Raw genomic sequence first — 288358 nt, 5'->3', positions numbered from 1 at the left:
CTGTCATACAGAGTGAAATAAGTCAGAAAGAGAAAAACAAATATCATATATTAACGCATGTATGTGGAACCTAGAAAAATGGTACAGATGAACTGGTTTCCAGGGCAGAAGTTGAGACACAGATATAGATAACAAAAGTATGGACACCAAGGGGGGAAAATCACGGGGGTGTGGAGATGGTGGTGTGCTTAATTGGACGATTGGGATTCACATATATACATGATGTGTATAAAACTGATGACTAATAAGAACCTGCTGTATAAAAAATAAAATTCAAAAATTAAACTAATAATAATAATACCTGCTTCTACTTTTTCGGATCCAAAGATACATTTCCTATTAAGCCCATAGCACAGTGTTTCTTTTTAGCTATGATTGTCATATTGGCACTTATTATTCTATGCCCGGAACTATGTAGGCAACTAAAGATAAAAAGAGTTCCAGGTTGAAGACGTCTTTCTGCAAGAGAATGAGATTGCCTGGGATCCTCTGCTTTTGTTGCTTTGAGTGGGTAGATAATAAGGTAGCATGGGTGTTGATGGGGAACAGGGAGGATGAAGCCTAGTAGGAAGACTGTGAAAAGGAAGAAGTATTGACTCCACCAGCTGCCTTTAAAACGTAAGACTTCCCATGATTTTACATTCATTCAACCAACACCCAAACTACCTACTCACTATTCTCATGGGAAAAATGGCCAAGAAGGCATTTTGTTTTATCTCCCTCTCCTGTTGAGACTTGTTTTTCTTATCAAGACTAATGACCATTCTTACTCGATTTCATAGAGTAATAATGTGCCAATAGGTGGATGTGTTTGTGTTAGAGGAGGGGTGTTATTTGGCTCAAGCCCAAGGAGAAGCCCTGTGTTTTTGCCACTCTAAGAATGTTCCCAATGATAATAATGGACTTTGATCCAATGGGACCAAGTCTACATGATTTTCTGGCGCTAGGAGGCTACCCTTGCACCCTGAGCCACTTTGTCCTATCCTATTCATTTTCAGCTCCCAGACGGCCTGATTTCAAGCTTGTACTCCACACTGTGCTGATGTTCCCAGTTTCCTCCACCTCCGAGACAGACAGCAGGATGGAGCTCATTGTGCTCTGGCCCAGGCTACCCAGTAAAGCGGTTCCATGTGTGGAGACAATGCCTGACATGACCCGTTGGCTGCAGGTTGTTCCAACTCTGTAGGGACACTGAAAGAATGTATCAACAGGCTTGCCCAGGTATCTAAAACACATTTGCAAAATGTCAAGTGACCCTTGATGACCAGTCTGCTGATTAACCGCAGCGTCCCAGGGGTCCTTGGAGGGGAGAAGCTGAAGCCAAGTTTTCAGTGTGTATTCACCTCTCCACTGAGTCAGAAAGCTCACTGCCAAGCTGGAGCAGCAGTAGAACATGTAACTGGTCAGAACAAATGCAGTTTCCCAATCACAGTCTTCTGCCAAGATTCTGTTTCAAATTCTCTATTCTCAGAGGAACAGCCTGGGAATTTGGAAGTTCTTCACAGAAGTTTCTGGACGAGCTCCTCCCTCCTCATTTCTACCACCTCAAGCCTCATGCTGGCCATGAGACCTCTTAGTTGCATCAGCTTACTTCCATCTTTGTAGGTTCTCCCTCCTTTCACATCAGTCTGCACTCGGTAGCAGAATCACCTCTGCTAGGATTTATCTCCCACCTTGGAACCTGCAGTAATACTTGCTCGTGATGTAGAGTTGGTATTAAGCCAACAAGCAGGATTCTCAACCATTTGCCACCCAGTTACAGTCAGTTTACATGGAGAGATATACAAAGTTAAGATCACACTATAGGCCCTTCTTGCACTGGAACACTTGTTTACACTATGAGTAGGTCCAAGGACCTCACCAAAATCAGACTGAGGGATATTTTGGGCTTCTTTTTCCTGGGCATTTCTAGGAAAGGGGCAGCTCCCATAGATGCATGGGAGATAGACTATAGAATTCAAGAGAGATTGTGAATCCCAAGGGAGAAAGTTGAAAGAAAGAAAGAGAACACACCAAATAGAAGCCCAAGCTTTTAACCCTTCTGTTCCTTTCATTAAATGTGTCACTCCTTAACTCCACCATGGAGGTCCAGCATAATCACTGACAAGGTGGCTGTTTTTTGTCATTAGACAAAAGAATTGTCTTTACAATAAAGTACTTCCGAAGTGATAAATGAGAAATTGTACATGAAGCAAGTTTAACAAATATTCTGTAAAAGAAAAAAAAAGAAATATAGAAAATTTGAATGGCCACTTGTATCTCTTAATTCATGTATCTTGGTCAGCTTCTCCACGAGTTTACCTAATTGTTTATATACTTTATATATCTTATAGTATACATTTATAAATGTGAAAAAAGTCATTGACATCCTGGCTTCTTCACGTGGTTATTGTTCTGTGCACACATGCCCTGGTGTTTCTGTGTGTTCAAAATGCGTCTTATAAGGACACCAGTCAGACTGGATTAAGGTCTGCTCTATTGGCCTCATTTTAGCTCAATCACCTTTTTAAAGGCCCTCTCAGACCTTCCCTGGTGGCACAGTGGTTAAGAATCCACCTGACAATGCAGGGGACACGGGTTTGAGCCCTGGTCTGGGAAGATCCCACATGCTGCGGAGCAACTAAGCCCATGAGCCACAACTACTGAGCCTGCACTCTAGAGCCTGAAAGCCACAATTACTGAGCCCACGTGCCACAACTACTGAAGCCCATGTGCCTTGAGCCAGTGCTTCACAACAAGAGAAGCCACCGCTGTTAGAAGCCTGTACAACACAACGAAGAGTAGCCCCCGCTCACCACAACTAAGAAAGCCAGCATGCAGCAGTGAACATCCAACGCAGCCAAAAATAAATTAATTAATTTATTTAAAACATCAAATAAAAAAATAAAGGCCCTCTCTCCAAGTACAGTCACACTCTGAGGTATTGGGGGTTAGAACTTTGATAAATGAATATGAGGGAACATAATTCAGTCCCTAATGATACTATATGGTAATTATCTGTTTACACAACTCTTGTAAGTGCATACTAATGCCTTTTTTAATAAATATATCTCCTGCACTCAGCACAGCATATAGTAGGATTGATGAACTTTTGATAAATGTATGGGTGAATGTACATATGCCTAACCCCATTGTGGTCAGTAAGGAAAGTTTTTGTTTTGTTTTGTTTTTTTAATTTTTATTTATTTATTTTTGGCTGTGTTGGGTCTTTGTTGCGGTGTACAGGTTTTCTCTAGATGCAGCGAGCAGGGGCTACTCTTTGTTGCAGTGCACGGGCTTCTCACTGTGGTGGCTTCTCTTGTTGTGGAGCACGGGCTCTAGGTTCACGGGCTTCAGTAGTTGTGGCATGTGGGCTCAGTAGTTGTGGCACATGTGCTTCGTTGCTCTGTGGCATGTTGGATCTTCCTGGACCAGGGCTCAAACCCGTGTCCCCTGCATTGGCAGGCAGATTCTTAACCACTGTGCCACCAGGGAAGCCCAGTAAGGAAAGTTTATTGATTTGCCTGGTTTTAGGTGGAAGGAAAAAACCTGTATTAAGCATTAACTTAAAGAGCCTTGAAAGTTGTTCAGAAACTCTTTAGGATGGCATCTTTGTCTCCAAAATCAAAGATCCCTGAAGTTATGGCTAATGGGATGAAAGCTGCCTATTTTCTGCCATGTCATATTATATTCACTTCATGCTTCACACTCACTTCCATGTAAATTACAGTACCAAAACTGTTTAAAGAGTTAACAATTAAGTGCAACAGGCAGGAGCTGGGGAGTCCAGAGTAAGACCAAATGAAGTATTTAGTGAGAGGTTGGAGAAGAGTGGTTACTAAATGGATCAGCTGTCTTGATGTCAAGGAGACCAAATGAGATGAAAGAAATTGGCCAGAACATAGAACCATCTGGATGGCAAATGAAAAATCAGTCATTTTCCCAGATGTTTGGTCTACACAAAACCTCACTCCCCAATATCTGAAAGCATTCAGAAGGGTGGATGAATGCTTCATCGTTCTCCTGGGTTTCTCTTGTGGGATGAGGCAGTCAAGCCTCAGACCCCCAGTAAGCACAGGGCTGGAAAAACAGTGATTTCCCAATGCCAAATGATCACAGCTGCCAACAGGGCAAGGTTTTGTGTATATCCTATGGCATTTCCAGGATATGAACAATAGCCTTAGAAGCAGTAGTAAAAGATGTGTGATGAGACATATGTGCCTGCCTGTGTACTACATACACCTGAATATGTATCATCAAGTGTGATGTAGGACTGGAAATAGATCCACGACAGAGGTTGAACTCCGCAAAGCAGACTATCCTTTTGGGATAGAGAAACTTGGTAAAAAAGAGTATGTCACGTTCCAAGGAAATAAAACAGCTTCCTGGACTCACTGTTGAGAATGAGCATGTGAAAAAAGTTCTGAGGACCCAGTAGGAAAGGAACAGGATGTTTCACAGATATGCCTTTCATCTTGCCCTCCTTTGAAAGCAAAACTTTTTATGTGGTATCTTTGAAGGTTAGTGGTTTGGGAATTTAAGGAGCATTCCTTTAAGTGACTTGACTATTGAATACAGGAGAGAGCAAAAAGAGATGACGTATAATTACTCTGTGGTGACAGTATTAAATACCACACATAGGACTGTGCTACCTCATCTCAGCATAGACGTCTTTCCCGCATTAAAATACTGCATGATAAGTGATATGAAAGCGATAATCACAGAAAACAATTAGGGCGCATGCAGGGTCACTAAACCAGGACAAAGTGGTCCCCGAAGACTGTAACAGCTAGGCGAAAATCTGAATCACAGTAGCATTAGCTAACCCTTATTAAGCCAGACACAATTCTACATGAGTTACATATATTACCTAAATTGGTTAATGAATACTTTAATAATCCCTTGAGGTAGGGACTGTAATTTATTCCTAGATTATAGTGAGTCAGTGGATAAAGGCCATTTTCTAAAGCGATCATCGGTTTTGTAGAGGCTCAGAGGTGAGTGAGTAGTTCAGTGTGGCTAAAAGGCTGGAGAATTAAGCAGATGCTAAAATATTGGTCCCATAAAGCCTTTTAAGGAGTTTTGACTTTATTTCCAGAGTAATGTTAAAGAGAATGTTTTGAGAGACCCAGAAAGGCTAGACTCAATGAGACCCACCCTGGGAAGTTGGTCCTTGTCCCAAACTGAGGCATGTTAACAAGAGGAAATTTAGGAATGGATTGTTTCATCCTTTGCTAAAGTTCATTTATTTTCCATAAAGCAAGAGTGAATGCCCTTATTCTAGGTGGTGAAGTCGAATGAGTTTTAGTCTCATCTTTCTTAAATGAGATGTACCAGATACTTAGCAAGGGGGCCGAGAAGCCAAAGGTGGAATTACTGGCACCAGAAGACCAGTACTCTCTGTCTTAGAAATGGGGTTCCCTCGGGCTTCCCTGGTGGCACAGTGGTTGGGAGTCCACCTGCCGATGCAGGGGACACGGGTTCGTGCCCCAGTCCAGGAGGATCCCGCATGCCGCGGAGCGGCTGGGCCCGTGGGCCATGGCCACTGGGCCTGCGCGTCCGGAGCCTGTGCTCCGCAACGGGAGAGGCCGCAACAGTGAGAGGCCCACGTACTGGAAAAAAAAAAAAAAAGAAATGGGGTTCCCTCAAAATTTTGAGGTTGCCCAACCACTGCTTCCCTGGAAAAGCCTGAATCTGGTCATTAAAAGGTAAACAGTGTCCTTGCTGCAGCTGATACATGGGGTGTTTGTCTTCATGATAATTCTTATCCCTGGTATGAGGTCAAAGGTACCAACAATTGTGGAAAATTATAGAAGGAAATAGAGCACTTCGGCAGCATTTGGAAAGCCATTACAATAGGCAGGCAAAATTCCTAAATACTTGTTATCAAGTAAGATTAAAAGCAAGGATAAAATTTATTAAATTGACATTATCAAGCTAAGTAGTGTTCCATCCTGTTTGCAGTTTTTAACTGTGAAGTAAACCACAACTCAAAATATCTGATTGCACTCCAGGAAAATGGTTCTCCAAAAAAGTAGAAGTATACATGGAGCGGTGGGAAGGAGAGAGAGAGAGAGACAGAGAGAGAGAGACAGAGGGAGGGAGGGAGGGAGGGAGGGAGAGAATATATTGAGAGACAGAGAGAATGCTTTATTGCCTCGTAGCACAAAAACTATCTTTCATTCAAAACAGATGAGAATGAACAAGAAGTAATGCTTCTATCGATCCACTCAGCTTCCTGCCTTCAGGGTATTATTGCACAGACAAAAGGTAAAAAACTGGAGACACTTTAATCTTTCTCACACCTCAGGAGCTTCGTTTCTATACACTGACTTTTGAGTACCAATGGCTACATCTGGTTTCTGAGCAAATGAAGCTGAGCTTCCTTAGCCTCCAGTTAGAACAGGCACACGCATCTGTCCTCAATTGACACACACTCAGCTAAAATGTTGCAGCACTGGCTGGCCTTTTGTCATTGTTCTCTTGACAGCAAAATCACTATCATCTGGCTCTGTTCGATCAAAGAACGACACGCGTTTGATATAAGGGCTGTTGCTTCACAGCATCACACTTCGTTATTATTACCTCTTTGGCAACATGGCATGGAGAAGAAAAATAGGCATCTTTGATATGCAACAGAAACAATGACCAGACCTACAGACTGAACTTGACTGTTTGCCTGGTAGGTTCTTTCAAACTGCTGCTTCTGCAGTTCCTCCATTCTGTTGCAGGTTGCTTCAGATGTTGGTTTTGAGGAAACCTCGAGGTGTGAGCCAAAAACAATAAGAGAACGATTGTTGATACGTCTGCTCCAATAGAGAAATGAGGATGTACCAAATAAGGAGGCAGTTTATCTGCAGATCCCAGTATGCCAAAGAGTAGGGCTTGTTTCAGGCTGTCCTAATCTCTGTCCCTAATCAAAGACCTCTGTTTCAGAAATGTTGGCTACCACAGATTGTTCACACATACTATTACTTTTCAAGCTGGCAAGTTTAGAGGTCATTTTACAACGTGAGAAAGCTGAGGGCAGAAGGGATGACTGCTATGGGTAAGGTCAAGTTGTTTAGGTCCTACCTTAAGCTGGATGCCACTCAATAGGGCATTTCCCAATCTTTTCATTTTTGGTTACACTTATAAATCAAAATTTGCCTTAGTCACCTGAGTATGGAAAAATGGAGATAATCCTAATAAAAATAAATACGGGAAAGAGTTTGGAGGTAGTAGGAGTTGTGGGTGTGGACATATAATATAGAATAAGAAATAGACTATAAAATATGGAGAATAAAGTAAGAAAGAGATAAAGAAAAAGAAGAAATAGGGTGCTTGTTGCAGACTGAATTTTGTCCCTCAAAAAATATAATGTTGAAGTCCTAACTCTTTGTACCTGTGAAAGTGACCTTATTTGAAAGTAGGGGTTTTGCAGATGCAATCAAGTTAAAATGAGGTCATTAGGGTGGGCTCTAATCTGGCGACTGGTGTTTTTATAAGAAGAGGAAAGCGCCATGTGAAGAGACAGACACACAGGGAGAAGGTCAAAGGATGACAGAGGCAGGGATTGGAGTGATACAGCTGCAAGTCAATGAACAAAAAGGACTGGCAGCCACCAACAGCAGCCAGGAAGAGGCAAGGAAATGTCCTCCCCTACAGGTTTTAGAGCCCTTTCGACACCTGGATTTGGGACTGCAAGCCTCCAGAACTGTGAAAGAATGAACTCCTGTTGTTTTGTCACCCAGTTTGTGGTCCTTTCTTTTAGCAGCCCTGGGAGACTAATACGGGGCACACGAGGAGAAGCCTGCACCTGACGTCATCCAACTGTACCCTGATGTGAAGTAGAATTAAGGAGTTTCACCCCTCAGCTCAAAGGCCTAACATGGTCAGTATCTTTACCCTTTGGAAAATCAAAACAATCTTTGCTTATGTTCAGCTTTTCAGCATCTCTCTACTTCTTCACAGTGGGACAGAGATCTGTGAAGCCAACTTGATGATTTCATTTGTCAGTTGTGTCAGGAGCCTAGGATTTAATCTTCCAGTTCCAGAGACTGGAACTCATTGAAGGCAGCCAGGTGAATCTCAACCCATGCTCACACTGTAGTGTCATCCTGACAATGTTCTATCTTCTTCAACCTGAAGTTTAATCTTATCAATAGACAGAGCCAAAACCAATTAGATCTGGAGAAGTTCCATTTCCCCAAGCTAACCAAGTGGACTTGTGTCTGTTTTTTGCCGAAAATACACCTCTGCCTATCTGGTGGGGTATCTTGCATTGTGTGTAGTACTGCTGGTACACACAGTACCTTATTCAGTCCTTGCCCCAAAAGACAAAGTAAAAAGGACTCACCTCTTGCCATTCTCCTATCTGGGACTTTACATAAGGCACAAGCGACACAAAGCAACCCGGTGGGGAAGGGATGGTTGGATTTTTTGAGGCAACTTTGCATTTATGCTTTGTCAACCACTACATCCTGCTGCTTTTTTCTGCTAAGGTGTGATTACTATACCTTCCTTCTGATTTTTCTTCATCATAAATAGTTGTTTCTTTTACATACTTTTAAAGTATATCTCTGTCACCTAAGAATGATTTCTATAAGTGGAATTGCTGTGTCAAAAATCATGATAATGCCTGAGGTTTCAGAGAAAATCTCCAAATTGTTCTGAGAACAAATTATACCAATTTACACTCCCAGGTGGAAAACATTTGATTTTGTCAACTTTGAAATACATTTTTACTCTTATAAAATTATAAGCTGTACATTTTATGGTAAACTTACCTATTTGTAAATCTACCTTTAAACTAGAAACCAGACAAGGATAATTTTACAGCCGATGTGTTTCTTCAACTCTAATTCTTATTAGAGTTCTCTTTAAGATCTTGTGGTTTTTTCTATTTGCCAGTGTACCTCAGCATCTGTCTAACAGGTAACACATAGTTACGTGCATAATAAAAATTTAACTAAATGAATTTAAATAAATGAATAAATTTAAATAAATGAATTTAAATAAATGAGAGACCAGTTTGAGGAAAAGAAATAAGAAACACTGCAGAGAACATTATCAGTGTTTTTTTTTCACAACAGAAATGTCCTTAGTAAGTAACAGGACAAACAATTCAAAAGAAGAAAGAGTACACTATGAAACTTTTGCCAAATATTATTCTTCTTTAATCTTTACTTTTGAATGAGTGATTTGTTCGCATTATCAACAAAGTACAAACAAAACCACAAACAACAGATACAGTGAAAAGTAAGTTTTCTTCCCATGTCTATGCCTGAATCTCCTACTTCCCTTCCCAGAGGCAACTATGATTACAGCCAAACAACATTTTTAAGTGCTATTAATTAACTAAGAGGCATTCCCCAAATTCCATCCATCAATGGACACCATTCCTATAGATAAAAGCATGCTTTGCAAGGCATTCCACAATTTTTGTTTTTACCCTTGGATGAAGACACAGTGTGGAGAGCTCTGTTATGATGAGTGACATCTGGAGACCAACATTACTTCTCACATGACCCTGGGAAAAGAAGCAAACATCTGTGGACTGTCTGCCTTGCCTTCCCAAAGAGGGTCTGAGCACATATGTGTGTTCTGAGAGTGACATCCACTGGTGTGTAATCATAACTGCATATGCCAGGGCTTCGAAGATCTGCAAACAGGAAATCCTTAACTTAAACATTATATCAGGCATGGTGCTTCTCAGACATCCATCCATGGAATTCTCCTAAGTTTCCAAACATAGCAACCAGCTTTACTGACTTTGAATTTCAGAAGAGAAGAGAGAATAACCACCAGGTCTAGATGTGCTGCATCAACAATAAAGATGTACTTCTGGACATTCATTCGTCTCACATATAATACTGAGCATGAACTACATGCCTGTAACTGAATGTCACACAGTGCTAGGAACAATGATGAAAAAGACACAGCCATATCCTCAAGGGCATCTTCAAACTGGGGGAAAAAAAAGATGCACTGGACATGGAAATACATGGCAAGTCATGCATTCATCTGTGACCTTGTTTTGTCTTGATATATTATTTTAATTTAGCCCTCACAACAATTCTAGAATAAGCAGAATTTTATGTACGGGAAACCCAAGGCTCAGAGAGGTTAAGTGATCTGCCCACAGTTACACAACAATAAAAGTCTGAATCCAGTTTGGCTTGATTCCAAAACCCAAGCTTTGACTACCACCCAATGCAATCCATCAGCTTAGCTCATAAATCAAAGACAAAGCATACTGTTTATTCCAGGCTTTCTAGCCTGTATCTTATTTTATGTTATAAAAGGATGTATCTATCATAGATTCAGTAGAGAATTTCTATTCCTATAAAATTATCCCTCCATAAAACTATTATCAGACATAGTAAGATTATAAATATATAGGAAAAGAAATCTTGAAAGTCATCAAAATTGGTAAGCCATTTTCTTCTTTATGTTCAGATTCTTGTTCAATTTCCTTCCAGCTCACCTATTAGCAGTCTAGTTGCATCAATATGGGTCCTTAGTTTGTAACTCCTTGTGAGCCACATTTTTCTAGGGAAAGAAATTCTGGCTTATATGCTCTTGGGCACCAAAACAAATCCCAGTTGTATCAGTCATGGTTTGATCAGAGAAGCAAAATCACTAGAAAGTTATGCATGTAATAGGAGATTATATTGTAGAGATTTGATCTCACAAAATTATGGGAGCTGGTTAAATAGTTTACTTTCTGCTGTTGTTTCTATATCTCTTGTTGGGCCTGAGGGCAGCAGGGCAAGAAATCAGGAAGGAAGAAAGGTGGTTGTGAAATGATGGAGAGCAATGACAAATTGGAACCCATAGGACAAGCTGGAAACCATGTTGGTCTCTTACAGGCTCCAAATCTCCAACTTCAATGATGCGAGTAACCTACAGGAGGAGCTGGCACTCTTCATAATGGAGCTAGACATGCATTTTCCCAGGAGTAGGAGCGGAAGCACAAGTGGTGGGAGCTGGAGGTGTTCAGCTGTTGTCCCATGTCGACAAGACGAGCCAACAGATACAGAACTGTGTGTGCAAGGTGCACCAACTGTCTGAGTGTAAAAATAATACGGCTGCTGCTTATTTACACCTTCCAAATCCCATGCAAGGTGTTTCTTATGACCCACGCTAGCCTAAAACTATGGAAAATACTGGGAAACCTAGTTCCAACTTAGGTTAAGTTGACACAAGACAATGCAAAGCACAATACACAATTATTTTGTACAATGTCTTATGTAAATATGAGTTATTTCTGTCTCTAAAGCATTACTAAGGCTGATCTTTGGCTTACTTAACTAAATTATATGTCAATTCCAATCTGAGGGCCAGATAATAACTAAGAAAATAGGCTCCCAGTCATGAGGAGTAACAGCATAAATACTGTGTTTGACCTAATGAAAGTAGCTTGTAGGAATCAAGAAAATGGAAAATGGACATAAAAGCTATAAACAACAAGGTCCTACTGTATAGCACAGTTATCCTGTGATAAACCATAATGGAAAAGAATATGAAAAATAATGTATATGTATGTATAACTGAATCACTTTGCTATATAGCAGAAATTAACACAACATTGAAAATCAGGTATATGTCAATAAAATTTTAAAAAGCCATATGCATTCTGAGAAAAACCAACATTCTTAAACAATCTCAATATCCACTTGAATTCCTTCTATGTCATCATCCCCAGGAAGCAAGTATCACTTTGGTCAAAGCGGCAGGAGTCCCATGTCAGAGACCTAGGCTTTTTAATACAACCATTGACAACATGAGATTCAGTCTGCTCATGACTTTATGCAGCTGGAATCTGAGACTACACCCTCCAATTACACATAGTGTGATTCTGTATACACGGCGGCTGCCCACAGAGCTTCCCACCCGCCCCACTTTGGCATTACTGAAATAACAACCAAAGCTTATGATCCTGGAGGCTTCAGAAGTTCTTCAAGGGGTTGCTGCTCAACAGGGTTGCATTTAGGACAGGCTCTAACAGCAGTGGAATGTGTCTCCGGTCCTTACAATGCAGTCTCACATTCAACCATTTCCAAAAATCTCTCCAGACTTGATGGACTGAACAGCAATGCTTAATTGATTATCCAAAAGCAGCTTAATTTTGATAAAGATAACATTAATCCACGCAAAATGGATTAATGCAGTTGAGCATGGAATTAAATGATAGCTACAGTCTTCTCTACTAATAGACAATTAAAATTGTGAGTTTACTGAATTCTTATTATATTTGATTTATAATGTCAGCTTTCAGAATAAAGCACATGACAGATCAAAAAATAGTCTCCGCTTGCAAATAGGTGACTAAGGTAACCAGATATATTTTTTTATTGATGTATAGCTGATTTTCAATGCTGTGCCAATCTCTGCTGTACAGCAAAGTGACTGAGTTATACACATACATATGTTCTTTTTTTGTATACTTTTCCATTATGGCTTATCACAGGATATTGAATATAGTTCCCTGTGCTATACATTAGGACCTTGTTGTTTATCCGTTCTAACTGTAATAGTTTGCATCTACCAACCCCAAACTCCCAATCCTTCCCTCCCCCACTGCCCCTTGGTAACCACAAGTCTGTTGTCTACGCCTATGAGTACGTTTCTGTTTTGTAGATAGGTTCATTTGTGTCATATTTTAGATTCCACATATAAGTGATCCAGATATCACACTTTCTTTTTTTTGGCTGTGTTGGGTCTTCATTGTGGTGCACGGGCTTCTCACTGCAGTGGCTTCTCTTGTTGTGGTGAGCGGGCTCTAAGCACGTGGGCTTCAGTAGTTGTGGCACGCAGGCTCAGTAGTTGTGGCTTGCAGGCTCTAGACCATAGGCTCAGTAGTTGTGGCACACGGGCTTAGTTGCTGCGTGGCATGTGGGATCTTCCCAGACTAGGGCTCAAACCCATGTCCCCTGCACTGGCAGGCGGATTCTTAACCCCTGGGCCACCAGGGAAGTCCCCAGATATCATACTTTTAAGTACTCTATGCTTAAGTGAGTAGGAGACCTAAAAGTACCAAAGGAAAAACTCTGTTAAATCTAATTAAGATACATTGAAACCTGCCATAGGTTGTGAATTATCATGACTTAATTAGGCTGCTGGCAATAATTGCCTTTTGAATACTCCAAGTTGAGACACTCTGGATATCTGACCTTTATGAGCTAATTATAATTGCTTTGGAATCTGATCAGAGTATTGAGTTATTTTTAGAATTCAAATATAGAGTATATGCACAATATATGAGACTAAATAAATCAGTATTTTGCATTCCATATTGAAAACTAATACCAGGGAAAATATTCTTAAAAATAAAACAATTATTTAGCATAAGCAGTTTGGTATGAAGGGATTATTAAATACCAGAATGCTGAACATGAAAATACAAGGTATTGCTGTATTTGGTCAACAGAAATTTCTTCGCAGCAAGTCTGTGCTTGTGGGACAAACAAAAAGAGCAGTCTTCCAGTGAAATTATAGTAAAAAGAACGCATATTTCATGAATAATGCTACAGAATTGATCAAAACTCATGTCTTCATGCCTAAAAGGCATTAAAAATGTGGGCACTCAGAATAAGAAAGCCCTAAAATAAATGAGCACCCAATCAAAAACATTGGAGAATCCAAGAGAGGAGCCCAGAAAAATGATATTATGGGAGATTCCAAATCAAGAAGAGTCAATGCATGTATGCTGTAGGTGTCCTTGCAGATTCATTTAATGGTGGGTGGCTTAGACTCCCCTTGGGAGGTGAATACAAAGTTGTTCACAAATAGCACAGATCTAAGTAGAGCCTTGCTGCTTATCTCTGCTGAGAAAGATCTATATGAACAAGACTTTCCTCTGACCGGCTCAATGGGACATAGCCGTGTTCATGTTTGTTATTTTATAAATTTATTTATTTATTTATTTTTGGCTGAGTTGGGTCTTTGCTGCTGCGAGCAGGCTTTCTCTAGTTGCAGCAAGCAGGGGCTACTCTTCATTGTGGTGTGCAGGATTCTCATTGCGGTGGCTTCTCTTGTTGTGGGGCACAGGACCTAGGTGCACAGGCTTCAGTACTTGTGGCTCGTGGGCTCTAGATCTCAGGCTCAGTAGTTGTGGTGCATGGGCTTAGTTGCTCCACGGCATGTGGGATCATCCCGGACCAGGGCTTGAACCCGTGTTCCCTGCACTGGCAGGCAGATTCTTAACCACTGCACCACCAAGGAAGCCCCTGTGTTCATGTTTATTTAAACCACACTTTGTGGTTTGGATACAGGAAATGGAACTCATATTTACTAGTGCTTAGTCTATGCCAGCACCAAGTTATGTATTTGTCTCACAGCTTTCTTATAAGAAAGTTATATATTTTTAAATCATTATCTCTATTTACTTGTGAGGAAGTTGAAGCTCAAAGAGGGGGAATAACAGCAACCTAAGTGTCCATCAACAGATGAATGGAGAGGGCAGAGAGCAGAAGCAAGAAGAACTACAATCCTGATGCCTGTGGAACAAAAACCACATTCACAGAAAGATACACAAGATGAAAAGCAGAGGGTTATGTACCAGATGAAGGAACAAGATAAAACACCACAAAAACAACTTAATGAAGTGGAGATAGGCAACCTTCCAGAAAAAGAATTCAGAATAATGATAGTGAAGATGATCCAGGACCTCGGAAAAAGAATGGAGGCAAAGATCGAGAAGATGCAAGAAATGTTGAACAAAGACCTAGAAGAATTAAATAACAAACAAACAGAGATGAACAACACAATAACTGGAATGAAAACTACACTAGAAGGAATCAATAGCAGAATAACTGAGGCAGAAGAACGGATAAGTGACCTGGAAGACAGAATGGTGGAATTCACTGCTGCAGAACAGAACAAAGAAGAAAGAAGGAAAAGAATTGAAGACAGCCTAAGAGACCTCTGGGGCAACATTAAATGCAACAACACTCGCATTATAGGGGTCCCAGAAGGAAAAGAGAGAGAGAAAGGACCAGAGAAAATATTTGAAGAGATTATAGTCGAAAACTTCTCTAACATGGGAAAGGAAATAGCCACCCAAGTCCAGGAAGTGCAGCAAGTCCCATACAGGATAAACCCAAGGAGAAACATGCTGAGAGACATAGTAATCAAATTGGCAAAAATTAAAGACAAAGAAAAATTATTGAAAGCAGCAAGGGAAAAATGACAAATAACATACAAGGGAACTCCCATAAGGTTAACAGCTGATTTATCAGCAGAAACTCTACAAGCCAGAGGGCAGTGGCATGATATACTTAAAGTGATGAAAGGGAAGAATCTACAACCAAGATTACTGTACCCAGCAAGGATCTCATCCAGATTCGATGGAGAAATCCAAAGGTTTACAGAAAAGCAAAAGCTAAGAGAATTCAGCACCACCAAACAAGCTCTAGAACAAATGTTTAGGGAACTTCCCTAAGTGGGAAACACAAGAAAGGAAAAGGATCTACAAAAACAAACCCAAAACAATTAAGAAAATGGTCATAGGAACATACATATTGATAATTACCTTAAACCTGAATGGATTAAATGTTCCAACCAAAAGACACAGGCTAGCTGAATGGATACAAAAACAAGATCCATATATATGCTGTCTACAAGAGACCCACTTCAGACCTAGGGACACATACAGACTGAAAGAGTAGGGATGGAAAAAGATATTCCATGCAAAGGGATTCAAGGGAAAGCTGGAATAGCTATACTCATCACAGATAAAACAGACTTTAAAATAAAGGATGTTAAGAGACAAGGAAGGACACTGTAATGATCAAAGATCAATCCAAGAAGAAGATATAACAATTATAAATATATATGCACCCAACATAGGAGCACCTCAATACATAAGGCAACTACTAACAGCTATAAAAGAGGAAATCGACAGTAACACAGCAATAGTGGGGGACTTTAACACCTCAGTTACACCAAAGGACAGATCATACAAAATGAAAATAAATAAGGAAACAGAAGCTTTAAATGACACAATAGACCAGATAGATTTAATTGGTATTTATAGGACATTCCATCCAAAACAGCAGATTACAATTTCTGCTCAAGTGTGCACAGAACATTCTCCAGGATAGATGACATCTTGGGTTACAAATCAAGCCTCAGTAAATTTAAGAATATTGAAATCATATCAAGCATCTTTCTTGACCACAATGCTATGAGATTAGAAATCAATTACAGGGGAAAAAAAGGTAAAAAACACAAACACATGGAGGCTAAACAATACACTGCTAAATAACCAAGAGATCACTGAAGAAATCAAAAAATACCTAGAGACAAATGACAATGAAAACAACAATGATCCAAAACCTATGAGATGCAGCAAAAGCAGTTATAAGAGGGAAGTTTATAGCTATACAATCCTACCTCAAGAAACAGGAAAAATCTCAAGTAAACAATCTAACCTTACACCTAAAGGAACTAGAGAAAGAAGAACAAACAAAACCTAAAGTTAGAAGAAGGAAAGAAATCATAAAGATCAGAGCAGAAATAAATGAAATAGAAACAAAGAAAACAATAGCAAAGATCAATAAAACTAAAAGCTGGTTCTTTGAGAAGATAAACAAAATTGATAAATCATTAGCCAGACTCATCAAGAAAAAGAGGGAGAGGACCCAAATCAGTAAAATTAGAAATGAAAAAGGACAAGTTACAACAGACAGCACAGATATATAAAGCATCTTAAGAGACTACTACAAGCGACTCTATGCCAATAAAATGTACAACCTGGAAGAAATGGACAAATTCGTAGAAAGGTATAACCTTCCAAGACTGAACCAGGAAGAAACAGAAAATATGACAGCCCAACCACAAGTAATGAATTTGAAACTGTGATTAAAAATGTTCCAACAAACAAAAGTCCAGGACCAGATGGCTTCACAGGTGAATTCTACCAAACATTTAGAGAAGAGCTAACACCCATCCTTCTCAAACTCTTCCAAAAACTGCGGAGGAAGGAACACTCCCAAACTCATTCTATGAGACCACCATCACCCCGATACCAAAACCAGACAAAGATACTACAAAAAAAGAAAATTACAGACCAATATCACTGATGAATATAGATGCAAAAATCCTCAACAAAATACTAGCAAACAGAATCCAACAACACATTAAAAGGATCGTACAACATGATCAAGTGGGATTAATCTCAGGGATGCAAGGATTCTTCAATATATGAAAATCAATCAATGTGATACACCATATTAACAAACTGAAGAATAAAAACCATGTAATCATCTCAATCGATGCAGAAAAAGCTTTTGACAAAATTCAACATCCATTTATCATAAAACCTCTCCAGAAAGTGGGCACAGAGGGAAGCTACCGCAACAAAATAAAGGCCATATATGACAAACCCACAGCAAACATCATTCTCAACGGCGAAAAACTGAAAGCATTTCCTCTAAGATCAGGAACAATACAAGGATGTCCACTCTCACCACTATTATTCAACATAGCTTTAGAAGTCCAAGCCATGGCAATCAGAGAAGCAAAAGAAATAAAAGGAATACAAATTGGAAAGAAGAAGTAAAACTGTCACAGTCAGCCGATGACATAATACTATACATAGAGAATCCTAAAAATGCCACCAGAAAACTACTAGAGCTAATCAATGAATTTGGTAAAGTTGCAGGTACAAAATTAATGCTCAGAAATCTCTTGTATTCCTATACACTAATGATGAAAAATCTGAAAGAGAAATCATGGAAACACTCCCATTTACTATTGCAACCAAAAGAATAAAATACCTAGGAATAAACCTACCTAGGGAAATAAAAGACCTGTATGCAGCAATCTATAAGACATTGATGAAAGAAATTAAAGATGATACCAACAGGTGGAGTGATATCCCACGTTCTTGGATTGGAAGAATCAGTATTGTGAAAATGACCATACTACCCAAAGCAATCTACAGATTCAATGCAATCCCTATCGAATTACCAATGGCATTTTTTACGGAACTAGAACAAATCATCTTAAAATTTGTATGGAGACACAAAAGACCCTGAATAGCCAAAGCTGTCTTGAGGGAAAAAAATGGAGGTGGAGGAATCAGACTACCTGACTTCAGACTATACTACAAAGCTACAGTAATCAGACAATATGGTACTGGCACAAAACCAGAAACATAGATCAATGGAACAAGATAGACAGCCCAGTGATAAACCCACGCACCTATGGTCAACTAATCTATGACAAAGGAGGCAAGGATATCCAATGGAGAAAAGATAGTCTCTTCAATAAGTGGTGCTGGGAAAACTGGACAGCTACATGTAAAAGAATGAAATTAGAACACTCCCTAACACCATACACAAAAATAAACTCAAAATGGATTCGAGACCTAAATGTAACACTGGACACTATAAAACTCTTTGAGGAAAACATAGGAAGAGCACTCTTTGACATAAATCACAGCAAGATCTTTTTTGATCCACCTCCTAGAGTAATGGAAATAAAAACAAAAATAAACAAATGGGACCTAATGAAACTTCAAAGCTTTTGCACAGCAAAGGAAACCATAAACAAGACAAAAAGACAACCCTCAGAATGGGAGAAAATATTCGGAAATGAATCAATGGACAAAGGATTAATTTCCAAAATATATAAACAGCTCATGCAGCTCCATATTAAAAAAACAAGCAACCCAATCCAAAAATGGGCAGAAGCCCTAAATAGACATTTCTCCAAAGAAGACATACAGATGGCCAAGAAGCACATGAAAAGCTGCTCAACATCACTAATTATTAGAGAAATGCGAATCAAAACCACAATGAGGTATCACCTCACACCAATCAGAATAGGGAACATCAGAAAATCTACAAAGAACAAATGATGGAGAGGGTGTGGAGAAAAGGGAACCCTCTTGCACTGTTGGCGGGAATGTAAATTGATACAGCCACTATGGAGAACAGTATGGAGGTTCCTTAAGAAAGTAAAAATAGAATTACCATATGATCCAGCAATCCCACTACCGGGCATATACCCAGAGAAAACCATAATTCAAAAATACACATGTGGGCTTCCCTGGTGGCGCAGTGGTTGGGAGTCTGCCTGCCGATGCAGGGGACACGGGTTTGTGCCCCAGTCCAGGAGGATCCCACATGTCGCGAAGCTGCTGGGCCCGTGAGCCATGGCCGCAGGGCCTGCGCGTCTGGAGCCTGTGCTCCGCAGCAGGAGAGGCCACAGCAGTGAGAGGTCCGCATACTGCAGGAAAAGAAAAATACACATGCACCCCAATGTTCACCGCAGCACTATTTACAATAGCCAGTTCATGGAAACAACCTAAATGCCCATCGACAGACGAGTGGATTAAGAAGCTGTGGTATATATATACAATGGAATATTACTCAGCAATAAAAAGGAATGAAACTGAGTCATTTGTTGAGACATGGATGGATCTAGAGACCGTCATACAGAGTGAAGTAAGTCAGAAAAAGAAAAACAAATATCGTATATTAATGCATGTATGTGGAACCTAGAAAAATAGTACAGATGAACTGGTTTCCAGGGCAGAAGTTGAGACACAGATGTAGAGAACAAACGTATGGATACCAAGGGGGGAATACGGTGGTGGGGTGGGGATAGTTGTATGCTGAATTGGATGACTGGGATTGACATGTATACACTGATGTGTATAGAACTGATGACTAATAAGAACCTGCAATATAAAAAAACAAACAAACAAAAAACAACTAATACTAAACTTTCTTTGGGTTATTTGTATAGAAATATGTTAATATAAGTGTTTCAGACATTACATGTAATTTCTAAAGATATTATATGTTCTGGTATAATGTTATAAGTCATAATTCTAGTTATTACTTTAAAATGTATATCTCAGAAATAACTAAATTTCCTTGTCAATTGCATTATTATGAACTTTCATCAAATCTTTAACCATGGTCATTCTTAAGTCTTTTGTCATTTACAGACAATTCTGGGTGTACTCTGATGCTTTTGCAAAACTTTTCCTATAAAAATGTTTCATCTTCAAGGAATTCATGGAAAAGACTCTGACAAGTACAGGTTTCTGGTAACGGACTATAGTGCTGAACTGAATGAATAAGCATTTTCAGAACTCTAATGGAAAACTGATGAATTCATAAAAGTACTAACAAAAGATCAAGATGAAAAAAAATTAATTACATGGGACTGAGTGAACTGATGAGGATGATTATAATTTTTGTGACTTTCTGTTTGAATAAAAAAAAAAATCCCACAAGGACTCAGTGGCAAAAAATATACAAATCAATTTTCACTGTAAAGTAAAGGAGCTGTTACAGTGGAGGATTACTGGACTGAATGTCAATATTATGACAGGGTATGAGTGTGTTTCATGTTTGGTAATTGCAATCGTTGTTGCCTTTGTTGTGGTCATCCATTTACAATTCTTGGAGTCAGTTTATTTATCTCTTGTAAAAATAAAATACAGTGTATGTGTGTGAGTTGTGGAGAAAAAAAGAATTCACTGGTGTAGGTGGGGTGATATTTGCCTAATTACTCATGTAGATTTGATTGTATATTTATTTTACTATTTTGATTAAATAATGCTACTGGAAAAAAATTAATGATCTTTCTTAAAATATTAATTGTGTGATGTGTATTCAAGATACTCATGTAACTTCTAAATGGCACTTGTGGATTGTGAAAATAAAAACTTTAAATTACTCCAGAAAAAAAAAAACAGATGAATGGGTAAAGAAATTGTGATATATGTATATATATACACACACACACAAACACATACACACACATACACACACACACACACACAATGGAATACTACTCAACCATAAAAAGGAACTAAATTTTGCCATTTGCAACAACATGGATGGACTTGGAAGGCATTATGCTAAGTGAAATTAGTCAGAAAGACAAATATTGTATGATATCACTTATATATGGAATCTAAAAAATACAACAGACTAGTGAATAAAACAAAAAAGAAGCAGATTCATAGACATAAAGAACAAACACATGGTTACAAGTGGGGAGTGGAAGTGGGGAATAGAAGGGTGAGAGTGACAGGTGCAATCTATTGGGTGTAAGATAAGCTCAAGGATGTATTGTATAACGTGTGGAATGTAGTCAATATTTTGTAATAACTGTAAATGGAAAGTAAAGATGCTACCAGAAAACTACTAGAGCTCATCAATGAATTCGGTAAAGTTGAAGGACACAAAATTAATACAAAGAAATCTCTTGCATGCCTATGCACTAGCAGTGAAAGATCAGAAAGAGAAATTAAGGAAACAAGCCCATGTACCATCGCATCAAAAAGAGGAAAATACCTAGGAATAATCCTACCTAAGGAGGCAAAAGACCTGCACTCTGAAAAGTATAAGATGCTGATGAAAGAAACTGAAGACACAAACAGAAAGATATACCATGTTCTTGGATTGGAAGAATCAATATTGTCAAAATGACCATACTACCTAAGACAATCTACAGATTCAATGCAATCCCTATGAAACTACCAATGGCACTTTTCACAGAAATAGAACAAAGAAATCTTTAAATTTGTATAGAAGCACAAAAGATCCAAATAGCCAAAACAATCCTGAGAAAGAAAAATGGAGCCAGAGGAATCAGGCTCCCTGACTTCAGACTATACTACAAAGCTACAATAATCAAGACAGTATGGTACTAGCACAAAAACAGAAATATAGATTAATGGAATAGGATAGAAAGCCCAGAAGTAAACCCATGCACCTATGGTCAATTAATCTACAACAAAGGAAGCAAGAATATATAAGAGAGAAAAGGCAGTCTTCAATAAGTGGTGCTGGGAAAACTGGAAAACCACATTAAAAAATGAAATTAGAACACCTTATACAAAAACTCAAAATGAATTAAAGACCTTAATGTAAGACCAGATATCATAAAGCTCTTAGAGGAAAACATAGGCAGAACACACTTTGACATAAATCACAGCAATATCTTTTTGTATCCACCTCCTGGAGTAGTGGAAATAAAACCATAAAGAAACAAATGGGACCTAATTAAACTTAAAAGCTTTTGCAAAGGAAAGGAAACCATAAACAAAAAGACAACCCACAGAATGGGAGAAAATATTTGCAAACCATGCGACTGACAAGGGATTAATCTCCAAAATTTGCAAAGAGCTCATGCAGCTCATTATCACAAAAACAACCCAATCAAAAAATGTGCAGAAGATCTAAATAGACATTTCTCCAAAGAAGACATGCAGGTGGCCAAAAAGCACATGAAAAGCTGCTCAACATCACTAATTACTAGAGAAATGCAAATAAAAACTACAATGAGGTATGACTCCACACCAGTCAGAATGGCCATCATCAAAAATCTACAAGCAATAAATGCTGGACAGGGTGTGGAGAAAAGGGAACCCTCCTACACTGTTGGTGGGAATGTAAATTGGTACAGCCACTATGCAGAACAGTATGGAGGTTCCTTAAAAAACTAAAAATAGAGCTATCATATGATCCAGCAATCCCGTTCCTGGGCATATATCCGGAGAAAACCATAATTCAAAAAGATTTCTTTCAAGAAATGAACATGCACCCCAATGTTCATTGCAGCCCTATTCACAATAGCCAAGCCATGGAAACAACCTAAATGTCTATTGACAGAGGAATGGATAAAGAAGATGTGGTACATATATACAATGAAATATTACTCAGCCATAAAAAAGAATGAAATAATACCATTTGCAGCAACATGGATGGATCTAGAGATTATCATACTAAATGAAGAAAGAGAAAGGCAAATATCGTATGATATCACTTATCTGTGGCATCTAAAAAAATGATACAAATGAACTTATTTACAAAACAGAAACAGACTCAAAGAGTTCGAAAACAAATTTATGGTTACCAAAGAAGAAAGGTTGGAGGAGGAGGGATAAATTAGGAGTTTGGGATTAAGATATATACCCTACTATATATAAAACAGATAATCAACAAGGACCTACTGTATAGCACAAGGAACTCTACTCAATATTCTGTAATAACCTATATGGGAAAAGAATCTGAAAAAAATAGATATATGTATATGTGTAACTGAATCACTTTGCTGTACACCTGAAACTAATACAATACTGTAACTCAACTGTATTCCAATATAAAATAAAAATTAAATTAAAAAACCATGGAGGTCTTCCCTGGTGGCACAGTGGTTAAGAAGCCACCTGCCATTGCAGGGGACGTGGGTTCGAGCCCTGGTCTGAGAAGATTCCACATGCCGCAGAGCAACTAAGCCCATGCACCACAACTACTGAGCCTGCGGTCTAGAGTCCATGAGCCACAACTACTGAGCCCACATGCCACAGCTACTGAAGTCCGTGCGCCTAGAGCCCATGTTCCACAGCAAGAGAAGCCACCGCAATGAGAAGCCTGTGCACTGCAACGAAACAGTAGCCCCTGCTTGCCACAACTAGAGAAAGCCCGTGCACAGCAACAGAGATCCAATGCAGCCAAAAATAAATAAATAAATAAATTTATTTTTAAAAAACCAAAAAACCATGGAGAATAAAGCCAATATTCTGTAATAACTGTGAATGGAAAGTAACCTTTAAAAATCATATAAAAATTTAAACATTAAAATAATTTTAAAATAAAAAAATTAAATTAATTCAAGGTTATAAAACAAAAGAGGTGAAATAACTGTTTTAGAGTTGGTTAGTGCAAGAGCTGGATGGGAATCCAAGTTGTTCCGACTCCAGGTCCACATGTAGGACACCATTTTGCTTCTGACAGCAGCTGCACGGTGCCCACCAGCACTGGCTTTGCCCAGGTACTTCCTTGGCCTCAGCCCTTTGATACCAGCTCTCTGCTACAGAGCCCAGCTCAACTGCCCTAGAGATTCTGGAATCCCTAGATCTCTAACTCTCCCCTCCCCAGGTCTTTTATTGTATTTTATTTTGTCCAGGGCAGGAGGGCGAGTGTGGGGGGAGTAGGAATTCTTCACCAAGTTTCTCTCATAGACACTCCCTCTATTCTCAAAGCTGCCAGAATTCCTCTCAGAGTCTCTTCGATGGGATTTTGGGGGAAACAAAACCAAAAATACAGGGAGCCATGCCACAAACCTCCTCTGAAGAAAAAAGCCCAGAATCAGCTCCCTTTTCAAATGGGGGGGAAAAAAAAGGAAAGGGAGAAAACTAAGAGGAAAAATAAATCTAAATTATACTTCCAAAAATTTATACTGCCGCCTACAAAAGTGCTGAACACAGTGCAATGACCTGCTCAGATTTGCTTTTTGGTACCATTGCTTTAGCTGTGGTGCAGAGGCTAGGGTGGGATAAAAAGGAATATGAAGAGATCGGTGAGCAGATCACTGCAGTAATCTTGACAAGAGTAGATAGATGGCAAGCGGTTACAAGGAGCAATGGCAGTGGAGATGGAGAAATAGCAAATATATTTGAAAGGTAAAACCCAAAGACATCATTATGGACTGGTGGGCGTCAGAGAAGGAAGGTGTCAACAACAACACTCTTTCTATGTATGTGTGTTTAGATCTTTAGTCCTCACAGCAACCCTGATATAGAGACACTATTAAAGTAACTAAAGAATCTAGAGAATGTGTAAGAGTGGTGCTGTAATAAAGCACTATATTGTCTCAGCTATGAGTGTTTGACCAAAGCACTTCCCTCCATGACCCATCATCAAAAAGCAATATTCTTAGTCTTTGTTAGATAACAACAAATTCAGACCTGTTAAGGAAAGACTTTATTATGAAAGAGATTATTGCAAGGTGGGAGGGGGAGGGACTGTTGCAGTAAGAGCACTGTGACCCTAAGATCTGCAAAAGTCTCAAGAGTTAGGCAAAGTGATAGTCATAAACAGGGTTGGGAAGAACCAAGTGTGGGGAGGCAGGATGAAAGGGTGGCATGATCAGATAGGAGATTAGAGAATGTTTCACCCTCAGCCTGGTGCATTCTCAGAAGAGGCTGTGTGCTGACTTGAGTGAGGGGCAAGTAAGGTTCAGGCACTTAGGGGAAGGAGAGAAGTGCAAAATCACTTGCTAACAAGTATTTTGTTCTCATTGATCAATAGGGACAAGCAGTTCAGCTAAATAGTTATGAGACAAAGAATGGGAATTTGAAGGGACTGTGTCTGGCCTTGTCATAGGTAAACAAACGGGGAATCCATGAGTCTTATGTAAGTCATAAGAAGAAAGGTGATATTTTGCAGTAAGCCATTTTCCAGAACACAAAGGTAGAGGGGATTTCTTAACCTTCACCGTTTTCCAGGATCAGTTAAAATTTAACATTGTCATCTTTTATGACTTTTAGTGTTGACATAGCTTAGCAGTTAGCTGGTGTGTGAAGACAAGGGTTAATACCTCTGCTCAAAAATATCAATTAGAAAAGTTTACATTGTGTGTTTATCAAGTGGGTTTTAGAGTTCTCTTGGTATAGTTTGTCTACATTGCTAGTTAAGTTTTCTGTATATATTTTATGTCTTTTGCTATTATTAAAGAAACTTTAATGTTTTAAAATAGTTTCTATCTAGTTGCTGTCTGTATATATGAAAACCATAAAAATAGAAGTAGATAGACAAATTTGATCCACATTAAATAAATTCTTTTATATTAAAAAAATATCAATTAGGCACAGGCTCTGAATGCTCGTATTAGACAGTCATTCGGCTAGGTTATGGTTTGACATTGCCTCTTAGACACTCCCTTTTAAATGCACATATTCTTGGAAAACTATTGAACTTAAAACTCTTTAATGGGATGCCAGAAGGGAAAGAAGCAAAGATTTTCACAAGATCTACTTGGAGCTGAGCACATTCATTTTATTCATTTATTTGTTCATTCATGCAACAATATTTAATGACCCTCTACCACATACCAGGTGCTTTCCTACACCGCAGGGATTCAGCCATGAAAAACAATGCAACAATGAAAAAAACACCCTGCCCCCTTCACCCTGCCTTCAGCTAGTGGGAGAGCTAGTCAAGTAAGTATGAATACATAAATTATATAATCTCTTTTCATGATGAGTGTTATGAAGACAATAAAATAACGCTAAAGAAATAGACAATGATGGGTGAATGATTCCTATTTTGTATAGAAAAGTCCAAGAAGGGGCTTCCCTGGTGGCACAGTGGTTAAGAATCTGCCTGCCAATGCAGGGGACATGGGTTCGAGCCCTAGTCCAGGAAGATCCCACATGCCACGGAGCAACTAAGCCCGTGTGCCACAACTACTGAGCCTGCACTCTAGAGCCCATAAGCCACAACCACTGAAGGCCACAAGCCTAGAGCCTGTGCTCTACAACAGGAGAAGCCACCGCAACGAGAAGCCCGCACACCACAGCGAAGAATAGCCCTCACTCGCTGCAACTAGATAAAGCCCATGTGCAGCAACAGAGACCCAATGCAGCCAAAAATAAATAAAATAAAATAAATTAATTTTTTAAAAAGTCTAAGGAGGCCACTCAGAAGAGAAATTTTAAACAGATCTAAACGGTAGGGAAGAGGAAGTCATGCAAAGATATGCAGAAGAATATCCAAGTACAGTGTTGCCAAGACCAAGCTCATACTGCTTGCCACACGAGAGGGCAATCAATTGAGAAACAAGCTGTTGGGGCAAGGAATAGCGACTTTATTCAGAAAGCCAACAGACCAAGAAGATGGTAGACTCACGTCTCAAAGAACCATCTTGCCTCAGTTAGAATTCAAGCTTCTTTTATACTAAAAGGGGAGGGAGTAAAGCCAAACATTTCCTGGTTCCGGTCACCCTCCAGGGGGATGTCTTAATTTCATGCTTCCTGCAGTCATTCACATGTGGGCCTAGTCAGGATGTTTCCTGTGTGCTAAAAGTGGTATTTTAGCTTAATGCTCATTACCTGGGAGGCAGGGTTCCCAGAGATGGGCCATTGTGTATAGTTTAAGCTTATAGGCAACATCCCTTTAGTGATTAACTTGTCATAGAGTACAAAGATTCTTCCCTATTACAAATCCCCACGGTCAATGTCCATTCCATAATCTTGTGGGGAAAGGGATGAAGACTGCTCTAGCTACTTCCTACTGAACAGGGGTGATGAATATTCCTTAGAGCAGGGGTCCCCAACCCCTGGGTCACAGACCAGTACCAGTCCGTGGCCTGTTAGGAACCGGGCCGCACAGCAGGAGGTGAGTGGCAGGCAAGAGAGCAAAGCTTCATCTGTATTTACAGCCGCTCCCTATCACTCACATCACTGCCTGAGTTCCGCCTCCTGTCAGATCAGCGGCGGCATTAGATTCTCATAGGAGTGTGAACCCTACTGTGAACTGCACATGCAAGGGATCTAGGTTGCGTCCTCCTTATGAGAATGTAATGCCTGATGATCTGAGGTGGAGCTGAGGCAGTGATGCTAGCGCTGGGGAGTGGCTGCAAATACAGATTATCATCAGCAGAGAGGTTTGACTGCACAGAGACCATAATAAATCAACTGCTTGCAGGCTCATATCAAAGCCCTATCAATGGGTGGCAAGTGACAATTAAGCTGCATCTGGTGGCAGGCTTTATAGTGGCAAGTGAGTTGATGTACTTCAACTGTACAGCTGCATCTGGTGGCAGGCTTTAAGTCAGAATCTGACACTTATTTTAGTCCACACATGGCCTACCCATTATTTTATTTACCATTTCTGTCTGCGCCTCTTTCCTGCACTGTGTACTGTCTCAGTTTCAGTTTTGGTAAGCCCACAAGCTAATCCTAGCCAAAATGAGTAAAAAACAAAAGGCGCTGGAGAGCTTCTTTGAAAACGGGGAAAGACCCAATGATGAGACAGCAGAAGACTCTAAGACTGCCAACAGAAAGAAAGCTACATTTAAAAGAAAATACCAAAAAAATAAAAAAAAGTTTAAACCCACCCCCTCCCCCCAAAAAAGAAAGAAAATACCAAGGGATTTCCCTGTTGGTCCAGTGATAAAGAATCTACCTTCCAATGCAAGGGATGTGGGTTCAGTCCTGGTCTGGGAACTAAGATCCCACATGCTATGGGACAACAAACTCCATGCACCACAATTACTGAGCTCACACACACCAACTAGAGAGCCTGTGTGCCACAAACTACAGAGCCCACGTGCTCTGGAGCCTGCGCGACACAACTAGAGAGAGAAAACCTGCACGCCACAACTAGGGAGAAGTCTGTGTGCCGCAACTAGAGACAAGCCCAAGCACCGCAACTAGAGAGAAAACCAAGCAGACTGCACGCCGTGATGAATAAAAGAGGTCCCACATGCCTCAACAAAGATCCTGTGTGCCGCAACTAAGACCTGACACAGCCAGAAAAAATAAGGAAAATAATATTTTTTAAAAAATAAAAAGAAAAGAAAATACCAAGAGTCCTATCTAAATTATGGGTTCATTGCAACAGGTGATTCACATTCTCCAAGCCTGCTTTGAATAATATGTGGCGACCAGCTATCCAACGAAGCCATGAAACCTTCAAAAATGCTTCTCCACATGGAGACCAAGTACCCTGCATTAAAAGACAAGCCTCTGGAATTTTTCAAAAGAAAAAAATGTTAACACGAAGAACAGAAGCAATTGTTAAAGGCTACCACTTCATCAAATGCGACTGCACTGAAAGCATGATTCTTAGTGGCTGACTGCATTGCTAAAGCTAAGAAGCCCTTTGCTATTGGTGAAGAGTTGATCCTGCCTGCTGCTAAAACATTAGTCGTGAACTTTTAGGAGAGGCTGCAGTTCAAAAGGTGGTACGCGTTCCTCCTTCAGCTAGCACCATAACTAGAGGAACTGATGAAATAGCAGAGGATACTGAGGCACAACTGTTAAAGAGGATTAGTGAGTCACTGTGGTACACAATCCAGGTTGACAAGTCTACCGATGTTGACAACAAGGCAACAATGCTTGTTTTTGTGCAATTTATTTTTCAGGACCGTATGCACGAGGATATGTTATGCGCACTTTTGTTGCCAACCAACACCACAGCTGTAGAAATATTCGAGTCCTTGAATGATTACATATCAGGAACACTGAATTGGTCATTTTGTGTCGGTATATGCATGGACGGAGCAGCTGCCATGACCGGACGGCTTTCTGGTTTCACTACTCGGGTCAAAGAGGTCGCCTCTGAATGTGAGTCTACAGACTGTGTCATCCATAGAGAAATGCTGGCTAGCCGAAAAATGTCAGCTGAACTTAACAGCGTTTTGCAGGATGTGATTAAGTTGATGATGAACAATTATCAATATTATTATCAATTAATATTATCATGTATTAAAATACATGCCCTTAGTTCACGTCTATTTGCGCAGCTCTGTGAGGAGACGGACACAGAGCGCACACGTCTTCTCTTAGACACAGAAGTGAGATGGCTTTCTAAGGGTAGATCACTGGCCAGAGTTTCTGAGTTATGAGAGCTGCTCTAGAGATTTCTTTTAGAAAGAGTCACCACTGGCAGCACATTTCAGTGACACAGAATGGGTCGCAAAACTTGCTTACTTGTGTGACATATTCAACCTGCTCAATGAACTCAATCTGTCACTTCAGGGGAGAACGACAACTGTGTTCAAGTCGGCAGATCAAGTGGCTACATTCAAAGCCTAACTAGAATTATGGGGACGACAGGTGAACATTGGGATTTTTGACATGTTTCAAACATTAGCAGAGATTTTGAAAGAGACTAAGCCAGGGCCTTCTTTCTCCCAGCTGATGCATGATCACCTATTTCAGCTTTCAAAAGAGTTTGAGCGTTACTTCCCAAGAAGTAAGACCCCCAAACTGGGAAGGAATGGATCCACGACCCATTTGCGAATAAGCCAGGTGAATCGACTTTGTCTGTGCTAGAAAAGGATCAACTGCTTGAGATCGCAAATGACGGTGGCCTTAAAAATATATTTGAGATAACTTCAAATCAAATACATTCTGGATTAACGTCAAGGCAGGATATCCCGAGATTGCCGCAAAAGCCCTGAAAAGCCTGCTTCCATTTCCAACATCCTACCTTTGTGAAGCAGCGTTTTCTGCAGTGACAGCAACCAAAAGGAGATTATGGAGTAGACTAGACAAACAACACACTTCAGATGTCAGTCTCCCGTCACTCCCAGATGGGAACATCTAGTTGCAGGAAAACAAGCTCGGGGCTCCCACTGATTCTGCATTATGGTGAGTTGTATAATTACTTCATTATATATTACAATGTAATCATAATAGAAATAAAATGCACAAGAAATGTAATGCGTTAGAACCATTCCGAAGCCATCCTCCTCCCCAGTCCGTGGAAAAATTGTCTTCCACGAAACCAGTCCCTGGTGCCGAAAAGGTTGGGGACCGCTGCCTTAGAGACTTTAGTCAGTAGTAAAATCTGCTTTCCTTTTCTATCTACAGCTATATGAACCTGATAAAAACCCTTAGCACTTTGTTGTCTAATTTGTAACTGAACTTGGAGTTTTAGTTCCAGTTCCCAATACATGTAAGTGGCACAGGAATTTAGTATTTGGACAAAATTAAGCAAATAGGTTGATCTCACCCTTCTCCAGCTATAATGAAGTCACCATGTACTTCAGTTGGATAGGCAGACCTGTTGGAGGCAAACTCATGTATATATATGTTATATATGTTATAATATATATATGTATGTATATATGTTAGTATAGTGCCCAAAGTTTTAACATAATTGTCAACTGCTAGGTATTTTAGAGAATTTATAGATTCTCTTGCCTGGGCAGACACCTGGAGTGGCCTATCATACAATATTTCAAAGGGGCTCAGGCTTAATTTAAGCCTGCTCTGGGAGCCATGGATCTGTAACAGGACAACTGACAAGGCCTTATCCCAAGTTAAATTAGTATTCATTTTCTCAGTTTTTCTGTTGATTGTGGTCTCCAGGATGAATGTGATTCCAATGCCTTAATCCAAATCAGGGGATAATTTCCTTAAGACGGGCTTTAACCAATTAAAAGGTACTGGTGTTAAAAACTTAAAACGGGCACACACAACACAAAGTGTCCACAAAACATTCTCCTTTCCTTCTGAAGGCTTTACGATGCATTGTTATCATTAACCAGTCTTACTATTAAACTTAAATGACCAATTGAGACAAACAGTTCTGAGACCGTTACTCCACAACTGATTAAGACTGGAGTGGCAGGTATTGGGGATAATATTCATTTAGCCTTCTGAGCTTTCTGGGCAGACTTGGTGACCCTGCCAGCTCCAGCTGCCTTCTTGTCCACTGCTTTGAAGACACCCACAGCAACCGTCTGTCTCATGTCACGAACAGCAAAGCGGCCCAGAGGAGGATAGTCTGAGAAGCTCTCAACACACGTGGGTTTGCCAGGAACCATATTAACGATGGCAGCATCACCAGATTTCTAGAATTTGGGGTCATCTTTCAGCTTTATCCCAAGATGACGATCAATCTTCTCCTTCAGCTCAGCAAACCTGCAAGCAATGTGAGTTGTGTGACAATCCAGCACAGGGACATATCCAGCACCGACGTGACCTGGATGGTTCAAGATAGTCACCTGAGCTGTGAAGCCAGCTGCTTCCAATAATGGGTCATTTTTGCTGTCACCAGCCATGTTGCTGTGATGAACATCTTTGACAGGCACCTTCTTGACACTGAAGCCCACATTGTCCCCAGGAAGGGCTTTACTCAAAGCTTCATGGTGCATTTCAACAGACTTTACTTCAGTTGTAAAGTTGACTGGTACAAAGGTTACCATCATGCAAGGTTTTGAGAACACCAGACTCCACTAGACCCACAGGGATAGTACCAATACCACCAATTATGTAGACACCCTGGAGGGGCAGATGCAAGGGCTGGTCAGTTGGACGAGTTGGTGGCAAGATGCAATCCAGAACTTCGAGCAGCATAATTCCACGGGCATTGTCATCTTTATGGAAGGCTTTCCATCCCTTGAACCATGGCATGTTAGCACTTGGCTCCAGCATGTCGTCACCATTCCAGCCAGAAATTGGCACAAATGCTGTGTCAGGGGTGTAACCAATTTTCTCAATGTAGGTGCTGACTTCCTTAACAATTCCCTGATATCTCTTCTGGCTGCAGAGTGGCTCAGTGGAACCCATTTTGTTGTTAACCTCATCAATTAGTTGTTTCACACCCAGAGTGTTAGCCAGAAGGGCACGCTCATGGATTTGCCCATTCTTGGAGATACCTACTTCAAACTCATCAACACCAGTAGCAACAATCAGGACAGCACAGTCAGCCTGAGATGTGCCTATAATCATGTTTTTGATCAAGTCTCTGTGTCCTGGGTTATCGATGATGGTCACATAGGACTTGCTGGTCTCCAATTTCCACAGGGAGATGTCAATGGTAGAACCATACTCATGTTCAGCTTTCAGTTTGTCCGAGACCCAGGCATACTATTCAGAGACTTTCTGCCCAGGTGGATATGCTTCCACACATCCTGAAAAAAGCGTCCACAATCATTAACAGGTATCTGAAATTTCCTACAGCTCAAGACATTTGCATCCAATCCTCAGTGGTGCAAGTTTCTCTGTATTGGATCCCCATCTGGGGAGGTTCAACAGCAGCCTTTGCATTATTTTTAGCACAAATCATGCAATTCTGAGTGACTCACTGGAGAGTCTTTTGTAGGTTAGGCCCCATGATATGTTTGAGTCCCTTGTAAGGTGGCATCTCTCCCATAGTGGGTACTATTACGAATGTGCTGCAGCACAGTGTCCCAGATCACCTCAGGGATCAAACCAACTGTGCACTACATTCCCAGCCTGGCAAGGTGTGATCTAAGTGAAATCAGCTCTTGGCCTTCTCTGTCCTTTCTGAATACACTGGCTGGTATTTAGACAAATCAATCTGTGGGAGAAGTGATCCTCTTGCCTCAGAGCATATGGTTTTAGATTAGGTGTCCCAGCATTCTTTTTTAATGGGATTCCTATTGGCCGTGTGTTTTTGGCCTTCCCTGGGGTGCAGTTAGCACATACTCTGGTCTTACCTTTCCTAGACCTCTGGGGGAAAGAGCTCTGTCTCTTTTCCTGGGGTTTTCATGAGCATCACCTGTAGGCTTCAAGTGTGTTCTGGTGAGACTCTGATGTCAAGCTGTTCTAGTGAAAAACTTCAGGGTGAGGTCTATCAGATGGTTCATCAGCTCATTCCTCACTTAGTTTCACCGAGGGCTCCTGTAGGGAATAGGCACCTCAAGTCCAAGGGAGCCCCTGGGCCTCTTCCTTCAGAGTGTTTCTATCTGTCCACCATATGAGAGGCTCTCATCTTTTACTGTTTTTCTTCTTATGTTTTAGACTAGAGCAATCTGTTTTCCAATGTTCTTCCTTACAGTAAGTGCATTGCTCCTCTTCAATGGTGGCTTCCCTCTCTTCAGGTCACTGGGAATCCAATGTCACTGCCAAAAAAGTGGCATTTCATTTCATTTTGCATCTTCCTTCTTCTGTTATTGCTCCCTGCTCAACGCTTTAAAACCAAATCTGCCCATTGAGAGGGTTCATTCCAAATGCATCATCTAATCTTTGCAACCTTCTCCTGATACCTGAGGCACTTTGCTCAAAAAAGATCAAATTTACCATTCTAATGTTTTCAGGGGCCCTGGAATCTGCATTAGTATAATGTCTGTAGGCCTGATAAATCTCTTCCAAAAATTTGGAGGTGTCTTCATTTGCTTTTTTTGCTGAACTTCTTGAATTTTGTTCAAACTCTATTGCTTTGGTTCTCCTTTCAAAGCCCTGCCAAGATGCACCAAAAGCCAGTGCCCTAATAAGTGTGTTCCTCCCTCATTGGGGTCCCAATTGGGTTCAGCTGTGGGTTCTGCTAAGTAGGCTTCAAGTGTAGAGGATCCTCCCTGTAAAGGAGGGTTGCAATCTTTCCAATTAAACAAGTCTGAGAAACCCAGCTGGCTGGTCATTTGCATTTAAGCCCCCTATGAGATAAGGGCATAAGGGAAATTTCCCTGCCCTGGGAGCGACTCCTGGCCCAAAGTGAGTGCCTGTCAGGTCTTAGACGGTGATATCAGACCAAGACCCTGTGCCCAAGGAACTAACACAGGTTTTCTAAGTGGTCCCTATAAGGAAGGGCAGTCCTGAGCCTCAGTGTCGGGACTGGGGACGGGTAAGAATGAAAGGTGGAGGAAGGGGTGGATTTATCAGAGTGACTGGAACAGCTAGTTCAGGTGGAGGAGTTAAAGTTTGAAGCAACATATCCTCACTCTCGTCCCCTTTTCTTATTTTCCCTGATGTAACAGCACAAATACTTATACATAAAGAATTCCATCATTCTTCCCCTCTTCTTCACAGACTAGCCACCATAAAACCATAGATAGCAAATGATCACGTCCAACCATTAAAAGGATGCCTTTCTGCCTTAACATCTACCAGCTGGGCTGAATTATGGGCTGAGGTTTTTGGTGATTTTAGGAATCGAGTGGAACCTTTCTCTTCTCCCTGTAAATATCCCACAGACAGGTCTTTTTTTTTTTTTTCCTATTCCTTTCCTTCATTTGACATCAGTAAAAGTTTCAAAGATCACAAAATTTATTTGGCTGTAAATGGAGAAACAGTACCCAACAAAATGAAACAAAAAACCCAAGGGACAACCAAAATCCTAAATAAACCCCCAAGTTTGGTCTCAGGGTTTTACATATGCCAACAACACAGGAGACCGCAAACAACGTAATTAACACAGCAAGGGTAGCAGTACATGGTGCACAGGGTCCCAAAATAACCCTGCATAAACCCCTTGTGGAGATCCTGATAGGTACTGGACCACACATTTTTACAATAAAATAGCATCTTCTCACTCATGCGTTCACGGCTTTAATCAGATCACTTACCCAAAATGCAACTCAGAGGACTTTCTTTAAGGATAGTTGAAATATTCCCCATTTTTAAAGACAAATGCAAGACAAAACACAAATGGAACACACAAATGCTAGCACCCAAAGAAACAAACTAACCAGTTCACAAATCGGCTAAAGTTTAACAACTCTTTCCTCTCTCCTACAGGGTAACCCACTCAAATACAAAACAAACTAACTTATTCCACAGATAAAGCCCCAAATGGAGAGGAAATAAAGTTCTGGCTGTACACACCAGAGTGACTTACCCTACCATATGGAGCCCATTGTCTCCCAAATGTCGATTCCTTGATCCAACTGCCAAGCACCGGAGCAGCAGCTGTTGCTTCAGGGTATTTTGAAGGGCAGGTCCTCAGAATAAGTGGTCCCAGCAGCTGCTAGGGCCTAGCCCAAAAATTCCCAAGTGGAGCTGGCTGGCCATGAGCAGTAAGACTCCTGGATGGCTCCTCAAAATATGTTACCAGGGCTTCCCTGCTGGCGCAGTGGTTGAGAGTCAGCCTGCCGATGCAGGGGACACAGGTTCGTGCCCCAGTCCGGTAAGATCCAACATGCCGCGGGGCGGCTGGGCCCGTGAGCCATGGCCGCTGAGCCTGCGCATCTGGAGCCTGTGCTCCGCAACGGGAGGGGCCACAACAGTGAGAGGCCCGCGTACCACAAACAAACAAAAATATTTGTTACCAAGTCCAAGCTTGTACTGCTCGCTGCCATACAGGCCAATAAATCAAGAGAAGAGTTATTGGGGCAAAGAATATTGGCTTTTTCAGAAAGCCAGCAGACCAAGAAGACGGCAGACTAGCGTCCGAAAGAACCATCTTGCCTGAGTTAGAGTTCAGGCTTCTTTTATACTAAAAGGGGAGGGAGTAAAGCCAAACATTTCCTGGTTCCCGTCAGCCTCCGGAGGGGATGTGTTAATTTCAGTCTGCCTGCAGTCATGCACAGGTGGATCTGGTCAGGATGTTCCCTGTGAGCTAAACAAAGGTATTTTAACTTAATGCTCATTACCTGGGTGGCAGGGTTCCCAGAGATGGGCCATTATGTATAATTTAAGCTCCTAGGCAACATCCCCTTAGTGATTAACTTGTAATAGAGTACAAAGAGTCTTCCCTATTAAAAGTCATAGACGTGTAAGGGCCTTGAGACACCAAGGGGCTGAGCAATTTGATGAACAGCAGGAACACAAGTGTGGGGAGCAGAGCAAGATAGGGAAATGGGGAAAGAGTGGTAGGTGGAAGTAGATCAAGAGCCTTTCTTTTTTTCTTCTAATCCTCACAATTACTCACTCTACAGGTAGTGGAAAAATCTGAGATTCTGAAAGGTTTAGTGTATTTCCTAGGGTCATACAGCAAATAAGGGCAGAACTGCAATCTGATTGGTCAGTCTATCATTGCCAATTAGAAGGAACACAAAAAGGCAAGTAGAGTCCACTTGGCAAACTTCACATTCCTGCCTACAGCTTGCCTAAAGGTCCCTGTCCTGTCAGTCTCAGGGTCATCAACATGCATTGTGATTTAACTATAACTTGGGCTCTTGAACTCATTTTTTAGACTCTAGGCCAATTTTCAGGAGTAGGGCTTAATAGTTTATAGTAGAACTTCTCACTCATAATCCTTTAGGGCTTCTGCAAGATTCGCTTTGGCTATTACAAAGGCTCCTCAGGTTGGCTTGAGGCACAGTTGTAAAATAAAGAATATCTCCCCTTTTGTTGAGAAGTTCTTCCCACCTCTAGCAAGCCTCATCCTTTCCCTCTGGGTACTCAACTTCCAAACCCAGCATGTCAGTCTTCTTGTCAATTATAGTAGAGGTTTACCCACACCTATGTGTCAACTAAAGTGTTAGCTAAATTGTATAAGAAGACTTAAGAAATACCAACCTAGCAGGCATTTACCTTCTAAAAGGGAACTCACTGAGACAGAAACCCAAATTGTGTTTGACTACCTTATCTCTAAAATAAGGTCTTGGGGAATTATTGACTGTAATTTGACCAACCTCTTCACCAAGGAGATTTAGACAGAATTTTATTATTATTTTTAGCAACCACTCTTCCAGCCATATTTCCTACCACTCAGCCCCCTGTTCTGGTGCAAAAGCTGGGCATAAGACCTAGCTTTGACACTTTATCACCATGTGACCTTGGGTCAGTCACTGGTTATGTTAGTCCAGGATCCCCAGAAACAGATGTCCACACAGGATTAAATGAGCAAGGATTGTGTCAGGGAAACATCTGTGAGAGAAAACAGGGGGAATGGGGAAGGCTGGAAGAGTTGTCAGACCATGGTGCAAACCTGACCCTTAGTGACAGAAGGAGGGAAGGAAGTGACTGGCAGTCCAAGGAGAGCTCAGCAAGGCCATCAGACATCCTCAAGTCAAAGTCAGCTGTCAGAGGAGTCCTGTGTCTCTCAGGAATGGATCTGCCAGTATCCCTGATGAACTGGCCACTGGCCACTGAGAAGCAGGGCTCTGGTGGAAGCAAATGCAAAAGCAGTTTTTTTACAACAAAGCTGGAGTTAGTTGGAGTTCTACAAGGCGCATTCTTATGGCTTCTACACTGAACTTCTCTGAATCAGCTTCCTTGTCTTTCAAATGGGGTAGTAGCAAAATCACATGTCAGTGAAATGCCGAGGTATCTGCATTGTCTGTTAAAGATAACTCTACTATTTAATTTTTAATTTAATTTTTAACATCACTATTTAATTTTTCCTTACATAATTTTGCAAGGAAAGAAACAAACTTTTTCTAACTCCAAGAGAATATGATGGCCTTTTATAAGGTTAAGTATAAGAAAATCAATTATTATGATAGGATTCATAAGTAAATGCAATCTTCTCAAACAATGAATATAATTTCTTAATTAAAAAAAGTATCATAGACTCGAAGTTAAGGATTATTGTAGTTAGAGTAGATGATTCCCACAGGGATCTTCTTATAAACAAACCACACGATTTTATAATGACAAGGTACGGGATAAGTATAGATAGGATAAGAAAGTTTTCTTCACCCCTTCAGGCCCTGTGTTTATATATTCAAACTACCAGAATGGTGAATAGTCTCATCTTCTTTCTTATATTTAGTATGAAAAGGAAGTTAAGGTTACTTAGTGCTCTATATTCTGAAAGCACTGTGTTAATAGCTCAACTGTTCTAACTCCCTTTAAGTTCCTTCTGTTGGAGCCTGTGCCCTCTGGGTACATATGAATTTTAATCAAGACAGAAACGGGTATCTTGGGCCTATCATAATTTATCCTCATAGTCTGTTTTCATAGTTAAACAAAATCATACATGTAAAGCATTTAGAATAGCACCTGATGCATGGTAGGTACTTGGTTCCTTGCAGTTATTATGATGAGTTGTGTTACCTTTTATGCAGCATCCATTGGCTTTTGATGGTTCCTTTCTGGGATGTCATTTGGCTCCTTTTCTGCAAGTCCAAATCCTGCTTAAGTCCAGCACAAATGCTGCTGCCTATAGGAAGCCCTTCCCCGTCTTTATCCCAAAGCACGTTAGTAGACTTATATTACATGCTTTTCCCCTCCTTCATATTACAGTTTTATGTCTTATACCTTTTGTTGAACAGTAACCAGTAAGTGCTTTGAAGGAAGGATTTTTGTCTTATTTATTATTATTTTCTCAGCGATGCCGGAGTAATTATTTCATAGAAGTTCAAGGAATGTTGATTCATTATAATCAAGAGGTAAAGAAGTGTTGCTGGAGGGCAATAGCAAACAGGATCAGCATGAGCAAAGCAAGGAGGAACAAGGGAGAAGCTCAATGATTGCTTGGGAAAGGGAAATGGCATTTGGAAGAAGGGAAGCTTTTGTGACTTTAGGCATCGTCCTCTTTCCTTCCTTTCCTCCAAAACTGATTAAAGTCCAACTATGTTCCAGGTGCTGAGGACAAAAAAAGGAAGAATAGGGCTTCCCTGGTGGCTCAATGGTTAAGAATTTGCCTGCCAATGAAGGGGACATGGGTTTGAGCCCTGGTCCGGGAAGATCCCACATGCCGCAGAGCAACTAAGCCCGTGAGCCACAACTACTGAGCCTATGTGCCACAACTACTGAAGCCCGTGCGCCTAGAGCCCATACTCCGCAACAAGAGGAGCCACCGCAATGAGAAGCCCACACACCTCAGCGAAGAGTAGCCCCACTTGCTGCAACTAGATAAAGCCCGTGCGCAGCAGTGAAGACCCAACTCAGCCAAAAATAAATAAATTTATTTTTAAAAAAGGAAGAATATTAGCTACTGCTTATTGAGTTACATCTTGTATACCAAGCAACTTACATAGATCCTCACGTTAGCATCCCAAGAAGAGCATTATTAAGTCACAACTGAGAAAGCTAAAGATGTGAAAAGTTCAAACATTTATCTAGGGTGATATTGTCAGTAAGTGACAGAGCTGGGACTGAAGCCCAGGTTTGCCTCACTTGCCCATGCTGTGCTGCTTTCCATGTTGATAGATGCTTAAGTACCACCTTGCTCCTCCCTGCCAGCTAATTATGCAGCTACTTATAAAAGAAAACTGAAAGCCAAGAATGGAAAAGAAATCACCAAGTTCATTTCAAAACATTCCATGTATTTCTGTTAAGTCATTTGCTGCTAAAGGATCCTCGCATTTGCCAAACTCAGACAGCATTGTACCTGGTTCCCTTTCTCTGGATTCTTCAATCAAAACAAATGATTTTGAAAATCTTCGACCAATAAAATGTTCAAAGACAATTCTGAAACCCATTGACTCTGGGAACCTAGACTGGTTTTGCTTCTCGCTAATAGCCTGTAATTTGACAAAGCAGATGTTGGAGAGCCAAGAGAAGATGAAAATCTTTGGGATTTGGGTGTGTTCAGAAAAACACATTTGCAGCAGACTGAGATTGTCTCAGTTTATGTCATTGGGTTGGGTCTGACTGTGGGCCAACGCCTTTCGCTGGCTCACTAGTGTGTTGGGTTTCCAATCCCTGAATGTCTCAGGACAGTGAAATCCTGGTGGAAAAAAAGAGAAAGCTCCCTGGAGCTTCACTGTACAAAGAACAAAACAGGAACATGAAGGAGAGCCAGAAATCCATGTCTCGTCCAGAGAAGACCAAAATATGCCTCAACATTCAGAATGTATTACCTCAGTCTAATCATCTCATGAAGCAAATATTGAGCTACGTGGGGGAAGGAAGGGATGGGCTACAAAGAGAATGGAAAGCAAGGTTCTGTACTCTTCTATAAAGGGACATGGTTATCCTTGTGAAGTAAATGCTACATGGCTGTTCTCATGCAGCTGAAGGATATTTATACGTGACCAACAGGGCTTTCTCCTCGGGAGGAACAAAGAACAATTAAAAATGTGAGGATACAACGAGAAGTCTGAGACTGGACAGACGATCCACATCCAGTCTTGCTGGTACCCTGATCTCAGACTTCCAGACTCCAGAACTGTGAGAAATCAATTTCTGTTGTCTATCAACTATCTAGTCTGTGGCATTTTGTTATAGCAGCCCAAATGGAATAAGACACCGGCCTGTTAGTTACTTTGTCTGCATCTTCCTTGATGCTTTTTTCTTTTTTAATTTAAAAAAAGTTTAGGTAAAAATAAGAGAAATACACTTTAGAATTCCTTCCAGTCACATCCCTCTGCCTTCTAATATCCATAGCTTTGGCAGCATCCAGGAGGAGCTTCAGGGCATCTTTAAAATAATGTACTCTCCCTCAGCCTCATCCCCCAGCCCACCCCCTCCATTGCCCCTTGTACCCTAGTATAGTTGGATTTCCTCACACTCAGCTCAGGAGGATTTGAAAGATGTTACTGCCATGCTAGTAAACCAGCAACTTTACAGGATTCTGTCCTAAGACTGGCAGACAAAACTGATGAAAAATCGCAGAAAACTGGAGGTGACATATCACACAGGATAAAAAAGTTAGTCCATTATAGACTTGACATCCATGAGTCTAATGTTTTTGAAAAGCTGCTGTGGGAGGTAGAAAGATGACCCCCAAAATGCCCATGTCCTAATCCCCTGGAATTTGTGAATATTTAACCTTACCTGTGAATACACCTTATGTAAGAAACTTTACAGATGTGATTAAGAATCAGAGATAGGGAGATTATCCTGGATTATCCAGGTCGGCTCACTGTAAACACAGAATCTTTAAAAGAGGGGGGCAGAAACAGTTGGAGATTGAAACATACAATGCTGATGATTTTGAAGATGGAAGGAGAGGCCAAGAGCCAAGGAAAGTAGGAAGCTTCTAGAAGCTGGAAATGGCAAGGGAACGATTTTTCCCCTAGAGCCTCCAGAATGAATGCAGGCCTGAAAATGCCTGAATTTTAGCCCAGTGAAACCCATTTCAGATTTCTGACCTCCAAAACTGTCAGGTAATAAATTTGTGTTATTTTAAGCCACTCAATTTACAGTAATTTGTTATAGAACCAATAGGAAACTAATACAGCTACTAGATTTCATATTTTCAGCATAAAATGAATGCCTCCTATTAGGGGTGTCAAATTTACCACATAAAAATACAGAGTACACCGTTACATTTTTTTTTAATTAATTAATGTATTTATTTATTTATGGCTGCGTTGGGTCTTCGTTGCTGCGCGTGGGCTTTCTTTTTAGTTGCAGTGAGAGGGGGCTACTCTTTGTTGCAGTGTGCAGGCCTCTCATTGCGGTGGCTTCTCTTGTTGCAGATCATGGGCTCTAGGTGCGTGAGCTTCAGTAGGTGGGGCTCACAGGCTCTAGAGCGCAGGCTCAGTAGTTGTGGCACACAGGCTTAGTTGCTCCATGGCATGTGGGATCTTCCCAGACCAGGGCTCGAACCCGTGTCCCCTGCATTGGCAGGCAGATTCTTAACCACTGTGGCACTGGGGAAGCCCCTACACTGTAAAATTTAAATTTCAGATAAACAACATGTAATACTTTAGTACAAATATGTCCCATTCAATATTTGGGACATACTACAAACATTCTTTTTTTTTTATCTGAAATTTGTTTAGTTGAGCATCCTGTATTTTACCTTTGTAACCCTAGGTCTATAAGTTAACTATCCTCTAGGGTAAGAATACTTTACTGTTTTCATCTTAGCCTACTTCCATGTTTTGAGGTCTCAGTTCACCTAGATTTGATTAAGTTAAAATTTACCTCATCTAGTTTCATTAAAATATTACAGGTTAGGGCTCTATGTTTTTTCCGTATTTTTATAAAGAAATTCCAATTATATTCACATGGAAAATGCTTGGTGCCTAACACCTGGAATCTAGACCTCATCAGAAACACACATTGTTTTATTTTAGTGTGAGGTGCCTATGGAAGAGGGTAACTAGGATTGAAATATGCTAAGTGTGAACTGTGGTTTCATGACAGACAAGAATAATGCACTCTTATGTTTTTAGTACATGCGATGTCTCTCCTTAGATGTCTCATAGACACCTCAAACAAGTCCACAATTAAGCTTACTGTCTCTGCTTCCCACCTCTCCCAGATCTACCTCCTTTTTTCCCTATTTTGAGGGAATGGCATCACCATCCACCCATTCACCCAAGTTATTCTGGAGCCTTACCTATCTTACTATCTCACCAGCACATTTTGTAACACTGTATTATTAATATTTCTCAAATACATACCTTCCATTCCATCCCCACCACCATTGCCCTGGGTTAGGCTTGTGTTTATCATTTCCTACCTGGGCTTTTTGCCTCTAGTCCTCCTCTGGGGTGAGACATCTAGGCTGACCCATTATCCACATCCATACTCTTTCCTGAGTGATCTTTCTGAAACAGATCTGATCATTTCACTTGCGTGATGCGAAGTGCCTCCCCAGTGCCTTCATTATACATTCCAAACCCTAACTATGGGACAAAAGATGTTTCTTGTCCCGACTCTTGTCCTGTTTCTCCCTGTTTATCTCTCTCCACCATTGCATTTGTATCACAGGTTTTGATTAAGTAGAAGTACTTCACTGAACCCGCTGCCTTCATCACATCTCCATTCCTTTGCATATTCTATTACCACTGCAGAGAATGTCCTTGCTTCACTTATTTATTTAGCTAACTGCCATTCATACTCAAAATTTAATTCAGGTTTTTTTCTCTTTCCCGGTAGCCTTCCCTGATTCCCCTCTGAAATTTGAGTTTAAATCTTCACTCAAATATCTAAGATCAAGAGGACCTTCAACATGGTGGAGGAGTAAGACGTGAATATCATCTTCCTCCCTACAAATACATCAGAAATACATCTACACGTGGAACAACTCCTACAGAACACCCACTGAACGCTGGCAGAAGACCTCAGACCTCCCAAAAGGCAAGAAACTCCCCATGTACCTGGGTAGGGCAAAAGAAAAAAGAATAAACAGAGACAAAAAGATAGGGACGGGACCTGCACCAGTGGGAGTCAGCTGTGAAGGAGGAAAGGTTTCCACACACTAGGAAGCCCCTTCGTGGGCGGAGACTGCGGGTGGTGGATGGGGAAGCTTCAGAGCTACGGAGGAGAACGCAGCAACAGGGGTGCGGAGGGCAAAGCGGAGGGATTCCCGCACCGAGAGGATCGGTGCCGACCTGCACTCACCAGCCCGAGAGGCTTGTCTGCTCACCCGCCGGGGCGGGCGGGGCTGGGAGCTGAGGCTTGGGCTTCGGTTGGATTGCAGGGAGAGCACTGGGGTTGGCGGCATGAACACAGCCTGAAGGGAACTAGTGCACCACGGCTAGCCAGGAGGGAGTCCGGGAAAAAGTCTGGAGCTGCCGAAGAGGCAAGATACTTTTTCTTTCCTCCTTGTTTCCTGGTTCGCAAGGAGAGGGGATTCAGAGCACTGCCTAAACGAGCTCCAGAGACAGGCACGAGCCAAGGCTATAAGTGCAGACCCCAGACACGGGCATGAGACGCTAAGGCTGCTGCTGCTGCCACCAAGAAGCGTGTGTGCAAGCACAGGTCACTATCCCCACCTCCCCTCCCGGGAGCCTGTGCAGCCCGCCATTGCCAGGGTCCCGTGATCCAGGGACAACTTCCCCGGGAGATCGCACAGTGCGCCTCAGGCTGCTGCAACGTCACGCCGACCTCTGCCACCGCAGGCTCGCCCTGCACTCCGTACCCCTCCCGCCCCTGGCCTGAGTGAGCCAGAGTCCCCGAAGCAGCTGCTCCTGTAACCCCGTCCCGTCTGAGTGAAGAACAGACGCCATCAGGCGACCTACACGCAGAGGCAGGGCCAAATCCAAAGATGAACCCCCGGAGCTGTGCGAACAAAGAAGAGAAAGGGAAATTTCTCCCAGTAGCCTCAGGAGCCACGGATTAAAGCTCCACAATCGACTTGATGTACCCTGCATCTGTGGAATACATGAATAGACAATGAATCACCCCAAATTAAGGAGGTGGACGTTGGGAGCAACTGTAGACTTGGGGTTTGTTGTATACGACTGACTAGTTTCTGATTTATATCTTTATCTTAGTTTAGTATTTAGAGTTTATTATCATTGGTAGATTTGTTTATTGAATTGGTTGCTCTCTTCCTTTCTATATATGTGTATATATATATATATATATATATATATATATATATATATATACACTTTTTTTTCCTTCTCTCTTTTTTGCAGTGTGTATGTGTCTGTGTCTTTGTGTGATTTTGTCTGTATAGGTTTGCTTTTACCACTTGTCCTAGGGTGCCATCTGTCCGTTTTTTTTTTTAGTATACTTTTGAGCACTTGTTATCATTGGTGGATTTGTTTATTGGTTTGGTTGCTCCCTTCTTTATTTTCTTTAATTACTTTTTAATATTTTATTTTAATAATTTTTTAATTTTTAATTTTAATTATTTTATTTTTTTCTTTCTTTGTTTTTTTTTCTTTTCTCCCTTTTCTTCTAAGCTGTGTGGCTGACAGGGTCTTCATGATCCGGCCAGGTGTCAGGCCTGAGCCTCTGAGGTGGGAGAGCCGATTTCAGAACATTGGTCCACCAGAGACCTCCTTGCCCCTCATATTATCAATCAGCGAGAGCTCTCCCAGATATCTCCATCTTAACACTAAGACCCAGCTCCACTCAACAACCAGCAAGCTCCAGTGCGACACCCTATGCCAAACAACTAGCAAGGCAGGAGTACAACCCCACCCATTAGCAGAGAGGCTGACTAAAATCATAATAAGTTCACAGACACCCCAAAACACACCACAGGACGTGGTGCTGCCCACCAGAAAGACAAGATCCAGCCTCACCCATCAAAAGACAGGCATCAGTCCCCTCCAAGAGGAAGCCTACACAACCCACTGAACCAAACTTACCCACTGGGGGCAGACAACATAAAAAATGGGAACTACGAACTTGCAGCCTGAGAAAAGGAGACCCCAAACACAGTAAATTAAGCAAAATGAGAAGACAGAGGAATACACAGCAGATGAAGAAGAAAGGTAAAAACCCACCAGACCAAACAAATGAAGAGGAAATAGGCAGCTACCTGAAAAAGAATTCAGAGTAATGATAGTACAGATGATCCAAAATCTTGGAAATAGAATGGAAAAAATACAAGAAATGTTTTAAAAGGAGCTAGAATAACTAAAGAGCAAACAAACAATGACGAACAATGTAATAAATGAAATTAAAAATTCTCTAGAAGGAATCAATAGCAGAATAACTGAGGCAGAAGAATGGATAAGTGACCTGGAAGATAAAATAGTGGAAATAACTACCACAGAGCAGAATAAAGAAAAAAGAATGAAAAGAATTGAGGACAGTCTCAGAGACATCTGCGACAACATTAAACACAACAACATTAGAATTATAGTGGTCCCAGAAGAAGAAGAGAAAAAGAAAGGGACTGAGAAAATATTTGAAGAGATGATAGTTGAAAACTTCCCTAGTGTGGGAAAGGAAATAGTCAATCAAGTCTAGGAAGTGCAGAAAGTCCCATACAGGATAAATCCAAGGAGAAACACACCAAGACACATATTAATCAAACTATCAAAAATTAAATGCAAAGAAAAAATATTAAAAGCAGCAAGGGAAAAGCAAGAAATCACATACAAGGGAATCCCCATATGGTTTACAGCTGATCTTTCAGCAGAAACTCTGCAAGCCAAAAGGGTGTGGCAGGACATATGTAAAGTGATGAAAGGGGAAAACCTACAACCAAGATTACTCTACCCAGCAAGGATCTCATTCAGATTTGACAGAGAAATTAAAAGCTTTACAGACAAGCAAAAGCTAAGAGAATTCAGCACCACCAAACCAGCTTTACAACAAATGCTAAAGGAACTTCTCTAGGCAGGAAACACAAGAGAAGGAAAAGGCCTACAATAACAAACCCAAAACAGTTAAGAAAATGGTCATAGGAACATACATATTGATAACTACCTTAAATGTAAATGGATTAACTGCTCCAACCAAAAGACATAGACTGGCAGAATGGATACAAAAACAAGACCCATATATATGCTGCCTACAAGAGACCCATGTCAGACCAAGGGACACATACAGACTGAAAGTGAGGGGATGGAAAAAGCTATTCTATGCAAATGGAAATCAAAAGAAAGCTGGAGTAGCAATTCTCATACCAGAAAATAGATTTTAAAATAAAGACTATTACAAGAGACAAAGAATGACACTACATAATGGTCAAGGGATCAATCCAAGAAGAAGATATAACAATTGTAAATATTTATGTACCCAATATAGGAGCACCTCAATATATAAGGCAAATGCTAATAGCCATAAAAGGGGAAATCCACAGTAACACAATCATAATACTGCGCTTTTCACCCCACTTTCTCCAATGGATAGATCATCAAAAATGAAAATAAATAAGGAAACACAAGTTTTAAATGACACATTAAACAAGATTGACTTAATTGATATTTATAGGACATTCCATCCAAAAACAACAGAATACACTTTCTTCTCAAGTGCTCATGAAAGATTCTCCAGGGTGGATCATATCTTGGGTCACAAATCAAGCCTTGGTAAATTTAAGAAAATTGAAATCATATAAAGTATCTTTTCTGACCATAATGCTATAAGACTAGATATCAATTACAGGAAAAAAGAACTGTAAAAAATAACAAATACATGGAGGCTAAACAATACACTGCTAAATAACCAAGATATCACTGAAGAATTCAGAGGAAATAAAAAAATATGTAGAAACAAAGGACAACAAAAACACGATGACCCAAAACTTACAGGTTTCAGCAAAAGCAGTTTTAAGAGGGAAGTTTATAGCAATACAATCCTACCTCAAGAAACAAGAAAAATCTCAAATAAACAACCTAACATTACACCTAAAGCAATTAGAGAAAGAAGAACAAAAAACTCAAAGTTAGCAGAAGGAAAGAAATCATAAAAATCATATCAGAAATAAATGAAAAAGAAATGAAGGAAACAATAGCAAAGATCAATAAGACTAAAAGCTGGTTCTTTGAGAAGGTAAACAAAATCGATAAATCATTAGCGAGACTCATCAAGAAAAAAAGGGAAACACTCAAATCAACAGAATTAGAAATGAAAAAGGGGAAGTAACAACTGACACTGCAGAAATACAAAGGAACATGAGAGATTACTACAAGCAACTCTATGCCAATGAAATGGACAACCTGGAAGAAATGAACAAATTCTTAGAAAAGCACAACCTTTTGAGACTGAACCAGGAAGAAATAGAAAATATAAACAAACCAATAACAAGAACTGAAATTGAAACTGCGGTTAAAAATCTTCTAACAAACAAAAGCCCAGGACCAGATGGCTTCACAGGTGAATTCTACCAAACATTTAGAGAAGAGCTAACACCTATCCTTCTCAAACTCTTCCAAAATATAACAGAGGGAGGAACACTCCCAAAATCATTCTATGAGGCCACCATCACCCTGATACCAAAACCAGACAAAGACGTCACAAAGAAAACTACAGACCAATATCACTGATGAACATAGATGAAAAAATCCTCAACAAAATACTAGCAAACAGAATCCAACAGCACATTAAAAGGATCATACACTATGATCAAGTGGGGTTTATCCCAGGAATGCAACATTCTTCAATATACGCAAATCAATCAACGTGATACACCATATTAACAAATTGAAGGAGAAAAACCATATGATCATCTCAATAGATGCAGAGAAAGCTTTCAACAAAATTGAACACCCATTTATTATAAAAACCCTCCAGAAAGTAGGCAAAGAGGGAACTTACCTCAACATAAGAAAGGCCATATATGACAAACCCACAGCCAACATCGTTCTCAATGGTGAAAAATTGAAACCATTTCCACCAAGATCAGGAACAAGACAAGGTTGCCCACTCTCACCACTATTATTCAACATAGTTTTGGAAGTTTTAGCCACAGGAATCAGAGAAGAAAAATAAATAAGAGGAATCCAAATAGGAAAAGAAGAAGTAAAATTGTCACTGTTTGCAGATGACATGACACTATACATAAAGAATCCTAGAGACACTGCCAGAAAACTACTACAGCTAATCAATGAATTTGGTAAAGTAGCAGGGTACAAAATTAATGCACAGAAATCTCTTGAACTCCTATACACTAATGATGAAAAATCTGAAAAAGATATTAAGGAAACACTCCCATTTACCACTGCAACAAAAAGAATAAAATACCTAGGAATAAACGTACTTAAGGAAACAAAAGATCCATATGCAGAAAACTATGAGACACTGATGAAAGAAATTAAAGATGATACCAACAGATGGAGAGATATACCATGTTCTTGGATTGGAAGAATCAACATTGTGAAAATTACTATGCTATCCAAAGCAATCTACAGATTTAATGCAATCCCTATCAAACTACCATTGGCATTTTTCACAGAACTAGAACCAAAAAATTTCACAATTTGTATAGAAACATAAAAGACTCCGAATAGCCAAAGCAATCTTGAGAAAGAAAATGGAGCTGGAGGAATCAGGCTCTGTGACTTCAGACTACACTACAAAGCTACAGTAATCAAGACAGTATGGTACTGGCACAAAAACAGAAATATAGATCAATATATAGATAGAAATATTAAATAGAAAATATTTCTATCAAATATAGATAGAAAGCCCAGAGATAAACCCACGCACATATGGTAATCTTGTCTTTCATAAAGGAGGCAAGAATATACAATGTAGTAAAGATAGCCTCTTCAATAAGTGGTGCTGGGAAAACCAGACAGCTACATGTGAAAGAATGAAATTAGAACACTTCCTAACACCATACACAAAAATAAACTCAAAACAGATTAAAGACCTAAATGTAAAGCCAGACACTATAAAACTTTTACAGGAAAACAAAGGCAGAACACTCTATGACATAAATCACGACAAGATCCTTTTTTTTTTTTTTTTTTTTTTTTTTTTTTTGGCTGTACATGGGCCTCTCACTGTTGTGGCCTCTCCTGCTGTGGAGAATAGGCTCCAGACGTGCAGGCTCAGCAGCCATGGCTCACGGGCCCAGCCACTCCGCAGCATGTGGGATCTTCCCGGACCAGGGCATAAACCCATGTCCCCTGCGTTGGCAGGCAGACTCTCAACCACTGCACCACCAGGGAAACCCAGGAAGATCCTTTATGACACACCTCCTAGAGTAATGGAAATAAAAATAAACACATGGGTCTTAATGAAACTTAAAAGCTTTTGCACAGCAAAGGAAACCATAAACAAGATGAAAAGACAACCCTCAGAATGGGAGAAAATATTTGCAAATGAAGAAACTGACAAAGGATTAATTTCCAAAATATACAAGCAGCTCATGCAGCTCAATATCAAAAAAACAAACAACTCAATCCAAAACTGGGCAGAAGATCTAAATAGACATTTCTCCAAAGAAGATATACAGATTGTCAACAAACACATGAAAGGATGGTCAACATCACTAATCATTAGAGAAATGCAAATCAAAACTACAGTGAGGTATCACCTCACACCAGTCAAAATGGCCATCATCAAAAACTCTACAAACAGTAAATGCTGGAGAGGGTGTGGAGAAAAGGGAACCCTCTTGCACTGTTGGTGGGAATGTAAATTGATACAGCCACTATGGAGAACAGTATGGAGGTTCCCTAAAAGCTAAAACTAGAGCTACCATATGACCAAGCAATCCCACTAGTGGGCATGTGCCCTGAGAATACCATAATTCATAAAGAGTCATGTACCAGAATGTTCATTGAAGCACTATTTACAATAGCTAGGACATGGAAGCAACCTAAGTGTCCATCTACAGATAAATGGATAAAGATGGAATATATACATATATATGTATATGTATATATACATATATATACATATATACAATGGAATATTACTCAGCCATAAAAAGAAACAAAAAAACAAAATTGAGTTATTTGTATTGAGGTGGATGGACTTAGAGTCAGTCATACAGAGTGAAGCAAGTCAGAAAGAGAAAAACAAATACTTTATGCTAACACATATATATGTGGAATCTAAAGAAAGGGAAAAGAAAAAAATGGTTCTGAAGAACCTAGGGGCAGGACAGGAATAAAGACGCAGACGTAGAGAATGGACTTGAGGACACAGGGAGGGGGAAGCGTAAGCTGGATGAAGTAAGAGAGTGGCATGGACATATATACACATATATACACTACCAAATGTAAAGTAGATAGCTAGTGGGAAGCAGCCGCATAGCACAGGGAGATCAGTTTGGTGCTTTGTGCCCACCTAGAGGGGTGGGATAGGGAGGGTGGGAGGGAGATGCAAGAGGGAGGGTATATGGGGATGTATGGATACATAGAGCTGATTCACTTTGTGATACAGCAGAAACTAATACACCATTGTAAAGCAATTATACTCCAATAAAGATGTTAAAAATAAGTAAATAAATAAACACTATTGGGGGAAATAAATAAATAAATAAGACTTGGGAATAGATAATTGGTCAAAGTGATAGATAATATTTAATGGAAGTTTTTTGAGAATAATTAGTTTTATATGAAGATATATTAAACTTTAGTTCTAAAAAAGAATTTATGGATTGAATTTAGCTTATTGTAAACTTGAATAGTTTTGTTGTTGTTGTTAATGAAAGGACTATTTTCTCAGAAAATTGAAATAATTGATTTTATAACAGTGAATTATAAACTGGAGCTACATCTAGAAAAGTTAACACAGAATTATCTTGAAGTTCAAGGGGAAAAAAGTGGTTGATTGGAACTTCACTTATGTTTTTTGAGCAAAACAATGTTGAAAGAAACACATTTTGAATAGAAAACTTTATCAGGCTCTTTTATATTTCAAGGTGTAATTGTAATTTGATAGAGAACATTCCATTTGTCTGCATTTGTTTAGATGATATTACACTAAAAGGCAGCATTTTGATTGTAGAACGTAGCTAGTGAGAACATAAGCAATATAAATTTAAGAAGAAATTAGCTTTTCCATATGAAATAAAATAAAGGATCAAATAAATTCAAAAACAAATCTAAGATCTTTTAAATCAACTTTGGTAATCGGTAGTCAGTCATCTCATCACAGCAACACTGCTTCCAGAGTTTGTGTTCATGACCTCTACTTCAACAGTGTATTTAGGGATCACATTATAAATTTGAGGTTTATCAAAGAACATAATTTCTTCTGCATTTCCTATGGACTAAATTCATAATTTTCTCTTCTTTAATGAATTAAATATCATGGAATTTAAAAGCTCCTATTGAAAGTCAGAAGGTTTTGACAAATATGATTATTACCTGAGTAATACTTCTTCACTATACATTAATCGATCACACCAAATCTTCCCAATTTTGCATAATCTATAATCTATTCTAGGATATTTAGCAGTTCACACTTTCAGTAATTAAATATTTTGGCTTCAGTGGGCAACCTTCTGGATAAACAATACTTTCTCATTTTAATATTGCATCATAAGTTAGTTTTTGTTTTAAGTTCAAGTTAAAATCAGGATTTAAATTGAAATTCAAACCAGAGATTGTGCTACCAGTATAAACAATTTATGCAAGATTACAATGCAGTAAACTGATAGATTTGATAAGAAGCTGTTTGTACACTCAGAACTATATCACACCTTATTCACTGCCTAATGCCTAGAAAGTTTCACTGATATCAATTATAAGATACTTTTATATTTTAGAAACATTAAAATGTAAAAAGAGATACATGTTATAGACTCAAGGAACACCGTTTTATTTGTATTTCTTTCTTTCCCATTAAACTATGTTTTCCTATTTACATGTTTTGTGTCTTTATCCTCATATCCTCAGGTTTTTGATGAATATTGAAAATGAAAAAATGAATGAATGAATGACAATGTTCAGGAAATCTATAACATTTCAATCTCTGCTATACCCAGTACTTCCCTTTGAGGAAATCATTGAGAGGCAATTTTTTATACAGATGGTCTTGTCCCCTGCTAACTGGTAGGGTTAATGATTGGTGCTAACACCCAAGGAAGTTCAATAAGCCATGAGGTAACAGAGAAGGAAACATAGCCCAATACTGGGTGGGAACAAGTATTGATGACTCAATAAGACCCTTTCTTCAGTGCATTCAGAAAAAGCAGTGGGAATGATAGACTTCCACTCATCAGGGGAACAGAAGATGGCTGGATCAGTAGACATGCCATTTTATCTTCAATGGTGATGGACCATCATTCCAGTTCTTTAGGAGTCCTGCTGTATATTCCATCCTGTCACAGAGAGAGACACCAAAAGTTTGTGCTGTTTCTGAGATAGTTTCCAGTCTTCCTTATTTGGCCTTCTATCTTTAAGAAGTAAACATAATTCTAACTTCAGGTAATATATAATCTTTACTTCATTTTTCTGTTGTACATTAAATTATTAACAAGCATATGTTTGCTCTCTCTTCTCCCCATCTCCATGAGAGGAGTACATTTCCTTACTCCATAGATGTTGGGATTGGTCATATGACTTGCTTTGACCAATGAAATATGAGGGAAGTGAAACTGGACCAGGTTTGAATCTAGGCCTTAAGAAAAATCATATGTTTCTGTTCACTCCTTTTGCATTTCTGCCTTTCTCCATGAGGAGAACATGTTGCTGGCCCAAAGAAGGATGAGGGACACATGCAACAGACTGGTATCCAACCCACAGAATAGAGCCTAGCCTAGCCTAGGTCAGATAAAGTCAACCCATCAGCCAACACATAATAGAGAAAAGCTCGTGTGTTAAGCCACTGACATTTTGTGGTGGTTTGTTGTGAAGCTATAGCTAAAACATCCTCTGAATCAGCTTAACGTCCTCCTTTTCCCTGAATGGAGAAAATGTCAAACTGAGTCATTACTGATGTCACCTTCACAAAGATCTCAGGGGTCTTACATAAGGTACAGAGCATTGGAGACTCTGATTATTAGTCCACATAAGTCACTGCTGGTAAACAACTGTCTATGAAAGCATGGTCCCTCAAATGTGGGTGACTTCACTGGTCCAATGCCCTATTTATGGGCTAGGATCTTTATCAAGGTTGAAACCCTGACTCCTGGGGTCCAACCTCCTTAGGTATGGTAGAGATTGACGATATTCTCCTTTTCCTCCTGGGAGCACAAATAGGTTATTTTCCTCCAGACTCTGTTAAAATTACATGTAGCCATGTAACCAAATTCCAGCCAAGTGGAAGTGATATATGGGCTGACCTCATTTTATTGCACTTTGCTTTATTGCACATCACAGATGTTGCATTTTTTACGTGTAACTCCCATGAGAGCTTCCATATTCTTCTCCTTTTATGGCTGGATGGGAATGAATATAGCCCTCAGGACAGCCTTGGAGGTAAAACGGTAAAGATGTTGAATCCATAAAGTGGAGGAAACCCGTGTACCCTGATCACCCCTGTGAGAAGAGTTGTTTGATCAGTAGGGTAACCAACTTGTTCTAGTTTGCCCAGAACATACCCAGTTTTAACACTGACAATCTCTCATCTCTGGATCCCCCTCCATCATAGGTAAACCAGGACAGTTGGTCACTTTACCAACCAGGAGCCTCTTCACTGGCAGGTTACCTAAGCTAGAGACAAGGTTTTATTGTGATAAGCCACTGAAATGTGGGGATTTATTTGTTACAGCAGCTAGTGTTACTGAGACCAACATGTCAACATGCATGGTGGTGTTTCATATTTAGTAATTTGGAAGAAAGTAAGGACAGAGACATGTAAAATCCTTATAACTGCTTAGCATGTCTGAAATTTTGCTCAACTTTTTAACTTGATTTTTATTAAATCGTGGTTCTGATGTTGTATCTATACTGGGTGAGTCATGATTTATAGGTGTAACTAGAAGTTTGAATTTACTGGAAGAACGAATAGACATTCTATATTTATAGAAAATAAATCGACTCCATACTTTTGAACCTCAGTCTGGTATCTACTCTGTTTTCCCAGTGATGATATGTTACTATTCAAAGTAAAGTTTTCCTTCCCATTACCCCTCACATGCATAAATATATATACAGCCGCATACATACATACGGCTGTAAACATATGATATCTGGGGTATCTGTTCATACTGGCTTCTCCCTATTTCCAAAATGCAAATGCTTGAGCCTACACTTGTGGCAATAGCAGATTATCTAGAAATCAAAACTATCATCCTCCAGATTCCTACCTCTACCCTCATGTTTAAGAGTCTGGAGAGAGAGACCAATCCATCTCAGACCTCTCTTGATGTATGCAATTATGGTAGACAGTCACTGATTCTGATGAGAAATTGGCCTTGGTGAATCATGCCTTGAAGTTCATAAAGTAATGCAAAGCCCCAATCTTAAATAAAAGCCACAGCCAGTGGGGCAGCATAGTTCCTCACAGAAGCCAATTGCTTTATGGCAGTCTATTCATACCTCACTGTTATGCTCAGTGAAAAGCTCCCAGACAAGATGCCCAGGGTCCTATTGATGGAAGTTCTTTTAGTTTCCAGTTTTCCTGCAGGTGTGAAGTTGTAGAAATTTGGCCTGTGATAGAACCAAGCTACATAACAATAGTGGTGTCACTTTGGCAGAAGACACAAGGCAATCCAGAATGAGTCTTAGGATGGAAGATGCTGGGAAGAAAAACATTCTTTGTACCAACAAGGCCTTTCACACATGTTGGATCTAAAGCCAGGGGTAAATATAGAATCCTCTGCTAGAGCTGCTCCTATGGGTGCCAGGATAGGGCTCTTTCCCAACAATGCCTTGGGGAAAGAAAATCTCTAGCACCATGGACCCTCTGTCCATACTGCATTTGAATAGTAACACTTGATGTATCCTCTGTCAATAAATTCACTTAGTTCACCTACACAGACACTTCCTTGAACCTGAACAAGTCATCCCAAGAGAATTAGTCAGCCTTAGATCTAATGTTTCTACCTCTCAGAGTTGAATCCCAATTTTTAAAAACTCTCAAAATACAATAGATTTAATTTCACTCTCTTCCTAGAACTAAGAGGGCTATCCTTAGCTGTTCCAAGGTGACTTCTGGCTTGCCTTAGTTTAGTGGTGAAGACCTCTCTGGTGCCTACCACCTGCCACTACACTTGGAGAAATAAAAGCATGTACACAGATCTGTATGGGCTGAAAGTGTATGGTAAGTATATGGATTATCCATGGCGATTATGGAAGGGCACTGTTTGTTGTTTACATAGGTACCTGGTTTGCCTGAAGTACCTCAGCATTTTAAAGAAAAGAAAATTCAAGACAGTTAAACTGTTCCATTGGGTCAGACAGCCACCCACTTTTGAGCAGAACTGAAAGAACAGCAGGGATGAGCAACTTCAAGTGGAGAAGCAGAGCTGGTGATATCCAGGCAGAAGCAGGACAAGAGGATCTCAGGAGGAGAGGGGTGTGTGACTCACTGGAGAGGCATCACACGTCTGATCCCTGACATCTTCTCACCCTAGGGTTGACAGGGCCATTCCCAATGAGGAGATATGCAAGCAACTCCCAGGAGAGCCTCAGTGAAATGACCCCTCAGGTCACAGGTACACGCAGGAGCAGCAGAACATATGAGTGGCTGTTGCCAACAGAAAGCAATGGGCCCTGGTGACCTGCAAGTGATCTTGAGGTTTCCCCAAGGGCAGACAGAAGAAAAGGCGGAAACAGGCTATTTTCAACTAAGTTGCACAAAACAATCTGTAAATTTTGATATAAATATTCTTTAGTTATTTGAGCTGAGTATCTGTAAGTAAAAGTCGAGTACAGGTAATGAATTAAAAGCATGAGCTCCAGAAACACACAGCCTGGGTTACCTCTGGTGTGGAGCTGGATAGGATGCTTGAGCTCCAAGGGTCTCAATTCCCTCATCTGTAAAAAGGGAATAATAATAGTTTCTAATCAGCTATCATTATCACCATCATCATGATTAGACATCTATGTGCAGTGATATCTATTTCCCAGGTTTCTAGGTCAGGGAGTCCACATGGCTTAAGAGGAAACAATACGAACAAATTAATACCTGGAAGGTAGCTCATATACTCAGGCATCCTTAGCATGGGACGGTACAATCACAGCCTAATGAAGATGTGGACACTTAGTTAGCAGCTACAGCACAATACTCATTCCCATTGAAAGGCAAGGGTGAGTAAATGTGTGTAACAGATCTGAACAAAATGAGTGAGTTGCCGTGCACATGGAGAGGATGAAAAGGAGGCAGGCAAGAAGTAGAAAAAATACACGTAGAAAATCAGTCAGGCTCTTGATTACATTGTGACATTCCACTTATATTTTTGAAGCCCTCATACCTTGATTTCTAATACCTGTCCTCTCCAGAGCCCTTCCCAGGGTCCTATTTTCACAAGAACTACTTTGTTGTAGACTGATCCCAAATACAGGGCTAGTCAATAACTCTAACCATTCCTTGTGCAATGTATGTATTTAAATAGTTAAAGGAATAAACCTCCTTCATGACCCAGGTGCTCTCCCCAGGACCCCTCAGTCACACCACATTCTGTGGGCTCCTGTAGAAGTCTTGCTGTTTGGCAAAAATCATCACAGGGTACAAGCTCATTGTAATTTTAAAATCATCTTCCTCATCCGTCATAAAGTAAAAAATGTTCCCAGTGTGCTGAAATCTGCTAGACGATGGTAGAGATTAGGGAGGGAAGGGAGGGAAGGAGCTTGAATTTTCACAAAATGAGCCTCTGAAATTCAAGTCTTTAAACGAAGAAGCCGTATATGAATAAAGGAAGCCTTCTTGATCGAAATCCTTTTTCCAATCTTGGCTTTATATGGACCCAGGGAATGGCCTTTCCTTTACATTCACTTCATCTCCATGAATAGGTGGCTACATGTTTTATCATCATCCTTTAAGAAGTTACTTGTATATGTCTCTGAGATGTTGCCCTGAAAAGCATCCTCTAAGTGTAAAGCCAAAGACACTAACAGTTTTTACCACTATCACCAACCCAGCCACTGATTTATCTAATACAGTTAAGGCTTCAATTATCCCATAAAAGCCAAAGAATATTTGCTTTCCTCTACATGGCCTCTTCTGTCACCTCAAGAGATCCACTGGGCCCCCAAGGAATACATTTTCTCTCCAGCTCAAATATTTCACCACATGTTTTTGTTATGATTGGCTAAGTATGTGGTGACTACTATTTAATTAGGGTAAGATTTAACCTCCTAAAAGAAGATGTGGCTCATGTTTTCAAGAACTGACCAACTTGAGAATGCCCTCCCAAACATAAGCCAAGGAAGCCATGATTCTTTTAGTGAAACAGATTTCCAGTCTTGTAAGGAGGGAGTAATTTTAATATTCCCTAGTGATATGTGGGCACAAATACACATTTCAAAACCTCAGAACATCTGTTTCTGAAAATAAAGAAAAATGTGTGTTTATTGTATGTCTGTGTGTTTCCAGCTGACAAGATTTCATCATGGGTATATTTAGCTGTGACTCCTAATTCAGGACATTTGATTAAAATATGTCAAATAAATTGCTCACCATAATTTTCAACCTAATGAGAATTCCCTCCAGACACATTTTTATAATTGTCTACATTTGTTTCATTTCTTCTCAGAATTATTTTCTTTGCTTTGCACGTTCTATTTGATACTATTTTACGTTATACTTCTTCATAAGTGATGGAGGTATATTTTATGCCCCCTTTTGTGTTATATGTAGCAGAATTATGACAACCAAATATCTTCTCCAGGGACGACTCTCTTCAGAATTGGTACTAGTAGAAGTATTTTTTATGCCATAAAGTAAATGAATAATAATAGCAAAGTATTATTTTATATTATATAAAATATAATGTTTATTCGTATTGCACATTGTTATATAGTATTTACTCTGAGATAGGTATTATTCTAAGTGCTTAACATTTATTAACTCATTTAATACTTAAAACAGCCCCGTGAAAAATGGTACTACAGTGGTCTCTGACTTATGATGGTTTGACTTACAATTTTTCAACTTTATGATAGTATGAAAGTGATATGCATTTAGTGGAAACCATACGGATAATGATCTCCACTGTACAGATGAGGGATTTGAAGCAAAGAGAAGTTAATAACCTGTCCCCGTCACCAGCTAATAAGCAGCAGATCCGGTTTTCAAGCACAAAGTCTCGCATTGAGAGATCCATTTTCTTAACCACCAAGCTGAGCTGCCTTGCTGAACGGAGATCACTTTACGCCATTGCCACAAAGATATATCAAATATACAAAAATGCACTTGTCATTCCCCTGTTGACAAACTTCTGAGACTTCCCCACTGATCCAGCTGTCCATGTATTATACTTTTTACACATTCAACTCATTGTGTGTTAACGTTTATATAACTCTCCACACAAGAATCATAAATTCTACAAGGACAAAAATGCTGGTTTATTATTGTCTGTTTGGTTTAAAATTTTTTTTTGCCTCAGTCTCTAACACCCTTCCTTAACTCTATAGGACTCGTTAAATGTATGTACAGTGAAAGAAAAGGACTGCACGTGGGGACCAGGCAGCTGCTGCTAGCTGAGCCCCACAGTGAGGTGAGCAGCTAAACGTGAACAGTCCTAAGAGTATAAGAGAGTGCAGTTAGGTTCCAAGGAGAAGCAAACACATTTATCCCAAAGACCAAAGGGATCATTTGGTTGGAAAAAAAAATAGTTAAGAAAATAATGGTGTAAGACTGGGCACCTCAATACACTCAAGATCATTCACTCCTCTCATGCACAGCAAAAGCTGGAAAGAAAGTTAGAAATTAGATAAATTTATTTGGCTTCTGCTTCAATTCTTTGCAAGAATACTTCATAAGTAGTGGTGCATATATAGTGTTCGGATGTCTCTTTTTGTGATGCTGGCTACTAACAATCATTGCCTAGATCCACTAATTCACTCAGGTTATGAAATGGAAAATGCTAATTTTACCATTCCTTCCACGATCATTAGCTGGAATACTCTTATAAAGAGATTTTTTTTCTTATCAACTGTGTAGTTATGTTGAGGAATATTTCATATAGGAGAAGCAAGAAAGTGCTTCTTTCCCTTTATTTACTTCTTTCGAAATAAAGAGTTGTTTTACTAACAACTTCAAGGTGACAATTACGAGTTTTTGTTTTATTTCATCTTTTGGCATCATTATTAACTTGTGGATGTAAACATATTTGATGTGCATTAATTGCAACTAATATCCTTATTATACCATCTTTAGGTTAGTTCATGCTTCTTTTTGATATGAACATAGTGGTATTTGATAGTAGTACTATCTTGCTTTCCAGAACGATAAGATGTTCCAGTCTAACAGCCACATGTAAATCAATGAAGTTAGAACACACCCTCACACCACACACAAAAATAAATGCAAAATGGATTAACGACTTAAATATAAGACACGACACCATAAAAATCCTAGAAGAGAATGTAGGCAAAACATTCTCTAACATAAATTGTACCAACGTTTTCTTAGGTCAGTCTCCCAAGGCAATAGAAATAAAAGCAAAAAGAAACAAATGGAACCTAATCAAACTTATAAGTTTTTGTGCAAAGGAAACCATAAACAAAATGAAAAGACAACCTACAGACTGGGAGAAAATATTTGCAAACAATATGACTGACAAGGGCTTAATTTCCAAAATATACAAACAGTTCACACAGCTCAACAACAACAAAATCCAATTGAAAAGTGGGCAGAAGACATAAACAGACATTTCTCCAAAGAATACATACAGATGGCCAAAGGCACATGAAAAGTTGCTCCACATCACTAATTATTAGAGAAATGCAAATCAAAACTACAATGAGGTACCACTTCACACCGGTCAGAATAGCCATCATTAAAAAGTCTACAAATAATAAATGCTGGAGAGGGTGTGGAGAAAAGGGAACCCTCTTACACTGTTGGTAGAAATGTAAATTGGTGCAGCCACTATGGAAAACTGTACGGAGGTTCTTCAGAAAACAAAAAATAGAGTTGCCATATGATCCAGCAATCCCACTCCTGGGCATATATCCAGACAAAACTATAATTCAAATAGATACATGCACCCCAATGTTCATAGCAGCACTATAGCCAAGATATGGAAACAACCTACATGTCCATCAACAGATGAATGGATAAAGAAGATGTGGTATATATATACAATGCAATACTACTCAGCCATTAAAAAAGAATGAAATAGGGCTTCCCTGGTGGTGCAGTGGTTGAGAGTCCACCTGCCGATGCAGGGGACACGGGTTCATGCCCTCGTCCGGGAAGATCCCACATGCCGTGGAGTGGCTGGGCCCATGAGCCATGGCCGCTGAGCCTGCGCGTCCAGAGCCTGTGCTCCGCAACGGGAGAGGCCACAACAGTGAGAGGCCCGCGTACTGCAAAAAAAAAAAAAAAAAGAATGAAATAATGCCACCTGCAGCAACATGAACGAACCTAGAGTTTATCATACTAACTGAAGTAAGTCAGAAAGAGAAAGAGAAATACCGTATGATATCATTTATATGTGGAATCTAAAACATGACACAAATGAACTTATCTATGAAACAGAAACAGACCCACAGACATAGAGAACAGATCTGTGGTTGCCAAGGCTAGGGGGAGCGGAGGGGTGGATTGGGAGTTTGGGGTTAGCAGATGCTAACTATTGTATATAGAATAGATAAATAACAAGGTCCTACCATATAGCACAGAGAACTATATTCAATATCCTGTGATAAACCATAATGGAAAAGAATATAAAAAGAATGTGTGTATATATATATATATATATATATATATATATATAATGTATATGTAACATAATATATATTAATCACTTTGCTGTCCAGCAGAAATTAACACAACATTGTAAATCAACTATATTCCAATAAAAAATAAAAAAATTAAATTAGAAGACTGAAAATATACTTAAATCTTAGGCCTTAATTAAGAGTGTTTATCAAAAACAATAGTAAAAAACACTTGTTAAAAAAAAAAAAAGGTTCCAGTCTCATTTTGTACATTTTTTGCCCCAGAGCTAGAATCGGCCATTTTTTTTTCAAGAAGTCCTGGTAACTTTTAAAGGGAAGGGGTATTTAGAAGCCTTTTAGCACTAACAGTGTTCAGTATTACTGGGTTGGCCTTTGTTTCAGGACTTTTCAGTGAACAGAACTAGATAACACATATTTTTAAGATGAAATTCGTCATGAATACATACTTTCAATTCCAGTTGAAATTAGACTATGGGATATTTATTTAACATCGTTAATCTTAATTTATATCTTCTTTCTCCCATAAAAGTATCCTTATTCTAAACAACACCAACATAAATAGCCCATTAAATTTATCTCACAACTGTATGTATAGCAATATCAACACTACCAACAATAGTATGATTATTGTTTTAAGATATTTCTGCAATTTTTTTGTTCTTAAAGTATATCATACTAGGGATCCATGGACAAATTACTGTGTTACAAAGTCATTTGAAATAGACTTTCCCTGTTTGGTTATGTCACTAACTCAATACACGACACTCAATTGTTTTCACTTATTTTTTATATTAAGTGATTGATATTTTAATTTATGCTTATAAGTATGTGATATATTTACATGATCCAAGGGCAAATCTACCCTTATAGTCACATAAGTCTAGATTGTATTCCTGTTCCATCTACCCTATTCACTCAAACTCCCTATTGGTAAATATATTTTTAAAATTTAATGGTTTACCCTATCATATACTTAATGTTAGCACCTATATTTACATATAATCATATTTCTTCTCTTTCTTAAATAAATGGATCAAATATGAGCACAAGGAGAAGTAGCTTAAACAAGATACAGGGACTTCCTTAGTGGTCCAGTGGTTAAGAATCCACCTTACAATGCAGGGGACGCGGGTTCAATACCCGGTCAGGGAACAAAGACCCCACATGCCGCAGAGCAACTAAGCCCGTGAGCCACAACTACCGAGCCTGCACACCACAACTAGAACGAAGCTCACGCGCCACAATGAAAGATCCTGAGCGCCGCAACTAAGGCCCATGCAGCCATAAATAAATAGATAGAATGCTTCTGATGCCTAAGTGTCTTTCTCCTGCAACTCCAAACCCATACTTGCTACTTTGGGTGCACGGATGGTTAGGTCAGCAGGCTGGGTCCACCTGTCGCCTTTCCATGTAGGAGGCTTCTAATTAGCGGGAAAAGAGTATTTTTCTAATATATTGCAAGGAATAGCCAAATCTTCCTGCAGGAAGAAGAAAAGTGAACAGCGGTTACCTGTACCTAGCATAGTACAATCAGAAGGCCGTAGAAACCATAGGGGACAGGCTTTTCAGCGCTGGCTCTTCTTCCTGCCACGACTTTCCTGTGATTATTGCCAGCTGAGTGCATGGCCTCATTCCTCTCTCCCCACTCTCCCCATCCCTTCTCTATTGCACACAGGACATCAGTCTCCAAGGAAAGGGACTTTTTTTCTAGTCTGCCAATCATATTGGGAAAGTGCTAGCCATGCTTACCTTCCTGGGAATGTCTTCAGCTCATCTGAGAGCACTTTGCATTTCTTTATCAGATCATTGAAGAAAATGCAGCTTTTATATAGGTGCAGGATTGCTATAAGAAAGGCATACCTATAGACTCTACTGTGATATCAGAAAAAGCGAAGTCATTACATGATAACTTACAGCAAAAGGAAAGTGAAAGGTCTAAAGCTGGAGAATTTAATGCCAGCAAAGGAAGGTTTGATAATTTTAGAGAGAGATTTGGCTTTAAAATGTCATGATATCAGGAGAAGCAGATTCTGCCAACCAAGAGACAGCAGACCACTTCCCAGATGTCACTAAAAAAATCATGGAGGAGAAAGATTATCTGCCTGAACAGGTTTTTAATCAGAGGAAATTGCCCTATTCTGGGGAGGTGGGGGGAAGCCACAGAGGATATTTTATCACTAAAGAAGAGAAGCAAGCATCAGGACTTAAAGGCAGGAAGGGATAGGCTAAGTCTACTGTACTGTGCAAATGCAGTCAAGGTTTATGATTAGGACTTCCCTTATCTATAAAGCTGTTAATCCTGAGGCTTGAAGGGAAAAGATAAACACCAGCTGCCAGTCTTTTGATTGTACAAGAAGATTTGGACAATGAGAACGCTTTTTCTGGATTGGTTGCATTGATGCTTTGTACTTGAAGGCAGGAGGTACCTTGTCAGTAAGGGACAGTTTTTTACAGTTTTATAAAAATTTTACAATGATTGTTTCACTAGTATATAGGCTAGGCTACCAGGAAGCAATCATATTAATTATACTAGGCTACAATAAAGCAATTGTATTGCTGCTTCTTTGTTATCAATGCATATATTGGTTATACCTGTAAATAAACATGAATTTCTTTTTCACACTATCTTTTCAATTCTGATATCTAGTATTAGTAACACATAAAACGTCTATAGTATTTGTATCACATAAGACAATATTGATGTAGGTACTGAGGGACAGATAATTCATCTTGTAAATAGATCATGGAAACTTACGGTATCGATAAAAACAATACAGTGCTATAAATATATTTTCTTTATGATTTTCTTTTCTCTAGCTTGCTTTATTGTAAGAAAACAGTATATAATACATATAGCATACAAAATACGTGTTAATTGACTGTTTATGGTATTGGTAAGACTTCTAGTCAACAGTAGGCTATTAGTAGTTAAGTTTGGGGGGAGTCAAAAGTTATTCATTGATTTTTGACTCTATGGGGTTTGGTGCTTCTAAGCCCTGTGATGTTCAAAGGCCAACTGTAGATAAATGGGGGAACAGAGACAAATTTTCCATGCAGAATATTTCAAAATAACTTATGTAGATACTCCCTCCTCAAGAAAGTGGAGTATAACTTCTCACTCCCTTAGGGCAGGTTCTACTTAGGGACTTATTTCCAAAGAGTGTGAAAAATGGGGGGAAAGTAACTTTACAGTGGAGAAACCTGGCAACACTACCTTAGCCAGGTGGTCAAGGTTAACTCTAAGGACATGTCATGTTGATGCCACATACTCTTGATATGATGTGTGAAAAATGGTACTTCACCTCTATGATCTTCCTCTCAAAACTAATAACCTCTCAGTTAAATCATGAGAAAAACATCAAACCAAACTAATTTGAGGACATTCTACAAAAATACCTGAAGAGTGCTCTCCAAAACTATCAAGGTCATTAAAACAAGTAAGATCTGAGAAACTGTCGCATTTAAACTCACAGAGAAGATTAGGTAAGACATGATTACTAAATGTAATGTGGTATCCTAGAAGGAATTCTAGACCAAAAAAAGGACATTAGAAAAAAAAACTAATAAAATATGAATAAAAATATGAAGTTTACTTAATAATAATAACAATGTATCAATATTGATTCATTAGGTATGATGTAGTAATTCAAAATGTTAATAATAAAGGAAACTAGGTGTAGGATATGTGGGAACTTTTCCATACTCCCTTTTATATGAACTTTTCTATAAGCCTAAAATTATTCTAAATTTAAAAGTCTAGTTAGAATATTATTAAAGTAAAACTTTAAAATATGTTATTAATGTAGTTTTTCAGGAAACTCTTCAAGCTGATATCAAAATGTAAGTAAAAGAACAAAGTATTTATGAATAATGTTCAAAACACTTATGAAGAAAAAGAAGGCGGTAGGACAAACAGCAAAACTTTATGTTAAAGCTTCATAGTAATTAAGATGGTATGGTGTTACCACAGAGATAGGAAAGAGTCATAAATTATGGAAACGAGGTATGATAGAGTTAGCTCTATAGGTCAGACAGAAAAAGACAGATTGATCAATAACTGGTGCTGAGATAATTTGTTATTCATACAGGAAAAAATAAAGTTCAATCCATGCTTCACACCACACACAAAAATACATGCCAAATGCGTTAAGGATTTCAATGTGAAAAGTCAAAACTTAAACTTATTTGGAAGAAAATTTAATACCTTTAAGACCTTAAGAAAGAGAAGGATTTCTAAAATGCACACAAAAGCACAACCCAAAATAAGAAAACATTTATATATTCTAATTCACTAAAGTTAGAAACTTCTATTCATTCAGAGATACCATAAATAGACTGAAAAGTTAATCCATAAACAGAGAAAAGATATACACAGTGGACAGAACAAACATAGGATTAGTATTCAGAATACATTTATATCAACAAGAAAAATAGAAACAGACCAATAGTCAAATGGACAAAAAAATGTTTGCAGTAGAGGAAAAGTATGAAAAGATAATCAACTTCATTTGTACTCAGGGAAATGAAAAGTAAAATTACCATAATTTGTCATTTCCTACCCACCAGATTGACAAAAAATAAAAAGTTTGACAATGCCAAGTACTGGCAAAGTTGGGAAGCAATGAGAATTTTCATGCTGGTCCACATGTACATTGTACAGTCACTTTGGAAAACAATTGGGGATTCCTCTATAAAGCTAAAGACGCATAAATCCTACATCCAGCTCCTTCATCCTAAACACGTACTCACTCTCGCTCCTATAAAAGAATACATATACACATTATAATTATAAGAATACAAATAAAACTTCATCAATTAAAATAACTAAATAATGGAAATAATTCAATTTTCCATCTAAATTATGATGAATAAATTAATTGTGAGATATTGCTATGATGGAATGTTATGTAGAATTGAAAAAAATAAGTAAATAGTAGCTACATATAGCAACACAGATGACTCTCCAAAGAGATTGTTAAATTATGAAAATAAGTGACAGGAGCATACATAAAACATAATTTTATTAAATAGTCTTAAAAAGATAAATTAAGCAAAATATTTTTAGGGAAAAATTTATTTTGGTAACACTACAAAGAAAATAAAGAAGTTCAAGATAGTGGTTATCTCTGTAGGGAGGAAAGTAGATAGGTTGGGGTGGGATATACAGGAATCTTAAAAATCTTAGGAGCTCTATTCCATAAACTGAATTATGGCTACACAGGGGTCTAGTTTATTATTACTATTTATGATTTTCTTAAGAGTGCACATTTAAATTACATATATATTTTTGGGTACAATATGTTTAATAATATTTTAGTTAGATGCACATGTAAATCAATAAAGAAAAACCTTTGAACGAATATTCAGCTACACTAGTGATCAAACTAGTGATTTTCAGTGATTCAGTGATTTTCAGTGATCAAATCACTGAAAATTAAAGCAATGAAAAAAAGTTTGTCTACTGAATTCACAAATAAAAAATTAAATATACATATTTTTACATACAAAACAAAGGGATAATAAATCAGGTACCCATGTTCAGTTTATTAGGTACTAACCATTATATTTCTAGGAAATAATTTGGCAGCATACATCAAGAGCCTTAAAAATGTTTTTATCATTTGGTGTAATTCATCTTCTACTTTTCGAAGAAATATTCAGAAAGACTATGTATTGATGTTCATCATGATGTCTCTCATAAATTCAAAACATGTAAACAACTTAATGTCTTAATTAAATATAAACAAATAAATTATAGTATACTCATGAAGTGAAATATGCAAACATTAAAAATATATCTTCGAATTATAATAATGTGAGAAAATGCTTATATGAAGTTATGAGAGGAAAAATCAAGATTCTGAACAGCTTATACAATATCCAGGTATGTCTTAAAAGCCTAAAGTTAATTTTCTTTGATGCTTTAATTCATCTTTTAGGCATCTATTCCAAAGTGTCTGAAAATATTAACTTAGATCTTTGGAGAGAATATTTTAGAATATTAATAGTGATTATCTCTGGAAACAAAAATTATAGGGGCTCCTGGGAGTTTTCTTACACATTTTTTTATGCTCTACACTTTTCTGTGCCTTTCAAAAATCTCATGAGAATGCAAATTTTATACAAAAAGACGTCATTAATGTTTTTTATTAATTCATTCAATAAATATGCATTTAATATCTGCTCGTCTAGACAGTGAGGATTTGTTTGTGAAAAGGACTGACACCATCCCTTCTCCCTCAGACCTTACATTCAAGGAGAGGAGACAGAAAATAAACAAGAAAAAAAAAGCCCTGCTTGTTTTGATGTGGGGTGAGACAGGAAGAGCGGACTCAAGATGGTCTGAGCAGCTGAGAATATGGTGTCATTTACTGAGAGAGGGAGAAAGTGTTCCAAGTTTGTCAAGTGCATTGAGAGGTTACTGATGAAGAAATACATGTGAAATACACATATAAAGGACAAGTGTCAGCGGGATGGACACTTGGTTGAATACACTGGAAAGCTAACTCCCCATTTCTCTCCAAGTCATAAAAAAAATAAAACTTCGTTTTTATTATGAAAATTTCAGTGTAATGAGTTAAGCACTTTTTATCAGAGGGAAAAAAATAGAAAATTAAAGGATTTCCAGATTCTATAGCTCTTTGCAGCTTCAGGTTTGAATTTCTTAATTTGCCTGAGATGCTAAGAGAATTCGGTGTGGAAGCTTTTGAGAGGCATTTTATAAGATCCCTTCACCAGATTCATTTTTTCACTATTTGCCTAAAGTTTTACGAGGGTCCAAGCATTCTCTAATTATAACCATTATCTGTACTTCAATGGTGAAGACTAATGAATCTCTTTTTTGCGTCTATGATTTTCACTTCTAGTGATTTTCACAAGATCACTTCAATTTAAGAACTATGGGGGCTTCCCTGGCGGCACAGTGGTTAAGAATCTGCCTGCCAAGGCAGGGGACACGGATTCGAGCCCTGGTCCAGGAAGATCCCACATGCCGCAGAGCAACTAAGCCCGTGTGCCACAACTACTGAGCCTGCACTCTAGAGTCTGCAAGCCACAACTACTAAGCCCACGTGCCACAACTACTGAAGCCCGGTGCCTAGAACCCATGCTCTGCAACAAGAGAAGCCACTGCAATGAGAAGCCCGAGCACTGCAACAAAGAGTAGCCTTCGCTTGCCGCAACCAGAGAAAAGCCCGTATGCAGCAATGAAGACCCAACGCAGCCAAAAAAATAAAATAAAATAATAAAACAAATAAATTTATAAAAAAAAGTTTAAGAACGATGATGTCATCTCCAAATGTCTTAATGTCACACACACCTCATACTTTAACAGTTACAAGTAGATTCATATGATATTATTATATGGCAACTTAGGTAATTGTGGCTTATCAAGCATCAAATAGTCGAATTATTTTACACACTCACACACCTGAGAAAATAACCTGCACTTCTTAAATTAAAATAGAGAAAAATTTCAATACCATATTATATGACAACCAAAGTCATAGGAGGGTCTCTACAATTTCATCCCTACAATCTTCTCCCTTCTTTTCCTAGAATGCCCTGCCCCATCCCCATCTGAACTATTGTTATTATTCTTTCTATTGTTACTCCTCTTTCACAGTACACTTTAGGAGATCCCTTTATCTAATGGGCCTAACTGACCCCCTGTTCCCCCCTCCACTGTGTTAAGTGCTGCCCTATCCATAGGAGATCTCCTTGTGCTCACCTCTCTCATAGCTGCATGGAATTTGTTATCTACATCAATTATTGATTATCAAAGTCCAAGACACTGTGCTAAGGACTAGGGATACGGAGGTAAAGAAAATAAAACCTATCTGAAAACCCCTTGAAGAAACAGAAATTTTATAGTTCATGCTCACTATTTTTTAATCATACGAATAAATAAATTAATTTGGAAGCTACACAGACTCAGTATTATCAGAGTTGGCCATAAAAAAAAAACTTTGGTGGTTATAATATCCTCTGTGATTAGGTCAACAGAGCATAAAGTAGATTTCAAAAGTTGAGAACATTTCCTTGGGTCTGTTGACCTAAAATCTTGAAGGAATTAAAACAGCACTTTTTTTTTTGTGGTACGTGGGCCTCCCACCGCTGCAGCCTCTCCCGTCGTGGAGCACAGGCTCCGGACGCGCAGGCTCAGCGGCCACAGCCCACGGGCCCAGCCGCCCCGCGGCACGCGGGATCTTACCGGACCGGGGCACGAACCCGCGCCCCCTGCACCGGCAGGAGGACTCTCAACCACTGCGCCACCAGGGAAGCCCAAAACAGCACTTTTAATTAAGAGAAATGAAAAGCAGTCAGAATATAAAGATATGAGCTTTTGATAAAAGTTGCAAATGCTTTTAAAGCACTGAAACGGTCCTTTTTTTCAGGCCATAAATTTGTTTTGTTTTGTTTTGTTTTCACATTTTTGTATGTGTGCAATGCTTTTAAAATCAGTGACATATTGGGACTTCCCTGGTGGCACAGTGGTTAAGAATCAGCCTGCCAATGCAGGGGACATGGGTTCGAGCCTTAGTCCAGGAAGATCCCACATGCTCCCACACGGAGCAACTAAGCCCGTGTGCCACAGCTACTGAGCCTGCGCTCTGAGTCTGAGAGCCACAACTACAGAGCCCATGTGCCACAAATACTGAAGCCCACATGCCTAGAGCTCATGCTCCACAACAAGAGAAGCCACTGCAATGAGAAGCCCGCATACCAAAACGAAAAAGTAGCCCCTGCACGACACAACCAGAGAAAGTCCGTGCGCAGCAATGAAGACCCAATGCAACCAAAATTAAATAAAATTAAATTAAAAAAAAAAACTCCGTGACATATTGTGTAAAAACCTTGTAATTAAGAAATCAGAAACTTAGGTTTTAATGCAATCATCATCATCACACCTTTGGGGGAGGTTCTTAGTATCTCTTAGTTTAAGCTCCCACATTTGCAAATGGGTCAAAGATATTTGTCCTTTTGTCTCAAAAGACTGTTATGAGGTTCAGTTGAGTGATCATAGATTGGAAATTTATCAAAACTTAAAAATGATAAGAGAAATATACTTTTTGGGGGGTGGAGTTCTGTCATTGCTATCTACGGTAGGCAGACTAATGTGCCCTGCAAAAGATGTAGAAGTCCTAATCCTCAGAACCTGTGACTATGTTACCTTATATGGCAAAAGGAACTTTGCAGATGTGATTGGGTTAAGAATCTTGAGATGGAGAAATGATCCAGGTGGTGAAAAAGACTCTCCTTGATCAAACTCTGGTCAGGCTCCTCTAAGCCCTCTTCTCGACTAGGCCTCAACCATGGCCTGTGAAGACTTGAACAAACATTAACATAGTTTCTAACAGCTCAAGTGTGCATCTAGGGAAGATACTAGCCCCTCCTTAAAGTTCCTGCCAGAGAAAACTCAAGGCTGCCAAAAGAATTTACTGTTTGTTCCAGCCGACCTCTGAAGGTAGGGCCCCTGTCTCCCAATCTCTGTGGGAAAGTAGGAGCCTAACTATGATGAACACCAGTTAGCACACCCAGGTGGGTTTTACATGAACCAATCCTCACTTCCTGCTCTTTATAGTTTTTCATTTTTCTGACTCTGCTCAAGCCATTGCCACTCCCTACTCCCTCATTCTCCCTTTAAAATACCCAATCACCTCTGCACAAATTAGAATTGAGCTCAGCGTTTTCCCCTATTCTCAGTAGTCACTGAATAAAGTCTGTTTTTATCACTTTAACTGATGCCTGACTGCATTTATCTTTGAGAGTGAACCAATATAAAATCACAAGGGTCCTTATAAGAAGGAGGCCGGACCGTCAGACAGAGAGAAGGAGATGTGACAACAGAAGCAGGGGTACTGATGCAGCCAAGAGTCAAGGAATGTGGGCAGCCTCTAAAAACTGGAAAAGGCAAGGAAAGGATTCTTCCTTCAGAAGGAATGCAATCCTGCTGACACCTTGATTTTAGCCCCCTTTGAAACTATAAAACCTCTAACCTTCAAAACTGTAAGATAATAAATTTGTGTTATTTTAATCCACTAAGTTTGTGGTAATTTGTTAAAACAGCAATAGGAAACTCATATACCATCCATGTTACATGATCAGCCCAACAAAAGTGTGTTAATATCATCTGACCACATGAGATAGTATTAAATCAATCATCTGTATGGACTTTGTTGACCATGGAAGATCAAGAACTTATAGAAACCTGACAATCAACACAGTTTTAAGGAATATATCGTCAAATAGGTCCATGATTCAAAATCAAATATCTTTGGGAATTCCCTGGCGGTCCAGTGGTTAAGACTCAGTGCTTTCACTGCCAAGGACACGGGTTCAGTCCTTGGTCAGGGAACTAAGATCCCAAAAGCTGCACTGTGTGGCCAAAAAAAAAAAATCAAGTATCTTTCTTTGGGAAGGTGCAATAAATGCTGAATACCAGAGCCTTTACAAAAGACTGAGTAGAACTTCTTGCCAAATATTTAAGGGTTAAAGCATGACCATTTCCTCAACACTTCTAACAAGGCTGATTCATCTTTACTGAAACTGATTTATTTCACAATTTCTAAGGGAACTTTCTGACTTATATGATAATGCACTCTTAATTAGCTCTGCTCATAGGGGAAATATAATAAAATGATATACTCTAGACCCAATACCAGCTTCTTACAAAACGTTTAAAAGGTTGCTTCTGTTTTCTTGGTAAGCTTGCTTACAGGAGGGAAAGAATGAGGGACTATTTTTCCAGAAACCACACAGAAAGACCAGGCAGGCAACAATCAGCAACTACATGTAGTTTCTATGCTGGAGGTCAGATGTGATTTTTATTTGGTCATTTATTTTCCCTCTCTTGAGTTTAGAATGATTAAAGATATTTGTATTTCAAGGTGTTTTTGTTGTTGTTCATTTGTTTGCAATCCTGAGAGGTAAAAACATAACCAATGCCACCATCAGATCCTTTCATGTTTTCTAACTTACTGATTTGTTAAGTTTCCATTGTTAATGTCTTTCTTAGTTAATATTATTCAGAGTAAGCATCTAGTCCAAGTTTGCCCAGTTGTGAAGATGGCCGTTAATATTCCCGTTTATCTCACATATCTCTAATACTCTTAAATGTATACTTTATAATCTTTCAATACTTCTGGCCTCAATCAATTTCTTCAAGATACATATAATACAAATAATTGTGCCCATTTCTATTCTGCTGCATTTTTGCCTACCATATCTGGGGAAAATAACTGGAAAGTGACTTATTTTTAGGACTCTTTCTGATGTTCATCTAGGTTCAGGGATATTAACAATTCAAACTGGATGAACACTTGCAGCAAGGGAAATGGAAAGTATATTTTTCTGGGAACTCCTGTTTTGTCACCATTAAATCATACTATGAAACAGTTTCAGTTTGGAAAGGTTCCATCTCTGCTCCATCAACCCTGTTGCTCCAACTGGGCATTTTCCTTCAAACCATAAACTTCCTTCAGCTTAGTTTAAGTTTAAATTAACTTCATCAGGAAAGTAGGTAAAGAAAAATATTATGTTTCAACTGTAAGTTTGGAAGGGACTCTGTTGCTGTGTCCCTTTGTAATGGCAAAACTGCATTGATGCAAACAACCCTTCTTTTAACACATGTGCATGATGCACATGGTTTAGGAAAAAGAAACCGATTATTGCCTGAGATCCATTTATAATGAAGTAATGTCTCTAAAATTACCATTGACATTCTACCTTCTTCGGTGGCAAGTCTTGCAAAAGCAACAGCTAAATGAATTTGTTACTTCAATTTGTGGAGGATTATAACAGGTATTTCTACTCATGAGGGCCTTAATGTTTCATAAATTGAGAGTTGCATTCTAAATTAATTAAAGAGGACCCAGTAGGAGAAATGCAGAGTTAGCTGACTTAATCGTGGAGCCTTGGGTAACAACAAGTCTCTAGAAATTAAATTTCATACGACTCTTCCTTTGAAGAAATGCAAACTGATCTTCTAGAGAGTCAAATTAATTTGGTTATCTATCATGGTTTGGGAGAGTGAGGCACTGGATAACAACTTATTATTACTAAGAAAGAATTATAACTATGCCATACCTAGCTTGACAATTTTATGCAAGGACTTTAAGTATAATAAAATATAATTAATTTTCAAAAATTATATGGTATGGATTTGTTCTTCTGGGAATGGCAGACCAAGGCTTCCACTGAAGACAGCTAGAAAATCTAGGCAAAAAAAGCTTTTTTAATGACTTGATGGAATGTTACAGCTAATAAAATGGGGAAGGATTACTGAGCCAGAAGCCAGTGGAGGACATAGGCCTGGGAAGGAAGTCTGGAGTTTGGGGTCACTTTTCCCCTGGGGATGTTTGCCAATCCTGGAGGACTCCTTTACCAACCCCAGAGGCAGAGGCTGAGGTTGAATGGTGCTTTAACAACCTCACAAGGAAACAGAGAATGAGGTCCGGAACCTACCAAAAGTGTGTCTGATGAGCCTTCTTTCTTTAATTTCAAGAAAAGAGAATTGCACTCTAGGAGCAGGGGTGAACTAGAAGTTGACGACCCAGAAAATGAAGAAAATGTGTCTCAGCTTCGATTATCTCAATGCCCAGAGTTGGAATAATATGAAGGACCCGAATAGAAGCAAATTTAAATCCACCCTGGAGGAAGTTTACATCTTCCTAGGATTCCAGTTTCAATCTGGCATAATCAAAAATAACCAGGCACATAAAGGAAACACATAACATGAACAAAAACTGGAAGAAGAAAAACCAGACCTGCGGAAGCTTCAGAGAGTGAAGTTAACAGACATGGACTCCTAATTGTTGAAAAAGAAAAAGAGTTTGCTCGTTGGCTTATTCAGGTGAGAAAGGGAAAGGATTCTGAATATCAAGTTGCTGAAGCATTTCTGTTTCCAGACTAGCCAATCCAGACTGTGTTCCCTCTACCCTAATCTCTCCTTAGAACCACTCAACACAAGCCCAAACCTTATGGGAAGCTCTTCCCCACTCCCCCTTTCTGACACACCCCATGGTTCCTTCCAAGTGCATTCTCTTTGCTGTAGCCAAAGGAATAAAAACCCTAATTTTAACTACAAGTATATTTCCTGTAGTCTTTGCCTGGTGGCTTTGACACAATTCAGCCAAAGATTTAGTACCATTTCCCTCCATGAGGGATAGGAAAGCTCTGATATGACTTTCTAGCAATTGCAGACATAATAACCTAAGAGTAAGAGTGTGAAATATGAATGTCTTGAGTAGTGTGAGCCATCTAAATGATGGAGGAACCCAGAGAAAACCATGATTCAAAAAGACACATGCACCTCAATGTTCGTTGCAGCACCATTTACAATAGCCAGGACATGGAAGCAACCTGAATGTCCATCAACAGAGGGATGGATAAAGAAGATGTGGTACATATATATAATGCAATATTACTCAGCCATAAAAAAGAACGAAATTGGGTCATTTACAGAAATGTGGATGGACCGAGAGACTGTCATATAGAGTAAAGTAAGTCAGAAAGGGAAAAACAAATACCGTATATTAACGCATATATGTAGAATCTAGAAAAATGGTATAGATGATTTTATTTGCAAAGCAGAAATAGAGACCCAGACATAGAGAACAAACAGAACAAATGTATGGATACCAAGCGGGAAGGGAGGTGGTGGGATGAATTGGGAGATTGGGATTGACATATATACACTATTGATACTATGTATAAAATAGATAACTAAAGAGAACATACTGTATAGCACAGGGAACTCTACTCAATGCTCTGTGGTGACCTAAATGGGAAGAAAATCCAAAAACTAGGGGATATATGTATATGTGTAGCTGATTCCATTTGCTGTACAGCAGAAACTAACACAACATTGTAAAGCAACTATACTCCAATACAAATTAATAAAAAATAAATAAATAAATAAATGATGGAGAAAAGCCTTAGACATTTACTGCCTACTAATCACATATCTGAAGAAGTTAATAACAATATAATTCAAAGATTGTTAAAGCTGTAATACCAATCAGTTCCTAGAAGGAACCAAAAAAAATGACATAGACATCATGGTTTAGAGCACCTAACACCAGATGATATAATCCTTCAAGTTTTATATAATTTTTTCTACTTCACTTTTTAAAAGTTGTAATTCAGCAACTTTTGTTTACAATAAGCTTTACCTTGGTAACCAGTTCATAATATACTTATATGAATACTGAAAGGTAATATTATTTGATTTTCTTTGACTTTACTTTTAAACACTTATCTACTTGAGTATCAGAGACAACATTTTCATCAGTGTCTGGGCGAATGAAATCAAAGTCTCTGGGATGGAACCCAGGTATTGGAACATTTTTAACCTCCAGGTGATCTGAAGTTCATCCAGGATTGAGAATCACAAGTTTACACCTCTATATCTTAAAACAAATACAAAAAGAATGCCTTGTTTAGGATAATGAATGACATTTTTTCAGGTTAAATTATCCTGTTGTGTAAATTAACTAAATAATTGAAGCAAGGTTTAAGTTGCAATGATAATAAAAAGTTCTTTTCATAACCAAGAGGAAGGTGCCATGTAGATCAGACTTTCCACTATATTTTTTCATTCTACAAAGGTTTATTGAATGACTACTATAAGCCAAGTCTTGGGCACTGGAAGCAAGAGTGAACCAAAGAGACATGGTCCCTCAAGGACCTATGGTCTAGAGAAAGAGCCAGACATTAACTAAACAGTCATATAAATAAGTATTTAAGAATGATCTGTGACAAATGCTATGCTATGAAGAAACAGTACAGAGTGCTCTGAGAGAACACATGGGAGGCTCCCGTCTCAGTCCGAAATATTAGGGAAGTTTGAGTTTGAGTTGAAATGTTTGAGTTGGGAAATTAAAAAGAAGAGCAAGTATATCCCAGAAAAAAAGAAAAAGCATGTGCAATGTCCCTAAGAAGAGAAGTGATGTAGGGCAATGCTTCTCAAAGTTGAATTGAAAAAGAATTTTTGGGGGGAGTCTTATTAAAAAGCAATAGATCCAAAGTTGAACCTGGCATTTTCATTGCTAACAAGTTCCCAGGTGACACTTTTGGTCCTCAGATCACAATTTGAGTATCAAGAGAAGAACATTCAAGAAACTGAATGACTTTTAGTGTGTTTGGACCACAGAGAGTCAGGGAAAAATGAGGCAGGAGCCACATTACACTGTAGGGTCAAAAATGTCATTGAGTGCTAACAGTCTGCCACTCGATTTTGTTTTGCTGGATTGATGAGCTGGATTGATGAGCATTATCATCTAAAATTAACAGTTTATTTTCCTTTTTTTCCAATCTGTATAACTCATTGAATTTCTTACAACTTCCAATACAATGTTGAATAGTCGAGAAGAGAGTGCCATTTTTCTTCTCCCTGACTTTAATGGGGATGCTTCTAAAGTTTCACCAATACATATATTTGTTTTAGTCTTTCTTGCATATGCTTTTTCCAGCCAAGGAAAATTTCCTTTATTCCTTGTCTGTTAAGTGTGAGTATGTGTCTTTACTTGTGAATAGGCGTTGGATTTTATCAAACCACTTTCAACATCTATTAAGGTATCAAATGGTCTTCCCCATTTAATCTAACTTAGTAAATTATAATAATAATTTTCTAATGTAGAACCATCCTTACATTTCTAAGAAAAATATAACATAAAAATCTGGGCCATAAAGTATTTTCCTTTTAACTCATTGCAGTATTCAATTTATTAATGTTTCACTTACGTTTGTATTCATAAATAAAATTGGCTTCAAGTTTTCTTTTGCATTTTCTGTCCAATTTTGGTACAGTGTTTCTCCTAGCTTCATAAAATGAACTGAATAGCTTCCTATATTTACCAAGATTCTGGGACATTTGTATAAATGAAAATTGTTTCTTGAAGATAAGCAAAGCTTGCCCAAATTCTGTAGGAATCTAGGGCCTTTTAGAGATATATCTTACTACTATATAAGTTTCTTATATGAATCTTGGTCTATTCAGGTTTTTTTTTCTTTTTTACTATTTGATGAGTTGATGTTAGGAATTAAACATTAAATAAAATATAAATTAAATTATATTTTATAAACTGTTGGCATAATGTTGTAGGTAGTATTCTCATAATTTTAAAGCATCTCTTCAGTATCTCATTTGTCTTCTTTGATGTTGCTTATTTGTGGATTCTCCTTCTTGGTTATTTTGACACTCTTTTCTACCTTTTTAGTCTTAATATTAGGCTTGGTTTTATGGAGGAACGTTTCTTATTTCTTTAGTCTGTTTCCTATTTCATCAATTTCTTCTTTTTCATTTCTTTGTTTATTCTCTCTTTGGATTATTTTGTTTTACTTTATCTGGTTTCTTGAATTGAAGGATTACTTAATTTAATTTTGAGCTTCACTGCTGTCAAATAACAGTTAGTTTGGTTCCATTACACTAAATATCTCCTATAAATACTACTTTAGCCACATTCTACAGGTCTTATTATATAGTGCATTCTTTCACTTATTGACTTAGTGAATACTTACTGAGCACTTACAGAGTTCCAAAAACTGTTCTAATTGCTAAAAATACAACAGTGAATGAAATAGATAGCTCTTCCCCTCATGAAACTTACATTCAACTCTTATTTTAGATGGACTGAACAGAAAATGCCCCTCTCACAGGTAAAGTTGAACAAGAATGAGAAAAAATCCAAACAAGTATCCAAAAGGAAATCAGAATAGGCATAAACAGTAAGTAAAAACAGTAAGCACAACAGCAAGTAACTTGCTGCAGAGGAAGGAAGTGGGTGTGGAAACAGCACAGAGAGTAAAGAGGAAAGTTGTAGGACAGGAAACCAGATGGGACCTGCAAGGCCATGGTTAATATTTCTAGTTTTTATTATAATTGTGATATGAAACCAATGGAAAGTTTTGAGCAAGGAAGTGACATGATCTGGCTCAAGTTTTAAAAGTATCTTCCTGGTAGAAAAGACAGTCTCTTCAGTAAGTGGTACTGGGAAAACTGAACAGCTACATGTAAAAGCATGAAATTAGAACAATCTCTAACACCATACACAAAAATAAACTCAAAATGGATTAAAGACCTAAATGTAAGACTGGATACTATAAAACTCCTAGAGGAAAACACAGGCAGGACACTCTTTGACATAAACTGCAGCAGTATCTATTTGGATCCATCTCCTAAAGTAAAGGAAATAAAAGCAAAAATAAACAAATGGGACATAATTAAATTTAAAAGCTTTTGCACATCGAAGGAAACCATAAACAAAATGAAAAGACAACCCACAGAAAGGGAGAAAATATTTCCAAATAATATGACTGACAAGGGATTAATCTCCAAAATATACAAATATCTCATACAGCTCAACACTGAACAAACAACCCAATCAAAAACTGGGCAGAAGATCTAAATAGACATTTCTCCAAAGAAGACATACAGATGGCCAAAATGCACATGAAAAGATGCTCCATATCACTAATTATTAGAGAAATGCAAATCAAAACTACAATGAGTATCACCTCACACCTGTTAGAATAGACATCATCTGAAAATCTATAAACAACAAATGCTGGAGAGGGTGTGGAGAAAAGGGAACCCTCCTACACTGTTGCTGGAAATGTAAATTGGTGCAGCCACTATGGAAAACAGTATGGAGGTTCCTCAGAAAATGAAAAATAGAGTTGCCATATGATTCAGCAATCCCACTCCAGGGCATATATCTGGACAAAACTATAAATCAAAAACATACATGCATCCCTATGTTCATAGCAGCACTATTTACAATAGCCAAGACATGGAAACAGCCTAAATGTCCATCAACAGATGAACAGATAAAGAAGATGTGGTACATATATACAATGGAATACTACTCAGTCATAAAAAAGAATGAAATAATGCCATTTGCAGCAACATGGATACAACTAGAGATTACCATACTAAGTGAAATAAGTCAGAAAGAGAAAGATAAATACCATATGATATCACTTATATGTGGAATCTAAACTATGACACAAATGAACTTACCTATGAAACAGAAACAAAATCATAGACATAGAATACAGACTGGTGGTTGCCAAGGGGGAGGGGGTTGGGGGAGGGATTAAGTGGAAGGTTGGTGTTAGCAGATGTAAGCTTTTATACATAGAATAGATAGACAACAAGGTCCTACTGTATAGAACAGAGAACTATACTCAGTATCCTACGATAAACCATAATGGAAAGAATATTAAAAAAAAGAATGTATGTATATGTATAACTGAATTGCTTTGCTTTACAGCAGAAATTAACACAGCATTGTAAATCAACTACACTTCAATTAAAAATATATTAAAACTGAAAAAAAACCCCACTAAAAATAGAGCTACCATATGATCCTGCAATCCCACTCCTGGGCATATATCCAGAGAAAACCATAATTCGAAAAAATACATGCACCCCATTGTTCATTGCAGCACTATTTACAATAGCCAAGACGTGAAGCAACCTAAATGTCGATTGACAGATAAATGGATAAAGAAGATGTGGTATATATAGATAATGGAATACTATTCAGCCATAAAAAAGAATGAAATAATGCCATTTGCAGCAACATGGGTGGACCTAGAAATTATCATATTAAGTGAAGTAAGTCAGACAGCAAAAGACAAGTATCATATGATATCACTTATATGTGGAATCTAAAAAATAACACAAATGAACTTGTTTACAAAACAGAAACATACTCACAGACAAAGAAAAACATATGGTTACCAAAGGGGAAATGTGAGGAGGAGGGATAAATTAGGAGTTTGGGATTAACATATACACACTACTGTATGTAAAATAGGTAACAAGAACCTACTTATAGTACAGGGAACTATACTCAATATTTTGTAATAACCTACAAGGGAAAATATTCTGAAAAAGAATATATATATATATAAACTGAATCATTTTGCTGTACACCTGAAATTAATACATTATAAATCAACTATACTTCAATAAAATATATTAATTAAAAATAAAATTTTTTAAAAGAGCAAAATAAATAAATACATACCTACATACATCATAATAAATAAAGTATGGATAATGGATTATAGTGAACAAGAGTTTTTCAGTCCTGAGGTGTTTTTAATTTACACTTTGGATTTTTTTCAACTTTAAAGCCATTTAGCAAATAGCTTCTATTTTCTATCACAGTATGTTTCATATGCTTTGTCTACCTGATTTGTAGATTCCTGTGAAAAGTGTATGAATGCTCCCTCTGTGACTTGATGATGCATTGTTATATTTCTATTAGTTACTACTTAACATATTTTGAGGTGATATTTTGATATTGCTATATAACAATTCATGGCCTTCTTGGTAGATTATTCTATTTCCCATTAAGATTCTCTCTCCTTGTTCCTTTTTTTTTTTTGCATTAAATAATGTTTTGTTTATAATCCTTAACCTGTCATCTTGTGACTGTTATTTGCCTGGTATTCTCACTCCCTCATTACTCTCTCTCTCTCTCTCTCTTTTTTCAACCTTTTAAGGTTATTTTTCTTAAGGAGCCAGGCTACACTTGGAACATTTATTTGTTCATTTCTGATTACCACATCTTAGCACATGGATAAGTTGAGGAATATCTAGTGAAGGACAATAAGGATTGTGAAGGATCTGGAAACCACAGTGCATGAATAAGCTTATAACTGTAGTGCACAAAAAGAAAACCTACAGGGAAGATAATAGTTGCCTTGACATATCACAAGGTCCTGTGAATATGTTATTGGAACCTGGAATTTGAGAACTAGAAGAGTTATTCTCCTTGTCCAAGTTCTTCATTCTGCAGACCAGAAAAGTTAGCTCAGGGAGATGAAAACCCTGACTTAAAGTCACAGGGCAGTTAGTTGCTGAGTTGAAGATACAATACTGAGCTTCTGATTTAAGCTAGTCATGTTATTTATAGCTATAGGAAGGCTGACCTAGTGTCCGTAAGTAAGAAATTTTTAACAGTTAGAGTGCTTTGAAACTGGAATGGACTGTTACGGTGTGAATTGTGTCCCTCAAAAAGATATGTTGAAGCCTTAATCCTTAGTACCTGTAAATGTGATCTAATTTGTAGAGTCTTTGTAAATGTAATCAATTTAAGATGTGTTCATACTGGATTAGAGTGTCCATATAAGACGGAAATTTGGACACAGATACACAGGGAAGATGGTGTGTGAAGACAGAGACAGAGATTGGAGTGATGTATCTACAAACCAAGGGGCACCAAGGATTGCCAGCAAACACCAGAAGCTAGATTGGTTGGTAAGAATATGGAGAGATTGGAACCCTCATACATTGCTGCCAGGAATGTAAAATTGTGGAGCCTCTGGAAAACAGTTGATTCTTCAAAAAATTAAACATATAATTTCTACCTGACCCCGAAATTCTATTCCTAGCTGTATATCTAAAAGCATTCAAAACAGGTACTCAAAAAAGTACATGCACACACATGTTCATAGCAGCACTATGTGCAATAGCCAAAAAGTAGAAACAACCCAAAGGTCCATCAACAGAAAAACAAGTTGAGATATACACATACAATGGAATATTATTCAGGAATGAAGTACTGATACATGCTACAACATGGATGAACTTCAAAAACATTATGCTATGTGAAAGAAGCCAGGTACACATATTGTGTAAAAGATCACATATTGTGTGATTTCATTTATATGAGATACACAGAACAGATAAATCCGTAGAGACAGAATGAAGATTGGTAGTTGCCAGGGGCTGGGGACAGTGTGGAGAAAGGAGGAACTGCTTAGTAGGTAAAGGGTTTTACTTTAGACTAATGGAGATTCTTTGGAACTAGATAGAAGTGATGGTTGTACATTTTGAATGAAGTGAATTGTTGCTGAATTGTTCACTTTGAAATGGTTAATTGTATGTTATGTTAACTTCACCTCAATAAATAATTTTTTTACATGGTGACGGACTTCCACTTCCATTTCCGGACTAGATGGAGTAGACACACTTTCCCCATTCCTCCTACTAACTAAATTCCTCCCCTGGATGTTATATATAAAACAAATTAGGAATGACATACATACACTACCATGCATAAAACAGATAGCTAATGGGAACATGCTATAAAACACAGGAAGCTCAGCTCCGTGCTCTGTGATGACCTAGATGGGTGGGATGGGTGGGGGTTGGGAGGGAGGTCCAAGAGGGAGGGGATATATGTATACATATAGCTGACTCACTTTATTGTACAGCAGAAACTAACACAACATTGTAAAGCAATTATACTCCAATAAAAAAAAAAACATGATGAGACTCTGAAAGGTAGAGAGAAAAAATCAGACTGTCTAGGGACCTTGGGATCTGAGAAGCAACATGGTGATATATTCCTTGGGTTTTCGTTTTGCTTGATATATCTTAAACTGGGTAATGGAGAAGCCAGAAATTTGGAAACCCCAGTAGTACAGACCAAGAGAAAAAAAAAGAAAAAACCCAAAGAAAAGACTTCTCTCTCCATCCAAAGGACCAAGAAAGAAACAGTCTGGCAAGACAAAAGCTTTTCAACAATTGCCCTAAACTAGTGATACAGCACAGAAAAACATGCAGCTTCCACACTGACCCCCATCAACAAAGGCTGAGTGGGGAGCCTAGACTCCCACCCAACCAGAGGTAAAGAGAGGTCCCTCCCCTCCCTGTTGAAGTGGTGTCAGAGAAGGTCTAATGGAGAGTCAGGGCTTTCACTACTATGTGGTAGTAACAAGGCCACCCCAAGCAGTGACAATGGAGGCCATGTGGGGAACAGGAATGAGACACCCCTGCCCTTCACAGCCAAGGTGATAACAATGGAAGCTTAGTGTGACAGGAATGCTCATTCTCACCCAGCTGTAAAGAGGAGCACTTCCCCCACCCTGCATGTCAATGGAAAGTGGACTTCCACCTCCATTTAGTACTAATAAAGCAGCATCCCTCTTCCCCCACCAGAATGATGTCAAAGAAACCTGCTAAACAAACTAATGGTTACCAGTGGAGAGAGGGGATTAAGAGGTACAAACTATTATGTATAAAATAAGCTACAAGAATATATTGTACAACACAGGAAATATAGCCAATACTTTATAATAACTATAAATGGAGTATGATCTTTAAAGATTGTGAATCACTATATTGTACACTTGCAACTTATATAATATCATACATCAAGTAGAACTCAATAAAAAGAAGTCTACTGGGCTTCCCTGGTGGCACAGTGGTTGAGAGTCCGCCTGCCAATGCAGGGGACACAGGTTCGTGCCCCGGTGTGGGAAGATCTCACATGCCGCGGAGCAGCTGCGCCCGTGAGCCATGGCCGTGAGCCATGGCCGCTGAGCCTGCGCGTCCGGAGCCTGTGCTCTGCAACGGGAGAGGCCACAGCAGCGAGAGGCCCGTGTACCGCAAAAAAAAAAAAAAAAAAAAAAAAAAAGAATCCTACTAAAGCAAAACATTTAAGTATGATTCAGAGTCTCATGACAGAATATAAAAATTCCAGGTTCAAACAAAAATCCCTCGTCATACTAAGAACTAGGAAAATCTCAACTTGAATCAACAGACACCAAAACCAAGATGATGTAGATAGATGCTAGGATCAGCTGACAAAGATTTTAAAACAGTCAAATGAAGAACCAAATGGAAACTTTAGAACTGAAAAATATAATAACCTTAATAAAAAACCAAATGAGTGAGCTCAACAACAGAATGGAGGGGGTAGAGGAAAGAATCAGAAAACCTGAAGATAGAACAATAGAAATTACCCAACAGAGTAAACAGACTGACAAAAAGTGAACACAGCCTTAGGGACCTGTGGGACAATAAACTATAACAAAAGATCTAACATTTGTGTAATAAGAGTCCAGAAGGAGAGGAGAAAGAAAAGGATTGAAAAGATATTTGAAAAAATAATAACTGAAAATTTCTTAAGTTCCACAAAAGGCGTAAACATACAGCTTCAAGAAACGAAATGAACCTCAAACAAGATAAATCCCCAGCCCCCAAAAAACCAACATAGTATAATATCTTCAGGACATAGGGCTTGGTAAAGAGTTATTAGACATGACACCGAAAACATGATCCATAAAAGACATTATTGACAAATTGGATTTTACCAAAATTTTAAATATTTGCTCTGTGAAAAACTTCTGTTAAGGGGATAAAAAGACAAGCTAGGGCTTCCCTGGTGGCACAGTGGTTGAGAGTCCGACGCCTGCCGATGCAGGGGACACGGGTTTGTGCCCCGGTCCGGGAGGATCCCACATGCCGCGGAGAGGCTGGGCCCGTGAGCCATGGCCGCTGAGCCTGTGCATCGGGAGCCTGTGCTCCGCAATGGGAGAGGCCACAGCGGTGAGAGGCCCATATACCACAAAAAAAAAAAAAAAAAAAAAAAGACAAGCTAAAGACTGGGAGAAAATATTTGCAAACCATTTATACTACAAATGACATATTTAGAATATATAAAGAACTCTTACAATCCAATAGCAAAAAATAAACAATCCATTAGAAAATGGGCCAAAGACATGAGCAGATATTTCATTGAAGAGGATATACATATGACAAGTAAGCACATGAAAAGATGCTCAAAATCATTAGATATTAGAGAAATACAAATTATAACCACAGAGAGATATTATTATATACACATAATTTTATTATAATAGCAAAAGATTTTAAATAGTGACAATACCAAATGCTGATGAAAATGAAGAAAAACTGGATCACTCATACGTTGCCGGTGGGAATTTAAATGGTACAACTACTTTGGAAAATAGTTTGGCGGTTTCTTAAAAAACTAAACATAGGGCTTCCCTGGTGGCGCAGTGGTTGAGAATCTGCCTGCCAATGCGGGGGACACGGGTTCGAGACCTGGTCTGGGAAGATCCCACATGCCATGGAGCAACTAGCCCCATGAGCCACAATTACTGAGCCTGCGCATCTGGAGCCTGTGCTCCGCAACAAGAGAGGCCGCGATAGTGAGAGGCGCGCGCACCGCAATGAGGAGTGGCCCCGCAACAAGAGAAAGCCCTGGCACAGAAACGAAGAGCCAACACAGCCATAAATAAATAAATAAATAAAATTTTTAAAAAAAACAACGAAACATACACCCACCATATGACCCATCAATCATGTTTCTGGACATTTGCTCTAAAAAAATGGAAAAATGATCACAAAAATCTTTCACACTATTGTTCATTGCATCTTTATTTGTAATAGCCCCAAACTGAAACAACCCAGATGTACTGCAAAAGGTGGATAATCAAACTACAGTACATCATACCATGGAATATTCCATATTCCTTTTTTCAGCAAGAAAAAGAAATGACTATTGATATACACAACTTCTATGAATCTCCAGGGAATTATGCTGAGTGGGAAAAATAAGTCGATCTTAAAGAGTCATATGCCACATGACTTCATTTATATAATATTCTTGAAATATTATATGTATTATATAAAATTATAGAGATGGAAAACAGATTAGTATTTGTCAGAGGTTAGAGATGGTGGGGAATGAGGGACGTGACAATGAAAGGGAAGCACAAAAGAGACATTTGGGGTGACAGAATTATTCTGTATCTTGATCGTGTTGGTGGTTACACAAATCTACACATGTGATAAAATGACATGAATGTTCATTGTACCAATATCAATTTCCTGGCTTGGGTATTGTTGTATTTATAATATAATACTATTATAATAGTACTATTGTACTATAATTACATAAATTATAACCCATAGGGGAAACTGGATATAGGGTACACGGTCTTCCCTGTATAGTCTTTATAACTTCCTCTGATCTATAATTATTTTTAAAAACTGGTGACTATAATTAGACAGCCATTTAATTTAGAGGAACTTTGCTTTAGTCGTATTTTCTAATGATTTAGCATGACCCTCTGGGACATTTGGTTGAAATTTAAAGGAATTACCACTAGATGACACCATAGATTGCACAACCAAACCATCAGAATATTCCCTAAGGGTTTGAAATTTATTTAAGCTTCTATTGTTTTTAAAAACATGGACTTGTAAGCATATAAAAGATGGAATTTACAATCAGACAAAACATTACTTTCTGTTGATCTTAAATCTCTCTTTATGTCTTAAACCTTAGAGATGGTTTTTGTTTTTAAAGTTTTGGTTCAACTAAAAAAAGCTTTTATTAAAAACAAACAAACTTCTAGGTACTTCCTTGGAAGCACTAAAGTTATTTTGTGGCCATGATTGAAGAGCAGAGATGGTGGAAATATCACTAAAGAACCCTGAGATATGTAAATCCTGTGAGTTAGGTACCAAATCTGTGAGCTAAGCTACAAACCAACTGCTGATCAAAAGGTATCTGCATGGGTCTCCCCAGTTCTCTAAGCGTCTAGGAGGGCTTTCAGGCCAAGCAAACCCACACCCATATTTTTCTTGAAGGTGAACCTGTTTTGCCTGGTCTTGGAGTGCAAGAGGGGTCATGTGAGGTGACAAATACATTTCAACCTCAGAACCTTTGTTCTTGTTGTTACCTTTTCCTGGAATAATCCTTTTTCAGATGTCTGAAAGGGAGGCCCACTCCCTCCCTTTACACAAGTCTCTAAAATGTCACTTACTCAGAGATGTCTTCCCTGAGCCACCCTACCATATTTAGCAAACTGCCCCCTGCCCCCTACACCGTATTTCTTTAGCCATGCCATCTGATTTCTTTTATTCTTCCTAGTACCTATCTGACACTGTGGCATATTTTTTCCCAAGGTAGGAACTTAAGTCCATTTTATTCAATACTCCTGTCTACCTAGATCAGTTCAAACACATGTTTGTGAGATAAATGAAAAATTAAGAGAGATATATAGCCGGGCTTATAGAGCACACACAATAAATACTGGTTTCTAGGGCTCCTGAGTCTTCTACTTTGCTAGCCTGTTCCTGGTATCCTCTTCTGACATCTAAAAATCTACAAGCAAAACATGGCTGCTTGAAGCTCTTAACAGTTCAGTATTTAAAATCTGATGGCTTTCCAATGAATTTTTTTAAATAAAGCCATATTTTCTAAAAACCATATTTTTTAAAGGGCAGAAAATATCATAAAACAGAGTAATTAGTTGTCAGCCAATACATGTAAATTTATTAAAAATTACAACTTTAATTAAATTTTATATTGGTTTTACTTTCTGCCAGTAAAAATTAAAACATGTGGCTTTGGCTTGTTCTTATGAAAAACTAACAAGTGTTTCTTAACATAAAATAAGTATAAATCAGCAGTAATATTATTTTTTCTTCTCACAGAGGTAGCATAAAATGATACTCCATAATACCAACATAAAAAATTAGTACTCGGGCTTCCCTGGTGGCACAGTGGTTGAGGGTCCGCCTGCCGATGCAGGGGACGCGGGTTCGTGCCCCGGTCCGGGAGGATCCCATGTGCCGCGGAGCGGCTGGGCCTGTGGGCCATGGCCGCTGGGCCTGCGCGTCCGGAGCCTGTGCTCCGCAGCGGGAGGGGCCACAGCAGTGAGAGGCCCGCGTACCGCTAAGAAAGAAAGAAAAAAAAAAAAATTAGTACTCATGCTTAACTACTACCTCCTCATCAGTAGTTTTTTACTGTATGTTGAGAAAGTCGTAATTTCAATCATATGACTTTTTTATGTCCTTTATTCAGGTCATATGTTCACTGAAAAGGTGAACTAGCTAAAAAAAAAAGAGAACATGATTCATATTCAAACAAAACCTGTTCACAATTCTACAATTCAAAAAAGTTCTGAAAAATTTAAAGTTTTATATAGTCTATAAAATATGACCTGAGCAGCATATTTGGTATAGCAGAATAAGAAATTCTGAAAATCAGCTCCTCCATAAAGGCAATGAGAATATTGGCAAAAAGTGTCAAATCAACTTTTTCAGAATTCTGAGGAATAGCCAAAACTCACAATAATACAAGGAGCATTTATGAAGAACTGTTACAACTCAATATTTAAAAGACAAATAACCCAATTTTAAATGGGCAAAAGATTTGAATAAATATCTCTCCAAAGAACACTGTATAAATTACCAATAAGTACATGAAAAAGTGTTTGACGTCATTAGCCATCAGGGAAATAAAAATCAATACTGCAATGAAAACCACTTCACAGTCACTGGGATAGCAATCAAAAACACGGACAAGGCAAGGTTGAGGAGAAATTGGAATCATTATACATTGCTGATGAGAATGTAAAATGGTGCAGCCATTTTGGAAAAAAGTAATTCAGTTCCTCAAAAATTTAAACAGAGTTATCATATGACCCAGCAGTTCCACTCATAGGTATATACCATATTTTCACACAAAAAAACTTGTGCCTGATTGTTCATAAGAGTATTATTCATTATAACCAAAAAGCCAAATATCCAGCAACTGATGGATAAACAAAATGTGATATATCCATACAATGGAATACTATGCAGCAAAGAAAAGGAGTGAAGTACTGATATCTGCTATAACATGGATAAACCTTAAAAACATTATGCTAGGAGAGGGGGAAGATGGCGGAAGAGTAAGATGCGGAGAGCACCTTCTTCCCCACAGATACATCAGAAATACATCTACACGTGGAACAACTCCTACAGAACACCAACTGAACGCTGGCAGAAGACCTCAGACCTCCCAAAAGGCAAGAAATTCCCCACGTACCTGGATAGGGCAAAAGAAAAAAGAATAAACAGGGACAAAAGGATAGGGACGGGACCTGCACCAGTGGGAGGCAGCTGTGAAGGAGGAAAGGTTCCACACACTAGGAAGCCCCTTCGTGGGCGGAGACTGCGGGTGGCAGAGGGGGAAAGCTTCGGAGCCGCGGAAGAGAGCGCAGCAACAGGGGTGCGGAGAGCAAAGCGGAGAGATTCCCGCACAGAGGATCAGGGCCGAGCGGCACTCACCAGCTCGAGAGGCTTGTCTGCTCACTCACCAGGGCGGGCGGGGCCTGGAGTTGAGGTTCGGGCTTCGGCCGGAGGCAGGGAGAGGACTGGAGTTGGCAGCGTGAACACAGCCTGAAGGGGTTAGTGCACCACGGCTAGCCGGGAGGGAGTCCGGGAAAAAGTCTGGAGCTGCCGAAGAGGCAAGAGACTTTTTCTCCCCTCTTTGTTTCCCAGTGTGTGAGGAGAGGGGATTAAGAGCGCTCCATTAAAGGAGCTCTTTTTATTAAAGGATTAAAGGAGCTCCAGAGACAGGCGCGAGCCGCGGCTGTCAGCGCGGACTCCAGAGACAGGCATGAAACACTAAGGCCGCTGCTGCCGCCACCAAGAAGCCTGTGTGCGAGCACAGGTCACTATCCCCACCTCCCCTCGCGGGAGCCTGTGCAGCCCGCCACTGCCAGGGTCCTGTGATCCAGGGACAACTTCCCCGGGAGAACGCACGGCGCGCCTCACGCTGCTGCAACGTCACGCCTGCCTCTACCGCCGCAGGCTCACCCCTCATCGTGCCCCTCCCTCCCCTTGGCCTGAGTGAGCCACAGCCTCCGAATCAGCTGCTCCTGTAACCCTGTCCTGTCTGAGCGAAGAACAAACGCCCTCAGGCGACCTACACGCAGAGGCGGGGCCCAATTCAAAGCTGAATCCCCGGCAGCTGTGCGAACAAAGAAGAGAAAGGGAAATCTCTCCCAGCAGCCTCAGGAGCAGCGGATTAAAGCTCCACAATCAACTTGATGTACCCTGCATCTGTGGAATATATGAATAGACAATGAATCATCCCAAATTGAGGAGGTGGACTTTGAGAGCAAGAGTTATGATTTTTTCCCCTTTTCCTCTTTTTGTGTGTATGTATGTGTATGCTTCTGTGTGAGATTTTGTCTGTATAGCTTTGCTTTCACCATTTGTCCTAGAGTTCTGTCCGTCTGTTTTTTTTTGTTTGTTTGTTTGTTGGGTTTTTGTTTTTTTAAATTTAAAAATTTTTTCTTAATAATTAATTTTTATTTTAATAAGTTTATTTTATCTTACCTTTCTTTCTTTCTTTCTTTCGTTCTTTCTTTTTTTCTTTCTTTCTTTCTTTCTTTCTATCTTTCTTTCTTTCTTTCTTTCTACTTTTTCTCCCTTTTATTCTTAGCTGTGTGGATGAAAAGCTCTTGGTGCTGCAGCCAGGAGTCAGTGCTGTGCCTCTGAGGTGGAAGAGCCAACTTCAGGACACTGGTCCACAAGAGACCTCCCAGCTCCACGTAACATCAAACGGTGAAAATCTCCAAGAGATCTCAATCTCTACATCAGCACCCAGCTTCACTCAACGACCAGCAAGCTACAGTGCTGGATACCCTATGCCAAACAACTAGCAAGACAGGAACACAACCCCACCCATTAGCAGAGAGGCTGCATAAAATCATAATAAGGCCACAGACACCCCAAAACACACCACCAGACGTGGACCTGCCCACCAGAAAGACAAGATCCAGCCTCATCCACCAAAACACAGGCACTAGTCCCCTCCACCAGGAAGCCTACACAACCCACTGAACCAACCTTAGCCACTGGGGACAGACACCAAAAACAACAGAAACTACGAACCTGCAGCCTGCAAAAAGGAGACCCCAAACACAGTAACATAAGCAAAATGAGAAGACAGAAAAACACACAGCAGATAAAGGAGCAAGATAAAAACCCACCAGACCTAACAAATGAAGAGGAAATAGGCAGTCTACCCGAAAAAGAATTCAGAATAATGATAGTAAACGTGATCCAAAATCTTGGAAATAGAATAGAGAAACTGCAAGAAACATTTAACAAGGACCTAGAAGAACTAAAGATGAAACAACACAATAAATGAAATTAAAAATACTTTAGAAGGGATCAATAGTAGAATAACTGAGGCAGAAGAACGGATAAGTGATCTGGAAGATAAAATAGTGGAAATAACTACTGCAAAGCAGAATAAAGAAAAAAGAAAGAAAAGAACTGAGGACAGTCTCAGAGACCTCTGGGACAACGTTAAATGCACCAACATTCGAATTATAGGGGTCCCAGAAGAATAAGAGAAAAAGAAAGTGTCTGAGAAAATATTTGAAGAGATTATAGTTGAAAACTTCCCTAACATGAGAAAGGAAATATTTAATCAAGTCCAGGGAGCACAGTGAGTCCCATACAGGATAAATCGAAGCAGAAACACGCCAAGACACATATTAATCAAACTGTCAAAAATTAAATACAAAGAAAACATATTAAAAGCAGTAAGGGAAAAACAACAAATAACACATAAGGGAATCCCCATAAGGTTAACAGCTGATCTTTCAGCAGAAACTCTGCAAACCAAAAGGGTGTGGCAGGACATATTTAAAGTGATGAAGGAGAAAAACCTACAACCAAGATTACTCTACCCAGCAAGGATCTCATTCAGATTTGATGGAGAAATTAAAACCTTTACAGACAAGCAAAAGCTGAGAGAGTTCAGCACCATGAAACCAGCTTTACAACAAATGCTAAAGGAGCGTCGCTAGGCAAGAAACACAAGAGAAGGAAAAGACCTACAATAACAAACCAAAAACAATTAAGAAAATGGGAATAGGAACATACATATCGATAATTACCTTAAATGTAAATAGATTAAATGCTCCCACCAAAAGACACAGACTGGCTGAATGGATACAAAAACAAGACCCATATATGTGCTGTCTACAAGAGACCCACTTCATACCTAGAGACACATACAAACTGAACGTGAGGGGATGGAAAAAAATATTCCATGCAAATGGCAATCAAAAGAAAGCTGGAGTAGCAATTCTAATATCAGACAAAATAGACTTTAAAGTAAAGACTGTTACAAGAGACAAAGAAGGACACTACATAATGATCAAGGGATCAATCCAAGAAGAAGATATAAAAATTGTAAATATTTATGCACCCAACATAGGAGCACCTCAATACGTAAGGCAAATACTCACAGCCATAAAAGGGGAAATTGACAGTAACACATTCATAGTAGGGGACTTTATCACCCCACTTTCACCAATAGACAGATCATCCAAAATGAAAATAAATAAGGAAATACAAGCTTTAAGTGATACATTAAACAAAATAGATTTAATTGACATTTATAGGACATTCCATCCAAAAACAACAGAATATACATTTTTCTCAAGTGCTCATGGAACAGTCTCCAGGATAGATAATATCTTGGGTCACAAATCAAACCTTGGTAAATTTAAGAAAATTGAAATTATATGAAGTATCTTTTCCAACCACAATGTTATGAGACTAGATATCAATTATAGGAAAAGATCTGTAAAAAATACAAACACATGGAGGCTAAACAATACAATAATAACAAAGTGATCACTGAAGAAATCAAAGAGGAAATAAAAAAATACCTAGAAACAAATGACAATGGAGACACGATGACCCAAAACCTATAGGATGCAGCAAAAGCAGTTCTAAGAGGGAAGTTTATAGCAGTACAATCCTACCTTAAGAAAAAGAAAACATCTGAAATAAACAACCTAACCTTGTACCTAAAGCAATTAGAGAAAGAAGAACAAAAAAAACCCAAAGTTAGCAGAAGGAAACAAATCATAAAGATCAGAAAAGAAATAAATGAAAAAGAAATGAAGGAAACACTAGCAAAGATCAATAAAACTAAAAGCTGCTTCATTGAGCAGATAAATAAAATTGATAAACCATTAGCCAGACTCATCAAGAAAAAAAGGGAGAAGACTCAAATCAATAGAACTAGAAATGAAAAAGGAGAAGTAACAACTGACACTGCAGAAATACAAAAGATCATGAGCGATTACTACAAGCAACTCTATGCCAATAAAATGGACAACCTGGAAGAAATGGACAAATTCTTAGAAATGCACAACCTGCCAAGACTGAATCAGGAAGAAATAGAAAATATGAACAGACCAATCACAAGCACTGAAATTGAAACAGTGATTAAAAATCTTCTAACAAACAAAAGCCCAGGACCAGATGGCTTCACAGGCGAATTCTATCAAACATTTAGAGAAGAGCTAACACCTATCCTTCTGAAACTCTTCCAAAATATAGCAGAGGGAGGAACACTCCCAAACTCATTCTATGAGGCCACCATCACCCTGATACCAAAACCAGACAAGGATGTCACAAAGAAAGAAAAGTACAGGCCAATATCACTGATGAACATAGATGCAAAAATCCTCGACAAAACACTAGCAAACAGAACCCAACAGCACATTAAAAGGATCATACACCATGATCAAGTGGAGTTTATTCCAGGAATGCAAGGATTCTTCAATATACGCAAATCAATCAATGTGATACACCATATTAAGAAATTGAAGGAGAAAAACCATATGATCATCTCAATCGATGCAGAGAAATCTTTCGACAATATTCAACACCGATATACGATAAAAACCCTGCAGAAAGTAGGCATAGAGGGAACTTTCCTCAACGTAATAAGGGCCATATACGACAAACCCACAGCAAACATCGTCCTCAGTGGTGAAAAACTGAAACCATTTCCACTAAGATCAGGAACAAGACAAAGTTGCCCACTCTCACCACTCTTATTCAACATAGTTTTGGAAGTTTTTGCCACAGCCATCAGAGAAGAAAAAGAAAGAAAAGGAATCCAAATCAGAAAAGAAGAAGTAAAGCTGTCACTGTTTGCAGATGACATGATACTATACATAGAGAATCCCAAAGATGCTACCAGAAAACTACTAGAGCTAATCAATGAATTTGGTAAAGTTGCAGGATACAAAATTAATACACAGAAATCTCTGGCATTCCTATACATGAATAATGAAAAATCTGAAAATGAAATTAAGAAAACACTCACATTTACCATTGCAAAAAAAAGAATAAAATATCTAGGAACAAACTTACCTAAGGAGACAAAAGACCTGTATGCAGAAAACTATAAGACACTGATGAAAGAAATTAAAGATGATACAAATAGATGGAGAGATATACCATGTTCTTCAATTGGAAGAATCAACATTGTGAAAATGACTCTACTACCCAAAGCAATCTACACATTCAATGCAATCCCTATCAAACTACCACTGGCATTTTTCTCAGAACTAGAACAAAACATTTCACAATTTGTATGGAAACACAAAAGACCCCGAATAGCCAAGGCAATCTTGAGAACGAAAAATGGAGCTGGAGGAATCAGGCTCCCTGACTTCAGGCTATACTACAAAGCTACAGTAATCAAGACAGTATGGTACTGGCACAAAAACAGACATATAGATCAATGGAACAGGATAGAAAGCCCAGAGATAAACCCACACACATATGGTCACCTTATCTTTGATAAAGGAGGCAACAATATACAGTGGAGAAAAGACAGCCTCTTCAATAAGTGGTGCTGGGAAAACTGGACAGCTACATGTAAAAGTATGAGGTTAGAACACTCCCTAACACCATACACAAAAATAAGCTCAAAATGGATTAAAGACCTAAATGTAAAGCCAGAAACTATCAAACTCTTAGAGAGAAACCTAGGCAGAACACTCTATGACATAAATCACAGCAAGATCCTTTCTGACCCACCTCCTAGAGAAATGGAAATAAAAACAAAAATAAACAAATGGGACCTAATGAAACTTCAAAGCTTTTGCACAGCAAAGGAAACCATAAACAAGACCAAAAGACAACCCTCAGAATGGGAGAAAATATTTGCAAATGAAGCAACTGACAAAGGATTAATTTGCAAAATTTACAAGCAGCTCATGCAGCTCAATAACAAAAATACAAACAACCGAGTCCGAAAATGGGCAGAAGACCTAAATAGACATTTCTCCAAAGAAGATATACAGGCTGCCAACAAACACATGAAAGAATGCTCAACATCATTAATCATTAGAGAAATGCAAATCAAAACTACAATGAGATATCATCTCATACCGGTCAGAATAGCCATCATCAAAATATCTAGAAACAATAAATGCTGGAAAGGGTGTGGAGAAAAGGGAACCCTCTTGCACTGTTGGTAGGAATATAAATTGATACAGCCACTATGGAGAACAGTATGGAGGTTCCTTAAAAAACTAAAAATAGAACTACCATATGACCCAGCAATCACACTACTGGGGATATACCCTGAGAAAACCATAATTCAAAAAGAGTCATGTACCAAAATGTTCATTGCAGCTCTATTTACAATAGCCCAGAGATGGAAACAACCTAAGTGTCCATCATCGGATGAATGGATAAAGAAGATTTGGCACATATATACAATGGAATATTACTCAGCCATAAAAAGAAATGAAATTGAGTTATTTGTAATGAGGTGGATAGACCTAGAGTCTGTCATACAGAGTGAAGTAAGTCAGAAAGAGAAAAACAAATACCATATGCTAACACATATATATGGAATTTAAGAAAAAAATAAAGGTCATGAAGAACCTAGGGGTAAGATGGGAATAAAGACATTACTAGAGAATGGACTTGAGGATATGGGGAGGGGGTAGGGTAAGCTGTGACAAAGTGAGAGAGTGGCAGGACATATATACACTACCAAACGTAAGGTAGATAGCTAGTGGGAAGCAGCCGCATAGCACAGGGAGATCAGCTCGGTGCTTTGTGACCACCTAGAGATGTGGGATAGGGTGGGTGGGAGGGAGGGAGATGCAAGAGGGAAGAGATATGAGAACATATGTATATGTATAACTGATTCACTTTGTTATAAAGCAGAAACTAACACACCATTGTAAAGCAATTATACTCCAATAAATATGTTAAAACAAACAAACAAAAACATTATGCTAAGTTAACGAAGGCAGACACAAAAGGCCACATATTGTGTAATTCTGATTATTTGAAGTGTCCAGAATAGGCAAATCCATAGGGACTGAATGTAGATTAGTGGTTGCCAGGGGAAAGGCAAGGGAGAAATGGGAAGTGATGTATATATTCTAAAATTAGAGAGTGGTGATGGTTGCACAGCTCTATGAATATATTAGAAACCTCTGAACTGTACACTTTAAAATGATGGAATTTATGGTATGTGAATTATATCTCAGTAAAGTCGTTTTTAAAAGTAAAAATATGACAAACTCATCTGATAGCAAAATCTAACTACTATAAAATTGTTCATTGTCTTTCTTTATGCCACTTAGTGTAACTATTCATACATTTACCTGCAGAAATATGACTGCATTTCTTTATCAACTGCTGTCCTGGGCCCTGCTACAGGTGTTACATATTAGGAAATGTGTTTGCTCTTTACCTTTCTAAAGTGATAGCAATTCTGAATACTTAAGGACAGGTTTCAGGGATTTTCGAATAACAGCCATGGACCTAGATTATTATTCATTACCACTTGTATAATGACAAATACTGAACTTCAATTTTGGTTTCCCTCTTGTAGCCCAAGACTAGAGTGAACAGATACATGTTTAATTAAAAGGCTACTATGGGGTTACTTGGCCTGAAAGCATTCCTAGACACTTAGAACAAAAAGGGACTATCTATGATCTATGCAGATACCTCTGACCTAAAGTTGGTTTGTAAACTATGTTTGGTTCTTAATTCACAGAATTCACAGCTCTCAGGGGTTTTTGTTGATATATCTACCATCTCCCATTTTCTATCACAGCCACAAAGAAACTTTAGCACCTCCAGGAAGTGCTTAGAAATGTTTTTTTTTTCCTAAACACTTTTTTAATGGGACCAAAAGCTTAAAAGAAAAACATAAATAAACAACAAAGCCAAATAAACACATGCCTGTACAATGTACACTTTCTGATACAAAGATCTCCACCATCGTCTGTAAGAAGACTAAGGTTTCTCTTAGTGAATCACCCGTGGGATGAAACACGAATCAATGGAATACCATAAGTCAATGTTTCTTTCCTGTTAGAAGCGCAGACCGTGAGTACTATACACGTCAATGTTGTAATTAAACAACCTGTGTGTCCCTGGAGAACCTCGGTGGATTATTAGTAGTTCTCGGTCTACACTTTTGAACATACTTGACTGTGTTTAATGACAACAACAGAAATTCCAACAAAGTAAGAGCTAATTTTTAGTTTGCCTCTTGCTGGGAGTTGAAAGATACAAGGGACCCCTGAAAATATATTTAAACCAGAGTGGCTCGAGTACCATATACCTAGGCCAGTGGTCCCCGAAGTGGTCCCTGGACGAGCACTGCAGCATCAGTATCACCTGCACACTTGTTAGATATACAGATTCTTGGGCCCCACCACAGACTGACTGAATCAGGAACTCCAGTCAGGGTGGGCAGTATTCTGGATTCACAAGCCTTCCAGGTGATTCTGATACATGCTGAAATTTTAGAACTACAAAATGTCCATGTGGAATATGGAACGTCCCCACATATTCCAAGATATTTTGGAAAGTGCTTTATATAACATTCCCCTTTTAGAAAGTCATGCTGCACATTAACTGCATATTAAAGGCTTGGAGCAGCCTATAGTAAGGGAAACATGAAAGCACAGGAACCCAGGGGACTAATGCAGGGCATTACAGTGCCTTTGGGGGCAGTTTGTTGCTTTCCTGGAGGTATAACTTCAGTGTGCAGAGACCAAATATGTTTTTCCTTTAAGCACTGCCATAAAAACTATTTTTAATTATTTTTATTTTTATTTGCACTATTTTTTTTTGCCTTGCTCGGCTGCTATTGGTCTTTATGTAAGCACATCTGCCTGTCTGTAATGGGCTATGGTAAATTGCTCTGGTTCCCAGAGGGACCCCACATGGCTTGTCAACCTCCCCCTGTAGGAGGGTTTGGTTTTAGACTGTTTTTTTCCATAAAAGAAAAGCAGGGATGCGAGTCAAGTTGCAAAGACTCAGAAGCTGGCACAGATGGGGTTTCTTAGCAATACTCTAAAAAGGTCAAAGGAAGTCAAGAGTGGAACATTCTCTCTCATTCTTTGTATGAAATTCTTTTATTTATTTATTTTTGTACGTCAAATTCACCCTTTGCCCTTTAAACATCCGTTTAAAATTAAGAAAGCAATTTATTATTGAAGAATATGATAGCCATACTGCCTTTTTAAAAAAACACATACTCTTTCACCTCTAGGCTTGAAACCTCAGTCTCAAAATGATCTGGAAGAAATAAGCAATTCTGCTTTCATTATTGGCATTACAATTGTGCTCTACTAAACAAAAAATTCTACTTTCTGTTCTCGGCAAAAGTATAGATCACCAAGATATATATTTTGTGCATTAACCTTATTCTTCTCTACCTTAGTTTTTTCTTTGCATCAACCTTCTCTCTTACTTCTACTTTACATTATATTTTTTATCATGTGTTTTTACCAAGCTGCTTTACATTTTCTAGAAGTAATCTATAAATAAAGGTGAATTTGTATTCTCTCTTTCATTCTTATGTGTAAAGAATAACCAAGTTCTGTTTTTTCCTTTAGCATTCTTTACACCTTAGCAAATATTTTTTGAGCATTCACTGTGTCTGCCCTGTGGCAGGAACCATAGGTATATAAAATTATATCCCTTTTATCCCCAAAGTACTAGTAAAACAATTAGGCAGAAACACCATGCAATTGTGTAACAATTTAAATAACAGTCCCAGACAGTGGTGAAGTGAAGAAAGGAATGTCATGAACAACATTATCAAAATGACTTGCAACCAGATTGCATAGACAAATTTAGAAAGCTGTCTACATTTTTTTCTTCTCTACTTATGATATAAATTGGAAATAAGATGAAAGATTGAGAAATACTTTGGTTTTTTTCCTATTAACAATCATTTTATTTTACTTGCTTTTATTTTTTTTAAACATCTTTATTGGAGTATAATTGCTTTACAATGTTGTGTTAGTTCTTGCTGTATAACAAAGTGAATCAGCTATATGTATACATATATCCCCATATCGCCTCCCTCCCATTCTCCTTATCCCACCCCTCTAGTTGGTCACAAAGAACCTAGCTGATCTCCCTGTGCTATGTCTCTGCCTTGCCCAGCAAACATTTGCTTACCAAACACTTCCTTTTCCATCTCTATGTGAATTGCTTTCCTCTGCTTTAAAGTCCTAAACCACTAACTCCAACATCCTTATTTTTATTTTATTTTATTTTATTTTATTTTGAGTGTGGGCCCTGTTTTGATATGGTAACTTCTAGATACTACTTTGTGGTCAGAAATTAGAAGACCTTCAAAATCAGGGCAAGACTTTGCAACTTTATTCGGGTTGAAGTTTTCAAAAGGCAATTGATGGAATATGATGAACCCTTCAGGATACCTAAATCTCTACTTCTTGTTTTTTTATACAACTTTATTGGAGTATAATTGCTTCACAATGCTATGTTAGTTTCTGTTGTACAACAAAGTGAATCAGCCATATGCATACATATAACCCCATATCCCCTCCCTCTTGAACCTCCCTCCCACCCTCCCTATTCCACCCCTCTAGGCCATTGCAAAACAGCCAGCTGATCTCCCTGTGCTCTGCGGCTGCTTCCCACTAGCTAGCTATTTGACATTTGGTAGCGTATATATGTCCATGCCACTCTCTCACTTTGCCCCAGCTTACCCTTCCCCCTCCCTGTGTCCTCAAGTCCATTCTCTATGTCTGCATCTTAGAAAATGGGCGGAAGACCTAAATAGACATTTCATCAAAGAAGGCACACAGATGGCCAAGAGGCACATGAAAAGATGCTCAACATCACTAATTATTAGAGAAATGCAAATCAAAGCTACAATGAGGTATCACCTCACACCAGTCATAATGGCCATCATCAAAAAACCTACAAACAATAAGTGCTGGAGAGGGTGTGGAGAAAAGGGAACCCTCTTGCACTGTTGGTGGGAATGTAAATTGATACAGCCACTATGGAGAACAGTATGAAGGTTCCTTAAGAAACTAAAAATAGAACTACCATACAACCCAGCAACAACACTACTGGGCATATACCCAGAAAAAAAACATAATTCAAACAGAGTCATGTACCACAATATTCGTTGCAGCACTATTTATAATATACAGGACATGGAAGCAACCTAAGTGTCCATCAACAGATGAATGGATAAAGAAGATGTGGCACATATACACAATGGAATATTACTCAGCCATAAAAAGAAACTAAATTGAGTTATTTGTACTGAGGTGGATGGACCTAGAATCTGTCATACAGAGTGAAGTAAGTCAGAAAGAGAAAAACAAATATATGCTAATGCATATATATGGAATTTAAAAAGATGCCAACATCCTCTTTTACCTTTAGCTGGGGATGGTATTTTTTGACGAGTTACTCAGTTCTCCTGGGTCCCTCCCATGTACACATGTTATTAAACTTTTGTTTTACTTTCTCCTGTTAATTTATCTCATGTCAATTTAATTCTTAGACCAGTCAGAGAAACCTAGAAGTTCTTCCTCCCTAACATCTTCCACGTAGAAAGAACATCTAAGTGGAGACTAAAAAGGTTAGAATTTCTAACCATATTTCTTTGAATCCCCTCAGATTGTCATTTCTTTCATTACAACCAGTTGCCTCCTTGAATCTCTGTCCAACTCAGAAGTCATGGGGAAAGTTAGAAAGATCTTTTTTTTCACCAGCTCTGAGAAGGAAAACAACATGTACAAAGAAAAATGGAATTGAGAAAGAACATGGGTAAATGAAGAAACCATAAAATGTTCAGTGTGGTCCATGTAGAATGATGCGGGGAGTGGACAGAGGTCAGGCTGGAAGGTAAACAAAAGCCAGCACGTGAAGGACTCATATTCTATACTGAGCTTTTGTACATTATCCTGAGGACAAAGAGGCATGGTTCTGTTCTTGGAACCTCTGTCAGAGGGTCCTTCTGACTATACTGCCCCAAAGAGAACAGAGATCATCCCAACTTGCTGGGTCCTATGGAAAGCTCTGTTGATTACATGATATATTCAAAGATGGAGACCAAAGGAGATTGTCTTTGGGAAGATTTTTCCTGCTTAGAACACTAGTATCCAACTCTGTTCCCAGGCTTCTTTCCCTTCCTGTTAGAAACTGGCTTTGCCTCTGAATCCAGGGATTTATGGCAAGTAAATATTCTCACGAAAATAATGGTGATTAATACTTTTTAAAAAAATGTAATGGGACTTCTGGTTTCGAGGTCTGTGTGTAAGGAGCTTGGAGTCACCCTAACAAGTAAAAAGCTAAAGAGACTGAAAAATCAACAACTCTTCTTAGATCCATAAGGGAAGTCAGGCCACAGGGCAAAGGCTACCCCTAAATTTGGGGAACACAGAGAATCACAATTTACCAGAGCAGAAAGCTGCAAACTGAAACCTCCGTGGGAAGAAATACCCTGCTAGGAAAACCAGAGCAGTAACTGATAAATTGCTGGAGGCAATTTGTCAGATTTGACAAGCCTGAGAGTGAAAAACTCCAGGGGGATCCAATTATAGGGGGCCACCACCACATTCTGGGGACTCTCACCTCCAGGAGCTTGACCAGGTCCTCACAGTGAGTACTGGAGAAAAATATCCTCTTGCTTCCAGCAGTGGGAAAGGAAAAGGAACCATTTTGAAAAACACTAGAGCACTCTAGTTCTTCTTAACAAGGTCTACCCTTAGGAGAAACTAATTAACCACATTTAACCTGCTGGGGTTTTATCAGAGGCTAATTGAGCCAGGGGAAGGGAAATACCCAACTCCAGCCCACTCTAGCCTTCCGGTTTCACATAAATGTAGGGGAGGGGAGGTGATGGAGGGTGTAGGAGAGGAGATGAATCAGAGTAACACTTGTGAAGTTCACAGTCAAGAGGTGTAGGCTCACTGAAACACTGAGACCTAATCATAGGACTACAAAATGCTTCCCCTGCCCCCATACGTCACCATCACATTAGTAAAGGCTTATTTACAGCAGTTTCTTTTACCAAGTACATCATGTCTGGGTATAAGCAAAAATTGCAAGATATAGTAAAAAAGCAGAAAACACAGTTTGAAGATACAGAGCAAGCAGGACCAGGTATGGTTGGAATATCAGACCAGGGATTTAAGACAGCTATGATTAATATACTAAGTTCATAAAGCAGGCAGCAGGGAAAAATAGATGTGCAATCTAAGCAGAGAAAAGGAAATCCTAAGAAAGAACTAAAAAGAAGGGTTAGAGATTTAAAAATACTGTAACAAACATGAAGAATGCCTTTGATGGGCTTATTAGGAGCCTGGATATGGCTAAAGAAAGAATCTCTGAGCTCAAGGATGTATCAATGGAATCCTCAAAAACCGAAAAGGAAAAAGAATAAAGACTGAGAAAAACAGAATAGGACTATAAAATAACTACAAAAGATGTAACATATATATAGTGGGAATACCAGGAGGAGAAGAAAGAGAGAAAGGAACAGAAGAAAAATTTGAAACAATAGTGACTGAGAATGTTGTTGAACCCAACTTTGTGTGCCCGATGCACAGTGAGGCCAAACAAACCGAAATGTCAGAGTTTGGAGCAGAAAAAGGTTTATCACGAGGGCCAAGCAAGAAGCACGAGCAGCTCATGCTCAAAAAAAGCCCAAACTCTCTGATGGGTTTGAGGGAAGAATTTTTAAAGGCAAATTTGGGGTTGGGCTGCAGGTGTGTGACTTTCTTCTGATTGATTGGTGGTGAGGTAAAAGGGTGGTGTCCCAGGAATCTCAATCAGCAGCCTTTTGGTTCCAACCAGTCTGGAGTCCATGTGCTTATGCTCAGCCTGAAGTTACCATCCTCCACGTGGGTGGGGGCCCCAGCACCTGTAGAAGAACTCTGAGATATATATCAGATGACTATGCACACCCCTGAGGAGGAATCGGGGTGCTGCCCCATCTCTGCCCTGCTGTTTCTTGCCTACCTTCCCTTTGTTTCTATATCCTGTCACTTCCCTAATTAGTACTTGTTTGAATCTGCTCTTTGAAACCCAGAAAAGGTCTAGGAGGATGAAGCTGTTTTCCTACAAACAGCAGGGTATGCGGAAAGGTTTTTGTGTCTAGAAGGACCCCACAGGGTTCTGCTCAGTTTCAAGAATTTTCCCAACTTAATTTCAGACACCAAACTGAAGATTCAGAAAGCTCATAGAATGCCAAGCAGGATAAGTACCCCCGCTAACTACTCCTAGGCATATTGTGTTTTTTTTTTTAATCCTGAAAGAAGCAGGGCAGGTGGGAAAACCTTACTATAGATGAAAAAAGATAAGAATTATAGCTGACTCCTCCTCAGAAACCATCCAAACAACATAGCAGAGTGTTTTAAAGTGTCAAGAGGAAAAAAACATAATGCACTGGGGAATTTATTTTTTATTTTATTTTTTTCCAACATCTTTATTGGAGTATAATTGCTTTACAATGGTGTGTTAGTTTCTGCTTTATAACAAAGTGAATCAGCCTAAGTGTCTATCAACAGAGGAATGGATAAAGAAGATGTGGCACATATATACAATGGAATATTACCTAGCCATAAAAGGAAACGAAATTGAGTTATTTGTAATGAGGTGGATGGACCTAGAGTCTGTCATACAGAGTGAGGTAAGTCAGAAAGAGAAAAACAAATACCATATGCTAACACATATATATGGAATCTAAAAAAAAAAAAAAAAGGAATGGTGTAATTTAAATGGCTCACCACAATATTTTGAGGTTTCCAAACTGGAGAAGTTGAAGATTGATGTGAGGGGCCAAGCTGGAAAGGCCTGACATGCCTCACAATTTGATACAAGGGATTTTCCATTCGGTCTCTTTTTATCAGTTGCCAGGGGCACTTCATAAAATTACTCACCAGATATGGGAAGGTCTTTCAGTTTCATCTGACGGGTGTGTTCTACTTCACTGGAAGAAAAATCAGTTTACGTTTTACTAGTTTTTTAAGATTTCTGTATTAGTCAGTCTATGCTAAGTGCTATACAGCAAACAAAACCAAAACCCAACCTCCCAAGTCTCTGTAACACAATTAAGTTTATTTCTTCTTCATGGCACAATCTAATGTAGGGAATAGGAGAGGGGGACCTCCAATCCATAGTCGTCATTCAAGGATCCAGGCTTCTTCCACATGGTAGCTTGCCATCATCGAGAGCCTTGGAGTCTTCAGCGTTGGGCCAAGTGAAAGATATATTTCACTTCTGCCCATGATCCATTACAGCCACATGGCTCCACCTAACTGTAAATGATGCAGATAAACGCAATCCAGCTCTGTGCCCAGGTTCTCTTCCTTAATTTCCATGTGAAGACTAAAATTAACTGGCTCTATATTTCTGATTTTTTCCAGTATGTTTTTTGTGACAGTCGTTGCCATAGTTTTCCCTTCCCAGCTCTGGTTGTAGGCGGTCCTTTGGACATTAACTGGATATCGTCATGACTTTTAGATACATATCATAAACAACTGAATATATTTGCTTTCTCATAAATTGTTTATTGTTCATATTAATTTAATATGGAGACAAGAAAATGAGTGGTATTTACAAAACCTATTTTAACGTATCTCCTATGTCTTTTAAAAAATTTTGTAGCAGAGAATTCACGGAAGCAGTGGAATTATATGCTACTTTACAGAAACAATTATGTGACTCAAGAGACTCTTGTTATAATAAGCCATAAATTTAGCCTTAAACTTTCTAGTTATCAGTATGAATAGTAAAGGGTTATTTGATCTTACATGGATCCTAATAATTTATCATCATAATCATTTCATAAAATATTTTGGAACGTAGGCAGAATGGAGAAGAGAACCAGTGAGTTGGTAGGAGATACTGAACACAAATCCCTTTTTGACTTCCTGTGAATTTGTCATGGAAGTTCACAAATTTATAAAAATGCTCTACGCATAGATTGTATTTTTTGTGAATAAAACACTGAAGGAGTAGAGCTTCATATTTGACCCAGGCAGTTGATGGGGGTTGGGGGTTTGGATGGGGTTCAAGAATAGGGAGAGTCTAGATGAGATTCAGATATATCTGATGTAATTAGCTGCTCCTTCTGAGAAGAAATTAGAATTCTACTTGGTAGATTTTAATGAGTTTAAAAGCCACTTCTGTGAACCCCACCCTTTGTCTCTCAGCCCTGGGAGAAACTCTCAAAGAGTCAAATGATCTTAGACTATAGTCCTTCATTTTCTTATCTAAGTATAGAGTTTAAACTCTCTACTTTACTATTAAATGTCTCTACCAGGCGACAAATCATTCACTTGGTTTTCTCAGAGAACTTTTCCCTTGTAGCAGGCTTGCAATAAAATTGTGACTCCTTATAACGATTTCATTAGAGAAATTTCTTTACAGATATTTTTCAAGGGATTTTGTGATTTTTTAAAAAATTCAAATTCAACTGAGAGAGGTAACACTTAAACCTTCATCAGCTTCATTGTTGAATTTATTCATTTCCTTTCCAAAGGCTTGCTTTTGATAGGATGGCTTTGATAGGAAGCCATAGCCTCAGGACATTGATGCCTGAGGGGAGGAGGGGGGAGCAACTCTTAATGGGAGAAGATATTAGATTCAAAAGTTAGCATAATTATAACAGGGAACAGCCAAATCTGACTCCATGTTGCATCTGTTTCTTTAACTTTTGCTTCCCGTTGCTTTTGTTCACTAAAAGGATACTGTCTATACGTAATGGCCTGCATCGGGGAACCCTGCCCCTCTGCCTGAATGTTAAAACAAAGTGCCTTTGTTCAGGGAAACATCCGGACCCTGTCCATCTGTGGACGGCTGCAAGAAAGAAGAAATTTACACATCCCCTCCCCGAGGCTGGCTATTCCAGGGGATATTTGCAAAATTTATGGGCTTTTTACTTTACTTCCTCACCTCCTCCCCATCTCTGTGTTATAAAAGAAACTGGCATCCAAACCCCGATAAGATGGTTTTTCGGAGACACTAGTCTGCCATCTTCTCAGTCTGCTGGCTTTCCCAATAAAGTCATATTCCTTGCCTCAGCACCTCGTCTCCGATTCATTGGCCTGTCCTGGGGTGAGCAGAGTGAGGTTGCACTCAGTAACATAATTAGAAAGCCAAGAGAGACCCAGGACGCAAACTGATGTGTGGGATAAAACAGTTGCCCTCCAGCTCTCTGACTCTAAGCTCTAAAAGCCAAGGATGAGATAGTATATTGTCTCTGCATTTTATAGAAGGCTACTTATTTATTTATTTATTTTTGCAGTACGCAGGCCTCTCACTGTTGTGGCCTCTCCCATTGCGGAGCACAGGTTCCGGACGCACAGGCTCAGCGGCCATGGCTCACGGGCCCAGCCACCCAGCGGCATGTGGGATCTTCCCGGACCGGGGCACGAACCCGTGTCCCCTGCATCGGCAGGCGGAGTCTCAACCACTGCGCCACTAGGGAATCCTGAAGGCTACTTACTTAATGCAACTTAACTTTTGGGGAAAAAAAAATGTAAATTCCTCTGTGCATCAGTTATTTCAGGATATTTGCTAATTCCCTATGGACCGTACAAGGACTGCCTAGGAAGAATGATTTAACTCTAACATCTGCTCTCTAAATGGAATAGACTTGCCTCAGCTATCTTGATGTGAACTATAAAATTTACATTTTTGAAAATACATAGATTTTAAAAAATATAACTCATCAATGTTATAAAAATTTATTTCTTTATATATTTTTCATTAGAGGACTTTTAGTGGTACCACACCTCTTGTACTGCCTCAGGAACCCTGCCCCTCTGCCTGAATGTTAAACCAAAGTGCCTTTGTTCAAACACTCAACTCCAGCACATCTGGATTTTTCTGGTGCTGCACATTCACCGCACCTGCAATAATTCTGTCGCTATTGCCGTTGCCATTATGAATAATGGAAAATTTATTAATTAAAACATGATATTTTGAGGCACCAGCCTCACAAAGTATCAAGGAGACAAAAAAGGTACCACTCCTGACTTCCCAGTTCTCCAAACACAGCACTTTTGTCTGTTGAGGAAGGCTGTAAGTGATAAGTATTCCTGGGCGTCTGGTCGGGTGTCCACCCGACGGCACTCCACCTCATCAGGCCTCAGTGTGTCCTCACCTCCTTTCCTTGGTCAGCTCTGTCCCATGCTTATCCGCTACCACATCTAAAATATCCCCTGACTGCTGTTGTTCCTGGATGTTCAGAGGGGCTGGGTTGTCAACTCACCTCCAACCTGCACCCTGGAGAGCAATTGTCTTCCCAGATCCAAGTCTCAAGTAATGACTCGTTCTTTCCTTCTTTAACCCCCCTCACTGATCATTCCTTTTTATTATGTTCTACAATTCTCTGCTGATACTTCTTCACTAACACCAGCAGCTCTGAAATTGACTGCTTTTAGGGAAAATATACTTTTCTACTGAGATTTTTCTAAAGATTTTTTCCTATATAACTTTTATACTCCCCCTTCCTTTAGTTTTCATGAGATTCAGTCAATAACCCCACATATGCCGGTCAGTCTGTCTGACTCCTAGGGTGAACACATTGGTTGTCATTCAGCAACAGTTGAAAATAATTAGCACTAGCAGCTTCCAAAGAGAAATCTTCTGAAGGAGTGAATGGTTGGGAGCCTTGCCAGTGGCAGGAAGCTTAGACTAGCGATTAGGTCACTCCCATTGAGTCTTTGATTCATAGGTTTGCTTCCTGTAATTACTGTTGAACCCAAGTTTCCTTGATGCAATGAAAGAGAAAAGGATGATCAGGTGAAATTCCAAGAGCAAAGGGAGAGAAATAGCTGCTCAAACCAGAAGATATAATGTGACCCATTACCCAAAAGTTGCCGTAGTTTGTTGACTAATTTCCCATTATCCTGTCAGTGAGTCACTCTGGCTGTCAGACTTCATTCCGGTTTATAACAGTGCATCACTTATAAGAATTACCATCAAAGAAGAAGGAACTGGCCATAATCTATGAGCAAAGAGCAAAGAGCTACTCTTACCTTTTCCGTTCTATATTTGAAAACTTTCACTTGTTTTTGAAATGTTTTCTTTATATCATGATGCACTATTGTTCAATGATAAAATATAAACAAAAAACCACACTGTTATCTTTCCTGTCCTAGACACCTCAGCCCAGGACTCTGGAATTGCCACATGAAACAGACCAAGAATTAGCCCCACCAGGACTCTGTGTCTGACAGAGGCCCCAGGGAAGATGGCAGGGATCTGCCCCACTGTGCTCCATATCTGTCTTCAGGTCAGATATGTTCTCCCATACACTTTGATTAGCTCTAACTATTCCTTAATTCATTGGAGCTATTCATGCTGTCAACCCATATTCCTCCTCATGACTCTCAGCCTCTGAAAGCAGCTCTGATGAGGAGGTGCCTTTTCTTAATATTTTACGTATTAGACATCATCTCAGTTTTCAGTTTTTTTAGAGGTCAAGTATGAGAGTAGTCCACATGTAGCTTCTGGTTTTACCCAGTGCCAACCATGACTATGGTCAACAAATCCACTGATATCAAAAGTTTCTGTGAACATTGTGGGATTTGTTAAAGATTGTGTAAGGAACAGGGAAAGGAGGAGTGACATCGCACACCACACAGCACATGACAATAAATCTTCATTAGTCGGTTGCTGTTTTTTTAAATTTCCCATTGGAGATACTTTCCTCTCTCTCCCTTTTCCCTCCAACCCAGCACTCACTCCCTCTGCTTCCTTCTACCTTTCTTTACTATGCAGAGTGCCTGGGTGCTGGCCAGCTTTTACTTTGCTAAAGGTTTATTAAAATCTTATTTCAGGACTTCCTTCGTACTCTAGTGGCTAAGACTATGTTCTCCCAATGCAGGGGGCCTGGGTTCAATCCCTGGTCAGGGAACTAGATCCCACATGCCACAACTAAAGACCTTGCATGCCGCAATGAAGATCCCATGTGCCGCAACTAAGACCTGGCGCAGCCTAAATAAATAAATATTTTCTTATTTCAACCAAACAGTCTCTCTCAGGAAAGCAACGTCGGAGTGCAATTTAAGTTGTTGTTTTAAAATGTAATTTTCCAGATCATTGCATTACACAATCTGTAGTTTCTTGACTTTCCCGTGTCAAACTAATTTTTTAGATCCAAAAACAGAGCCACAAAATAGTTCAATTGGTTTCTCAAAAGTTTTAAACAATCCCAATTTTAGTTTTACTGGCATTCAGATAAATTGCTCTGCTTTTCCCCCCGCTGGTATTCCTACCTGCCTTCTACTATATCAGGATAGATGGTTCTGTGCAAGACTGTGTCAACCATTTACGTCTAAGTTTATCTTTTTTGGCTTTTTACTTCTTTTCTCCTTAAGTCTCCCACATTCCTTTTCTACAGGAAGCATGGAAGAGATAAAAGGTGACGGGAAAGATAGTAGTTTTTGGCTGCTCGCCTCAACTTTGACCTTCAGCATTCATCAGCTAACTTTCATGTCTAGCCATATACTTTAAGATGAGAAAAAAAAAAGGAAAGAAAGGAACAGAACCAAAGGAGAGAGCAGTTTCTGTTTTCAATGCTGTGGAGGGCTGATTGTTAAGTTTTCTGAGTTCTGGGGGCATTCAATGGAAGTTTCCTTCAGAAGTCACTTGCTTCCCAGCACTGTTCCTTACCTTACTGGGTCACATCCATCATTTGTCTCATTTCTTCAAACGCGTGCTGTCATACGGAAGAATAAACAGGAGTGTATGTAAGTACCAACTCATTTGCCTTGTTGGGATGGGAAAAAAGAATTTTTAAAATGCCTGTTATACTGATGATACTTCTACAGTTTCACGAAACTCAACTTGATATTTCATGAAACACATCTTATGTGCAACTCCTTTGCTGGTGCTGGGGATACAAATGTGTATGAGACAATTTCCTTTCTTTGATGAATTTACAATAGATGGCAAGATAATTTGACAATAGTTATCAAGAGTCATAAAGATGTTACTACTCCCAACAATTTATTTTAAAGGTAAGATTCAATATAAACTACATGAAAAAAGGAGTTTATTGCTGCATGAATCATAACCAAAGGAACTGGAAACAACGTGTATAGAGGTCAGTAACAAAGTATAGTTAAGTAAAGATTAAAATAAAATATTGTCATTTAAAATAATAATTGTGAAGACAAAATAGGAAGATTAACCATAAGGATATACCACTGATATTAACTAAGTTCAATTTCATTATGGAGGCATGCTCAATTTCATTTTTATAGTTAATCAGACAGATTTAAGCATAAATACACCCTAAGAAGTATGGTATCATTATATAGGGTCAGGGAGTTTATAGAAATTAGGACAAGGAGAGGCTATCTCTTTTAAACAGACTAGAATTGTACACTGGCCACTGAGAGGGGAGACTCCATAATATATTACAAAAAAGTTTTGGGGGAACAGTTAACTATAGGCTGCATGATATAAAATTTTTCTTTGGGATCCAAAGTTTAAGTTTACGCAGCTGAAGCTTAGGTTGTTTCTATGACTGCTTCAAACCTCCAAAAATACAAAAACACTCAAGTTATCTATATTTTCTATATAGAGCCCCCAAGTTGTCTTTAATAGAAGAAAAAAAGCTAAATATACATTTTTATTACAAAATAGCCTAAAAAAGTACCTGGAGTATTATAGAAGAATTAACATGACAATTACGAAGAAAATATAAATGTGTTTGCTAATTCAGTAAGTTAAAACATAAGAATAAAAATTATTTTTGATTTTGGGCTTCCCTGGTGGCTCAGTGGTTGAGAGTCCGCCTGCCGATGCAGGGTACACGGGTTCGTGCCCCGGTCCGGGAAGATCCCACATGCCGCAGAGCGGCTGGGCTCGTGAGCCATGGCCACTGAGCCTGCGGGTCCGGAGCCTGTGCTCCGCAACGAGAGAGGCCACAACAGTGAGAGGCCCGCGTACTGCAAAAACAACAACAACAACAAAATTATTATTGATTTTGAATACATTTAAAAAATTTTAATTGCAAAGGGACAAATTCTTGAAGAGCATATGTAAGCATGTAAATAGTCGTATTATGGGTGGTAAAATTGTACATGAATGTTTTTTCTTTTATTAATTAAAATATTTTTATAATTAAATAAAACAGTAAATCAAAAGCTGAGACTTAGTTGTCATTTTCTACTGAATTCATCACCTATGATGTCATCTATGATGGCAGCCCATCTATGAAGGAGGAAGCCACATCTATCTTTGTTTTTTTTTTGTTTTTTTTTTTTTGCGGTACGCGGGCCTCTCACTGTTCTGGCCTCTCCCGTTGCGGAGCACAGGCTCTGGACGCGCAGGCTCAGCGGCCATGGTTCAGGGGCCCAGCCGCTCCGCGGCATGTGGGATATTCCCGGACCGGGGCATGAACCCGTTTCCCCTGCAACGGCCCGCAGACTCTCAACCACTGCGCCACCAGGGAAGCCCCCGGGAAGCCCCCACATCTATCTTTTAAACTGGAATAATTTTTTAAAGACCCAAAGCTTCTTTGGGTCCTTACAGTGGTTCAGTGTTAGAATTTGGAATGTAGTATGAAAAGAAGTCTACTTCTATAATTTTTAGACAAATGTAGACTGGAATCCTGATCCTTCCAATCACAGGAAAAGCTACTGAAATGCTAGTACTTGATTTCCTTACTTGTAAAGAGAATAATAAAACCTACTTTTTTATTTGTCTTGTTTTGTTTTTGTTTATGTTTGTTTTGCTTTAAGAAGAATAAGTGCCTGGTATCTATTTGGTACTCAGTAAACGTGGATGGGAGTTGGTGGGAGTGTTGGCCAAAGCCTGACCGCACTCTGGAGGACACTGACCTCGAGTTCACCTCCATAAAGGGCACAGCTCCTCATGATACTACTTCAGGGAGGGCTTGAGGGAACAAAAAGATCTGGCCTTCACCAACACCCCTGCCATAAATGTTTCCTTTGCGGAAAGAGCAGAGTACAAATAGAAGGATAAATAAATAACCATTCTTCTCCTCTCCCTCTCCATCCCTTCATTCTTGCAGACTAGTTGACACATACAAAGAAGCCAAGACTCTCCTTCCCAGTCCAAGGGAGAGGTAGGACAGGTGCTACTATTAGTTGTAACATTTATTCATAAATTCATTCAACCATCTATGGAGCCACCAGAGACGTAAAGATCCTCTGGCGCTGGGTTTCATAAGGGATCAGCAAAAAGGGTCAAGAGAGAAAAAATGTTGAGCTTTATTTTAAGCTTCTGTTTGTGTTTTCCATATCAAGCTTAATAAAAGCTTAATTGGGGGCAATTCATCGCAAATGTCCTGCTTCTTAATTCTTTTGACAGAAACTAGCTACCATGGCAGACAAAGGGATTTTACAAGGATTATTATGCAATGTTGTACAAACAGCCAAAACTGCATTATGCTCAGTATCTTTGAAGAGCCTGGCGTTCCTCCTTTGGAATGACTCAGTGTAATGTCCTCCACGGTGTCTCTTGGGAGACTTACCTCCTGTCCCACGTATTTGTGGTCCTTCATCCACACCCAAACTTTGCTCCCACTCTCTGAATTTCCCAGTCTCAAGTATTTGTCACACTGAGTTATTAAAGCACCCTGATTCACTTTCACTCACTTAAATAGTTATGTGGAAATTACTCATGTCGTTGGCTGCTGGAAAATAAATTTGTAATGATTTTTTCTGAGCTGTCATATAATATGCTTCCTTGACATCTGGAATCCAAGTGCGGTGGAGTGGAGTGATAACAATGCTATAGTGGTAACAGTTAGAAAACAGAGATATGATGGCAAAGGAGCCATTAGAAGAAAAACAATAAACTTGAGTTAAATTTAACAAGCAGATATAGAGTATCAATCAGGTACAAAAAGAATCTACACTAGCTGTGGAAAAGGCTACAAAATGAGCAAGATGTAATCACTCTGGAACCTTCAGAAGCTTCTGACTTAGTGGGAAAATGGATATTGACAAGTATGAAATGCCTTATAGGTTACAAATAAAGCTATATAGGAGTGCAAAATAAGCAGTTATTAACCCTGGATATGACAGCATATGGGCCATGGAACTCGTTAACATCTTGGTCTTTGTAGCCAGACAGGCCTGGGTTAAAATATTAACTTTACCATTTACTGGCTTTCTAGTTTTTCCATCTTAAGCAAATTACTTAATCTTCTGTGTCTCAACTATCTCAAAGATAAAATGGGTTTAATTATAATAATTATCTCATCAGATCACTGGGAAGCTCAATTAAGCCATGCATATGTGCCCCGTAGCCTCCTGTGAGAAGGGGGAAAAGAGGACTTTTAGGTCAAGCAATTTCCTGTTAGGAAAGCAGAGTGGAAGTTGTACATATCCATCTACTGACATTTCACTGGAGAAAATGTAGTCACCTGGTCACACACAACTGAAGGGGGAGCTGGGCAATGGAATCTCTAGTTGGACAGCTAGAAAAAGGTAGAAAAGATCCGGAGCAATTATCAGATGGCCACGATCTCCAAAAACAAATGCAATAATTCTTATCTAATGGTCAGACTTTTGATCCACATCCAGAAAAAAAGCCGCAGCTCTGTGAAAATGCCATGAACAGAGCAGACAGAGCAGACGAGAACCAAATCCTCATCTCTATTCCATAGGAGAGGAGAGATGTTGCACTTCTAGAGTACGCTAATTTGACATTGTGAGCGAAATTAGGGCAATAGAGAGGAAGTTTGCATCTGTGGTTTTCCCCTGGTAGCCTTCAGTTTTTCCTAGGCTGCTGTTGGAAGAAAATGAAACATATCAAAAGTGTGGAAAGGCCGAGAGAAGCCAATTGGTACAGACACGCTGGCTACAGGGCAGAGTGACAGCTAACAGCAGGGATGGAGACAGGGCACGCCAAGCAGAAGGGTACGTGGGTCTGGGATAATTTAATACAGTGAAAGTATCCCTAAACACACTTGAATGTTCTCTGAAAGCATCGCTGTGTTGCTGCCAAGCACAGAAACTGATGTTCATGAGGGTGAACTGGGTGAAGAACATCCCTAGAAGATGGGTATAGGATCCAATATTATTTACATTTTCTCCACCTCTCTTTATCCTCCTCCCTATCTCTCCTGCACCAAAAACCAATCCTGAGATAATTTTTATCCCAATTAAATGAGATTTAAGCGAACATTAAGAAAATACATTTAATGAGAAAAGAAATCTCAAAGGTGGAACCTGTAATCTAATGGAACAATTTCTGTGTGGCCAACAAGGAAGGTTAAATGGCCCAATATTCACAGAATCAAGCATTTAGTACAATTCATAAAGATATATTTAGTAGATAAAATTTAAATGCTGCCATGCTTTAAAGGCAAACTTCACTCACCCAGATAGCCTCATTACCCAATAGAATTATGCAAATCAGGTTAAACCTCATGAACTTGATATTTAATAAAGTTTCTCATTTTTTTCATACTTTAGTATGCAGAGAAAACACATTTGATGACAATGAGAATGTCTCAATGGATATGTTTAAAATTATTATTGGTCATAATTGTGTGTGTGGGTATTGTTTTACTTGTCAGTTTTCCAAGCCTAGAAGGTGAACTTAACAAGAGTTACTAGAGCAGATTTTTCCATCACTTTAAAAATGTCACTTGCCGTCATTCTAATGAATTTGTCCAGAGAAGGAAAATGATATTACAGATAGCTCTAAAAATAATAATCAGAAATCAATTTATGTTTTAAGAATATGTGTCTGTGTGTATATCTGTATCTGATATTCTTGGTATTCCCAGCATTTCAAACAAATCATAAGAAAACACTGTCTGACTTGAACAAATTACTAAGCTTCTAGCGTCCCCTTCTGGACCTCAGGAAAGCTAAGAATTAAGAGAATTCAGTTCCATCCTACAGGATCTTCTGTACATCTACTAAGTATTGATTAGTGATTTTAAGTAAGATAACTCATACTCTTTAGCCGGCTTCACCCCCAAACGGAGAGTCTGCCATAAAGATACAGAGCAAGAAGTCATCTGGGTCTCAGGAACAAGGAGTAACCAAGACCTAGAAAGCTCTCAGAACACCCTGCCTCTCTCTGCGTGACTGCTTCGTTTATTTGCATGTCTTTATTCTGAAGGATTTTCTCTACTTCTTTCGACCATAGACAAACTGGTAATCTCTGGATTGCAATTTCAAATTTCCAGGACAGGGAAACATATTAGCCTAGTTTATTTCAGGTTTCTACTGCCAACCCTGCCAGCTGAGGCTGATGTGGCAAGATCACATATACGAAAGCAGCTAAAAGGGAAATAACCCTAAAGTTAGGGACGTAGTTCCCAGAGAAAGGAGATTATTTAGAGGTGATCAGATAGTCTCTAAATTGTCCTTATACATTATATACTTAGCCTGGAATAAGAATTTTGGGAACAAGAGAGATGTTTATATTATAATCCCTGTCTTTACAAAGGTTACAATCTCATAAACCCACATGTAATCATGAAGGAGTAAAATTTAGTACCGTGTTTAAGTGCTGAAGTGATGGCTTTGATCGAAAGGGAGCTGAATATAGTGGAAACGTGATGAAACCTCCTTTATGTATCCTTAGATGGGTCACAGATTCTTGATTTGTGGCTCTTCATCTTATCTGTAAAATATGGATGATTACATTTAACTCAAAGGCATTTTTTTGGTGATAATTAAGTGCAGCACCTACCAAACACATAGTAAACAGCAGAATCCAGGTTAAACCAGTTTGGTTCAACACGCTTGTATTAAACACATCCTTGGTGAGGCACTGGACTAGATCCTGGCAAAAGAATTAAACATAGGTGTTTGTTGTCCTTGGGAAATTCACAGACTGTTGGAGGAGGGGTGGGGGGGTGGGTGGAGAGGAAACAGATGAACAGTTAATTCAATGATTCTGGATGTGCTTTGGATTGATCTGACAAGTTTTTTGGGGGTGCTAGGACATAAACTGGGTCTTATGGAGGTAGATAGGACTTGAACAGGAACGCTGCATATCAAACTGGGTAAAACTTTGAGCTAGTTGACCCAGCCCGGCAAGGTTGACGGTTCACATTTTCTCTGTGGCAAGGAAGTTAATTAGTAAGTAAAAAGACCTTTTCCAAACAATGCTGGGCTTAAATAAAGGGGCTAAGGGAGATATCAATGCGATTTTTAAGCAGGTTTTTACATAGTAAAGGAGGTTATAAAATCCACAGTGTACATCATCTACCAATAGGTAGAATCGAAAGCATATTTTTTGCGCTCAGTGAAAATGAAAATACTCAAGAAACGTACATTAGAATTAATAGTATAAGTTCAGAAAATTTATGCCACAAACTGACACTAGGTAAATTTCAAAATCACTCTTTGCTGGATTCACTGGGGGAAAAAAAAAAGAAAGAAAGAAATGACACCAGCATTTGACTATTTTAAAGTTGCTGCACTAGTCAAAGCCTGCCAGAGCAATTTACCATCTCAAGAACAATTTGTTCACTTCACTTAGAAATTAGAAGTGTGTTTGGGCCAATAAATCTAAATTTATTTGTAGTAGTCATTTTTCTTAATGGAAGTGTTTTTCAGATGTTGCCTAAGTCTAGTCGTCTGGGACCTCTTCCAATAAATGAGGAAAGTTTGATTTCATAGGTTGTCACTGTTGATTTTGTCTAACCTTTGGACTAATTGGTTCATCCCAATGTATTTGCCCTGATATATAAGACTTCCAGGACATTGGAGAAATTCATCTCTCCTTTTACGGGTAAGTGTCAAAGTTAACTTGCTTCATGGAATTAAATGTATTTTCAGTTCAATAGGGATATACCTTATTAAAGGTGTTTGAAAAGATTTATAAGGATAGTGGTTGGAAAGTTTTGAAAAGGATCACATTTATGCAATACACCTGCTGGAAGCTGATAAATTTATTTTGAGAGTTAAGGGAAAGTTGGAACAATAACTCTTGTTTGTTAAATTAAATTTTACTGAAGCTGGTTATTATTATTTTTTTTTCCCCAAGATAGGATTTAAACCCTGCACTGTAAGTACATGCTGTAATTTGAATAGAGTTTGAAGATAAGTCTGTTTTCTATTTGGGGAGATTCTAAAGTATTAAAATCGTCAGTAACATGACTGTGATGGTGATCTGATTTTTTTTTTTCTGCATAAGATTAAATCTAATGGTCAAATATTTACAACGAATTAAGGCTGGTTACTTTAAAAGTCTTGTTTCAAGAATCAGATGGTTTTTATCATTAAATTGCATTTTAAAAATTACTGAAACACTGTATGTAACACAGGCATAAATTAGTGGTGAGATTCAAGAGCAGTTTTCTGATACTTTTTTCTTTTCAGCAAGGGTTCAGTACCCGAAAACAACTATGGAGAGGAAAATACTTCCCATTTACTTTTTGTTGCTGCTTTCTGTTTTCTTGATTCAGCAAGTTTCTTCTCAAGGTAACTTAACCATCAAAAATACTTTCATTTAACAACTATTGCTAATCATTCAGTTCTGACTTTTATGACAACAAAAGAAATAGATTTCTAAAAACGTATATTTGTTTGAGTTTAATACATAATAAAACCTTAAAATTATGTATAGAATATATAGCATATTTATAAGCATTTTGTATTATGAAGTTTTTCAAGAAGTTTTGAGCTTTTCAATGGAATAATTTTTGTACTAATTATTCCTATAGTTCTCCCAAAGGTTTTAAAAAAATATAGACACTTACACAATAAAACTATGCTGAAATGATAAAATATCATCAGATTAACTGAAATGAACAATATGTATATAGCATATAATTTTTTCCTACATGTTTACAAAGAAATTTAATCTTTTACATCAAATAAATTATGGCATCATGTCGATATATTACAATGAACATTTACAATGTTTCAAATGACATTTTATTAATCTTGAAAATGCGCCTTCTTTCTTATAAGGACTGTTCATCCAGATATAAATTTACACAGGTATGAATGTCATTTTATATTATAATATTGAACCATTCACAGCCATCCCAAAACAGAGTTAGTCCTGGATGAACAGTTCTTGTTATTCATTTTTAGAGAATTTTAAGGTACATTCAGTGTAATCACCTTAACAGAAGTCTCTAGCATCACAAGATAAATTACTTAACAATAACACCAAGCTTTGGATTTTTGTTTCCTTTTCATTTTTTTTTTTGGTTCAAGTTATTGTTTTTTTTTTAAATTAATTTTTATTGGAGTATGGTTGCTTTACAATGTCCTTTTCTTTTTTTCTTTTTCTCTGATAAGCAAAATCTGAGAGAAGAAAAATCAAGGTGCATGACTGTTATGGCATTGTTTACATTTCCAGTAAAATAATTAAATAAGCCTGAGCATGTGAGATAGCTGCCTGCCATGGACATAGTTTCAGAATCACTTAGATAAGGTGGAAAAACGCATGAAAGAAAACATAAATATTTAATCAGGAATGACGAATACCAGGGTGTATCCAAACCCTCTGCTCTCTCAGAATAATATTACAAGGTTCATAACACTGGGTGCATTTCCTAAGCTACCTCTCCTCTGTGATACAATTGGCTGTTCACTAGAACAGTTTTACTCTCCTTTAAATAAATGAAATTAAAATTAGTTGTTAAAATCAACATCAATAAAATAGGACAGCCATTAAATCTATGGAAATAAATTTTCCTGTAAAGATGATTGACTTCCTATTTCAGAAATCTGCTAGTTATAAAAGAATAACCTTTTGATGTTGTCTTGTCTGCTTTTCTTGCGTTCTCAGCCTCTTCCCATTCTTTTTTCTTTATATATATGTATTTATATACATATACTATATATGATATGCATTTTTGTATGTATTGTGCACATGTGTATGTAAAAAGTTCTGAAAATTGTCCTAATGTTTACTGTTTTATTTGCATATTAAGACTTTAACTTTCCTGGACTCATTATTTTGAGTAATTTCTCAGTGTGCTTCTGCGTCCCTCTATGGATTTAGGACATTGCACCTGCCAGTTTCTATTCCAGAGATGGATTCAGTTGTTACATTTCTGAGGTTATCTTTCAGGGAGGTTTTCAAGGTGTTTTCTAAATGACTTAAAAAATTTTGTTTTTGTTTTGTTTTACCCAAAATAACTCTGTTCATGACCTTTATTCAAGTCCAGATGCTTTTCAGGAGTCACCTATTTGGTACTCTGTTTAGTGGTGGTCGTAAGCATCTGACTTCCCCAACACTTATAGCACCCAGTTATCCCCACCCATGAGAGGAGCAGGGGCCTAGGAAAGTTTGTGCTGGCATGACTAGCTTGCTGTAAACGTATGATCAGAAATGAGAGGCAATGTGATCAGGACAAGTTTGGGTATCAGAATCAGATATATCAGAGTTCAAATTCTAGGTGGGCTGTTTACATAGGATGACGATGTAATTTACTATGCAAATTAAGACACTTCTAAGAGTGAAAGAGGTCACTATGAATGATTTTTTAAGATTTATTTATTTTATTTTTGGCTGCGTTGGGTCTTTGTTGCTGTGCCCAGGCTTTCTCTAGTTGTGTCGAGTGGGGGCTACTCTTGGTTGCGGTGCGCGGGCTTCTCATTGCGGTGGCTTCTCTTGTTGCAGAGCACGGGCTCTAGGTGCGCAGGCTTCAGTAGTTGTGGCTCGCAGGCTATAGAGCGCAGGCTCAGTAGTTGTGGCGCACGGGCTTAGTTGCTCCGAGGCATGTGGGATCTTCCCAGACCAGGGCTCAAACCCATGTCCCCTGCATTGGCAGGAGGATTCTTAACCACTGCGCCACCAGGGAAGTCCACTATGAATGATTAATAGGTGTTAATTGACCTGTAATACATATATACTGGAGTTATTAAGTAGCTGGGTGCCCTTGAGCAAGTTATTAAAATTTCCGTGTTTCAGCTTTCTTACCTCTAAAGAAGAGACTACTAATACTCTCCTGGCAACGTTTCATAAGCATTAGAGATAATGTATGACTCAGTGCCCAGCACAGAGATGCTCAGTAAATGGCAAATAGTCATCATCCTAGTAGCAGTATCAGTAGAGCTGTAGCTGCCAGCCCTCCTCCAGGAATACCATCCTCTTTTGTGCAAAGCCATTATTCAGCCTGATTTTCAAAAGTGCATTTATCTTCTCAGTCTAGTAATGAATAAAATGGCATGATCAAGGTCACCTAGGAGACCAGGCAAAAGTCACCTGGACCCATTGCTAACCATCATTCCCAACCTTTCCAATTGATAAAATTCTGCCTCATCAAGCAGCTTTGTCCTCCTCCCTAGATTTCTTCCTTTTTACAAAGTGGCTTGGCCCTGTTTACACTAGTATTGTATAATTTTAGATTTATCAAGCTGTGCAGGGAGATGTGGGGAAGGGTATTCTAGAGATGCCATCTGCAACTGTGATTATAACTGTCAACACTACATGGAGTGCTGCCCTGACTTCAAGAAAGTCTGCGCTGTAGGTAAGTCCTGAGAGCTGGTGTCTCGTCTGTCAAGCACATGTCCTGTGAGAGTCTCCTTGCACCCCCTGCAATGCTGTTGTCACACTATTTCACGTCTCTGTGCTGAAGTGCCTTTCCCTTCCCTTGTGTAAATGCTGCAGCGTGCTGTGCCTGAGGGTGGTGTCAAAGCTTGTGATCACTGGGGGAGGTTAAGGGGAGCCTGGAAGTCTGTCACTTGCACAAGGTTACTGACTAGTGCCAAGTATCATGTCTTGTTTTAAATAGAGACAATACTATGACTCAGGAATCATTAAGTAAATAGTAATGAGTAATTCTTTGCTATTAACCAGAGAGGTAATTGCTTAGGGATGGAGCCCTTGAATAGCTTCATCAAAAAATTCATGGACATAAAATAATCTTGCTGTTTAACTTTTTGTTATTAATATGTTTCTAAATTACCTGAAAAAGACACTTTAAAAGTTTTTAATAATGAGTGTATAATGATGAATTTCAGTTACATCCCAAAGGGTATGAATTTTAAATTATGATACTTCATTTAAACATACTTTGAACCACTTTCTTGTTAATGTGCAAACATTTCATATTTAATTTATGAAAGTTATAATTAAAAGTGGCTCAAAGTTATATTTGCTTCAGAATTTGCATGTGAAGTTGATAAATATATTGTTGTACAATTTGTTTGTTGAGTAAGGAAATTATTTCAAATAGGCCTGGGTAAATCATCATGGCTTTAACCAAGGCTGTTTTGGAAGTGAGCAGGTTTCTTATATAGTCCATATCATGGGATTAGGCTGAAATCTTTCAACTCTACACCATACCCAGTTTGTCATCACAAAGATTTCTGTATTATAAATGATTTTTGAGCCTAAAGAGTGACTATTTATATTAAGCCAGCTCTTTAGAATATATTGTTGTAGAATATGCATGCTCAATTGACAAAAATCTACTTAAAAAGTAGCAGTATCAAAAGGAGAGAATGGTGGGAATTCATATGAAGTGTACTTACCTCTTTAGGCATTTCCCAATTTTCCACTGTCCATACATGAAATGACTCAGACAGCATTGGGCTGTCTCTTGGAGCCTTGAAGGGCAAGAAAATTTTCCTTAGTCACCATATTTCTTTCTTGACCAGGGCTGTCTCCACTTGGGAAACCACCTATCTTCCAAATTCCAAATAAAAGACTTAGCTACGCACTTTTGGAACTCTAGTCAGCTATAGGGTGGGAAATGGCTATCAGTACATGGGCATGACTGATTGTGTAACCAATAATCCATAATGTTTTGTTTTGCTCTGGGTAGAGTTTTCCTGTAAAGGCCGCTGCTTCGAGTCCTTTTCAAGAGGGAGGGCGTGTGACTGTGACTCAGAATGTAAGAAGTACGGCAAGTGTTGTTCCGATTATGACAGTTTTTGTGAAAAAGGTAAGCATCTCAGTACCAATCATTGCCTCTCAGTACAGCCAGATCTGTGCACCTGTCTTAGCTTCACTGATAATGTCTTAACATGCGGTACAACTCAGGTCGTGATTTTACTAACATATATGCTATTTCATATTAATTTTGTTTCACCAAGATGAATTAAAGAAGGAATGCTTCTTCTAAAGCACTCCCTGGCTCAGCCAGGCTCCAGGAGTGCAAGTGATTGCAGGTTGAGTAATGGAGAGGATAGGGGCTGGGTATACATGATTTTCTCCTCCAGGTGTGGTTCAATTTCAGGTTAAATCAACAGTAAGCAGCTCATTTGATGATTTCTTGTCTAATCCTATGGTGATGACCCCACAAAGTCAACTGTCCTTTGAGCTATCTGTGCTTTTGCTCTCAATGTTTTTGAGTGTATATTTGGGGACAGAATCAACACGTCCAGCTTCTTTGAACTAGTAAATTTGAGTCAGTTTAAAGCACTAAGTTGATAGGCAAACCAAGAAGCTAACTGTCCATTGTATTCCCCTTCTGATCTCTACAGTCCTCTCAGTAGTCTCTATCTAAATGCCTGTGTGTGAAGGAGTCAATAAAAATAGGTAGTTCCATTTTAAAATCCTCTTCTCTGGTTTTGGTCCTGAAGGAGTACTCTTGAGGCCATAATAAAACCCTCCAGATTTACCAAAAAAAAAAAAAAAAAAAAAAAGGACTTTAAACAATGTACTTAAATAATGAATTCCTTTCTTTTACCAAATGTTTGTTCTTAAATCCTACTCTGTTAAAACAAGAATATTTATGGGGGTAAAAGTGAAAATAAGCATTGCTTGCATAATCTTATTTTATTTAAACAAGGCTGCACCTTCTGCTTCTTTCAAACAGTGGAGAAATAGGGTGGAAAACTATTAATCAGCATAGTTAAGGAATATTTCTTAACTCTTCAATGTTTTCATTGGAGAGCATTCCAAAAATAATGGAGACAACCCCCTGTAATCAAAATCGCAGAGTTCAGAGTTCCTACAGCTTTCAGAAGGACACATGAGATGAGTGTTCCATATTTACTCATCACTCTGATAGTTGTTTTGGCTGTGAGACAAAAAAACTAAGAATTTATTTTGGGCAGAGAATGGATAGGGAGGGAAGATGGTTAGAGAATGACAAAGCATTGAGAGAACATGTTAATAAAGACAATAGTTTATGCTACCAAGTGGTGGGTCAGATTACTTGAGGTTTTTGTAAAACTCAAGGATAAAAAATTGATGAAGGTAGTGCATCATTTACAGAATTCACAGAGATAGTCAGGGTCCAACTGAAAATGAAGGCATCAACTAGATCTTCAGTACTTCATTTTTATTTATTTTCTTTTAAATTTTATTTTACATATTTTTTTATACAGCAGGTTCTTATTAGTCATCAATTTTATACATATTAGTGTATATATGTCAATCCCAAACTCTCAATTCATCACACCACCACCCCCCCCCCGCAGCTTTCCCCCCTTCGTGTCCATACGTTTGTTCTCTACATCTGTGTCTCAATTTCTGCCCTGAAAACCAGTTTATTTGTCCCATTTTTCTAGATTCCACATATATGTGTTAATATACGATATTTGTTTTTCTCTTTCTGACTTACTTCACTCTGTATGACAGTCGCTAGATCCATCCACGTCTCTACAAATGACCCAATTTTGATCCTTTTTATGGCTGAGAAATATTCCATTGTATATATGTATCACAAATTCTTTATCCATTTGTCTGTCAATGGGCATTTAGGTTGCTTTCATGACCTGGCTATTGTAAAAGGTGCTGCAAAGAACATTGGGGTGCATGTGTCTTTTTGAATTATGGTTTTCTCTGGGTGTATGCCCAGTAGTGGGATTGCTGGATCATATGGTAATTCTATTTTTAGTTTTTTATGGAACCTCCATACTGTTCTTCATAGTGGCTGTATCAAATTACATTCCCACCAACAGTGCAAGAGGGTTCCGTTTTCTCCACACCCTCTCCAGCATTTGTTGTTTGTAGATTTTCTGATGATGCCCATTCTAACTGGTGTGAGGTGATACCTCAATGTAGTTTTGATGTGCATTTCTCTAATAATTAATGATGTTGAGCAGCTTTTCATGTGCTTCTTGGCCATCTGTATGTCTTCTTTGGAGAAATATCTATTTAGGTCTTTGGCCCATTTTTGGATTGGGTTGTTTGTTTTTTTAATATTGAGCTGCAGGAGCTGTTTATATATTTTGGAGATTAATCCTTTGTCCATTGATTCGTTTGCAAATATTTTCTCCCATTCTGAGGGTTGTCTTTTTGTCTTGTTTATGGTTTCCTTTGCTGTGCAAAAGCTTTGAAGTTTCATTAGGTCCCATGTGTTTATTTTTGTTTTTATTTCCATTACTCTAGGAGGTGGATCAAAAAAGATCTTGCTGTGATTCATGTCAAAGAGTGCCCTTCCTATGTTTTCCTCTAAGAGTTTTATACCGTCCGGTCTTACATTTAGGTCTCGAATCCATTCTGAGTTTATTTTTGTGTATGGTGTTAGGGAGTGTTCTAAGTTCATTCCTTTACATGTAGCTGTCCAGTTTTCCCAGCACCACATATTGAAGAGACTGTCTTTTCTCCATTGTATATCCTTGCCTGCTTTGTCATAGATTAGTTGACCATAGGTGCATGGGTTTACCTCTGGGCTTTCTATCTTGTTCCATTAATCTATGTTTCTGTTTTTGTGCCAGTACCATACTGTCTTGATTACTGTAGCTCTGTAGTATAGTCTGAAGTCAGGGAGTCTGATTCCTCCAGCTCCATTTTTTTCCCTCAAGACTGCTTTGGCTATTCGGGGACTTTTGTGTCTCCATACAAATTTTAAGATTTTTTGTTCTAGTTCCGTAAAAAATGCCATTGGTAATTTGATAGGGATTGCATTGAATCAGTAGATTGCTTTGGGTAGTATAGACATTTTCACAATATTGATTCTTCCAATCCAAGAATATGGTATACCTCTCCATCTGCTGGTATCATCTTTAATTTCTTACATGTGTCTTATAGTTTTCTGCATACAGGACTTTTGTCTCCCTAGGTAGGTTTATTCCTAGGTATTTTATTCTTTTTGTTGCAATGGTAAATGGGAGTGTTTCCTTAATTTCTCTTTCACATTTTTCATTGTTAATGTATAGGAAAGCAAGAGATTTCTGTGCATTAATTTTGTATCCTGCAACTTTACCAAATTCATTGATTAGCTCTAGTAGTAGTTTTCTGGTGGCATTTTTAGAGTTCTCTATGTATAGTATCATGTCATCTGCAAAAAGTGACAGTTTTACTTCTTCTTTTCCAATTTGTATTCCTTTTATTTCTTTTTCTTCTCTGATTGACGTGGCTAGGACTTCCAAACCTATGTTGAATAATAGTGGTGAGAGTGGATATCCTTGTCACGTTCCTGATCTCAGAGGAAATTCTTTTAGTTTATCACCATTGAGAATGATGTTTGCTGTAGGTTTGTCATACATGGCCTTTATTATGTTGAGGTAGGTTCGCTCTATGCCCACTTTCTGGAGAGTTTTTATCATAAATCGGTGTTGAATTTTGTCAAAAGCTTTTTCTGCATCTATTGAGATAATCATATGGTTTTTATTCTTCAATTTGTTAATATGGTGTATCGCATTGATTGATTTGCGTATATTGAGGAATCCTTGCATCCCTGGGATAAATCCCACTTGATCATGGTGTATGATCCTTTTAATGTGTTGCTGGATTCTCTTTGCTAGAATTTTGTTGAGGATTTTTGCATCTATATTCATGAGTGATATTGATCTGTAATTTTCTTCTTTTGTAGTATCTTTTTCTGGTTTTGGAATCAGGGTGATGGTGGCCTCATAGAATGAGTTTGGGAGTGTTCCTTCCTCTGCAATTTTTTGGAAGAGTTTGAGAAGGTTGGGTGTTAGCTCTTCTCTAAATGTTTGATAGAATTCCCCTGTGAAGCCATCTGGTCCTGGACTTTTGTTTGTTGGAAGAATTTTAATCACTGTTTCAAGAATTTTAATCACTGTTTGTGATTGGGCTGTTCATATTTTCTATTTCTTCCTGGTTCAGTCTTGGAAGTTTATGGCTTTCTAAGAATTTGTCCATTTCTTCCAGGTTGTCCATTTTATTGGCATAGAGTTGCTTGTAGTAGTCTCTTAGGATGCTTTGTATTTCTGCAGTGTCTGTTGTAACTTCTCCTTTTTCCTTGCTTATTTTATTGATTTGGGTCCTCTCCCTCTTTTTCTTGATGAGTCTGGTTAATGGTTGATCAATTTTGTTTATCTTTTCAAAGAACCAGCTTTTAGTTTTTTTATCTTTGTTATTTTTTTCTTTGTTTCTATTTCATTTATTTCTGCTCTGATCTTTATGATTTCTTTCCTTCTATTAACTTTGGCTTTTGTTTGTTCTTCTTTCTCTAGTTCCTTTAGGTGTAAGGTTAGATTGTTTATTTGAGATTTTTCTTGTTTCTCAAGGTAGGCTTGTATAGCTATAAACTTCCCTCTTAGAACTGCTTTTGCTGCATCCCATAGGTTTTGGATCATCGTGTTTTCATTGTCATTTGTCTCTAGGTATTTTTTGATATCCTTTTTGATTTCTTCAGTGATCTCTTGGTTGTTTAGTAACACATTGTGTAGCCTCCATGTGTTCGTGTTTTTTACGTTTTTTCCCCTGTAATTGATTTCTAATCTTATAGCGTTGTGGTCAGAAAAGATGCTTGATATGATGTCAATTTTCTTAAATTTACTGAGGCTTGATTTGTGACCCAAGATGTGATCTATCCTGGAGAATGTTCCATGCACACTTGAGAAGAACGTGTAGTCTGCTGTTTTTGGATGGAATGTCCTATAAACATCAATTATATCTATCTGGTCTATTGTGTCATTTAAAGCATCTCTTTCCTTATTCATTTTCATTTTGGATGATCTGTCCATTGGTGTAAGTGAGGTGTTAACATCCCCCACTGTTATTGTGTTACTGTTGATTTCCTCTTTCATAGCTGTTAGCAGTTGCCTTATGTATTGAGGTGCTCTTATATTGGGTGCATATATATTTATAATTGTTTTATTTTCTTCTTGGATTGATCCCTTGATCATTATGTAGTGTCCTTCCTTGTCTCTTGTAGCATTTTTTTATTTTAAAGTCTATTTTATCTGATATGAGTATAGCTACTCCAGCTTTCTTTTGATTTCCATTTGCATGGAATATCTTTTTCTATCCCCTCACACTCAGTCTGTATGTGTCCCTAGGTCTGAAATGGGTCTCTTGTAGACAGCATATATATGGGTCTTGTTTTTGTATCCATTCAGCAAGCCTGTGTCTTTTGGTTGGAGCATTTAATCCATTCACGTTTACGGTAATTATCGATGTGTGTGCTCTTATGACCGTTTTCTTAATTGTTTTGGGTTTGTTTTTGTAGGTCCCTTCTTCTGTTGTGTTTCCCACTTAGAAAAGTTCCTTTAGCATTTGTTGTAGAGCTGGTTTGGTGGCGGTGAATTCTCTTAGCTTTTGTGTGTCTGTAAAGCTTTTGATTTCTCCATCAAATCTGAATGTGATCCTTGCCGGCTAGAGTAATCTTGCTTGTAGGTTTTTCCCTTTCATCACTTGAAGTATATCATGCCACTCCCTTCTGGCTTGTACAGTTTCTGCTGAGAAATCAGCTGTTAACCTTATGGGAGTTCCCTTGTATGTTATTTGTTGTTTTTCCCTCGCTGCTTTTAATACTTTTTCTTTGTCTTTAATTTTTGCCAGTTTGATTATTATGTGTTTCTCCTCTATGGGACTCTGTGCTTCCTGGACTTGGGTGGCTATTTCCTTTCCCATGTTAGGGAAGTTTTTGACTATAATCTCTTCACATATTTTCTCCAGTCCTTTCTCTCTCTCTTCTCCTTCTGGGACCCCTATAATGCGAATGCTGTTGCATTTAATGTTGTCCCAGAGGTCTCTTAGGCTGTCTTCATTTCTTTTCATTCTTTTTTCTTTATTCTGTTCCGCAGCAGTGAATTCCACCATTCTGGCTTCCAGGTCACTTTTCTATTCTTCTGCGTCAGTTATTCTGCTATTGATTTCTTCTGGTGTAGTTTTCATTTCAGTTATTGTATTGTTTATCTCTGTTTGTTTGCTCTTTAATTCTTCTAGGTCTTTGTTAAACATTTCTTGCATGTTCTCGATCTTTGCCTCCATTCTTTTTCCGAGGTCCTGGATCATCTTCACTATCATTATTCTGAATTCTTTTTCTGGAAGTTTGCCTATGTCCACTTCCTTTAGTTTTTCTGGGGTTTTATCTTTTTCCTTCATCTGGTACATAGCCCTCTGACTTTTCATCTTGTCTGTCTTTCTGTGAATGTGGTTTTTGTTCCCTAGGCTGCAGGATTGTAGTTCTTCTTAGTATTTCATTAAAAAAAAGTAGCAATCAAACTATCTTGCATCTCACCCGTCTTTTTTTTTTTTTTTAATTAATTAATTTATTTTTGGCTGTGTTGGGTGTTCTTTGCTGCATGCGGGCTTTCTCCAGTTGTGGTGAGCAGGGGCTGCTCTTTGTGTCAGTGAGTGGGCTTCTCATTGCAGTGGCTTCTCTTGTTGCAGAGCACAGGCTCTAGGTGTGTGGGCTTCAGCAGTTGTGGAACGTGGGCTCAGTAGTCGTGTCGCATGGGCTTAGTTGCTCCACAGCATGTGGGTTCTTCCCGGACCAGGGCTCCATCCCATGTCTCCTGCATTGGCAGGCGGATTCTTTACTACTGTGCCACAAGGGAACACGTACTTAAGATTGCTATAGATACCAGTTGTAGGCATCTATATATCTCAAAGTCATAACACTTCAAGAATTGAAGCAGTCAAGTGCCTCTGAATATGGGTGAGAAAACAATCCAAGAAGTTAAATAGTTTGCTCAAGATCACTAGTTAGAATGTGATAAAACTGTTTCTTGAGTTGAGGTACCTGGTGTTTTTGTGGGGTGGGAGGAGAAAGAGGGAAAGGTATGGTGGTCAGTTCATGCAGATTGCAAAAACAGAGTTCTGAGGAGAAGTTTGGTAAGAGCAGGAGGATTTATCACCACTGTCCTCTACCCAGAGTGCTTCCCCCTACCCCGTTCTCTGCTTTCTTATCTTTCAGAAGTCCTTCTTTTCTTCTGGTTCCTAATGGTCAAAACATGTTCCATGTAGGTTAAAAAGATACACATCAAACCACTAAGCTGTTTATCTTGGAGAGGGGCAATACATTTTGAGGAAAGCATAATGTGAATGTGTGAAATTCTTCCATGAGTTAATATTTATGTAGAACTTTTGTAATTAACAAAAAGAAAAAAAGAAACGTAAATTGGTATCATTTGATTTAAATGAATATGAAAACAGGAAAATGTAATTTTTATATTTATCTTCTCGAGAGCACAAACATCTGTCAACCACATGCAGTGATTATTTTGATATCACAGGAGGCTGGCACAAAGTATAGAGCTCATATTTTTTAGGCAGGCAAATACCTTCAGAAATCATCTAGAAGAAACACCTCTGTTTGCAGGCAAGAGGGGTTCAGGAGGGTTTGCCCATTTGCCCAAGGTCACGATAGACCCTTGTAGGTCTAGAACTAGAAGTCTTCTGACTCCTGAGCCTTTGCTCCCCATCATAATTTACAATTTGAGAACCAATTTTTTTTTTTGTAGCAATGCATCTTCAGATAGCTTGGAGTAGTTGGTGTTGGGCCAAGAGCCTGCCTATACAGGTTTTCACCAGCATTTACTCTTGAAGCCAGATGCATCAGTGCCTTTCAGTTAGAGTTGCTGATGAATATGAACAAGAAGTTAACTGACCCATCTTGCCTGGTCTCAGTGCACAGTCCTGCATCACCACCACCTTCAAAGTCTGCACCTCCACCTCCAGGAACAACTCAGACCATCAAATCAACAACCAAACGTTCACCCAAATCATCAAGCAAGAAGACTAAGAAAGTTATAGAATCAGAGGAAATAACAGAAGGTAGGAAGATGACAGATGTAAAAAAAGGAGGTTTCTGAGATGAAATAACCTGTAGGTGGACTTTTATAAGACTCCTCATAGTACAGGGTGATCTTCTGAGTCATTAAAGGCTCATCACACTGCCTGTTTTAGGGCAGAGTTTAAGCCAAAGTATAAATGCTCAGTTATTTATTTTCCTTATTTACCAAACTCAGTATGGGACTAGGTTAAAATAATCAGAAGAAACAAGTCTTACTGTTTAAAAAGAAACAAAAAAAAAGCCATGATTTTGTTTGCAGAACAATTTGATTCTGTAAGATATGGGGAAGTTGAGAGAAAGTTATATAGTTATACCGCTAGTTATCTGTGACAAGCTCAGGTGCCTTGCTTTTAACTGACATTTACAAGAGCTGTTGCTCATAGTACTGATAAAACAAAAGCAGAACCCAGACATTTGTAGATCAATAAATAGCATTTTTTGTTGTATTTGAACTGGCAGTTCTTTTTTGCTTTAAATCACAGTTGGTGTGATCAACTTTTTATTTATAGAACATTCTGTTTCTGAAAATCAAGTCTTCCTCCTCCTCTTCCTCAACTTTTCGGAAAATCAAGTTTTCCAAAAATTCAGCTGCTAAGAGTTAAAGAAGAAACCCAAAGGTTTGAGCATTGATAAAGATCAGTGACTATATCAATGCCATGTTAACAATAATGACCTAAAAGTAAGGCGTGTGGGTAGAATGATTTGAGGACATTTCAATATTTGGGGGGGTATGTAACTTCATAAAAATTACTTTAGAAGATACCAGTGAAAATTTCCTATAGGAAATTAGTGCCAAGCAGCTAGGAAACCACTCTATAAAGCAAAGGAAGAAGATACTATAGAAGCAACTGTAGAACCACAGGATGGCACCAGAGATGACTATTAAGTTTTCTATTTCAAGTCCTGTCTACCTGATATCATCGCTTTCTTCTCTTTCCTCTATCTTGTCTTTTCATTTCTCCTTCCCCAGATTTATTTTATTTAACTTTTATATACTTCCTTAAGTGTTTTAAAATGCTAACCCATTAAATTCTCATACCTTTCTGAGAAAGGCAATATTATTATCCACATTTTACAGATCCTCTTTATTATTTTCCTAATAAATTATCTGTCATATCTGGCTAATTTTTCTGTAGTAGAGAAACTACAGAATTTGCTATTACCTCCTAAAAAGAGATTCCCTTTGTTCTGCTTTTTTATTATTTCCTGGATTTCTAAAGTACATTCTCCTTCTCCAGGAAATACTGGATTTTGGATACTGGAGTTTTGAAGAACTCATTTCCTGGGTGGTTATTTCCCTGAAGCCTTCTTTCCAGCTGAATAGCCAGATATTTAATCTTTGAGTTATCCAGAGAGTCTTGCACACAATAGAAGTGTTTGCTAAACGGAGCTCATCTCAGTGATGTGCCTCTTGGGCTCTGTATGTCACCTATGGGGTAGCTGCTAGGGGAAATCCTGTTAAACAGGGTCCTTTTGCTGCCATGGCATCCTAATCTCCTCTCTGTATCCCGAGACTGCTGAGTTTATCCAGGTAGAGGAAAGAAAGCAGTTAAAAGCCATGTGCACAGAAACAGGCCTAAGCAGGAACCATGGGGGTGACTGGAACAGATTCCTTGGATGTAGTTATAGAGGCCTCTGAGGGAATTGGTGCAGTGAGTCTAAAAGATGTTGGAACTAGGTTTCCAGTAGGAAGGAAGTGGCAACAAGCAATAAGGAATAAGAAGAGTTGAGAAAGTGACAGGCAAAGAACACTGACATAAAGAGTAGAATTAGTGTTATTGATATTGATCATTTCAAAGTTGCCACTTGCTTCCATATATTCTATTGAGTTTTACTTGTGTTTTTCACCCCTTATCCCATTCATTCCCTAAAATAGCCCAATAAGATAGGTTGAGCATTTATCATTTTACAGTAAATTAACAGACATGTTAGAAATTAGCAATTTGCCTAGAGACAACACAGCTAGTCAGTGATAAGGATGGCATCTTTATGTCAGTATTAAAGAAAAAAAACTATACAAAAATAAAAGACGTATATTTTTTTCACTAGCAAAAGAAAACAAGAAGAAAAGAACCCCTAAAACGAAACCTACCCCAGAACCACCAGTAATAGATGAAGCTGGAAGTGGACCGGACAATGGTGATTTCAAGCTCACCCCAACTCCTAACATTCCCACCACTCAACGTAATAAATTTACCACAACTCCCAAGATTACAATAGTAAAACCAATACTTTCTAAACCCAGTATTCCACCTAATTCTGACACAACTAAAGAGATGCCTTTGACAGCCAATAAGGAGACAACAGATGAAACTAAAGAGACTTCTACAACAAATAAACAGACTTCAACTACTGCAAAAGAGAAGACTACTTCAGCTAAAGAGACACAAAATGCAGAGAAAACATCTACTAAAGACTTTGCACCCACATCTGAAGTTCCTGCTACATCTACACTCAAAGCTGAAACTATAAGCAAATCCCCTGCTCTCACCTCTCCCAAAGAGCCAGATCCCACCACCAAGGAATCTACACCTACCACCACCAAGGAGCCAGCTCCCACCACCAAGGAATCTACACCCACCACCACCAAGGAGCCAGCTCCCACCACCAAGGCATCTACACCCACCACCACCAAGAAGCCCGCTCCCACCACCAAGGCATCTACACCCACCACCACCAAGGAACCAGCTCCCACCACCAAGGAATCTACACCCACCACCACCAAAGAGCCAGCTCCCACCACCCCCAGGGAGCCAGCTCCCACCACCAAGGAATCTACACCCATCACCACGAAAGAGCCAGCTCCCACCACCACCAAGGAGCAAGCTCCCACCACCCCCAAAGAGCTAGCCCCCACCACCAAGGAACCTACACCCATCACCACCAAAGAGCCAGCTCCCACCACCACCAAGGTGCCTGCTCCCACCACCCCCAAGGAGCCAGCTTCTGCCACCCCCAAGGAATCTACTCCAAGTTCTCCTAATACACCTGCTCCAACCACCTCAGAGGCCTCTCCTTCAACTATCACCATGGAGCCTCCCACTACTCCTAAGGGCCCTGTTGAATCAACTCCTGAGTTTCCTGTAGAACCCACACCAAAGACTCTTGAAAACAGTCCCAAGGAGCCTGCTGTACCTACAACCAAGGCTCCTAAAGTGACCAAACCTGAAATGACTACAACAGCTAAAGACAAGGCCACAGAACAAGACACAACTGATACCATGGCATCATCCAAAATTACTCTTAAAGCAACAACTCTTGCACCCAAAGTAATGACAGCAACAAAAAAGACAACTGAAGAGACTACAAGCAAACCTGAACCAACAACAGCTATACCAAAAGGTACAGCTACTAACGCTCAAGTGACAACTCCTAAACCCCAAAAACCAACCAAAGCACCCAAAAAGCTCACTTGTACCAAAAAGACAAAAACACCTAAAGTGAGAAAACCGAAGACTACACCAACTCCCCCAAAGATGACATCAGCAATGCCTAAATCAAACCCTACCTCTTTAGCAGAAGCCACGCTCCAAACCACCACCAGCCCTAACCAAACTCCCAACTCAGAAATAATCGAAGTAAATCCAAAGAATGAAGATGCAGATGCTACTGAAGGAGAAAAACCTCAGATGATGATTCCTAGGCCCCCTGTGTTAACTCCTATAGTTATTCCAGGCACTGATTTCATAGGGAGAGGACCCAGTCAAGGCATTGGCATCAACCCTGTGTTTTCAGGTAATATGAATCAGTTACTTTCATGTTTAAAATTGACAATGTTAACTTAAATCTTTCTGAACCAGGATGCCCTGATTTAGTATTATTCTATTGATATATATTATTTAGAACCCTGAACTTGTGAAGTTTTACATCTTCTCTACAGGTAAGCAGAGGGGTAATCACAGTAAGTTTATTTTGTTATTTGGAAAATCAAGTAATAACCTAGGATTGCAAAAATCTGCAATATTGTTTTCCAAACCAATTCCACAGGGCAATCAGAATTGAGAAACAGAATTTCACGTTGAGATCGAATATCCAATACTTGTCTAATTTAGAAGATCAGGTACCCTTACCCATTCCAGTTCATAATTTATTTTTATATAACACTTTTGAATAATATCACCTTTAAGTAAAACAACTATGAAATATATCACTTTTTCACCTCTGAAATACATGTACCTCAAATTATACTCTTCAAGAGCTTAGGAAAGGGTGAACAGAGGAAATAGAACCCAGTGGGTTCTATTTTGAAAAGAACGGAACACTTTTCTCATTTTTATATTGGCTTAATTTGTGTTAATTTGTTTTAGATGAGACTAATTTATGCAACGGTAAGCCGGTAGATGGACTGACTACTTTGCGCAATGGGACATTAGTTGCATTTCGAGGTGAGTTTTGCACACATTTCTTTTTCTGCCCCTTGTTTTTTTCTTGGTGCTTATGAGAGCAAGAGTCATGGGAGAGTACAAGTTTGGGCTGAGCTTCCTGGAGGGAAACCTGATTGATGAACTTACCTCACACAGTATTATAAGGACCTGAGGGTAAATACCAAAATATTGGATTAACAAAACTGGACATAGTAAAGTAACAAACAAAATAAAGTTATTTAATTATAACTCCTTAATGCTAACAGGTAAAGAAAATGAGAGATAAGTCATTTTCTGTAAATCACAAAGCCAGAAGGCTCTTCCTAGAGAAGCTGGGAAACTAAAATATTTTAAGTTATGCTAAATTTCAGACTTGAGAAATATCTACTCTCAGAAATGTTCAAATACTACCTTCTGTATTAGTACTAAAAATTCTGACTAAACATCATAGAATGCTTGTTAACACATTCAATCTGCTTCTTTATGATAAACTGTTTTTAAAAGATTTCATTTTGATTTCTTCTGGGATTCAGTTTGTAGGCTGATCATCACTTTCAATTTTAGGTCATTATTTCTGGATGCTAAATGCATTCAGTCCACCATCTCCACCTCGTAAAATTACTGAAGTTTGGGGCATTCCCTCCCCCATTGATACTGTTTTTACTAGATGCAACTGTGAAGGAAAAACTTTCTTCTTTAAGGTAAGAAAAATATCTTTGTGAGAGAAATCAGCAAATAGTTATTCTTTATTATGACAATTTAACCTCCACTTCAGAAGGGTCTCCATATTTTAATAAACTATCATTAAAATTTAATAAATAGTTAACAATTTGGTAACATTGTCAACTTATTCAAATACTTAACTAAGTTAAAACTTTCTCCCTATACTTAAATCTAAGAATGAGTTCCTAACCTTTTTTTTCCTTTTTAACCTTTTAAAAAAGCTGTTCACATCATTTCCTCTTTTTAATTACCAGGATTCTCAGTACTGGCGTTTCACCAATGATATAAAAGATGCAGGGTATCCCAAACTAATTTCCAAAGGATTTGGAGGACTAAATGGAAAAATAGTGGCAGCTCTCACAATAGCTAAATACAAGAACAGACCTGAATCTGTGTATTTTTTCAAGAGAGGTATGTGTTACATAATTGACAAAATTAAAAAAACTTTTAAGGAGTGATCTGCCAGGAAAATTTTATTCAATATTTCCATTTATTATAGGGTTTACTGTCAAAAGATATCTTTAATGGCTAGAATCAAGTATTTTCAATTAAAAAATAAAAAGGGCAGTAAGAAGTATTTAGCTCTCTCAACATGCAAATCACAACTTCATGAGTTTTCAGGACATTGATATAAAGAATGTCATTTATTTTCAAAGTTAAATATATAACTATGCAATTTGTTGGCTTTATTCACAAGTACTTCGAGATTTAGTTATTTTTATAATACCTTGACTAATAACCATTATTAATGTCTGGACATACTTTATGAAAAACATTGTTTCCTCTACCTTGTAAAAGCTCTTTTCCATCTCTTTGGGGAATTAAAATTAATTTTCATATTGTACGTGATTTTCTAATTCATCATAGGTGGCAGAATTCAGCAGTATACTTATAAACAGGAACCCACCCAAACGTGTACTAGAAGAAAGCCTGCTATAAGTTATCCAGTGTATGGAGAAACGACACAGATCAGGACACGTCGATTTGAACGTGCTATAGAGCCTTCTCAAACACACACCATCAGAATTCACTATTCACCTATCAGAGTCACTTATCAAGACAAAGGTAATATTTTTTACTGTGTTAAAAATTCTTACACATGAAGTAGATGTAATAGTTTCTTACAGAGTATGGCTTATTAAATATAAATACTGACCATATAACCCTAATACTTAGTATTATTCTAATAATAATAAATTGATGCAAAACATCAATTTGCTTCAATGAATGACCAAAGATCAATACTTTTTTCTTTGTGGCTAAGAAAGGCAATTTATTCAGGCTTGTTAATTATAATACCATTAACCAAGAACATTAAATCCAAATCTGTAATCCTTAAAACAGTCCTAAAAGGTAGATATTTGTACCATATCAGAGATAGCAAAAGCTGAGGCATTGAAGTTAACTCACCCAAGGTAACAGAGCTACTGAGTGACCAAACTGGGATTAAAACCCAGGTCTGTTTGACTCGAACAGCTGCTTTTTCCAATACAGTACATTGCCTTTCAATCTGATACCTTTAAAGTGTCATCTGCAGGTTGGCTCCATAATGAAGTTAAAGTGAGTACACTGTGGAGAGGACTTCCAAATGTGGTTACTTCAGCTATATCACTGCCCAACATCAGAAAACCTGATGGCTACGATTACTATGCCTTTTCTAAAGGTAAGTTATTAAGTAAAATCTTAATAGCTTTCTGAAGATGGTCTCTAATCTCTGAAACATGAATAAATTCAAAGCAAAAACAAGTGTTCAATGGTGACTGAAGGTGAGAAATTAAATTACATCACTTATTCTAATTATTCTGAAGAGAAAGTTCAGATTTTTGCTTTACTTTCAATTAAATTGAATGGATTGCAATTCATTTCTGCCCTATCATTCATGAGATTAAAGCCTATTACGAAGAAACATCCAATTAATTGAGTAAAACCGCTACTGAAAACAATATTTTACTTCTATTATCTGTGGCATTTAACAGAGGTCTTGTTTGCCACGAAGCTGTACTGATTTACATCATTACACAGTCTGTAAGATCAGAAAGAAGTTGCTGAGAAACTAATTTTATTAACAAAATTATATTACCTGGGATATTTTTCCTTGAAAAATCCATAAAAATATAAGTTCTTCTGCCTATATAAATGTCATCAGAATGTATTTTTTTAAAGAATAAACCCCCCCCCAAAAAGAATAAAACCCAAATGAATTATTTTTTAAACTAACTCGGTTTTCTCAAATTCTTACTTTGAAAAAGCAGAGTTAAACCTAATTTTATTGAAAGATGGTGAAAGGTCAGTCAAGGCAATTGTTTTTCTCTTTGTCAGAAAGTTCAAATTAATTAATACATTTCTGATATTAAAATGATAAATACTGTCTTTGAGTATAATAATAAATATAAACTATTTTTAAGTTCAAGTGTTTTGTTTCTTTTTAATTGAAAAAGTGACTTCTCTTCTGTTTAGATGAATACTATAACATCGATGTGCCAACTAGAACAGCAAGAGGCATTACTACTCGTTCTGGACAGACCTTATCTAATGTCTGGTACAACTGTCCTTAGACTGATGGGCAAAGGAAGAATCGACTAACTAAAATGAAGAAAAGAATGATAAATTTTGACACTGAAACACATTTTATTAATAAAGAATGTTGATATAAGCATACCAATTTAAATACAAAAATGTTTTTCAACTCGACAATCATTACACTAAAACAGATTTGACTAGCTTATTCACAGTTATTATAGTTTATAGAACACTTAATTAATATTTCCTCTATTTATTCCTCCTCTCCCTCCCATTGCATGGCTCATACCTATAAGAGAGAAAAAGAATTAAACTGAATGCATCTTTTAAAAAGTTAGCTCAAAACTAGAGTATTCACTTACCCTAGTTCATTATAAAAATTTTCAAGATCAAGTGTGCAGGCATGTAGACAAAAAGCTGTTAGATATGTCACATCTTCAATGGAACTTACAACAATCAGATTAATGTTTTATTACATGAATGCAATCTCTAACAGTTACATTGGAAAACAGAGATATTGAAATTTTACATTTCTTTTACTAGCTAAACAAGTCACAAAGCTTTATTCTGCTGTATAAAAAGTATAACAACAATAGGCAGAGATGTAACAAGTAGTTACATCTACATAGCACTATAACAGTTTAGCTTTTCCAGATTATACCATGAATTTAAGGAAGAAATGAATAAAAACAAAATGTAAGCACATATTCATGATATACCTATGGTATACAAACTTGTCTGCAAGATGTTTACAGATTAGTAAACATCATATGCTCAATGTATACTTATTTAATCAACCCTTGGAACGTTTTAAAAAAACTAGATACACATTGGAGGCTTAAGGATTAGAAAACTCATTCCATTTATTACTATCCTACATCCTATCACGTGATCAATATGTTAGAAATTTACCTCTCTGTCTGTTAAACTGACGACCACGGACACCTTGTCTCAATGTTGTCTGAAGTCTTACTCGTCTGAAAGGCTTTGGCTGACTACTGCTGGTATCTAAGAAAAGCATTAATATACAAGAAAGCAAGTTAATAAACAAGAAAGCAGTTATAGTGACAAAAACTAATTACTAAATGAATGCATGGATAAAATGCAGAGGTGCCCATTGCTTTCAATATTTAAATGTTGTTTTTTTAACAAGGGACATTTAACAAACAGAAAAGGTAAAAAGTTAAGAAAAAAGTTCTTTTTGACTTTTTTCATTCATTCACTCTACTAATTTAATAATAAATATGTACTTGGTGCCTATCCATTTATCAGACACTGTGCTAGGGGTTGGGGAATACAATGGGAAACAAAATACCACATCCCTCAGGAAACAACAGTCCATTACAATATAACATGAGTCATATCTGACTCTTCTCTTTTCCAGATGTCCCCAATCCAATCATTAGAAAATCTTGCAAGCTCTAATTTATTTTTATTTATTTATTTATTTATTTTGCGGTACGCGGGCCTCTCACTGTTGTGGCCTCTCCCGTTGCGCAGCACAGGCTCCGGATGCGCAGGCTCAGCGGCCATGGCTCACGGGCCTAGCCACTCCGCGGCATATGGGATCTTCCTGGACCAGGGCACGAACCCATGTCCCCTGCATCGGCAAGCAGATTCTCAACCACTGTGCCACCAGGGAAGCCCGCAAGCTCTAATTTAAATATATATCCCAAATCTGACTACTTCTCACGACCTTGACTCTACCATCCTGTCTAAAACATCATTTTTACCTTGAATTATTGCAATATCCTCCAAACTTTCTCTTTGTTTGTCCATTACTCACTTTCAGTCTCTTCTCTACACAGCAGCAAAACTGATACTGTTAAGTCTTTAAAGCAGATCATGTTACCACTCTGTTTGAAGCCCTCCAAAAACCTGCTACATCCATGAAAGCCAAAGAAATTCCAATGGTCTCCTAGATCTTTCCTCCCCCACCCTGTTACCTCCTGCTAGTCTCTCTCTGTCCTTACTGTGCTCCAGCCACAAAGGCCTCCTTGCTGACCCTGAACACATCACACCGCTGCCTTATGGACTTTGCATCTACTATTTCTCTCATCCTGGAACACCTTCCCCTGAATAGCTGCACAGCTTTGCTCCCTTACCTCTTTCAGGTCTTTCCTTAAATACCATTTTCTTAGTAATGTTTTTGTGAAATTGCCTGGCACTCGGTGGGCACTTAAGTATTTGGGGACCAAATGGATAATTGCTTAGATGGGGAGGTTTAGTATTTTATGTTGTCAAATAAATTTAAGAACACCCTAATTTCATATTATACTGTAAAAGGGAACAAGAACCATATTTTCTTATGCAAGCTCTGATAAGATATAGCTAGTACCAATTCTCCTGCTGAGGAAAGACAATTCTCATGGGACATCAGGATATAACTGGAGGCACAGAACTTCAGTTATTGTATTGTATTATTAATAATATTACTGTTTTACTAGTAACTATGACAGCTACAATTTTTTGGGGCTTTCTTACTGTGTGTAAAGCATTGAGATATAATTTACATACATTATTTTAAATCTTGACTGCAAGATGAGCTATGAATGCCCATATTTCACAATGAAATGAGCAGAGATTTAAAGTTACTAGCTGTTAAAAGGCAGATACAGGATCTGAACCTGGGGATGTTGGCTATAGGTTGATGTGTCACAGAAAAGCGTCTAAAAGGGAGAATATATCTTGAGATAGGAAAGTTCCATGATTGAAAAAAGTAGTAACTGAGCAGGTCTTCCATAAAACCTGAAGGTTCTACGACAGAGTTTGAGGATTACTGCTATAAACCATTTAAAATGAAAACAATCAGAGAGGATGACTGAGTATGTATTTCTTCAATAATAAAAGTAATTCCCTACCTAAAAACTTTGAGATAGATAAGCTAGTGTAGTATACTGTTTAAGAGTGGAGTCTCTGGAGTCGAACTTCTTGAGTTTGCATCCTGGCTTGCCCATTATTTACTCACTATGTGACTTGGAAGGAATTTTTCAACCTTTTGTGACTCAGTTTCCATTACTATGAAATGGGTATGCGTGCTTACCATGTTGGGTTGGTGTGAGAATTAAGCGAGTAAATATAGGTAAAGGGCTTAGAATACTGTCTGACATACAGTAAGTGCTCAATGAATGTTAATTAATTTTTAAAAGGTCCTGCAGAATTAATTTTTATTGCAAGAAAGATACATAAAATAGCCCTTTTCAAAGTTAACTTCAAAAACATGAAAAACCAAACTTTAAAACTATTTATATCAGTAAATTTCAATTTTTTTTTTTTTTTTTTGAAGCAACAGGCCTCCCAACCCTCAACCCTCCATACCAAATCTCATGTAGAACCTAATATGCAGAAGAAATAAAAAAGGAGCTGCTCTGGTTTAAACACAGGCAGGAGGCCTGGAGTACTACTCCTTAGCTTCTCTCCTAATAACCCACCCCTCACAACCCCTATAGCACCTCTAATGTAACCAATTCCCATTAATATAAGCCAAGTTCCTTTTAATAAAATAAAATTTCTCTTTTAAATGAAGCATTTTAAAAGTCAAGGAAAAAAGAATTATCAATTGTAACTAACAGAGCAGGATCTTTTGCAAACAAGTTTGATGTATAAAAGCTGTACTGTAGTCAAGAGCAGGAACTTACCTACAGAAGAACTGGAAGGAGGGTCCTGGCTGGTGGAAGGAAGATCTGACTCATCAGATGCCTGAACAGGCTCTTCCTCCTGCTGGCTATCAATTTCGAGGCCTGCTTCTGAACTAATACTAAGAAAGGAAAACAAAAATTGATTAGAAAATACAAAACTGATCCTAGAATGTATCCTAAATTTTTCCCAAACTTTATTTTTCGATAGTCTACCATTTAAATAACCCAGAGCTCCCCTCCAACTCAAAACTGCAGTCTCTGATATTGGTAACCATACATTTTTTTTAAAAGGCAGGGGAAAAGAGAGCTCAAGCTCCGTTTTCCTCACTCCTTTTCTCACTAGGACATGTTTCAATTTTAATTTTTGCTTTTTCCTCTCTTTTGCTGTTGTTGTTTTTTCTTTTTGACAAAAGATGTTCACATTCTTGATATTCACAACAGATATATTATCCAGATTTTGATACATCACAAAACAACTTTCTAGGAAAGCAGAGTACTAAAATAATTCACAACGGTTACAACTATTAGTAATATACCACTATTTCACCATGGGCTCTAGCCTAGATGAGACAGGCTAGGGTAGGTGAATTCCTGGCTCAAAGCTATAACTCCATTTTTCTCTCTCTCTCTCCCATTCAAGAAAGTACATCAAAAAGCAAGTGAGGGAGATAAGAGTACAAGAATAACTTGAATCTGTTCCAGTTTTTATCGTCTGCAAACTTTAGTACACTTATTAATAACAATGTACCTGAAAGATAACTCTCATGACTCTGCTAAAGTTGAGAAGAACTGGTGAAGTGCAGCCTACGCAAGTTATTTTAATGTTCAGAGTCTGAGCTTTCTCATTTGTAAAACGGAGATAATACTTTGCAGAGACACTGTGTGGTTTAGAAATGACATATATAAAGGGACCTGCATACATGGTATGGAATTAAAGGCAGCTAGTATTTTCAGCAGGATCTGTAACTTTCCCCAAATTAAGCAGCACTGTGTTAGAGGCATAATAATAGACCTGCCTTTTTTCTTATATACTAGAGTTGGCCTGTAATTACACTAAGAAAATGTTGCTAAATAAAACAAAACCTCTGAGCTCTACCTAGGAAATCTGGGTTCTACTTATAGCTATGCTTCTGACTATGAAGCAGTCCAACTTTTTTTATTTTATGAAGAATCAGGTTCCACCTTGAAAGTTAAACTTCTCCAAAACCACTGTCCAATGGTTCTTTCCATTAAATTACTCCACCTCCTTTGGTTTAAAAAAGCCCAGATGATTTGTTATGAAATACTTCTTTTGTTAAACTTTGTTTATAACTGATGTGCTAAAAACAGTCAGGTCTTGAAGATTTCTGATTTTTAACAAGTTAGTGTTTCAGACCAAGTTCTAAATGCACGTAAATAAAAAATAGGTGAGGTTTGCTTGAGAGCCCACTACTAAATGGAAAATTGAGTCATTTCCTAATATTTCCTAATTTTCACAGAAAGCCTTCTTTCTTGGGGAAAAGTTCAAGCAGCGATATTAATGGAAGGGTGATTCTAAAGAATACTTTGTTCTAGAATGCATCATGCAATTTTCAAGGAGAGAACCTTTTAAAAAATTATTTGTCTTCTGTAATAACAATGTCTTAAGTCTTAAAATATGATATTTTGTGCAAATATTAGTTTTCCAAAATATATGGCTTGGTTTACTTTTGTAACAGGATGCTATTGAAAACACAGCTCAAGAGACTGTTGCTTCCTGGCTTAAAAAAAAAAATGTAAAAGTCTGACAAGTTTAAGCAAGCAAAAATTACACGGTAAACATTTACCCTTCAGATTCTGCCTCCACAAATACTTCATCTCCATCATCACCTGTTGCTGTTTCATTTGTTGTGGATAAAGTGCCAGTGGATGTTGTCACCATTGGAACAGACTGAGAAGCATGCTCTGAAGCATCAGAGGTGGTACTCTCAGTAAATACAGTCACTTGAAAAAATGAAAGACCAGAAAAGCAATGAAAACTTTAACAACTTTGTGGTTTCTCTAATTTTTAGCTAGAAGATATATCACAGGTTTCCATTTTACCATTATAACACATAATCTATTGATCTGCCTTTGATACCTACCCGGGGCTGCTACTTGCAGAGGAGTAGTGGGAACGCTTCGGCCACCTGACTCCTCTTCGTGAGCTAGGAAGAGGGGTGTTTCATACATTCCCAAACCTAAAGACAATTCTGAATATTAATGATTGAAAGAACAAAATATTGTCAATATCCCAGACATCTAAAAGAAAAAAACTAATCAGTGGAGACACACAAATTTGTTGGAGCCCACAATTAGCCCATCAAGCAAAAATCAACCCCTCAAAAATGTAAATACAATTTAAATGTTTCCTTTAAGCTCCCTAACACTAATTTAAGTAACCCTAAATAAAAAACAGCTAAAATGCTCTTATAAGTTTTGTACAAGCTAACTTTACTGAGTGCCCAACTATGAACTAGGTACTGTGTTTGAATCTACTCTACACCAAAACAGCAAGGTATTATTAGTCTCCTTTTCGCTAAAGAAACTGAATTTCAAAGAGATTAATTAACTTTCCCAAAGTTACTAGTAAACTGGTAGCATTCCAATTTAAGCCTAGATCTGACTTCCAAGTCTTGGAAGTGTCCTATAATAAAGCCACATAAAATTGTGAATTCCTCTGAAGTCAACTCACAATTTCATATTGGTAGAGGGAAGCAGTGTTAGACCTCACATCCTAAACCACCAGGGACTAAGATGTATTGCATGACTTACACGAGGGCTGCAGATTAATCTTTGTTTTGGGCTTGTTATTAAAACAGTATGCATTCCCTATTCACTTACAAAATGCCATAATTGCTTCCCAGAAATATAGCGGGTTCTATGAATGCCAACCAATGATTAAAAGGTAATTAATTCCAGAAATAGCACAATTCATGTCCAAATAACCAACTGCTATTGGTTATGTTAGGGGTCATTTTATTCCACGTTTTTTTAACATTTTATTTTTCTTATTTTTAATGTTAATGGAAAATATCTAACTAGTTTTATACACTTAACTAGGAATGTCAAATGTCAAACTAAACAAAAAATATGCTGTATTCCTTCCAACAACTTTCAAATGGCTGGTTAGTACCTAGGTATATTTATTAGCACAACAGATACTCCTGATACTATATTAAAAGCCAAAAGAGATACAAATGTAAAAGCTAGTCATTATGCCCAAAGAACTGAAAATTTTGTTGGAAAGACTAATATGTAAGGCAGTGCTTAATAAGCAGTAAATATATTATAGCTTCTTCCATAAATTAGGATAAGGTTTATTTAGATATAGACTTTTTTACATTAATATTTGCTCACTTAAAAAAAAAATCATGTCAGAACAGCTTATTATCAAAATACATGCAAATCCAGGAGAGCTAAGCTTTTATTTAGCGATTTACCTCCTTGAGAAGCAAGTTGGCCAAGATCAGAGTGACTAGAACTCGTTTGTGGCATATCTTCAGGTGGCCCAAAACGGAATCTAGGAACACCAGCAACCTGTGGGGAACTAAACAGACAAAAATTAATTTAAGATGACACTTAAAGTTACCTTGTTTAAACTGCAATGATGGAAAGACTATAGGAAGAAGGAAGAATAAGCATAAACAAAGTAGGAAGAAAACAGTTTGAAAATAAAGTTGATAAAGGAATTCTCATTTATGAAAATATTTTCAAAATATCAGTTGTCAAGAATTTAGCAACAATATAAATCGTGTGATTCATATTATGTGATCTATATATACATGATTTATACATAAATAGCTTTCAGCTGTCCTGAACTACACCTCACATTTCTTGAATCTGCTAGAAATCCCTACGTAGATATATTGAAAGCAACATAAACTGAACACGAAATGTAACAAAAAAAGAATAAAGTCATGAAAAAAGTTTTGTCTCAGTTTTCAACGTTTAGTCATAGATAAATCAGGTCACCTCTCGAGCCCATTTCTTATCTGAAAGAATTCACTAGGTGGCTCCCAAGGTCTAGAAAAAAACTTTAATATTAGATGGCTAGAAATTTGTTTTCTCGCTGACCTAATAACACTACCATCCATCTTTCTGCCCATAATCCAGGATATAAAATAGCATTATCTCACTCTTTGCCCACTCCTTACCCTAACCTTTCTTGGCTAGTCAGCTACTGATGTTTATGGATTCTACCTCAGTAGTAACTCTTGAATCTATTTTCTTTTCTGTTTCACACTATTGCTTTAGTTAAGGACAGTCTCAGGTGAATTTTTAAACCTGTCTCCATAAGTTATTCTTCTACTAGAAGGACATTAAATTCTTCTGAGCTATGTGAGAATGTTGTTGATTGGCTGGCACTCAGCAGTTCTTTAGGAGTGAGTCTGTTTCTGACTGGCTGACTTTTGGAAGGATGGGGCTGACAATGATCAGTTGGCTTGTAAAATTGTGTTAGCTGAGGTGAGTTGTGGTTAACTGAGCAAATTTAAAACTGGTTTTGACGGCCATATGTTGCCACATACTACAGAAAAATCAATCATTCCCCAAGTTTGTAGAAACATTTTTATTCTATTCTTCAGGTACATCCTGTCATGCAACTGATACTTCAGCCACAATTAAACATGTGCATTTCCACGTGGAAAGTCTTTTTATTCTTTAAAAGGAGTGGTATAGCACAAGCGTTAAAATAGGTTCTAGAGCCAGACTGGTCTGAAATAAACAAACAGTCACTTCCTAGCTGTCTGACCTCTGGAAAATTTGTTAGCATCTCTGTGCTTCCTTATCTGTAAATGAAATAATAGTATCTATCTTCATAGTTACGAAGATTAAATAAACTGATTCAAGGGAATACTCAGTAAGTTTTAGGTGTTTTTTTCCAAGACTCAATTTAATGTTGTCCCCATTAAGTCCTCTCAGATTCTCTTCCCCTAAGTGTTAGAATAAATCACTCCCTCGTTTATATAAACAAAGCCTATTGCTTATGCCTCTATTCTCCTAGATTGTTTAGGTTATTATTAGTTGTGCATATGCTTAGCTTTCACAACAATATTTTCCATCATGATCACTGTAATTACTAATACCTTCACCAACATCTATAAAGCATTTATTATGTGCCTGGTGATATTATAAACATGTTAACATAAATTCATTTAATTCTCACAACTTATGAGGTAAGAACTATTGTATTATTATTCTTATTAATAAAATGAAGATACTCAGGAACAGAGAACCCAGCAACTTGACATAGCTAGTAAGCAGTACAGCTAGGTTCCAACCCAGGCATTCTAACTCTAAAGTCCATGCTCTTAACCATTGTTATACTGCCTTTAAATTTCAAATTCCTGATGGAAGCAACTGTACTTCATTCACCTCTATGTGATTTTCCCCAACACTACACCCTCAACCCTCCTACCCTCAACTGCTTAGTACATAGCATAGGACTTAACAAATAATGAATCAATCAAATGTAATCAAGTTAACAGGGAAACAGGAAGAATTTGATTAGTCACAAAGTATGTTTCCCTCTCACTGACTTACTGAATTGCTTCAGCAAATCCATCAGTACGATGTGGCACAACAAGAGTTGGGGTACTTGGAACTGTTCTATCTTCATCATCAAAAAAATGCTGCTGCTAAAAAGACAGAAAACAAGTACTAAACAGGCATGACAGGAGCATACGTATGGACTACACAAATAACTGCTGAACAAATGAATCACTTTTACACGACAGGTAGGTACTTACCATGCCACCTATTCCTGGAGTCAACTGAAGCCCACGTCCTACAGACTGCCTCCGGGTCATCTGGATTCTCTATGTCAAGAAAGGAATTTCATTTGTTTTAAGGAATTAGGCAATGAAAGAAACACCAAATATTAACAGATATGGCTTATTATATGCTGGTAATAAAATAACTGAAATGTTAGCAGATAATGTAATCACTGGAATTTTTCTTAGGAAAAACTGCTACTAATCTTGTACCAGTACTAAAGAAATCCATTTTGTAAACAACGACATGTTTTTAATTATAGACTATAATATTAACCAAGAGACAAATATTTTATTAGCCAGTAGATAATATTAACCAATATGTAAAACCAAACTCTGATCCTATTTGTAGGTTCCGATCTAACTTAGTTCCTATCTCCTTAATTTAAGTGTTAGTAAGTATCCTTTGATCTTAAAGTTTCATTATCCTTTGGAGTTCAAACAGCCGTATTGACTACTTGTAAACTGTTTCCCAATTTAGACAATTCTAAATTGATAGAATTGGCATATTTTGCAGGATCCATAAACAATCCTGTAAGGCTTTATATTTTCAGAAGATGAGGTTATCTTCATCAGTGGTATTTTAGTAGAATCTACACTTGACAGTGTTTAGTACACTACAGAGTAAGACTCAAGCTACATGATTAATAGAGCCTTTGTACTTTTCCTGCTATTTCTTCAAGAGCTTCTGATAAGAGATGTCCAATCCTACTACAAAGAGTGTTAAATGGAAAGGGTTATGCACACTTTCATGAACTTTAATAGTGGATATTAATATATGTGATTGCAAAAAAATAAGAGGAAAAGAAGTTCTGTTAAGCAGAACAGAAATTTCCTTTTTTTTTTTTTTTTAAAAAAAAAGTGCACCTTAGAGAAAGAAACCTTCAAAACAAATGGTGGACAGATGCTGAAATACATTTTATTTTAATTAAAATCCAAGAAAATTTTCTTTAACCTGTAAAAACAGCGAGGAGACTTTTATTTTCTATGAATATAATCATCTCACTTTATATACAACTTTAATAAGCCTTGCCTTTCCAAAGTTCACTTCCTCTATGAAGTAAATTACTGCCATATTTCAGGGAAAATAATTCAGAGATTAGTTTCAGCTCAAAAATTTTACAAAAATACACCAAACATTAGAACGTTCACTTAATTTCTGGGGAAAAACAAAGTAATTACTAATGGAAAGAAAGGGAGAAAAAACCCAACATGTTTTCAAGTAAAATTTTCAGAATGACTAGTATTTTTAGTACCTGAACTGGTGGTCCTAACTCTTGAGGTGGAGCATGAATGGTCAGTCTTGGGGGAAGTGGGTGTGGTGGGCGTCTTGGTGACTGAGGTGCTCGAGGGGTCTGTCTTTCAGATGCTGATGATGGCTGTTGTTCTCTAGAAATCTCCTGGGAAAAAGAGGACTCTGCAGTACCGGTATTTCCTTCACCTATAGGAAGAGAGAAGCTTACTTTGAACAATTATGTTTACCACAAAGTAACTTGGACAATCCCTAGAAGTATAAATCTTACCACTCGGAATGTTCACCTAATATTTTCAGAAAAAAAGTAGTGAGGTGTGGTAGACCCAGAGATACTGGGTGTGCAGTTAACAGTGGTATGGCCTTAGCAACTCCCTTCTATTTATTTGGTTGGTTAATGGAACAAAAATGTAATGTACAAGAAACATTTTTCTGAAGATATCAAATAATGGACATAAAGCACCTAGCTTAACACATGATAAAATAAACATTTAATAAATTTTGGCTCATATTATTAAAATAGGCAAATTACCTAAAGATCAGACCACTACAGTTATTAGTATTACACTCAAACAGGGTGAAGGAGATTGGTAAAAAGCCTTACAATAACTTTCATATTCTCGTTTTCCTAAATTTTGAATTTCAACGGCCCTTCAGATGTCTAGGTCTTCTACATACAAAGTAAAACAACAGAAGTGAAAAGTTGAATACGATATCAATTTTGTAGTTTAAAAGTCTGAGGTCTAGAATCAGATTCCAGCCCTAACACTTTTTGTTTTTTAAACGTTTTTATTGGAGTATAATTGCTTTACAATCGTGTGTTAGTTTCTGCTTTATCACAAAGTGCATCAGTTATACATATACATATATCCCCACATCTCTTCCCTCTTGCATCTCCCTCCCTCCCACCCTCCCTATCCCACCCCTCTAGGTGGTCACAAAGCACCGAGCTGATTTCCTTGTGCTATGCGACTGCTTCCCACTAGCTATCTATTTTACATTTGGTAGTATATATAACTCCATGCCACTCTCTCACTTTGTCCCAGCTTACCCTTCCCCCTCCCTGTATCCTCAAGTCCATTCCCTAGTAGGTCTCAGTCTTTATTCCCATCTTGCCCCTAGGTTCTTCATGACCTTTTTTAAAAAATTCCATATATATGTGTTAGCATACGGTATTTGTTTTTCTCTTTCTGACTTACTTCACTCTGTATGACAGACTCTAGGTCCATCCACCTCACTACAAATAACTCAATTTCGTTTCTTTTTATGGCTGAGTAATGTTCCATTGCATATACGTGCCACATCTTCTTTATCCATTCATCTGTCGATGGACACTTAGGTTGCGTCCATGTCCTGGCTATTGTAAATAGCCAGCTTTAACACTTAATAGCTATGTGATCTTGGTTATATCACTTTGCTTCTGCTTCTCAGATTCTTCACTGGTACCTGAATCTGATAGGCTTACTGTAAGAATTAAATAGTTCAGTACAAGTATAGTTGCTCAGAAAAAGCACTTATTTTGTAATTACTAGCAATGTACCAAATCCATCCACTAACTTAAAATTATCTAGACTACTAGGCATATTTTTGCTTGATTGTAAAAAATAAAAGGAAGTCTCCAACAAGTACTCAATGAGCATCTGTTATATGTTTTGTATCTAGGAAAAACGGCTATGAACACCCACCCTCACAAGACTTAGCTTCTAGTGATATTACCTAAAGAGGCAAAAAAATTTCCCTTTATAACGCAATTATGTGACACAAAAAAGGTGTTTCTTAAATCCATAAAATGTTTTAGAAAACGTAAATTATTATAATTAATCTCTCTCCTTAGCTCATCTCCCTTAAAAAGCAACACTATTTTCATTATATGGTTCAGTCTTCATTAGTTTATTTTTCTCTTAAACAATTAAAAGTTGAAAAGATTGCCTGCCTTTGCTTTCTTTAATTCAAATGAGCATACAATTTGCACTTTTAAATATACAGGCCTACACAGAAACTCAGATATACTGTTTTCCCACTAGTCTACATATATAAAGTTTTTATTATATTACTATTAATGATTCTGGCTCAGTATTTGTTAAAACCAGAATGGCATACTAGACGATCATCAATTCTTTAAAAAAACATTTTAAAACCATTCTAAAATAAAATTATTATCTATGAATTCCATAATTCTTTACTGCCTATAACAGTCCAGCTGACCTCCAGGACTCATCCTTTCAAGAATTAACAAAAGGTGTGCTATATTGATGAAAAAATCTTTTATTCATTGGAAAACTGGACAACACTGCAAAACTCCTACACCCACAAATCTTGAAACATGTAGCCTGATTAGACTGACCTCTTCTGGTTGTGAACTGCCATTACTATTAGAAGTCCCTGACTTAAATTTCTACTTAAGAGCAGCAGCAACACATGGCATTTATAATGCTTTGTAGATTTAAAATTTTTGAATCTTACAGCAGACCAATGAGGTAGAAAAAATAGTATAATGACTACATTTTAGATATAAACATAGTAGACTTTATGAGAATGGTAATGACAAAGCAAGAACAATAGCCAGTCTTTTGCTTGCCAGTTTATTAACCAAGTTTTATTACCTATGTGATAATTAAGTGCAGTCCTAGTTTAGAAAACGTCAGGTTAAAATATTAAAAGTGTTCAATTAAAAAGAGACTAAAAAAACAAAACAAAACATAAAGAAAGAAAAACAAAACCAAATCTCACCACTGTTTTGAGAATCAGCTGCTCTCTGATTACTTTCACCTCCACCCATACTTTCTTCTGTTTCTGTACCTGGATCAGTCCCATCACCACCCTAAAAACAAAATATGAATGCTAAATGCAAATAAATCAAGTAGTTACCTTAAAAAATAATTAACCAAACCAAACCACAGTAGAAACAAACAAAAACCCAAAGATAAGAAAAGCTGTAGTGTTCTGAGAATACAAGCCTTTTTATATTCTTGAAAAACAATACTAAGCAAGTTCTTAAAGAAAACTGATTGTCAAAATTCTAGCCAGTTACCTCAGCATCATCAGCTTCATACCCATCGTTGCCATCTGCACTACCAGTGCCTTCATTACTATCTTCACCCTCGTCTCCCATCCCTGTGTCATCTTCATCATCATCGTCTTCTTCTTCATCTTCTTCATAATCCTAGTAAAAAATCCCCAAGTATAAATAAATCTAGGACATGGTACACGTGTTCTGCATATCTTGATACCATGGTTAGAAATTTAAGTGACTCATTATTGACCAGGATACAGGAGTTGTCCTGAAAGTTATATGGGATTACTTCAGTGGCAGCAAGTATCAAAACTGTGAAGCTTACTGGAATTAGTACAGTAATAATCAACTCTGAATTCTAACTATTCATATGAGATCAATTCAAAGATTAAAGCTCCCAGATGTCCACAGAATGTCAAGTGGTCCACTTTAATTCTAAATTTAAAATGTGGCATTGAATAAGAAAATGGTGAAATTATACTATGCTATAAGCTTTTAAAAAACATTGATTAATAAAGGAATCTAAAAACGAGAAGCTGTCAATATAGGATTAACTCCCAAAATAAAATGCCAAGTTTCACTTAGAATATGTTTTAATTATCATGACATTCTTTTGAAAAGAACTATAAGGGCTCCACAAGAAAAAAAAACCCTTTTTATTTCCAGAAACCACAGTGCTTACAATTAAGTCTATAGTCACTTATTAGTGAGATTTAAGATTAAGTTTAATTAATCTAACAAATTCTAAAGGACTCAGTAATCATTTAAAAAAAATGAGATTTTCCATCACTTGTTCTATTCAAAATGTTAAGTGCATAACTAATCAGGATAAAAGAAAAGCATAATAATCTATTTAAAGTGATGGGGAATCAGAATTTACTGGTTGATGCATTAGTATTCCCAAGGATTTCAGCATTTCATCCAGCAGTTTAAAACAATACAAGATTTCAAATCCAAATTTACCTCATGTTCCCCATCATTTTCATCATCATCCTCCTCTTCATCATCACTGTCAATTACAATGACATCATCTCCTTTGCCTTGACCATCTTGTGATGATGTTGTTTGCTGATCTGATTGAAGAGGTCCAAGGTCTATTTGTAGAGACTGAGAGGTTTCTTCACTGTCTTCCATTGGTGTATAATCTCCCTGGGTGACTCCCTTTAAAAGCAAAAGATAAATGAATAAACAAACAAATAAATAAAGTCAAGTATACTTAAAACTATCAGTGACATACTGTAGATATAAGTAAAGGCTAAAGAATACTTATGGACTACCAGAATTTTATTTTTAAAAATACAGTTTTGAAAGCAGAATTAATTTAAAATAAATGCTTTGAGTTTCTTTACAGTCTTCCTATAGAAGAATTATTATAAATCCCACTGGGTAATACTCCAATAAAAAAGAGAGAAAACACTTTATGTAGACACACATGTATATATGTGTCAAATCTACCAGTGTGGTACTGTAGATGAGTGTTGTCCATCAGAAGTATAATGTGAGCCACAATACATTTCCCATATGGAATTTAAAATTTTTTAGCAGTCACATAAAAAAAAAAAGCAGGTGAGATCAATTTTAACAATAATTTAATATAGCCCAAAATTTCAACATGTAACCTATATAAAAATTATTAATCCTACATTTTAAAATTTGTAATAAGTCTTCAAAATCCAATGTATATTTCACACTTAAGAACATGCCAGTTTGGACTAGCCATATTTCAAGCGCTCAACACCCAACATGGTTAGTTAATAGTGCGGACCAAAGGCAGAAAAAAGACTATCCATGGAACTGCAACATATAATTTTAAAAAAGACAAAAAATTTTCCCCAAATCAGAAATACTCTGTAAAACACACTAAATAAAACAAACTATTATAATTGTCTTTTTACAAAAATACTTCTCCCCCTCTCAAAACTCTATCTTAAGCCTTTAAACTGCATTAAAGATATACCAGACGTAAAAATAATTCTTCCCTTAATCTATTTCCTCACAATTCCATTTTTTAGCTACTGAAATAAACTGCAATTTAACTTTATTTTTTGGTATTTACTATAAAAATTTAAACGTTTACTTTTTATTTTAGTTCAGCACTCAGCAAAATCTGTTTTTTTTTGGCCATGCCACACGGCATGTGGGATCTTAGTTCCGTGATCAGGGATCAAACCTATGCCCCTGCAGCGGGAGCGAGGAGCCCTAGCCACTGGACTGCCAGGGAATTCCAAAATCTCTTTTATACAAGCCAGAAACAATGTCTTATGAACTAAATCATTCATAAAGATGTTTACTGTAATGGAAAATATGAGTAAGTCATGGTATAACTAAAAACGTAACAAACTAACATGCTTATTTCAAGAAAAGCAACACTTAGAACATCTGCTTCATTGTCAGAAAATTAGAAAAATGAACTGCTACACTTTCACACACTAAGTAGACAGTGCAAGAAGACAAAATGGAAAGCCCAAAGGCACTTTTGAGTCACAGACAATTTTGCCAATCTCAAGAAAAAGCTTTGCACAAAAGATTTCAGTATAATTTAACCAAGCCTGGCAATAACATAGAAATTCACATCTTATTTCAAAATTGTTATTATGCTCTTCAGGTATGACCCGCTCTGAAATATACACAAAATCGATGTCATTTAGAGTATTACATATTCATCTTGGAGGTTTAGTTTTCTGTTCTTAACCAAGGAAAACGGAAAAAATTAACTTACAAAATTAATGCATCTAAGAAACTAACATTTACTTGCAATCTATGGTTACTTATGATTAGCCTGAAACAATTCATTTTATACAGATAAAATAATTTTAGAATAAAATGATCCTAAAAATTTATCCAGACAGAAAGTACTGTTTCAAGCTTAACAAGACAAATGGAAACCAGACAGCCTGAGTTCAAATCCTAGCTCCAATGCTATGAAAACCTGGGTGCATGACTTAGCTGGGCATTGGTTTCTTCACCTGTAAAACAGGGAACCCTGTTGCAAGATTTCTTATGAGGATTAAATCAGTTAATAAATGCAAATATTTCAGAACCACACTTGGCATATAATAATGAGTTGTGTTAACTAATATTATAATATTACTATAAATATGAATTACTATAAATTATGAACTCTCAATTTGTAGGGCGGAGGAATGGAAGAAAAGCAATAATTTGAGTGCCTAATATGTGTTAGGTACTATTTTAGGTACTCTACAAAACTAAAAATTATGTTATCTTATGACAAAATTGAGGCTTAGGAGAATTAATGTCTTGCTTACAGTCACACAGCTTCTAAGTGGTAGAGTTAGGAACAGAAGCCAGAGCTTTGTAATTTCAGAGTCTATGCATTCCCATTAGTTAGGCTGCCTCTGGAGAAGCCTCAATGTGAGTTCAAAAGATGAAGAGGTACACAAATGCGTTTCCTTTCACAGATTATTTTAATTCAGTAAGGGAAGCAATAGAGGGGAGCAACAAAGGATACCAAATGGGGCACTTATTGATTAACTCAAGACTCAACCAGCTCATCCTTCCAAATAAAACAGAGTGGGTAATCTTTACTCATGACAACCTTAGCTTGGAAAATCTATGCTAACTATAAACAAAAACATTGCTTTAATAAAGTTTAGAAGGCAGGATACTAATTAGAAGTAAAGCAGAAACAGCATTGGTAATTCTAACAATATTTCATTAAACATAAAAGCAGCAAATTGAAAACAGAAGTCCAAATAATATTTCAATTTGTCAAAGCTCATTTCATTCACTAAAAGCAATAATTTGTTTACTTTAAGTATGTTTTACTTACTTCTCCAATGGAATCTTGAGAATCTTGGTTGTATACTTGAGTCTCTACCTCTCCATCAGTACTTTCTTCTGCCATAACTTCTTCCTGAATCATGACATACAAGTGTGGTAACCATATCAGTTCACTAGATGAAGCATCACCTGGTCAGTGAGTTCTCCCAATAAAACAAAACTCAAATCTGTAATTTTATGAAGCTGTACATCAGAAATGTTCACTTATATTTACTTATAAAATATAAACAATCACATTCCTCTTTGGTATATACAAAATAAGGTTTATGAACATTAATTAAATATATGCAAGTGAAATTAATTTAGTAGTCTCAATGCTTGATAATAAAACAATTCATTACAACTTATCTTCAACAAAAGAAAATAAAGGAATATCATTTTGGTCAATCAGAGAAAAAGATGGCAGGTACCAGTTTAAAATTCCCATGAGACTATAACTTCCTTATTCTTTAAATTAAAAAAAAAATTGAAATGGAATTCATCCTACGTTTTTGTAACTGTGTTTTAAAAATTGAAATGGGAACTAATTCAATTAAACATACTCAAAGAATATAAAACAGTGTTGGCAACAGCAACAATACCTGGGTTTTCAGTGGAAATTTTACAGTAAGTTCAACAAGAGAGTTTTCTGGATTTTGATCCCAAAAGGTCCATTCTCTTAATAATGTTGTAACTGAAAGAATACCTTGGGTCTATCGGTAGAAGTAAAAGTAAACAGAAAGATCTTTACACACCTCAGTTCCTACAGGTGTAACACTTTTCAACTTCTTTGGAAGAGGCATTTCCACTGTATCGTCAGAGATCTGGTCTGATGCTTCTATGGTGCTATCTTCTTCCTCTTCACGTGTGCGCTTCGGCAAAGAAGAACTTGGGGTAGCCGACACTTTGAAATTACATAATTTAAACCTTGAATTAGAGCGTGATAATCACTCAATTTAGACAAAGTTAATTTAAAAAATATCTTGGTCATTTAACTAAAAAAAAAACATGGTAAAAATTTGGACAGAACAACATAATTTGTTCCTGCTAATCTATGTGTAAACAAAGAGCAATTTACGCTCTGAATCAATGGTCTTAACCTTTGGTTAATAAAGCCAATCAACTTCTACAACAATACATCTGACTCACTGTGACTGTACTGATACAGAATTGCTACTCACAAAGCTTATATAGGGCCATCTTATAATTTATAAAACCCAGGACTCCTTGGATAAAAAAATTTTCCTTGTACGTTTAGACTTGAAAATTCTTACTTAATCTTCTTCTAGATATCTTTTAGTTCTCAGGACTTGTATTAAGTTATAGCTGACCCTTGAACAACTCAGGGGTTAGGGGTGCTGGCCCTCCATATCAGCCATTCCTTCGTGTCTGCAGATTCAACCAACTGAGGATGTATAGTACTGTAGTGTTTACTATTGAAAAAAATCCACATTTAAGTGGACCACAAAGTTCAAACCTGTGTTGTTCAAGGGTCAACTGTATATAAAATAAGTTTCAGGTTGTATCACCTTTAAAATTAGTCAAAAAATAACTGGAAAGGAAGAAAGATCTTAATGACAAAAGCAAGTGACCTAAAATAGAAGTCAGCAGTAAACATAAAATAAGATGTTAGGAATATCGTCATCCATTTTAATACCTGGTAGAAAACAAGTAGGTACAAAGAACATTCAAACTATGTATTATACTCAAGAAACTATAAATGCACAGGTCTACTCTAACCTCATTTTAAAATTAGTCTTACCAGTGCCAAACACTGCTGTGGAAGTAGAAGGACGCTCAACTGGTGAACTCTGAACCACCTCCACTATGTTTGGGGATAGCTCTTGATTTGTAGGCTCGATCTGAGGATGACTCTGTTGAGTGGGCTGCACAAAAGCCGTAGCCTGTGTTTGTTGCTGAACAGTTAAAATGGGTTGAGGGATAGAAGGCTGGACGTTAGGACTAGTAGAACGAACAGATCCACTTGTGCTTCCGAAAACTGGAACATGTTCCACAGGCCCTTCTGATTGCATGGCTGAAAAATAATTAAAACATTTAATATATTAAGTTTTCTACTTTTACCAAAGCTGGAATTGTCCTTCCCTATTCTCTTATAGGTGACATTTTGCATAGTTATTTATGTACATACCTCTTCCACTCACTAGACAAAAAACACTGAGGGTAAAAGTAATGTATTATGCATTTTTGTATTGCCTATGTGACAGACATAGAGTGTGCAGTAAACTGTTGGCTGAATTAAATAAATAAACTGTTTTTGCATCTATTATTCTATGTAAATGACCAAATAAAATGACATTAAGAAACTCAAAGTCAAATTATAAGTTTTTATTAAGTATCATTTTGTTTTCAACTAATATAAAATGACTGTTAAGTTTAACTGGTAATATATCTCATAATTATTTTACTGAATGTAGTTCAAATAAAATATTCTGTCCTTTCACAGCATATATACATGTTATATATTTCTAAACACTTAGTTTACTGAATTCTAACATTTGTTAAGACAAGGATCTAAGAAAATTGTATTTAGTAACTTTTACTGACACCTATCTTGGGGTTGGGTAAAGGGATTAAACAATGAGAGAAACAAATTCCTACCCTTGAGGAGCTCAATCTAGCAGAATAAAAAAACATGTATTCAACTGAATAAAATGTGGCTGTAATTGTTGTAATGAGTAAGAAAGTGACATGGGAAGAAAGTGCAGAAAGCAATTACAAGGTCAGACAGTTTATCAGGGAAGAAGTTGATGTTTGGGTTGAACCAGTGATTTAATATGGTTTTCTGAAGTGGATTTCATATCATCCTTCTTAGCTAATAGAGGTAAAAAATTTGGTCCTGGAAAAGCATGCCATATACTTATAGGGGTGTATTTCTCTCCTTCTTTAGCTTCAAAACACAAAAAGCAAAAAGGAACGGAGGGAGGAAATATGCTACATTAACAAGTATCCCAGGAGGCATACACCTGAAAATATTAAATGCCCACTTTTACATGAGGTCTGACTTTAGCTTTAGTGGAAGCCTCATTTATCCTTGAAGTTACTGTCATCTTCTTGTAATAAATCTAAGTAAACAGTTCAATCAGACCTGTTATTATTTTACTTACCTTCTTGTGATTCCACTTGTGTAGTGGGCATCACTGTAGCTGTTGGGGTAGTAGTAGGATTTGTAACAGTTGCAGGTGTAACCATTGGGCGGATACTAGCCCTAGGTGTTGACTTATTCCCAGCCATAGCTGCAGCTGTCACTTTACTTGGAGTAGACACAACAGGAGTTGGCTTGATATTGGCTGTTGGAGGGTCTGATGTGCTGGCACTTACAGAGGGGAAAATGCAAGAATAATAAATCATAAAAAATTACTAAAAATATTCCTTATAAAATACATATACTCTATCAAAAGCAAAGCACATATGCTTCTTGAAGTGAGTGTCTAATAATTATGACCTTAATATGCATTCAGACCTTATTAACTCTGTTTTCCTAACACTGCTTTGGGTAGACCTTTGGCAGATTAGAAAAAAAATTAAAGAGACAGTTCAGTATAGTTCTACATTTTTTGTTCACTAAATATTACAAAACTCTTATTGAAGAGGTTTTGAACTTAAGCATTAAAAACTGTGCAGGAAATGTTCTGCAGTGGTGCATCCTGACAATGTAAAAAGTATTCAACTGTGCTCAGTCTTTTATCCTTGTATCATATAACATCACAGGGAACATTAGTAGCCTATCTTAGAAGTCAATCACAAACTAAAAGATGAAAGACACTTTCTCTGTCACAAAGCTCTACCTATCTGATAGGACTGAAAGTATACTGAAAACAAGACTTCTGGAAAAAAAAATCTCAACAACTATGTGATGCAGTTTTGCACAGGATAAATGGCTCTTTAGTTACATATTTTTATTTTTTCTCCCCAAAGATCACTAGATCCTTCCCGTATTTTAAAAGAAAAACAGGGAACAGACTGCAAACAGACTGTCAAAGAACAAAACTCACATTCCTCTTTCACCAGAAGTTGGAGCTGTTTTCAACGTGATCTGTCTCTGCTGTTCTGGGACCTATAAAAAGAAAACTATGGATTACTGTGCCTATCCCACAAGAGTCCACTAAACGGTGCCATCAAATTATTTTACTTGTTAATTCTTTCTATATACCTGGTTTAGTCAAAATTCAGTCTGACAAAGGCTCCTAAATCACCAGACATCTTCAAGTAAAATGCACAGGGCAAAGATGATTTGTCACTTAAACCAAATTAGCTAATTACCTTATTAGTAGGTTCTTGAGGCTCATCTCTCTGCTCAAGGTGTCTCTCTTGATGCTCCCTGAGTTCTCTTTCCAAGCGACTAATTCGACCTTCATACTGGGACTTAAGAGCAGTCATACGAACATCCAGTTCATCTTTCTGCTGATCTAAGGCTCCATTCCTTTGTTTAAGCTCCTCATTTTCTTTAGTTAGCTGATCTTTTACACCTAAAGAAGTAACCACATGATTCTATTAATATCAAAATCAAACACTGGAAATAAAATGCATTTATGTGCGTAATGAGTACTCAAAAGTCGTATCAGATTCTATTCCTGAACTTTAACATCCACAATAATTCTGATACACATCTCAGTAAGTAAAGTTCTAAACCTATCTGTATTTGCTTTATTACTCCAATATAAAATATATTCCAAAATAAAACATTTTACTTTTCCTAAGATCTCAAAAAGACAAAGGATCTACCATAAACTAGTCAGCAGGAGCCCTTTCATATGATCTTTAATATTTTAATATATTAGGAATTATAAAATTTTCATTTCATATAACCTACAGCATATACTCAAGAATAATTAAGAAACTTCTTTTATGAAATAAGTTGCCAGGGGCACTATAGAGATCATTTAAAAAGCTGCATATAATAAAACTCAACTGATTTGGCATCTTATTTACCTACTAGCAGACTGGTAAGCAAGGTGCAGTAAGGCCCTGAGCATTGTAGCACTGGGCTCCTCATAAATTTGACATGATATTCTCCCTGAAGGGCTAAAGGGGCCCTCAGTGAAGTGAGGCACAGAAAACTTATTTGGCTGGTAAGATCTGATGCTGTCTAAGAATTTACAGAAGGCTTCTGGACAGTATACTGTGGACCCAAAGGATCACCATTAAAAGGTAGTAATAGTTACACAGTAAAGCAGAAGGATGGCTGTACTCTCTATCTACTATCTACTACCAGTTAACAATTAAGAAAGATTTCATAAAAAAATTACTGACATCCTCATCACTTGAAAATTAAAATTGCTGTAATTTGTGTCTAATTAAATAAACCTAAATATCTGAAGCACACATGCACATACACAGAAGTCACTTTATAGTATTTACTTTTCTTTTCTACTTAATTTTTAGCCTGAATCAAGTAACCAACTTTCACTATCAAGTTCAAATCTTAAAGTATACAGAAACTTACCAGCTAAATGTGCAATTTTTGATTTTGCTGCTACAATAGCCTTTCTTGTTTTTTCTTCCTTTTCAGTTATCTGCTGTCGGAGCTGTTCCTCCTGTGTGGTTCTATCTTGAAGGTCCTGACGAAGTCGTGAAAGTTCAGATTGAAGCTGCACAGTCTGTTCCTGGAGACTTCTTGCTTCCATCTCTTTTTCAGATAATGTCTTTTAAAGGAAGATGAAGTATGCACCATGTAATTCAACGAAATCTATATAACTGTATGCCCTACAGACTTCAAATGTAAAACTTATTAATTTGCTTATTTAGATTAAATGGAAGTATAAATATAAAATGGTGGTCAAACCAAGTAAGTGAACACTTAAAGATGATTAGGTATTATTTACATACATAAGTCATTCAAAGTAAAAGGATAAAATATATACCTTTCCATATAAGAGAAAGTATCAGTGTTTAACACATTTTTTTTCCCAAAATTCCTTTTTATGACTGAGTAACATTCAATTGTATTTCTTTAGCTTTTCAACAAGAAAACAATTCCTTCAACACCTTCCACTACTCTTCTGCTCATACCTTCTGCAGATTCTCCACCTGACTCTCGAGTGATTTTGACTTTGTTTCAGCTTGGTTAAGGGTTTCTTTGAGCTCCTGCATTTCCTGGACTGAGACATGCTGTTCCTGATGTTCTCCAGAAGACTGAGCTGAGGTCTCCATGACCTAAGATGACAAAGAGTATATACTTGCACATTAGTCAACAATTCTGCAAATTCATCTAAGAAAATAATCATAAGTATGTAAAGAAATTTATTTTTAAGGGTATTCATAGATAAATCTTCTATGGAACAACTTTAATGTCCAAAAGTAAGCTATTAAACAGGTTAGGGCTTTCCATACAACTAGGTATTAACCAGCTAATCAAAATGCTGATGCATTATTTAACACAGAATTATTTGGAAAAACAAATCACTCATATGTAAATGAAAGCATACTAAAGTGCTAACAATGGTTAACTGAGAGGTAAGAATTTTGAAATTTTTTCTTTATATGTTTTTTCGTCTAACGTGCTAAATACACAATAAAGTCAATATACAAGTTCTTTACCACTGGGAATTAAAAACAAAATTCAGATCCAAAGTAAAACAAGGATTTAAAAATTCTTTTTGGTAGGTGGTTAACACAGACTACTTATTTAAAACTGTAACACAACCTGATCAATTAAAAAGAACTAGTATTTTTTTTTGTTTGTTTTGCGATACTCGGGCCTCTCACTGTTGTGGCCTCTCCCATTGTGGAGCACAGGCTCCGGATGCACAGGCTCAGCAGCCACGGCTCACGGGCCCAGCCGCTCCGCGGCATCCTCCCGGACTGGGGCACGAACCCGAGTCCCCTGCGTCGGCAGGTGGACTCTCAACCACTGCACCACCAGGGAAGCCCAAGAACAAGTATTTTTTGATATACACAATTTCAGTCAGCAATGAGTTATAAGAACATAGTTTTGAAAAGGAGCAATATTTGAAATTGGGAAACTGAATTAAAATATCTAGCATTTACTACTATCTCTATATGAATTTATAGTTCATTTTGGGACATACTAAAGAGCAAATCTTTTTTTTTTTAAAATTTAATTAATTAATTAATTTATTTTTGGCTGTGTTGGTTCTTCGTTGCTGTGCACAGGCTTCCTTGCAGTGAGCGGGGGCTACTCTTTGTTGCGGTGCGCGGGCCTCTCATCGCGGTGGCCTCTCTTGTTGCAGAGCACGGGTCCTTGAGCACAGGCTCAGTAGTTGTGGCGCACGGGCCCAGCTGCTCTGCAGCATGTGGGATCTTCCCAGACCAGGGCTCGAACCCGTGTCCCCTGCATTGGCAGGCGGACTCCCAACCACTATGCCACCAGGGAAGCCCCAAGAGCAAATCTTAAACCAAATAAAGATATCACATATAAGCTTACCCTTGCTTAGAATCTAAAAACCAATAATTAAAAATTATGAATAAGGTTTTTGTAAGTTATCCAAATATTTATATATGTATCCAAATATATATCCACCCATATATCCAAATATATACATAAAACTGTGTAAACTGTGTATATCAAAACTGTGTTATCAAAAAATGATAATATATATATGAAGAATATATTAAAAAAAAAACAGTTCAAAATACCTTATCTTGTTGTGCTTTAAGTTCTTCATATTGAGTCTTGTACCTACGCCCAATTTTCTTGACTTGAGTAATAGTTTTAACTTTTTCTTGAATATCAATTATTTTGGCATCTAAGTCCTTCTGGATGCTTTCCTTTTCAGTTCTTACTTTATTTAAATCTTCCTTTAGACTCTGGATTAAGTTCTGGTTGTTAGTCAAAGATGCATTTGATCTAAGCAAAAAAAATGGGGTAAACACTAAATATTTGGAACTTTCCAAATTTTAAAATCCTTTAAGTTATATTTTTATTGTGTTGCTTTAGTCTGTTTTTTATTTAGAAAATTCTAAGAAAACCATACACACTTCAAAAGATAATTTCTTAACTTATGAACCTGTGGTCCTTTAGAAAGATCTGATTTACTTATTATATGTCATACATGCCCATTTTAGAGATGAGAAAAACTGAGCTACAAATGGTCAAGTAACATGCACACTTTTACTCTGCGTTGGTATACAGAGTTTAATCCACATCTGTCTGATAGCAAAATCTATACTCTTTCCACTCTACTGTGTGCTGAGTAAGTATATTAGGCTTTATAGGCCACATACAATGTTTGTTACATGTTCCTCTTCCTCCTTTTTTACAACACTTAAAAAATGTAAAAATCATTCTTAGCTTCCAGCTGTACAAAAAAAGACCTGTGGATTATAGTCTGCCAACCCCTGTACTGTTATCATGAACAGAACTTGAAATCAGATGACCTGAATTAAGAACATGGGTTTAACCGCTACTAACCTTATAAGCTTGGGTACCTTTCTGAATCTTAGCTTCCTCATCTTTAAAATTAAGTAATATCTCTATTTAAAATGCCAGACTACTGTTATGAAAAAAATAAGAGAATAAATATGACAAAAATTTGTAAGCTTATCAAGTATCACATAAATAGGGGCTATGACAGGGACAAAGGACATTGAAGCTTAAAAGAGGTAAACCAGAAACATTAATTTTAATATTACATTTATCTTTAAAAGCCAATATTTCACTATAAGTTCATTTAAAAACTTTCTTTATTAAAAACTTTCAAAATAGATTCATGAATATATGTTAACCCAAAAAAATAAAAGATAAATCTACTTGCAAAAATCATTGACTATTTTAAAAAGTTTGCTTTAGATTCATACCAACTATGTAGTTTTTTAAAAAGTAACAAAATATTGAGAAATAATGCATATATGAAGGCATAAAACTAAATTACTGCTTGCTTTGCTCTATAAAGTAATAAAAGGAAAGCCACATGTAAGGGCTCCAGCACTTTCCATTCTTTAAAAAATCAGGAAGCACTTAGGGGGTCACATAAAGAATAGAAACAAACTTCTTTAAGATTTCAAGAATTGTATACAACTTAAGGTTTCTTCCATATACCTTGCAATTTCAGCTTTAAGTCTTCCAGTTTCTTCAGTCAATTGTTGAATACGCTTAGCATGAACTTCCTTTTCAGAAAGGAGCTTCCGATACTCTTCTGTATCTGGATCTTTCTGTTGACTCACTAGATGCTACAACAGCAAAAATGCATAATATGGTTTTATAGGTTTTATGAAACTAATGTGCTATAACAAAGTATCAGAGTATTTGTGTTTACATTTGCTACTTGCATATATAGTGATCAAGCACCAAACTACAAGAAAATAAGATCAAAGCTTTAGTTCCTTTGTTTAGCTAAGATGTTTAGCCAAAATGGAAGGGGAAAATAAAATAAATGTCATTCACTATTATTTTTCATAGCTGCAAAGGAACATTTCAGAATCGTTACAATGGAGCCAAAAAAGGGATCCAAAGAATCTACAAGCTTTTAATATTAAATACCTAATTTCATTAAAGTGACACATACAAGGGAAAAAATATCATAATGTATTACAATCTAAACAAAAATATGAAAATAATCGTAAATAATTGATTCCATTAACTAGGAAAGAAGGCATCATAATTTAACAGGAATGTATCTAGATTTGGGCAGATTATCCTCCTTTCTTGATTTTTCAGACTGCTTGTTTGATTTAAAAAAAAGAATAAATGCGCTCTAATATTCTATAGTCCTCTTCAGATATGAGTGGTTCCCTAGAGCATTTTCCAGGTGCTAGGTGCTGTGTGAACCGCTTCATTTATTGTTTAATTTTTGTAACATGAAGAGGGGTATAATGTCCTCATTTTCACAAATAAAGAAAATTGGCTCAGAAAGATTAATGTCCTCATTTTCACAAATCACGTAACTAGTATGTGGTAAGGCCAATTCCCAATCTTTTGTTTGAATATAGAGCTAGCATTTCTTTTTTTTTTAACATCTTTATTGAAGTATAATTGCTTTACAATGGTGTGTTAGTTTCTGCTTTAAAACAAAGTGAATCAGCTATACATACACATACATCCCCATATCTCCTCCCTCTTGCATCTCCCTCCCACCCTCCCTATCCCACCCCTCTACGTGATCACAAAGCACCAAGCTGATCTCCCTGTGCTATGCAGCTGCTTCCCACTAGCTACTGATTTTGCATTTAGTAGTGTATATATGTCAAAGCCACTCTCTCACTTCGTCCCAGCTTACCCTTCCCCCTTCTTGTTTCCTCAAGTCCATTCTCTATGTCTGCGTCTTTATTTCTGTCCTGCCCTTAGGTTCTTCAGAACCATTTATATGTGTTAGCTAGCATACGGCATTTGTTTTTCTCTTTCTGACTTACTTCACTCTGTGTGACAGACTCTAGGTCCATCTGCCTCACTACAAATAACTCAATTTCGTTTCTTTATATGGCTGAGTAATATTCCATTGTATACATGTGCCACATCTTTATCTATTCATCTGTCGATGGACACTTAGGTTTCTTCCATGTCCTGGCTATTGTAAACAGAGCTGCAATGAACATTGTGGTACATGACTCTTTTTGAATTATGGTTTTCTCAGGGTATATGCCCAGTAGTGGGATTGCTGGGTCGTATGGTAGTTCTATTTTTAGTTTTTTAAGGAATCTCCATGCTGTTTTCCATAGTGGCTGTATCAATATACATTCCCACCAACAGTGCAAGAGGGTTCCCTTTTCTCCACACCCTCTCCAGCACTTATTGTTTGTAGGTTTTTTGATGATGGCCATTCTGACTGGTGTGAGGTGATACCTCATTGTAGTTTTGATTTGCATTTCTCTAATGATTAGAGATGTTGAGCATCCTTTCATGTGTTGGTTGGCAATCAGTATATCTTCTTTGGAGAAATGTCTATTTAGGTATTCTGCCCAGTTTTGGATTAGGTTGTTATTTTTTGATAATTGAGCTGCATGAGCTGCTTGTATATTTTGGAGATTAATCGTTTGTCAGTTGCTTCGTTTGCAAATATTTTCTTCCATTCTGAGGGTTGTCTTTTTGTCTTGTTTATGGTTTCCTTTGCTGTGCAAAAGCTTTGAAGTTTCATTAGGTCCCATTTGTTTATTTTTGTTTTTATTTCCATTTCTCTAGGAGGTGGGTCAAAAAGGATCTTGCTGTGATTTATGTCATAGAGTGTTCTTCCTATATTTTTCTCTAAGAGTTTCATAGTGTCTGGCCTTATATTTAGGTCTTTAATCCATTTTGAGTTTATTTTTGTGTATGGTGTTAGGGAGTGTTCTAATTTCATTCTTTTACATGTAGCTGTCCAGTTTTCCCAGCACTACTTATTGAAGAGACTGTCTTTACTCCATTGTATATTCTTGCCTCCTTTATCAAAAATAAGGTGACCATATGTGCATGGGTTTATCTCTGGGATTTCTATCCTGTTCCATTGATCTATACTTCTGTTTTTGTGCCAGTACTACACTGTCTTGATTACTGTAGCTTTGTAGTATAGTCTGAAGTCACAGAGCCTGATTGCTCCAGCTCCGTTTTTCTTTCTCAAGATTTCTTTGGCTATTCGGGGTCTTTTGTGTTTCCAAACAAATTGTGAAATTTTTTGTTCTAGTTCTGTGAAAAATGCCATTGGTAGTTTGATAGGGATTGCATTGAATCTGTAGATAGCTTTGGGTGGTATTGTTATTTTCACAGTGTTGATTCTTCCAGTCCAAGAACATGATATATCTCTCCATCTGTATCATCTTTAATTTCTTTCATCGGTGTCTTATAGTTTTCTGCATACAGATCTTTTGTCTCCTTAGGTAGGTTTATTCCTAGGTATTTTAGTCTTTTTGTTGCAGTGTTATATGGGAGTGTTTCCTTAATTTCTGTTTCAGAGTTTTCATCATTAGGGTATAGGAATGCAAGATATTTCTGTGCATTAATTTTGTATCCTGCTACTTTACTAAATTCATTTATTAGAGCTGGCGTTTCTAACCATACTATGCTATATGGTTTTGTCCCTCCTAAAAAGGTACCAGTCAGTGAACAAGTCTTCTTAAAGTGATTCAGTAAGCTACATAAATCCATTTATCACATACCAAAGCATTTTAGAGATAAAGCAAAAGCCTAAATTTGGAATACAAGTAAATAAATTAGCTGTTTTTAAAAATATACAAAACGTAACCAAAACTTTAAAAACTGAGTTATAAGTTTAATGCCTATCACATATGTAGAGGTTACATGTTAGACTTTTACTGATCAACGCATAATACTTTCCACTAGCTCATCAAACATTTTTATCCCCTTAAATTTTACCCTATTATTTTAAATCAACATGTTTCCATATTTTGGAATGGGTTTAACTGCACTTACCTGGTTACGTGCTTTCCAACGTTTGACATCTTCTTCTAATAACTTCTTCTCTGCTTGCAACATACCGCTTTTCTCACTCAGCTCAGCATTTGCTTCTTGTAAGGGTAAAATATCTAACTCCAGTTTCCTCACCTGAAAATAGTTCCAGTATTTTTTTTAATACCTGATGTGAGAGTTTATTTAAAATACTATTAAAAATAATGTGCCTCTTCTCTTCATTAGTAAGTTACAAACCTTGGCTTGCATCTGTTGTAGATCCTGTTCTAGCCTTTCCTTTTCTTCCCTCAGCATCTTATTGGTCTCCATAACTACATTCATTGTTTCGGTTTTCTTCATCAGTTCCTCATGCTGGGCCATTGTTTTTGCAGTTACCTAAAGATTTCAAACATGTATACAGCAACATATAACAATAGATTAAGACCTACCTTTTCCTACCAGTTCTAATCTTTCCTACAAAAGTAAAAAGGATTTAAATGTCAACTTTTAAACAAATTCTTAGAAGTCTTACATGTTTTTCTGTAATTATGCTAATTACAGAGTTTAAACAAATACTAGAAATTAAAAGATGAAAGTAAAAAGATACTACAAATCCTGCTGACAAATAGTTTTTACATTAGGTAAGAACATCAATCCAGATCTTTCTGTATCTATTCTTTTTCTTGCTACACTGAATTAAAATAGTTATAAAACAATGTTATTTTGATCCTCAGTTTTTTCCCCCTTTTTCAGAAACTCTTTTATATTTCACTCAGTTGTTTCATCACTTTGGTTCTGAGAAATTTTACTGAATATTTGTTAATTTGTGAAGACCTTTTCTTCTGTTCTCATTGAGTATAATTATCCATCTTTTGCAAATGTTACTTTATTCCTTCACCATTTTAAAATCTATGGTTCATGACTGCCGTGCTACACTGTTCATCTTTGGTAGACATTCTATTAGTTTTGATATAATGTATGTTACTTCTTGACTCTCCTCTGACTATATGTAAGAGTTTGTTGAGCTGGGCATTTTCTACTAGTATTATTTGCCTTTCTGCAGCCCAAAGGAACAGCAAAGAAAGCAGAAGAGACTGAGAGAATATACAATCTTTGTTAGAAACCCCAATTCTGCTCTTTTCCTCCAAGTGTTAACTCCATTGAATTACAGGGTCTGTTTATTATTTCCGTAATGAGAAATGTTTGAATTTGGGTTGTTTTCTCAATAGGATATAACTCTGGAATTTTAAATTTCTCTCTGAAAATGTAAATCCAATAAATCTAATTGTTCAATTATTCACTTTCCCCTGTTTCAATGGTTTATCTCTAGCAGGCATTCCAACTATCAGTTAAAAGAAGATAAATGATTCAAGGTCTTAATTTCCTTCCTTCCAGATGTAGAGCTGTTATGCAATAGTAAGCCTTTTGGGTGGTAGTGTGGACTAGGAGTTAATAAGCTTATGTTGTGATCACATATTCACTAAGCATCTTTTATTCTCCTTTGGTCAATTGTTTTGACTACATTTTGCACCTCTGATAAGAAAGGAATATTCTGTAGCAGTTTCAACCTACCTTTTTTTCTAAAATGACTATCAATCTATAATGAAAACTACAGTAATAAATTAAGATAACTGAAATTTATTAAGCACTCACTGTGTACCAGACATGATTCTAAACGCTTCATGTGCACTAACTCAATCCTCACTATTATTATCACCCCAACATTACAGACAAGGAAGTTTAAGAGCAAGGAAGTTAAACAATATATCCAAGGCACACATCTCACGGTGTGAAGCTAGAATTTGAAACCAGTCAGTCTGGTTACCATTAGTCTCTCACCACTGTATTGTGCCAGTGTTTACTAATGTTTAATGAATTTACACGTTTAAAAAGAATGCTTATTTCAAACTAAATTTTATGTTATTAGAAACTGAAATGAGCTCATCTCTTGATTTAACAAGTGCTTTCTTAAAGCTTAGGATACGTACCTGAACTTTCTCCCTTTCAGCATTTAGACTATCCTGCAGTTCCTGCAGCTCTCTTTCTAAAAGTTCAACCCTTTGTCGATAGCGCAGGCTCTCAACCTGAGCCACTTCAAACCTAGTTTCAGCAATTTCTTTTTCTCGTCGTATAAATCTACAAGAATATGTATTTTATTTGAATAGAAAAATGCCAACAACATAACATTTCAAAACTTGGATAATTTTTAAGATGACAAAAATCATTCACTTTAAAAACTATTTTTACAAAATGCTTTCATTAAAAAATAATGGGGGATATATTTTATTACAGACAGTGGCTTCTATCTTTAAAATAATCTGAAAGGCAATTAATTTTCTAAAGAACCCACTCAAGTTCTTACTATTAGATTCAACTTGAACTAATTTATTTAAATTGGCATATGTCTAAATGTCAAAAGTGATCACTAATTGGGTGATAGTGGCTTTGTTGACTAATAAGAGACAAAATGAGCTTTATGCCTAAATATCCTGTAACTCCCACTTGTCTAATTTATACATTTATAGTGTAAACTTCATAATTGTTGTTAACCACAGAAGTAAAAAGCATTAAGAATATATTGGATTTACCTGAGAATTTCCAAAATTTGTTCTTGAGATTTTCCTTCTTCACTGAGAGATACATTCAATGGACCTTGTACACCTTCCTTCATAGAGGCGACGATTTTGTCACTTAATTTTTCAATCTGATCATGAAGCAATCTGTTTTGTTTTTCTAGATCTTCACAGCGAGACACACTCTTGGAAACTTCATCCTATAATCCAAGAGTCTATCATAATACCAGATTTTCCAATGTACATTAAAAAAAAACTTTCAATTCTCTAAACATTCTGATGTACAATATGATTATGATGTACAATAATACCTTCAACATTCTCTCTCTTTCCTCCCAAGATGCTTTACATTCCAACAACTGTGATTCTGCTTTCTGGGTTGTTTCTTCCAAGTGCTGACGCACTGACACCATTTTGGAAACCTGTTCTTTGGCAGCTTGTAGAGCTTCAACATCAGCAGCGTGTAGCATCAATTCTCTCTCATACTTATTCTGAGCTTCCACAGCTATTTTAGCCTGAAAGGAATTATTTCCCCATCGACATAGATGATTAAAAACCCATAAAGCTAATCTTTGAAAAGATGCACATTGTATTATTTAAAGTAATAAAAGTGAAGACAATCTCTAAATGTACCAAAATAGGAGAATGATTAAAAATCACACTGTAGTGGGAAGCAGCCACACAGCACAGGGAGATAAGCTCGGTGCTTTGTGACCACCTAGAGGGGTGGGATAGGGAGGGTGGGAGGGAGGGAGACGCAAGAGGGAAGAGATATGGGGACATATGTATATGTATAACTGATTCACTTTGTTATAAAGCAGAAACTAACACACCATTGTAAAGCAATTATATTCCAATAAAGATGTTAAAAAATTAAAAAAAAATCACACTGTCTATTTAATGAAATATTAAACATCTATTCAAAATGAAACTTAAGAAGATGATATAGTAACTCGGAACAGCCTTTATGAAAAAAAGACTAAATATAACTGAGTTACATAAAATACATATATATACACAAAGTGAATGAAGGTAAATGAAAATAATCTATTTGAGTACTGAAAAATGGATACATTATTTGATTCTAATTTCCAATATTATGCTGTTTGGCAATAAGCCAAAGACAATTCATTTTTGTCTAATTTACCTTCAATTTGAAGCACTTTCCCCTGTATTCCATTTTTAAAGTAATCCTGATACATATACATGTTATGTATATAAGCAATATGTAAGCAATAAAGAATAGTAACCCAACAAATGGCTATTAATATACCACCAAACATAAAAATGAGAATGTTTCCAATATCCTTACATGTCTTTCCTTCCCATTCTACCATTTCAATAATTCCCATTTTCCTGAATTGTTTTACCATTTCTTGTTCATAAAAAGCAGTATCACATATATGTGTGTGTGCATGCTGTATGTATACTTAAATAATGTGGTTTTGTACTTTTAAAGCTTATAAACAGTGGTGTACAGAAATCTGTGTAAGCTCAGTAATACATTAAAAAGGTATTAAAATTATTTTGTTGAGAAAAGTATCTCTATCGTGTCTGTAGTACAGCTTTACAACCAGAATTACTGAAGAACTACAATAATGAAAGAATGTTTGCAGGCCTTCCCTGGTGGCGCAGTGGTTGAGAGTCCGCCTGCCGATGCAGGGGATACGGGTTCGTGCCCCGGTCTGGGAAGATCCCACGTGACGCGGAGTGGCTGGGCCCGTGAGCCATGGCCGCTGAGCCTGCGTGTCTGGAGCCTGTGCTCCGTAACGGGAGAGGCCACAACAGTGAGAGGCCCACGTACCGCAAAAAAAAAAAAAAAAAAAGAATGTTTGCAAGTGAAAGCAAGTACACATGTAATCTCCTACTCCTATTTTTCTATATTTTTCCCATTTATCAACTTTGTTTTGTTAATGGATATTGCTCTACAGGTATCTCCTACTTTTTGAAAGTTTGCTTTATGCCACTTTGCTTTTATGAAAAACCTACATTAGCGTATGTTTTTGCTAACCAAAAGAAATCCAAAGAGCATTTTTGCTTTTACAAAAAAAGGAGAAAAGTGAAAAGTGTTCAGCGTTTGTTTTGCAGGAGCCATTATAGAGGCTGTGCGCACCCCGAGTAGCAAGAGAGGCACCGCCAAGCTCCCTCCCTGAGAACTACACTCAGAATCTCAATATCAAGCTGTCAGGGCTTTGAATTGTGTCTGTGAGCATCTATGCTTTATCTCAATTTATTTTGTGCTTCCATTAGCAAGATGTGTCCTAAGCTAATTGTTTCTTCACTTCATGACATTGCAGTTTACACACGGCTTCATAGGAACTTTCTACTTTTGGACAGCAGGGGAAACCTGTGTTTACTTTTAGCCTTCATATATACTTTTCAACTGATGTTATTCCAAGTTCCACAAGAGTGGAAATAAACCTGCATTTTTGTAAGATTCACCAATCCCCAAAATGCATTAATATACTCCAAGAACTGTTCCCTAAGATCAAAGCTCACTTCTCGATAACTGGCTCTAAGAGTGACACTTACTTGTTCTTGACAGTCCCGTCTGGCTTGCTGCTCATTACTCAAAGCTGTGCCTGCTCTCTGAAGAGCTTCTTGTACTTCATTCTGAACACTATTGAGTGTTTTCTTTAACTCAGATAACTAAATCAGAAGAACAAGATTAAAACCAGAGTTAATTGCAAACTTACTTTAAAAATACTGAAGATAGATTTTTCAAAATACAAGTAGCGCAAAGACTTATTAAATTTAAAATAGTCATAACCTGATATAATCTACTGGACAAATTTTGCAGGTCTATGTTGACCCCATATTACTATCTGCAAAAGTCAATTTTTAGGCAGAGGCTTCTAAAAAGCAGCACTGATACCTAGTACCATAAAGTAGTCTTAAATATCCAAAAGGAAACATGTGCAGATGTACAGAGTAAAACATAAAACTAAAATTGTTGGGTATGTGTTCATTCAATATCTGTTGAGATGAACTGAATAGTAGCTGATGAGCTAATTAAAAGAATTTAAATTCTTACCATAGAAAAAGTGACTGATATGGTAAAAACTTAATTTACCTGTTGTTCCATGCTCTCTATGGCTCTTCTCTTGTCATCCTGAAGTTCCTGTTTTTCCTTCTCTACTTCCATTAACTTCTTTTCCAGCTGTGTCTGAAACTCAGCTGACTCTTTTAAGCGAACTTCAATATTCTTATGTACTTCTTCTGTCACCTTTGCCATCAACCAAACAATAAGATACAAAGAATATACATATTTAAAATTATACAGTTACTTTCCCCAAATCTAAACTAAATTTAAAAAATACTAAAATTAATGTTTGCCTCGTATTTTTTTAAAAAAAATCCATCAAATGCTGATTCAAGAGTTCAAAAACATCACTTAAAACTATGCATAATTTACCTCTCTACCTGTTTACTGGTCATTTTTCTTTTTTGAAGTGAAATTTCCAATTTTCATTTTCCCCTCATTCTTCATATCCACTTGCCAAATCTGTCCATTCTACCACTGAAAGGGGTTTTTCTCCCCACATATTTTGATTTTCATGATGCCAGCCACGAAAGGATCTTTTAAAACTGTGGCCCTAGTCTATTGCTATAGCCTCCAAAACAAACTTTGTACCCTCCAATCTATTACATTAATCTTTCTAGTTAAAGCAAATTCTGGTTATGACATGTTGGAAAAAAATCAATGCCTCAATAATCTTACAACGTATAATTTAGTATGACTTGAAAACCTTTCACATTTGGCTCCTGACTACGTTTATAATTATATTCCTCACTATTTCACTTCATAAATGCAACACACTAACTAGCCTTTTTATCTTGGCTGATGGTGCCTTCTACGTGGAATAACTTCCTACCTTTAACTATCCAAATGATGCTTTCTTTCAAGGCTGGACACAAATGCCTTCTCTCCTGTGGAGTTATGCATACTCAAAAGACAAATAATCTCACCTACCTCCCACTCACATCAACATTTCATCTATACCTTTTCTACAGCAATACACTTTCCATGTTGCACAAATTTTGTGTGATCTTTTTGTTTGTTTTATTTGGCTTATTAGACTCAAGCACTCTTAAGAGGTAAGTGCAATGTCAGTCAAATCCATACTTTTACACAGTGTCTTACACATAGCAACAACCTAACTTAAAAAAAAAAGTTAGTAAGTTCACGCAAACCGATTTCAAAATTGTATATACCTGTTTTTCCTTGTTGAGGGACTCTTCCAAACTAATAACCATTGCACGATACTGTTCCACATTACTAGTGCTTGTTTTGAGTCTTTCCTTCAAGTCATTCACCTGCTCTTCTGCCTGCCTTAGCTGACTCAGAAGGTCATCCACATCTTCTTTGTTGCTAGGCTGACCTAAAAGATTTAACAGCTTTCTTAAAATGAACACGTTAAAAGATATTAGAGATGACTGTTATCAATCCTGACTGTGAAGTTAGGATTAAGGCTGAAATAAGTAGTTAACTACCTAAAAAGTATATTTCAACCCATACTGAATACCAAAATAAAACCAGGTTACTGTTAGTATGTTATTTCTTCAAAAGAACTTTGCTGTTACAAATATTTTTTTAAAAAAAGATACTTAAAAAGAGAATACAAAATATTTCCACTAAACTGAGACAGTTACTTGAAGAAATTACCATTCTTAATTTATTTAAACGTTGTTTATTCCAAAACACTACACCTTAATCATTTAGTGCAATTTTCATTCTAAAATTCATGGAAAAGGAAGAAATTGCAGATTAGAAAGAATGTTTTCATACCATATGATAACAAGAAAGAAGTATTGGATAATTATATATATATACTATATATATCACATATACACATATATACTTATGTTTTAAATTTCTCTTCTATTAAGAAATAAAACCATGTAGAAAATCTGGACACAATGGCTTTGCATTTGAAATAATGTATTGACAAAGAGAAGCAAAACCTAATGAGACAAATCTTTTACCTGTGGCTATCAATGAGCAAAAATTAGAAATGTTGCTCTAAAAGAGACCAAGCCAATCAATTATTTCTGTAAGTGAGCCATATCATTACAAATTCAACAAGTAACCTCATCTCGAAAGGGAGAGTTAAAAATTCAAATATTAACCCTCCACAAGAGAAACATTCTTAAAGTATCAGTAAAATGGTTTCAATAATTGGAAAACTAAGAGCATATCTTGGTCAGCTGCCATATGTACAACTATTCCGAATCTTCCAAGTCTGCAAATTTATTAATTTAAGTGGAAAACTGAGCTTTACTATAGGAACAATAAAGGTTTTTTGTTTTTTAAATCTTTTGCTAGTATCCACAAAGAATAGGCTATTTATCTACAGGATATGTTATAAACCTAAAGAGGTACTTTTTATCAGCCTACTTAATTATTTACCTTTACCAGTTCTCTGTGAGGACTGAGAAGCAAGCTGGACTTCCACATTACTAAGGTGCTGTTTCAATGTAGCAATTTCCTTTTGAGCATTTTTTAACAGTTCTTTTGTGTTAAGATGAAGATTAGTCTCAGTATCCAGCTGTCTCTTTGTATCTAAAAGTTGAACCTATAAGAAAAAATACATTAACCCTACAAACATTTACCTTTAAGTTCTTAAGTAACTAGAGGTTCAAGTTATCTTTTTACAGAACTTTAACACTCTGGCTAAAACAGGGTAACAGAGATGAGATTTACCTCCCCATCTGAAACAACCAAAATCAAAAAAACAAACACCAACCAAAAAACCCCAGACAAAACACATTAGAACAACTGTGATACCTGAGTTAGGAAACAAAAGAGGTGAACCCTACAATTTCCCAACTTATTGATTTAAGAGTGTGCAGGCTAAGGCAAAGGGAAAGGGAAATGAGGCCCACAGGATTCCTGAATTGAGAACATAGAACTGAGAGTAGAAGAAGGCTAGTTTGAATTCATAAGACAATCAGAGAGAAGAGAGCTGCACTGAGTACTGTGATTTGCACAGGATCCCTCTTGAATATTCAGCAAAATTGTGATCAGTGCATGCCTATGAAATTACCCTAGACAGGGTAAAGAATCACCCAAAGAGACTGAATGAAGACTCTCTGGTGCTCAGAGAGAGTTATTAGGAATAAATAATGCCTGTTTCCAGCAGCCTGACTACAAAAGCTCTTAATTCACTGCACACTGGGACTAGTAGTCAGGAAGATACTGGCTTGGTAGCAGTGAATAATTAGTTCTAAACTGAGCACTGCTTTGGGCCTGCCTAATAAATCGTAAAAAATATATTCAATAGAATCAAACTATTTTCAATGAACTTTACTGCATTCCAGAACAAAGTTCAAGATTTATAGAAATACAGAAATATCCAGCACCCAATAGGATAAAACCCAATCAAAAATTACTAAGCATACAAAAAGGCAAGACAAACTTACGAGTCTGTAAGAGATCTCTTCAAAACTATGCTTCAACATGAGATGACAGTTTATCTACACACCAGCTTAATTTTTAAACATAAACATTCTACAGAAATTCAGAACACAGACTCACATCTAGATTTCTAGTAAGTGTATGCCTTTGTTCCACCTCATTTTCCAACTTCTTCTTTAGATGGGATATCTCATGTTCCAGTTTTTCTATCTGGCTACTAAGCCTTTGTTTGGTTTCTGTTTCAGATCGTTCCAATATTCCCTAAGGTAAAAAAAGATTTTTTGTTATACTTAAGAAAAAAGTAAACTCCCCCCCCCCCACCAAAAAGAAAACCCAAAGGCAATAGAAAATTATGGGAATACAACTCATTTCTACATGAAGAGGTTAATATCTAAAACATTTACCAAGAAGGTATTTGACATTATCCATACTAAAACATCTATTTAATAGGGAAAATAAAAACCATATTACCAACGGCCATTCAGATTTCTTGAAGTTTTAAAGACTATAAACCAAAGATTAAATCTTGTACGCAATTAAACTGTACAGGACTCTAAATATAGACCTGAGGATTAAAACTGCCAATTGCATAGCTTCAGTCAGTTTTCTTTAAATGTTTTATTTAGAATATTGACGTCTTAATAAACTTCAAATTCAATGATCATAATGCATGACAAAAATGACATGAATTTTCTCATTAAGAAACCTGAGAAAATACAATGTCAAAATTGTTCAAATATAACTTAATTTTTCTACATGTCCTTTTTTATTTGGTTACCTGAATTGTTTGCAGATTAGTTAGCAGCAAGTTTTGCCCTCTTTGTTCAGCCAACAAAGATTCTCTTTGCTGAGAAAGACGAACTTCTGACAATTTAAGCATTTCCTTTTCCTTTTTCAAATTTTCTGCTCTTACCTTGAGGCAAATACAAGTTAAAGAAAAAATATTGAAAAGCAATGTGTCAAATGTAATAACACAGTTATAAAATTAAAATGATTCTTCATTACTACATATTTCTTAATGTTAGAAACTAACAGTAGAGACTACATCTCTTCACTATATAAGGAAATACAACTCTTAGTTTCATGTATTGAAATATGAAGCAAATATTGGAAATACTAATAGATCAAAGGAAAAAATCTTGCAATTACCACAAATACTTACACTATCTTTGCTCTAACAAATCAGACTTTAAAACAAACAATAAAAAAATCTAAAATGCCAGAGTGTAAGAGGCAAAACTGAAAAATTGTGCTATAGTCATACCTGCATACTATTAAATTATGCAAGTTTAGAATCTAAGCTTGGTTTCTAAGGATCTGTTTGAAAGTGCTGACTGATCTATTTAAACTTTTTTCCCCCATAAAGACTCTGAGTTTCATGGGATATAGGAGGGTTCGCTGAAAATCAATATCCTCAAATATTCATATTTTCAGGATGAGTCAAAAACTATCAATCATAAAACTTACTCCACCAGTTTGAAAAAGTGCTGCTGTCTAGTCTCCACAAAGGAGTGGGTACAAGACAAAAATGAAAGAATATAGCCAACAGAATTAGAAAAGCTAGGTTTTAAGTCCCAACCAACCCATCTCTCATCATGGCCCCAAAACAGGCAAATTACTTAGCTTCTGCGTCTGTTTCTCGATAGGCCAAATGGGGGACAACTGTACCTAGTTCATAAGTAATGATTAAAAAGTTGTAAGAGACAATTTTATAAAAAGTAAAGCATTGTATGAAAATTTATCTTCAAAGAATTTAGAATTTAGTTGAAAGTACTGTCAGTTTCTGATTGACATTTATATTCATCATTCATTTCATCAATTATATTTTATTCATTGAAATTCAGAAATATAATTCAATGCTAATGAAATTTTTATACTGTCCTTTATTAGAAATAAGAATGGATAAAATATTCACCCACTGCCTTTGTTGTAACTAGAGCAACAGTGACTTACAAATTTATTTTGAAATGGAAAATCTGTAAGACAATCTTAGTCTAGACAAACAAACTTCTTTCCCTCTCCAGTTTTATTAGAAACAATCACCCAACTGATCTGATGGACAAGTGGATGCCTGGAAACTATCTGATAAGGACATGTAATTCACAAACCTCAAATATCTACATTACACCAACCAGTAAAAGCAAAGTAATAATTAAAAAACAAGTGTCAAATGCAACTTATAACGCAAGTGAGATGCTGGAAATTGGTCTCACTTCTGCAACAGCTAGCTTTTCATTAGCTCCTCTCAAATCTTGTGTCATTGTGTTGATGATCTGTTCCTGCTTTTGAGTTGCTGCAGTGAGTTTCTGATTTCTCTCGTGTAGGGATGTTATTTCTCGACGATATCCTTCAACATTATCTTGTAGCATTTCATAACTTATATGAAAAAAAAAAATTCCATAAGCAACTGAAGTACTACATCCTAGCTTAGTTCCTTGATTTTCACAAGAACTTAATTTTACATGATTAATAATATGAAAACAGTGGCTTGTGTAATAATGTAAAAATCTCCATTCTTTTTTCTAAATTCCACATTTAGCAGTCAAATTCTAATTCTAATTAAACACAGTATTTCATGCTGAATTAACTTTTTAATCTTACTCATTTACAAGTATTCTAATCATATTCAAAATAATGCCATATAATGTTGATACACGAGACACCCATCACTATACAGTATGCAATTTAAGATATTCACTCATGGTTAGTGATGGATTTTTGCCAGTCCTTTTTTTCTCTCTAAAATTCTTCATGTTATTTTCTTATGTGCTTGAAAGCTTAGAAAATGGCTGGCTAGAACTATCAACATAGGAGAAAAAAAGGTGCTTTTATTGGGATATCAAACTGTTGGAATGTACAGAGACAACTTCTTGTCATATACTTACAAAAACAGTTTGACCATGTAGTATACAAAGAAATAAGTTTTCTCCTAACTTGATAAACTAACAAGTATTCAATGGCTCTGGTAATAACTATGGAATGAAATTTACCATTATTCCTTTGTTAAGTAACCAAGAAAGTGAATTTTCCCAAAATTAACTCGCTAGAGCCTGCTTCTCTTCTACCTAGACTAGAAAAGGCTGAATTTGCTCACAGTTCTCTTATCTTCCTTACTTAAAATAATTAACTCCTATGGAAACAGCATCTTCTTTAATCTCAGGAAGGAAAAATAGCAACATACCTTACATGAACTTCAACTTAACTAAATAACTACCTGGACTCCTTAGCAATATCCAGGAAAATCATTAACCAAAAGTAAAAAATGAACCCCTGTACATCTCATCCTGGATCAGAATCCACCAAAAAAAGTAACACTATTGCAAATTAACACTTGAATTTGATTCAACTGAAAACTAAGTATACCGTTTAGACTTAATTTTTGAAAAGAAAATTTACCGTTTAGAAGCAAAATCTAGCTGGGTAGAAATTTTGGTATTTTGTGATCGCAAATCTGTGACTTGCTCCTGAAGTTTCTCAAGCTGCTCATTCTGCATTTTTTCATTATCTGCCTTTTCTTTTTTGTAGTTCTCAAAAATTTCCTGCAACTAAATATTGGAGAAATTATTAGAAGATGATAGTCCATGTTCTCAAAAAACCTGACCCAAGATAAAGCTGTAAAGGTGGGGTCTTTACCTGTTTAAGGGCAGCCTTGGCTTCTATAGCCTCTGCTGACTCAATTACAGGTACTGGAGTAGGAGTGGAAACAGTCTGTGATGTACTTGAACGTTTTTGAGTTGACACAAGAGAACTATCATCTAAGCTTGAAGCTTCAGAAACGTAAAAAGAATGATGTAACATTTCTTCACAAAATACGTCATTACCAAAAAACAAGCTGACTCATTTAAATGAAATCATAAGATTATAGAAATTATGAGACAAAGAACCTACTAAACAATTTATTAAAGTTATTTATGACTTCTAGTTAAATAAAGGTAATTTTTGCAGATTAAATGTCAAAACATAACCAGAATAAACACTGTAATTCATTGCCTCTCAGATGCATATTTTTCAACAATGATCAGCATTTTTCTTACCTAATATATTTTAGAATTGATGACGTGCTATGATCACTCATATATGGTAGTCAAATTTGAAGTTAGCACTGTTAAAGTAGATACTAGTTATATTGCAAAATCCATTCCCTAATATACATTTCAGAAATATTTCCCCAAAATACTTGGAAACTTTTAAGATACGTATAAAAACGTACCTTGTAAAGGAATGGTAACTCCTGTTGTCTGTGACAACAAAATACGGTACATATCACGCTGACGAACTATGGAATCAACAAGCTGCATTTGATGTCGTCGTGATTCACGGAGTTGTTCCAGTTCAGCGAGGGCGCTCTCAAGTTTGAGCTGAAGCTCAGTTATTCTGCAGGAAAAGAAATCAGTCTATTTCACAGGACTGAGATTGAGAGGCAGTCATAATTTCTATTGCAAATTGACTAAGCATTTTATCGCCTATCATTAAGCACAGTATTTTCATCTCTCTTATCCTTTCTTTCTTCTGCTGCTATTTTAAGAATCACTTTTAAAACCCCCACCATATAGGACACAGACACTCACCAACGTCATCTGAAAAATTTGTTTGCAAAAATTAAACCAATTCCACTGAGTCCAAACTCCAGTCTTCTTACTTTCATAGCCATTCTTCCTCCTCTAGTACCAAAACCATTTTTTCCCAAAAAATTCTTTACTGTAATTCCTTAAATATCTTCTCCATGAAGCCTGGCCTGTTCCCTAAAATCTAGGCTGGGTCTCATACCCTACGCTCCCATGGATAGGCTCATCTATTACAGCACTAATCACACTGAACTAAAATTATCTATTTATTGATCTTATTATCTATTTTATCTATTATCAGTCTCATCCACAAACTGAGGTCCCTGAGAGTAGAATTTTTGTTTTTTTGGGTATTGTTGCTCAGCTGTTTTTTTTCTCCTAAATCACTATATTCCCAATATCCAGCACTGTTAGGGGCACACAAAAGGTTTCAATAAATGTTTGCTGAATAAACCAAAGTAGTCTATTGCTTACTTGGATGAAGTTGTTTCTTGTTCTTCTCTTTCTCTGGTTTCCCCAAGTTCCCGAAGGGCCACTAAGAGACGTTGATTTTGCTGTTGAAGCTCTTCAATGTTTCTGTAAGATACTAGGTGCTGTGATATTACTTCAGATGAACTACTTATATCAGCAGAGCTTACTTCCTCATCACGGATTACATGGTTACCCCTCGCTTCTTCAAGTTCCATTAGAAGCACTCTAATCTAAAAAAGGGTTTTAATATGTTATCAAATAGTATTGGCTTTGATTCTGGAAATGTTTAGAAGAAAAGTAAAAATTTTCAAATGACAATGTTACTTTATGAACACTGTCAACTTAGTATTAAATTATCTTGAAAAACAAAACATCAAGCTTATCATTTTAGATATTAAGGCCTAAATAAAGAAAACCTTAATGGAAAAATTTATTTTTCATTTCTATGGACGTACGTAATGAAAACTACTATTTTTTTAAAAAACAGATTCCAGAAGCATGGTTCCATTTTTCTAAAACAAAGACCAAATAAAACACACAGAAATATATACCCATTTTGTGTGTGTGTGTGCGTGTATGCTTGCACTCGCATGCTTATATATGTATTATGTGGTGGGGCAGAAGGGGAGCATGGAAAATAGATGTTAATTTCATTCATGTGAAATTTTTATCTATGTTTGTGTGTACGTGTGTATACCCACACACAAAAATTAGGGTAAAATATATGAACAAAACAGACCTACATTTCCAAACCTGTTCAGTTAAATAAAAAAGTGGTAGGGTAATGCATTTATAGATGCATATACAAAATGCATGATTTTATTTTAGTAAAAACAAAGAATGTTTACATATGTTTACATATGCTCTTGTGTATCTGTACATATAAGAAGACGTGAAAGAATACACCATTGGTGAAAGAATAACACCATTCTGTTAACTCTGGGACTTGGGCAGGGGAAGAAAACTTTTATTTACCTTTGAATTACTTCATTTATTACAACCAGTACCTTCAATTTGAAAATTTATCAAACACATAAGGAAAAGAGAAGGGGGAGCAGCTACGGGAAAACAATGACTAGGCTGCAATTCTGCTAGAGTGGTTTTCTTAGTTGATGAGAATTTCGTATGTGCTAGTTCTACCTTACATACCTGCAAACAGATTCAAACACTACTAGGCAGTCAGTTCAGGGAAAAAATACAGGAAAAGAAACAAAAAATTCTAACCTGTTGTGAAAGATCTTTTATTTGTACTTCCATTCTTTGATTGTCTCTTTCAAGCACAGATGAATGTTTATTGGCTTTATCTGTGTCCTCCTGCAATCGCTGAATCTCCTTTAAAATGAAAAGTCAAATGAAAATTGTTTTTCCTTCTAAGATCTATATAAATAGCAGTTACACAAACAACAAAAATATTCAGTGCTCAAATACCACAGTAATCAACTTATAAATAAAAAAATTCTATATAATATACTAGCCTCTAAAGAGAAATTTCTTAAAAATAGGAATACATGTATTTCTTAATATCTCAAATATTGCTCATTATAATGTTCATCACTGTACGATAATGATGAGGAATTCCCCCTAAGTTAACTGTGAACTACAATGTTACAGCCACACCAAATTCATAGTGTATTATCAAATGATATCAGAGAAATACTCTCAAAAGCTTCGTTACTAAGACAAAAACAAAGGACTGCATTACAATGATGATCATTATTATACTATCTGGTAATAAATGTTAAAAGTAAAAAATGTTGGGTAAGATGCATAAAAGACTTGGTTTTATTAAAAATGCATCAGGAATTAATTCTAAAGAAGCAGCAGCCAATGTAACAAGGCTGTTAAAAAAAGGAAAGAAATTACAGCATATTGCAGTGCTCTGTAAAGTTTAGCATCACAATATCATTAGGGATTTAGGGGCACAGTTTTAAGGAGCTTGATGTAAGCAAAAAATATCTTTGAAATCTTATGTTTTATCTCAAATTTATACAAAATTTGCTTCTTAATGTACTGTTTTCACATAATAATGTTTTACACACTATTCGAGTGAAAGATGGCTCATATTTTTCCTGGTGTTTAAAGTACCTCTGAGCACAGTGCCCTCAGGGAACATGGATAAACCAATTTCAGTTGACAAAATGAAGCAGGCAAATATTCATGAAAGATGGTAATGACACAAATCTACTGAGTTCAAACTGGGATAAATTAAGATGCCAAGGAAGGAAGTAATTTGGTTATAAAACTCTAAGAATCTAACAAATAAGCACCACAGAATCTAGACTGGACATGATGTATGTTATGGACAGAAGATTCAGCTATGAAAAACATACAGAAATTATCTTTAAAGTCTTCGGCAGTTATGAAAAATGTCTGTGTTTATTACTGTGCCTGTATGTTAGTGATGAATTAACAAATAGGTTTCCCCCACAATGAACAGCTGCTATTATCTAATTTTTAAGCCCCTCTACTTTACTACCTCCTTCAGACAATAAGCTCCAAGCAAAATGCTCACTCTCAACAGTGAGAAAGTCAAGTAGATCCAAAGGACCTCTTTTTAAACCACATCAAAGGGGCAGAGGTGTGTCTAAAACCTAATATTCTGTCAAGGCAAGACTGCTAGACATCATTTGATTTAGGAGAAAGAGAACATTAGACACAATACACCCTGATTTAAACTGACATCTAAATTGTAATAACAACAGCAACAAAATTTAAGGTGAATTAAGGATACAATTTATTTATACAATATATTTATACTCTCAAAAAAAAATTATCAGTTTAGATACAAGTTGATTTAACTGATTTTCCCCAATAAAACTTGCTTAATAAATCTTGAAGATTTCTCAGTAATAACAGTTGTATCCTAAAAACAACATTATCAGCATATAAATACTTTTTAAACCATTACCTATTAAAAAGGAATCTTAAGAGGTAAAGAATATTTACAAACTTCTTTAGTACTTCTAATATGCAAAGGAACAGTAACAAAATAATGTATATAAAGATTTGCCAAATTGTGAAACGATATTTAAAAAAAGGAATTCTTTTCAATGGTAAGTCAAACAATATTATCATTTCTAGACAGAATATCAGAATTGCCTGACAAAAAATGACTATTGCTAAATTTAGAAAGGTTCTATTAACAGAGATTGTTATTTTAATCTGAAGAGTAGCCCAGGGAGATTTGGCTATTTATCATCCACTAGAGAACCCTACAGAAATCATCCCAAATGTCTTAAAAAATGCTAAAGGTTTTCAATGTTAGCTGAATAAAGATAAAACATTTTGCAATTACAGATGTTTATATAATTACCCTATCACTGAAAAAGTGGTTAGCCTTTTAACTTAAATTCTTTAATTCTAAGAAAGAACTACCCTATCTAGTAAATGGTTTCTCATATGTATTTTTTCTACAGTTAAAATTTAGGAATGGAACCAACCTTCATAGCTTGTTCAAGCTTAACAGATAAACTTGCCACAGCTTTCTGGGCACGTTCATACTCCTCACGTTGGCGTTTCAAAATTGGTGCTTTGGCTTCAACTTCTTTCACTATTTCATCTAGATACTTATTAATTCTTTTGTTCTCTAGTTTCTCCAAAAGCAGCTGATCCTGAGTTTCCACATAAGCATTATACAGCTGAAAGAAGAAGAGGGGTCATTTCAAACCTAAGCATAACAGATATACACAGTTTGTCTAGCTTCTTCATAAACATTCATTAGCAATTACACAAGATGGAAATGTTTACTGTATGTTACACAGAACCAGGAACCAAGAAAGCCTTTCCTGGGGACTTCCCTGGTGGCACAGTGGTTAAGACTCCACGCTCCCAAAACAGGGGGCGCAGATTCGATCCCAGGTCCGGGGACCAAGAGTTTGCATGCCACAACTAAGGAGCCCATGAGGCACAACTAAAAACAAACAAACAAAAAAAGTAAGAAAGCTTTCCCTAAAACGATCCGTTAATCACTAGGCAATTTTAAGAATAATTTTTCTGGGGCATAAGTGTCAGAGAGATGTGAACACTTTTGCTGAAGGAAAATAACAAGATTTAATACCATTTTTACCTCAGTTAGCTTCATGCCAGGTTTCACTATCTTAGCTACGGCTGCTGCAGTAGGAGACATGGCTGCAAGCTCTTCTTCAGACAAGATGGCCCCTGAGCCAACACACAGAAATCGAGTATATTTTTGTAAAATTTCAAAGTAAAGCCACTAATATTTCTTACAAGTAAAAGTGATACCTACTGTACATTACATATAAATTCCTATGAAGACTATATAAAATATGACAAGTAACACAATTCTAAAAACCATGCAGTAATTATAGTTAAAACTATTCTGGAAATTGACACACAATTATGTGTGATCAAATGGTACTTATACCTAACAATACAATAAAGATACAGATAAAGTAATGCGGAACTAAAAATAAATAAATTGTAATGCTATAACTTAATGAGTTTCCTACATCACAACATGACAAACACTATTAGTGAAGTTAAGTGAGGACTATGTAGGGAAGTTCTAGTATTTCAAACCTTTAATAAGCATCTATTAATCCATACCTTTACGTTTTGTGGCAGAAAGCAGGTCATTTGCATTCTCTAATTCCTTCTCTAATTTCCTTATTTTCTCAAGCATTTCTTTTTCCATTTGATCTTTAGATTCCTCTACTTCTAGAAGATGATCTTGTATTGCTTTATTGGCTAAAAACATTTTTAGAGACAGAATAATCAAGCACATAATTAAAATCTTTAAGTTACAGAATGTAACAGAATAGTCAGCACACAATATTAAATTCTACAGAGGCTGTGGTTGACAGTTATTACCCACTGGAAGCTCTTGATGTACTTATAATTCCTGAGGTGTCCTGGCCTAGTCAATCTATTTCTCCTTTTGATGTCCCTTTTATAAGAGGGGAAAATAGGGGAACTCAAATTATAAAAAAAGTGGCTCTAAGTGTCTCTTTGGTTTTAATCTGATCTTAGATGTCTAGAACATAGGAAATGCCTGGAAAAGATCATACATAAATAACTTACATTAAAAAAAAGCAGGAATATATGAAATCAAAGACTTTAAAATACATTATAACTTAAAAAGTAAGGCTTATTTATGGATTAAGAGAGTACCCAAACTATAAACCTATATGTATTTATCAAAGGAAACGTTTCAAAAATGGAAGAAAAATTTCCTATTACAATCAGAATATATATATAAGGTTATCAAATGAAAGAAACAGAAAAATGTTAGCTACTTATATTTTCAAATATTTGCTGAAAATAGAATTTAAAATTTCTTGAACTAAGGATCTTTCTTCTATATCAAATTTTGTCCCTAATAAGGTATCTGACCTCCAAATCCAAAAATCTACAGAAGGGTAAAGAAAACAGTACCTTCTATCTAAAAACAAAATAATCTTCCCATAATTGGAAAGTCTTACCTTCTCCAGCTTCCTTCAAAAGTTTGTGTAATTCATCCACTGCTCGGGTCAGTTCATTGCTCTTTGCCTCTGAATCATCAGCAGCACTCTAAAATTTAATCTTAAAAAAGTTACCCAACATCCAATAATGCAACATTAGGACACTAAAGCATATGGTACGGTACCTACCTTGTAAAGATTAGAGAGTTTTATGTGAGCATTTAATTCATTGTGGAATTTCTCTTCCATACTGGCCTGCTGTTCCTTGGCCTGAGGGGGAAAAAAAAAGCCAACACCAAAAACCAAATTAGAACAGTCTGATTTGAACTGAATTTAGAATGCTTATCAAATGCCAAGATAAAAAATTCAGTTTTGAAAGTAAAGAGATGAAGACTAAAACACTAAAATTAAAATCAGTTGTCATTATAGAGATAAATTATCTTAAGGATAACATGTTAATGATATTTTTATCTTAAAGTAGGATATTTAAATGTCATTAAAATTAACCATACTCGTTTTTAGACAGTACTTTGGATACAGTATGTAACTGATTCTAGCAATTTTAGCCTAGTTACATCCTATGAAAGTGCCCTGGCCATTTTGTGGTGCCAGGAATGGTTCAAAATATGAAATCATTTTATAAATTAATAGCTTCCTAAGTGTTACAATATTTTTGTAAAAGAGACATTTTAAACTGGTCAACTACACCTCTTTCAGTTTGGTCAACAGATCCTCTACATGCTTTTGAAGATTCTCATTTGATGTTTTCAAGCCATTCATCTGTTCTTCCATTCTAGAAACCTAGAAACAAAGAAGTAGAGTTGGTTGCGGGGAAGGATGTTGTATTAACTGAAATTAATTTGGTATAAAGCTGCCAAGTACCAGGACTGAGTGAGCCAGAGCCCCCTAATCAGCTGCTACTTTAACCCTGTCCCGTCTGGGTGGGGAACAGACGCCCGCAGGCTACCTACACGCAGAGGTGGGTCCAAATCCAAAGCTGAACCCCAGGAGCTGTGCGAACAAAGAAGAGAAAGGGAAATTTCTCCCAGCAGCCTCAGGAGCAGCGGATTAAAGCTCCACAATCAACTTGATGTACCCTGCATCTGTGGAATACCTGAATGGACAACGAATCATCCCAAAATTGAGGCAGTGGACATTGAGAGTAATTGTAGACTTGGGGTTTGCTTTCTGCATCTAATTTGTTTCTGGTTTTATGTTTATCTTAGTTTAATATTTAGAACTTATTATCACTGGTAGATTTGTTTACTGATTTGGTTGCCCTCTCCCTTTTTTTTTTGTATATATATATTTTTCCTTTTTCTCTTCTTGTGAGTGTGTGTGTATGCTTCTTTTGTGATTTTGTCTGTATAGCTTTGCTTTTGCCATTTATCCTAGGGTTCTGTCTATTTTCTTTCTTTTTTTTTTTTGGTATAGTTTTTAGCACTTGTTATCATTGGTGGATTTGTTTATTGGTTTCATTGCTCTCTTCTTTCTTTCCTTTTTTATTTTTTACTTTCAGTATTTTTTTTTGTTATTTATCTTAATAACTTAATTTAATTTAATTAATTTATTTTTCTTTCTTTCTTCCTTTCTTTTTTTTTTCCTCCCTTTTCTTCTGAGCTGTGTGGATGACAGGGTCTTGGTGCTCCGGCCGGTGTCAAGCGTGAGCCTCTGAGGTGGGAGAACCGAGTTCAGAACATTGGTCCACCAGAGACCTCCCGGCCCCACGTAATATCAAATGGTGAAAGCTCTCCCAGAGATCTCCATCTCAGTGCTAAGACCCAGCTCCACTCAACAAATAGCAAGCTCCAGTGCTGGACACCCCATGCCAAACAACTAGTAAGAAAGGAACACAACGCCACCCATTAGCAGAGAGGCTGACTAAAATCATAATAAGCTCACAGACACCCCAAAACATACCACCAGATGCAGTCCTGCCCACCAGAAAGACAAGATCCAGCCTCATCCACCAGAACACAGACACCAGTCCACTCCACCAGGAAGCCCACACAACCTAAAGAACCAACGTTACACACTAGGGGCAGACACGAAAAACAACAGGAATTACAAACCTGCAGCTTGCGAAAAGGACACCACAAACACAGTAGGTTAAGCAAAATGAGAAGACAGAGAAACACAGGGTAGATGACGGAGCAAGCAAAACCCACCAGACCAAACAAATGAAGAGGAAATAGGCAGTCTACCTGAAAAAGAATTCACAGTAATGTTAGTAAAGATGATCCAAAATCTTGGAAATAGAATGAAGAAAATACAAGAAACGTTTCACAAGGACCAAGAAGAACTAAAGAGCAAACAATGATGAACAACACAATAAATGAAATTTAAAATTCTCTATAAGGAATCAATAGCAGAATAACTGCGGCAGAAGAACAGATAAGTGACCTGGAAGATAAAATAGAGGAAATAACTACTGCAGAGCAGAATAAAGAAAACAATGAAAAGAATTGAGGACAGTCTCAGAGACCTATGGGACAACATGAAATTCATCAACATTCAAATTATAGGAGTCCCAGAAGAAGAAGAGATAAAGAAAGGGACTGAGAAAATATTTAAAGAGATGATAGTTGAAAACTGCCCTAACATGGGAAAGGAAATACTGAATAAACTCCAGGAAGCCAGAGAGTTCCATAAAGGATAAATCCAAAGAGAATCACGCCAAGACACATACTAATCAAACTATCAAAAACTAAATACAAAGAAAAAATATTAAAAGCAGCAAGGGAAAAGCAACAAATAACATACAAGGGAATCTCCATAAGGTTAACAGCTGATTTCTCAGCAGAAACTCTGCAAACCAAAAGGTGTGGCAGAATCTATTTAAAGTGACAAATCGGAAAAAACTACAATCAAGATTACCCTACCCAGCAAGGATCTCATTCAGATTCAACAGAGAAATTAAAACCTTTACAGACAAGCAAAAGCTAAGCGAATTCAGCACCACCAAACCAGCTTTAAAACAAATGCTAAAGGAACTTCTATAGGCAGGAAACACAAAAAAAGGAAAAGACCTACAAAACAAACCCAAAACAATTAAGAAAATGGTAACAGAAACATACATATCGATAATTACCTTAAATGTAAATGGATTAAATGCTCCAACCATAAGACACAGACTGGCTGAATGGATACAGAAACAAAACCAGTATATATGCTGTCTACAAGAGACCCACTTCAGACCTAGGGACACATACAGACTGAAAGTGAGGGGATGGAAAAAGATATTCCATGCAAATGGAAATCAAAAGAAAGCGGGAGTAGCAATTCCAATATCACACAAAATAGACTTAAAAATAAAGCCTATTATAGGAGACATAGAAGGGCACTACATAATGATGAAGGGATCAACCCAAGAAGATATAACAATTGTAAATATTTATGCACCCAACATAGGAACACGTACATACATAAGGCAAATGCTAACAGCCATAGAAGGGGAAATTGACAGTAACAGAATCATGGTAGGGGACATTAACACCCCACTTTCACCAACGGACAGATCATCTAAGATGAAAATAAATAAGGAAACACAAGCTTTAAATGATACATTAAATAAGATGGACTTAATTGATATTTATAGGACATTCCATCCAAAAACAACAGAATACACTTTCTTCTCAAGTGCTCATGGAACATTCTCCAGGATAGATCATATATTCGGTCACAAAGCAAGCCTTGGTAAATTTAAGAAAACTGAAATCATATCAAGTATCGTTTCCGACCACATGCTATGAGACTACGTATCAATTATAGAAAAAAAATCTGTTAAAAATACAAACACATGGAGGCTAAACAATACACTGCTAAATAACTAAGATATCACTGAGGAAATCAAAAAATACCTAGAAACAAATGACAATGAAAACATGACGACCCAAAACCTATGGCATGCAGCAAAAGCAGTTGTTAGAGGGAAGTTTATAGCAATACAATCCTCCCTCAAGAAACAAGAAACATCTCAAATAAACAACCTAACCTTGCACCAAAAGCAATTAGAGAAAGAAGAACAAAACAATGCCAAAGTGAGCAGAAGGAAAGAAATCATAAAGATCAGATCAGAAATAAATGAAGGAAATGATAGCAAAGATCAATAAAACTAAACTCTGGTTCTTTGAGAAGATAAAAAAAATTGATAACCATTAGCCAGACTCATCAAGATGAAAAGGGAGAAAACTCAATAGAATCAGAAATGAAAAAGGAGAAGTAACAACTGAAACTGCAGAAATACAATGGATCATGAGAGATTATTATAAGCAACTATATGCCAATAAAATGCACAATCTGGAAGAAATGGAAAAATTCTCAGAAAAGCATAACCTTCTGAGCCTGAACTAGGAAGAAACAGAAAATATGAATGGACCAATCACAAGCACTGAAATTGAAACTGTGATTAAAAATCTTCCAGCAAACAAAAGCCTGAACTAGGAAGAAACAGAAAATATGAACGGACCAATCACAAGCACTGAAATTGAAACTGTGATTAAAAATCTTCCAGCAAACAAAAGCAAACAAAAACAAAAAAAACAAAAAACAAAAAACCAGATAACTTCACAGGTGAATTCTATCAAACATTTAGAGAAGAGCTAACACCTATCCTTCTCAAACTCTTCCAAAATACAGCAGTGGGAGGAACACTACCAAACTTATTCTATGAGGCCGTCATCACCCTGATGTCAAAACCAGACAAAGATGTCACAAAAAGAGAAAACTACAGGCCAACATCACTGATGAACACAGACGTAAAAATCCTCAACAAAACACTAGCAAACAGAATGCAACAGCACATTAAAAGGATCATACACCGTGATCAAGCTCGGTTTATTGCAGGAATGCAAGGATCCTTCAATATACGTAAATCAATCAATATGATACACCACATTAACAAACTGAAGGAGAAAAGCCATATGATCATCTAACTAGATGCAGAAAAAAAACAAAATTAATAAAATTACAAAAACAAAAACAAAAACAAAATTAACACCCATTTATGATTAAAAAAACCTCCAAAAAGCAGACAGAGAGGGAACTTACCTCAATAAAACAAAGGCCATATATGAGAAACCCACAGCCAACATCATCCTCAATGGTGAAAAACTGAAACCATTTCCACTAAGATCAGGAACAAGCAAGGTTGCCCACTCTCACCACTATTATTCAACATAGTTTTGGAAGTTTTAGCCACAGCAATCAGAAGAAAAAGAAATAAAAGGAATCCAAATCGGAAGAGAAGAAGTAAAGGTGTCACTGTTTGCAGATGACATGATACTATACATAGAGAATCCTAAAGGTGCTAGCAGAAAACTACTAGAGTTAACTAATGAATTTGGTAAATTAGCAGAATACAAAATTAATGCAAAGAAATCTCTTGCATTCCTATGCTAATGATGAAAACTCTGCAAGAGAAATTAAGGAAACATTCCCATTTACCATTGCGACAAAAACAATAAAATACCTAGGAATAAACATACCTAAGGAGACAAAAGACCTGTATGCAGCAAACTATAAGACACCGAAGAAAGAAATTAAAGATGATACAAACAGATGGAGAGATATATCATGTTCTTGGACTGGAAGAATCAACACTGTGAAAATAACAATACCACCCAAAGCTATCTACAGATTCAATGCAATCCCTATCAAACTACCAGTGGCATTTTTCACAGAACTAGAACAAAAAAATTCACAATTTGTATGGAAACACAAAAGACCCTGATAGCCAAAGCAATCGTGTGAAAGAACAACGGAGCTAGAGGAATCAGGCTCTGTGACTTCAGACTATAATACAAAGCTACAGTAATCAAGACAGTATGGTAGTGGCACAAAAAGAGAAATACAGATCAATGGAACAGGATAGAAAGCCCAGAGATAAACCCACGCACGTATGGTCACCTTATCTTTGATAAAGGAGGCAAGAATATAATGGAGAAAAGACAGCCCCTTCAATAAGTGGTGCTGGGAAAACTAGACAGCTACATGTAAAGGAATGAAATTAGAACACTCCCTAACACCATACACAAAAATAAACTCAAAATGGATTGGAAACCTAAATGTAAGGCCAGACACTATCAAACTCTTAGAGGAAACCATAGGCAGAACGCTCTATGACATAAATCACAGCAAGATCCCTTTTGACCCACCTCTTAGAGAAATGGAAATAAAAACAAAAATAAACAAATGGGACCTAATGAAACTTCAAAGCTTTTGCACAGCAAAGGAAACCACAAACAAGACCAAAAGACAACCCTCAGAATGGGAGAAAATATCTGCAAACGAAGAAATGGACAAATGATTAATCTCCAAAATACACAAGCAGCTCATGCAGCTCAATATTAATAAAACAAACAACCCAATCCAAAAATGGGCAGAAGACCTAAATAGACATTTCTCCAAAGAAGATATACAGATTGCCAACACACACATGAAAGGATGCTCAAGATCACTAATCGTTAGAGAAATGCATATCAAAACTACAATGAGATATCATCTCACACCAGTCAGAATGGCCACCATCAAAAAATCTACAAACAATAAATGCTGGAGAGGGTGTGGAGAAAAGGGAATCCTGTTGCACTGTTGGTGGGAATGTAAACTGATACAGCCACTATGGAGAACAGTATGGAGGTTTCTGAAAAAACTAAAAATAGAACTAACATATGACCCTGAAATCCCACTACTGGGCATATACCCTGAGAAAACCATAATTCAAAAAGAATCATGTACTACAATGTTCATTGCAGCTCTATTTACAGTAGCCAGGACATGGAAGCAACCTAAGTGTCCATCGACAGATGAATGGATAAAGAAGATGTGGCACATATATACAATGGAATATTACTCAGCCATATAAAGAAATGAAACTGAGTTATTTCTAGTAAGGTGGATGGACCTAGAGTCAGTCATACAGAGTGAAGCAAGTGAGAAAGAAAAAAACAAATACCGTATGCTAAAACATATATATGGAATCTAAAAAAAAAAAAAGAAAATATGGTTCTGAAGAACCTAAGCGCAGGACAGGAATAAAGACGCAGATGTAGAAAATGGACTTGAGGACACGGGGAGGGGGAGGGTAAGCTGGGAGAAAGTGAGAGAGTGGCATGGATATATATACACTACCAAATGTAAAATAGATAGCTAGTGGGAAGCAGGCGCGTAACACAGGGAGATCAGCTTGGTGTTTTGTGACCACCTAGACGGGTGGGATAGGGAGGGTGGGAGGGAGACACAAGAGGGAGGAGATATGGGGATATGTGTATACGTATAGCTGATACACTCTGTTATACAGCAGAAACTAACACACAATTATAAAGCAATTATACTCCAATAAAGATGTTAAAAATAAATAAATAAAGTTTAGCTGCCAAGTAAAAGCAAAATAATCCCCCACACCCAAAAAAGCATTTTACATAAAATATGAATGTTTAAGAAAATGAAAAATAGCTCACAGAACAACATGTTTAGTTTTAGCTCAGAGAAACTCACCACCACTTCTTAAACATGTGTCTTAGGAAGGACACACCATAAGACAGTAGATAGTATGAAAATTCATCCAAGGATATGTAAGTTCTTTATTTAAATGCAAGTCAGAAAGAGAAAACAAATATTTATATTAACGCATACATGTAGAATCTAGAAAAATAGTACCGATGAACCTATATCCAGGGCAGGAATGTAGAGAATGGATATGTGGACACAGTGGGGGAAGCGGAGGGTGGATGAACTGGGAGATTAGGTTTGACATAAATACACTACCATGTGTAAAAAAGAGAGCTAGTGGCAACCTGCTGTATAGCTCAGGGAACTCAGCTCAGTGCTCTGTGATAATCTAGATGGGTGGGATGGGGGATGGGAGGGAGGTCCAAGAGGAAATATGTATACATATAGCTGATTCACTTCATTGTACAGTAGAAACTAACACAGCATTGTAAATCAATTATAATCTGATAAAAAAAAATGTAACTGGTTAATTTCCTAGGCCAAATGTTTATGAGTTATGTCCTTCACATTGACCCCTAATCTTACAATATATTTAATTTGGTACTCCACTGAATAAATTTGTATAAGCTGGCACACAAATGTAAACTGTAACTAACATAAAGATACAATTTTACTAAATTACCTCCTCTTTTTTGTTTTCAAGATTACATTTAAGCTCAAGAATTTCATTTCCTTTATCTCTTCCGAGAGCCAGAAGTTCATCAGTTTTGGTCTTCAACTCTGTATTCAGCCAAGTATTCTGATTATGTAACAACTCCTTTTCTTGCTCCAAGCGTTTTTCTCGATACTAAGGAAATCCAAGAAAAAAAGGTTTACAGTTAAATATAGTATATGGTTATTCAAAAGATTTTGTGTATAGCTAAGGTACACAAGCAGAACTTTTACAACAGAAATAAGTATTTGCATGGACTCTTAACAGAAAAGAGAATCAGGTAAGAACAATATGAAACAAACATCATATAAGCAAAACAGTTCAATTAAAATTGTCTTAAAACTTAATTCCTTGATATTAAAAAAAAATAGCTTTTAATTCATTTATAGATAACTTGCTTATATTTAAAATTTAATTTAGGTGAGTTTTAATCAAAAGTTGTATTCTATGCATTAGAAATTGTTTGTTTCTCACCTTAACAGAAACATCAGAAGCTTGCAGTTCATCGAATTTTAACTGAAGCTCACCCTTTGTTGCATTGCTTTCTTTAAGTTTTTCACTTAGACGTTTAACATCCTCTAGAAAGGTCAGAAGAGAATGTGAAAATGACTAATGAATGGTCAGAGGAACCAAACATCAAAAATGCATCTCTAGGAATACAAACATTTATATAAGTAGTTCTCAACTCTTCTATTTTAACTTGTTTCTGCCATACTTAATCACAAATTTAATTTTAACAAATAGATGATGAAGTCAAATTCATGCATCCAACCAAGCATGTAAATTATACTGGTTATCTTATTTTAAATGCAGTATCTAAAGCTAAATATACAATATTAACATTAATTCCCTCATATTAACCAAAAGTCTATTAAAATTTCACAAATTAGCCATTTCTTAAGTTAAAAAGCAATGATACATATTAAAACCTTACATTCAAAACAGCAGGAATATACATACTTAATTATTTTTGTATTCCTTACATGAAGGTTTTTATGAAAAAATTTAATTTTACTTACCCACTAGCTGATCAAAATCATCAACAAATACTTTGAATTAATTTTTCTGAGAATAGTTACTAATTGACTATTATTGTACAGTAACATAAGTATTTGAAAATTCTTCCTTCAGTAGAAATAAAAATTCTGAAAAATCTTATAAAAAGGAACCAAAGGGAACTGGATACCACTAAACTGCTTAAGAGTCACATTCACTTGAATACATCAACTGTATTACATATTATATTCTATATCTAAATATCTTATATTCTTGCTTCCTAATTCTTTCAGCCTGTGCTTTTAAATACGGGCTCTCCTTTTAGGTTCTTATATTGAATGCTTGTGGACAGCTTATACCAGCAAGTGCGTCTGTATCAAAAGGAGTTCAGCCTCTACAACTGAACATCTGAACAGTTTCCAATTTGATACTATAAATAATACTGTAGTTCATAAACCTTGGTCCAAATTCCTTCAGATGTTTTTCATTTGTGTACTTGTCTATAGACACCTCTTTAAGGGCTCAGAATGATCTAGAGATAAATGAGTAGGAGAAACAACAGGATATTACTCTGAACTCTATTCTGAGCTATGACAAACACCAGCTAATAGAAATGGACTGGGGATTAAATCTTAGCACTGTTAGAAGAGAAAGAAAAGAGTGAAGTTAGAGACTAAGGTCCTTTTTCATACCTGTTAAATATTCAAGTTCTTGAGATAGTCTCTCATTGGTTCTAATTAAGTCTCTTTTCTCAGCTTCTAATTCTTCCTTTGTCCTTGTAAACTGGCTCTGTCATATAAAGGAGTTAGCATAAAACATTTAAATAAGAAAATCAAGTTGATCAGATATATAGAAATGAACATGGAATTGGCACCTTAGTTAACATTAGCAGTGGTTTAAAAATGGTTGGTTTTCTTACTTATGGCTTATACATAAAAATGTTTAAAAACTACCCATAATCTCAACACTTCTGTTCATATTTTGGGTTTTTAAAAATTATTCTTCCTAGACTCACAAAAAAATTTCCCATGTCACTTTTTAATCACTTGAAAGTGTCATATAATTATATAATTACTTCAACAAGCCTTTATAAGAAACTTAATTTACTTCTAATTTTTGCTGTTATAAAACAAAACTTTAATGAATATCACTGCACCTTGGCTCAAATTATTTCTCAAGAAAGATCCCCAGAAACAGAATTATTTAAAACTCTTAATATATTTTGTCAAATTGCTTTGCAGCAAGACAACGGCAATTTATAGGCTTTTCTTGAAGTCATAATTGCCAATCTGAAGCCACTTATGCCAGAAGTGAAGATTATGCTTTTAAAAAAAAAAAAAAAGGAGAAACAAAAAAATCAGTGTTAACATGGGGAGGTGAAAAATAATTACATTGTTGCATTATCTGCATTTTTCTGATTACAAGTGAAGTAGAATAATATTTCATATTGCTATTGGCTATTTGTACAGCTTCCTGTCTGGTTTTAAAAACCTTTGCCCATTTCCCCCTTTGAATAATTTTTCTTATAATTTGAAAGTGGTCATGTATTAAGGATATATATAGTCATATTTTTATTGAGAAAATACTTTCTATGATTTATTTGCTTTTTAATTCTTTTTTTTTTTTAACATCTTTATTGGGGTATAATTGCTTTACAATGGTGTGTTAGTTTCTGCTCTACAACAAAGTGAATCAGTTATACATATACATATGTTCCCATATCTTTTCCCTCCCGCGTCTCCCTCCCTCCCACCCTCCCTATCCCACCCCTCCAGGCTGTCACAAAGCACCGAGCCAATATCCCTGTGCCATGCGGCTGCTTCCCACTAGCTATCTACCTTACTACGTTTGTTAGTGTGTATATGTCCATGACTCTCTCTCGCCCTGTCACAGCTCACCCTTCCCCCTCCCCATAACCTCAAGTCCGTTCTCTAGGAGGTCTGCGTCTTTATTTGATTCTTTTTATGTAGAAAATTTAAAATTTCTATTGGATCAAGTCTATCACTCTTTCCCACTATAAGTGTCTTCCATATATCAAATATCTTTTAACCTCAAATCAAACGCAAATTTTTAAAAAGCAATGGCAAGAGTCTAAAGGTCTATCTGATCAAAGAATCATTGGGTATGACCACTTTATTAAACAAACTGGCCCGCAATCCTTGTAATCATATTCAATCTGTTATTCTTAATCACTACTCTAAGGAAATGATTACCAATGTGGATTCACACATATCCCCAACTGTATCACAATACTTGAAATAATGCCTAGGCAATAGTAAGCATTAAATACATAATTTCTAAAAGAATGGAAGGAAGATAGGTAGGTAAGTGGGTGGATAGACAGCCAGATGGATCTATGAATATCTACCCTACTTACAGATTTATGGCACTTATAATGCAAAAAAAATTTTTTTAAATCATGACTTAAGAGCTACACAGCTAAAAGCAAGTGTTTTTTTATATCAAGAACTTACATACTCTAACAAGTAAAAGGAATATACAATCAATCATTAAAACATAAAATCCTATTAAGGAATTTATGTATATACATTTTTGTTAGTAGCTTCTCCTAACTGAACATATTTCATCTTCCCACTGACTAAATAACCAATAAGCACAATCAGAATAGAAAACTTCCTCAAGTATCAGGTTTACAATTAGCTTTATTCACAGGAATAACTTTTACCTGAATGGCAATATTGCGATCCTGAGCCACTTCAAGTTCTTTGTTTTTCTCAGTTAGCACCTTCAGTTGACTGTCTGGATAAAAGGAATTTTATGAACACACGTACATAAGCTTAAAATTTGCGATGACAGTTTGTATTCAATGGCCACCCATACACGTTTTGAAATTAAGAAACTAAGTTTCAGAAAGGTAGAGCTGCACAACACTGCATTCCAAATTCGTAAGTACAACCCAAATTTACTGTATTTCTAGTACAAAGTTTTAAATATGCTATCCTGTCTTCAAAATCATATTTGTGATCATTTTAGCCAACATTTTTAGGAAAAAGTATTTGCAATTACCAATTTCCTTATTTTTCAATGACATCTTCTAAATCAATCATAAAAAAGTGAATTAATTGTATTTGCAAATTCAACAACTAAGTGAAAAAAGGCAAAATCAAGAGAATAAATAACATTTAAACTACATGAAATGTATACAGAGTAAATCACAATAATGGATAACTAATTCAGCTGGTTTACCACGCTAAAAAGAGCTATGCTTGATACTGAATTTTCAGTCCCACAATCTCTACTCATAATGAGCTATCTCCCCTAAAGTTTCTCTTCTAAACATATTCCAATAATTAGGAAGAGTATACTTTCTGAAACTTTCTTCCACTGAAACACGTCTATGTTATGTGCTGGTAATTTAATGAACAAATACATTATTATTACTTCCAAGTTAAACAATTCGTTTATTAAAAGAAAAACAAAAAACCTGCTAAATTTGTCCACATTTTCTGTCATTTTAATGTTATTTACTGCTTCCAAACTAAAAAAATATAAAAATATAAACTGTACACCCCAGGAAGGCATGTCTATCTAGGTTTATCCCCATCTTCTCCTCCCTCTCCCTTTTCCGGATCTCATAAAAGAAGCTGGGATCACAGTCATTTTCTTGAAATTTTTTAGCACTTTTGCTCTACAAACCTTTTTTTTTATGCCAAGACAAAACTGTGTACAGGTGATAAATCAGATGTAGCTACTCAAGTATTCATACCCTCATTACACATATATACATACCATCATATGTATACATCACATGTTTTAAAAATGAGATGTGCCAGAATTAGTTGAAAAGGGTTTTGACTCAAACATACAGCTGATGGGCATGGACTTGGTTAAGAAAGAAGACTAATGTTTCAGCCATTCTCTTAATTATTAGCTTCTTGCATTCCCAATGAAATTAAAATCCAGCTATACCTAATAACAAATATTATGCCCCTACTCTATAAAGATCTTCCTGACATTCGCTTTTTTCTCTGTAAACAAGGCACAAAAAACACATCATCCTCCCAAGAAATGTCAGGACCTTTAAGATCTTGTGTACTTTCTAGGACTTAATGATGTAAGAAAATTAATTAAGAAGAAAAACAGCTGTTCATCTTTCAATGGAATTAGGCCTTAAAGAGGAAATTACATCCTGAGGTTCATAAGTAGTTATAAATATCATAACAAGAGTTAAAACATGAATATAATAATGGAACTAATAGGCTTTAATTTTTCAACAACATAAAAATAATTAAGTCACTCTCTTTACTTTTTCAGTTGGATAATGCTTCAGCCTTTTCAAAATGCTTTCATATATACCTCATTTGACCTGTACAGCTGTTTAAGTAGATAGACAAGTGGCTCTAGCCATTTTATAAACAATATTCAAACACTGTTATGATTTACATATGACATAAGAGTTTTTAATAGCAGTCAGAATTAGAACCCATGCCTCCTGACCATTAAGCCCTGGACTCTTTCAAAGTCTTTACCACTGAATGAAAAAAAATCACACTGAAAGAAAAAAACATGATATTACCAGAAATGAAAACAAGGACAATCAGTATTTTCATATACAGTAAATAAATGTTTCCAAAGCATACAAAGGAGGATCTGAAGACCTCAATACTCTAATATTAGAAAGATATAATTAAATACTTACTGAGCTTCTCCAGCTCAAGCCGCAAGCTTTGGCACTCTCGGGTTTCATTCACAAGTCTCTCCTGACTGTGGGACAGCCTCTTCTCTATCTCAAAGTACTGTTGTTCTACAGATGATCAGAGGAAAAAAAAAAAAAAAAATCAAACATACATGTACACACTGTCGACACTGCTACTTATTTTTGATAACCTTGATTTTAAAATTTAAGACATAGTATTGGGACCCACACTCCAAATAAGAGAGAATTTGAGTAAAGATAAATAGATCGAGTACAGAAAAGGACTTTAATCCAACATTTCCAACTGACATATGTAAAATGACAAAAGAAAATAAGGCCTGAGAGGGTCTTAACAAATTATTTTTCTGCCTATTCCACAAGATTATGAAATTCTTCAAGGCAGGCAACATGTCTCACTTATCATAGTATTTTCCCCACACATCAGTAGACTTCTTGGCATAAAGCAGACCAAAAAAATATATTTATTAAATGGAGAAAAAATTATTTAGGTTAAAAACTGCTTTGCTTTAAAAAGGTTTGTCTTAAAATAGCCAAAATAATGCCTGAACATATAAAATTACTAAATTTATGTAAAAATAAACATGTTAACTTTCCAAGGGAAGCGACTGATAGTGTACTGTTCAACACATTAGAAGCACATAGAATACGCTCAATATTTATTCTGTAAATTAACACATAGAATGCAGTGCACTATATTCAGTGTTGGGATTCAGAGAATTAATTTTCAACATCAATTCTCCTTGGTAATTTTATTTATTTTTTTTAAATGAAAACTTCTTCAGAACTTTCAATCCACTTAGCAAAAACCAGTTACCAATCCCGCACCGCCCGCCCACCCCCCCAAAAAAAACCAAGACACACAACCTGGTAAACCAGGACACACAACAGATGGTTTGTATTTTACTAATGGTAATTACTATGCTCTTAATATTTCTTCAATGATATTCAAGTCACCATTGTGAGGAACTTTCTTATTTGAGAGTCTACTACAGGTATTTATAAGGTCTTAATAGATTTTCTATCAAAGTCCAACTTTTAGAAAGAAGTCGTATATATTAAACATTTACTGCACGTGCACTGTGTTTCCAGCGCTGCCTTATGCATCCACTCGTTCTTGTGAACACAAAACGGACCAGAGCGAGACAGACTCAGAACAAGTGCAGGAAGTTATCATTAAAGACATAGGCCTTTGAAGGCAGATGACTAGAAAACAGAACAGAAATTACTATCATTTAACGTGCAACATACAGACAGGGTACTCTAGGCTTAGAAGAATTAGGAGTCGCAGACCCCTAGTCCGGTGTAAACAGACCCAAATCTTCACAATTTCTGTTTGTCAGACGTTAGGCGTCCCTAAATGAGACCACCCTAATTACAAAGAAAACAGGAACTCAATGTGGATTCACATTTTAAAAACAAACAAACAGGCTCCTTCGTATCAAACTGTGAGGGAAGCAGTTACGAGAAGGCCTATGGTGCCCACGGAGCCAGAGAAGCGATGCTAGCTAGCAGTGAAGCCGTGGATGGTGCGAGCTTGCAAGGGGAGACCAGCCATCGCTGGGGTCGCGCCCAGAAACAAGGGCGCGAAGAGCGTCGCACTTACCGCTCTCCACCTTAAATTTCTCGTGCCGCCCCTTGAGACCATCGATCTCGGACTGCTGGTCAGCAAGGAACTTCTCAAGTTTGTTCTGGACCGACTTGGGCAGCTTGTTCAGTTCCGTGCGCTCCAGGACTTGCTGCAACACCGCCGCCATGTCGATCGGGCCGGGGACCGTGGCGGCAGCGGCCGACGGAGCAGAAACGGAGAAGAAAGACGAAGACGAAGAGGACCCAGAAGCCTGGGCTGCCGCCTCCGCCACCTCGCTCGGTGTCTCGCGCGCGCCCGCCCGACGGAGACTCAAGCGGCGGGACCCTGGGAAATCGAGTCCCGCGTTAACTACTGCACCAGACGCGCCGCAGCGCCCGCGTCCGCAGTGCGCGCGCAATCACCGGAAGCTGTGCACCCTGGGAATCCGAACTCAGAGGCAGTCTCTGACCCCTGTCGTGCACTCCGCTTTCCGGCCCCCTTTTCAACCCGCTTCTAGCCGCGTAGGCTTCAGGGAAACGTAGTTTTCCCCAATCCCTTCCGTGAGCCCAATTCCGCACCACCAAGTCCGCTTCCTCCTTTCTCCCCGCCCCCCGGCTCTCCTTGCCTGCCGCGCGACCACTTATCCGCGAGGTGGCGCCACACAGTACCCGTTAACCTACGTTCCTCCCTGAAGAGGAGGGCGACCTTACTGTCACAGCTCCGGGATGCCATGGGTCGTCCTCTTTGGCGGCTTTTAGACACTGGGCCGCTAGAGGGCATCGGTCCCGGCAAGGCCGGACGGCAGACGCCGGGCTACCGCCACGCTCTTAATGGCGCCCGGAAGGGGGCGGGGTGGCGACCGCAGTCGGTTTGGCTGAGGCGCTGCTGTGAAAGGAGGGGGCCAGCGTGCGTCATCAATCTGAGCCACCTGACTCCAGAGACCCCGGGTGTGGAGTAGGAAGTGAGGTGCGGGAAGTTCGTCGCTTTCTGATGAATTCATTGACTGTGGAATTGGGACCGGTGTGGAATCTGGTCCCTGGAGGCTGGTACTTGCACTCTAAACACCTTTCTCAGGTGGTCTGACAGTTCGACAGATTTGTCTGCCACGCGTGCACAGTCTGAGTACAGGTGAGTCAGCCTGAGGGTGGAATCCGTGTGTGTGTGTGTGTGATGTGTGTGCACTCGGGCACAGAGAACTGCCTTTTCAAGGAGGACAGAAAGGGGTAGAGTATAGGAACTATATGGACGGTCACTCCTGTGCGACACACTCAAGTCCAGTTATGAGACTTATCTTACTTAGATTTTTCGGTTTTTTGGTGGCAGAGTTGGTAACAGTGATTTAATAGGAATTTAAAGAGCTCGGTTTATTTTCCAGGAAGAGGATTTTAAAAAGCCAAGAGGAGTTTGAGTGTAGCTTTTATTTGTATGTTTTAAGGTAACGTTACAGAAAATGTTGCCTTGTGTTTATATTGTTAAAATTGAAAAACTTTTGGAACAGAAGTTGTTGAACACGTTCGTTCTTAAAAACCACTTCTTACCCTGCCACCGTAACAGAACTACTTGTTTCCAAATTGTAGTTCTGTGACTTCTAAGCAGAATCCGTAGATTATTTCATGTTTGATTACTCTTCTAAAAGAATTTGTTAAATTCTTTATTGAAAATAAAGCATTACTAATGTCATCCTCCCTACAGTTCCCACAGTAGCAAACCTTTGAGAATAGCAGTAAGGAGCTTAAGGTTGTTTCTTTCCCCCAAAATATTTTATATAAGCACTTTAATTAAGGTTGCTGGTATGTGCAGTACTGTATTATGTCCTAGGCCCACAATATTATCATTATTGATCTACCATTTGGAAAATGCAGATGTTCTGTACTTGGACTTAGAGAATCCTAAAATTAGATTTTCCGACCTGCTATGATCCAAATTCTTTATTTTGTAGACTAGGAAAATAGAGTCCAGGGAAGTTGAGTGGTCTGAAGTCAGCGTTTGGACAACTTGCAAAGCTTCTGCTGATACACAGCATTTCAGGAAAAATTGAACTGTATAAGAGAAGATCTACGTTTTTATTAGCGTCCTTTATAAAGTATGGTTAGCTACATTTCAAAGTTTTGAAGGAGCACTAAAGAAAAAAAATATCCGACAGTCAACCAGATTTCATAACCCAAAGATTTTCATCTTTCTGTTGCATTCAGTTTCTTACACGTTAACGTGACTAGTAGATGACACCTTGGAAAAAGTAAGATTAGAAAGTTACATATCATAACCTTGGAGTCACTGTTAACTGCTATTTCTTGTAAGAATTAAGAATTTTTTAGGGCAGAAGGAAAAAGAGTAGAATAGCATGATGAAGTAGAAGAAAGTTTAATACACAGAAATGCATACCTTAAGGTGGTAAAAGTGGAAAGCCCTTAACTTTATAGAGGCATTAATGATTTAGACAGGCAGTCCTAGACTTCGCCAAAAAAAAAAAAGGGCAAACCTGAGAGCTAAGAAGACATTTAATGCATTTTGAGACAAAACCGAACAGGAATTTTGAAAAAAGACCATCTAATAGGCCATTTCAAACTGGAAGCGATTCTCTGGGCTTTAGTTTTAGAGTAATGCAAGTCATTGTGACTGGCAGTTTATTTTACTGATGTCAGATAAGCCACCCCAGCACATCTATAGTTGCCTGGATTTTGTTGTCCTGAATAAGATTGGGATTTTTTGCAGGACCTAAGTGACTATTACCGCTATTCAGAATGCTGCAACTGTGTTTCTTCAGTCTCTCTGTGGCTATTTTATAGCTTTTTGGAATCATGTCTTTACATTTGTTTCTCCCACACTGAATGTGAACTCCTTGAGATCATCATTTATTATTTCCTACCTCTTTTATTCAGCATCTTTGATTTTAAGCTACAGAAACTCAAATCAAAGGAGTATGAGCCAGTCAGAGGAATATGCTGATTTTCATCCCCAAACTCGCGAGAGGGTAGAACAGGAGTCCCCCTTAGTGAAAGTTTAATTGAGAGACTGGGTATGACTCCTAAGTATGAGCACAGTATTTAAGAATACTATTTAAGAAATGGGTTTTAGAGCCAGACTGCCTGAAGTGAAATCCTACCTTTGCCACTTACCAGCTTTATCGCTTGGGCAAGTTATGTTACTTTTTTTCGTTTCAGTTTCTAAATCTATAAAACAAGCGTGTATATATGTCCCCTACCTCATGGGGGTTTTTCTGAATATTAAATGTTACCATATGTTAAGTACTTAGAACAATGCCTTACACAAAATGGAAGCTCTACAAATGTTTGTTATTATTGTATTGCTGTTTGTCTACTTCCATCATTCCAGTTGTACTCTGAGTTACTCAAGGGCAGAGGCCAAGTATTATTCATCTTCGTGCCATCCCACTTGGCACAATTTCTTGCACATAGTAGTTCTTTATAGTGTGCTTACTGAATACATGAATTTGATTCCGTTTACCTCCCATTGAGCAACTCAGAAATTATCATCTTTTCTGTTTTAGAAATGAACACAGTGAGGCTCAGCAGTAAATTACCAAAGATGATACAACTAAGGAGTAATAGATCTAAATAAGAAATCAGGTGTGTTGGCTACTAGTAGTTTAGTGTTCTCTTCATTATCTGAGGTATGGGAGTAGGTTTTATCGCTCATGTCAACTCTGGTTGATTGGTAGTCATTTCCTGCAACACTCTGTTGAGAATTCTGAAGCTACATTCAAACTTTGCAAGAAAGAATATCCTATTGAATAAGCAATCACTGTAAGGTATGGAGTAGTATCAGGGTAGTACAACTTCTCTCTTTATACTACCCCCATGAGGAAAACATTGCAAATTATATTTTTTGCCTAAAAATGCTCTATATTTTTTCTTGTAATTTAGGAGGTTGAATTAGTTCTTAATAATGGGAAGAACCTACATTGTAGAAGAGACTGTCGGCCAGTATCTTTCAAACATCAGTCTCCAAGGAAAAGCTTTTGTCTCTGGTCTTTTAATAGGACAGGTATGTATCTTTTCCTATGTATTTACTGATAAAGCAAATTTGTTTATTTAAAGTTAAAATATGCTATTTAACAATAAATTCAAGTTAGGGGATGGAGGGATGGAATGAAGAAGAATAATGTAGCCCAGGTTTGCCCAAGTCAGCACACATTCCCTTTTGACAATGTAAAAGTAACTTATAAGGTAGACACTGCAAAATTAGAATTTTACTGACCAGATTATTCACGTTTTATTGTCTTTCCAAAGTGATTTTTGCACCCCTTTAATTCCAGGTTGTCCCATTCTTTACAAAGGTAGCTTTTTACAATTTTATTTCTAGTTTGTCTTATTTCAGACTTGTAGCAAATATAGGTCGTATATTTTATTGTATATTACCATACCCATTTATTGAATTTTTTTTTAATATTGATTCAGTGGAGATTGAGGGAAAGGGACTGAGAGAAATTTGGACATTACACAAATTTTATTTCCCTCTTAGAGTTAAGGCTCAAAAATCAAACTAAATGGAACAGATATTTGGACAGTTACTTTAAAAAGCATAAGCACCCACTGATTTATTATAATTGAAGGAAGAATGTGTTAATCAGCAGGGAGGACTTGTCAGCAGTACACAGAAATGAAAAAAGGAGAGTCACACAAACAAACTGGCTACATACATCTAAACACTAGGGGAGAGTGTACTCTGGTCCAAAGATTAATTTTGAGGCCTAATAGCAAATAAAACCCTATTGGAGGCAGATTTCTTTCTGGATATTTTAACATGATGCCTTAGAACCTTCAAATTGGATAATTAACTTGTTCTGATTCTATCCACATTCCCAAGCTACTTTCTCTTATAATTTGATGCCCTGTGTTGCCTACTTATAAAGAATGCACCATGCAGAGGACTTACATGTTCACATCCCTTCATGGTATTCTAGTTTTAGCATCATTCTGAATGATCTTAGGTAATGTTAGTGTAGCCCTAAGAGACAGGTACATTCTCAGAGTTTTCACAAATCCGATTTCTTAACTTGTAAGACAGAGGGCAGACCCTGCACTGTTCACCCAGGTAATACCACCCTCTGAGGCTTCTCATTAGACAGCCAGACGACCTCTCCTGGCAACGATCTGAACTTCTTTTAGATTCAGGTTACTTAACATCTAGTATGGGGTTCTTTTTGCTAGGAACAGAAGTGATCAGTAAAGGTGAAAGGTCAGGGAGAAATACCCTCTTCCAAACTTGCCTTACAGCACATAGGCTGTTTCTAGAGCTCAGCAAAACTACCATCTTACGTATAAGTCTCCCACAATTTAGGGAGAATTCCAATCTCTCTTCATGCTGCCTTTTCATTCCTTTCAGTATTCTACATGCTTCTTCTTTCTCTTTATTCCAGGATTCATCACTTTTCTTGCCTTCCCCTCAAGCTTTCAGGCTTGCCTCTCTCCTACTCCTAGGGTCAGTTTCTTTTTCTTTTCAAAATCATAGATTTTATGAAAAGAAAGAGCTTTCTTAATCAGCACCTACCTTTTCCTTTTGTGCACTTCAATGTAACTTTCTGGAAATAACTTTTATTGAAATAATTTCTCTTCCTTTATTTTCCGTTCCAGGATGACACTAGTGATTAGAATTTCAGGTCATGTGTGAGGATAACATCATGCTAACTTGTATTTTTACTCTTTCTTTATAGGAAATTTTCACTGTAATGAGACTGAGCTATTAAATTTTCCCTAAATTTATCCTTAGGTTTCCCACTTCTGGTTAGCATTTAATTGTTATTAAAACTGAGGAACATAAATCTAATATCACTTCACCTTTGTTTTTCTGTGGACACACATGAACAAGTTCCCCACTATCATTGTTTTTATGAAAGTAAGATGCACAAGGTCATTTGTTGCTTTATTTTATTGGGTTTTTATATTTGTTGAACTGTCTAATCTGTTCCAGTAAGCCATTTTTAAGGACCACTGCATGATTCACATTCAGGTTGCCCAAACAAATAAGGAGCTGGTATTAAATATATTAAAAGATAAATAACATGTGAGGAAAATGTTGTAAAGCTATCCATGAAAATCGTTTTCTCTGTAGATTCTGGTATAATACAGGTGTTAACAATTTAAGCTGCTATAAATATTGCTCAGTTTTTGCACGTCATAAGGGCTTTGGATTCCTCAGTCAGTTATCACCCTAATAAGCTTTTCTAATTTGTTTTTAAGTGTTCTTCACAAAAGGATTACGTGATTCTTGCCACTAGAACGCCACCCAAAGAGGAACAAGATGAGAGCTCCAAACATTCCAAAGCTAAGTTGGATAACTTGGATGAAGAATGGGCCACAGAACATGCCAACCAGGTCATCACGTTTGTTTCTTTATATAGTTAAGTTTGTGTTTATTGACTAACAAAATAAAAGTACCTTATCCTCAGGTTACTAGACTAGGATTTCAGAGTACTCATTCTTAAGTTTTCAAAACTTGGGTAGTATGTCAAAAATAGAAGTATTTTCTGCTCTGTTTCCTCCATGATTATATTTTTTATTTATTGATTACTTGCATCTAGTTTTTAAAAAAGTATTTTCTTACTTGAAGTTAAGTAATCCACCCAAGATTAGTGTAATAGGTAGTGAAACTGGGATTTGAACCCAGGTGGTGTGACTTGAAAGCCTTTGATCTTGTACACTATGCTTTTCTATTATTAACTTTTATCTGTTGTGTTTTTTAACCTATATCCTGTTATTGGTCATTTACCTTATTTCCAGTTTTTCCTTATTTTAAAATGATACTAGTTATTGGTAACATTGTTGCTGGTCAGAATTATTTTAAAGACTTAAACCAGGTACTGAGGAAATAAAATGATGGTTAAATTTTTCTTTAATGTCCTTAGAATTTATATTTTAAGCAAAGTGAAAGACATTATTACCAAAACAAATTGTAAGAGAAGTGAATAAAAATAGGACAGTACTATAGGAATATAGAGTGGGGAATGATTAAATATCTGTCAAAGGTTGGATTCAAACAGCTTCACAGAAGGCTCTGAACTTGAAAGATGAATAGGACTTTGCTAGTAGAAGTCAGGGAGCACATTGAATGCAAAAAGGACAGTGGATAAATGACCCAACGGCATGAAATTTAAAGGTATGTTAGAATAGCACGAAATTGGGTGTAATTGAAGCATGGTGTATATAAAAGAATGCTTTTAGACATAAGGCTGTATGGGGCCAGTTTATGGATGGTTTTGAAGTGTCATTCTAGGAAGGAAGGAGTTCTTTTGGAGCCAGTAGCTCTATGGTAGACTTTCAGAGCTCCCTATATTGAGAAGGATTGAGAAATAATCCTGCCAATAATTGAGAAAGTAATTGCAGTGCCCTGGTACAGTGTAAATGGAGAGTAGAGGGATTGGAGAGAGAGAGAGCAGAAAATATAGTTACAGTAATAGTTCAAAAAAAGGTGACATGAGCTAGTGACTAGACTGCAAGCTTCCTGAGGATGGGGTCACGTCTTTTTTGTTCATGGCCGTATCCTTAGTGCCAGGCATAGTGTTCCCATGGTTTATGTGAGAACTCCAAAATGTTGGATAAGTGAATGGATAAATAAGCAAACTAAAGCAGTGGGCTAAAACTTCATTGCCAAAACATTTCAGAGAAAGAGCTAGTATTAAGATGATTCAGTGACCAAGTAGATTGGCAGTAAAAAGAGATTGTGAGAGAGTTGCTAAAGATTATTGAGATTTTTTTTTAGCCTGGGTCTAGGAAGATGGCGTTGCCATTACATGAAGAGGAAACAGATTTGGGGTGAGTCAGAGAGAATGATGAGTAAATTCACTTAAAAGTAGTTATTGAATGGATTATATCATCCAATAAAGTATGTTAAAGTAAGGTAAAAATAAAATTATTTCCTTCTCCAATTATCTTTAAATCTTCAAACACACACACATGTTTATCTGCATTTGTGATGGGGGGGTAGTATGTAGTTATATTTTTGAAAAATGCAATAAATATTTAATACCATCTTCTAATGAAATATTAAATATTTTAAACTTATATTTCCAATGGTTTGTAAATAACTTTCTACTCTAATTTTGCTTTTGGCCTTCTGTAAAATTACATACCTGTATCTATATCTATGTCTAGTCTATATACATCTATACACACAAACATAAAATTTATGTAGTAAAACAAATAAACTTTTTACCTCTAGCAAGAAATGGTTAATTTTATTTGTTGATGATTTTCAAAAGATGTGCAAGTTCCCCATGCTAAGTATGAAAACTTTATTCCTTATTTATGTATGTCAAGCTTGTGTCACTGTAGTAAACAGAATTTATGAAATCAGAGGGAACCACCAGCAGACATAATGCAAATATATTAGGGGTTAGACTATGGTATCTAATTTTCTGAAGACTTAACTTTGTGATCAGTTTGCTCATACATTAAATACATAAAAGGTAACCAGAGCACTAAGAGTATAGATGGTAGAAAGGAATACATGTGGCACTAAGAACTAGCCACAATGATGTGGAAGGAAAATCACAGATATTATGCAGGACAAACTGGTAGGATGTGTCAAAATCCTTAAACATATGTATGACCCTTTAACCTAGTTATCCACCTCAGGAGATTTATTATAAGCAAATAATCCTGTGAACACAGAAACTTGCTAGGATTTTTAACCAATATTATTTTAAGGTACAGAAAAATTGGAAATAATATAAATGCCCAATATCAATAAGAAGGTTTTAAAAATTGAGGTAAAGCTAAACAACAGGAAACAATGGAGTTTCAAGTTGGACCCCCTCTGCTCAAATCACAGACTCTGCTGAATATTATAGGGATACAAAGGTAGTTGAGAATTAACTTCTTCCATTAAGGAGCTCCCAGATCAACTAGTAAGGTTCAGACATAACCATAGTACAGGTTCATGTGATAAGCTCCATGGGAAAACTACACTGAGGTCCTGCAGGAATTTGGAGATCAAAGGATCAGGGAAGGCAGCTTCCTCAAGCTGACTTCGAGGTATTCAGTAGAGTTCAGACATGTAGACGTGTAAGAGAAAGTCTTTTCAGGCTGAGTGAGCAGCCTGAGTAAAAGTATAGAGTTAGAAAGCGTAACTATATATGTGGAGAACAGTGAGAAGTTTGTGATTGATGCTTGAATATTTCATGGGAAGTAGTATCAAATGAGGCTCTGAATATCAGATCAGCCAGATTTTAGAGAGTCTGCAATACCAGTCTAAGATAAAAATTTGTATTTTATTTAGCTGATAGTGGAAGCCCTTGAAAAATTTAGGAGGTATTTTAGTTTTCAATCTTAGGAGAAAGGAGTTTATTTATTGATGTAGCTAAAGAGTGTCATTATTAAATGGTTTTATTTATAAAGTAGTTTTAAGGTAAAAAGTTAAGGACACTCTAGGAAGATTGTGTGCATAATAACACCCCATTCATCTTGGTTTTCATCCATTTTGGCTGCGTTGGGTCTTTGTTGCTGCGTGCGGGCTTTCTCTAGTTGCGGTGAGCGGGGGCTACACTTCGTTGTGGTGCGCAGGCTTCTCATTGCGGTGGCTTCTCTTGTTGTGGAGCACAGGCTCTAGGCGCGTGGGCTTCAGTAGTTGTGGCACGTGGGCTCAGTAGTTGTGGCTTGTAGGCTCTAGAGCGCAGGCTCAGTAGTAGTGGTGCACAGGCTTAGTAGCCCCATGGCATGTGGGATCTTCCCAGACCAGGGCTCGAACCCATGTCCCCTGAATTGGCAGGCAGATTCTTAACCACTGTGCCACCGGGGAAGTCCCCATTTCTCAATATTTTAACTATTTTTTTCAAAGCCCCTACCTCAATGCTTTGCATATAGTTGGTACTAGGTAGGCATTTGCTGATTTAATATTTAACTTCTCAAACACAAAAGATTGCATATAATGTCAAATGCTTTTGTTAGCTAATACTATATTTCTGTTTACAGGTATCCAGAATGCTACCAGGGGGACTTTTAGTCCTTGGAGTATTTATTATTACAACTTTAGAAATGGGAAATGAATTTCAAAATACCCTACATAGAGTAAGTCTGAAATATCAAAAATTCTTAAAGTTATATCTTAATTGATTATACTTGTATACAGTGATCCTAGTCATATTTAGATTAATTCTCTATGCTGGGATTATGTTGAAACAGCTTTTTCCACCCAATTGCTTGGTATCTTGAGTGTAATACATGTCAGTATTTATATTTTCAACAAATGCTACATATTTTTAAAATAGTCGTTATTTTAAAGATAACTTTTTACTATTGTGAAACAAGTTATAATGGTTTAACAATTTTTCTTGTGCCGTAGCAGTATTCTGCTAGACCTTCCATTTAGTTCCAGGTGATTTCTGTAATGTGAAATTAATAGGTTTTGCAATTCTTCATCTCTTCAATTCTCTCAGGATCCTGAAAGTAAGACATAAAGTAACAACAGTCAGATACTTATTCTTTATTTCTGGACCGAGTATCTATTATGAATCCCCTGCTTTTTGTTTAATTCCTGTGTCAATCATTTGGGTAACATGGTTTACAAGTAAATGTGAGGGTCCACAAGCTGTTTCCCCTTAAGCCCAGACCTAAAGCAAACTCTGTGCAGCCAGTTTTCATCTCTTTTAGTACTCAAGATCCAAATAAGCCTTCAAAAGTTATTTTCCACCCCAAGAGAGAAGGAGACCTCATTATCTTGAGAAGTGCAAAACCCCACAGAATCCTTCCAAACCTTTTTCTAGTAAAAAGTGTACAGCTAAGAATCCAGGTGCTACAGATTCTTCCAGTTTTGTAACATTCTCTCCCATCAAATATCCCACCTTCAAACCTTTGATATTTGTACTTATGGGGGTAAAGGAAGAAAATGGTGATAATCCCTCCCCTGGCAAGTTATTCAACCTTCTGCCATTTTTACCATTTTAAATAAATGTACCTCTTTTACAATCATTCATCCTATTTGGCATTTTGAAATGTAATCTATATCCATGTGTATTTAATAGCATTGGCTGTACATCCTCTTGTTGGGTTGAATGTGGGCTCAGTGCTAGAGAGATACAGTAGATCCTCCTTCCTCTTGCTTTTTGTATCTCTTTTGTTTCTAAGAAGCATGTAAGATTTTAGAAATGCCCTATTTCAGAAATTGTAGCATTTTAATTATCTAACTTTGTTTCCATGGACCTGCATTGAGGGACAATATATGAAGTAACCTTATAAAACTCGTCACTGTCTCCCATAAGGTCATTGCTAAGAACTTTGTTATATTACATAATATTGTCTTTGAAGAAATTTCTTTTGATATCATTATTAAGAAAGTTACACCTCCATCTCCGGGCTATTGTAAATAGAGCTGCAATGAACATTTTGGTACATGACTCTTTTTGAATTATGGTTTTCTCAGGGTATATGCCCGGTAGTGGGATTGCTGGGTCTAAGTGTCCATCATAGGATGAATGGATAAAGAAGATGTGGCACATATATACAATGGAATATTACTCAGCCATAGAAAGAAACCAAATTGAGCTATTTGTAATGAGGTGGATGGACCTAGAGTCTGTCATACAGAGTGAAGTTAGTCAGAAAGAGAAAGACAAATACCATATGCTAACACATATATATTGGAATTTAAGAAAAAAAGCTGTCATGAAGAACCTATGGGTAAGACAGGAATAAAGACACAGACCTACTAGAGAATGGACTTGAGGATATGAGGAGGGGGAAGGGTAAGCTGGGACAAAGCGAGAGAGTGGCATGGACATATATACACTACCAAACGTAAAACCGATAGCTAGTGGGAAGCAGCTGCATAGCACAGGGAGATCAGCTCGGTGCTTTGTGACCACCTAGAGGGGTGGGATAGGGAGGGTGGGAGGGAGGGAGATGCAAGAGGGAAGAGATATGGGGACATATGTATATGTATAACTGATTCACTTTGTTATAAAGCAGAAACTAACACACCATTGTAAAGCAATTATACTCCAATAAAGATGTAAAAAAAAAAAAAGAAAGTTATGCCTCTTCTGATCAATTGTTTAGCTTATGGACTGTGCGAATTAGGGAACTGATTGGGTTTCTCTGTGCACATTATTTTTAGAAAGCTTAGAGCCAAATTTATGAACCCTCTCCCCATATCAAGTATGCATTTTTATAATTCTTACATGTGGCATAGATTTTTGTCACTATTTCTGATTTTTTTCACTTAGAATTTATGTTATTACTATATTTTATGTGCCCTTATGTATTATTACCTTACATCTTTTGTGACATTTAAATAAGAAATGCCAAATGGGTGACACGCTCCATTTTTATAGGTTAAAAATCACTTGTCACTTCTCATTCTAATTAAAGTCTTTATTCTGTACTTCACTTAAATGTTAGTTGCCCAAAATCATGTTCAGTTGATCATTAATGACAGTGAATTATATTTTTTTATTTAACACCTAATTTTTATATATCCCTAAAAATGGAATCTAAATGGTTAATAATCAGTTTCACTCTTTCTTTTGAGAAAAAGGAAATTTAATGATAGCATCATGGAATTTTAAAGCTAGATGAGTGCTTAAGGATATTATAATTGTCTTTTTCTGCACTCTCTTTCTTATTTTATTTTGCGTTCAGTTGATGTGTTTTCCTCTCTTTCAGCTAGTATTTGCTGTGGAAAAATCTATGAATAAAAAGAGACTGTGGAATTTCACAGACGAGGAAGTCTCAGAACGAGTGACACTTCACTTTTGCTCTTCTACAAAAAAGTATCTTTTATTTAGGTGTTTATGTTCTAAAGTATATGATACCAAAATAATGTTCCTGCAGGTTTTTTCCCCAAACACTTATTTAAGTCATCATTTAAAAAATAGGCTTAGTTTGTACGTTTTTCTGTAAATAACACATAATTCGGACTGCCAATAATAATGGTAATAATGGTTGTTAATCATGTATCAGGGTTGTAAAGAGTTTGAGAGAGGTGGCAAGGACTGGGTATTCTGAACTCTTTACCAGCTCTCCACCCCTGTACATTAAAATACACTAGGGCCCCTACAGAAAGGTACAGCTTAGGCAAAGTAATGCTTTTATTTTGTTTACCTCCAGTTCCTATAGATAAAATGTTCAATGCAAAGCACAGGTGCACTGAGCTGGCAATTTTTATATCTTTGGCCAAGATCAAGTGACACTAAAAGCCAATTATAGGGCCTTCTTAGCTTCTTTCCTCTACATATTACCAGGGCAAGTACCTCCCAAGCATGAGGCAGCCTCACCAAGGGAGTGAAGCAATGCAAGGGCCCAATAAATTAGGACCTGCAAAAAGACAAAATTCAAAAAGTGATCATCCCTGTAGAAGGCGGGCTGTTAACTCCTTTGGTATTTAACTAGAAAGTTTCATGTACAGACCCTTTGACCCAATAAACATTCCCAGGCTTGACTTCATTCAGAACAGCACTCCTATTTGTTAAAAAGGGTCTGTATTTGAGGACAGTTTTGTAAGAGCTATCATTCTATTCATTGTGATTAGCAGGATTTATAAGCAGTAGGAAATAGTTTAAAGTACCACAAGTATTATAGTCAGAGGAATTTGTATATATGTAAGTATATGTATTTACACAAACATATACGTACATATATATGTGTATACATATCTTTAAGTGTCATGCCATGAAGTGGTATGATTTTGTAAAAACTCTTGGATGCATATACTTTATTTTTATTTTTTGATGGTTTATTTTCTTTTGATCATCAAGAATTGCTTTCTTATTTTTTTGGTTATTTCTATCCTTAATTAATAAAGAACATTTTGTCGAACTTATGATATCCATAATCCAAAGGTAAGAAAAACTGCTCTTTAAAGATTTTTCTGTGTTGCAAACTATTTTTAAATAAAATTCAATTTTTAGTTTTAATAATTTTCAGTGCTATCTCTTCCTATTAATGTCCACAACCACCTGTAGTTTTTTTTTTGAAATATGATTAATTTCACTACAGACAAGGACAATTTGTGTTTTTTTTTTATTGTTAAAATATTTTTGTTAAGCTCTCCCTACCTTGTTTATGTGTCTGGTATTATATTTGAGAGGCTAGCAGTAAAAGTGTCTAGGCTTGTGGGAGCCACAGTGCCCAGTAAACAGGCTGTCTGTACTCAGCAGGATCCAGACTAACATTTTGCCAAGGTGTCTAAAAAGCAATGTGAGGGACTTCCCTGGTGGTCCAGTGGTTAAGACTCTATGCTTCTACTGCAGGGGGGCACGGGTTTGATCCCTGGTCAGGAAACTAAGATCCCACAGGCCATGCAGTGTGGCCAAAAAAAAAAAAAAGAAGCAGTGTGAAAAAGTAATGCAGTATTCTGTTAGCAAGGATAGAACAGAAAGGAAAATGTCTGGCACCTAGTATTTGCTCAGTGATTATTTACTCTCCATCAGAAGCTTCAGAATTGACACTGTTGAAGCTACATATGGGACCTACAGGACCAGAGGACTTGTCAGGATTTTAAGCAAGCCTTTCACTGGGCGAGGGAGTTGCCAAGATTGCCTGGGATGTGCTGAAGAATACTGAACTTTTAATGCATGCTTTATTTTTATTTAGTTCTAACCTATTACCCTTTGATGAAGGAATTTGGCCAAATATATTAGATAACAGCTTGTATAAGTTACTGGGTTGTACATTTTATGATGTTTTATTGCTCCGTGTGTTTTACGTAAATCACATATTTTATGTTTTTCCCCCTTTGCTAAAGAGTTCTGCAAAACCAGCAGATTGGAAGTATCAAAATGGACTATCAGCTTCATGGCTTTCTTTAGAGTGTACAGTATATATTAATATTCATGTCCCACTGTCTACTACTTCTGTCAGCTATACTCTGGAGAAAAATACAAAGGTATCAGGGTAAAATGAATTTTCTTTAGTGATTGCTGAATAGATGATCTGCCTTTATTCTGGTTGTCTATGCCATTCATTTTATAATCCTCAAAAACTGCATTCTAATTATAATAATATTGTTATGGGTAACTAATTTGTTACTCTACCCAGATTAAAAAATTAGAGGTGGGACATTGTTATCATACTAATGTATTTAGCATAATAAGTGCTCCATAAATACTTGTTAATTAACATGTAATTATGTACATTGTAAAATATAATTATGTAGGAAGATGTACTGTTTGGTCTTTTTGCTTTCTCTTCATCTTTAGTTTTTTTAAAAATTTATTTCATTGAAATATAGTTGATTTACAATGTTGTGTTAATTTCTCCTGTACAGCAAAGTGATTCATATATTCTTTTTCATATTCTTTTTGATTATGGGTTATCACAAGTTATTGAATATAGATTGACAGTTTGGGATTAGCAGATGCATACTGTTATATATAGAATGGATAAACAACAAGGTCCTACTGTATAGCACAGGGAACTATCTTCATCTTTAGTTTTGTTTTCCATCTTCCAGTTCTTTTTTGTATTTCTGTACCATTCTTTTGTTCATAACTTATTTCTCTTATTTTTTCCTATTGAAAGAGGTAAATGGAACTTGCTTATTTTTTCCTCTTTAATACTGCTTTATATATTTGTTTGAGGCTCTTTCTCTTTTCTCACTTTTTTTAAGATAACAGGAATTATTGAATTTTATTTGACTGTGGTTATTAAGTCTCCTAGGTCTGTGACATAAATGTTAGTTTGGGAAAAAGATTAGAAAAACTATTATTAAATATGGGTGAAGTGCCAAAAATTGGGGATATACTTTTTTGTTGTTTATGATATTGAATTTAAATGCCATATTGCTGATACTTAGGGATTTTTAATATTTCAGTATACTAGGTAGAAAAAAGTCGACTCGAGGGAGTTTAATTGAGATGGCATTATATTTGAATGATATCCATGTTGTGTTTCTTTTAAGAATGGACTTATACACTGGGCCAAGCAAATAGAAAATAGTATTTATTTGATTAATGGACAAGTTAAAGATGAAGATTGTGACCTATTAGAAGGACAGGTGAGTTAAGAGAAAATCATCTTACTTATGAAATTATTTGTGCTTAAGGAAAAATAAAAGATGACTTATCTTTAGTTCTTTAGGCCTTGCCTTCATGAAAACAATTCATCTACTTTTTATTTCTAAGGTCTTTTAAACTAAAGTGCAAATGTTTTTCTCAGAAAATGATAGGAGATTATTTCTGAAATCATAGGAATTTTGAAACCTAAAGGAGAGAGTGTCATCTAAATAACATCTAATTTCTACAATGTAAACTGCTTGCTTAAAACTAAAGTCATGTTCTGCCCTGATAACAGTTTAAAAACTAAGTTTGACCATTTTATAGGAGGGGTCTGTATGGGCTTCTAAAATATCTTTGATTTGAAGAGGAACTTTGGTGATCTCTCCCTTTAGAGCAGGGATCAGTGAACTTAATGTAAAAAACCAAATAGTAAATATAGGCTTTGCAGGCCATGTGTTCTCTCTTACAACTGTTCAGCTCTGCTGTTGTAGCATGAAAGCAGCCGTAGACAATATGTAAATGACTGATCCTGGTTGTGTTCCAGTAAAACCTTATTTACGAAGACTGGTGGCAGTCTGGATTTGACCCATAGGCCATAGTTTGCCAATCCTTGCTTTAGAGGAATAAAAGTAGGAGATTAATGGTTTTTAAGAGTGCACGTTGATTGATGTAGACGACACAAAGTTACACATCTATAGAAAAAGCTAAAATAAAACAAATAATAAGACCTTTTTTCCCTCTGAGTTACTTAGTGTATGTTGGATAGTCCCTAAATTGTCTTTTATGTTCCACTCCAACCTCAACAATCTGATTTTTTAAATTTTTGTGTTATTTCAGAAAAAATCTTCTAGAGGAAATACTCAAGCAATTAATCATTCTTTTGATGTCAGAGTGCTAACACAGTTGGTAAATATTTTAACATACTCCTTATCTAAAATTAAAATACAGTATTTCTTAGAATAAGCTTAATGAAATTGTTTCTGTTTTTATGGTGATTGTTAGAGAATCAAAGAATTTTAGAGACGTAAAGGACGATAAAGAATGTTCAGTTCTAAGAAAGTTATTCCCAAGAAACATTTTAATAAAACCTATTTGGGTCTATTGCCTCAATCCTATTAAAATTTTAACATCAAGTAGATAGCAATTAGGAAAAAATGTATATATGTATACATACCCATATATATGTACACACATATACATATATACATGTGTATGATATTTGGTGTTGTAAGTTTTATGAGCAAAGTTGCAGTTCTTAACTTAAAAATAAAACGTGTGCACAGATGTGCCAAGAGTTGTTATATACCTAATTTGAAGCAGATTTATACCTCTGATTTGACAGAAGCCACACAGTATTGGCAAGGTTTATGTTTTTATATGGTTGTTTTAAATTACACATCTCTTTTCTGGAATTTAAAGTTACATAATTATTCCTAAAAGTATGCATACTTTTGATTTTAATCTTGCTGGACATTATCCTAGAGGCCAGATAGGGTATAAAGTACATCCATGTTTTTAGAAAACTTTTCATTTCAATATTATACTGAAGGGGCTTCCCTGGTGGCGCAGTGGTTGAGAGTCCGCCTGCCGATGCAGGGCACACGGGTTTGTGCCCCTGTCCGGGAAGGTCCCACATGCCGCAGAGCAGCTGGGCCCGTGAGCCATGGCCGCTGAGCCTGCACGTCCGGAGCCTGTGCTCCGCAAAGGGAGAGGCCACAACAGTGAGAGGCCCGCGTACCGCAAAAAAAAAAAAAAAAAAATTACACTGAAAATGTTGAAACAGGGAAATACTACCAGGACTTATATATATTTTTAACTGAATAAAATAGACTCAAAAGCAGTTTGTCATATGAGGATGCTTTAATTTCTTCTTTTCCTTTTCTGTGTTCAGCAATACAACATTACTAAATTGTTGTTGGACTTATGCCACTAAACATTTCTCAATTTCTCTTCTCAGTATCTTAAAAGTACTTTTAGTCTTCAGTTTTCCTCCTCCTTTTTGATTTTAGAAGTGTTCTTTATTTTAAGGCTATTCCTCTACCTATATGCTTTTTACTAGTTATGCTTATGTGACCTCTCAGTTTATTAAACAATTCAGTTAAAATTATTTTAGTTATAAAATTGCAGTTAGAAGATGTGTAGAGGATGGGAATATAGAGAGAAGAGTAGAAGATAATATCATGAGATAATTTATTATAATTAATAGTATATGGTATCATATATTTTTGTCAATAATTCCACTGGTCAGCCAGCTGGAAACTTTAAAATGACCAATATATAATAAGTAGTCAATAAGTATTTGATACCACTTTCCTCCCAGTCACCCTTCATCAAGTCTTGTTGATTTTTTCTTTGCAGCATAGCGCCTCTTTTATTTTCCTTGTAGTCCCAGTGCCATTAGCCTTACAACATAATTATTTTACCTACTTTATCACAAGTAACTCTTAACTAGTCTCTCTCCATCTATTCATTCTTATCCAAAGTGATTCATTCTCCGAAATCTTGATACCTTTGTTTGTATATCTCTTGGAATATCTTCCGTATTTCTGATCTATCCTGCATATTACCTCAGATTATCCTTTCTGAATCACAGTTTGCATTCATTCACTGTTCATTTACTTATTAGTTTTTTTTTTTCAGTTAGTATTTATTGTGTGTAAGGGTTAGACACCGATTGTGTTACTTTGCTTGATTAAAATTCCTTAATTGCTCTATATTGACTAGTTAGAAAAGTCTAATTTAAGGCTTTTCAGGGCCTCAACATGCCTTTTTGTTATTTTCTAACTTACTGTTCTAGAGGTATGCTTTCTATGCCTTCAAAGTTCTGTGTGTTTCCCAAGCCGTCTGTCTTACCAGTGCCATTTTTTTCCCTTCTCATCCAGACTGTCAAACTCCTATTCTGTACATGAAGATCTAGCCCAAATGTTACCATTTTGGTAAGGTTTCATTTGGTCTCCATAACCAGAGGGATCTTTCCTTTTCCAAAATATCATGTCAGCATCACAGAAGTTCCTCCACTTATGAATAGGTTAGATTCCCAAAGTAGCTAGTTTGTTCCTAAGTCCAAAGAAACCAAGGCGAGTTGACCTGTATAGAGCCCAGATACATTTCCACCGAAAAAGAGTGAAGCAGTCCTTTTATTCTTTAAAAAGTCTTCTCCTTGGTGTGTGTGTGTGTGTGTGTGTGTGTGTAGTCTTTTATATATATAGTCTAGTCCATTTGGAAAATAATGTTCTAATTTATGCATATATAATATATATGCTATAAATGTGTTATATAATATGTATTGTAAGTTAGATATTAAGTATGTAAAAAAGAGCATTATTTTTCTATAGTAAAGTTCTGTTTAGTGGATGAGGGAAGCCCATTACTCCTCCTCCACTCCACTTATTGATATATCAGTGATCTCTACAAGTATCATAAGAGGCTTATTCCAAATAGAGTATCAGCATCATCACCCTTTTGCTTGGTTTGATGATTGACATTTTTGCATGGACCTGGAATCTTCTGGACTATTTATTTGGTCTGTGACAAATTTTTTACCAAGACCTTGACTGTGTTTAAGTTTAAATTCTTAAAAAAAATTTAGCCTTTGCCTGAATTACATTAGACGTTGACTATTCATGCTCTTTCAGTGGCTGCATATTCAAGTCTTTTGATTCACCATTTGTCCTCATCACTTCCTGACTGTTTCTTAGTGCCTAGGCACATGGTTAGTTAGCACTGGTCACAAGTTGTATGATTTGTTTCTGTTCTTCAGAATTGACCCTATTGTTGATATTTATTTCAGGTACACTTAGAACATATATTTTTACCATGTCCATTTTTTTTTTTAATCATAATTTTCGGTACCAGTGTGATTTTATGGGCCTCTAGTAGTACTTTCAAAGTTTCGATCCTCTCCTTGTTTTGGCAGTTATTGAAATGATAAGGTTAAAAATGTCTGTGCAAAAGCTCAAAACCAAGCATAAACTAACCCTACTTAGATTAAATAAGAATGGGTCTGTGAGGTGAAAATGACAATCACTGGTATCATTTTCTGGTGACGGGCATAGTTGACTTGCTTTTTTTTTTGCTGTGAAGCCTATAGCATTACTTTCAGTCTATAAAAGTTATGAGTTAAAAATGTATAAATAAATGAGTGTCTATATGTTGCTTGTAATTTTATCATATTTATCACATCCTGCTTTGTATTCCAGTTATTTTTGTGCAAGTCTTGCATAGTGTACCTTCTCTTACTAGATCATAGCTTCTTTTTACATCTTTTCATCTTAATAGTTCTTACTAGATCATATCTTCTTTTTACATCTTTTCATCTTAATAGTACTTATCTGAGTAATCTGCAAATAATGTATGTTTAATGAATATTGGTACTTTAGATGGTTATATTAGTAAGAAAAAAATTAGATGTAGTGTATTTAATTTCAGAGTATGTTCAAAATACTCAGAAAATAACATGTAACTTATAAGGAGAAATATGAAGGCCTTTTAAAAATTTATGGGGAATATTTTCAGACACGTGGTTCAGTTAAAAATTCCTTCTTGCTTCATGAAATGACTCACATATATAATGTTTAAATGTTTCACATAATTAATAGTCATTGGCTATTAGAATCTAAACAGATTTTGTCTTTCAGCTTCTGAATTCAGACCACAGATCCACAGCCACAGTCCAGATCTGCAGTGGCTCTGTAAACCTTAAGGGTGCTGTGAAATGCAGAGCTTATATTCATAGCAATAAACCCAAGGTTAAAGATGCTGTACAGGTAAAAAAAAAAAAAAAAAAAGGAATAACTGGTATATGAAAAACAGAAGCATGTTAACATAATTATTCAAAAATCTTAAAATTTTACCTTTTTTCAATCTCAAATTTCATAATTATTCATTTGATTTTAACTGATAAAAGTCCAGTCTGTTGGGCAGTCCAAATGTACCAGGTAATTGGTCCCAAGATTTTCATATGTAGAATGTCTATTTTTATACCTTTTTGAAGTGATGATTATACAAGTGTATTAAGTGTTCCACAGTTGTAACATATTAGTATATTTGAAATCATTTCTTCTGAGGGAAATTGAACTTTTTAAATAACAGGAAAAGTACACCTACAAAGAATTATTAGGTATTGTTCTGTAATCAATATAATTTAGAAATTTAAAAAATGATGACTGGCACTTTTGTCATAGTTATGCATTTTCTAATTTGGACCACTAGCATTATTTGTTCAGATGCAAAAGTTTGTTCATTTATTTGGTTTAAATTTACTGTTTAGATGAAGTCTGGGTAAATTTGCTGTTAAACTATTAATGTATAGATAAGCCTGTTACATAAATGGACAAATGGAATGACGTACTAGTTATTTTAGTGGACATGATTATACAGGGAAGTCATTTATGTGGCAGGTTTTGGTAATAAAATAATGCAGATTTAAAGAAATGGATTTTATTTCTTATTGTGGTTTGTTTTGGTTTTCCATAGGCCATGAAAAGAGATATATTGAATACAGTTGCTGATCGTTGTGAAATACTATTTGAGGATCTGCTTTTGAATGAAATTCCAGAAAAAAAAGTTATGAGTATAATATTAAGTACTTTTTTTGCATGTGTTCAACTGATATATTAAGATGTTAAGATATAATAGATAATATTATCTTTTTAACTGCATATATCTTTTTTAAAACAATATGTAATCATTTACTTTTCTTATTGAATGAAAATTTTCAGTTGCCACCTAAAAAAAAGTTGTTGAACACCTTGTAATAGTAAATCTGTCAACATTTAATAATTTCAGGGAAGATTTAAAAAGAAAAATTCTGTGTGAATTTTTGCCAGAATAGATAAGCTGTGTTACCATTTTTTTTTTAGTTATTTCTGAGATATACATTTTAAAGAAATAACTAGAATTATGACTTATAACATTATACCAGAACATATAGGATTTTTAGAAATTGCATGTAATGTCTGAAACATTTATATTAACATATTTCCATACAAATAACCCAAAGAAAGTTTAGTAGTAGTTGTTTTTTTGTTTGTTTGTTTGTTTTTTTATACTACAGGTTCTTATTAGTCATCAATTTTATACACATCAGTGTATACATGTCAATCCCAATCACCCAATTCAGCACACCACCATCCCCACCCCCACCGCGGTTTTCCCCCCTTGGTGTCCATACGTTTGTTCTCTATGTCTGTGTCTCAACTTCTGCCCTGCAAACCGGTTCATCTCTACCATTTTTCTAGGTTCCACATACATGCGTTAATATACGATATTTGTTTTTCTCTTTCTTACTTACTTCACTCTGTATGACAGACACTAGATCCATCCACATCTCAACAAATGACTCAATTTCGTTCCTTTTTATGGCTGCGTAATATTCCATTGTATATATGTACCACAACTTCTTTATCCCTTCTGTCGATGGGCATTTAGGTTGCTTCCGTGACCTGGCTATTGTAAATAGTGCTGCAGTGAATATTGGGGTGCATGTGTCTTTTTGAATTATGGTTTTCTCTGGGTATATGCCCAGTAGTGGGATTGCTGGATCATATGGTAATTCTATTTTTAGTTTTTTAAGGAACCTCCATACTGTTCTCCATAGTGGCTGTATCAATTTACATTCCCACCAGCAGTGCAAGAGGGTTCCCTTTTCTCCACACCCTCTCCAGCATTTGTTGTTTGTAGATTTTCTGATGAAGCCCATTCTGAGCAGTGTGAGGTGATACCTCATTGTAGTTTTGATTTGCATTTCTCTAATAATTAGTGATGTCGAGCAGCTTTTCATGTGCTTCTTGGCCATCTGTATGTCTTCTTTGGAGAAATGTCTATTTAGGTCTTCTGCCCATTTTTGGATTGGGTTGTTTGTTTCTTTAATATTGAGCTGCATGAACTGTTTATATATTTTGGAGATTAATCCTTTGTCCGTTGATTCATTTGTGAATATTTTATCCCATCCTGAGGGTTGTCTTTTCATCTTGTTTATTGGTTTCCTTTGCTGTGCAAAAGCTTTTAAGGTTCATTAGGTCTCATTTGTTTATTTTTGTTTTTATTTCCATTACTCTAGGAGGTGGATCAAAAAAGATCTTGCTGTGATTTATGTCAAAGAGTGTTCTTCCTATGTTTTCCTCTAAGAGTTTTATAGTGTCCAGTCTTACATTTAGGTCTTGAATCCATTTTGAGTTTATTTTTGTGTATGGTGTTAGGGAGTGTTCTAATTTCATTCTTTTACATGTAGCTGTCCAGTTTTCCCACCACCACTTATGGAAGAGACTGTGTGTGTTACCATTTTAAAGCCATTAATTTATTAGTGTTGACCATTATGTATAATAGAGTCTTTAATAGGTGTATATGCAATTGATCTTTCTTTTTCTTTCCAATTTATTTTTTGTGTGTGTGTACTAGTTTATATACTTCTCATCTATTCTCTAACAGACTTTACTAGATTTTAAAAAGGCTGGGTCATGGTGTCTTAACCTTTTATAACTATTCCATCTTTTGAGAAACATGAACAGTTTATACCTTTTCAGTAATTTGTATTAGAAAAATTTAGTTTTACTCAAAAAGAAAATATAATATTGAGTATGCTTTTTGAAGCTACACATTTATCTGCCTTTCTACTATTCAGGTGGATTTGCAATTCACGGTTGAATATGTACATAATTGAAACATACGTTATTAGCTTGTTAAGGGAATATGTTTATTTTTATAGGAGAAAAACATAGCTCCTGTGCTAACTAACTTCTTTTAGTTATAATAGCCCATATATCAGGTTTGGTGGACTGATTATAATCTTTTGTCTATTCCTAGTATGATAGATACCTGGAATTTCCAGGTTTAACATCTGTCCTTCATGTACTTCACAAATAACCCTGAAGTTATTATTAGTGGAATAACCCATCCACTAATAATGTATAGTTTTGCTGAGACATGAATTTGATTCAGATTGCAATCAAATTGTAGCAATTGGATTGAGAGTTTTGTTTTGTGAAGTATGTAAAACCTGGTCACTTAGCCACCCAGTTAGTCTAGCAGTGTCATCTCTGTGGCTTTGTTTTTGCTGCTTGACTTTGTGTGTGATAACTCTCATGGTATTAAACACTACTTCACTTTCTGAGTAACAGTATGTGTTACAACTGAACTGTGAATTTTAGGATTTTCTGGGACATGGGGATATATCCACCAATAATGCCAAAGATCTACCTTATCACACACATTAGTTAAATATTCCTTTTCATTACAAATGCTTCATAAAAAGGGTATCAAATGACTGCTCTAGTATTCTATTTAGTGAATTAGTATTTTGAAATTTTTACTGACGTCCAATCAGTAAAATTAATTACTTCTAATAACAGTTGTTTATATGTTAAATTTGATATATTAGAAGTTAATGTTATCATCTAATGTTACATTTTTACAAAATGAAAAAATATTTTCACTGATAATTGAGTGGCCTTTGAGCTTGTGGGAAGAGAGAATAGGCAGTGTAGTTTGGTGGAAAGAGCAAAGACTGAAGTTCTTGGGTTCTGTGTCTACTCTAACACTACTGGAGTGACTTCAGGTGAATAATTTAGCCTGTCTAAGCATCCACTGTCTTATGTGAAAAACAGGGATTATAGTAGCTATTTTTCGAGCCTGTGAGATGAAAGAAGATGATGTTTTTAAAGTCCCTAATACAGGTTGGTAGGCCAAGCCCTCATCAAGTAGTAGTTACTATTAAGTTGGAGGTACTGAAGGAAGAGAATTACTTAACAATGGTTGTATTTAAACTTTCTTAACTTCAGGTTTTGTGGAATGTAGCCTTATATTTCAAAAATGAACCAAGTGTAAGTATACATTTTTTGAACTGTAGTAAGAGGATAATTATTCCAGCAACATGTTAGTAGATCTTAAGATAGCAAGATTAAAAATATATTGCAAGTATAATAATATGAACATGTAAATTTTGAAGTTGAGTATATATACACCCAATTGTTAGATCTTAAATTTAGTCCTCATTTTACTTAGCTTATCTTTCTTTTTTCTTTTCTTTTTTTTTTTTTAAAGGAAGAAATGACTGTCTTTATTCTCAGGTGACATGATTGTGTACACACAAAATCCAAAAGAATCTTTAAAAATAAAACTACTAGAACTAATAAGTGAATTTACCAAGGTCCCAGAATACAAGGTCAATATACATAACTCAATTATATTTCTCTATAGTAAGAAAAAACTGTAAAATTTTTAAAAATTAAATACCATTTATAATAGCATTCAAATAACCATAAAATACTTAGAGATAAAGCTAACAAAATATATATAAGATCTATGTACTGAAAACTATAAAACACTGTCAAGACAAATTAGAAAAGACCTAATAATTAGAGAAAGATGCCATGCTCATGGATTGGAAGACTCAATGTTATTAAGATGTCAACTTTTTCCAAATTGATCTATAGATTCAACATAATGCAGATCAAAATCCCAGCAGGACATTTTTTTTTTAATTCCCTGTTCATCATTTTATTGGAAGTCCTGGGTAGTGCAATAAGGAAACAAAATATATACAGATAGGGAAGGAAAAAATAAAACTTTTCAGGTAACGTGATTGTCTATCTAGAAAAGTCACAAGAAATATACAAAAAACTCTTTAATAAGTGACCTAGCAAGATCACAGCGTACAAGGTAATATACAAAGGTCAGTGTTTTCCTATATATGTAAATGAACAATTGGAATTTGCAATGAAAAAATAACATATACAATACAAAAGGACCCCGAAAATGAAACTTATGTATAAATATAATAAATATACATAGAAACTGTGTATGGAAAACTATAAAACTCTGATGTAAGAAATCAAAGATCTAAATGAATGGATAGATATTTCTTGTTCATGGATTGAAAGACCCAATATAGTTAAGATGTCAGTTCTTTCCTACTTGATCTATAGATTCAATGAAATTCCTATTGAAATCTCAGCAAGTTATTTTATGGATATCAACTAACTGATTCTAAAGTTTGTATGAACGGGCACAAGACCTAGAATAGCTAGCACAATATTATTTTTTTTTGAATTTTATTTATTTATTTTTTTATACAACAGGTCCTTATTAGTTATCGATTTTGTACATATTAATGTGTATATGTCAATCCCAATCTCCCAATTCATGCCACCACCACCACCCCTCCCCCACCATTTTCCCCCCTTGGTGTCCATACGTTCGTTCTCTACATCTGTGTCTCAATTTCTGCCCTGCAAACTGGTTCGTCTGTACCATTTTTCTAGGTTCCACGTGTATGTGTTAATATACGATATTTGTTTTGCTTATGCTTCTTATATACTGGTAAAATCTTGTAGGTTTGTAATATGGTAAAATCTAGAATGCATGCCATGAAATTAACCTGAACTAGAATATTTTTTGCATGCATAAGGAAGTCTGCAAAGGGCATACTAACATTACATTCTTAATCTTTAAAGTAAACATAGTTTTTAAATTCTGGCTATCCAGATGAAAGAACTTAATACTTCAGGTGACAGTAAAAAAATAATAATAATAAATAAAATATGAACTCCAGTCAGTCCTTTTACTTATTCTGGTCTTCCCCTTTTCTTTCCCTTAAGAAGTATTCCAGACTTTCTTCATTATTCTCTATCAGCCTGCATTCAGTCCTGCCCAACTTACTCTCAGTAGATGACATACTCATTGTGAAAACTGAGGTCATCAATTATGAAATCTCTTACCTTCTTCCATCCCTACATCCACATCCATCCATACTGCCTATCCTCTCAGAACATTTATATTCCTCTTTGCCTGTAGTCATGGTTCCACTCTCTGGATCGCGCTTCTCATCCCTTCATGCAAATGTCTGTTTATCTTCTAAGAGTCAGCTCAGATATTGCCTATTCTACAAAATTTTCTGTAATATTCCAGTATGAGTTAGGATTCTATACTTAACCAGCAAAATCTCAATTCTTATCATATTGGCTTAACTTTAAATTTTTTTCTCTGTTTTGAACTTATTTAAATAATTTTGAACAAAATACTCTGCTATGGGAATTCGCCTAAAGGATTCTTTTTTTGAGTACTTTTTAAGATGTATGTTTTTTTTAAAGCTTTCCTCTCCCATTTTAAACCTCAGACCAGCTAGAAAACTTGGTCTTATTTAGATAATAAATGTTTAATTTAACTTTAACTTGAAAATTGTAAGCGCTTTTTTTAAATGAGTAATACAAGTTCATTGCAACCAATTCTTTAACATTTGATTTTATAAGCAAGCATATTTGTCTCTTTTTCAGGCAAACCTAGAATTAATGCAGTTTGAAATTGTTTTAAAATTTTGCATGCCAATTACACTTAGGCCACCTTTGAAAGTTTTGAACTTAACCTGTTTTAAGAAACTATGGCCCAAAATAAAATACTATATTCCTAATATCAATGTGTGGACAGTTTACATGCTATAAGACAAATTGCAGTAATATAATTTTACAGCTAGGAGGCAGTCTGGTCAAAGAGTAAAATTCTCCCAGTTCTCATTTGAAAACAATATATTAAGCAGAATCTGGCAGGAACACATATTTAAGTCATGGCATTTCCTATGACACTTAAGGCATTCTTCATTGTCATCTGTTTGCAGTTATATAAAGCTACCACTTGCTTCTTGATGAGGAAAGGTAGGTTACTGTTAAAGTGAGCCCTGGTTTTCTACTTGGTCTGTACATTGGCAGCTTTTTAAATCATATCCATTGCTGAAAAAAGTCATTCTTTACACAAAATCTCTATCTTTGTTGATACTTCATCAGAGTTATGGTTTTGAGCCAAACAATAATTATGTGTTTATGTTAGAAATTGAGCGAAATGTGTGTGTTGAAAGAAGAATGAAATATTCATTGTTTACTTAGGTCCAGATTATTTTTTCTAAAAATGATTTAAGGCTATTTACAAAAAGGCATTACAAGTGAAGAAGGTAAAGTGTAGGTATTAATAATGAGAACGAGGCAAAGGGAAAATGAAAAAGAAAGCAAGATGGAGTTGATGGTGAGATTAGTACAGAAAATGTGTATCTTAATGTCCTACACATGCTTGATTAGGGGGCTACATCATGTAAGATGAAGTCAGTGGTGAGATTAGTACAGAAATGAATGCTATCACAACCTATACACTTGATGTAGGTGAGCCGCTAATTTGGCTCTATAAGCTTGCATGAAAAAGGGAAAAATTGTTTAGAAAATTCAGTACTTGTAAGGTTAAAACAAAGAAAAACAACTTCTGAGACAAAATTATCTCCTAGGTATTCCTTCATAGGACAGTGGATAATATAAGAATGTATAATCAACAATGTCTTCACATTGAAGGCAGTGGTGAGTTTATATTTCATGGGAGTATCATTTATGTCCCTTGCAGAGGCCTTAGGTATTGAGTTAAAGAATTCAGTAAGCAATTTTGTGCGAGATCAATTAGAAAATGAAAAGACCTTTTAAGGTTTTATTTCTTTTGGCATATGCTTTCATGTACTTACACAATATTTATCACTGATACCAGTGACAGACCTGTCTAAATACTGATATTGTTTCTTCTCCTTTTAGATTCTGAAAAAGAGTTCCACATCCTCCCTCACCGAGTTTTTGTCCCCATTCCGGGATCCACTGTAATGTTATGTGATTATAAATTTGGTGATGAGTCAGCTGAAGAAATTAGAGACCATTTTATAGAGATGTTAGATCATATGATTCAAATAGAAGATTTGGAAATTGCAGAGGAAATAAACACAGGTAATTATATGAGGTTATTTAAGAACCAGAGTAGACTATAGCTGAGGTTCCCTATGGGACATCTAGTTTAAGTATGATGTCTTTAGATTTCCTTAAAGCTAGTTCTCTTTGATACTTTTGAGACATTTAAAAATGTGTCTGTTTTTCTACACAGTATATAAACATGCAGTGTTTTCCTGGAAAATTGTACCAAAATTTAAGATACTTTAGATTTTTCCAAGTCTAGCAAGTAGATCTTCATAAAACAAGTTCAGTCTTAAACAGGTAGAAATATATAGCTTTAAGGGATTTCTTTTATTATAAGAGAAGTTTTCTCAAAATCTGTTATTTTAATTATTTGGTTAAGCATCAGGTTACAGAAGTTTTTTTAAACACTTTATTAAACATCTCCATACGATTTGCTGTTATTTTCCTGTCCCCTTCATATAATTGGGATACTAAGCTAAAATGGGCAGTTCCAAAAATTAGATCAAGATTATTTTTACAGAGCATAGATTTGCCATACTATGTAATTGAGTACACATATTCTTCCCCTAACCATTACTTTCATATTTCATCTTACATTTTAAAAGGTTTTTTTTTGTTTTGCTTTGCTTTGCTTTGTTTTTGTTTCTAGTGAGAGTAGGATATGAAAACGTGTCTATAAATAAATGTGTTTGACAGTCTTCCTGAAACATTTTAAAAATATGTGGTAAAAGTAGTTATTTGCAAGTATCCATAAATACTTGAGTATCTAGACATTTATCAGTCTTGAAATTTCTGATATCATAGTAGAAAGTCTTTAGGTTACTTCTGAATATAAATGTTTATGAAATTTGAATATAACCATTTTTAAGTGCTTTTTCTAATTCTGATTTCTTAGTTATTCTTCTATTGCTTAACTAATTCCCATTCCCCACAAGAGTAGAGTGATTGAGTCCTGTTGTTTCTATGGTGAATCAAGTAAGTATTTGGTTGGTGAATTCAAATCTATCAGTAAAGCCTCAGGTTAGTTGGAGATCACCAGGCTTGTTTTTTCAACAACTCCAAGTTCATATTAATCATGTGGAATAGTAAGTTTGTTTTAAAGGGGAAAAAAAAAAACCCTCTAAATTGCTCAGTAAAAGATGTTAAAGCTGCAGCTATGTTTCAGTCCTCTGAAAACTAATATTTTTAAAAGTATAGCTATAGAATATTCTCTAAGGGATAGATTTTGGAGTAGACTGGTAGAAATGTTTGCTACTTTGTGAAATATGTTTTTCCAGATTAGCGACTACGCTGTTTCTTCCAACTAATCTTAGAGTCATGAGGGCAGAGATTTTTGTTTGCTTTTGCTTACTTCTGTCACTAGTGCCTAACAGTAGTTCTTGACCAACTCTATTGTTGATAACTTGAATTAGTTTTACATGGGATCATTAGAGTTGACCTGGTTCATCCTCTTTCATATAATACTGAAATCTATGGGTATTTAGACTTTTTTCTTCCTTATTCTGAATTCCAGTCTGCCTTCCTGAAACCTCTACTTTTTCAGTAATCTGGAGCAATTAAACATGAGTACGGTTGACACTTGAACAGTACAGGAGCTAGGGGTACTGACTTCCATGTGGTCGAAAATTCATGTATAATTTTGCAGTTGGCCCTCCATATCTGCAGTTCTGCATCCACAGATTCAGCCAACTGTGGATTGTGTAGTACTGTAGTATGTATTTATTGAAAAAAATCCAAGTATAAGTAGACCTGTGCATTTCAAACCCATGTTGTTCAAGTGTCGACTGTACTGCTTCTTTATTGAGGCCTTGCTTTAAGTTTAAATTGAGGGCAGTTGTCATGTTCTAAATATTTCAAAGCCAAATACTCCCATATACCTTTAACTGTTCTCATTATTACAGTTTCTAGACCTCATTTTTCCTTACCACCTTATTTACCTTTCTTTAGATTAGACATTTTTAACCTGTGGTGTCCAAAATTTTGGGGTCATAGTTGGCTATCAGGAGATCCCTAAACCGCTTGAACATAATTGTATAATGTTTTCCTGGGGGAAAGATCTATAGCTTTCAAAGGGTTGGTGACCTAAGAAGGATTAAAAACTGCTTTTTAAAATATCAGTATAGTCTGGCTTGCCTTTCTTGAGATATGTTACCCTGAATTGAACCTAATACTCCAATAATATTAGCTATTGTTTTTATAGAACCTGCTATGTGCCAGGCACCGTTTTAAGAGCCTTACAGATGCTAAATCATTTAGTCCTTATAAGAACCCTATAATGATTATTATACTATTGTTAGCTCAGTTTTCCCAATAAGAGAATTGAGGCTCAGAAAGGTCAAGTAATTTTTTCAGGGTTACATAGCTAATAAATGGTGGAGCTGGAATTTAAACATAGGCAGTTTGGTTTTAGAGTCTGCTTTTTTTCCGACAGTTTTGTTTTACTGCCTTTCTGTGACACTTAACCAGGACAGACTATAGGGTTATTACTTTCCATGATCTAGGTACTTATTTTAGTCTAGCCCTCTTAATTCCATCATTTAAAACAATTTTTTTAACTTAAATAAATGATGTTACATCATCCTCATTTAATTTCATCTTATGTCAGTGTAATTTCTCACTTGTTGGCTAGAAGCTTGGATCTGTTATCATATGTAGTTTTCATATTCTTTTGAATTATTTGTCACACTTTTAGTGCATATTACATTGCTGAATTAAGTATGACTAAGGGAAGCACTGTATGCAAAACTTGCCCCATTCACAACTTACTTTAAAAATCAGATATAAAAGAATAGGAAGAGAGAGATTTCATTTAGATTTTTTTAAGACTACCATCTGTCTGAAATATTTTTATCTTGTTTAATTTTGTGTCATATTTTAAACATAAGCATTTATAGACTAGTTTGTATTTTATTCAATACTTTATAAGTAATACTTTAAAAATAGTTACAGTTATTAATCTCAATAACAGATTAATATCCATTGTTTAAATTGCTAAAACAGATTAAAATAAAAATCCAAGTAGCTTTCACCACTGTAATACATTCTTAAGGAGGCAACTATGGCAGCCTTGCTTGACAACCTCCCACAAATAAAACTAAAACCTAATAAATTAAAACCCATATGAAACAATTTTATATTGCATTTCAGCAAACATTTATTGATTTTTCCATAAGGTTCACAAGGAAAGGAACTTTTCCTTTCTTGCTCACTGCTGTCATTTCTAGCACTTTCCTAAGAACCTAGCCTTAACACATTGTAGGTACTCAGTAAATATCTGTTGACTGAACAAATTATTGATTTTGTCAGTCCTAGGGTTTGGGAACCAAAATTCAATAAGATACTGATTCTGTCTTCAAGGAGCTAAATGGAATTTTTTTTTAACCTGGGTAGATAATTTTATGTGCTCAGACTAGGTGGGTGCCTCCATTATACTTAATCATAGTTTTTTGCTGCTTTTTTGCATTAGTTTCCATTCTTGTAATTATTGAACTCATCAGTTGCATGTTTAATATTAATTTTTCATATTAGACTGCAAATTTCTCAAGAGTATTTATTTCTCTATCTGAGTTCCATGCCTAAAACATGATAGGTATTCATAAATATTTGTTCCTAACTGACTGACATATACTGAATTGGTCATTTTTAGGAAACTATAGCACAGCTTTTTTTAATACTTATTTTATGCTTGGAAAATTGTAAGCTTATGCCAAGCAAGATATAAGGTTTTTAAGGTTTGTGTAGTGCACTACACTGAACATGATGAAGATTTTAAAAGGATATAATGGTCATAGCTCTATGGCTCAATAGTTCAGAACGTTTTAAGGGATATAGAACATTAAAAATATATGACAACATGTAACACTAATTGTTGCCCCGTAAATATTAATTCTAGTTTACAGCATTTAGTATGTCTATTTGTTAGATGTTTATTAAGCATTTGCTCTGTTCAAGGTAGTGTTTTAGATGACAAATCAATGGCCAGATTCCTTTCCTCAAGAAGCCTATAATCTGACTTGGAAGATAGAATTGTATGCATTATTAATTATTGCAGGGCATGTAGTAAGGTCCAAAGAGTAACTAAGAACTCAAGAACATCAAGATTAATGATCATAATTTTAGGGTCTCTAGTGATTTGGCTAATAATTCATTCAGAAAAAATATTTTGATGGTAGGTTAGCAATAACCTGTAATCTATAGTAAGAAAGGTTTGACATTAGTATTTTCAAATTTTAGTAAATTCTTTCCATTTTTTCTTTCTTTATTATTACTGTTACATTTCACTTTAACTAGAGGTTAGTTCAATAATACGGGAATGAACAGAGAATTATCAGAATATTTAGCACAGGCATTATCCCTGTAAGTGATTCAGAGCAGGTAACATTTTTTTTTTTTTATAAATTTATTTATTTATTTTTGGCTGCATTGGGTCTTCGTTGCTGCGCACTGGCTTTCTCTGGTTGCAGCGAGTGGGGCTACTCTTCGTCGTGGTGCGCAGGCTTCTTATGGCGGTGGCTTCTCTTGTTGCGGAGCACGGGCTCTAGGCGCACAGGCTTCAGTAGTTGTGGCACGCAGGCTCCAGAGCGCAGGCTCAGTAGCCGTGGCACACGGGCTTAGTTGCTCCGCGGCATGTGGGATCCTCCCAGACCAGGGCTCGAACCCGTGTCCCCTGCATTGACAGGCGGACTCCCAACCACTGCGCCACCAGGGAAGCCCCAGGTAACATTTGAGTTCATTTTCAAGGATGAATACAGTAAAAGTAACCCTAAGCTGTTTAGGAATTGAACATTGGCATCAGATTTATTGTGGCCAAGAATAGGACTTGTCTAGAATTATATTATTTTTGCTTCATCAAGTATTTATTGAATTAGAAGGAATGATATAGTTATTTAGTAGCAAAATAACACATTCCAAATTATGGGATAGGGTAAAAGCATAAACATTTTAATAGAAAAATTAAGTGCTTTTACATATACATTCAGTTGGTTTAGAATTATGTTCACCTTTTCATTTATTCTTTCATTTATTAATTTATTCAAAAATATTAGATGCATAATTTTACCAAGATGTTTTAGCTGAGTCCAGGTCTTCCACTTACAGCTGTGTAACCTTGAACAAGTCCTTTCTGAACCCCAAATTCTTTTGGTGTTGGTACTAGAATTTAGTAAAAATGTTAGAGAAAATAACTTTCTAAACAGAAAGAGATATATAAATGTAAGGTGATATTTACTAGAATTATTATAAAACTTTTAAATAATGGACCTTCTGAATTATAATGAAAAACATTAACGTATAAGAATAATGCTATATAGTGTGTATAGATTTTCCTAATTATTTGAAATTAGGGTTTCCAGGTAAAATAAACAATGAAAGTGGAGTTCAAATGTTCAAATTCAAACTTGAAATCAATTACTGTACATTTAGGATTGTTAAACTTGTTATAAGTATCAAGCTTTATTTTCCAAGTATTTGATGTTACTATTTGCTTGATTATTTAATTATTTTTGTTCTGTAATGTAGTTGCTATGTTTAAAATACGTGTTTTGCCAAGTAAGTATTTTAAAATAACATACTTTAAAATGATTTAAGGAATGAAGAACAATTTGTTTGTCAAAATGACTCACTTAAGGTGAGGGATAACTGTGGCTTTAAAATTTCTTAAATGTATTAGTCATCTCCTGGTAGATATTAACTTAATAATTCAGATGTACTTTATGTACAGTTTCAGCAAATTTGGAGACACCCATTTAAAATCTGGTGAAACCCATCTTTGCCAATTCTGTCTTGATATCAGAGGTGAACTTAATTTTCATTGCTTGGTTAAACATTGATAATTATAAAGGAAAAAAAGTAATGCTGAAAATGTATTTTAATGGCTAAATCACTGACTAGTGAAACCTCATTAACTTAGGATTTAGGGATCTGGAAGATGACACCTAACTAAGGAGTTCAAGTGCTAGCATTTCATTTTAAGCTTCTAAATAGTCCTACCTATCAGCAGCTTGGAATGAAATTGAATATATATACAATTTAACATGCATTCATCTTGGCCCTTGTCTTCTCCTTTGTTGACAGTTGTTTAAGAAAGGTTGCTTTCTTACATGAATAATTTGAGATTTGTCTGCAGTTAAAATTACCTGGTTTTAAGGAATGGTTAAGATCTAATTTCCTATTGAATCACATGTCCTTTGCATTTAAAGTTCAGATGACGTTACGGTATTGGTAAAAATGACAGTATCTGAGGTTTGAATTAAGTTCTTCATGGCCCCACCAAAAACAGACAAACAAATTGTTATGGTAAGGATTTATTCATCCTTGAAAAATGCTCTGCTTCAGTAAAATTGTCTCAGCTTTGTATCAAATCAATATGATTTTGAATGACAGATTTTATTTATTTATTTATTTATTTATTTATTTTTGGCTGTGTTGGGTCTTCGTTTCTGTGCGAGGGCTTTCTCTAGTTGCGGCGAGCAGGGGCCTCTCTTCATCGCAATGTGCAGACCTCTCACTGTCGCGGCCTCTCTCGTTGCGGAGCACAGGCTCCAGACGCGCAGGCTCAGCAGTTGTGGCTCACGGGCCCAGTTGCTCCGCGGCATGTGGGATCCTCCCAGACTAGGGCTCGAACCCGTGTCCCCTGCATTGGCAGGCAGACTCTCAACCACTGCGCCACCAGGGAAGCCCCCTGAATGACAGATTTTAAAATGGAAATAGCAGAGCAATGGAATGTCTTTTTTTAATAGAAGTAAATTGTTTATACAGAGGACTTGACCTCTTAGAACATGCAGTTCTTCACAAATAACAAATTAGTATTAAATGTGTGAGTAATATGACATGACAAATAAAACCATTTTTGTGCTCTTTATCTATAGGTACTCAAGTAAAAAAGTAAAAAATTTCCTGTAGCAAATAGGTATAATTCATGCTTCATCCATTATTTTTGTTTTTATCTGAGATAAGGATTTTAGTGGCCCAAAGAAAAAGCTTTTTAGCAGTGATATTTGCTAAAAGAAAAAGCCGAAGTTCTGTGTGTGTGTGAGTGTATGTTTTTAAAATGAATAAAATTGTACTCTCCATTCAACTTTTAGACATATGGATGAAGTTAGGGGAAATTTTAAGCTGGTGGGCTAATGTATTCTAGAAGTAAAGTGTTACAGCCCCCGAGAAAACTGGATGCTGTAGAAATATGGAAGACTGAATAATTCTGGAGACAGTTCATGAGAATTTGTTGGCCTTTGTGACTAGTTTGATATGGGAGTAGAACAAAAGAGAAGAACGTTTTGTGTTTGTTTTTAAAGTACTTTAGTCATATGCTCAAAGAGGGAAAAAAAGAACAGTTTTACCTTGATTCTAATGAGGTGACTACTAAGGATTATTTCTCAAAATGGCAAACTTCATGGGAAATTGATGAGAAGCAGGCAAATTTTTTTTCATCCATTTTGGTACCACAGTTAGTTATTTCAGTAAGTTATGTGTCATCCTTGTGAGCACATCTGCATGTGCCAGTATGTTGGTATACAAAGATGTCTATAAAAGATATTTTAAATCCAAGCAATAAGCTATTTTACTTTGAATTTAAACAGTAGTATTTACTGTGTCACTCTGGGGTTCTCTTCTCTTCTTTGTAAATAAAGGGATCAACATGAAGTTCAGTTAACCCTTGAACAACATGGGGGTTAGGGGCACTGACCCTCACGCAGTTGAAAATCCACATACAGCTTCAGTTGGCTATCCATATGGGCAGTTCCCCATCCATGGATTCAACCAACCATGGATCATATAGTATGTATTTAGTGGAAAAAAATTTGCGTATGAGTAAGTGGATCCATGCAGTTCAAACCCATGTTGTTTAAGTATCAACTGCAGTTGTTTTCAAACATAGTTCCCTTGAGTTCTATAGAACAGCACTCTGCTGTCACCTCTTAGGGAAGGAGGGAGTATGACTCCAGGAGTCCTTCATCCCTGCTTCAACCAGAGTAATTCTGCTTTCATCTGTTTTACATACTGGGATTTTCTGTCAGATTTTCTAGCACTAGTTTAAAAAAAGAAAACCATTGGTCTGTGTGATCCCTAAGGATGTTTTCAGTTTAGACACTTTTAGTCAGTGTTAAATAAATTCAGCTTGGCTAACCTAAGCAAATTATTGTTACCATAATGAAGTAGAAAGAGAACTTGTATTTGAATCCTCATTCTGTTGCCTATGACCCTCAAATACGCACTTAATGTCCCAGGTTTTATTTTCCAACTATAAATGAGATAATGTACTTACTTTGCTTAACATTGAATTGTTTTAAGGTCAAACTTATGGTCCCAATTTGCTTATGTAATTCAGGTTAGATCAAGAGTCAGCAAACTTTTTCTGTATAGGGCTAAATAGTAAATATTTTAGGCTTTGCAGAGCATGTAAGGTCTGGCCCATGGGCTGCACTTTGGCCCATGGCTACAGTTTGCTGATCCCTACTTTTATTATTACTGATTACTTAAAATTATTAATTGCCAAAACCATCAATAAGAATATTATAAATTAATCCCAATTAAGAGCAAAATTTACCCTTTCCTATCTAGTTTGATTTTTGGTATCATTTATCTCCACTACCATATAGTAATCAGATTATAATTTGTGGGAGTCATTCAGAACTGGCTCTGTGGCTCCTTGGTTTTGATCAGTCATAAAAGTACATAAAGTATTTTTTTTTAAGATAGAAGCTGAGGTCATTGAATTGAATCGCTCTTTTCTTTTTTTAAAATTTTATTTATTTTTGGCTACATTTGGTCTTCGTTGCTGGGCTCAGGCTTTCTCTAGTTGTGGAGAGTGGGGGCTATTCTTCGTTGTGGTGCGCAGGCTTCTCATTACGGTGGCTTCTCTTGTTGCAGAGCACAGGCTCTAGCTGCGCGTGCCTCAGTAGTTGTGGCACGTGGGCTCAGTAGTTGTGGCTCGCGGGCTCTAGAGTGCAGGCTCAGTAGTTGTGGCACACAGGGCTAGTTGCTGTGCGGCATGTGGGATCTTCCTGGCCCGGGGCTCGAACCCATGTCCTCTGCATTGTCAGGTGGATTCTTAACCACTGCGCTACCAGGGAAGTCCCCATAAAGAATTTTTTAAAGTACATCAGTTTGATATATAGTCCATGAAATTTAATTCGCCTGCATTTGATAAAGAGCAAGTTTAAAAAGTCAAGTTGAAAAAAAAAAAAAAGTCAAGTTGAAGGAAAATGGAGTTCACTGTATGTTTTTTATAATGTTCTTTAAAACTCATTTTTAAGCAGTAATTATTCTTATTTTATTTAGGATTTATTTTTATTATCCTCTTGCAGCCTGTGTAAGTTCCTCTATGAATACTGAAGCTTCATTGGACAACACAGATGATGAACCACCAAAACAGCCAATTAAAACTACAATAGTGTTGAAAATTCAGCAAAACATAGGTATTATATTTCTTCTATAACATTGAAAAGATGGTATTTTGGATTTGAGTTTTCTTGTTACTTTAAAATTATTTTCATTTCATTTCTTAAAAGAGCTAGATTAAGCTAGTATTTATTGAATATTATAGAAAGTGGTATGCCCTGAGAGATAGAAAGATTTATAAGTAAAGCATTGTCTCAAGTGCCCTAAAAGATGACACTTCCTATTAAATGTTTTGGTGTTTTTAGAAGAAACACATGTTGAGTTTTGGGAATCAATTAGTATAGTAGGGCCAGTGTTTTCCAAGCTGGTGTTCCAGGATTGCTATTGTGGAAGATTTTGATAGGTGCTCTATGAAAAAAGTCAAATTCAAGTCTGGAAATTCTGATGTATTTTAGTATTTTAAAGGCTCCAAGAAGTGTGGCAGTTACTTTAACATTTTTCAGACTTATTGATCAAAGAACATGTAGACTGTTGTTTAGTTGAATGCCAATTTGAGAAATGCTTTATAAGCATTAAGATTTTTGACTGACTGAGAGAAGCCAGAAACTTTGGTTATTTTTCATGTCAGTTACTCATAAGTTAAGTTAATTACCTAAATTCTTTGTACCTAAGTGTGTGTGTGTGTGTGTGTGTGTGTGTCTGGACTACTCTGGTCAGTTTTCTTTTTGTTGTTGTTTTTTAACTTAAAATAGGAAAAAAAATTAAAAGTTACCAACCCAAGCTTAATAATTCTTAGATTTTAGTTTCTGTAGTTTTCAATAGCTATATAAATGACTTCGCATGGTAATTACTGAGGACTCCTCCCCATTGGAGATGTCTTTTTGGTTTAAGCTAAGTAGCATGAGACAGCTAAAATGTCAATATAAATATTTATAGAAGCCTTTTTAAGTATGTATTAGTTTGTCTCTTAGATGTGTGTGAGTGCACTCATGTATAAGAAAGATAATTTTTTATTTTAAGGTGTTAACGAAGGTGGTGAAGTATATGATTACCAGTCCAACTTTGTAAAATATAATTTTCAACGTATTGCTATATTTTCCTCTAAGACTTTGCTGGCTTTTCATGCCTGTATATGTGTGTGTTTAAGTATATGTATTTGTGTGTGTATGTTGTTCTTGTTGTTTAGGCCCATCAGTTACCGACATTTCAAAGCCTAGGATCACTTAAGCCTTTCTTTTGCTCATTCCATTTCCATTTGTTTTTTGTTTGTTTTACTTTTAGGTGTGATTGCAGCATTTGCAGTTGCAGCCCTTGCTGCGGGTATCTCCTTTCATTACTTCAGTGATTAGGGTGAGGCACAAAGAGCTTCCTGATCATCCAGAGAACACTGACCAACAATTATGAATAATAATGATGCAAACAATCCATCTGCGTCTAAGACAACAGCAGTCAGATCTGCTGCCATAATGCCTATTAGGTGTGTTTCTGACTAAAATGAAATCACCAGCTGCCTTGTTTAGCCCTGCTTATATTATAGGTGGCTCAGGCTTCCAAGAATAAAGTTATGAATCTAGATGGAAGTTGCATGTAACAAATCGTTATTATCTGTTTTTTAAAATGTTCAAAATCATGGTTTATTTTCATAGATTTTAGTCCTGTTGACCTGAACCACAGGTCAGGACATTGGAAATTTGAATAGTCAGGGTTGACTGAATATATTAGTAATAGAACAATAGAAATTTCTGCAAAGTGGGGCAAAAACTTATTGGATAAGTTCATAGTTTAGGACCTTTCTATACTGATTCCAAAATACTGATTGAGTTCCATTTGAGGGGTAGGAAACCTCTCCAGACCTCTTGAATCAGCAAGGATTGTCATAAATCATGAGCTTTCTCTGGTTAGTATATCATAACCTAATATATTAAATAAGACTTTTGCTTCCAGTAATATATTAGGTACTGCAAAACAGCTAGATCCTGAATCAGTCTCCTTTTGAATACATTAATAGGCTCAAAGAAAGTAGGGGAAATCTCCAAGAACTACACCTCTATTTTTTCTCCCTGACAATGGAACACATTTTGATATGGAAATTGTGAAAACTATATTAAGCATAAGGTTGACAGTGGTTGCCTGGGTGACAAATACCAATTGCAGCACTGCCATATGCAGTTTTCCTTAGACCAGAAACAAGGAGATAAATCTGAATCTGAGATGTCCCATCCAGGACAGTTGAAGTGGGCCTCAGTTTGTAATACCCTATAGTTTCTGGCAGAAACAAGATATAGGCCCCAGATTCCCGTAGATTAAGATAAGCAGTATTATTCATGGCTGGAGATCACCAGGTGCAAGTTGAAACTAGCTAGCTTGAGAAAGAACCTGTAGATATAAACTTTGGACTCAATTTTCCAAGGTCTTATCATCAACATACATGAAGGATGGAACCACAGACTGATCTGAAAAAGAAACAAGTGGAACTGCTTGATGAGAAATGTTACTTGCAATTTAAAAAAAGAAAAACCCTTAGACATGTTGAATATCATATTAGACTCAGCTGAAGAGACAATACATAAACTGGAAGCTAGATATAAGGAAATTATCCAATGTTCAGCCAGGAGAAACAAGGTGTTAGAAAATATAAATATTAAGGAAAAGATAAGAGATATAGAAGGAAGAATTATGAATACTAGAAGTACCAGCAGAAGAGAATAGAGAGGATGGAGGAGTGGCAATATTTGAAGAGATAACAGAATTTTCCACATTTGTTGGAAAAACACGAATTCATAAGTTCAGGAAGCACAGTGTATCCCAAGCATATATAGATAAAATCCAAGCCTAAACCCAGTGTAGTATAACTGTGAGATACCAAACAGAGGATTCTTAAAGCAATCAAAGGGGGAAAAAGATTATCAGTGAAGGCAAGACATACTTCAGAAAGCTTCTCAACAGCAACAATGTACTCCAAAGGTGGTAGAATAGTGCCTTCAAAATTCTGAGAAAAACAGTTGTCAACTTGGAATCTGTATGAAGCAAAACTGAAATAAATACATATTCAAGTGAAAAACAGATCTTACCGTCAGTGGAACTTCTTTAAAGAAATTGCAAAAGGATTATCTTCAAGAAGGAAAATAATTCCAAAAGGATGATCTGAAATTGAAGAACTAGTAAGCAAATAAATGAAAAACATGTAAATCAAAAGTGTTGTTTGTATAAAACAATCATAATGAAAGAAGTGTTTATAAGAAGCAAGATTGTAACTAAATAAAACTAAATAAACATTTTATGCAACATTAATGTGGACTTTTAAAATAGGATATAATTGAAAAACTGGACAGTAGCTTATAAGATGGGGGGGTGATTAGAATTAAAGTGTTCTGAAGTGTTTTATTATTCAGAAAATGGGTTAAGGTACTGTTTAACTTTGAAATTATGTTAAATATGTGTAGTAAAATTTCAAGTGTAACTGCTAAATAATAGATATGGGATGAATCATTCCAAAGAAAAAAGTTAAAAATATGGAATAAGAAGACAATACCTCAATACAAAAAAAAGGGAAAGAAATTAGGGGTGGGGGAAGTACAAAATTAGTAAGATAAATAGTAACAAGTCAAATAATTAAAATAACTATGAATAGGCTAAACCCAGTTAAAAACATTGATTCAGTTTTTTAAAAATCAGCTATAGGCTGACATGGGATTTTTTAAAGGATAAAAAAATGCACTAGGCAAATAGCAAAAGAAAACTTATGTAGCTTTGGTGCTATCAACTCAAAATTAGACTTTATTATAGTATTATAAAAGATGGTGAAGACCACTAAATAATGGTAAAAGGATCAGTTTATTAGGAATATATACAATTTTAGATTTGTATATGCTTTATAAAATGGCCTCAAAATGTATAAACTCTAGGGCTGAACCAACAAATTGAATAGCAGTGGGTGATTTTAACAGCTCTCAATTACTAATAAATCAACTAGACAAAAAATGAATGAAAACACAGTTTTGAATAATGCAATTAACAATGCTGATTCGATGAACATATTTAGAATAATCAACAGAATATTCTTAAGCATTGTGTATTAGCAAAAATTGACCATGTATTAGGCATGAAGTAAGTTACAATAAATTTCAAAAAATTAGTATTAAATAATAAGAAATAACTTAGGTTAATTTTTTTTAATCATGGTTTTACAAGTTTAAAAAAACTTCATAGATGAAAAAAAAAACATAATTAGTACCTAATTATAAATACTACATTTGGAAAAATTGGGTGATGCAGCAGAAAGAGCGCTTAGAGGGGAATGGTTTTAAATGCTTAAATTAAAGGCTAAGTGTATAACTTAGGAAAAGGACAACAGAATAAACACAGTATAGAAGCAAGGAGTCAGAGGAAAGGAAAGAAATCAATGAATTAGAAAACATAGAATCACAATGTCAAAGTTGTTTTCATGACAAAACAAATTGGCATATTTGAACAAGAAGAAAACAGGGCTAAAGTAAACAATATAAAGATTGAAAAATGGGTCCTAACCCACAGCAGAGATGAAAATGATAAGAGACTACCAGGAGCATCTTAATGTATGAAAACAGACAAAATAGACCAAGGTCTAGAAAAGTGCCATTTCCTTAAATTGGCTGAAGAAGAAATACACAAGCTACATGGACTTAATAGTATTGAATAGAAAATACTTTTAAAATTTTTGATAAAGAACATCTAGCTCATGTTTACAGATGTTTTACTCTTTCAACGACCATACTATTTCAACATATTATACAAACTCTTCCAAAGAATATATAATGAGGGAATACTCTTCAGCTCATTTTGTGAGGCCTATATAACTTTTATTGATACTAGAACCAGACACATTTGGTAGGAGAAAAGAAAATTACAGACTAATAGCACTTATTAAGGCAGATCTGAAAGTCAAAACCAGTATTGATGAACTGAATTCAACATTATGTAAAAAAGGATAATGCATCATGGTGAGTTGCATACATTAAAAATCAGGAACATGACAAGGATACCTATTATCACTACTTCTATTCATCAATGTCCTGTAAAAAAATGAGCAAAAGACAGAAACCAGGTACCCTTAAACACATGAAACACATGAAAAGATGTTTAATTTCAAGTGATCAACTAATTAAGACCACAATGAATAATATTTCATCTGACAGATTGAAAAATTAAGAAATATGCAATACCAATGAAGAAGATGTACATCAAGAAGATATCTAAAGGTGGGGTTGTTTGGCATTATCTTGTAAGGTTAAGCATCTGTGTACTCTAAAACCTAACCATTCTACTTCTACATACATACCTTAGAGAAATTCTTGCATTTGTGCACAAGAGTACGTGTGTGGGAATGTTCAAGGCAGCCCTGTTTGAAACCACCCAAATGTTCGCTGACAAGAGAATATAAAAAATAAATTGTGGGTTTTGTAATTTTATTTGGCAGTGAGAATGACCTGAGAATAAAGTGATGATTAAATAAAGCAAGTCTTAGAAGCCTACATGCAGTTTTATAAAGATTAAAAACAAGCAAATCTAAACTATATTATGTTGGAATACATATATTTGTGTAAACTCTTCTGTTGTTTTTTAAGTAAAGGATCATGTAAAAATTCATGTTTACGATTTCAGAGTGAGAGTGATGGCAGGATAGGAAGGCAAGAAGGAACAAATGAACAAATGAAATAGTATCGGTGATGTTTTAGTTCTTGAGTTGAAATGAGTTTTTTTTTTTTTTTAATGTATAGTTGATTTGCAGTGCTGTGCTAATTTCTGCTGTAAAGCAGAGTGACTCAGTTATACACATATATACATTCTTTTTTTTATATTCTTTTCCATTATGGTTTATCCCAGGAGATTGGATATAGTTCCCTGTGCTATACAGTAGAACCTTGTTTATCCATTCTAAATATAATAGTTTGCATCTGCTAACCCCAAACTCCCAGTCCATCCCTCTCTCTCCCCCGCCCCTTGGCAACCACATCTGTTCTCTATATCTGTGAGTCTGCTTCTGTTTTGTAGATAGGTTCATTTGTGCCATATTTTAGACTCCATATATAAGTGATATCATGTGGTATTTGTCTTTCTCTTTCTGACTGACTTCACTTAGTATGATAATCTCTAGTTGCATGCATGTTGCTGCAAGTGATATTATTTCATTCCTTTTTATGGCTGAGTATTATTCCTTTGTATATATGTACCACATCTTCTTCATCCATTCATCTGTCGATGGACATTTAGGTTGCTTCCATGTCTTAGCTATTGTGACTAGTGCTGCTTTGAACATAGGGGTGCATCTGTCTTTTTGAATTATTGTTTTGTCTAGGTATATGCCCAGGAGTGGGATTGCTGGATCATATGGTAACTCTATTTTTAGCTTTCTGAGGAACTTCGTACTGTTTTCCATAGTGGCTGCACCAACTTACATTCCCACCAACGTTGTAGGAGGGTTCCCTTTTCCCCACAGTCTCTCCAGCATTTGTCATTTGTAGAATTTTTAATGATGGCCATTCTAGTCAGTGTGAGGTAGTACCTCATTGTAGTTTTGATGTGCATTTCTCTAATAGTTAGGGATATTGAGCATCTTTTCATGTGCCTACTGGCCATCTGTATGTCTTCTTCGGAGAAATGACTATTAAGGTCTGCCCATTTTTTGATTGGGTTTTTGTTTTTTTGTTGAGTTGTATGAGCTGTTTATATATTTTGGAGATTAAGCCCTTGTCGGTTGCATCATTTGCAAATATTTTCTCCCATTCTGTAGGTTGTCTTTTCATTTTTTTAATGGTTTCCTTTGCTGTGCAAAAGCTTGTAAGTTTGATTAGGTTCCATTTGTTTCTTTTTTGAAATGAGTTTCTTGATCATTTTATTTACTTCATGACATTTATGTATGTGTTAGTTTGGTTGTCTGTTACTAAAAAAATACCCCCAAACTTAATTGAAACAACAACCATTTCATTTTTCTAATAATTCTGAGTTGACAGGAATCAGTTGGCTGATTCTGCTCTACATGGTGTTGTCTAGAGCTACAATTTTCTAGGAACCTGATTGGGCTTGAAACATCCAAGACAACTCTTTCACATGGTTGGCAGTTGATGCTGGCTGTTTGCTGGAAACTCAGCTATCACACCTCAGTTCTCTCCATGTGTCTTGTGGTTCTTCTATCATGGTGGCTGGACTTCTTCCTGTCATGATGGCTGGGAGCCAAGAAGTAGCATCCCAAGTGTGAGAGTTCCAAGAAGAGAAAAGTAGAGGCTGTGGGTTCTCTTGAAGCCCTGGCTTGGAAGTCTCAGAACATCATTTTCACTATATTTTATTGGTCAAACTAATCTACAGGACCAGCCTAGATCAAAGGGGACAGGGAAGAAGAACCTTTACCTCTCAATGGTTATGCATATGCAAGAAGAAAAGGGCTTGATGGAAGCCATCTTTGGAAATTAGTTACCATAATATACCCCGGGTTATAGCAGTTTATGTTCCTGACATGTGGAAAATGCATTCACCACCTCCCCAGACACCTGAAAGTCTCATCTTGTGTCATCAGATTCAGGCTCAAGGCTCATAATTTTGTCATCTAAATTGGTTTCAGGTACACATGGGCAACCTTTACTGCAGTTGCTCTCAATCTAAAGATGCATGAACTAAAGAACCAAGTTTTCTCCTCCATACTCATCCAGCATACAATGGCAAGACAGGTAAGAGCCACTGTTGTTCAAAAAGAGGGAAAATTGGAGGTACAATGCAGTGAATGCTCCATAACAATTCTGAACTCCAGTGGGACACATGTCTAATTCGTCATGATTCTACGAGCAGAGAATGTATGTCAGTTAGAACCTAATTCTTCTTGAGAGTGGTCCTCATCTCTTGGCTCTTCCATACAAGATTTTGGCTCTACTCTGAGTCATTTTCCATGAGAAATGGCTTATATTTGAAGCTGAGTAGCTTTCTCAACCTGCCTCCTATTGAAGCAGGTTGAGAAAGGTTCAAGGCCCAGAAGCATCTTTTTATTTTGAGCTGTCTCTCCCTTTTAGACTAAACTGATGTAATTCCTTTTAAAATCATGTATTTACTATGAATCAAATTATCCATTCCATTAGACAAAAGGCATGCCGACAAATGTTCAAGACGGACCTCTCTTTCTACTTTGAGCAGAGAGTCAAGGTGCTGAAGGACGATACCCTTAAAAATCTTAGATACCCATTGTCTAGCTAAGAGGAGTACAGTCTTTGCTCCTAAGATTCTTGTAAGTCTTTTTGTATAGCTAAGAGATCTATGAGGCACTGGCTTAAATATTTCTGAAGTCTTAAAGATTATTACAGCTGCACCCTTGATCCTAACTTACCCTGATGCTCTGTTTCACTAGCAATTCCCTAGATTTGATCTTTGCCCATAAGGCATTTCCTTCTTGAGAACCTTTTGCTGTCTGGAAAAGGTATTTCTGGCTCCTTTATAAAATTTTTTATAAATTTTTCTCCAAAACCCAACTGTTTCTGATTTCGTTCATCTCTCTCTTCTCATATTTGATCTTAGCCAGCTAGAAGAAGTCAGTTGGCATTTTCAATATTCTGCCTGGAAATCTCCTCAACCAGATCCACAAGTTTATTAGGTTACTTCTTCCCCTTAGCAATTTCCACAAGTTTATTCTACCTTTCGCATTACTGTAGGTGAAACTGTTGCCTTTCACAACAACAGTTGCCTTTTAATGACAATTTCCTCATTGTTATTCTACCACCACTGTTTGCTGAAGGTTGTACAGCCATCTCCTTCTCAGTTCCAAAGTTAAAGCTACGTGTTTTGGGTTTGGCCCAACAGAATCCTATTTCTAGGTACGAATCAACATCTATTGGTTATCTCTGGCTTCATAACAACCTCAAAACTTGTTGGCATTAAACTACCATGTTTTTGTGAGTAGACTGGCTAAGCTGAAAGGTTCTTCTTCTCCCCATGATGTTGGCCAGGGCTTCAATTACCTAAGAACTGTGACATCCAAAATACCTGATCCACATGGTTGGCAGTTTATCTGTTTCTCCTCCACATGACCTCTGCATAGGTCTTAGGCTTCTCAGAGCATGGTGGTTGAATTCCAAAAAAAAAGAGCCCCAAAAATCAATGTTCAAAGAGGAAGTAGGTAGAAATTGTTAACTTCTTAAGGTCAGTGTTCAAAAGTCCTGGAATGTCATTCCTCCATATTCTATTGGTCAGAGCAAACAGGACCAGCCTAGTTTCCATGGGAGGGGAAAAAGCACATTTCTCAGGGGAGGAGCACATGCATACAGAGAGGGAAGGAGTTGATGGCATTCATCACTAAAGACTAACTACACATATATATATACTTTAGTATATGTCAAACTTTAAAAATGGTCAAGGGGCTTCGCTGGTGGTGCAGTGGTTGAGAATCCGCCTGCCAATGCAGGGGACACAGGTTTGATCCCTAATCTGGGAATATCCCACATGCCGTGGAGCAGCTAAACCCATGCACCACAACTACAGAGCCTGCGTGCCGCAACTACTGAAGCCCGCGTGCCTAGAGCCCATGCTCCACAACAAGAGAAGCCACCTCAATGAGAAGCCCATGCACCGCAACAAAGAGTAGCCCCCGCTCACCGCAACTAGAGAAAGCCCACGCGCAGCAACGAAGACCCAACTCAGCCAAAACTAAATATGTAAAAATAAATAATAAGTAAAATAATAAAAATGATCAAAAATGCAGGAGAAACGGGAGACTATTAAAGAAGTTCCCAGAGAAATAATTACTATTACCTAAAAGCATAATCCAAATATTATATTTACCATAGTCTGCCTTTTTAAAATGCGTCTGTCTGTCTTCTTTCTGTTGTGACATTTCTGTGAAAATATAAAATATCTTCCCCTTTTACTTATTCCTATAATGCTCAAATGCCAACTGGTTCAAAACCATATTACCATAATTGTTGGGGATCATCAAGTTCTATTAAAATGCTTGTTATGTTTGTTGACTATTATTTAAAGGATTTTTCTAAATATAAATTAGCCAAAATAGTAAATTTTTCTTGATTTCTAATATTAACCTAATAAGTGATTATATTGGGAATATCAAATATGGTATTAAATATTAACTAAAGGTAGTCAATGAGTTCTCATATAATTCATAACCTCTTAAAAGGAAATTAATATTTTAATGGGTTTTGATTAATTGATTAAAGACAGGAGAAAAAAGTGGAGTTAGAAATGACAGTTATTTTTCTTGGCTTTTGCCACTTATAAAGTGTTTTCACATACATTATCTCCTTGGATTTTTACAACACTCTTCTGTTGTAAGCAGAGCAAGAATTTGTTGAATGGATCCAAATTTGATGGATACAATTGAAGTACACATTGATTTTTTTTTAAAACACCTTTATTGGAGTATAATTGCTTTACAATGTTGTGTTAGTTGCTGCTGTATAACAAAGTAAATAAGCTATATGTGTACGTATATCCCCATATCCCCTCCCTCTTTCATCTCTCTCGCACCCTCCCTATTCCCCTCTAGGTGGTCACAAAGCACCGAGCTGATTTCCCTGTGCTATGCGGCTGCTTCCCACTAGCTATCTCTTTTACATTTGATAGTGTATATATGTCCATGCCACTCGCTCACTTAGTCCCAGCTTACCCTTACAGCCTCCCCGTGTCCTCAAGTCCATTCTCTATGTCTGCATTTTTATTCCTGTCCTGACCCTAGGTTCATCAGAACCTTTTTTTTTTTTTCAGATTCCATACATATGTGTTAGCATACTGTATTTGTTTTTGTCTTTGACTTACTTCACTCTGTATGACAGACTCTAGGTCCATCCACCTCACTACAAATAACTCAATTTCGTTTCTGTTTATGGCTGAGTAATATTCCATTGTATATATGTGCCACATCTTCTTTATCCATTCATTTGTTGATGGACACCTAGATTGCTTCCATGTCCTGGCTATTGTAAATAGTGCTGAAATGAACATTGTGGTACATGACTATTTTTGAATTATGGTTTTCTCAGGGTATATGCCCAGTAGTGGGGTTGCTGGGTCATATGGTAGTTCTATTTTTAGTTTTTTAAGGAACTTCCATACTGTTTTCCATAGTGGCTGTATCAATTTACATCCCACCAGCAGTGCAAGAGGGTTCCTTTTTCTCCAAACCCTCTCCAGCTTTTATTGTTTGTAGATTTTTTTGATGATCGCCATTCTGACTGGTGTGAGGTGATACCTCATTGTACTTTTGATTTGCATCTCTCTAATGATTAGTGATGTTGAACATCCTTTCATGTGTCTGTTGGCAATCTGTATATCTTCTTTGGAGAAAGATCTATTTAGATCTTCTGCCCATTTTTGGATTGAGTTGTTTCTTTTTTTATTATTCAGCTGCATGAGCTGCTTGTATATTTTGGAGATTAATCCTTTGTTCATTTCTTCATTTGCAAATATTTTCTCCCATTCTGAGAGTTGTCTTTTCGTCTTGTTTATGGTTTCCTTTGCTGTGCAAAAGCTTTTAAGGTTCATTAGGTCCCATTTGTTTATTTTTGTTTTTATTTCCATTTCTCTAGGAGGTGGGTCAAAAAGTATCTTGCCATGATTTATGTCAAAGAGTGTTCTTCCTATGTTTTCCTCCAAGAGTTTTATAGTGTCTGGCCTTACATTTAGGTCTTTAGTCCATTTTGAGTTTATTTTTGTGTATGGTGTTAGAGAGTGTTCTAATTTCATTCTTTTACATGTAGCTGTCTAGTTTTCCCAGCACCACTTACTGAAGAGGCTGTCTTTTCTCCATTGTATATTCTTGCATCCATTATCAAAGATAAGATGACCATACGTGCATGGGTTTAGCGCTGGGCTTTCTATCCTATTCCATTGATCTATATTTCTGTTTTTGTGCCAGTACCATACTCTCTTAATTACTGTAGCTTTGTAGTATGGTCTGAAGTCACAGAGACTGTTTCTTCCAACTCTGTTTTTCTTTCTCAAGATTGCTTTGAGAAAGCAAAGCAATTTGGGGTCTTATGTTTTGTACAAATCGTGAAATTTTTTGTTCTACTTCTGTGAAAAATGCCATTGGTAATTTGATAGGGATTGCATTGAATCGGTAGATTGCTTTGGGTAGTATAGTCATTTTCACTATATTGATTCTTCCAATCGAAGAACATGGTATATCTCTCCATCTGTTTGTATCATCTTTAATTACTTTCATCAGTGTCTTATAGTTTTCTGCATACAGGTCTTTTGTCTCTTTAGGTAGGTTTATCCCTAGGTATTTTATTCTTTTTGTTGCAGTGGTAAATAGGAGTGTTTCCTTGATTTCTCTTTCAGATTTTTCATCATTAGTTTATAGGAATGCAAGAGATTTCTGTGCATTAATTTTGTATCCTGCTACTTTACCAAATTCATTGACTAGCTCTAGTAGTTTTCTGGTGGCATCTTTAGGATTCTCTATGTATAGTATCATGTAATCTGAAAAGAGTGACAGCTTTACTTCTTCTCTTCCATTTTGGATTCCTTTGACTTCTTTTTCTTCTCTGATTGCTGTGGCTAAAAGTTTCAAATCTATGTTGAATAATAGTGGTGAGAGTGGGCATCCTTGTCTTGTTGCTGATTTTAGAGGAAATGGTTTCAGTTTTTCACCATTGAGAACAATTTTGGCTGTGAGTTTGTCATGTATGGCCTTTATTATGTTGAGGTAAGTTCCCACTATGCCTACTTTCTGGAGAGTTTTTATCATAGATGGGTGTTGAATTTTGTCGAAATGTTTTCCTGCGTCTATTGAGATTATGATATGGTTTTTGGTTTGTAGTTTTCTTTTTTTGTGACATCTTTGATTTTGGTATCAGGGTGATGGTGGCCTTGTAGAATAAGTTTGGGAGTGTTCCTCCCTCTGCTATATTTTGGAAGAGTTTGAGAAGGATAGATGTTAGCTCGTCTCTAAATGTTTGATAGAATTTGCCTGTGAAGCCATCTGGTCCTGAGCTTTTGTTTGTTGGAAGATTTTTAATCACAGTCTCAATTTCAGTGCTTGTGATTAGTCTGCTCATATTTTCTATTTCTTCCTGGTTCAGCTTCGGAAGGTTGTGCTTTTCTAAGAATTTGTCCATTTCTTCTAGGTTGTCCATTTAATTGACATAGTTGCTTGTAGTAATCTCTCATGATTCTTTGTATTTCTGCAGGGTCAGTTTTTACTTCTTTTTAATTTCTAATTATGTTGATATGAGTCTCCCTTTTTTTCTTGTTGAGTCTGGCTAGTGGTTTATCAATTTTGTTTATTTTCTCAAAGAACCAACATATAGTTTTATTGATCTTTGCTATTTTTTCCTTCATTTCTTTTTCATTTATTTCTGATCTGATCTTTATGATTTCTTTCCTTCTGCTAACTTTAGGGTGTTTTTGTTCTCCTTTCTCTTATTGCTTTAGGTGTAAGATTAGGTTGTTTATTTGAGTTTTTTCCTGTTTCTTGGGGTAGGATTGTATTGCTATAAACTTCCCTCTTAGAACTTCTTTTGCTGCATCCCATAGGTTTTGGGTCGTCGTGTTTTCATTGTCATTTGTTTCTAGGTATATTTTGATTTCCTATTTGATTTCTTCAGTGATCTCTTGGTTATTTAGTAGTTTATTGTTTAGCCTCCATGTGTCTGTATTTTTTACAGTTTTTTTTCCTGTAATTGGTATCTAGTCTCATAGCATTGTGGTCAAAAAAGATACTTGATATGATTTCAGTTTTCTTAAATTTACCAAGGCTTGATTTTGTGACCCAAGATATGATCTTTCCTGGAGAATATTCCATGAGCATTTGTGAAGAAAGTGTATTCTGTTGTTTTTGGATGGAATGTCCTATAAATATCAATTAAGTCCATCTTGTTTAATGTGTCATTTAGAGCTTGTGTTTCCTTATTTATTTTCATTTTGGATGATCTGTCCATTGGTGAAAGTGGGGTGTTAAATCCCCTACTATGAGTGTCTTACTGTCGATTTCCCCTTTTATGGCTGTTAGCATTTGCCTTATGTATGGAGGTGCTCCTATGTTGGGTGCATAAATATTTACAATTGTTATATCTTCTTCTTGGTTTGATCCTTGATCATTATGTAGTGTCCCTCTTTGTCTCTTGTAATAGTCTTTATTTTAAAGTCTATTTTGTCTGATATGAGAATTGCTACTCCAGCTTTCTTTTGATTTCCATTTGCATAGAATATTTTTTTCCATCCCCTCACTTTCAGTCTTTATGTGTCTCTAGGTCTGCAGTGGGTATCTTCTAGACAGCATATGTATGGGTCTTTTTTTTTAAATCCATTCAGCCAGTCTATGTCTTTTGGTTGGAGCATTTAATCCATTTACATTTAAGGTAATTACTGATATGTCCTATTACCATTTTCTTAATTGTTTTGAGTTTATTTTTGTAGGTCTTTTCCTTCTCTTGTTTCCTGCCTAGAGAAGTTCGTTTAGCATTTGTTGTAAAGCTGGTTTGGTGGTGCTAAATTCTCTTAAATTTTGCTTCTCTGTAACGGTTTTAATTTCTCCATCGAAATTGAATGAGATCCTTGCTGGGTAGAGTAATCTTGGTTGAAGGTTTTTCCCTTTCATCACTCTGAATATGTCCTGCCACTCCCTTCTGGCTTGCAGAATTTCTTCTGAATGCTCAGCTGTTAACCTTATGGGGATTCCCTTGTATGTTATTTGTTGCTTTTCCCTTGCTGCTTTTAATATTTTTTCTTTGTATTTAATTTTTGATAGTTTGATTAATATGTGTTGGCATGTTTCTCCTTGGATTGATCCTGTATGGGACTCTGCACTTCCTGTACTTGATTGAATATTTCCTTTCCCATAATAGGGCAGTTTTCAACTATAATCCCTTCAAATATTTTCTCAGACCCTTTCTTTTTCTCTTCTTCTTCTGGGACCCTTAAAATTTGAATACTGGTGTGTTTAATCTTGTCCCCAGTGTCTCTGAGACTGTCCTCAATTCTTTTCATTCTTTTTTCTTTATTCTGCTATGTTGCAGTTATTTCCACTATTTTATCTTCCAGGTCACTTTATCCGTTCTTCTGCCTCAGTTATTCTACTATTGATTCCTTCTAGAGAATTTTAAATTTCATTTACTGTGTTGTTCATCATTGTTCATTTGCTCTCTAGTTCTTCTAGGTCCTTGTTAAACCTTTCTGTGTTTTCTCCATTCTATTTCCAAGATTTTGGATCATCTTTACTCTCATTACTCTGAATTATTTTTCAGGTAGACTGCTTATTTCCTCTTCAATTGTTTGGTTTCGTGGGTTTTTACCTGCTCCTTCATCTACTGCATATTTCTCTGTCTTCTCACTTTGCTTAACTTACTTTGTTTTGGATCTCCTTTTCACAGGCTGAAAGTTCGTAGTTTTCATTGTTTTTGGTGTCTTCCCCCAGTGGGTAAGGTTAGGTCATTGGGTTGTGCATGCTTCCTGGTGTAGGGGACTTGTGCCTGTGTTCTGGTGGATGGGGCTGGATCTTGTCTTCCTGGTGGGTAGGGCTGTGTCTGGTGGTGTGTTTTGGAGTGTCTGTGAGCTTAGTATTATTTTAGGCAGCCTCTCTGCTAATGGATGGGTTTGTGTTCCTGTCCTGCTAGTTGTTTGGCATGGGGCATCCAGCACTGGAGCTTGCTGGTTGTTGAGAGGAGCTGGGTCTTAGCATTGAGACAGAGATCTCTGGGAGAGCTCTCACTGATTGATATTACGTGGGGCTAGGGGGTGTTTGGTGGTCCAATGTCCTGAACTCAGCTCTCCCACCTCAGAGGCTCAGGCCTGACATCAGGCTGGAGCACCAAGACCCTGTCAACCACCTGGCTCAGAAGAAAAGTGAGAAAAAAAGAAAGGAAAAAATTTTTTTGAATAAAATAAAATAAAAAATTTATTAAAATAAAAAAGTAATTTAAAAATAGAGAGCAACCAAACCAATAAACAAATCCACCTATAATAACAAGTGCTAAAAACTATACTAAGATAGGGCTTCCCTGGTGGCGCAGTGGTTGAGAGTCCGCCTGATAATGCAGGGTACGCGGGTTCATGCCCCGGTCCGGGAGGATCCCACATGCTGCAGAGCGGCTAGGCCCATGAGCCATGGCCACTGAGCCTGCGCGTCCGGAGCCTGTGCTCCGCAACGGGAGAGGCCACAACAGTGAGAGGCCCGTGTACCGAAAAACAAAAACAAAACAAAACTATACTAAGATAAACATAAAAATCAGAAACAAGTCAGTCACAGACAGCAAATCCCAAGTCTACAGTTGCTCCCAAAGTCTACCGCCTCAATTTTGTGATGATTTGTTGTCTATTCAGATATTCCACAGATGCAGGGTACCTCAGGTTGATTGTGGCAATTTAATCCGCTGCTCCTGAGGCTGCATGGAGAAATTTCCCTTTTTCTTCTTTGTTCTCACAGCTCCTGGCGTTCAGCTTTGGTTTTGGCCCCACCTCCTCATGTAGGTTGTCCTAAGGCTTCTGTTCCTGCCCAGACAGGATGGGGTAAAGCAGCAGCTGATTAGGGGGCTCTGGCTCACTCATGCCAAGGGGAGGGAGGGGTATGGTAGTTATAACTGGAATGCAGGGCGAGCCTGCAGCAGCAGAGACCAGCATGACGTTACAACAACCTGAGTCATGCTGTGTGTTCTCCTGGGGAAGTTGTCCCTGGACCACGGGACCCTGGCAGTGGTGGGCTGCACAGGCTCCCGTGGTGGGGGGAGGGGTGGGGCATGTGGATAGTGACCTGTGCTTGCACACAGGCTTCTTGGTGGCTGCGGCAGCAGCGTTAGCATTTCATTCCCGTCTCTGGTGTCCGAGCTGAAAGCCGTGTCTCTGGAGCTCATTTAGGTGGTGCTGTGCCTTCTGTGGTCAGACGGGAAAGTAATCCCCTCTCCTCGCACACCCTGAAACAATGGTCTCTTGCCTCTGAGGCAGGTCCAAACTTTTTCCCGTACTCCCCCTCGGCTAGCTGTGGCGCACTAGCCCCCTTCAGGCTGTGTTCACACAGCCAACCCCAGTCCTCTCCCTGGGATCCGACCTCTGAAGCCTGAGCCTCAGCTCCCAGCCCCCACCCGCCCCGGAGGGTGAGCAGACAAACCTCTCAGGCCAGTGAGTGCTGGATCAGCACTGATCAGCTGGATCAGCACTGATCAGCAGAGGATCAGCACTGATCCTCTGTGCAGGAATCTCTCTGCTTTGCCCTCTGCAGCCCTGTTGCTGCGCTCTCCTCCGTGGCTCTGAAGCATCACCCCCGCCCACACACCATCTCCGCCAGTGAAGGGGCTTCCTAGTGTGTGGAAACTTTTCCTCCTTCACAGCTCCCTCCCAGAGGTGCAGGTCCCATCCCTATTCTTTTGTCTGTTTTTTCTTTTTTTTTTTTTTTTTTTTGCCCTACCCAGGTACGTGGGGATTTTCTTGCCTTTTGAGAAGTCTGAGGTCTTCTGCCAGCATTCAGTAGGTGTTCTATAGGAGTTGTTCCACATGTAGATGTATGTTTGATGTATTTGTGGGGAGGAAGGTGATCTCCATGTCTTACTCCTCCGCCATCTTGAAGGTCGCCACACATTGATTATTATATGTTGTATCCAAGGACATATAGTTAGGAAGAGTAGACATTTGGGTAAGTATTACCTATCTCAATAATCAGATTATTCCTTATTTTTTCATCTTTGTAAAAATATTTTGTAAATATTTTACGTAATTAGCCCCATCAAATAAAGGTAGAGTTTATACTGTACTGTGGAACTACTTAAATTCTGATCCCAAAATAGCCCCGTACAAAAATTCTTAATTAGAAAGGCTTACCTTTTAGGAAAATATTTTTCTTTTGTGTGTGCATATGTGTGTGTATGTGAATTTGTGTTTTTTAAAAATTCTTATTGAAATATAGTTGATTTACAGTGTTTTAGTTTCAGCTATACAGCAAAGTGATTCAGTTATACGTGCATGCACACACACACACACACACACATATATAGTTTTTTTTCAGAAGATTTTCCAGGTTATTACAAGATATTGAATATAGTTTCCTGTGCTATATACAGTAAATCCTTTTTGTTTATCTATTTCATATATAGTGGTGCATATCTGTAAATCCCATACTCCTAACTTATTCCTACCCGTATATATATATATTCTTTTTAGGAAAAGATTTTTCAATCCATTTGTTCAGTTTGTTAAGGAGATCTTATGTTTACAGAATTGTGAAGGGAAACTTGATGATACAGATGAAGGTACTTTAATCAGCTCAGATTCTATTTTAGTCAAATCCAATTTAGTTGTAGATACGCCTGATACCTGTCACCATGATTAAAATTCTGAAGGTTAGGCTTCCCTGGTGGCGCAGTGGTTGAGAGTCCGCCTGCCGATGCAGGGGACACAGGTTCGTGCCCCGGTCTGGGAAGATCCCACATGCCGCAGAGCGGCTCGGCAACGGGAGAGGCCACAACAGTGAGAGGCCTGCGTACCGCAAAAAAAAAAAAAAAAAATTCTGAATGTCAATAAACTAAGATGCTGACTGCAATATCTATATCTAAACAAAAATTATGTCATTTAAAAAATATTTCTGTGCTTTCAAGTTACTATTACTGAAAATAATTTTCTAGATTTTAATTATAAATGAAATAATAGCTGTTGATAATGGAGAGTTGAGTTGTATCCCTAGGTCTTTCAATTAGGAAACAAAACCTTGGGAAATCACTTAATTGCTTTGATCTTTAGGTTGAAACAAATTCTAACATTAAACTAACTCTTATTATGTAGTGCTTTACAGTTTACAAAGTATTTTCATTTTTATCATACTTTAACAATTCAGAAATTGAGGTTCAGGAAAGTAATTTGCTAAACATAGTAGTGGGGCATATACATTTTCAGGGGAAAGATACTGATGAAAGGGAGGGATTGAATATGCAGAAGCAAGAGGGATGACCATACAGAAGAAAACATGAAAGTAAGATTCCTGAAAAGGTGGAAGGGGATAGTCTCTAAAGCATTGGCCTTGAGAGAAGGAACATCTATTCTAATGTAATAGCTCAGAGAGAGAAGAAAATTAGTGCATGTGTATATAGACTTATAGGTTCAGTAGTGGAAAGTTAAAGATAATTTTATCTGATGGCTTCAGATCTCTGTGAAGTTGGCAAGGTCATCTGCTGTGAGTGAAGAAAGAGGAGCATAGAGAAGATTTCAAAGACTTATTGCAAATAATGGGAGGTCAATCCGAACAAACAAACATAGCAGGATTACCAGACAGTGGTAAAGCCCCATTTGAGGTTAGTAATAATAAATGAATGAACTTATATTATTTTGCCCCCAGTAGTCTTTGACTTCTCAGTTTTAAGAATAGAAAAAGTAAATATCAGCATTTGAGGGTCTCGTCCAACAGATAAGCTGAAAGCAAAGAAAGGCTAAGAAATGTAAGATATTGTCAATACTGTTATTTAAAGGATATTATTTAAAGGATGAACTATGAAATCTAAACTGAATAAAAAATTGAAGAGAGAGAAATGGGAGAGAACACCGTGAGAGAGAAAGAAAGAGAATGTTGTGGTGAATTGTAAGTGCATCAATGCCATGGAGATCGAGAAAAAATAAAAGACTTAAAATTTTGATAGTTGAGGGACACCCCTGGCAGTCCAGTGGTTAAGACTCCACACTTCCACTGCAAGGGGCACAGACTGGTTCAATCCCTGGTTGGGGAACTAAGATCCCGCATGTAGTTGACGGGTAAATATGGAGACATGATTGTGATCATAAGCAAGAATGCTTGGAATAGTAATTTGGGAAGAAACACATAGATGATAGCAAACGAAGTGAATGGCTGATGTAAAGTAGGTTATTGGAGGTCAAGAGATGAGGAGGTCAAGGAGCAGAGTCCATATTATGGAAGGGTGGTCTGCTAGAATAATGATAATACCCAACATGATAATAGAACTTGAAACATAAGAGAAGGCTGTGTGAATTGAGTATCAAAATTTTGATAAATGAGGGAGAGTGATTAGAATATCATTACTTGACAGTTCCAAGGATGGAGAAAAAAATGATACAGACAAACACCATGACCCTTTTAAAAAGGACATAAGGTTTTTTACAGAAGCAAGTGGGAACAATGATCTACAGTGTAAATGCTGTTTGGATTTTGAAAGAATAAACAATCACCACTTGAAAGCAATAAAGGGAAAGGGTACCTTCTTTGAAGAACTAGGTTTTACTTATGGCAAAGATGTAGAAGGAATGCTTAGAGAAAAGGTTGAAAATAAAGGGAAGTGTGCTGCTTTTAGAGGGGAAATGTAAGTGAATGGGGATAATGGTACAGTAGAGTATTATGGCAAACAGCAAGTTGGGAGTGGGCAAGCAGTAATGAATGGGAAGAGGTTGGGGAGCTTTCACTTTGGTTGTTGACTGTGTTGAATGCAAGCTTGAGAATCATGGCAGATTTAATCTCAGTGTACTAAAATGTAATCTGTCTAATAGTGACATAATTTATCAACTTTTGAAAATCTTTATGTGCTAGCCGGGAAAAAATGGTTAATTCACTAATTCTTGGTTGCACTGTTTTATATGTCCCTTAGATCAAGCTTGTTTATGTGGTAAATATCTACATAGATAATAATTTTTTGTTATTTGATCTATTAAAGATTGAAAGAACTGAACTGAAATCTCTGATGGTGGATTAGTCACTTTATCCCTGCATTTTATTTTATTAAAAAATTTTAATTAAAAAAATTTTTTTTGGCTGAACCATATGGGATCTTAGTTCCCCAGCCAGGGATTGAACCCACACCTGCTGCACTGGAAGCATGGAGTCTTAGCCACTGGACCATCAGGAAGTTCCTCTCCCTGTATTTTATTAATTTGTACTGTGTATATTTTATGACACTTTATTAGGTACGTGTAAGTTTAAAATTGATAGATTTTCCTGGTGAAATGTACCATATTATCATTATGTGATGACCATTTCTATAATAATGCTTTTTCTCTTTAAGCTTATTTTGTTTGATATTAATTTAGTGATTTGTGCTTTAAAAAATTATTTTCGGGCTTCTCTGGTGGCGCAGTGGTTGAGAGTCCGCCTGCCGATGCAGGGGACGCGGGTTCGTGCCCCGGTCTGGGAAGATCCCACATGCCGCGGAGCGGCTGGGCCCGTGAGCCATGGCCGCTGAGCCTGCGCGTCTGGAGCCTGTGCTCCGCAACGGGAGAGGCCACAACAGTGAGAGGCCCGCGTACCGCAAAAAAAAATAAAATAAATAAATAAATAAAATAAAAAAATAAAAAATTATTTTCTTGTTATAACTTTTCCATTATTTTACTTCCAACTTTTGTGTCCTAATATTTTTTTCCTTTTTTTGAATATTTTTTTTATACAGCAGGTTCTTATTAGTTATCCATTTTATACATATTAGTGTATATATATCAATCCTAATCTCCCAGTTCATCACACCACCACCGCACCCTGCCCCACTTTCCCCCTTGGTGTCCATACGTTTGTTCTCTACATCTGTGTCTCAATTTCTGCCTTGCAAACTGGTTCATCGGTACCATTTTTCTAGATTCCACATATATGCGTTAATATTTGATATTTCTTTTCCTCTTTCTGACTTACTTCATTCTGTATGACAGTCTCTAGGTCCATCCACGTCTCTACAAAAGACCCAGTTTGTTCCTTTTTATGGCTGAGTAATATTCCATTGTATATATGTACCACATCTTCTTTATCCATTCTTCTGTTGATGGGTATTTAGGTTGCTACCATGACGTGGCTATTGTAAATAGCGCTGCAATGAACATTGGGTGCATGGGTTTTATTAAATTTTGGTTTTCTCTGGGTATATGCCCAGTAGTGGGGTTGCTGGGTCATATGGTAATTCCATTTTTAGTTTTTTAAGGAACCTCCATACTGTTCTCCATAGTGGCTGTATCAATTTACATTCCCACCAATAGTGCAAGAGGGTTCCCTTTTCTCCACACCGTCTCCAGCATTTGTTGTTTGTAAATTTTCTGATGATGCCCATTCTAACTGGTGTGAGGTGATCCCTCATAGTACTTTTGATTTGCATTTCTCTAATAATTAGTGATGTTGAGCAGCTTTTCATGTGCCTCTTGGCCATCTGTATGTCTTCTTTGGAGAAATGTCTGTTTAGGTCTTCTGCCCATTTTTTGATTGGGTTGTTTGTTTTTTTAATGTTGAGCTGCATGAGCTGTTTATATATTTTGGAGATTAATCCTTTGTCTGTTGATTCATTTGCAAATATTTTCTCCCATTCTGAGGGTGGTCTTTTCCTCTTGTTTATAGTTTCCTTTGCTGTGCAAAAGCTTTTAAGTCTCATTAGGTCCCATTTGTTTAATTTTGTTTTTACTTCCATTTCTCTAGGAGGTCAGTCAAAAAGGATCTTGTTGTGATTTATGTCAAAGAGTGTTCTTCCTATATTTTCCTCTAAGAGTTTTATAGTGTCCGGTCTTACATTTAGGTCTCTAATCCATTTTGAGTTTATTTTTGTGTATGGTATTAGGGAGTGTTCTAATTTCATTCTTTTACATGTAGCTGTCTAGTTTTCCCAGCACCACTTACTGAAGAGGTTGTCTTTTCTCCATTGTATATCCTTGCCTCCTTTGTCATAGAATAGTTGACCATAGGTGCGTGGGTTTATCTCTAGGATTTCTATCCTAATGCAATGGGATTTCCATTGATCTATATTTCTGTTTTTATGCCAGTACCATACTGTGTTGATTACTCTAGATTTGTAGTAAGTCTGAAATCAGGGAGTCTGATTCCTTCAGCTCCATTTTTTCCCCAGAGATTGCTTTGGCTATTCGGGACCTTTTGTGTTTCCATACAAATTTAAAGATTTTTTGTTTTAGTTCTGTAAAAAATGCCATTGCTAATTTGATAAAGATTGCATTGAATCTGTAGATTGCTTTGGGTAGTATAGTCATTTTCACAATATTGATTCTTCCAATCCAAGAACATGGTACATCTCTCCATCTGTTTGTGTCATCTTTGATTTCTTTCATCAGTGTCGTATAGTTTTCTGAGTACAGATCTTTTGTCTCCTTCGGTAGGTTTTTCCCAGGTACTTCATTCTTTTTGTGGCAGTGGTGAATGGCATTGTTTCCTTAATTTCTCTTTCTGTCTTTAGTTGTTAATGTATAGGAATGCAAGAGATTTCTGTTCATTAATTTTGTATTGTGCCACTTTACCAAATTCATTCATTTGCTCTAGTAGTTTTCCGGGGGCATCTTTAGGATTCTCTATGTATAGTACTGTGTCATCTGTAAACAGTGACACTTTCACTTCTTCTTTTCCAATTTGTATTTCTTTTATTTATTTTGCTTCTCTGACTGCCGTGGCTGGGACTTCCAAAACTATGTTGAAATAAGAGTGGCGGGAGTGAACATCCTTCTTTTGTTCCTGATCTTAGAGGAAATGCTTTCAGTTTTTCACTATTGAGAGTGATGTTTGCTGTGGGTTTTGTCAAATATGGCCTTTATTATGTTGAGGTAAGTTCCCCCTATGCCCACTTTATGGAGAGATTTTATCATAAATCGGTGTTGAATTTTGTGAAAAGCTTTTTCTGCATCTATTGAGACGATCTTATGGTTTTTATTCTTCAGTGTTTTAATATGGTGTATCACATTGATTGATTTGTGTATATTGAAGAATCCTTGCATCCCTGGGATAAATCACACTTGATCATGGTGTATGATCCTTTTAATGTGTTGTTTGAATCTGTTTGGTAGTATTTTGTTGAGGATTTTTGCATCTGTATTCATCAATGATATTGGTCTGTAATTTTCTTGTTTTGTAATATCTTTGTCTCGTTTTGGTATCGGGGTGGTCTTGTAGATGGTGGTCTTGTAGAATGAGTTTGGGAGTGTTTCTTCCTCTGCAGTTTTTTGGAAGAGTATGAGAAGGATGGGTGTTAGCTCTTCTCTAAATGTTTTGAGAATTCACCTGTGAAGCCATCTGGTCCTGGGCTTTTGTTTGTTAGAAGATTTTTAATCACAGTTTCAATTTCATTACTTATGTTTGGTCTGTTCATATTTTCTGTTTCTTCCTGGTTCAGTCTTGGAAGGTTATACCTTTCAAAGAATTTGTCCATTTCTTCCAGGTTGTCCGTTTTATTGGCATAGAGTTGCTTGTAGTAGTCTCTTAGGATGCTTTGTATTTCTGTGGTGTCCATTGGAACTTCTCCTTTTTCATTTCTAATTTTATTGATTTGAGTTCTCTCCCTCTTTTTCTTGATGAGTCTGGCTAAAGGTTTATCAATTTTGTTTATCTTTTCAAAGAACCAGCTTTTAGTTTTATTGATCTTTGCTATTGTTTTCTTTGTTTCTATTTCATTTATTTCTGCTCTGATCTTTATGATTTCTTTCCTTCTGCTAACTTTGGGTTTTGTTTGTTCTTCTTTCTCTAGTTCCATCAGGTGTAAGGTTAGATTGCTTATTTAAGATGTTTCTTGTTTCTTGATGTAGGCTTGTATAGCTATAAACTTCCCTCTTAGAACTGCTTTTGCTGCATCCCATAGGTTTTGGATCGTCGTGTTTTCATTTGTCTCTAGGTAGTTTTGATTTCCTCTTTGATTTCCTCAGTGATCTCTTGGTAATTTAGTAACGTATTTTTTAACCTCCATGTGTTTGTGTTTTTTACGTTTTTTTCCCTGTAATTGATTTCTAATCTCATAGAGCTGTGGTCAGAAAAGGTGCTTGATATGATTTCAATTTTCTTAAATTTACTGTGGCTTGATTTGTGACCCAAGATGTGATCTATCCTACAGAATGTTCTTTGCACACTTGAGAAGAAAGCGTAATCTGCTGTTTTTGGATGGAATGTCCTATAAATATCAATTAAATCTATCTGGTCTATTGTGTCATTTAAAGCTTCTGTTTCCTTATTTATTTTCATTTTGCATGATTTGTCCATTGGTGTAAGTGAGGTGCTAATGTCCCCCACTATTATTGTATTACTGTTGATTTCCTTTCTTATAGCTGTTAGCAGTTGCTTTATTATTGAGGTGCTCCTATGTTGGGTGCCTATATATTTATAATTTTTATATGTTCTTCTTGGATTGATCCCTTATCACTATGTAGTGTCCTTCCTTGTCTCTTGTAACATTCTTTATTTTAATGTCTATTTTATCTGATATGAGTATTGCTACTCCAGCTTTCTTTAGATTTCCATTTGCATGGAATATCTTTTTCCATCCCCTTACTTTTTTATAGACAGCATAAATATAGGTCTCACTTTTGTATCCATTCAGCGAGCCTGTGTCTTTTGGTTGGAGCATTTAATCCATTCACATTTATGGTGATTATCAATATGTATGTTCCTATCACCATTTATTTAATTGTTTTGGGTTTGTTTTTGTAGGTCCTTTTCTTCTCTTGTGTTTCCCACTTTGAGAAATTCCTTCAGCATTTGTTGTAGAGCTTGTTTGGTGGTGCTGAATTCTCTTCACTTTTGCTTGTCTCTAACGCTTTTGATTTCTCCATCGAATCTGAGTGAGATCCTTGCTGGGTAGAGTAATCTTTCCCAGCAAGATTAAATATATCATGTCACTCCCTTCTGGCTTGCAGAGTTTCTGCTGAGACATCAGCTGTTAACCTTATGGGAGTTCTCTTCTATGTTATTTGTTGTTTTCCCCTTGTTGAGTTTAATAATTTTTCTTTGTCTTTAATTTTTGCCAATTTGATTACTATGTGTCTCTGCCTGTTTCTCCTTGGTTTTATCCTGCCTGTGACTCTCTGTGCTTCCTGGACTTGGGTGCCTATTCCTTTCCCTTGTTAGAAAAGTTTTTGACTATAATCTTTCAAATATTTTCTCAGGTCCTTTCTCTCTCTCTTCTCCTTCTGGGACCCCTATAATGTGAATGTTGTTGCATTTAATGTTGTCCCAGAGGTCTCTTAGGCTGTCTTCATTTCTTTTCATTCTTTTTTCTTAATTCTGTTCCACAGCAGTGAATTCCACCATTCTGTCTTCCAGGTTGCTTATCCATTCTTCTGCCTCAGTTATTCTGTTATTGATTCCTCTAGTGTATTTTTCATTTCAGTTGTTGTATTGTTCATCTCTGTTTGTTTGTTCTTTAATTCTTCTAGGTGTTTGTTCTTCAATTCTTCTAGGTCTTTGTTAAACATTTCTTGCCTCTTCTCTATCTTTGCCTCCATTCTTTTTCTGAGGTCCTGGGTCATCTTCACCATAATTATTCTGAATTCTTTTTCTGGAAGGTTGCCTATCTCCACTTCATTTAATGTTTTTCTGGTGTTTTATCTTGTTCCTTCACCTGGTAGAGAGTCCTCTGCTTTTTATTGTGTCTGTCTTTTTGTGAATGTGGTTTTCTTTCCACAGGCTGCAGGATTGTAGTTCTTCTTGCTTCTGTGTCATTATGTTTTAAATGTATTTCTTTTGAATATCAAGTACCTTGATTTTTAAAGTCTAATTTGAGAATATGTGCCTTTTAACTAGTGAGTTTAAATCATTTATGTTTTTGTTACTATTGTTATGTTTGGAACTGTTTCTACTTTAAATTTTCACTTTGCCACTTAGAAGATAACGCTCATTTCAAATGGATAGCAATTCACTGCTATTCACCTCAGGAAAAGTCAAATCAGGTTTAAAATTCCTTTCCATTCCTCCACCAAAACAAAAGCTACAACAAAATTATTTATAAATCCCTGTTCTCCTTAAACACTCAAAGTAGGAACATGATGGGCAAAAATGGCATCTGTATTTTTAATAAAAGTTAAATATAGTGTAAAACCATGGTCTTATTCTTCTGAACTTCTTGGGACTTATGTAGCTTATTATGTAAGCCTTTGTAATTTAAGTTGCGTAGCCAGTTGAATTTCATGTGTGATTATCATTGCCTGTTGAAAGTGCATTAATTTGTTGGAACAGGAACAGTGTAGGGGAGTTAATTATATGTTGTCAGCAATGAACAAATGTCAACGTTTAAAAATGAATTATTATTTTTGAGATACCATGATTAAATCAAACTAGTATGTGTTCAGGGATTGGGAGTGGGGATGGACACTCTGAGAAATAAAATAGCCTAGGGTGAAACACCTGGTTTTGTGAAAACTAATTTTTGAAGCATTGTCTTACATACTGTGGCAAAATAAAAGGGCCCTGAAAGATACAAGGACTTTGACACTCATTATAGCTGAGAACCTCAAGTAAAGATAAGATACAATGTTTTCTCTAAATGCTATTGCCCAAATAAGGAAAACCTACAATTGAAAACTGAGATTAGTGTATACTTAACCTTGTTTTCTCTGCCCAGGGCCATGGCCACTGCATTAGTTGTTGGAGTTGTGAGACTTACTGAAGCTTTGTCTGGATTCCAGGTAAATTTTGTTTTGTTTTGTTTTCTGTAGAATTGCCATATGGACTTGAATATATTAAAACATATTTTCTAATCTTACAGAATCCCAAATTTGGTTGTTCCTGTATTCTTTATACTGGTGACTGCTTTGTGAGGAGTGTGATGTAATGTGAATAGTGTAGGCACTAGGCATTAAATTCAAACTCTACATCTTAGTAGCTGCATAAACCTGGACAAGTGAACTAACCACAAACACTTCAATTCCTCCATCCTCTGTGTTAGTTAACTTGATTGGTGGTGGGGGAGATCCTCTCACAGTGTATATGTATATCAAACCATCATGTTGTATACTTTAGATGTCTTACAATTTTGTCAATTATACCCCAAATAAGCTGAAAAAAATTGTCTCTGTCCTTGAGCAGGATGTATTAAAAATATTGCTCTGCCTATCTCATAGAGGAATTGTGAGAATCAAATGAGGTAATGTATGTGAAATTCTTATAGATCTTATAACACATTATAAAAAGGGTTAGCTATGTTATTTGGAATCTCCAAAGCTACTACTGCATAGTATGGATAGTATTGCCTTCACATGAATTCTTTAGTAATCACAACTTACATGGTGTTTTTGCCTTTATATTTGTTTCAGTAATTTAACATTTAATTTGTTTGTGAGGTGCTTTACTTTCATAACAGGATATACAAACAGCTGCCCATGACAAATGTAGTTGTTCTTACATAACTTCTAAAATTTTCTTGCTAAAGGCACAAGGGTTATTGAAATAGCATATATATACCAAATTTTTTTCAAGTCTAATTGCTGTAAAAATAATAACTTTTGTCATAAAACCTGCAGGTCTTTATCTAAATTTGTGTCAATACCATAGTGGTCTTTATAATCTTTTTAGGATTCCAACATTCAGTTAGGGATCAAACTCTTGAAAGTTGACTAAATCATTGCTGTTAAGTATTTTTTTAATTAAAAAATTTTTAACTGAGGTATAGTTGATTTACAATATTACATTAGTTTCAGGTATACAACATAGTGTTTCACGCTTTTTATAGAATATACTCCATTAAAAGTTATTAGAAAATAATGGCTAAAATTCCCAGTGCTGTACAATATATTCTTGTTCCTTATCTGTTTTTACATAATGGTTTATATCTCTTAATCCCATATCCCTATCTTGCTCCTCCCCTCTTCCCTTTCCCCACTGGTAACCACTAACTTGTTCTCTGTATCTTTGTTTACATGTAGCTGTCCAGTTTTCCCAGCACCACTTATTGTCTCTTCTCCACTGTATATTCTTGCCTCCTTTATCAAAGATAAAGTGACCATATGTGCATGGGTTTATCTCTGGGCTTTCTATCCTGTTCCATTGATCTACATTTGTTTTTGTGCCTGTGCCACACTGTTTTGATTACTGTAGTTTTGTAATAGTCTGTAGTCAAAATGCATGATACCTCCAGCTCTGTTGTTCTTTCTCAAGATTGTTTTACTATTCAAAGTCTTTTGTGTTTCAGTACAAATTTTAAAATAATGAAGAATGCCATTGGTTTTTGATAGGGATTGCATTGAATCTGTAGATGGCCTTTAGTAGTATGGTCATTATAACAATATTAATTCCTCAAATCCATGAACATAGTGTATCTTTCCATCTGTTTGTGTCATCTTCAATCTCTTTTATCAGTATCTTAATTTTTTAGTATTGGTCTTTTACATCCTTAGGTAGGTTTATTCCTAGGTATTTTGTTCTTTTTGATGTGATTGCAAATGGGATTGTTTCCTTAATTTCTCTTTTTGACAGTTTATTGTTAGTGTATAGAAATGCAACAGATTTCTGTATATTAATTTTGTGTCCTGCAACTTTACCGATTGATGAGCTTTAGTAGTTTTTTGGTGGTGTCTTTAGGATTTCCTAAGTACAGTATCATGTCATCTGCAAACAGTGACAGTTTTAATTCTTCCTTTCCAATTTGGATTCATTTTATTTCTTTTTCTGGTCTGATTGTTGTGGCTAGGTCTTCCAATACTATGTTGAATAAAATTGACCAGAATGGGCACACTTGTCTTGTTCCTGATCTTAGAGGAAATGCTGTCAGCTTTTCACCATTAAGTATGAGGTTAGTTGTGAGCTTATCATATATGGCTTTTATTATGTTGAGGTATGTCCCCTCTATGCCCACTTTCTGGAAATGGATCTTGAATTTTACCAAAAGCTTTTTCTGCATTTATTCAAATGATTATGTGGTTTTTATTCTTCAATTTGTTATTGTGGTATATCACGTTGATTAATTGTGGATATTGAAGCATCCTTTCTTTTGAAAAAAAATTTTTTTAATTAATTTAATTTATTTATTTTTGGCTGTGTTGGATCTTCATTGCTGCGTGCAGGCTTTCTCTAGTTTTGACGAGTGGGGGCTACTCTTCATTGAGGTGCGCAGACTTTTCATTGCAGTAGCTTCTCTTGTTGCAGAGCATGGGCTCTAGGTGCACAGGCTTCAGTAGTTGTGGCACACGGGCTCAGTAGTTGTGGCTCACAGGCTCTAGAGTGCAGGCTCATTAGTTGTGGCACATGGGCTTAGTTGCTCCATGGCATGTGGGATCTTCCCAGACCAGGGCTTGAACCCATGCACCTTGCATTGGCAGGCAGATTCTTAGCCACTGTGGCACCAGGGAAGCCCTGAAGCATCCTTTCATCATTGGAGTAAATCCCACTTGGTCAAGTTTTATGATCCTTTTAATGTCTTATTGGATTCAGTTTGCTAATATTTTGTTGAGGATTTTTGCATCTATGTTCATCAGTGATACTGGCCTGTAATTTTCTTTGTGATATCTTTGTCTGGTTTTGGTATTAGGATGATAGCTTCATAGGGTGAGTTCAGAAGTGTTCCTTCCCCTGCAATTTTTTGGAACAGTTTGGTAGAATTCATCTGTGAAGCCATATGGTCCTAGACTTTCATTTGTTGGGAGTTTTTAAATTACTGATTCAATTTCATTACTGGTAATTGTTCTGTTCATATCTTCTATTTCTTCCTGGTTCAGTCTTGGGAGATTGTACATTTCTAGGAATTTGTCCATTTCTTCTAGGGTGTCCATTTTATTGGCATATAGTTGCTCATAGTAGTCTCCTATGATCCTTTGTATTTCTGTGGTTTCTGTTCTAACTTCTTTTTCATTTCTGATTTTACTGATTTTGGTCCTTTCTGTTTTTTTCTTGATGAGTCTGGCTAGGGGTTTATCAATTTTGTTTATTATAAGAGCCAGCTCTTAGTGTCATTCATCTTTTCTATTGTTTTTTCAGTCTCTATTTTATTTATTCCTGCTCTGATTCTTTATTATTTCTTGCCTTCTACCAACTTTGGGTTTTGTTTGTTTTTCTTTTGCTAGTTCCTTTAGATGTAAGGTTAGGTTGTTTATTTGAGATTTTTCTTGTTTCCTGAGGTAAGCATGTGTCACCATAAACTTCCCTCTTAGAACTGCTTTTGCTTTGTCCCATAGATTTTTGATTGTTGTATTTATGTTTTCATTTGTCTCCAGGTATTTTTTAAATTCTTCTTTGATTTCTTCAACAATCCATTGATTGTTTAGTAGCATATTATTTAGCCCCCATGTGTTTGTGGTTTTTGAAGTTTTTTTCTTGTAGTTGATTTCTAGTCTCATAGCTATATGGTCAGAAAAGATACTTGATATGATTTCACTTTTCTTAAATTTACCAAGGCTTGGTTTGTGGCCTAGCATGTGATATATCCTGGAGAATATCCGATGTGTACTTGAAGAGAATGTGTATTCTGCTGCTTTGAATGGCATATTCAATATATATCTATTAAGTCCATTAGTCTAATGTGTCATTTTAGGCCAGTGTTCTCTGATTGACTTTCTGGCTGGATGATTCGTCCATTGTTGTAAGAGGCGTGTTAACCTGGGAGGAAAGGATTTGAATTTGAGAGTGGTCACCAGCATTCAATGAAGCCAAAAGCCAAGATGAGGATTATAGAGTCTAGTGTGTTTGGTGTTAGGTGGCTGTGTTTTATATCCCACATTTACCCCTTAAGAATGACTTTCTATCCTTCTCCAACCTGCTTTGTGCCCAGGGAAAGTTGACCTAACACACATCAACAATGTTCTTTTTCCCTCTGGCTTCTGGTTGTGTTTGGACAATGGGAGGCACTGAGGAGAGATAAGAGAACAGAAAGAGAGGTAACTCCTGTTATTTATTTTGATATCTCTCTCCCTCCTAGGTCACAGATTGGCAGGGGCAGTGTTCTCTCCCAACAACTAAAGCTCCTGTTGGACAGCACTTTCCTATAACTATGTCTCTCTGGTTTCCTCAAGGCCTGGGGGTAGTAGTCACTTACACCTGTTGCTAGCCCTGTGGTGCTTTACCATCCCCTGTTAGTTTCCTGCCTACATTCTTGTATACACACAGTCTCTTCCTTATACTCCTTTCAATCATACCTTTTCTGTTTGTGCTGTTTCTTGCCAGAAACCTGCCTGACACAGAGGTCATTGTTGATCTTTGTTAGAATCACTTTTAGTGGAGTGGTTGAGGAAGAGAGGTGGAGAAGTAAATGGAAAGAAAGAAAGAAAAAGATTAAGGACATGGATTCTTTTTTCAAGAGTGTGGCAGTGAAGGGAAGGAGAATGCTAGAGAGCATCATAGCTAGTGAAAATTCTGAAGAACTAGAAAAAATAAATTTAATGAGAGATGTAGACTTAATTTTAGGTTGTGAATAAGAAGTTAATATAGAAGGAGAAGAAAAATGGTATAATATAAGCAAAAAAGTTGTGAAATTTGAATGTGATATAATCTGATTAAAATCACAGATGGCAGGATTAGCCTTGTACAGAGAGACATCTTTGAGAACAATGAAATGGTGAATAGAGGATTAATATATGTGGGGTAAATCATTAGGGAAGTTCTTGCTGAGGAGGCTCGATTTCTTCTGTGATGTTGAAGGCAATGTCATTTTTTCAGAGGGGGAAGGATTTGTGAGAGGAAGACTGACAGGGAATGATAAAGGATGAAATGATGACTGTGGGAAATGGAAGAGGGAATTATTTGCTGGATAAGCTATGTACTCTAGTTGAAATGTCCAGAAATTTGGGGATTTAAAAGAGAAGTGCTTTGGAAGAATAACAGGATGAAATATGGAGTGTGCTAACAGGAAGGTGGTTGACGTCATCTTCCAAGTGTCTAAGCTACATGGGAAGGACAGAAATCATGAAAATGAAGATAGTGTTAAAAAGACAAGATTGAGAAATTGGAAGTCTTAAAGAATGTACGTTGGGAGTAAAGGACTGAGAGAGCTTGAGGGGTAGTTGCCTATCATCAGAGAATGGTATAATGAAATTGAAGATTTTTCAGAGTAGTGAAAGTAAAGGAGGAACTGAATAGATATGACAGTGTGTTAGCTAATCAGAGAGGCATGAGTGGATGACAATTTCTTCACTGAAATTCTATATCAGCTGGGTTCCAGAATATAAGACCTTAGACAGTAATAAACAAAATAAAAATAAATCCCCATCTTTTTAAATTTCAGAAATGTGTGCTCCTAATTGCAAGTCCTGAAGTGACTATATCTTACCCATTTTAATTACCACCCTCTATTATCTAACATAATTCCATGCATGTATTAGATACTCAAATATTTGTAGAGTATTTGAAAAAAAGAACAAAGAAAAACACATCAAATTTTCATTATAAGATAATAGCTTACTAGATATATTTGAGCAGCTAGGTATATGATTGTAATTATATTCTGCAATAAATTCAGTATAAAACTCCTCAAAATTCTGTAAATTTCTTTCTTATTTGATGTTAATGTTTGTTTGGCACTTCTGTTTTCAGAACTAATTTAATTTATATTTATTGTGGTATCTACAGTCAATTTGATATGGCAGGTTGTTTTTAGGCTCTTTCTCTTTCAATTCAAATATATAGATTTTTAAAATAAGTTCCTTATATAGAGGAATATGAGTGGTGTGTTTGGGATAGATAATCGCATTCAAACTTCTTCATAAATGAGCTTCTATTTATGTAAGCATATCTTTAAGATCTTATATTTATGTACTATGTTACCATTTTACTTCATATATAACTGTTAGTAATTATAACAATAATAATAACATTGGGTATTGTTTATTATGTGACAGGTGCTGTTCTAAGTAGTTTAGACGATTTACTCATATTTTCCAAAATGTGCTATTATTATTCTTATTTTACAGATGAAGAAACAAGTATAGAGAAGTTAACTAACTTGCCTAAGATCACAAAATTAGTGAGTAGATTCAAACCTAGGAAGTCTGGCACCGGTGCTCAGGATATTAACTACCACTACTAATATAGACATAGATTTAGATACAAATGTAGATGCATTTATCATCTGCTTGCTTAAATGTCTGTTTTCTTTACCTTGAGCTCCCTAAGGTCAAGGACATTGCATGGCACATTGCAGCTTATCAATAAATATTGTAAACTAATGAAAAATCTTCTCACTTTCCAAGATAATTTTGTTGTTTCCTACAGATTTTTCTATTATATTTATAATACTTTTCAACTAACACTCTTGGCTTTTCTTTTCAAGTCTATTCCAGTTATTATTTGGGTGGTTTGTTATGAGACATATTATGACATTTTAAATCTCTACATCTAAAACTTCATTCTTTTGCTGAGACAAAAATTATCTCTTCCTCTCCTCCTGCCAAATATCACAGCAGATTAAGTGTTTACATGAGGGGAGTTTGTAGTCCAGGATTTCTGCAGCAGCGGGCTTCAAATATTCCAGTCAAATCCTGCCTTTTTTCTGACTCTTCCTGATGAGTGTTATCGTCAAAGTTTCACTCTGGCATCTATTAGTCACTGAGTGCTTATTTTGAGAATGGTTGCTATCATCACTACTCCCTTTACAAAGGTGCCACCTAGTTACTTTTGTTTTGGCAATTATGGGTTAAATACATTCCAGGGGTTAGTCCTGCTTAAGCTTGCTAGCTCTCTATTTTAAATTAATGCACAGTGGGTCATTTCTTACAAGAGTAAAGCTTTCATTAAACAGGAATCTTTCAAAGCACTCATTTTTATTCTTTTCCATAGATGAGAGTCTTCTTTCACCATTAAGTGATGCTTTTCTCCCTCTGCCCTACAAAGCTACACTACACTGCAGTTAATAATGACTGGTGATTGAAAAGAACTTATACCTTAATCTTAAAATATTGTTCTCTTTTGAGATACATGTTTGACTATCCTTCCCCACTGCCTTGTGATCATCTTTTTAAGTATTTACTTCCAGTCCATCGAATTAATATCACCCTAAAAGACCTGTTCCACTAAGGAGTTTTTAAATGATAAATATCACATATAAGGATCCTGTTTTTTGCTATGGTTTTTAAGTCCAGTAATTCCCTAACAGAGAACTCTGTAATGGATTAATAAATTCATTAGCAGTTACTCAGTAGGAGAAAACATGTGGAACTCTTTTTAAAAAGCTCCTCATTTTATATATAATTACCCTTCAGTCTCCCTCCTAGCATTCATCAATTTAGAAATAGGCCATAGGGTATTTAAAATGCCTTTCCCAATTGGTAAAGAGGAATAGAAGATGGAATTTTGGATTCATAAGCAGAAACTACCTATTGCAGTAACTACATGTTAAGGACTGGTCAATGTAAGCTGGTCACAGTTAGGAATTCTATCTCACCCATATTTGAATCACCAATATCTAGTATAACTGCAGACCTTCTTTTTCTTTCCCATTCTTCTTTTCCCTTTTTCTTCCCTTCCTCCAGTTGAGACATAGGATTTTGGGGTCTAGGAGAGAGGTAGAGCTGGAAATGTGAGTTTGAAAGCAGTCTGAATATAAATGGTATTTAAGACTATAGACAGGAGGGAGTTACCTAGGGTGAATGTTTAGAGAAGTTAGAGAAGGAGACTTAGAGGAATAGTCAGTAGGATAGAAGCAGGATGTGTTCAAAGAAGCCAAAGGAAGTGACTTAAAAATAGGGGAGGTGGTCAGCTCTGACACATGCTTATAGGAGATAGAATAAAATAAGGAATAATGCTGAGTCTAAACTCATACTGTTCACTGTACAACATGCCAATAAATCGAGAGATGAGTTGTTGGGGCAAGGAATAGCAACTTTATTCAGAAAGCCAGCAGACCAAGATGGTGGACTAATGTCCCAAAGAACCATCTCACCTGAGTTAGAATTCAGGTTTGTTTTATACTAAAAGGGAAAGGGGTGTGGTAGATTGTTGCAAACTTCTTGGTGCCAGAATTCTTTGCTCTTGCATCTGTCCATGTAAGTCCCGTCACAGTGTTCCTATAAACCTCCAACAAGACAAATGTTATACTCAATTCTGCAACTTTATATCTCTAGATGAATGGAAAAGTGTTATACCTTTAAAGGTCAACACCTTGAGAATGGGCTATCCTGTGTATTTCAGGCTATAAGCAACATTATTTTAGTGATTAACTTGCAACAAAAACAGTATAATACAAAGGTTAAAGTAAAAGAAATAGATCCAATATGGAGTCAGATTTGTCTTTCCCTGTTACAATAAGACTTATAAGGAATAAACTTAAGTTTGACAAGGTGATTACAACTGTAATTAGAGTGCTTGGGACAAAGGCCTGATGGGAGTGGGATGAAAAAAATTAGAAATCAGGAATAAAGATGATGACTTTGGACACTTCTTTCAAGAGATGTGATTTTATTTAAAAAAATTTTTTTAATATTTATTTTATTTACTTATTTATTATTTTTGGCTCTGTTGGGTCTTAGTCGTGACACACAGGATCTTCATGCAGCACATGGGCTCTTCGTTCTGGTGCGCAGGCTTCTGTCTAGTTGTGGCATGCGGGTTTTCCCTTCTCTTGTGGCGCGGGCTCTAGAGTGCATGGGCTCTGTAGTTTGCGGCACGTGGGCTCTCTCGTTGAGGCGCTAGAGCTCAGTAGTTGTGGCACGTGGGCTTAGTTGCCCCGTGGCATGTGGGATCTTAGTTCCCCAACCAGGGATCGAACCCTTGTCCCCTGCATTGGAAGGCGGATTCTTTACCACTGGACCACCAGGAGATCCCCCAAGAGATGTGATTTTAAAGGGAAGCAGAGAGGTGAAGAATAGCTGGAAATTTTAATTTATAAGGGGCATATTTTAAATAGTGGACAATTTAAGAACTCATTTATAAGCCAGTATGAATAATACAGCATAGAGAAAGTGAGAAATAGATGATGCGGGTAGAGGGGAAATAATTTCAGGAATAAAATTACTGTGTGGGTGAGCATAGGATCCATAGCACAGTTTGATCAGTCGGGCTGAGCTGCGTGAGCTTCTTCCATTTTAACATCAATGGAAACAGTGTTTACATGAAGGTGCATATTTTAGATTGGTAATGGAAAGGTGAGGTAGGGCTCATCTGATAATTTCTGTTTTCTCAATGAAATATGGGCAAGGTGAAGTGTTTGGCATGGGGTCAGAATGTTTTAAGGAAAAAAGAGAAGCCATAAAATAGTCGTTTAGGAGAGTGGAGACTAGAATTTGCGACATATATCTGGTTTCAACATTGGTTCACCAGAGGAAAATGTGCAAACCTGTTTTAAGCACACTTGTCTCTGAGAGCCCACACTTGGTTACTTATCAAGCACCATGTCTTCAAAGATAGGCTATATCACTTTGGCTCTCACTCACTGTCATTTTCCACTCTGATTCAGACACCTAGAATTTTCTTCTGTCTTGCTTTTCAGCTCATTCATGCGTTTAAAAACATTTTTTCAAATTATATTTTATTTTGCATTTCTATGTGTTTTGTGTAGGAGGAGAGTTTTCCAAATGTTTTCAAGGGATATGGAAGTAGAACTTCTACTTCTCTGAATTTGTTTCATCATTTATGAAATGGGAGTAATATCTACTTGCAGAATTGTAGTTAACTATTAGAAATGATATGTATAAAATATTGGCCCATAAAAGACAATCAATAAATAATAGTTGTAATTATTATTACCACTAAATATTATTTTGTCTAAAGAATAAAAAGACCTTGCTTCTACCCTGCTTTTTTTCCTAGATGAAGTTAGCTTCTGAAACTCTGAAACTGTATTTTTAAACAAATACTTTTTAAACAATTTTAATGTGCCACAGTGTTTCTAAGTTTCTTATGTATTAGTTTGGTTGGAATATAAGATATCTTACTGAATGATAAATTTTTGTATTTTGAGTTATATAATGTTTTAAGGCCTTGATAATGTAATATTTGGGAAAGAATAGACTTTAAATAGGAAATGTATTTTCTTATGAGACTTTATTCTTATTACACAAGAAAAAAATTATATTAAAAATATAATTTGAAAAACACAGTAGTAACAATGAGGATAAAACGTGGAGTAAAAAAGCCAACATATAACTTGAAAGGGATTTTTGAAAACTGTCACAATATTATCCATATCCTCTTTATCTACCAAAATATTACTGAAGACTACAATGTATTGAAGTTAAAGCATTATATAAATTTGAGTAACTAATACTAAGAAATGCTAATCATATAATTTTAGTGTCAGTCTGGGTTTTTTTTTTCCCAAATTAGAACAGCCATTACTACACTTGGTGTTCTCTAAAGGAATATAAATACTACCAAAATCAATGTTCAATGCTTAAAGGAGAAATATGAGACACTGACATAGTGAATCTTTATTCCATATCTTCTTCCATGTTGCTCTGGTCTAGGACATGCATTTCTGTTTCAGGTAATAACCCATATTCATTCAGGAAAGATTCCACATCCCCAGTAAAAAATTCTTCGGCAAACTGTTCAGCAACACTAATGAAATTGCTTATGAGTTCCCCACCTTTGTAGACGAGCAGTGTGGGGAGTACATCTGAGGAAAAGCGGTCCCCAGCACCTGTATTAGAAGCTTTTATTTTACAAAACTTGACCGTAGGGTATTCGGCTGCAAGGCATATTAAGCTACTGTTTAGAGCATCACAGCCCTTAATACCATCTTCATAAATGTGAACAATGATTGTGATTGTTTTCTGCTCCTTTTCAATGGTTTCCAGGAATTGCTCCCCAGATTCCAGCTCATAGACAAACCCATATCTAGGCCCGAAACTCAGCTTCTGGTGCATATCCTGCATACACTGCCTACGGTATTTACGAAGGCAATTTTCATCTTCTTTTTCTCTGTGGATTAGCTCATATTCTTGAACGCTCATCTGGAAATAGATGAAAGAAATTATAGAGATCATTCAGTCAGAAATTTATATTCCTTATAATACCGAACCCATTCTCAACTTAAAGAGTTTGCATTGGCTGTCCCCCCTACCTCCTGAGATGGCCTTCTCCTTCACCTCATTTGTTCAAATATCACCTTCTTTGATTATTCTACCTAAAAGTGTCCCTGCCCCATGTTCTTTATGCTGGTTTATTTTTCTTCGTAGCAATAAACATTACTTGATATTATAGTATATGTTTCATTGTTTAATATTAGTTTTTCTAACTTTTATGCTGTATGGGGGCAGAATTTAGTGTCTGGCACATAATAGGGGTTCAGTAATTATTTCATGACTAAATACATGCATAAGTTTTGCTAAATATAGTTGAGCTATGAGATGGTCATGAAATGTGCCACTTTGGGTGAAAAAAATCCAGCAAGGTCTACTCTAGAGTGACTTTCATAAAAGTGTATACACATGCTCATACATGCACAAGTGCCTGTACACGCACTTAAATGTGTTTCCAACAAATGCCTTTGGACATTATTGTCTCCTCCACAAAAGTTGTGAAAAAGATTTTTTCTTATCACTTACTAATTTTTTTGGAATATGTAGGATGGAATTTAAGAAAGACAGCTTTTACTACTATTTGGAGTTCACCAGATTAGCCAAAAGACCAGCAGCATCACAATTACCTGAGAAGTTCTGGGAAATGCAAATTTGGGGATGCCACCCCAGATCTACTGAATCAGACTCTGTGTGAGCCTGAGTGAGACATGTTTAAACAAGCCCTCTAGGTGATTCATATGCACTGGTTTAGGCTAAAATGAGAAAAGACCTAACTTCTATCTTCCAAGACAGCTACTTTTCACTGAAGCTGGAATATAAAATTACCTGCAGAGCCTTTCTTAATAGCTATGTCATTATTAACTTAGTCAATAGAATGTTAAACACCCTTTCCCTTCACATACACACACACACACACAAGATATAAAGGAGTGATGATGGGACATAGTGTGACTAAGAGATGTGGAGCAGCCCCAGAACCAGGGAAGTTGGACGACTCCCAAATTTATGGAAAATCTACTATGTCTTAGACAATTAAATAGATTATTTTTCTTAATCTTCACAATAAACATATCAGGTAGTTTTTTTTACAGAAGATACTGAGATTAAGTAGAAGTATTTGGTGCTTTCATTATTTCCTTTTCTTGTTTCTTCCTCCTATATTTGTTTTTCTAATGTCTTCATTCTTATTATTGTTTTCTGCTTTAAAATTATCGTTCCAACTTAATTTGTTTTAATCCTAAACATTGTTAAATGTTTTATATAATTTTTAAGTTGCTACCATAGTTCTGCTAATTTAACAGGCTGAACCACAAAATACTGATTTACATATGCATTTGAGCATTCTTATGAGAACTTGTTCCATTCACATCTTCAGGCAAATAGATATTTAGGCATTCAGATACATTTCTAAAGCTTAACCTTAATACAATATTTTTAATCATTATAATGTCTCACATTTGTATAGCATTTTACATGTTTCAAAATACGTTCTCATTTATTTTCTCTTTAAAACAAGTGAAGGAGGTATTGTTATAGTTCCTCAGATAGGAAAATTTAATTGTCTCATCCACATCACATAGTGACTCAGTGAAGGAACCAAAATCTGAAAACGAGATCTTTTTTTTTTTTCCACTTCCCTCACAAACATTATATTGCATTAATTTTTTTTTTTGGCTGCGCCAGGTTTTAGTTGAAGCATGAGGACTTCTTAGTTGCACCATGCATGCGGGATCTAGTTCCCTGAACCCAGGCCCCCTGCATTGGGAGCACAGTCTTACCCACTGGACCACTAGGGAAGTCCCTGAAAATGAGATCTTAGATTTGAAGATTTTTTACAAGGGCCAGAAGCCTAGAACCAAGAATACTTCTGATGCAGAGACTGTCTGTTGAGAATCAATATACAACAATCAATATACAACTCATATATACTGGTTTGGAGATAAATAAACCACTAAACTGATTTTTCCCCACAATGAAAATCACCTTATGGTTTCTTTTAGTATTTCTTTAGTATTGCTGTCGTTTTTATATAAATAATATGTGCTAATTATAAAGATTCAAAACTGAACTAAAAGCTAAAGGAAGGAGGTAATAAATACTGAAATTTTACCACTCTGATACTCTAAGATAATCTCCATCAAGATTTTATAGATCATCTTTTCATATTTCACTTTTTTATGTATGTATGACATACACATTATATAATAAGAAATAAGTGAGAATTTTAAAAAATGCTGCTCTTAAAAAAATTATGGATATATTTTTTTCATAGTGTGGCTTATTCTGCTTACCTTCTTCCTCCTCCTTGGAAAGGAGGTTGAGAACTGTCAACCAATCCCACCCTTCCAATTAACCAATATTGTCAATTTGGTGAGTGTCTTTCCATACTTTTCTACATACATGCTCATATAATCATAAACATAATCATAAGCATAAACACAATATACAGTGTTTGTTTTCCATTGCTCTAGAGAATGGGATCACATAACTTAAAATTCTCTGTATCTTACTTTCTCATGTTGTGGAACTACCTCTAAGTCAACTCATGTATTTGTAACTCATTCTTTTAACAGTTGCCATGTATTTCTTAGTATGGGATGACTTTATAGGCATAGGCGTTTACTGCATTTCCTTTTTTTTTTTGCTAATACAAACAATACTATAATAAAAACACCCTGTAGATTATTTATTTTTGATTTCTTCTTATCTTACCTTTCTGCTGAATCTTTCTTTTGAGTCTTTGTCATCTCCACTCTGAGGAGAAGACATTTGTCTGAGAATCTCCTTCTTACTAGGTGGGAATGAATTATTATCTTCACTCTCCAATTTAAACTTTCTCCAATCATTTATTACTCCTTTGGGTCCTGGAATAAAATTTAAAACAAATTGTTTTCCTTTTTACTTTCCAAGGACTATTTACACAATTGATATTGCCATGGGAATAGACTTGCTATCTTCTGTATCAGAAAAATTATCTTATTTGGGCTAGAAATTTCTGACTGCCTTGCTCATAGAAATGTTCTCCCACATTAATCTTGTTAAGTGGGTTTTGACTACGAATCTTTCTATAACATCTGTGTTAATGAAAATACAAATTATGCACTTTGAGCTATTGGAAAAAATTGTGGGTAAAGATATTTAAAAATTAGAGTATAGAGAGGAAACTAGAATTTTAGAAAAATAGTACTGTAATTAAATAAGAAAGAAACTTCAGCAATAAACTAAAATTGGAAGCACACTATTTTTTTTTATTTTCGGTACACGGGCCTCTCACTGTTGTGGCCTCTCCCGTTGCGGAGCACAGGCTCCGGACACACAGGCTCAGCGGCCATGGCTCACGGGCCTAGCCGCTCCGTGGCATGTGGGATCTTCCTGGACCGGGGCACAAACCCGCGTCCCCTGCATCGGCAGGCGGACTCTCAACCACTGCGCCACCAGGGAAGACCTGGAAGCACACTATTAACAAAGGAAACTAGGATTTGGGGGGAAACAGATTGAAATGTTATCAAGATCCAGAGAACAATAATGACAATAGCACTTAAACGACAACCAGTAAGAGGGAGGCCTGACTTCAATTAAAACTAAAATGGCTTTAAGAAACTTATTATATAACCATTCAATTCTTTCTAAGATCCTAAGAATCTTTTTACAAATATAGAAAAGATGGAATTTGCAGATTTAAGAATATTAATTAAATCAAGGATGATCTAACTGAAGTTCTGATGTTCAGTTGCCCTGATAAATAATAACAGTGTTTGGAAGGTCTAAATTCTTGAAAATATGGAGTTTTAAATATCCTTCACTAAAACTTAACCATATCCATACTTTAATATTGTATTACGTATGTAGATGTATTCTCTCTCCCACATATTTCCTAATAATTTTTATTTATATAATAATAATATACAATTTTAATATAAATTTATTTATATTATGTTCAGACAATCGATTTTTTTTACTTACTTGCATAGTCTTCATTTTCCAGATGTGTCTTCTGCATATACAAAATATGCATGTGTATAGCATGCGTTTATGTGTGAAGAAAAGAGAATCCCTTTTTTTCCTCTTTTTTTACAAATGGTAGTATATTATGCACACTTCTGTTCACTTTTCTTTTTTTACTTCATAATATATCTTAGAGATTTTTTTCACATATATACATAAACATCCTTTTTTAAAAATGGAGGCATGGTATTCTACTATGTAGATATTAATTTACTTAGTTTCTTATTGATGTAAATGGTTGCTCCACATTTTTTCTCTGACATATTATTCTGAGTGAAGAACCCTACACATACATTTTTTTTCCTCTCTGTTCAGGTCCACATATAGGTAATGGTAGTAAAATTGCTTGGTCAAAAAGCATATATATTTCTAATTTTAATATTGCTAAACTACCTTTAAAGAGGTTGTACCAATTTACACTGCTACCAGTAATGTATGAGTATGCCTCTTTCCAAAGTATGATATTAAACTTTTTTACTTTTACAAACCATGTGAAAAAAACATATTTCACTATATAGTTCTAACTTTGTAAGTGCCTATAAATTTTTTTTTCTAAATAGTCTATTCTATATTTTGCCCATTTCTCCATTTGGTTGTTGGTTTTATTCTTATTGATTTGTAGAAATTTTAGTATATATTAGGAAATTCACCCTTTGTCAGTTAGTTGCAAATGTTTTTCCTCAATTTGTTAAATTTTTTTTGGATTTTGCTCCTGATGACTTTTACCAGACAGCAGACATTTGCTTCCCCCCTTTCCTTCCTCCCTCCCTCCCTCCCTCCCTCCCTCCCTTCTTTCCTTCCTTCCTTCCTTCCTTCCTTTCCTCATTTCTATAGCTGAATTTATCAATCTTCCTTTATGGTTTCTTGGTTTTGTGTCATACTTAGAAGGTATTCTAAATACTGCCACTATGAAATTAGTTTCCATGCATTTTTGTTTAGTACTCATATGAATTCATTCAAACTCAAATTGACATCTAATTAAAACTGTTCTAAAAGTATTTGATTTCACATTAATTTATCCAGTCAAATATTTTTTAGATGATTCCACAACCCATTCAAAGGTATTACTTAAATTTCACACTGAATAGTGGCAATAAGAACATTAGAGATCTCCAGATCTAATTTTAATTTTATAATTATTTTTTCCTTTTAACTTTGCTTACCTGTGTGTGTGGCCTGTCCTTCAGAGTCTTCCTCCAAACTTTGCCTTTTGGCTCCTTCCATTTTAGAGATTCAGATTTGATATAATCTATAGGATAAACAAAGAAATAATGATGGCAGATGAATTCTAGGAGAAATATATGTATATATTCTGCTGCCAGGTTCCATGTAAGTTAAGGGTTATCACTAAGTGATGAAGTGTTTAGTTTTCTATCTACCTTGTAAAAGCACATTAATTTAATATTTGTGTCCTTAAAGATATTTGGACCTAAGAATTTTACATAATTTATAGTTTGTCTTTTTTTACTTAAAAAGCCTTCAGCTTGGGTCCATGTACTTAGTAAACATTACTTATTACTGATTTTCTTTTTTATTACTGTTACCAAATTTCATAAAATTATATTCTAATCATTTTATATAATAATAATATTTTAATTAATAATAATTATATACTTACTATGAACACTTGTATGTGCCAGGCATTGTACCAATCATTTTATTGTATCAAAAGTCACTTAATTCTCACACAACCATATATAGCAGGGACAATTGTTAATGCCATTTTACAAGTGAGGAAGCTGAAGGACAGGGAGTTTAAGTTCTACTTGCCTAAGATCACATAGTAAGTGGTGGAGCAAGGATTTGAATCTACATTTGATTTTAGAGCTGTCTTAAAGCATTACACTATTAATGGAAGTTAAAATACTGTGTCATTTTTTCTCAGTGTGATTTGACAAATCCAGCTTCTGAACTGGCATTAAAGAACTATGATCTAAGGAATAGTGTGATTCGAAGCCTAACACTGTAACTTCTCTCCATACCATAAAGCACGTTTTGGTGACGTTACCCACCAAGCAAATGAAAACAGCCAGTAACTATGCCTATAGAATTTTGAGAAGCTAAAATTTGTCACAAAATCTACCAAAAGCACATGGAGTTTTATTCTTAGGAAACTCCGTGATGCCTTCATGTAGAACCTATTTATTCCTAGTTCACATTCAAATCCAACTTATTTGCCTATTTATTTTTCCATTATCTGGAAAACTCTATTATACATACTGACACATTCCCCAAGAAGGTCCATATAGTTGTGACTTTCTTGAAATTTTCAAGTCAAGGAGGGTATACTGACAGGGGATATGCTATCTTTTTACTCTTTCTCCTTCTTCTACCCTTTCCCCTTTGCCTCTTTCTTTCAAAGTCAGTTATTTTTAGATTAATTAATTAATTTATTTATTTTTGGCTGCATTGGGTCTTCATTGCTGCTCATGGGCTCTCCCTAGTTCTGGCAAGTGGGGGCTACTCTTCGCTGCGTTGCTCGGGCTTCTCATTGCAGTGGCTTCTCTTGTTGCGGAGCATGGGCTCTAGGTGCGCAGGTGTCAGTAGTTGTGGCACACAGGCTCAGTAGTTGTGTCACACAGGCTTAGTTGCTCCATGGCATGTGGGATCTTCCCGGACCAGGGCTCGAACCCCTGTCCCCTGCACTGGCAGGTAGATTCTTAACCACTGCACCACCAGGGAAGTCCTCAAAGTCAGTTTTAAGCAATGATATCACCCAGCTTATGCTTTGATCCCATCTTAGTTTTTTGTTGATAAACACTGAGCTTGGTCTGTTTAGTGATTTCCCGAGGCACAGAATGGTAAAACAGAACTCTTTGTCTTGATTCCTTTTTGGCTCAGACTTCTGCCCAACATTTGGACTGGTATCTTAATTTTATTGTTTCCCTCATTACAGTTCCTACCCAGAATCAGAGGAGGTCAAAGGTCTTTGCCAATTTGATTTGCCAATTTGAACAAGAAAAGACCTTTAAGAGAAGGCTGTCAAGGGAATGCCAGTCCGTTCCACAGTATTTATGTAGCTATAAATGTAATAGAGAATTTTAAATCTGAATGGATTTAGTAGTGAAAAAGAATAAAAGATAATGAAAATAAGAGAAAATGGAAATAAATAAATGTTGTTGGACAAAAGAGGCTACTTAATTACTTAATGCAATTATTTAAAAATAATTTTTGCATCTAAGAAAAATGAGTATTATAAGTTTGCTTCAAAAGACCACTGCAGGGCTTCCCTGGTGGCGCAGTGATTGAGAGTCCGCCTGCCGATGCAGGGGACACGGGTCCGTGCCCCGGTCCGGGAGGATCCCACATGCCGCGGAGCGGCTGGACCCGTGAGCCATAGCCGCTGAGCCTGCGCGTACGGAGCCTGTGCTCCGCAACGGGAGGGGCCACAACGGTGAGAGGCCCGCGTACCGCAAAAAAAAAAAAAAAAAAAAAAAGACCACTGCAGAACAAAGTAATGGAAACTATTTCATAACTTCAATAGCTATTTAGTCCCCGGAAAAGTAGAGACTCAAGACAGTCTCTTTTATTTTGCAAAAGTAGATTGATAATTTGGGGTAGCTACTATTCACAATAAATATATATAAGTTTAAGAAATCCTAAAAATAATTTTATTTCAAATCGTGAAGAGACAGAAGCATAGATTATTTCTTGACCTGTTTCTTGCCAACCTAGTTGGCAATCTAGTGGAGAAAAAAAGAAATTTCACTTTTCAAAAAGACTTTCACCAATTTCAAGGAATTCCTTTACTGAAGAGATAATCCAGTTACATGGGGGAAAACCTGTTTCATTGATTGGATTAGCATATGTTAGGAATAGACTATGGGCCAGGCATTCCCCTGGGCTCTGATTTACATGAAGAACAAAACTCTTCTAGTATGGCATTCACAAATACTAAGACTGAAGTCAGCTGGGTTACCTATGTAGTAAAAGACAGAGTCTGTTCCTTACCTAATGCCTCCATTTGAGTTAGAGTACAAAGATTGGTGAAATTTACTACTAAGGGAACCAGTCAACGGAGACAGAAATTTGAAGAAAAATATTGAAATATGAGGCATATTTGCTTTCACTGCTTGAAGACACTGTAGAGGAAGACACAAGTCTAGTGTAATTAGCTATTGATATATTTGACCTGCCCACCTGTTAATATCCCCCGTCATTAACTTACTATGAGGCTTTCTGATTATCTCAAATAATTTATCTTCTTCAAAATTTGCTTTAATATCCTAAAATTAATCCAGTTAGTATTTGGAAGGTGCTCAGATGCTTACACATAGTAAGTGTATATAAGTCTATAAAATAAAATATATCTTTTACATTTCTATCTTTTATGTTTCTATATATAATGTAACAGTCATTTTAAAAATATGATCAATATTTGGTATTATTAGTGGCTAATAAATTCCATGTCTGCTTTAGGTTAAAGGATTTAAAGTAACAATAGGATTATTACAAGACTTTGGGTTATTGTAAACACATGCTGTGTGATTGGAAATTAGTGATAAAGTAGGGCAAGAAGACAAAAAAATCTGCCACCTTCCCCAAGATTTACTGTGGTTCAAGAGTTACTGTATTTTCCATATGATATATTATAAAAATCTGTGATGTTGTTCCTTTTTGATTTTAGACAGTTATAATACTGTTTCAATTAATAAAATCTGTGTTAAGTAAAAATTGTGTTTGCATGAACTTTGACAGAATGTCACTCACTCAAATGGGTATTACCAAACTCTTTTTTTTTTTGAATCTCTTTTTTTTTTTTTTTTTTTTTTGCGGTACGCGGGCCTCTCACTGTTGTGGCCTCTCCCATTGCGGAGCACAGGCTCCGGACGCGCAGGATCAGCGCCCATGGCTCACGGGCCCAGCCGCTCCGCAGCATGTGGGATCTTCCCAGACCGGGGCACGAACCCGCGTCCCCTGCATCGACAGGCAGACTCCCAACCACTGCGCCACCAGGGAAGCCCTTTTTTTTTATATATATCTTTATTGCAGTATATATAATTGCTTTACAATGTTGTATTAGTTTCTTCTGTACAACAAAGTGAATCAGCTATATGTATACATATATCCCCATACCCCTCCCTCTTGCATCTCCCTCCCACCCTCCCTATCCCACCCCTCTAGGTCATCACAAAACATTGAGCTGATCTCCCTGTGCTATGCAGCAGCTTCCCACTAGCCATAAATTTTACATACCAAACTCTTTAAAAGTAAAAGTAAATATTGGTGAGAAATATAGTTTAAAAGTATAATTTACCAAGTTAGTGTTTATTTTCCTCTTAGTTTAGGATTTTAATAGTAGTTTAAAATAATAGCTTATGTGGGATAAGAGTTTTCGAACTTTGTCCTCAAAACTCTAACACCTCCCATCCATGGTTTAGTAATTATTAAGAAATAAAATGACACAATTTAAAACAATTTTTCTTTTAGTTCCTGTTTTGCACATAATAGTGATAATCTAGAATAGAAAGGAAGTAAAATTCTTAAGTATTTGTTTTAAAAAACTCTCTAAAATCCCCAAATCCACCCCTAAAATATTTCATTATCATCATTATTCTTGTTCACATGACACCGTGATGATGACATTTGTTTATCATTTCATATATGTTGATCTAATCTAATCAGAACATCTAGTTTAGAATTTACTGTAGATTCTCAGTGTTCCAGAAGAGCTTTGCTTTCAATACTAACTGTTGTAATTTACTGGTAGGTTTTCAAATAGTGGGCTCATCTCATCACTGTTTAAGGTATGGGCTCATCTCATACCTTAAACTGATTTTTCTCCTAGCATCCACAGCAATTTGTAGAACTTATTTTTACATGCTTCACTACTGTAAGTTCTTCCAGGACAGAGATTAGTCTTCACTTGTCATTGCCTTACTTCTTTTTTTTTTTTTTGCGGTACGTGGGCCTCTCACCGCTGCGGCCTCTCCCACTCCGGACGCGCAGGCCCAGCGGCCACGGCTCACGGGCCCAGCCGCTCCATGGCACGTGGGATCCTCCCGGACCGGGGCATGAACCCGTGCCCCCTGCATCAGCAGGCGGACCCTCAACCACTGCGCCACCAGGGAAGCCTGCCTTACTTCTTATAACTGTTTCACATGTTATAAAAAATCCATAAATGACAGCAGCAATTTTGAAA

The 288358-nt window shown here is 36.6% G+C and overlaps 4 protein-coding genes and 1 pseudogene across 13 annotated transcripts; 2 read left to right on the top strand and 3 right to left on the bottom strand.

Annotated features, from left to right (window-relative positions):
* Positions 1-30903: 30903 nt before the first annotated feature.
* Positions 30904-42408, bottom strand: LOC307178039 (elongation factor 1-alpha 1-like; annotated as a pseudogene). Its single transcript has 2 exons — positions 42385-42408; positions 30904-32323 (listed from the first exon to the last, which is right to left on the bottom strand). The product of its transcript is annotated as an elongation factor 1-alpha 1-like (transcript).
* A 74528-nt stretch (positions 42409-116936) lies between these two features.
* On the top strand, positions 116937-137079 carry PRG4 (proteoglycan 4; the record flags this gene model as incomplete). The annotated part of the gene is made up of 10 exons (XM_079942778.1): positions 116937-117012; positions 119898-120020; positions 121320-121439; positions 131487-133172; positions 133745-133822; positions 134366-134502; positions 134779-134935; positions 135392-135589; positions 136062-136187; positions 136982-137079. The coding sequence occupies 10 exons, from the start codon at positions 116937-116939 to the stop codon at positions 137077-137079; spliced, it is 2799 nt and encodes a 932-aa protein (XP_079798904.1).
* Positions 137080-137141: 62 nt separating this feature from the next.
* On the bottom strand, positions 137142-202467 carry TPR (translocated promoter region, nuclear basket protein). Of its 4 annotated transcripts, none has more exons than XM_079925916.1 (52): positions 202329-202467; positions 201685-201993; positions 200064-200168; positions 198090-198163; positions 196096-196192; positions 194882-194985; positions 194378-194542; positions 186952-187044; positions 186433-186513; positions 186265-186352; positions 185390-185530; positions 184890-184981; positions 184264-184461; positions 182048-182155; positions 180827-181053; positions 179998-180161; positions 179421-179554; positions 179184-179332; positions 178001-178163; positions 176566-176700; positions 175908-176048; positions 174780-174945; positions 173585-173751; positions 172443-172595; positions 171902-172018; positions 169681-169884; positions 169385-169569; positions 168785-168932; positions 167055-167192; positions 166821-166952; positions 163521-163651; positions 162119-162329; positions 160532-160675; positions 159966-160164; positions 158783-158988; positions 158515-158576; positions 157627-157835; positions 156264-156536; positions 155257-155405; positions 154512-154595; positions 151682-151879; positions 150737-150868; positions 150436-150526; positions 147710-147894; positions 146430-146498; positions 146224-146318; positions 144123-144229; positions 142785-142880; positions 142488-142644; positions 140683-140801; positions 137957-138052; positions 137142-137333 (listed from the first exon to the last, which is right to left on the bottom strand). In XM_079925916.1, the coding sequence occupies exons 1-52, from the start codon at positions 202426-202428 to the stop codon at positions 137278-137280; spliced, it is 7347 nt and encodes a 2448-aa protein (XP_079782042.1). In that variant the 5' UTR covers positions 202429-202467; the 3' UTR covers positions 137142-137277. The 4 variants fall into 4 exon arrangements, 3 of the variants coding, with proteins under 3 accessions (XP_079782042.1, XP_079782043.1, XP_079782044.1); XM_079925917.1 differs by having other exon boundaries at positions 146224-146315; XM_079925918.1 differs by having other exon boundaries at positions 202359-202467.
* Positions 202468-202642: 175 nt separating this feature from the next.
* Positions 202643-267004, top strand: ODR4 (odr-4 GPCR localization factor homolog). Of its 6 annotated transcripts, XR_013829011.1 has the most exons (17): positions 202643-202776; positions 205533-205653; positions 207849-207983; positions 211578-211673; positions 214242-214372; positions 215404-215440; positions 216346-216486; positions 217501-217596; positions 218435-218503; positions 222235-222363; positions 223073-223163; positions 230155-230340; positions 239613-239723; positions 240928-241123; positions 244821-244883; positions 247241-247346; positions 266895-266958. XR_013829011.1 is itself a non-coding variant. In XM_079925954.1 (14 exons), exons 2-14 carry the CDS (start codon positions 205555-205557, stop codon positions 240993-240995), a joined length of 1365 nt encoding a protein of 454 aa, XP_079782080.1. In that variant the 5' UTR covers positions 202643-202776; positions 205533-205554; the 3' UTR covers positions 240996-243339. The 6 variants fall into 6 exon arrangements, 2 of the variants coding, with proteins under 2 accessions (XP_079782080.1, XP_079782079.1); XR_013829008.1 differs by lacking the exon at positions 247241-247346 and having other exon boundaries at positions 266895-267004; XR_013829010.1 differs by lacking the exon at positions 244821-244883.
* A 10613-nt stretch (positions 267005-277617) lies between these two features.
* PDC (phosducin) lies at positions 277618-283440 on the bottom strand (the record flags this gene model as incomplete). Its single annotated transcript, XM_079932922.1, has 3 exons — positions 277618-278142; positions 280924-281075; positions 283380-283440. 3 exons carry the CDS (start codon positions 283438-283440, stop codon positions 277618-277620), a joined length of 738 nt encoding a protein of 245 aa, XP_079789048.1.
* Positions 283441-288358: the final 4918 nt, after the last annotated feature.

Source organism: Stenella coeruleoalba (assembly GCF_951394435.1).
Source record: "Stenella coeruleoalba genome assembly, chromosome: 1".
Lineage (NCBI taxonomy): Eukaryota > Metazoa > Chordata > Mammalia > Artiodactyla > Delphinidae > Stenella > Stenella coeruleoalba.
The sequence above is the reverse complement of the archived record's forward strand: the minus strand, read 5'-3'. Positions and strand labels throughout refer to the sequence as shown.

Coding starts and splice junctions, on each gene's coding strand:
- TPR (XM_079925916.1), bottom strand. CDS start 202,428: ATGCCCTCTAGCGGCCCAGTGTCTAAAAGCCGCCAAAGAGGACGACCC. Junction 178,164..179,183: donor CTAGATTTTGCTTCTAAACG/GTAAATTTTCTT, acceptor TTTTCATATAAG/TTATGAAATGCTACAAGATA. Junction 155,406..156,263: donor CACAGCAGTGTTTGGCACTG/GTAAGACTAATT, acceptor GTAATTTCAAAG/TGTCGGCTACCCCAAGTTCT.
- ODR4 (XM_079925953.1), top strand. CDS start 205,555: ATGGGAAGAACCTACATTGTAGAAGAGACTGTCGGCCAGTATCTTTCA. Junction 205,654..207,848: donor CTGGTCTTTTAATAGGACAG/GTATGTATCTTT, acceptor TTTGTTTTTAAG/TGTTCTTCACAAAAGGATTA. Junction 239,724..240,927: donor GAAAATTCAGCAAAACATAG/GTATTATATTTC, acceptor TTTTACTTTTAG/GTGTGATTGCAGCATTTGCA.